General features: G+C 39.9%; 1 protein-coding gene across 1 annotated transcript; it reads left to right on the plus strand.

The window, feature by feature from the left end:
• The first annotated feature begins 18,072 nt into the window (after positions 1–18,072).
• On the plus strand, positions 18,073–148,633 carry NYAP2 (neuronal tyrosine-phosphorylated phosphoinositide-3-kinase adaptor 2). The gene is made up of 6 exons (XM_086468414.1): positions 18,073–18,287; positions 72,773–73,071; positions 94,673–95,767; positions 114,440–114,652; positions 123,845–123,948; positions 148,406–148,633. The coding sequence occupies exons 1-6, from the start codon at positions 18,082–18,084 to the stop codon at positions 148,631–148,633; spliced, it is 2,145 nt and encodes a 714-aa protein (XP_086324540.1). The 5' UTR covers positions 18,073–18,081.
• Positions 148,634–288,358: the final 139,725 nt, after the last annotated feature.

A 288,358-nucleotide genomic window follows, 5' to 3' on the forward strand; every position in this document is an offset into this window, starting at 1 on the left:
TTCTTGCAAATAAGGTTGTGTTGCAGTTTCTTCATACCTGGATGCGTAACAGCAGTTGCATCAAATTTTTATTCATCCCACACTCACAATATATAAAATGCCACTGATAACAGGAAAAAGTGTGAATACCATTCAGAGTTTATTGTTGGCTGTATGCATGATGGAGCCAATATAAACACTTTTTCCCCCCTCCCCCTCTCCTTCTTACATAGCCTAAGTCTTAGTTGTGTGGTAGGATTTTGCTTTGAATTATTTCCAGAAAATAAGAGCAACTGGCCTCTAATTGTGTAAGCTTGAGGCAGACAAGGTTGTTCCCATTTATTTCTCTCTCTGAAACAATGCTAGACACACCATTATTGATATTATGTGTAATGTTCAGTATTTATGAAAAAAATAATTTACTTTTCTTATTGGTATGGCTGGGCAAAAAGCTAGTTGGTGTTTTGGGACTATTCTGCAGACAGATGCTTATTTACAAAAAGATGTAATTCTGTGGTTGGCCTTTAGTGGTGTCAGGCCTATTTCACAGGAAATTGAAGACATTCAGTTTTACAGGAGTTTTACATTTGGAGATGTTAACTGTAACTTCCATTTCACTGTTGCTTATTATTTTCTGGATGGGATTAGTCTAGCAAGTACTTGATGCAGTTTAGATGTTAAACACTTTAATGTTGAAGATTTGCCACAAATAATGGAATTCTCAAATAAAACTTGATATTACATGTACAAATGTACAAAAGGCCTGATCTTACAAGCAGTTCTGTCTGTTACTGACTTCATGAACTGGAGCAGGCTCATGAATTCAGGGAACTGTTAATTCCACCAGTCTTTAAAACTAAGAACATCTTTGCAAGGCTGCCAGAAAGCAGTATTTCTAGCACTTACGTGTGTGGCGGCATTGGCTTTTATGCCTATAGACTGAGTATGAAACACATAGTTTTTTCCAACCAGTATTTTATCACCTGTAATGTATAAAATGTGAGTTATTTTCTGTTGGTCTAATTAGAGTTTGCAAACAGTAATTCCAAACAAAAGCCAGTCACATTGTATTAAACACTTAACTCTGGTGAGCAGAGTGCAGTTTTTGTTTCTGAAAGGTGGTCTGTGTACAAGATGTATTTAATTAGTTTCCATCAGTGCTATGGATCCTTTATTTGAGGGTTATAAACAAGCCAGGAAAACCTGGCATAGCTGGATTGCTGTGTGCAAGCTCAGTGCTCAAAATGGTGCCAAGATGCATATAGATACCAAACAATGCCATTGTAAATTTAATGAGAAATCTTGTGATGAAAATAAGGGTTAAACTGTAGCTTAGGATTCATATTGTATACCTCTCCCTTTTTCCATCTGGATATTGGTTACAGAGTTCTTATCCTCCCTAGCATGCCAGTACTTTGAGGATGGTTGTTGATGAGCATACTATAAAATGCTTAAGTGTATTTTGAGAGTTGAAAGGACTAAAAAATGCAATATATATGAATGTGATACATTTGTAATGAATTTGACACACACACAAAAATACATTACAGTAGTGTGGAGAATGTGGTTTGACCATGAGGATGCCAGGGGATCTTAAGGTGTTAAGGCTGAAGCTTTGTCCTTAATTCACCCTGTCATTTCTAGGTATTACAGTACATGGCACCAAATCTAACCCACTGTCTCACATCTAGTGTAAAAAGGATGGTATAATGTGAAGTATATCGGGCTGCTGTGAACTGAGTTTCACTCTACAACTTTTACAGTGTAAATTTAGGATGGGTCTTTGCAATTACTTGAGTTTTTTTGTACATGAAGTATTCGTAATTAAGAGGAAAAAAAAATATCCTGCAAAATTATTCAGTGTATTTGGAGTACAGAGTATTTAGAATGATACATTAGAAAACAGATACTTAGGAGAATGTATGGCTCAAGATAACAGAAATCTATATTTTGCCTCGTTTGAGCTGTGTATATGTATAGTGTAAATCCACAGAGGTATATTCAAGGTGATTAGCTAGGATTTAGTTCTGTGTGGGAGCAGGGGGAAAAGGTGTAATGGAAATGTTGACAGACCATTAACTAGAGTATCACTAATGGGTGCTATAATAGATAGAGATATTTTTAATTGTAAAGGGGTTAATAGGTATTCCTCATTTGCATTCCTTTCTTCCTGAGTGGTGGCAATTTAAGCTCATCCATTGATATGAATGGCTATTATACTGAGAGAATATAAAGGATCACAATATTTTCTCCAAGAAAGCAAGGAGGAGGGAAAACCAGAAATACGTTAACTGACATATGATGATTAGCCAGATATAGCTGTGTAGAAAACTGATTTTCTGCAGGTAACTGTTGTTCCCATAGTAATTAGAAGAATTTCTATTTTTTTTTTACTTTTAGTTGCTGAGCATGGGAAAAATATCTCACATTGGTCAAAGTGTTGCAAATGTCATCCCTTTTCTTTGTGGAGATACAGATTTTCTGAATATGAGGGAAGCTACTGCTTCTTCCCTTTGCTCAATCTGAAGTGGTGAGGGAAGTGCTTACATAGGCCATATCTAGGTACCCAGACACCTAAAATGAGGCTTATCTCCCTAAATTGATGGGAACAAATTCTGCTTCTACTCCCTGTTGCCCTTATACACATGGTGGTGGTCCACTTTGGCAGAGGAACTGGTCAGCTGATGCCAGTCGAGGCTACCACATTATCTCTCACCTTGTCACCAGCCTGTTCTGTCAATAAGGTCTTCCCCTCATGCTTTTTAACCTTGGATCATTGCACAGGGTGTAAGCCAGGAATGGCTAATGAGGGCTGGGGGAGTCTGGCCATGTGCCACCAGGGCAAGCTGCCGTCAGTGACTCCTGACTGTGCAACAGCCAGTCTCCATTGTGTGTCCCCAGCTCTCCATACTTGGATTGGGCTCCAGGGGCTGGCGATTTAGTGCTGGCTGCCCATGGACCGTAAGGAACCCTAGAGCCTACCCAGTACCTTACACAGTTCCTGTCTTTCTGAGTGTGACTTGCTGATTTGGGTAATGTGAACAGCATGAGGTAATTAGCCTCCCTCACCACTTAAAATCCCCCATATGAAGCCTTCCTCTTCCACCAAAAGTCATTGTTTCTTCAACTCTAGTGTTAATGAGACAATCTTTGTCTCCTTAAGAAAAGCGAACAAGGAAACAAGTACGCGTCCACAGTTTCTTCTTCTCTGCTGAGGCTATCTCTTCTTTGGCTTGAGGTTGCCTTCCCTGCATTCTTGAATATCTTTGGTTTTCTTTTTACTTTTTTTTTTTTCCCCTTGCCTATAGCTCTTCCTTTTTTTTTTTTTTTTTTTTTTTCTCTAGCCTTCACTGAGCTGTGCATGCTCTCTCTAGGGGTTTAAGAGCTTTTTCATCTAAGCTTCACTTGCCCTTCTGTCCTGTCCTGAAGTATGTAGCAACAAATACTTCATGTGGATTTTTATTAAGTACTGAAAACAAACACAACTGAAAGATACGATGTAGTTGTGTTGTTTATAAAGCTTAAGTATATTTTACTGTACAAATACCATCTTTTATTTTCTTTGTAAAGTCAACGTCTTAAAGAATTTAGCCAACAGCAACAGTTTACCCTTAAATACCATCTTAAGGTGCATAGCACAACTACATTATTTAATAGAGGAATTTGCCAATTTGTCAGTTCTAAACTGCAATTTCTTCTCTGAGTCTTTGAGGCTTTTGGGATTGGCCATGCCTTTATTTAGTGGTCCAGATGCTTTTTTGGTGAAAGTGAGCAACTCTGACTTTCCCCATATTTGCATATTTCCTAACTAGATGGGAGTGACTTACCTGTAGTGCTGGAAAAAAATTGCAGATTATATTATATATGCAGATAGGAGACTTCAAGTTTCAAGGAAGTTTCTCAACTCCCATTGCTAGACCTCTTGCTCTAGACTTCATTGTGGGTCGCTTTTACAGATTTTATGCTCTGTGGGCTTCCAGGCACTTTTTCGGAAGAGTTCAGAAATGCCATGGGGCTCGATGGAGCTCCTTGTTCACAGCTCAGATGAAAGCAAGAAGTTGGATGCTCCTGAATGAGACCTAACTGGCCTGCCTTCCATCTGCAGGGCTGCGCTGGATATCTGCTGCCCACTGATTACATAGGCAGGGTGGTCCTCTCACAAATAATGACATCTGTGTGGTGCCAAAATCCCAGGCTAGTTCTCAGCTTGATCCATTTCCCAATCTGCTTCACCACACGGCCAAGCTGCATTTGTGCCAGCATAAGGCCAGTGGAATAGCTGGGGGTGGGAGGAAAGCAGAGCTGCATTCTTGATTCTGTGTTTTTTAGCTGTAGAGCTGGCGTACACAAATTGGAAATGTCTGGAAATTGTAGAGTGCTCTGGTAAAGCACTTTGCAACTTACATATGTGGTCACATTTGTATACTGTGTATGTACCCTTTTCTGCCTGCCCTAAAGTTACTGAGTGGTTGCATGTGCTTGTCAGAGTTGTTGTGGAGTTTCTAGGGCAGGGAGGACTGCCTGTCAGCTCCCTGACTGCCTGCAGGGTTTTCTTTGCTTCTGTAGGTTTCAGCAGGCCAAGTCTCAGTGCAACATCTTTGGCATGTGTGCTGCTTGGACACTGGAGTCATTCAGATAAAAACTTAAGCACACTAGTAGTGTCTGTAGCATAAGGACTTTTCACTTTAAAAGTCACCGACCGCTTTGGCAGGGGTACAATTCTCACGCTGTGAAGTGCCCTCTGCATTGTGTAGTGCAAGGAAGTGATTTGGTTGAAAAGAACAGCCTCCTCTTTGTTTTGTTTTTTTTTTTCGATTCCTCCTCATTCCCACCCAAAATTATTTCTGTTCTGGATCATTTCCATGACCCAGTTCCCTGCAAGGCCACACCAACAGGAATGAGCAGCAAAGTAGGGGGGCTACATGCAAGCATAAACCACCTTGCCTTTATACTCCATAGGATAACGACTGCTTCTTTGGGGCTAGAAAATCGAGGCTGCTATAGCAGAAATAGAGCATAGTGTGATTGCAACCATACTGACACAGCTGGGTTTATCCTGGAATAATAAACCTGCCCGCTACCCCCTGTATAAGCGAAACAATAAAAGCATGGTTTTGCTAGTACAATCGCATCTACATTGGTGGATTTTGCCAGCATCCACTATGCTATAAATACAGATGTCTGTATTTGGGACCTGACCATTGAAATGTATCTTTACCAGCTTTAATTGATTTTAGCTAGGAGCTAACTGGCTCCAGAAGAACTACTTATAGCTTAACATTTCTGTTGAAAATGTACCATTTAGTAATTAATGGGTTTGGAAAGCAGCCAGAATCTTTCAAGCTAATCCAGTTTAAGAAAAAGAACCAACTGACTTTTTTTTTTTTTTGAATGGTAAATATCACGAAATATTTTACAACAAATCATGGTTAAAAATAGCCCAGTTGCACCAGCTGTCATGGAGGATAAATCACTTGCATCAGGACATGATCTTTGTGATTTGTGGTCTATGTAAATACGCGCAGGGTTTTGCTCCACATTTTGTATTCAGGCAAAGTTCCCTGTGGACTTCAATGGGAATTCTGCCTAAGCAATAACAGCAAAATTGGTCCCATGTGAAAAAAATTGATCACTGGGGAAAATTAAGAGATTTTTCTTAAAGGCACAGATGGCAGTTAAGCATTTATCTTTAATTGGCTTTTTACATGAGTGGGGACCCCTCTACTGTTGTACCTTTAGAAGAATCCTCCTCAGTACTCTGAAAAGAGAAATGTGTGTGACGGTTGTGGATAGTCAGTTGCTGGGAGGAGTAGAGCCATTGTGCTCCAGGGAAATGAAAGGGTGCTACAGAGGGATGTGAAATAGCTGAAACAAATGCCAAGGTGGAGATGGAGCAACGAGAGCTTCCTTTACTCTTACTGTGTGAGTAGTTTTACTCGTTGTGGCAGTACTGTTTGCGTGAGGAGGGAAAGAAGGGCAAAAGGAGCCAAATGCCACCGGGAGAAGGGGCAACTGGAACTTCCAGGGTTTTAAGAATGCTTGAGGGGAAAAGACACTAATGTTAAAGCTTATCTGGGACATGGAATGAAATATTTTGGGAAAAGTGGCCTCAAAGGCTTAATTTAGTATTTCAGCATATTATGTTGAAAATGAATTGCAAATAGATCCCAGCATTTTCGTTTGCTTAGCATGACCATAGGTGGATACTAAGAGCACAAACAAACAAAATCTGAGAAAGTTGCTTAAAGTTAAGGTTATGGCAAGTACTGTGCTTGATTTGGGATGTAGTTTTTCTATGCATTTTCCTCAAATTAACCCACTGCCATTTTAAAACATTCATTAACTCAAGTTTAAATCTCAATAAAAATTTAAGCTGCTATTTTCATGCATGCACAGTTTGGTGCTAAAGGCACATCACAATGACTGCTAAACCAAGACTTAGGATGCAGCATAGGTAAGATTGTCATTGAAAATTTCACTTGCCTCACTTGTATGAGAATGATGATAGTCTCTGTGAGGAAACTATTGTTTTTTCATTAAATTAAGGCACTTACCTTGGTCTTAACAGTTGGGACTGATTAGAACCAGAAACCAGGTCTTGGAGTCAAGAAAAGCCAAATGCAACTGCTGGAATGCTCAAGGATAGCAGCAAGGCCTAGGTTAAGAGGTGTGGCCAGAGATCAGGCAAGGAACCCATGCTGCAAGGGCCGTGAAGTGGCTAGAGCAATTGCAGACTGGCAACAATAGAGACTAAGAATCAGGATTAAGCACACAGGAGACAGGAAAAAGTAATTGCAGCTAAAGAAGCTGGGTAAAAAAGAAATAAGCAAACCAAGCTTAGTTTAGCCAAAGGACAAGTTAATGAGCCAAAGTCAGCATCCTGATGGCCTTGTATTTGTAAATGTGGGTAAACTGCCAACCCTTAGCTTCCCCTTGATGAGTCTGGCTTTGTTCTTGGCAAAATCTGATTGACAGGAACTGTCTCATTTGGTTGTTGTATGGACAGGTCTTATTCAGTAGCCTCTCTCTTCCCATTCACTGTGCTGCAGAGTTTGGGTACAGGGATATAGGTTCATTCCACACTCCCATTGGTTAGGTGTCAGGAATTTCCATGTTTAAGTCCTCCATTTCTGGTTTTCATTCCACTTTTTTTAGCTCTTATGGAGTCTCCATTCATGGAACTCTTCATCTATGACCTGGAGGTCAGATATAAAAATATTATGTCATGGTACTGCCTTCTCAAGAGAAGCTTCAAATGACCTGGGGGGTGGTGCATTCAAAGTGAAGAAACCTGTCCTTTTTGACCCTCATAAATGTGACTAATTACATAAAGGTCCTTGCATCAAGTCCGGTGTTAGCAAGTTCAGACCGGGAACCAATGGGGCTTCTTTTTCTTGGAGAGCCTTCTTCCTCCATTCATGAATCAAGCAGAGACTGAGTTGACGGCACTGAACTCTAATCCATTTGTCCCCAAGCTTCTCTTACTTCAGGGACAGGCAGAGAGTCTTTCTCAGTCACTAAGTGGCCAGTTAGTATCTTAAATGAATATTGTCTTCCTCTTGAAAGCGCTTTGTCTCTCTGCCGCCTGCACTCTTCAGGCTTTGCAGATTCGCTTGTCTCTGAGCCTGAAAGGGCTTGTCATCCCCTTGGCAGAGAAGCCTCCTGCAGAGGTCTGCCTTCTCCCTGTTATATAGTGTGTGCTTCCAGCCTACTTGCAGCATGGCCAGGCAGGGGTTGTGGTATCCTACAACTGTTGCAAGACTGAGTAGTTGCCAGTGTGCATTTCCACAGCAGATTGTTCATCTTCTCTTTTTCCAGTGTGCAAATACAAACCACAGGTCAAATGACATCTCTTCCTGTCTTTATGTGTATTGATATTATATATATGTGTGTGTGAAAGCATGTGCATACATACAAATAAAACAAAAAAAAAGGGGTAATCTGTGCTGTGTAATGAAGCCTTGCAGAAGTTTTTAAGAAACTCAAAGCAAGTGCAAATAATCTCCATCTGCCAGAATTCTGTGTGGCTGTAACCTCCAGGAGGGATGTGGAACAAAGGGAGATGAGAAAAGGGGATTGGCAACTACAATGAGAAATGAATGGTTCTCCACTGCTAGCTGTCTGGAGACCAGCAACCCAGCAGTAGACTTCTGCAACATGAGAACAGAGGTAGTAAATTGTGAAGGTGCATATATCTGTACTGATTAGGCCTCTTTTATAACTAAGGACTGAAAGCCAGTCATGGCTTCATTAATGTTGTCATTAAACACGTTTAAAGATGATCATAGCACTGTTCTGTAAGACACTTGGGGGGGGGGGGGGGGGGGAACCCCACAAAACAGGTTACCTGAGTTTTGATCTAGCTCTTCTGCCATCTGCACAGAAGGTCCCATGATTGATTCTGTAGGTGTTTTTCCCTTGGTTGATGCTATCTGACCGCGGAGGCGGACTAGAGACTTCTTAGTGCTTTAACCAGGAATGGAACTGCCAGCCTTGCAGAGGTCATGATATTCCCCCAGTGCCTTTTCCACAGTGCTACTGGAAGGAAGAATGGACATTTCCTTCCACAACTGATGGAGATATGGTCCCCAGGAACCTTGATGGAAGAATGATAAGATGTGGAAACTGCCAAAATGTGGAATGACATATGTAGTCTGGAAGGTGATTGTATCTGAGTGAGTTCAGTTACTGGGATGAACCATGTAGTGAAGACATAGCCAAGTGTTTCACGCTTATGGATTAAAATTTGTGGTTCTTGAAATTTCTCATGAAGTTATAATGATGTTACAGTGATACGTTCATTAAAGTAACATGGAAAGAAATCTGACAGACAATTTCTCTGGTTTTGGTACATGACTTAGGGCAGAGATAGGAAAGGTTTTATATTCTGGAGGAGTGTTGGAAATAAGAGGCTATTATGTAACAGGAATCTCCAGTTGATGAAAAGAAAAGAATTCCCCAATTACTGCACAGCCACAGCTCTTCTTAAGGTATCCTTCAAGGAGGGAACAAATCAGAAGCAGAGCTGTGGGCTAGCCTCTGGGCTAGGGAGAGAAGTCTCCTCCTAGGACTGCCTCCAGTTCTTCTACACCATAGGTACTTCCTTTCCAGATCTTTTTCCCTGAAAAAAAAAAAAAAGAAAAACCTTCCATATCTTCAAATCCTGTTCTTCAGTCTTTGTAACCCTTCTTAAAACATCTTTTTGAAATTGTCTCTCAGAGATGTTCTGTGGAAGCTTCACTGCCTGTTTCACAAGGTTGCAAGAGGTGTACTGGCATGTGCACTGTTACAGCAAGCAGTGAGTGAGTTACTAGTGAATACAAGAGGGAGGTTTAGAAGCACGCTTTTTTCAGGCTACGTTTCCAATTTTAGTATTGGCTGCTGCTGCACGAAGGTCACCATGTTTTGCAATGTGTCTAGGGGGCTATCTTGAATGCTCGTGAATATGAGGCAATAATGATATTCCAGTTGAGGGGTAGTAAATCTGCAGGAAGTTCTCCTGTGCTCTGTAGGTGAGGTCTTATTTACATACTAGCGCTGCTTTTCATGTGAATATGTGTTACTTTGAAAGAGCTTTATTCCATTACCATAATTTCTGTTATTACTTTTAAAGATAAATTCAGCTGTTACTGTAACATCAGAATCAAGATTTATGCAAGAGGAAAACACTCCTGTAATTTAAGAAAGGAGGAAGAATGAAATAGCATTCAACAATGGGATAAAGGATTCTGTGCACATCCAGGCATCTCCCCTTTTACTGGCTTTTGCACAGGGAGTGAATGCTTTTGCTTTGTGTCCAGGCTGCAGGTTTGGGGGAGAGAAAGCGAAACTGCACATGTTCTGCAAGGAGGAGCTATAACACAGATAGATCCAGTTCAGAAAAAAAGAAATGTTTTCTTCCAAACAATTACATTCACGAATTCTGGATGAGCATAACACTGTGTAGTTTCACCCCTAATGTTTTTCAAACAGAATGCTTCTTTTCGGCATGTGCATCTCCTATCAATATAAGTAAAACAGCGTAAATGTCACGCTCGTTCTGTCCAAGTAGCATAGTTTTGTTCTCGCGCAATGGGAGCAGGTGGTGGGAGGTTGTTTTGATGAGGTGAAGAAGCTCCTCCTCTCTTTCCCCAAGCAGCAGCCTAATCTGCGTCAGCAGTAATTGTGTGCCTTGCACTGCTTTTCAGTGAGGGTGAGTGCAAAAGATACATCAATATGAGGTATCAAACTGAGGCTTAGATGTTCCTTTTAAGTGGCTGCTCATTTCCTTGGGCCATAACGTGGGCTAAAGGCTAACTTACACATTCTCCGTGGAAGAACAATTTCTTTTTTGGGAAGGGAGAAGGAGGGGGGGAAGGGCGTTGTTCCATCTGCTTTCCTACCTATAGCCTAAATGCGATGTACAGTGCTGTTCATGCAGATTTTTTTTCCCACTGGATTATTTGCTAACCAGACTCCAGTGCAGTGGAGTTAAGAGAGAGGCCGTTGCCTAGATAGGCGGTTCCGCCGCGCCCCGGAGCCGAGTCCGAAGCCGCCGCCGCGCCCCAGCTCCCGGCGCGGCCCCGGCGCCGCCGCCGCAGCCTCGGCCTGGGCCCGGCGGAGCTGTCCGAGGTGCTGGGATGCGGGCGGCGCGGGGCGCGTGGCGGCCGGGCTGCGGCGGGAGCGGAGCCCCACGGTCCTGCTGGCACCCGAAGGTAGGCTCGCTCTTTGTTTGAGAATCCCTGATTAATCTGCAGCAGCAGCAGCATCCACAGACTCAGGCAGCTGGAGAGAGCAAGCCTGCCTGTAGTCACGGGGGAGAGAGAGAGAGAGACTATGCCACGAGCTAGACTGCCTCAGACCTTCTCTAAGTGGCAATGAGAGAGCGAGCGTCTTTCCTGCCGCAAGAAGCCATTCGGAGAGGATGTTTTCTCTTCCTTATATTCCGTTCTTTTTGTCTCCACAGAACATATTCAAATGAGGCACCTTAGAAATCTCTGTGTTAGTGCATATGATGGTGCTGTAATCTTCTGTGTTGTAAAGTGGGTAAAAATCATCCAGTTTCTTCTCTGCTGGACCTCAAAGCAGGGTGTTGTTTATACCCTCCCATTATCTGTACCCTCTCTTCTCTGAATGTGGATTTAAAGAAGCAAGCACCTGTCTTCTCTTGCCACTGCATTTTTTAAAAGCCAAACTTTCCATGCCATTTTCATCATATGTTAAGAAGATCTGTAACGTAACACACTGACTTACAGTGATGTTGAATTCTACAATCTGGGCAGTTTTGCCAACAAGATTTAATGCACTTTAACTGAAGAAAAAACTGAGCCTAACTGCAAATCTGTTTCTTATGGTGCTGAAATATCCCTTCCGACTGCACTGAGATAACCACAGGAAAGGGCTTTTACAGGCAAAAGTCACCTTTGATTGTTGCACTTAGCAGTCCCCGTGGACTTAAATTTTGGTACGTACATATTTTAATATATTATGTAAGCATGCTAATAAAATATGGTGCCAGTTAGAATGAAAAAATAATATTACAAAATGAAATAATGAGTAGTCAGAATGCACAATGATGAATTTGCATGTATTTTTAGGAGGTATTAATCAAGCCATTGCTAAACTAAAAGCTGAAGTCTATTTGACTGGTTTTGTGTACTTCACATGTTGATTGTGCTTGTAATAGAGGCATTTTGCAGCTGGATATTTTTTGTTTGTATAAAGCACTGTTAAATAATTAAATACATTCTTTGCTATTTTCTGATAAATTAATTGAAATAAGTAACTAACATGGATGTTAGAAATTATCAGACCCACTGCACCATTAATATTTTACAGTATCTTAATGTGATGCTGGTGGTAGCAAAATCTCCATTTCATTTTCTTAAGGAGGAGGGGAAAAATACATCCATCAGCAAGAAGCTCACTCTTTCTTCTGAGTTCAAATGCACTCCTGTTTGCATACAGAATGTGTGTGTATATGTCTGTGTGTGTTGTGTGGTTTTATTTCTTCTTGTCGTTCATAAGTCTTCTGCATGATATTTGGGTGATAAAATACCATAATTGCACTTAAGTGCTGGCCATTCTTAATCTAGATTTGTAATTGGCCAATATCCGTGTGGTTAGGAGGAAGCATTATTTTCCTCAGGGGATAAAAGTGATAAAAGTGTTGCTGTATTGCAAAGTAAACAACAGCTCTTTACATTCTGGAATCATTGTTAGCAAAGACCTTTTTCCATTTTCAAAAGCACTAGCAAGGGAGCAAAATTCAAGGCTCATGGTATTTTTTTCAGGTCTTAAAACTACGGGGAGTTTAACTTTCCCCTATGAAGGGTGGGACATCTACAAAAATGGACTATTTCTTTATACCCACGCAGTAACATTCTTATTCTACTGAAGAAGCCACTTTTAACCTCTTTAGGTGAAGGGTTTAGCACTACTTAGCTTCAGTGATTTCACCCAGGTGCCAGAGCTCATGCTGAGCAGTATAATGAGGACAAGGTATATAATCTGTAATCCCAGTCAAAATGCAAAGTATATTTTGTACTTCCAAATGAGTGTAGTGGTTGTTTTTCTTTAAATGTCTGCATAAAGAGTTGTCAAATGATATACAGTAGGAAACTTGCAGTCTATTTCAGAAGGTCTTTCCTCTTTGACATGAGAAGACATCAGAATTTAATACACCACTGTGTGTGAAAAGAGTAATGCCATCTCACTGTTAAGAATGAACAGGGAATGCAACTCTAAAAAGCAAGTCTTAGCAATTTGTCTCATCACATTCAACTATTTGGGTATTTCAAAACTCACTTGGTATAAGGGACAGTTATGACGAGAGGCAGAGTTCTGCAAAGTAGTCTCTGGTATATTTTTCCATCACTGAATTTTTCTTGGTTGCTGTGAAAATATTCTTTGTACACCCAATACCATTAGGTCCTTATTAGTGCTGCTGTGGTCAGCAGTTTGTGAAAATTGGATATGGCTGGTCTGTCTACTTTGCTCTTGCTGCCTTGCAAGCAACTAGAATGCAACAAACTCGAGGGCTGAATGGCTGACTAGCATCCTTGATTTGTGCAGAATCCTTCTGATATACTGAATTTAGTGGAGGGAATTGGCAGGTAATGTGAAAGCAGTTCTCTAAGGGAGCAGGCAGTATTTGGAAGGGAGACGGTCAGGATTGGAGACATGTGTAGACCTTTATAAATTAGGGGTTGGACTCAGGATTTTGGGCGACTCCACTCTTGTGTTTCCAGGCTCTGTTCTCCTATGTTAAAAAAAATAATAATAAAAAATCTCTGGTTTGGAAGAAGGCAATCAGTGCCTTTGTCATTACTTCAAAAAGCTCCTTCAGTTTAATATCAGCATTGCCAATTCTCAATGCAGCACAGCTGCAGATTATAGCTGTCAAGGATGCTGAAAAGCAACTGATGTTTTGGGGACTCTCATGTGAATAAGAGGGAGAACTGCATGTCTGAATATTAACGTATAGCACTGCCTTGATACTGTGATACTGAGTTGATTACTCCTCATATTCTGAATTCAATATTTTTGCACACTGATATGAAAAGGAGGTGGTTTTGGGTTTGACCAAGTATGCTGCATGTTTGGCATCAGGGCAAATAGTTAAATTAGGAATAAGGTATGCAACAGTTTTGTGAAGCATGATGTGTTGTTCTACCATAGAAATTGTGTCTGAATCAATACAAAGATCCTGAATTTAGTTATGTAAATATTTCTAGGGAAATGAGTAAGGGGACTGCTTGCCCTTGCCAGTAAACCAGATGCACTGGCAGAGAAGAAAAAAAAAATAATCTTACTTGCTTTACTCCTCCCATGCTGAGAGATGATTGCATGGGCCACAGCAGTGTGAGCTGCTCTATGCTCCTTTGCCCATGTCCCTCTGATTTTGGGGTTACCTGGAGGGGCAGCTGCCAGTGAGCATGACTGTTTTGCCTTTTTTTTTTTTTTTCCTCAGTGAGGTTTCACGTAGTGTTAGTTTGACCTTTAAGAGGCAAAGTGAACATATTGGAGAACTCCATCTTTGTGTCCTTGCACTCAGGCGAATTTCCAAAAATGTTCACGTTCAGTGAATACTCACAACAAAGTTTCTCCAAACGATTTCTGTTGACTTCTAAGTATGTTGGCTTCAACAGCTGAAACCCAGGGCTTTTCTTCCTCCCTGCTGTCTCCTTCTGTTCCTTCACAACGAGGAGGGGAAGAGAAAGGACTGTCAAAAGAATTTCCCCAACAGAGCAACTCCCAGTTACAATTTTCTGGGGCTGCTTGGTTTTGGAAAACAAAATGCACAGTGAACAACTTGGTTGCAAATACACCAGTGACTCTCTGTGGTCCTTGTTACCAGCTAGCAGAACACCTGACTACAGTGTGCATGTTAGGGGTACCAAAATGGTGGTTCCTTACCTACAGCTTACATTACTTATTTAACAATTTGTGTTTGCATATTTTTAATCAAATATAAATGTATTCAAACAAAGTACTTGTTTGTACTTGTATCTGCCCTGGCAGATGGTTAGGAATTGCTCACTGCCTGAGTTTACCAGTCAGCAGAACCTTTGATCAGAAGTTGATCAGTGCTTGTCCACGCATTTTCCAAGGAGGATGACAAACCAGCAATGCATAGGACTTGATGGGCCACGTGTTTTGGTTGCAACCTATTGCAGTTATAACGCACTTATATATGTTATAAGGTAACATAGTGTCTCTGAAGTGGCATGAATACCTGTAAATAAAATTAGTCCCAGTGTGCTGTACAAGGAATACTAATACTGTACAGTAATGAGTTAAGCTTTTTGCCCCAGTTGTTTGCAATTTTATTCCCTGTTTAAGCATAGCATGCACAACTGTCCAATATTAGTAAATGCAATGAGGCTGCAAAATACCATGCATGCAGGAGATACACAGGTTTTGATCCAGATAATGCTTGCTGTTGTATAGATGCTTTTCAGAGTCAGTGCTGTTAGAGCTGATTCAAGGTTTTGAAATATCTGGGAGTCCCCCAATGCCTTCCAGGAGTACTCCAAACTGAATTTGGTGTCACAAGCATGCAAGCATCAACAGCCACAGGAGTTCAGTAGCTATGGTTGCTCGGTACTGTTGCAAGATTTAACCCCTATTAGGACAAAGAGTATATCTTGATCTATCAATTAAATATTGTGTAAATTTTTATCATTCTGCATGAGTTTAGGAATAGAAAACGTCAGTGATAAACCAGCATATAAAGTATCTGGTCAGTGCATGCAGCAGAATAAAAAGGCTTTTTTATTTCAATCTTTTCATGATTGGAATGACTTTATCCTCTTGTATGAAAAATAAATATTGTAATAAAAGCAGATTCAGCATAGCCTTAAGTGTCAGCTCATTTTTGACCTCCAGAAAAAAAGGGGAGGTTTAATGAAGACGAAAAAATGCAGTATTGTTGTCGTAACAAAAGTGTGAAGTGGATCAAGTTCTGTATGTCTTGGGGAAAAATGGATCAGAACTGCATTTATTGAAAGCCTGCTGAAGTTATCTTCAGTATAAAAATTTCATACTGTATTTCAGGAGTAAATTCTGGTCACTGAGAAATCAATGGCAAAACTGCCATTAAAGTTGCTAGGGTGGGGTTTCTCTGTTGTACAGGTTTATCTGAATTTAATTCAACATATGCAGAAATTAGGCTTTACTGGAATATATAGTCAAATAGTCATCTACTGGGGAAATGGCCCAGACTTTAACCATCAAAAAGCAGATATCATTTAAGAAGTTTGGAGAAGTGGAGTTACAACTGTCTATGTTGTTAGCATTTTGTTTTGGTCAGGTAGGCTTCCTGTTGTAGACAGACTCCCAGGAAGGAGCTATGGTATCTGGACTGACTTTTCTTAATCAGAAATGTTAGTAATTGGTCTAAAATTATGTCTACTGAAGCATTAGTAACATTGACAGAGTCTGTTCAGCTCATTGTCAGGTTCCCAATTCACTCCTTTGCAGATACTGCACCACTTATGGTGACTATATAGAATGGCTCAATGCACATTCCAACCCAGTGGAGTTCTAGCCATTTCCAACGTGAAAACTATGTGAAATTGCATGCATGCATGTTAGGCTGCACTAAGATCTCCTTCACTGGTTTTACCCTGCAGGGATTAGTAGGAAAAACCTATACCCATGCCTGAAAATACTTTAAGCTTGATTTAGTGACCCTGAACATCAGTCTTATGCTCACGTTCAGGCTTAGTTCATAGAAGAGGTTGTCTTGGGAGGTGGCAGAGGTGATAGGAGCAGACCCTTTGCATCCTCTGAATCTTCATGATTTTAAGAGTCAAGTTATCATTGTACAAGAATAATTTTGATATAAAGACAGGGAGAACAAGGGATAAAAATTAGTGCGCTTTTTAAGTATTAACTGCCTGAAACCAGCTGCTTGTTGACACTGTCACTTCAAGTGATCAAAAATGGGGAAAAAAAAATTAAAGGGTGGAAAAATACTTCTCTCTCTTCTTTTCATCTCTTGCAGCAGGTAAAATGGATGTAAAAACATTTTACCACTGCTGAAGGCCCAGAGTGGATTGCTAGAATCTATAACAGCTTTTGCTTTATTGTTTGTTTGTTTATTTATTTTTAGAATCGGTGCCTACCCTGATCAGAATTTTGCTTGTCCAGCAGCATAATAGAAATCAGTTTAGAAATATGGCAGTATATTAGGAAACGGAGGAAAGATTTTTGTCGCTGATTACACAGGACTTCTCCCCCTGAAATCTGGCAGACAGAATATTCGTTGCCTGTTCAATAAGATCACTTGTAGTTGCAGCACTGGCATTGTTCTCAGGCTGATTCCAAGAAGTCACATCATCCTTCTTCGGGGAAGGGAGGAGTACTGTAGTAGTGAAGAAGCAAACATACCTTAGAGAGCTGAGTTCAGCTGCTGGGTCTGCCAGTGTGTCACTCAGTCACTCTCTGCATCTACTCCTTCTTTGTAGATGAGGGCCTCCCTCACACGTCTGTGTGAGGATAATGCCACTCAAGATTGTAATGTCTCAGGACTTACAGTAATCAGTATTTAAAATAAGATGTCACAACTCTGTTTTATTAAAGTTCTATTTTACTTATTAAATATGTAGTTAATCCAGTTATATAGGATTTATCTAGCCAGCACGTTTCTTGAAATTATACCTTGCCTTTGGGTCACCTGTAGTGTTTACTGCTATGTCTATAAACCAGAGTTCTTGTGACTTCCAGGGTGTCTGCTGCTGAGTGGAAAACCTTTGAGGCCTTTCTGAGAGCTTTTAGGCTGCCTGCCATGGAGCCAGGAGTGACTTGGGGATCTAAGTGTGTCTGTGCTCCATGCTGCTTAGCTGGAGGTGCTGTAAACCCAAATGTCTGGAATACCTGTGAAAGAAATATGGACGCCTGGAGAATTCAAGGGCTTTAGAGTTCTGAAGTTCCCAGCCCAGCTGGGATTTCTTGTCAGTTCTTGGAGCTTCAAGCTAACAAGCTGTTGAACAACAGATCACCAGGGCTTATGGGCTCATATCTACGTTACTAGAGAAGTATAGGAAATTATTTCATAATATTTCTTTCCAGGTTTTGAACCTGAATAAAACTTTGTTCTCTTTTTGTTCCCAAAAAATGGAACAGTATTTTTTTACCTGAACTTTGGAATATTCTGCAGAATAGGAATTTTGTCTGATCTGCTCTGGTGCAGCTTTATATAAACTGCAAAAAGGACTTCTTGTCCTGGAATGAAAGCCTTTTCAGTACAACTCAAACTGAGATTCAGGGAGGTCAGTGTTGTTGCAATGGCAGGGCATTAGGAAAAGGGAAGGGGTGGGAGAAAACCTTTTTCAGATTTGAACAATGTGCAGTTGGATGGATCTGCATCGCTTGGAAGAGACTTTTGGGTTTTATCTCCTGTTGTCTCAAGTAATGTTTTTCTGTGTTCTGAACTGCTTTATTTATTATCCTTTAGACAGGAGAAAGTCTAAAATATTGTCTCTTACAGAGATGTTAATTACAATTGACACAATCTCACTGTCATAAACCATAAGCTATTTTCCTACTGATTAAGGTATTATGTGTTTTTCAACCTGCAGGAAACGTTGCTTTCCTTTGTTCATTATCTCCTGCAAGATGATGAGTTCTAATCAGGAGGAGGTCACTTTGGGCGCTTTTCTCCAGTATATTGAAGATATGGGGATGAAGGCCTATGATGGCTTGGTTATACAGAATGCATCAGATATTGCTCGAGAGAATGATCGCATGAGGAATGAAACAAACCTGGCTTACTTGAAAGAAAAGAGTGAAAAACGTCGAAAACAAGAAGAAGCAATAAAACGGTAAATATTTTGATAAAAAGATGAGTGGTCTGGCAGAGTGAATGAACAGTGAGGGGCTCAGTCTCTGGTATGCTAAATATGTGTAGACCAGTTGATTTTTAAGCAGCTTGCTGGTAAAAGCAGTACAGACCATGACCCATGTCAGGCTGCTAGTTGCATGTGTTTTAAATTGTGTAGACATGATACTGGGTGGTTCTGCCTCCCTCAATGGAAGAGAGTACTCCCATCCAAATGTATTCCATTTGAGCATGTGTGTCATCTTCAGTAGATGTGATTTGTAACAAAAAGTTTAGGAGTTTGGAATAGGAGATGTAGATCTAGTGGAGAATCGATCCTCATTCACTCAGTGCTTTTAAATGCTTTTAGGTCGACAGTGTGTATTTTGTGCAAAGATGTATTTGTGTGTGAGCTTTTGCAAAACAGGGACAGCCTCGTAGGTCGAAGTAGAGTCTCCTTGAGTTGATGTTTTAAATCTGGTAAATCTTCAAAGTGCCCTAATTGCTGTCTGAAGTTTTACAAAATAATATGTCTGTTATTTATGATTTCCTCACCATTCTGCATGCTCTGAAGTCAGTAAAAATGTTGCAATCATTGAAAGGAAAACGGATCAAGGCCCTGATGGGCAGAACCCTATAATGGCTCTTCTTGAACAATTCCATTGATTTTAATTGACAGTTAATGAAACGAGCACTCACATGACCTGGCCTCTTGTGCCGATGGATAGCAGTGAAATCTCTGCAGCCCCTTGGAGAGGTAAAGAAGGTTGAATGCGATAGATATAAATATTTATTATATCCACATTTGCATATGAAAAATTGCATTTTCTTGAGGCAAGGGACGAATTGTGTAATACAGGTAAACCATCCATCCAAATGCTAAACTTTTATATGCAAACGGATGGCTTGAGCACAAACTGATAGGAAGTCCTTTGATTTTTTTTTTCCCTAATGTGAATATTCTGTATTTCAGTTTAAGTGATTAAATTTTTTGCTATGTCTTGGGTACTCTACATCCAGGTATAACAGACATGCTGTGCTGTGTAAGTTCCAGCAATGCCTCGGTAGTCTGGTAATTTTGTTGGAATGTTAAAAGGAAAAGAGCAGCACATACAGTGTGACAGAGGATGGAGAAGAAGCAATGTAAAGCAAAATTGTGTCTGCTTTATGTTCCACGAAGTAGAACTCTTTGGATTGCCACTAATTTGTTGGGGAGATAAGAATAATGTGAAATTAAGGTGAATAATGAGAGCCCATGCAATATGTATTTTGGTACTTTCTGGACTATTATATTGTCAGTTCAGCTTTTGGGTGATCTTTAGGGAGATTCAAACTATTGGGGAGTTAAAGGCATAGGCCGCTTGTAGCAGGAGCACAACTTCATGATAGAAAACGTTTTTCCTTGCAGCAGATTAATGCGGGAGGGCTTTTGTTTGTTTGTTTTGATTTATGCTGGATACATATTTGGTTTCATTCTTGACATGTTTGTGTAGTGTTCATATCTCTCTTTTGATTACTGAATAGCTACATAAACTGCAAAATTTCTGAAAGGAGAGGGTAGTGAATTAGTTCTAGTTACATTAAGCAGAGGAAGGGTTTGAATCTGTCTCACCTGCGAAGTGAGATAAATGCACAAAAGTTCTAGTCAATAAATTGCTGTTTTAAAGTAGTGAGATGAAGAGCACTTTCACATCTTACATTGCTGGCTCCTCCCCAGTGAGGAAAATAATAATGAAAAAAAAATTTGTAAATATTTTGAATTTATTGAAGCTTCACTATTGCATTAATTTAGAATTGGCTGGAAAAATAAATTCCCTGGTTCTTGTGGCAACTTCTTTATTTGATGATAAACTATGCTAAACTGTCGATGTATACAGATGTATTTAGAATATAGTCTTCAGACTTGACAGCTAATTAGGCTATGCTCTGGCTAGCCTGTTTACATGCACTTTTGTATGCGTGACCATAAAGGTCACTAAGTGCCATAACAGCCTTTGTTATGAATAAGTTTCTTCTTGAGGCAAGTTGTGGACCTACCTGGTTCTTTACAGTCCTTTAGCCAAGTTTCTTTACCTAATTTGGATGGCGGTAACAGTATTTCCTACCTTGTGGTTGGCTTGTGTGGTTTTATTTATTGATCTTGGCAAAGTGATTTGATGAAGAGCTCTGGATAAGTGCAGGTGATTTAGGGCTGAGTCAAACCACGAAATTCTTGCTCATGCTAAACTGAGTTCACTGAGAACAGAGCTCTGCTCTCCAGATAGAGAGTCAGGAGACACACGGCAGATTACCAGCAATATAGGGGGTTTATCAGAGGAACAGCATGTGTATGTATGTGGACTGGAGGCATCAATATTTCTTGAATATAGCACTCTTCTGTGAGAAACCATGTGTGCGGTGGTCCCCTCTACTGCTTCCCCACTTGGTTTATCTCAGTAACACTGAGGGGGTAAATGATATCCATCTTAGGAAACAAAGCAGGAGAAACACCTTAGGAAATCTTGGAAAATGCTGTCTTTCAGTCTTTTTCTGTGTCCTTTTCCTGTGTAAATTTGGAGTGGGAAAATGAGGTACTTGTGATCAACCCTTGCTTAGGAAAACTGAAAGCAGTGGCAGACCAAGGGAGAACATCCGATTTGGCTAAAGGAGCCTGAAGTCACTGAGACTGATTGCAATTGAGTCTGCTCCCTGTAGTAACCTCCAGAGATTCATCCAAGACTGTGTTTTCTATTGAAACACAGCAGTCAGGAGAGGTAAAGTAGGATTACTGATTTCTTCTTTGTTCTGTACTATATTCTTTATGTGTCTTTACCTTATCTTGGTGGGTATTTATGTTATCCCTAATTCCTGGTAGTGTGGCCTAGATAGCAGGTGGTGCACATGTGCAGTGATAACACTGCTACCAGTCTGGAGACTGCCAACAGCTGAAAACAATCTCCTTAGCAACAAGGGAGTCATCCCCTGTGATTAACTTCAGGTAGATTTTGAGCAGGAGAGGGGGTTCCAGCAAAGACTCTCCTTTTGTTTGTGGGAATCAAAATCAAGCACCTCTAAGTCTTTGGCATCTACTGAAAATTGCCTAATAGTCCAAGCATTAAATTTTTTGAGAAGCTATTCAATTTTAGTGTTCAGATGGTCTCTTTTAGAAGAAGGCTGATCATGTATATTAACATGATGATGAGTAATTTATTATCTAATAAAATAGTGTTATTCACACACAACACTATTTGGAAGCAGCTGTTATTTACCTAAATCATCTCATAATCATGCTGAATGACTTTTAAGTTCATTGAAATGCATTAGTCTGAGCAGTTTGGAAACAAGATCTGAAAAATGACCTGAAAGAAAAAGTCGTTTGATTGTACATTTTGCCTTCCTAAGGATAAATTGTGTTGTGTTTCTTCAGTAGCACTGATGTACCTTCGGTGTGATTGCTATCTCATCGTGTGTGGTTCTGATAGGTTAATTGTGGGGAAAAATGTATGGATCTATTGTACATTGCATGGGATAAAGCACATCGTATTGGATTGGGAATAAAAAAAAGCGACTAGTCTTTGTCTGATTTTGCTGGGCTGAGTCAGCTGATCTGATCTGAATTTCTGACCTAATTTTAGTATGGTACTTAGCGATCATGCAGAGAAAACAAGGTTAATGCGCTGATCAGTAGCTGAGAGTAAGCCACAATAAATATGTTAATATATATATTTTGGGCCTTTTTTTGGACCTAATTTTTAGGCCTTTTTTCTTCCATCTTTTATTCATCTGGTCTCACTACTTGATCACTGTCTGTCCAGGCGTCTGTGTCCAGACCCAGAGAATATTCTGGCATATTGCCCACAGAGCTTATAAATTGCAAATAAAGTTATGAAGTAGTATAATTTTCCCTGGCAATAAAGTTGTAGTACTGTGGAATATACATTTGCCATGACATAGTATCCTCTGTAGGGAGTGTTTCTGGGAACAGAAAGTAGATTGGCCTCAGCTGTTACGGGTGCAAGGGAAAAGGTGAGTATTTTCAGTTTACAGAGGGCATCTGATAAAAGGAGCGGTTGCTTTCTGACTCATCCATAATTGAAATACATATATTTAGATACTTTATATGTGTTATACATAGTCTTGCGAGGATACTTTGCCACTGTGTTTTTTAGTTGTATAAATACAAAATCTTGGTAAGAAACAAATAATGAATCCTTCTCCCTCTCTGAAAGTTGAAATACGTTGCATTAACATAGGAGCTGCCTGCTTTCAAAGTTCTGGCTTTAATTTTTAGGTGTTATTCAAGGTACTGTTTCTGTTGGGCAGTTGTCTGGTGTAAAGCTAATGGTGTTAGTGGGCATGAATTTCTACCTGCAAAATCCTGGACTTAGCCATCAAAATATTTATTTCTACTTCTAATGGTTTCCCTTACTTTTAGCTCAATCCCAGCACCTAAACGGCTCTGTGGAAATCCTTGTTTCTGCTTGTTGAGGGAAGTATCCAGACAGATGCTGTCAAGAGGAGGAGCTTTTAGGAGCACTGGTCTGTGCTAAAGCTAGCAGAAATGGGCCAGCCAGCCAGTGGCAGAGTTAAGCTCTTGTAATAAAGAAGGAATTGTAATGAACAGCTGTCATCCTAACCTCTCCTTCCTTTGGCAAATCAAATATTGAGGACAAACCCATCGGCAAAAGTAAGATCATATTTTTTTTCTTGCTCTATTTTTTTTAAGGTTGTGGAAGTAATTGAATTCAAGTATTATCTCAGTAGTTTTCTTGTCCTTAGGTTCCTTTGTGAACAAGACATAAGCTAGGTGTCCTTCAGCTAAAAGTTAAGTGTTATTGAGTGTGGGGAGCAGCAAGCAAATATAAAAATATTTCTGTGCATGGGATTATTCACTGCCAAAAGCTCTGTTCAGCTGAGAAAATGTGTGTAATCTTAGAGAATATGGACATGCTGAGGTGTTTCTACCAAAAGATTTCTACCAGAAATCAAAAATAACCTGAGTAAAACAAATTCATTATGAACGTACTGTTTATAATAATGTCTTGAAATCAGAAAAATAGTTTAGGTAAAAGAATGCTTAAAGCACCATTTCTTCTTTTTCTGAACATTTGTCTGTAATTGAAATTTTGTGTAGTGAAGTAGACATTTCTAAATTTGCAGGAATACTTAGGCTACAATGTACTTACAGCCAGACCTCAAGAAAAAGGTGAAGGAAATGCAATAAATATATTGGATTGTGGTGAGGGGCTCAGCTGAAATACCTGCAAACACTTTATTGAAATTTTATAAATTACAAGCTTGTGAACCTATTGTTATTGGTTTGGTGTGTGTCTGTGGGGTTTTTTTGTTTGTTTTTTGTGGGTTTTTTTTTCATTCAAATCTGAGTTCACTCAGCAAATGTGATTTTTGGATATGAGGTCGGCAGCATGTGCTCCTTTAATCAAAGGGTATGTGTTATGAGGAAGCTTAACTGTGGCACTGGTTGTTTTTTTTTATCTTCCTCCTGGACATGTTGCATACTCATTTCATCCTAGATTAAATTATTGCTGTGATACCACCTTTACGGTGGAAGTGGCTGATGAGGTGTGATAGAGACTAATTTTAGTATGATTTCAAAACCTTTTTCTCATGAAAATATCATAGGGTCTTTTTTGAAGTTGGGTTGATGTAGAAAGAATAGCATTGATAGCTTTTTTTTCCATCAAGAATAAATAAAATGGTTGTGCAGTCAGTGACCTCCAAATGTATTTTTGTTGCATTTATAAGTAAACAGATGTGATGATCTAGCCAACAAATCCTCCCTTCCAAATGCTCATATCCATATGGCCGCCTGTATTATTGCCACACAAAATAAACAACAGACACAATGTACACTATGTTATATTGCTGTTATTCTGAGAGGTTTTATTTTGGGACAGTCATGCAACAAATATAATTTAAAATTTACCATAGAGGCTGATAGCCTGGTTGGTAATCCCAGGTACCAAGGAAATAAAACATAAATCATATCTGTTTGGTATCTAAATCTTGATGTTATTTTCAATCAATCTTCAATCAATTTTAGGGCTCCTGCCTACAACTTTTACTCTTTTTCAGGCAAGTTGTATGATCTCTTCCCCTTCATCATTCCACAGATTGCTCGACATGTACTGCCTGCTATGTCAGTGGATGAATTTTTGTTCAGGATTCATTTGCCTTATTTAAAAGCATAATTAGAAGTGTGGAGTCACAGAGCACTCGGAGGACTTCTAAAGGGGTTACAGACCCCTTTTCTTCCTCTTGTTAAAATCCAGTCTAAGTGGCTCCATGCTATTTGTATTCAAAGGCTGTCTGACCACCTGTGTAAAAGAGTGAACTGGCCTTGCTCCAATTCCATTTGCGTGTGTGTTCACATACAACCTGCAGGCTGGTGCCTCCTTGGCAGACTGAGTCATTCTGGAGGAGGTCTGGTGTACCACTGGTAGGCAGCCCTTGGTGTATCATTGCTGAAGGATGCTGGAGGGGGTGTATGGATCTTCATGTCCAGTTTTTAGTCAAGCAAAATTAAGAATTCATGTTACAACCGGGACAGATACTTATATAGAAGACAGGCAGAAAGTAGTTTCATAGCCCAGAAGTAGCAAAATTGCAGGTAGCCATACTCCTAGACCAGCACACATGCATGTTCAGCCACATGCATTTTGGAAATTCTGCAAAAACTGTCAGTAACAAACACTGGGAACACACAGCACCAGTCTGAGAACGCAGAAGAACTGAAGGTCTGTGCTAGCATTAGAGTAATATGAGTGAATCTTTGCATGCCTTCAGGAAAATTCATCGTTTATCAATACCTGTTCATGAAGTTGAAGAAAAACGAACATGTTCTTTGAGTGAAACAGCTCAGTGTCTTGGTCCTTCCAGGGCTGTAAATCACAGCTGTGTTTGGCTGTTGTTAATAATAATAAAGGTTACTTTATGCCTCACCCAGCTGGCAGGCGTTTGTTCCCTTTGCATATTCTTCTCCTCACACATGTTATGTGTGCTTTTATTTATGAAAGCACAAACATAGTATGGTGCTTGATAATTTAATTGGGGTGTTTATTCTCTTAGCCTATAGAAGAGAGTCTGTTCTTGGGTATACCCCTGAAAGCAGAGAAAGTCAGTGCAGACCGCCTCTGCAACAGAAACATCTGGTGGTGGGCATATTGTTGCCAAGTTATGCTAGATCAGTGGGTAAAATTTTTATGAAAACAGGAATGTGCATGTGCACTGATTAGATTTTTATGCGATTGGATTAAAATGGGACTAAGGATAGATTAGAGAAGAAATGGATTGCAGAGGCATTACTAGCTGTAGGTTTTATAGTTAATTTGAGACTCCATTTATTTTTCCTTCTGGCTTTCCACACTAATGTGACTTATAATCCTAAGTGAAGTCAGTTTGAAAATATTAAAAAACCAAAACAAAACAATAAAACCCCACTGTGTGGAGTGTGTCCTCAGCACAAGGGCCTTCATCAACAGTACAGAGCCACCAGCTATCTCCTGTACCGAGAAGCCGTGGGAGCTGGCGTGGGGTGGACACCACCATCCCTTGGGAGAGCCCTGCTCAGCTGGGGCTGGCAGTGCCGGTGTGCTGCTGGGGCCAATGCTGCTGCTCCCTGTGCAAGCTGCTAGGAGCTTGTAAATGAGCAAAGTCAGCTGGTTTGGTCCACAGAAGGCAGTCATAAGTGGAATTGGGCTTTATTTTATTTTTTATTGCATGGTACCCAAGGAACCCACATGGAAATTGGATTCCTTTGAAACACTAACCCAGCACGTACACAGCATGAGCTGAAATTGCACCCAACAAGTGACTAAAGGGACAGCTGAAGAGTTAGGGGACTGCTCATTTCCTTCCCTGTATTAGTACAGCAAAGAATAAACTGAAGTGTATTCCCAGTGGTTGTGATGAATTACATCCAGCGGCACTCTCTGAAAGCTAGAGAGAAAAAAAGTGCTTCCAATAGACTCCAGCAGCTGCTTCTGGAACATGTCAGGATTGAGAAGGCCACAATCAGCTAAAACCCAAAGAAATATTCCTGCCAACAAGCGTGTTGTTTGAGAAAATTGTAACATTTTAAAAGATCAAAAATGAGAGCAACTGTAGGGTTTACCATAAATTAATAAGATTTACCTGAGTTTAATCCATTTCTCCTTTTGGTGGATTATATAGGGTGTATCTTACCAGTAGATCCTCTGCTAGCTGAGGGCACTTTAGTTATTGAGATAACATGTTAAGAGCCATTAAGTGAATTGCTTTGTACTGCCTTTCCCTGAATGCTAGGGCAAATGCAGTATTTCATACCCTTAGCTAATTTCATGCTGTAATTTAATTTCTGAAACACACTTTTAATTGAATCTTTAAAGACAAAGGAAACTGCTGAGTCCTTTAGTATTGCAAAAGAGATTGTTTAAAAATGTAGCCCATCTAGAGAATAATCTTCTGTAATTAAAAGTAAAGTTTGTTTTGTTTCTCTGCACGCAGCTATGGAGAAGCAAATTCCTGCTGTCTGCAGAAAGCTCAGGGCTGAAAGAGAGGTATTGGGGAATGGGAGAAGTTATTTATCTTATGCTCAGCTTTGTAACTCTGACATGAGACAGTCCTGCAGCCCTTCATAATGTGCAAGTCTGAATAAGTAAACAAAGAGAAGCTAATTAAAAATTAGTCTGCTAACACGAAAATCACATTAGTAGGAGCTCTGACTAGTGATCTCATTTTTCTAATTTTTGGTAATGAGATTAACTTGAGAGAGATGTCAACAATTTTGTCATAAACGAAACGAAGTCACACAACGAAATCCATTATTTGCATCTTGAAACTGCATCCAATCTTTTAGTGGTTAGATTTTGATATTCATTTTCTGTAAGCAGAGAGATTCAAGGTAGTTTCAGTAAAACCCATACAATCTGTTATGCAATTTTGTTGTGGGAAAGGCATCTTGGTTTGATCAGTGTGATGCAAGTTTTCAATTTTATGGACAGCTGATTAAAAATAATCAACGCTAAATGCAGCCCACTCTAATGGAGAAGAAATCCTAGAGCATCGCTTTGTGTTTTAGTATTCTGATTCCTTTAAATCAGCAAGTCATTTGCAATGGAGATTTTCCCTTTTATTGCTATTGGAGAAAAACTGATGATACACAGTAGAAGTTAGATGTGTATGGGGACACGAAAAATGTAAGTGGAGTAAGAAGCACAGGGGTAAAAAAGAGAAGGATCTGAAATTAACCCATGAAGCCCCAGCATCTTCTAAAAGACTGAAAGAAAAAAAGCAACATCTTGTTCTTTACGTGCTAGGAGACCTCTGCACTTCCAGATGGCCCAAGTTTGTAATAATTACAGGTGTGAATGGTCCTGTAGGTTTTGAGACCAGCCCCATGTAAGTGATGGGAAGAGTTTGGAAGCCAGCATAGGGGTTGGGGGAATCCATTTGGCTTTAGCTCAGACTTAAATTTTATTTGGTTTTCTTCCTGGAGGGAAACACTGAGAGAATCAATTATCTTTTCAATACAGGTTATCCCTTTTCAAGCACTTTTACAAAAAGCACAGAGATAAAGGGCTAACTTTTATTAAAAATTCCAGTTGCATTGAGGTCTGCCTGATTTTACATAATTGCTCAGAGGCCCAGGCACTCAGTTTTTATGGTTAGGATCCTTGTAATTTTTTGCTTGAAGGTTGTTTGCCCTACAGTGTCAGAAATTATTTCAGAACTTCGATATCTTTTTCTCTCAAAGCAGTAGCACACATGAAAATCACCTGAACACATATTAAATGCTGAAGGTCAAGGTATACCAAAGGTCTTTGGGCATTTCATGTTAGATCATGGCACCATAGTGAGGTCCTAAAAGTGCAGGAGCAGTGTGCCTCGCTGGAACTGACCTCAGTCAAGTAAAACAGTACTATGACTGCTCTTACAGGAACAGAGTCACCTTGATAAACCTGGCTTTGGGATGCAAGTAGCTCTGGCTGTATTCCGTCATAGAGTTAGGACCGGTAGCCCATATGATGCAGGCCTTCATCAGCTTGTTGTATTAGCAAGCTGCTCAATTTTGCTATCAGATGTTAAAACTCTGATGATGTGTTTTCTACCTCAGTGTCAGGAACATCTTTCACAGGAATCTCTTGCGTTGGCTGTCAGCCTGTGGATTACCACGTTAAAAAAGACAATGACTGAATTTTAGAGTTGGTTTGACATGGTTTTTGTTATTTCACTGGTACAGTTGTCCCTCATTCCTCTCTCTGCCAGTTATATCTGTGTTTTGTGTGTTGAAGCAGAAATACAGTTTTCTGTGCATTTAAATGGAAAAGTATACTGAAATTCATGGATTGCAATATATGCCAAATATACAGCTGCTTTCAAAGACTGAACTGGTAGCGTATGTGTTAGATGGCTATTGTTTTGAGGTTAAAAGTTTTTAATCAGCATATCACAAATACCATTTAAGAGGTAATTGAAATTGTTTCAGCTTTACATCTGAACTGTTAGGCTAAGCAAAGTGCGGCTTTTTTCCCTAGGAAGTCGTATTCCTGCGTTGTTAATCTGAATTCTGCTACATCTATGATGGAGCAGATTGAGAACTGCATATGTGCTTGCCATGGCAACCCCTGTATCACATGACACACAGGCTAGTTCAGCCAAAGAGCTTCACGGCTTATTAAACAGGCACACACAGACCCAGACGCACACCATTTTGCCATGTGACTGCTCTAGCCCTGGCAGCTCTTTAAAGAGAAACTGTACTTGAGCATCACTGTGTTTTCGTCTTGCCTGTGTTCCTTCCTCTCCTCTTAGATGATGTGTTGTGTTTTTAAAAAATGGATGAAGGTTGACAAGACTCTGCTTATAGGTGTTCTCTTCTGTCTGTTTTTCATTTGGAAAAAATCTATAAGCAAAGACAAAATAGTGGGGTTTGGGGCGTTTTTTTTGTTGTTTTGGGGTTTTTTTTTGGTTTTGTTTTTTTAAGTTAGAAATTAAGGGTCCCTTTGGTGCAGTTGTGAATAATATACTGCTTTTCTGGACACATTTTCTGCTCTCATCTCCTGTGAGTTTTTACTAGGTTTCAGGAGAGTAAATGAGGACAGAGAAAAAAACCCAAACAAACCCTGGTCCATTCCAGTATTGACAAAGCATTCCGAAAACATTTGTCTGAAAACATCTTTGCTCCTTGCTGCTTAACACACTTCCATTTAGATCTGATGAAGATAATGACAATGTTCTCCAACTCCTCATCCAGCAAAATGTAACCAGATAAAAGTTTCCCTAACTTTGCCTCTCTCTTTGTTTAAGAAAAGTTATGCATGGCACTTCATGAGTAAATCTGAAAGACTGCAAACTTAACAGAATGACTGGTGGTGAGCAAAAAGCAGTTAAGAGGTGGGGCTGGAGTTGAAAAGTATGTCTGTCTCCACCTTAATGTCCCCGAAGGAAAGGAGAACAGCAGAAATGCAGTCTTGCCCCAATTCCATTGCTAAAGGGCAGGCACAGTGTGTGCTGCTGGTGGTGTCATCTCTGCTGCCCATTGGCACTGTTCTTGAGGAGGAGCACACTAGTATACTCCAAGAGGAGCTGCTGGAAAACTGGTTCCTTACCAAAACAGCACACAATGGAAAGGAATCCCTTTCCTGTTCTGTTTGCCTTTCCTCTGTTGGATGCCTGACTGAAGTGGCATGGTTTTTCTTCCTCATCTAGTTGGAATCTCTGGGTTTTGTGCCAAGCACTTCATTTGAGCCCAGATATATTGCCAGATGCCTGACTAAAATGGAGAAAAACACTGCACAATGACAAAACATTGTGAAAATACTGTATTAGCCTTAACTGGTAATTGCCCCAAAAAAACCCTTAGGTTGCTTAGTCTCCTATGTCTGCTGTGCAGATGCAATTTATCAGGAGTTATAGAGAGACCAACTCTCAGGTACATGTGCTGGAATTAGTAAATTTTTGCGATTTATGGTGTTGCTTTTGAACTTAAGGTAAATCTATTTTCAATGTCCGGTTCCAGTCTGTCAGATTTGCATCTTCATTTCCCAGGTAATCAGTGAAGGTGCAAATAGTTATAATTAACACTATTCAGTGAGAGACTGCTGGTTTGTTGTGTTCCGTTTCAAATGACTTTATTGTTTGGTTAACGTTTTGGAGATGACCCATGATAAGGGAACAATAACCTGCTTTGGGAATTAATTTAGAGAGGTACTTGTACATAAATTTTCATTAAACAGAGAAGCAGTTTTATGTGTGTTATTAGGGACACAGATAAGAAAGGTGCTCTGTTCTGAAGTGTGTACCCATGCATCTCTGCCAGCAATTGTACAAGGATTCTAATGCAAGATCAGTGTTTGAGTAAGGAGACATTTTAAGATGGTGTGTAATAAAAACTCTTTTGGCAGGATAAGGTATTTTAAGTCACTGTTTTAGTTGTATTTTATGACAGTACTGATTTTTCAGCATCTTTAACTACTTTGTTATTAATACCTGCTCTGATATTATTAAGAGGGAAAGAGAACTTAGAGATCATTTCTTTCCTAGGAAGGCACTGAACAAAGGCCCTGCCAACTTCACTGAAATGTAGTGAAGATTTTGACAACTGCTTCTAGTAGTTCGCTACGGCTGCGTTGTGCTAGGTCTGCAGGAGTGGAGCAGCGGCAGCAATATTTCCCCTTTTGTGTGCAGTCAAAGAACTGGCTTTTCAGAATTCCTTCATGCCTATAACAGGAATTGCATTTTCAGAAGAGATTGCCAAAGTCAAATCTTTTCTGAAAAACTGGTCCAAAGTTCTCTTCTATTCCAGAATTTCAAAATTCATTTCTTCAGTTAAATAATTGGGAGTTTTACTATTTAAAGATTTGTATTTAAACCACAGGTTCTTGTATTGTCTTTGTTTGCAGTTGCAGCAGTGGAAAAGGCTATTTAGGCTCATGACAAAATATTTTGACTAGCTTCTTCCTACTTAGTCATTTGTTTGTCCTCAGTACATGTTTATTGTGAGTTCTCTTCCCAAGATATTATAAACAAGGTGGTAGCTTTCAATAGCTGATCTTTGCTGTCATTTAATGATGGGCTGAACCAGGAGGTTCTGCACAAAAAGGGTTTGTTAGACTGGGTCTAAAATTTGTGGAAATAATGTCATTACCAGAATACATCAGAAAAAAAAGCCCAATAACTTAATTGCAAGATAGTTAAGGTTGCTAAGAGACAGGATGTAATTATCTGCCACTTTGTTTACCATTCCCAAACACTTAGAAGGGTGAGAGCTGTGGACTGCCCTGAATTCTAAGCTATGCACAAAATAAGCTGAATGTGTTCTGTTGTCAAATGCAGTTTTAAGAAGGGTATTTGAAAATGACACAAGATCTTTAAGCTTGACCTGTGTTTTTTCCTAAATGTATAATATTGGTTATTTTCATTTCCCTGTCACTACTGAATTCCACATACATTGCATGTGTTTTAACTGGTAGTACAGAAAATATGAAAAAAATGAAAAGTATAGAAACATACAGTTTTTCTAGTAAAAGACTTACAGCTACACTTGCTTGAAAATGATACATAGTCACTTTAATAGTAGCAGTGGTCAGTGTTCCTGTGTTATGATTCCATTATTGATGTATGCTGATGTTAATTTAAGGTTGACCAGCATGAGTAATTGACTCATTTTATGTTTCTTTTTCTAAAATGTTTTGTGTTGTGCTTGTACTTTGAGATAAGTACCGCAATTTGTTTTGGGAGCAAACTAAGTTTGTGCCACGAAGTTTACACTTCTGTGTCACTGCAGCTATTATGTAGACAGCATAAGATTTATGCTATCCTAAGCTATTAATTTTCTTGCTTTTAAGGGCGTGCATCTGGTAAATTTTATACAGGCAGTAAAAAGAGGGAAGCAGAGGTTTCTCCCTCTGTTTTCAAAGGGATAATATCTTCCATTGCTTTTTCTTTAATGGAAATAAAGATACCTTTTAGCTAATGTGAAACACTAGCTACAAAAATTAAGAACTTGCCACAATAGTGAAGGAATAAACACTTCTGACCAGCCTAATAGTAAGCTCAAATCTGAATTGGTATTCATTCAGTAGTACTGATGTTGTAGTGCTAAAGTACGTCTGTACAGGTGCACTACTGTTTTGTGGGATGTTGCTCTGGGAAGGTTGGGGCAGAGGATTGTCCTGGAGTGTGGTCTTTGGCCTCTGCACCTTGCCCCAGCGAGGACTGTGAATCCTTCCATTCACTGAAGTTTATCAGGACAGATGAAAGCAAATGTTTTCACCAAGCTTTAGCACAGCCAAACTGGAGGTCACTTCCCCAGAAAAATTATCCCAGAACAACTTTACCTGCTAAGCCTTTTTTCTGCAGATGCAGGTAACCTCTCACCTCCTAGCCACCACTTCAGAGAAGCACAGCAGAGTTTTAGGAAAACGGTATCAGCCTCTCAGTGTCACTATAGCACATTGTCTGATCCTTGTAGCTGCAAAAGAAGTCTTGGCTGAGTTCTGATGAAACACATTTTTTTAAGACTGCATCAGAAACAACAGAGCTGCAGGCACATTGGCCTGTTTCACAGATGATCATTCTTTTAACTTCCACTGGTAGCAATCCAACAGTGGAAGTCGGCATTGGGTAGCCCAAGGATTAAGTCCCAGTTGTCCTCCTGACACCTGCTGACTGCTCTGGAAGGCTGTCTCCGAGGCCACAGGAGCTCAGCAAGAGCTTTCTGGTGGTTGCTGCTTTTCTCTTTGGGGTCCCAGTGATCTGCTGTTGACTCCCATGTGTAACATAGACAAAATGGCATGTTGCCTTAAGAAAGGAGCTGAGTCTCTGCCAGTGAAGTCTAGGAGGAAAAAGCTTTGTTGCTGGGTAATCTATTTTGAATGCAACACCACCACACATGTGCTGTGTCTGGATGCAGAAAGCCCTAAGAGTAAGGAGATGCCATTCCATGAAGGGGTTTGCTGCAACCTTCTTTTTCTTTTTTTGTTGTGAGATGAATTTTTTTTTCTACTCCACACTAAACATATAGTCAAGAAAAGAAATGGTGTCATTTAAATAATATTCTTTCACCCTTTTAAACTTTTAGACGCACAATTCTCAAGATGAAAAAATCAAATCTGAAAGTTTTTCCTTCTTTATACAGCAGTCTGAATCTCCTAACTTTTTTCTCTTTTTCATTTTTCAAAATCACTTTAGGGTGTTGTTTGATAGCAAATGAAATTCAGTGACAGCAAGCAGAAAGGGAGGTTGGTTATTTTCAACCTTTTTTGCCCCTTTCATGCAAATAAGGGAGAAGAAATAGCTTTTTTCAGTCTTTTCTTTAATTGCAGGGTCATCATAACTGCATATTTATTGTAGAACTCGTATTATAAAGTGCTTTGTAGAAGACTGGGGTAAACTCTCTAGTGATGTTGTCGGCAGTCTGAATAAGGGGATGTTACGTGTACCTTGCTGTTTCTTTGACATGCAGCTTTTCCTACATAGTTTCCAATTTTGCTGTCTGGAATCACCAACTCTCTACCCACATGTTGCAATATGGAGAATAGTATAAGTAAAATCTAAAAAAGGAACTCAATGTCTTTGATACTGAAATTCTTGGAATGACTGCTGCAGAAGCATCTTTCCTTTGTTCTGTTTTGAGATACTGGTAATAATTCTGACTTTCATAATTGTGTTATGAGGATCAGCCATTTTAGTTGATACTTATTTGCAAAAGACACCTGTAAATTTTTCAGTGGAATATATGACTGTTTATATTTTAATTAAAGAAATGTAAATAATTGTTCCATGCACATTAATAGTTATTTTACAGATATACATGTTAACGACAGTAGTCTAGTTCATGAGATAATGCATAGTGTTTTCTTCTAGCGTATCCCCTAGTGCTGTACACAGTCATGCTAAACCTCCTACTGCAAGGTCAATTCTGTGTTTAAAAGGCATGTAATACATCATCTGTGTTAGCTAAAATAAACAATATTTTGCCATTACTTTTTTTGTATCATTTAAAAAAAAAATCTTTTGTCCTTCTGTATGTTTCTTTTTACCATGATTTTTTGCATTAAGACAGACTGAAATGGTTTTGCTTTTCGTGGAAAAATCTGCCAGTATACCTTGTGGCCTTTAATATGCTTGACACATTTGTTGTATTTTTTTGGTACTTAATTGTATCTGTTTGGTTTCACAAAGTTGCACTAACCTGAGTTGAGTGTTTCTATGGCTTGTGGTCAAATTCTGCATGATCTGAAGAGGTGCTTCCTGGAGCTCAAACCTGCATGCTCACTGTATCTGACAGTCATTCTTCTGAGTATGTTAAGTTTTACTGGGCAGAGCAACCACCAGCTGCTCTGTACTTGGATTTACTGCTTATGCAGTAGCTGGTTTGTATATAGAGTTGCACTGCCTCTGCTCCCTGAGCCAAGAAAAGAGGGAGGCCAGGGGACTGCAGGAGGCTGGGAAACAGTGTTAGGGGGTGGGGTGACTTGGACAGCAAGCTCTATGGCTCAGCTCCTCTGTGGCAGATGCAAGTCCTGTCTGACCACGAACCCAGGGCACATGATAGAGCTGTTTTTCTCAGTGCTATAGCCAAGGTTTTGCACCTGTGTGCAACTGCTTGTAGGTCCAGACTGCTGTCACCTGGCATGGGCCAGCAGCCCCCAAGGAAAGGGATTTGTACAAATAGGAACATAACTTCAGGAGCTTTCTTTGGTTGCTTATTAACTGTGTTTAGAACAGGTGTTGTGATAAGTCCAGGTGTCTCTTGGAGGCTACTAGGTTCTACTTTATTTAACGAAGTAAAAACACCTGCTATAGGACTCAGGTTGGGTGGTGGTTTTTTGGTTTTTTTGGGTTTTTTTTTGTGGTTGGAACATAGCTCTGACTAACTACAGTAATGTTTGTACAAGATTGTGCAGAGTCATCTTTAACATGATGGCTTCCAGTGTATTAGCCTTCGAATACATTGGAGAATTGAGCAAACATGTAAAAGGGAAAGAAATCAGAGCTGCTTGTTGTATAAAGGACTGGTATTCACAGAAGGTTACAACACGTTCAAATTCTGCTCTTTTCTGCTTTGCTGCCTGATGGAAAGAGGATGAGAACATGAGGGAATCCAACTAATGGCAGGTAAATACCTCTTGTGTTCATCTAGTGGAGTGCTAGGTGATAACCAAAAATGGAAGTGCCATTTTCTTTCCATCAGATCCGCTTGATCTTTCTGGCTGATGTAGATTTTGAAGTAATAGCTTTGATTTTTAGAGTAACAATAGTATTTCCCAATGTAATCAGAGATCTTAAGGAAGATGGTTATGCTTGTGACACAACAAGGGCAGAGTATTTTATTTCTCCAAAACAAATAGTGGTTTTTGAAATACTTATTATAGTGTCTGAATTAGTCCAATGCCTTTACAAGTCGTAACTGGAGCAGGAAATTGCAGGTGAAGGCAATTCCATTTTGAAGCCAATACCTCAAGAATATATGTACTATAAAGTAGCAGATTCTTGGACTGAGCTCTGCTTCTTTATCACTGCCACTTCTGAAGACCATGATGGGAAGCATTCCTATTAACATAGCCACCCTGCTTCACTCACAGGCCTTAAGTCTTGCCCAAACTCACCAGCAGCATGGCTGCATCATGACAGATGGTTAGACTAGCCCTCTGCCTGAATAGGATCTGGAGACCATTTGGAGGAAATATCAGGTTAGTGGTAACTGATGTATGCCTATATGTTGCTGTGCAGGCACAAGGTTGTAAAGGCTGGATAAGTTTTCTTTTCCTCTCTTAGTTTCTTTGTCTGAAAAATTATCTCCACTAGAAACTTATGTCAGCCTATCTGCTGCTTGTTTGTCAGGCTTGAAAAGTGGATTAGGCCTATGCATATCCTTGTCAACTATGACAAATACTGCATAATGTTGCTTTTTCCATTTCTAATCTGAACAGCACAGCAAGAGCATGCTGATAGTTAAGAGCTGCATGCTTTGAAAGCTGCAGGTAGAGATCCTCACAACTTTCCCTTCTTACTGAACAGAGCTCAAGGATGGCAAGAAATGGGTGGTTTGAAGAAGATGAGATCAAAGCAAGGCAAAGAAACACATAGGATAAATCATGCAAAGATAAAAATATTTCAAGTGTTTAGAATTCTCGTCTAATATCATCAAATGTAGCAAATAATAACCCAGCATCTATTGTCTTTCTGTGCTTTCTCACTCTACAGATTATTAGTTGTTAATTAAGTTTGCCTTGAGACATTTTTTCTCAACTCCACAGTCATGTTTTGCTTCTCTGAAAGAATTATGACCAATTGAAAAAGCGTTATGTAGACTTTTGAAATTATGTTCTGTAGGAAATTCTATGCTGTTCAAATTTTTTTTCCAACTAAAACGAAAACCAGAGTTGTTTGGTTTTGTTTTGTTTTTTTTTTTTCCTGAGAAATGAATTTAAAAGGCAAGGTCCACATTTTTATTTTTCTATATGTAATTTTAAAATACTGAAATTAAAGGTCACTTCATGTTGAAACTTGTACATGTTAAAAACTTCAAATGTCACTGCTGAATACTGACTCAGTGAATATACTCACTTTCAAGTTGTTGTTTTTCAACACAAAACACTATCAAAACTGGTATAGGCTGCAGAAAGTCTTGCTTGCAGCAAAATCCTTTGTAATTTTCTCACATAAGTATCCCGGCAGAAGATTCTGCATAAGCTGTGGTATAAATGTGTGACTGACATTCAGGAGATGCAAAAAAACCCCAAACAAACAAAAAACAAAAAAAAAACCCAAGCAAACAAACAAACAAAAAAACCCCAAAACAAAGCAAAAAAAAACCCCACAACCCACTTTCATTCTGCTTGCTTAAAATCATCACCTGTATCTGTTCTATCTGTTCTCCCTGCAAGGTGGCACAGCTGTTAATCTGCTGTCCCTTTGATGCTTGTTCTGTCCTGTGGGTTTGCTGTAGTTCCTACATCGGTGACAGCAAGAAAATGTGACTGCATAGGCTTTCAGTGAGGTGCATGAGGAGCAATTGAGCAGTATTTCTTAGATTAATCCAATACAAAATTCTAGAGGCAAAAGGGGGGCCTAAATTAGTATACACCTAATAGACTAAGATTGTGTGAAGGCAAACAGTGGTTGATCCATGTTTATTTTATTTCAGTGAGCTTTATGAATGGTCAGTGATTCAAGGTGCCACTAGTTTCGTAGTACTTGTCAGCCTTGTGGAAGAAATTCTCCACCATCAGAGTCAGTGAAGCAGAAATAGGAGACCAAAGAGGCAGCAAAGGAACTGAAATTCTCAGCTGTTTTTCGCAAAAACAAAAGGAACAGAGTGGTCCGATATAAGTATGTGCTGTTGGCAATTCGCTGTCCCACAACCCACTCTTTCCATTTCTTGATTGGGGAACTGGAAGTCTTTTCTGCCATGTCCTCTGTAGTATATGGAAACCTTCTGTCAGCTTTCAGCGAAGAAGAGAAGATAAGGTCTCTACAAAATGACCATGGAAAACTAACACATAGATTAATTTAGCTGTATTCTGCAACATAATCTTTCTCTAGCAAATTACAGTGCAAAGCTGAGCATTTAAGAAGGCCTTTTAACTTCATTGGAAGAGCAAATTGAGCTTTGTTTCACTTAAAACATGCAATTTTCTGTGCTTTGCCTTCTTTCCTCACTTAAGTCCAAGACTGCTAATATTGCTGTTATTCTCTGCATACTTGACTGTTTATTTTTCCCAATTTTGGTCATGTAGATCAAAGCAGGACAGCATATATACATGAAGAAAACTGAGGTGCTTGTTTGCTACACAGGCTGGTTTGGGGCAGTCCCAGTACTTCGAGACCTGCAGCCTGGACTGTAAAGTTTAGGCTCCACCGTAAAAGTCAAAATATGGCAAATATTCCATGTTTAGTGTCCCTGTGAACTGATTGTTGCATTGATGGTTTTATGCGTGTGCTGAGTTGCAGTTCTGGTGAGTGCAAGTTTTACAGTACGCAACAGTCACCTTTTGGTTTGTGAAGTTGGCCATCTCTTGGCTTTGCAAACCACAGCTGCGTTCATGAGCAGATGGTGCTCAGATTCAACCATTTTCAGGTTTCATTTTGCACTATATCCCAATGTAGATGCCTCCACCTATATGACCCAGGTGTTGAAGTTGTAAAGAAGGTGCCTGGATGAGCAGAATTGCCTGAGTGTTTACTGTACGGCTGTAAGTAACATAGTGTTAGAATTTGCAAGGGGATGCAAGTCTCAGCATGGTGCAGACTCGCCAGAACTTTTGATTTAAAAGGCTGCGGTAGCCTTAGGATAACTAAGGTGAGTGGAACTTGTTCAGAAGGGTGAGCATGAAATGGCAGCTTGAGAAAGCAATACGATGCCTGCTATTTTTCTCTCCTCCTCCATGAAGTCAAAACATTAATCTTTTTTTAGTTGGAACTAAAACAAATTTCAGATTGTTTGATCAAAAGTGATTCTTCACCTCCTCAGTGGTGTCCTCATTTCGCAAGGATTTTCAATTTCTTCGTTGTGGTTATGAGACCACAGGATACAAAGATACCTAATCTTGCTGATTTACCACTGTGGGTTTTTTTTAAAGCTTGAGATATTTATTAGAACCAGTCAAATACCAGCAGAAGTAATTTGATGAATAATTTGTTTGACAAGCAGTGGCAAAGTTCTTTAGATGATTCATACTCTCCGATTGCCTCACCTAAAACTTTGTAGTTGCTTTGCTTTCACTGCTATGTCCTCATTTGTCTCTTTGCAATACTTCCTGCTGAAAGTGATGCAAATCACTTTTCTCAGTCCTTTTCATCTTTCTGAGTGTGCATGGGAAACAGTGAAACATACCCTAATCTGAGCATTTTTGAGCCTGTGGTGGCTAGGGCTTTTATGGCATGCACTCAGACCCCACTCTGAGCCTGCTCATTTGAACATAGAAGGGGAACATGAGATCCAGTTGTGCATTCTTTCAAAAAAATGTCTCTTATAAGCTGATGAAGCATTCAGGGGCAAATTGAGCTTAATCTTAAGAAGCCAGTTTTCTCCCACTGGAGTTTTAGAACCTCATTGCATAGATGATTACAAATAAAGTTTTCAGCCTAAAGCAAGTAGGTTTTTGGGGTAGAGTTCTCAGTCTCTGGCACTTCCCTAAGATGGAGTTTCCACTTCTTGTAACAGCTGTGTTGCTATTCATTTAGGTCCTTTATGCCTGCTCATGAAGGAAACAGTTAAGACAGTTTAGTCTTCCTTGCAGACTGATGCTTTTGATATGCTGTTTGTTGCTTTTTAATGTGAACATGTGATGGGTCTGTGGTCAGGTCATAATACACCCATACTGGAAAAAAAACCCTGGGTGGTTAAAAACCCTCACAATTTTGTAATTATAATGAAGGCTTGTATGTCTGTGCTCCTAATTGCCTCAGTGAACCATTTCCTGACCATGCTGATAATACATCCTATCACAATAACCATGTCTCAACTATGTTAGAATACCTGTTGATTTGGGATGGTAGTTGTGAACACAAAGAGAATGAAGTACCTCTGCAGAATATGTTAAATGTAGTTCCACTTTGATCTCATTGTATTTGTCCAGATGAGAAGCCAGAACTCTTTCAAAAAGTCTTCAATTAATACCTCCTCCCACTTCTCCCAAATCCACAATTTGTCCTGAAAGAGTGAGGGCTAACGTCATATTTAATGAAGCTTCCTTTATTTACTGGGCTAACATTTGGGATGAACTCATTGATGAATTTTATTTGCAATAAATCATTGGGGAAATGTCACTTTTTTCACCTCTGTATGGTTTATTTATGAATAGCCTGTTGCATTTTGGTGCTATTAGAGTCAGGATGCTGATACAGGGGTCCTGATTCAGCTCCTATTCATTATGCAGTTGGACTCCAAATAAATAGTTTATTTGCTGCTTGCTATGAACCATCATGCTACTGAAACTGTCAGAGAATGCAGTAAGCAAAACAAAAGGTCATGAGTGCTCCAGGTCTTTTAGCAATACTGCAGCAATCCTTCCTTACAATTGCATAAGCAACCAACAAATACAGTACAATCAAGATGCCTTTCTCATCTCAGCACTGCGTGATCGTTAGTGGCTTTCCACCATGTGAAGTTATTCCACCCCAAGGGAGATGAAATCCCACCTAGGAAGTTGTTCCTTCTTAAGCTGATGCATACGCCAGCTGTTTCATGTCTCCTTTCTTTGAAGGTGTGACAGGCTGTGAAGGAACAACCGAAGTGGCTGCTGACATCGCGTGCGATGGCTAGCAGGCTCTCTGCATCCTGGTGTTCACTCAGCAGATCAAGAGCATTAAATTAAGGCAGTAGGGCCTGCATGCCATTTGACAGTAATGGTGTGTTAAACCCGCTGCTGTCTGTACATTAGAGGGATTACTCATGAAATCACAATGCATTTTGAAAGGATGTTCCGTGATTCACCCTCAGCCAAGTTTTTCCTGGCTCTGTGGGGATGCTTGGGAAAACAGGGCACTAAGAAGAGTCTCATTCTGCCTCATGACTGCTGTGAAAGGGCCAGAGATAAGCAGTGCCTGAGATCTGGAGGGATGCAGTGATAGCACCTTCAATGTGCCTCTGGCACCAGGGAGGAATTGGGACAAGAGGAGCAGCTTGCCCTTCTGATGTTTAAGAGCATGTCAGAGATCTTGCTTCTTACTGCAGTTTTTTTTACAGCTTTCTGTAAACCTTGGGTGGCATCAAAGAGCATGGGCTAGCTAGACTTTGGGTCATATCCAGTAGGACAGTTTCTGTGTACTAGTGCTACCTACCATGTGTAAATCTTTTGTATATGCTGATAAATCACTTTCAGATTCCTTGGTTAAACTGGCTATAGAGCAAAATCTTCAAGAAATGAGGCTATGTTATAAATTGTGAAGTTTGAGTTAATTTCCTGAGCATTTAGAAATACTTCAGAATTAAATATTTAAAATTTATGGTCATGTTCATTCACTTGCTGCAGTTGTTTTAGTTATTCTTTCTCTCCCAGACAACTCACTCAAAAATAATGACTTCTTTTAAGGGCACTGTGATTGGCAGGACTATTCCTAGTCTAGAAAGTATTATGTGATAGGTAATTTCCACCCATATTCTCTTTGAAGACTTGGGATTGACAGGGTAGGTGCCAAACTGTCATGTTATAGCCTTTGGTAATTAAAATACAGGATAGCATTAGTATTGGTTCTGGATAATTACTTGGTTTTCGAGCAGAGCTTTGACAGACAATATTATGGAAGATCTCTAGAAATTTGGTTTAAAAAGCTCTTCTCATGCTACAGAAAGCAGAGATTGTGTTTTGCAGGTAGGACTATTTGGAAACCAGTTGGTACCATTTAATGTGAGAGATGGTTGAGTGATTTGTGGAAAATAAGGTTATCTGACAAATTCAGCCCATATTTCAGTTCATAAATCATTCGTAAGCTGATTGTAACTTCCACAATGCATTCATTATTCATTATAAGTGCTCACTGAATAATTTGTGCAAACAAATTTCAGCCTATAGAGTACCCGTGAGTTGTTTTGTGTGTGTTATTCTTAGTGTGTGATCATGATGTTTGGTTTTGTTTTGTTACTGTACATAACTTTTAAGTTGGATGGTAGTAGGTAATATTGAATAGTTCCCAAAGTAAATGGAATACCTTTCCTGTATGAGACAAAGAATATTTATGTCATGCTTTGCCATTGCTGCTTTTAACACAAAAGCATTGGTGGGTCTGTGGCTGCTTACATCTTCAAGAAGCCCACAAAGATGTGGTTCAGTTTGGTCTATTACGACTATTCTGCTTAAGAATTGTAAATCCAAACTCCTAGTATCGCCCAGTTCTGCATGGATTTTTCCCAGGAAATGTTTTTATGCCTAACTGGCACCCTCATCTCCCTTTTTTTTTTTTTTTTTTTTTTTTTTTTTTTTTTTTTTCCTTATTTTCTTTACTAGAATTTTTGCTTGTGCTTCTTTGCTTTCCTCTTCATGAAAACTGTGATTCAGCTGGTTTCTGGGGGAGTGGGTATTGGGGAAAGGAGAAGCAGTGAGGAGTGAGAGATGGTAACAGGGAGATAAATAATAATAGAAAACATCTCTTTGAGATTATATATACGTTTCAAAAGCCTCCAATAAGAGGATTTGAGCTGATGTAAAGAAATCCTCAACCACTTTTAAGTAAGACAAGAGGTTAAAGTGTGGGGAGCATCCTGTTGGCTAGAGGAAGAAGGTTGGGGAGACCCTTGTTTGACCTTCCCTGCCGTGAGCAACACTTTAGTGGGCAGAAAGTTACCCAAATAGGGCTTTGGAGAGCAGGATTTCCTTCTGTCCCTGTCACTATTATGAAATATGACCTTAAGAAAGTCACTAAACCTGTTTTCCTTTATTTTTCCCCTCTTTGCCTCCTTCCCCTACTCGACTATGAACTACTTACAGAAGGGACTGTGTCTAGTTGTGGCTGTGCTGTATGTACAATGGGGCCATGGTGGCATGTGAGGGATGCTGGAGACAGCAGCATTGGAGAGTCCTGCCTATGGGTCCTTTCACTCAGCCTCTGTGGCAGTGATGTGACATGGCGTATCCTGCGTACCTCCTGAGTAATACTCCTTTAATCTTTTTTCTTCATCATCTTAAGCTGAAAGCTGCTGCTTCAGAGGGCATTGGTCATTTTAGGAGTCTCAAACTGTCTTCCTTCCTTTATATCTTGCCATGCTTGTTTTTAATAATGGAAAACCTCTAAATAAAATGGAGGTACCATTCCTTAATTGAGGATTCTGAGGCAGACTAAAGTTCAGAAGCCATTTAATTCCATTAGCCTATAGGAAAACAACTGCAAACAAGTTTTCAATTTTCTCTTCATTAGAGTAGGTGAGTTATGAAAAGGAGTTGATAATGTACTCCTTAAGCAGCTCTTGAAATGTAAATTTCGAGGCAACAGACCTTTTTATCAGTGGTTTGGGTTAACAGACTGTTAACCCTGGTCTGTTTCAAAGTGATACTGAGATGTTTTATTGTAAGAGGGAGTAGAATATGGTATAAAACTGCTAGTTACATCTGTATGTTTAAGGTGTAAGTTTTTTTGTTATTGTGGGCATGAGATGTTTGTGCACCAGACATCTGGAGTGATAAGCAAACCCAGTCTTTTGTGTATAGACACATAAGTGCACGTGGTAAGAGTCCTGGAGTTATTAATATGCATCTTCTTGATGAGGAAAAGTGTCACACTAGTTATTCCTGTTTGGAAAGCTAAATATTAAGGTTGTCTAGTATTTGTACAACTGCACCATCCAGAAGCAATAAGGAAGATTAAAAACAGCCTCATGCTTCATGCTGGAATGCTGTTTCTGAAGGGCTGGGCAGTGAGTACAGCTCATGAGAAAATCTGAGGCTCTGGATATTTGAGATTTGTATTTGGATGCTAGAATTAAATCAGAGAGAAATGTTACAGCCCAGAATTCTCATGAGATGTGCGACATTATTGAAGTTGTGTTCCTCAGCCAGTGTCCCTATTTCTATGGAGTATTTGTAATATTGAGAGGAGAGTCTAGGTAACTGGTTCAGGATATCTGTATGCCTCTAACCTACTAGGATGCAAGTTGGAGACTTTCAGCTACTAGATAAAGGTGTAATTTTGTGATGAAAATACCTGCTTGGTGTTAGACACATGGTGACCTGTTATCACCATTGCATCAGACACCAAGTTTTGTAGGTCTGTTTAGAAATAGTCATTTACACCCACTGGTTCTTCACTGGGAAAGAGCGTGGAAATGAGCATCCCCATTTCCATCATTGGATATTATCCCAGTTTCTGAATTAAAAACACATCTCGTATATGAGTTTAGGTACTGAACCTTGATGTTTGGCCTTCAGTCATAATTCTCCGAATCCAGAGACCTCTCAAAAATTTGGGAAAATATGACTGAAGATCTAACTCTGGATTCAAATTTCACTGCCTGTTAGATGCTCTCATAAGCTTTGCCAGTCTCTGAGCCACAGAAGCGAAGCTGTGTTTTCCAAATAAGATGCAACCAGTTGTTCTGCTGAGTGGGATTGGATAGTTATGAAAAATAGTTTCTCATGTCTAAAAGTAAGCCTTCCAAGGTAGGAACAGAGCACGCTTGGAGCAGTATGTTTACTGAGAAGAAATTTCTGTTGTGCTTCCAAATGAAAGGGTTGTTTTTAACCCAAACTGTAATACTAGCCCAGCTGAAGGACTTTTGAACTGTGAAAGGAGAAACGGGAAGGTGTAGAAATTCTTAAGCCAGTTTTGCTGCCAAAACTAGTGCTTCCTAATTCTGCACTCTCATTGTAAAATGATGAATAAGGTACCATCTTTTGTAGTACTGATTTTGTTTGAAACAAAAAAGCAACCATCTATATTAAAGGGCTTATCTTTTACAAGCCCTCAGTTCACCTTTAATATGTACCACTAATAATGATTACAGTTGAAGACATGTCATTATGCCATATGCCCTTTTATTGGTCTCTAGGGAGTATTTGCAAATACACAGAGATAAAAGTTATTGCTATGATAATCAAACCATGTGTGTCATATGGCACGTAGAAATTATAATCTATTTAGTAAGAAAGCTTAGTGAGTAAGCAACATTTAATTTAAAAACATGTATAGGCATTTATCTTGTATATAAGGTTAAATAAATATATGTCATGGAAAGGGAAAAAATTCTGTAAGCAATAGATGAAGATTACTTGATCAGATCTGACCTCAACAAAAGGTATCACTTTTTATGTCCTCTCACATATTGTGCTTAAATGACCATCTTTCCCTTCTCCCTCTGCTTTACTGGGTATTAACCAGCTGTGTAATTTAATTGGCAAGCCTTTTATTGCTTAGGTTATCAGTCTGTATTTTTTACTAAATTCAGCCATCCTTATGTCTAAAAAATATATGTGTTTTTGAACAGAGAAATTCACAGCTGGAGAATGTTGATCACTTAGTAAACAACAGAGGCAGTGGAATTAATTTCATTTCTTCTTTGTGTTCTTGCTCTAGATTTTCTTCCTAAAGATTTGTTTTAAAGTTTGTAGTTTGCCTATTGAGACTACACATTTTTAAAGGATTTCAGTGGAAGAAAATAATGCTGTCAGTGTACTTTGTCTTCCCTGTTCAAGAGGTTATCCATCTAAAATGTATCGATTTGCTATATTTGATCAGTTCAAGACAGTTGTGGAATTTTCCAGCTACTTCTAAATATTTCCTTAGCTGAAAAGATAATCTTTCTGTAGCTAGCAGGAGGGTATACCTACCTACCCCAGGCCAGAATATCCTCCTTGAAACAAGAAATCCCTCATGAAAGAACTCCAGGTCCTAATCCAGGAGAGGGAAGAAGGAATCACTGTGTGGTGAAAAATCAGATCCTAATTATGCATTAGCTGAATAAAGCAGGAATTGGTTAATTGACACTGACATAAAGAATTGAAGAAAAGAACCCATGGTTAGCTCTAATTCCTGCTGCATCCAGTTGATGGAAAGATTCTCACCCACTCAAACAGAAACAGCATCAAGCTCCAAATAACTCCAGCATTTTAGCTGCTGTTTGTTTGGGTTTTTGTGATCTCTCTTTCTTTCTTTTCTCCACTCCTGACAACCTAGCTGTCAAGAAACTAACCTGCCATTTAATCTAATGATGTGTTTACATTTATTGATCAATTTGAATATATATCTTCCTCAATGTGACATTCTTCGCCCTTGTCTCCTCCCCCAGATCTAAGCTGGCAGCATTCAAAGTGATGAGTATCTTTCTTCCTTTTTCACTTCAGAAAGTGGCACAAAAGTTAAAGCACTTCAAAGAGATTGCTATCTCTCTATAGCTTTTGTATAATTAAACAACAACCTCCCCATACTGATGTACTTTCTCCTTGATCTTTAAATACAAAAACAAAAAGAAGAGGCATCTCCTATATTTGTCTCATCTAACAGATGAGCATTAGCTTTTTGCCTTTCTGCTGTAAACTGGCTTGGCTTCATTGGAAAGGAACTGAACTAGGGCAAAAAAAATTTACATGCTGCTGTAGGAAGCTACTAATGTAATCTCTCTACGAATTGATTAAATTGTGTGGTTGTATGATTAATGATAGCTTGGTCAAATGTGACCTTTTGAATATAGGACAGGGTATGTGCAATGACTGGCAAGATTTAATGTAGAGTTTTAAGCTATGGACAAGGGGATGCTTTGCTTGTCCCTTTTGCTCAGCACATCTCAAATAGGTTTTAGCTGTAGCAAATTAGGTAGAGCTAGATGAAATGAGAGCCACCTCTGGCTGAATTATCCAACTTAAAACAGCTTTAGCATGCTATTTTTAGATTTAAATATTCTTGCTTCGTGGTGGGAGATGCCAAAGTTAATCTACTTATGAAGATTCAGACTTCTAAAGTTTCCACATGCGGTCTGTTCAAGAAGAAAATAGATTTTCTCTTCTAGTGTTTTAAACATTGAACTTTGGATTTTTAATTTAGCTGGAGGAAGCAAACTGCTATCCAGGACCACATTTTGGTATGGTAGATAAATCCTTACTGAGCCAAATTTTCAAACATGCAAACCCACATAGTGCCACTGATTTTGGTGAAGCTGCAGGATTTCTGCCATCAGCCAAGGAATTCACTTCTCTGGAATCAGTGTGAGTGGTAGGAGACAGGACAGGATGACATGACACCAGACAATCCTTGTTTTCAGCTGTTTCCACAAAGAAAGCCTGATCAAAGGTGTTTAAAAATACCTCTCCTATTACTGTTAATGACAGTAGACTGGCTGTATAGAATTGTAAAAGTCAACTCAAATGAGACAGGTGACAACATTTTAATTGCTTTCAGACTCACTGCAATATGGTTTAGTGAAAGCATTTTCTAAAAGCTAGTTTATGTTTGAGCTCTAATTCATTGTTATAAGTAACAACAATAACTATTAGTGTTGCTGATCTATGGTAGAGGTATGAATGTGCAAATAGCTTTTCTTCTAGTCTGGAACTAAATGTTACTGGCCTGGCTGCAACCTCAGCTGGCTGGTTAAAGAAATGTGTCAAGGGATCACAGGATTTTAGACATCAGTGGTGCATTTGGAATTAAATCTTGCTCTGAGCTCTTGATTCCTTTGCTCTCCTTAAAGATTTCCAGCACAGTGCAATGTGAAATAACTCTTTTTAGCACAAAGAACCTGTCCAAGCAAGTGTCCGAAGTGTGGTTTCAGATGAGTTTTCTCTAAGGAAAAATTTGTCTTTAAATCTTTTCAGCCCTAATTAAGCCTACATACCTACATTTTATGTCTACGTAAGCTGTAATTGCTAACGTTTGCACAGAGGAGCTGCCACAGTTGCTTTGTAAAATGCAAGCAAGCAGAATCTGGCGGTCAGGCCCAGTCAGTTTTAATGACTGACTGGTTCTTCTGAAATAGGATGAAGCTCTGATGCCTTCTTTTTGTAACTGGGGATGGCAAACTCTTCTTCCCTTCAGGGATTAGACTGCTTTGCATCAGCACTGCCAGGGGAAAAGGCTGCAGCAGGCCAGGAGAAGCTTGGGGAAAAGCCGTGCTTGAGGGAGGAACTGCAGCCACAGGACAGGTGCCTTTGCTTCCCTCCCAATCCAGGATGTAGTTATCAAAAGCACAAGGCTAGGCTAGCAGCTTAGGATAACAGCTACAGAAATAAGGAAGAGAGGGAGGAGAAGTAGTTGTAGCTGGCTGGGTAGAGGAGAATCAATTCATTTCTTGGCTCCAGTCCTGCTGTGTCCCAGTGCTGCCTGTCCTGCTGGTGCAGCAGTTAGGTGTGGGCGTGATGGAGTTGTCTTATCCCACCTTTTCTTCCTCCCTTGAGGCAGTAGGAGCTGCTCGCTAATATGCCCGTGGGCAGAGACCATGGATCTTAGCTCATTATGCTGTGGATCCAAGCACAAAGGAGAAAGCTTTGTTTCATCTATTTGTGGGTTTGCTTGTTCTGGACGAGTGGGCTGAAATGATTCTGTCTGTGGAGAATGGGTATGTGGGAGGTACATGCATTTCTGTCTTCAGGGAATAGCTACCTTGCTTCTGCAATTGTTCTTTTGGCCCGATTTTTCACCTTGTCCAGCTACCAGTGTCAGTCAAGGCATAGTTTCAGAGATTGACTTACACTACTGAAATGTTACTTATATGTTACACTGGTGTGAAATCAGAGTCTGGCTACTCATGTCAGCTCCCTGGGAGTAAGGAAGGAGCTGAATTCTTCCATCCAACAGAATCAGTCACTGCATGCAAATACCTTGCCCGAGACTTCAGTCCTCGGGTGAGGTACTAGGTGAGGCACATGAATCTCTGACAGTGAATGAAAACCACAAGTCTATTGCATCAGCTTTTATTTACCACAGTTAAAATGGAGTTTATTCTCTGGAGTTATTACTGTCACCCATTATTAAATTCTAATTAATGCTGTTGATTCTTTATTATTGGTTTAGAATTAATTTCTTATTTCCCACTTCATGAATGTTAGCTATGTAAAAATAAAGACCTTAATTAATTGACTGAGTTAACTTTTCCAATATGCATCAGTCCCGCTCCTTCCCACACATGTACCCAGAAGGGCAGAATGAAAGTGACATATGGTAAAAGGAAGCAGAATGTCTAAGCTCAGGTCATTAAAGTGGTAATAATAAAGGCTTCACCAAATGGAAAATACCACCAGACTACTCCAAACTGTCTTGATCGACACTCAATTCATTTTATTGTTTCTAGTGTTAATTATTTTTAAAAAAAAAAATCTGTATAAATTTAATCCATAGCAGGGTTGTTAAATTGTAAATAACAGAAACCGCTGAAGCTTTTCATCTAATAAAATTGTAATTGGCCTTTTAAAGTAACTATGTTAATAAATTTCCCTTCTCCCTCCTCGTACTTAACGAAGCAGAGATCCTTAGTTGCCATAAGTCAGCATCATTCCTTTATTCCTGTGAAGTTTTGCTAGCCTACACCAGCAGAGAATCTGGCCCAAAGCAGGGCTGAGACAAGGGAAGACAAACATCACCTACAAGGCATTCATGTATTAGATTGTTACTCTGGCTGAAGTCAATGTTTTGCCACTTACAGAGGAGCAAAATAGGGCACTAAAATTAGTTATACTCATTGAGATGTTTTATTCACAGTGATAGAAATTTAGAGTAAAAAAATGTGGTTCCATTTTGCAGTTGCTGGTAGTTACATATTAAACTGAGTTTATTAACATACTAAACAAATGATAGCTGTAGTGCACCGCTGGTCCTCAGCTGATGTAGCACCTCTGCACCTTGTGATCCACGGTACCTGATCTCAACAGAGTGATTGTAAAATGGGGCAAAAACCTTGAATCACCAGAACTACATGTTTGAACTGCTGCACACCTGCTGTGGAAGGACAAGAGCCTCCAAAGGGTGAATACTTTTTTCAATAGTGGTATGAATGATTGAGCCAGGCTGCTCAGCAGAGAGATGAATGGAGGTCTTCCAAATTTTGAATGGTCTGTGACTTCAAGAGCATCCACTCCTTCACAGCAATGTTAGAGAGACTGGTCTGATGTTTTGTTCTTATTCTCTGTGCCATTTCTGATGGTAAATGTGCCTAGAGATCGTTTCTTTCTTAAAATCACCTTGGATAATTGTTTTGTGCACAAGAGTTGCAGGAGTGCTTCAAGTTTCTCTGCTTACTACTGTCAATATATTTCTGGAGTTTGGATGTGAAGCCTCTGTCTTGGTGGTTAGTGTATTTCCAGGTCACTTCATCCAGATTCTGCATTAAATATTGAGGCTTGTACGTGCAACCTTTAGTTTTGCATGTGTACAGAAGATTTTATACATGACAATACACATTTCCAAGTGCAGTGATCCCATTTTCTTGGGCTTGTACCTACAGATTCGGTGTACCTTTGCATTCATACAGCAGATATGTGATATATTCTGGCAGCAGTTTGCCCTGAACAGGAGTGTGGTGGAAGCCCCAGGGTGGAGCACGGTGCTGGAACTTGACTCTGGTTTTGGGTGCTAGGTTGTGCATATAACCATACTCCTCCACAGGATGAAGGGCAGGGCTCTCCAGTTTACTGCCAGCAGCCCCCCAGCCTCCGTAGTCACTTTAAGGTCTAGAGAAAGGAAACCACCCAAGATGACACTTAGTGATACTGTTGTAGCTGCAGTCTCCCAGTTCCTGTTGTTACAGACATGGGAGAGTGTAGACACACCAGAAATTGGCACTTACATGTCAAATGGCAAGAAACCTGCTCTGGTGACTAATTATCCTGAGTCTGCAGGGTGGCTTGCTGATTTCCTGTTAATAGCGCTTAGTCTAGTCTCAACCTGTTAAAAGTGATGGTGATTAACAGGTTTTTTCCAAGTATTTAATTTTGAAAGCACTATAAACTATAAAAGCACTTCTATGCATCTTTCTTTGCTGAATTATTTATTTAAATGTAAATATGAATAATTCTTTATTGTGGAATATAGCACAGTCAGGTCCTAGTAATAAAACATCAGTGCTAATTAGCTGGAAGTAAAATTGTCAAAAATACTTGATCCTAATTAGGGTCTTTTTAGTGTTTATACACTGTGGACCTGATTTTCCTCTCAATGACTGTGTATATCTGGAATGCTTTCATTGACTTTAGTATGGTATTCATGCAAATAAGATGAGAACTTTGTCTTGTTCTTATGGTTATTATATGCTGTTAGCTAAATAAGAAAGCAGTTCAAACCTTTAAATTGTTTGATTAAGTAAAATCAGTCCATGTTTCCTACTGCATACCTTAAGCATAGAAATTTTAGCAGCTATGCAATTCAAGAAGTATAAATCTGACCATACTCTGAAAAATAACTACATACTCTCACCTGTTTTACATATGTATATGCACAGATAATTAACTGACTCCTTTTTATATTAGCTGGAATTGTTCTGTTCATGTGGCTGAAGTGTTAGGGTTGATCTGCATGACAAGTGATACTGGTTCATATGTGTTAGAAGTTACTCAGGTCCTCTGAGGTTTCCCCACATAGTTCATTTTACTATCCTCTTTCCCTTTGAAATCAATTATATGTGTCTTTTTCTTAAGTGAAGCTCAGCTACTTCGTGTTGCAATTCCTCAGCTACTCCCCACCCATTTTCCCAATCTCCATGTTCATCAAAACACTCAATCCTATAATATTACCTCAGCTTTGTACTTTTGTCCCAAGACGTTTTCTAGAACAACTTTTTGATAGTTGCACCCCAAACCTACATTTAACCAGATGTGAAATGGGTTGGATTTAATATTTTATTCCATGTCTTCACAATTGAGACAAAATCAGATTTGTGACTGAATCTCATTGAACTTTGAAATAGGTCAAATTTAGTGAACTTGCAGGATCTCATCCTTAATAAGTGGGAATTTTTGAATCCCGTGTTGTCTGTCTCTGACTCCTGGGGATCTGCAAGGGACCTCCAGAGATGCTTCTCCTATTCCTCCAGTCCAGACTTTATATGCTGCAGGCTCTTCTCTCTAAGGTCCATGCCCTGTACTTTATGAGCATAAAGACAAATAAAACAACAATATATTCTTTGTTTTTCTGAAATGAAAGTGAACTTCAAAAATCATAACTGCTTTTTGTTAAGAGTTAAACTCAAGTGCAGTTATGCCAAACCAACATGGTTGCAAATTGTTTATTTTTGCAGCTATGTAAGTAGAAACTAAAGTAGATGACATTTTTTTGCAGCAAATAATTGACATGTTATTTTTCTCTTTTATAAATTGCTTAAGGGGGCTCATGATTTTATTCATATATTTATAAATTTATTATAACTGTTTGAATAATTCTGTAGCTAATTCTTGAGCTGTTAAATAGTTTATAAACAATTTATTTTGAGGATTTTTAGTTCAGAATTCAGGGGTGATCAGTAGCTGGTTTCCTGGGTTCATTACTAGCTTTGGGTTCTCTCTTTTTCATGGTCCGTAGGATGTGTCGGGTCCCCATGTGGGACCTTTAAGGAGAAAAGAAATAATAGTGACTTTAACTGGGCTAATTTAGCAGTGCAGCATATTATGTTTCTGGTATGACCACCCCACTTTGAATCTTACTGTTTGGGAGTATTCTTTAATGTTTAGCCCTAAATTGAGCCAGGTCCGAACCGGTCCTAGATCAGGTTGAATTACCTCAGACACTTACTTGGGGATTTGCTCACCATTTCAGGATCTCTTAGGCCAGGTAAGAATAGAAACTGCTTTGCTGTTTAGCTGAGAATTAAATTAGAGATGTCTTTTGAAGAAATGGATCATTTCTTTTCCATATAGGTCCTGAATGAATACCCAGATGTAATCGTTTCCCTGTGCCAGCCTCCCTTGCTGTACTGAGTTCTGCTTTATGGGGATTTAAGCCTGGTTTTGTCCTGCTGCAGCCCCATTAGCACAATCTGGAGAGGCCACCTAGGAAGTGCACAGATGTATAGTGACACATACATTTGTGCTTGATGAAATATGATCCAATAAATGGAGAGACTGCATTTATCACCTGTCTGAGGAGGCTGAGTAGGAAGCAGGAGAGATGCCTAGGAAAGGGCTGTTCAGCGTGCTTTAGGATGTAGCTCATTTCATTCCAGGAACACCAACTCAGTCAATTCTGCTACATTTAGGATAACTGTAATGAGGGTCGTAATGTCTCTGTGAATTACCTGAAATTTTTTTAAAAGCTCTGTCACTATTCTTTCCCTTGAGATTAAAGACTAATCTTGAGTATTCGCCATCTAGGAATCTACCTAATTACCTGAGGTTATATGCTGGTCAGTAAGAGATACTTTATGAAGAACAGGGGAATTGCACTAGTGTTTGAAATGTCAGTAATTGGGCACATCAGTCCCCTGGAGATTGGTTTGAGGAGAAGGAGGAAAGTCCTGATGTCCTAACAGGAAACTTATTTCATGAGATGAACCATCTCCTAAACTGGGTAATCTCCCCACCCCTGTGACTTTCCTACAAAGTGGCTGGGTTGCATGAGGACTTCAGACTGGGCAGAAGACAAAGGTCAAAGTATGTATTGCATCCAAGAAAGCTGATGGCTGTTCATAGATCTAAAGGTGTTTCCTCTAATTACAAAGCAAAATTCCCTTTCTAGTCTAGTGAGTAAAAAGTATAAGGATGCTATCAGCCCTTTCCTTCACAGAGACACATGCACTACAGCAGTTCTGCAGTCCCTTTTGCTTCATCACTTTCCCTGCCTTTCCCAAGCTTCACTGAACTCTACTTCCTGACCAACTCTCAGCTCTTTCAAAGCATTTTAACTTGCAAAACATAGTTGCTCATATGGAGGAAGTACTTTTATCATTCTTTGGAGATCCGTTCCCTCTTTTTGGCTTGTCTCATTGATGTCGCTCACTGGCTAGTTCTCCTGGGTCTTGTATTTTGCAGATGGGAAGGAAGGGGTCTCATTTGTTCAAAAGCAAGATGAGGCCTGTGGCTTGTGTTTGCAGGCTTGGGTGAGTTATTGTTCCCAACTGTCATCCTTAACTTCCTGTTGGAGATGGCTAAATGAGATGTATCCCCTCCCTAATCACTGCAGTATGCAATCAGACCTCATTGATATGCTGGGCTTTACAAGATGGTGGACTACTGCTCAATCTGTCTCTTGTGGGATCAGACATGAGGAGGATGGTCACGTCATAATGCCAGCTGAATTTGGTTTTCATGCCAAGTCAGAAGCCACTTGCCTTGAGGAAATGGGATGAGGAAGAGCGTTCCAGCTAGACATAGAGCAGTAAGAGCCCAGCCTTGCACTGATTTGGCATCAGTCCTTCAATGGGAAGGCCTCATAATGGTTAATACCCATCGTGAGAATTGTGAGGTGATTATTAGTTATTAAAGAGGGTTTGTTTCTCCCACTGAGCTGTTTTTAAATTTGTGCTGTGAAGTCTGCTCAGCAATGTAGTATAGAAGTAGAATAAATAGTGGATTGTACTCTACTAAGGTAGTCTTTTTCCTCACCCTCTCAGACCACCAGTAATATGGATCTTTCAAGCCAGGATCACCCAGCTTCTGCCCATCCCTAGGCCAACAGCTCTTCAGATAGTTAAAGTGCTGTGTGTGCAGTAGCACTAGGAAGCCTTTAAAAGCCAGTGGCCTGATCTGGTTTACAGCTTATTGATAATATTCACTTGCAGGCAGGGCTGATCTGAAGGCTCGACCTGCTTATAGTTGTTTAGTCAACATTCCCAGGATCATTATTCCCCAGATTCTTTCCACTGATGAGAAAATATTTCATTGGTAACTATACTAAGCAAGAGCAGCAAAGCAAGCCCACAGTGGAAGCCAAAATTCGGTCTCAATTCAGAGAGTAAAATCCTAGTGCTGTTGAACTTGGAGATGAAATACATCTTTGGTCAAGGTGTTCATGTTTGTGGTACTCAGATCCAGGACAAACATAGTACAGGCTTGGGAATGGATGGCAAGCTTAATTCCTTCTCACATGATGCAAGTTTAAATTCAGTCCCTAGGTATCGTTCAATAATAAATATGTAATAAACTACTGAACTTCTGAAAGTTTTCTCTGTGAAGTTATAAAATATGCAAAGTGTTGCTTGAGAGACTGAAATGGTTTCTTCACAGTCATATTTTCTCAGTAGATCATACATGTTAAGTATTTTAAATCCTTTGTTAGGGTTACCCAAAAGACTTATTTTGTTCTAGGAATCAGAACAATATTTAGGCAGGTTTAAGCTACTTATAATTTTTCCAAGGCACTGGAATGGCTTATTGTGCTGTAATCTATCCTAAAAGAACACATCTAGAAAGTATTTTTAATACTCTGAAGAAATATTATGACACATTATTGACAATGTAACTCCTTCTGGACAGCAACACGAGGAAAAACTGAAAAGGCAGGGATTACTTGACTGAAAAAAAGAGTAAAGAACTTTCTTCTAACATATTTCCATGACTCTTCGCTGAGCTGAAACTGATAAATAGAAAGTTGCAACAGTTGTGGATTTGGATGCTTTTTACACCGTATCTTAGGACCATGAGTTCTACCAATGCATGATATCAATATTAAGTACTTCTTTTTTATCTATTGTGCCCAAAAGTGCTTTATAAAGCATTGGGAAAATACACAGTTGCTTGATGGTTTCTGCTGAGTAATATTTTATATCATGCTTCTAGGAAGTAGTTTGCTCCTCAGAAGTTGCTAAAACACAGCTTATCAAGCCTTGATTTTATTTTTAAGCTGTAGGAAACTATGTTTAAAACATGGTTGTTATCCAAAAACTTTCCTTCTCAACATGGCAAGTATGTATAGAAAAATGAGTTGGTTTTCAGACTGAAATGCCTGAACCATATTTCACACATTGTAAGATACATAAACAGATACCGGTAGAAAGATGGGCCTTGAAAATACTTTCCTTATACATACAGGAATCTACAAGATGAGGTTCTTCCTTTATTACATAAGATGGCGAAGACAGAATTTGAGGAGTTTCTTTATAATAATTAAGTGACCTGGGAGAGAATGTAGATGTTAATCTTAACATTTCATTTAATACCTCCTTGGGCCTTCTGTATTTCAGTAAATTGGAACTGGAAGTTTTGTTTGCATCATTGAAATACTCTCACTTCTTGTTTATTCTTGGTGGTAGGCTACATATTTTTTAAGTAGCTATTGGTAGTTTCAAAACCTTTAACTATCTCCACTTCACCAAACTTTGATTCCAAGGCTGGTGTGTTATAAGAGATGGAAGCCATATCCAGTAGCACTTCTATGGACAATGTCTTCTGCAGGGAACATGTTGGTTTTTTAAAAGACCACATGGTTAACCTCTTAAGACTGTTATTTGTAAAAGAGGGAAGAGAACTGAATGTGACTGTCACATCTTGAGGTCTGACTTTTGACAGCTCTGCTCTTCATTTCCAACCAAGGAATTACTGTTTGTTCCTTTCTCAAACAGATTCAAGTGGACTGGAAATAGGCTGAGGATGGGCTCTGCAGAGTCTCTCCTTGTATGGCTTCTCTTCCCCTGCCGTCCTGAGGCTAACAGTGCTGTTGCTACCAGCTCATGTCTATGAATTATGTCCTCCATGAATGATACCTATAACATGTTAGGCTGCCAGGAAAATATTACAACCAAAGTACAGTCCCAAGAGCTCCCTCTGAGTTTGCCACATATACTATGCTAAATTTAATGGGCAACTGAAATCGTATTCATGGCTGTCACTGTAGCATATTTTCAGTTAAAGGATCTCATTGCAGGGTAGGTGTCACAGCAAAACATAGATTTTGCATTGCTTTATTAGAAAGCATTGGACTGTTCCCATTTGAATGTACTGTACTAGGGATTCTATGGTTAACTGCATTGACACAGTATATTGTGCAAGTGATGCAAGTTTTAATGGCTTTATATTCTCCGTCAACATGATGTATCATAATTGCTTTTTTGGACCAGTTACAAGCTGAGCATAAATATTTAGTATTAATGAATTCAGGTTTATTATGTGTAAGTGTATCTGCAGTGCAGCAATTATGCATCCATCCATGAAGCATCTTAGCATGCTCAGGGCAGGACTTCCCCATTTCTTTCTCATCTTCCCCTTATTTCTGCTTAGCTGCCTTCTGAAAAGCAAAATAACTTCCTCTGTTTTTCTCCAGTTGTTACTGGTCCCCTCAGCCATGGCACTTCACTATGTTTACTGGACACACTCTTACATTTCTATCTGTCATGTCTTTTGTTATGAGCAGATTGCCCAGATAGTCAAATCCATTCACAGGTCACTGGCCAAGGACTGTATCATGTTGACAAGATGAGGTATTTTATTTTATCCTTTTTGTATAGATCTTGTATTTAACATATCATCAGACTTTTGCTTCTTCTGCCAATGTGCTGTGGAACTTTCAAAAGCAACATGGGAAAGAATGAGATGACAGCTGTAGATAAGCCAAAAGCACATTCTGCCTTTGCTTTCCAGGTCTGAGGCCTCAGTGCAAACCCCTTCTGTGCTCTCAGGCCAAAGGTTTGGCCTTCTCCTGACAGACTGCCATTGTCAATTGTGTCAAGGGAGAGTGAGTTGCAGGCTCTTTGTAGTGTCCACAGCTGTCAAAGGCTGAAAGAAATGAGAAAGAGAACAGTGGATGTTTCTCTTCAGGAAGTCCTTGTGAATCTTTAGGCTTCCTGCTGCCTTCCCGCATTTTATAAATGGACGGAACAGATTACAGTTTGTGTTCCTAAACCTAGCAAGATGCTGCTAGTCTTCTGTGAAATTGGTTGGGTACCTAGTGATAAGCTAATATATAGTAGCAGTTTTCCCTTTCATGACAATATGAGTCCTAAACACGCAGTTTTATTTGATGTCTTTTGTAATAAGGCAGGTGATCTTCTCATTAAGTCATGACTGGGGTAGAGCCAGGCTCCCTCTGCACAGGCTTGCTAGTCTGGCAAGATGCTTCTGAGCTGTTACAGCTTTTGGGGAGATAAGAGCTCCCAGGAGCCAAGGCTGGCTGTGGTGGTACTGCCTGATGGACGCATGCCCGCTGCTCCTGCCTCAGGAGATAATGTAGACATTAGAAGTGTAGGGGAAGGGGAAAGAAGGTGTTGAGGCCACCTCGTTCCAGTAGCTGTCCAGTGGCTTAGACTGCTTCTCTCAATCGCAAGCCTCTGTTGGCCTGTGGCTTTAAAATTTGATACTCAAAGAAAATGCGTGGTTCTGCAACAGTTGTGTAATTCCTGTGTGCCTGAGATGACCTGTCCTGTGGTTAATAGTGTACACATATTTCACAGAACTGCCCAGAAAGTGGTAGGTGTTTTTGGAGATCAGGATGACTACGTCTCTAATGCCAGCAATAAAATTACCATTTATATTAAAAGGCCCAGAGTGCTTAAAATCTAGTTGGAAGTTGTAGATGAGACATTGCTTAATTTTCTCCTGCCTTTGCAAAATCAGAGTCAATCTTTACGGCTTTTTTAATAATAAGTTGGGGAAAATGTGCATGCTGTAAACCTTTTAGCTATGATTATTTAAACTCTCAGAGTTTTGTTTCTTCTTTCTACTTTTTTTTTTTTAGTTTAGATGTTAGTAAATAACTTTAATATGTTTTCTTAAAAATTGGAGACAAGTAATAAGGCCTGATTTGGACATCTTGGAGGCCCAGCTGTTAACTGATGGAAGGCCGTTCTCATGTAATCTCTTGTAATTTACTTAACACTGCTAATATTTTATAGCCATAACAGCAGTGGAATAAGAACTCTACAGCCATTCTGTAGGGAGCTCAGCCCTCAGATTGCCTGTAAAAACTCTGTGCTGCTGGAGTTTGCTGTAGGTTCAACTTACTGAGCTCCTCCAGTGGTTTTGTTAGCAATATTAAGTAACAGCATGTGTACGCCTGTTCTTTGAAATTTTAGAGTTGCTTTGGAGAATTCTAAAGTGCATTTCATTGTGGAAGAGTCATCAGAACAAGCTTGTATTGATAGTTGCCATGTATCCCCCTCAGGTCTAAAAAAAACTAAGTTGTTTTGCCCGTTGACCTCCTAGTCACTTCAAAACCCAGTAGAAGCAAGCTTCTTTGAGGGTCTAGAATGACTTATTTTTGTTCAGCTTTCCAAGTATAAAGTTAAAACTATACAGATGAATTTCCCTTTGCCTTTATACAACAAGATTTAGAGTCTATCAAACACATCACTGCAAGCTCACCATAATAATAATCTGAGTTTACAGACTCACTCAGCCTGAAAATAAATTGAAAAGTACTCGAATTAGTTTCTTGCAGGAACATTTTCTGCCACAGAAGTTCTAACGAGGAGGTAACAGACAGACTTGACAAGGACTGTTATAATAATAAAACACATTAGGAATGGAAGCTAGCAAAAATATAGAAAATGCAGCAGAACAGGAAGGATCAATAATGGTCATTATTCCCAAGGCATACCAATGCAATTATTAAAATGCATATTCAAGCATTGCCATTGGAAAACAGCACTTGCTGAGACTGAAGCTTTCTGCATGTGATGTGTAAATTGTATGTGTGGGAGGTGTACATGTCTGTATAACTCTGTCTCTAAAGGAAATTTTGGGGAGCTTGAATCTCAAGAACTTTTTTTTTGGTAGGTGATTTAGTCCCTGTTTCATCTCTCAGTGACCATGCACTTTGCAGTTAAAAGGCAGGACTGAGGAACAGCCTTGAGACGACCAAGTGACTTGGGAGACCTGTCTGACTCACACTCCTCCTTGCTGAGCCACAAGATGCAGTAGAGCACAAGAGTACTCCTCTCCAGGGACAGTCTTCGTCATTTGTTCAGCCATTCATATGCACTGTAGTCACACCGAGTGACTAGACTTCTAAGAAAAAAAAGTTGACATTTGTTTATTTCCATAGAAAACAGAACTGTTGATACTCAGCTCTAACCCTGTAGTCTTGACAAAGCATATAGAGTATTAATAGGAAGGGTCCAAGCCTGGCTTTGACAAAGGATGTGATCTGACTGTTATAATGGGACAGAGGGGACTGGAGAGTATAGTCCTGCTCAGGTTTCTCAGTTTTGTAGCCTTTTTTTCAAGCTTGAGACATTATGTTGAATTTGACCCTTTGGTCTCAAAAGCAAGATGTCAATGATTTGATCAGCTTAGATGTTTGCTTCCTACAAGCGTGCTTCTTTGATATCTTCATGACTTTGCAATCAGCTACTTCTCAGCTAAAATAGGTAGTTGGGTCATATTCTGACAACTGATGTAAACCTTTCGTGGAAGTATCGGTGTCTTGTGAATGGGATCTGTAACTGCCCTCACTGTACATCAGTATTAATACAGAAATTCAGTCTTTCTTTTCCTGGTTGTATTCCTGTTTTGTTTAATCATTAAAAAACCAAACCAAAACAACATAGATTTTCTTTTTTCTTTTCAGTTCATCAGCCAAATTTAGTGTTTATGTCATGAGAGTGAAAAATGTAGGAAAATAGTTGATTTCTAGCTGTCATTCCTATACTACTTGAGGTGTGTGCAAGTGGAAAGGTCTAATAATAGACTCTAGAGATATGTCTGGCTTTCCTTTTTCTGGTATGCACTACTGGATTCTGTTGAAAGTGAGGAATAATATTAGTGCTGTTCATTTTCCTATAATTTGAAGCAATCCATTTTCTCCTAGCCTGAAATTCAGGCTATTTCCCAGTCCCACCGTGTTCAGAACGTGAAAGAAAAACTCATCTAGTCAGTCCTAAAACAGAAAATTCAAATGCAGCTTTAACATGTGTCTCTGCTGATGTGGGCTTTCTCTGACACACATTGATTGCCTGTCATACTCTGTAAATCAAAGTTATATGTCTACATGCCCCATACTACTACTGCTAAAAAGGGATCTAATTGTTTCTCTATTCAGCTTGAAGGGCAATAAACACAGATTAATAAGCATATACATAAATGACTCATAGGTATTATGAAAGATTATAATTTACATTTATTTTTATCTGCATTCCAAGAATTATAGACGCCAGCATCTATTAGACAACCCAGTTTTGTCACTCTCACAGTAGAGAATCTCTCCCTGGGAGATACTTTCCTTTCTTGACATTATTCTTTCATGAGCCCTCTTGAAGTTGATCTGGGTCTTGAATCAAAGCTGTCCCAAAGATTTTACTGGATACACCTGTGAATTATGAACTCCCTTTTAATATCGGGGGGTAGATTAAAAACTCACCTTAGATCACTCACAAACATCTGCAAAACTCCAATTCTGATTTCCCAAGCTTTTTCTCTAGTGATTTGCAATCCTTAGATTGCATTTAGTTTTCCTTTCCAGAATCCAGCAGCAGGATTACAAAAGAGCCTTGGCTCTCATTTTAAGAGTGTGTTGTTACTTGTGGATATAAAGCAAAACTTGAAAACATGACCACAGGTAACAATGTAATTTGGAACCCCTGATGTTGGTTTTACACTTTACCTCCCCACAGATTCTAGAAGGTATTTTTTAGAGCTGCAATAATGTAATTGTGCTGCTTCTATCCTTTCTTACCTCCAATCATCTGCTTTTGTTGTAAAGCAATGCATCCACTGGCTAAATAACTAGGTGCTGATAGGTTTCATTTAACAATTGTTATCTTTCACTTCTGAGTTAAAAATAAAATAAAAAGAGACTCTAGGGACCAGAATAATGAGCTGGTCATCAACAGAAATGTTAACATTTCTGCATGCCACTCTAGGTAGCCTAGAAAACCATTTCACAGGCAAATTCACAGAAGTGTTTGTGAAGTCCAGTGCGGTTCATCTTTCCTAGAACTCAGTAGCCCCTTACTGCATTTAGTAGGTGGGTGACAGTGCCTATTAAAAGATATGTTGTCGTGAACTCTCTGTAGAACTGACAGCCTGTCTGATTCAGTACTATGCATAATGGCCCAAAATGTTTGAGTTGAGGCTGCTCTGGTTTAAGGTTTTTATAGTGAGGCCGTCCTGAAGGATTTTTTTTTTTTTTTTGACTTAGCATTACAAAATGTGAAATCCTGGGGTAGCTGGTGCAGTAAGCGTGCAGCAGCAGGCTTCTGTGTCTTGTGTGGGTACTGGGCAGCAGGGCAGGGAAAGGGGCATCATATATTCTAGAGCAGAGAACAACAGTATTTGTTTGGGTTTAAAAAAAAAAAAAAAAAAGGAGCAGAGTTGAATTTCTCTTATTAGAGAGACACAAATATCCCTTTGTGCTGCCTAGTCCACAGACTAGCTGATTTGGGCTGTAGTGCCTGGTGCATACATACAAGGTGTCTCTAAACCCCTTGCTGGCTTAAGTTTTTTTAAAGTAGACTGATGCCTACAATGTAGCATTGGGAGACGGAAAAACGGTTTGTCAGGGGTATGGTTTCTAGATAGAAGACTTTCCAAAGGGGCTTAAGTGACATAGAAATGTGCATACACTAAAATTTACTACCAGCAGCTTTGCAGGTCTTAATAGTAATTCTTAGTGCAAGGAAAAGCAGCAGCACGTTATTTTTGGTTTGTCATCTTTTTGTAAAATGAGGTCCAGACTTTGTGTAACCCTGGCTGCCACAGCTCACCACCTCAATGCACAGACAGCACTATTTCTTGCAAGCTCAGATACTTCAAACATGCCACTCAATGAATGACAGCTCCGAAGAGTTATCTGAGGAATAAAGGGAGTTGACATGCTTTTAGTACGAACAGCACTGAGCTGGTCGTCTCTTGTGAAAGGAATTAAACCAGTACGTTCCCCACTTAATTTACCATTACACCACTGAATACAGGTTACAAGGATGTTTGCTCTTTGTTTTAATGTTTTAACTCGCTAACAAATCATCACACAGATTTTTAAAGCTTGCAAAGCATACTTACTGTTGCTTTAGCAAAATTTCGTTCCACGGCATCTTCATAGGCTGTAGTGATGATCCTTTGGGCAATGTAAGTGTGTGTCACTAAAGGAGTATTTAAGTACTACCTTTCTTTAGTATCAGAGCTTGTTGAACATAGTTTTTGTTCAACTATTTGGCAAAAAAGCTACCCCTGCAAGAAAAAAAAAAAGACCACAACACAACAGTGACCAAAAAATAGTAATTAGCTGAACATCCCCATTTGCTAAGGTAATTCTAAGAGTGATGAAAATCAGCATGTGCTGATTTTTGGTGGTGTTGGCAGCTTTTATTGTAGCCAGTTGTTTCTGGTGTTAAATTCCTATGTATGTAGAGAATTTTTAGTAGTCTGCTAGAGTACTGGATGTACTCTGTGCATGAATACAGAAAAGAAAAGAATTTCTGTACTTTGCATTTGGACAATTCATCTTGATTTCTAAAGGGAATGCATGGATATGCAATGAATGTAGAGGAAGACTTAAGTGTGGAGTTGTTTCGGGGCACTCTGGGTACATATATGCATGGGACAAGCTATACTTTTGCTGGCTAGCCTCTCACTGAAATCACCAAGTCTTAATCAGCTATATGACCATTATACTTGCTTTTCACACGCTCTGACACGCAATATTAAATCAACTATGTTTCTGAAAATATAATGTCCCTTTTAATTTATTTCTCCGAACAAATAACCAGCTTCTGACAACCCTGGCAAAGAAACTGACATCCATCAAGACAGGGAGAGTTGTTATATATTATTATTATTTCTAAATTTATATTTGAAGCACATTAATATTCTCTTGTGGCAATAATGGCCACTTTGCTATGGATAAAAAAGTGATAGAAACAGAGATATTTTCAAAGCTACTTTGTATCTTAGTGCATAAGCCTCTCCAGGCTTTGACACTGAAAGCTGATGTGCAGGATTTTATATAGTTTTATATACCAGATTGAGGAGGAGAGACAGATACCAGTGTACACATCTGTGTGGAGTGATTTGCTTCGCTGTTTTCTAGGTTTATCACACCTGTGAAAAACGTTTCACTTAGGTTTTGGAGTCTTCATTTCATTTTGCAAGGCATAGAGGGATATTCGTACGGACCAGTTAAATCACGAAGTGGTGATCAACAAATGAGCTGAAACCTTCCCTCCAGAAATCAGAAGGAGCAAAGAGATGGTAATATGTACACTTAATAGCACAAGGTTAGTAACCCTAGCTGTAAAGTCAAGACAATGGACTCTGGCAGAGCTGTTCCAGTGCAAAAAAGGATTTTCTGATGAAGATTTCTATGGGTGCCAGCACCTTTGACAATAAGGTGATGTATCCAGCAGAGCGTTTATGTAGTTAGGGTGGGGTAAGCTGCAGTAGATTAATTTTCTTTGTTTCCTGTACAAAGACCAGTTCAACACACAGAAACACTGTAAGTGGAGAAAACACCAAAGTAAACCTTGCACTGTATTGTAGGAACTTGCACTGTGCATTCCTCTTAAATAAAAATTTAAAAATACAATTTGTAGATTAAAATGGATTTTGTCCCATTGAAATTGCTAATATGCAAATGTTTTTTTAGTAACTACAAACTGACCCCCTGAATATCTATGAAAGCAGTACCTAAAATTGTACCTGGAATATTTGGATATATGCCTGTTCAAGAGGATGCAAATCTTTGAGTTGTGCCATGTGCTGAGATGTCTGGAAGCAAAATTGCCCTATATGAATATAACAGATCCAGAGTGGTGAGCTGCCAAAAGACAAGCATTTGCATAAAACTGTCCCTTCAGTGGAGCCTGCATCCCTGTCACATCCCTGCTGTGACTGTGCTACTGAGTCCTCACCCCAGGCTCTGTATGCCAGGCAGTGCCTCTCCCTTTCTTACCTACTCACATGGCATTTATAAAATAAAACAGCAAGCCAAGCCATCCCAGGCAATAGATTTTGAACTGTTATGAATGACAATACTATCAGAAGAATTATGCGAATAACTGGAGTTTCAAGTCACTGGCTGAACAAAGAAAATCTCTATGATTTGCTATGGATCACGCTGAAATTAAATTTGTGAGGGGTTTTCCTGCAAAATGAGATGTTGTGCTTCTTGTTCACTGCAAGGTCAGGACTGAACTATTTTCTCTTTGGGGCTGGAGGCCATAGGAAGCATTTATTTAAACCCTTGATTTCCTTGGTTTTGAGCTTGGATTTTAAAAGGAAAGTAGAGTCATGTTTGCTCAAGGGATTCAGAAGAGCATCTGTACAATCACTGTTTGAGATAAGCCTGAATCTGGAAAGGTTAGACCCAGTGTAATATCTCGGCAGGCATGGTGCACTTGGTTTACAAATTGCGTTTCTTAGAGTGGCACGTTCCATTCATTGGTCCAGGTTTAAACTTCTCCCAGCAGCTGATCCACAAAAAGGCTTTTTTTACTTTTCACTGGTTTTTCCTTCCATTGCAACTCTTTAACTCAAAACCAAAGAAACACTTTATTACAGAAGTCCACAAAAATTCTTTTATATGTTAATTTATTCTCATATCTCATTGAAATCTTTATTTAGCCACAGTTGCTCAGGCAGAGTGGAGTCTGCACCATGTGGTTTTCCACTGAATGTGACAAAAACACAGCCTTGTTCTAGCTCCACCCATTTTTGACAGGATGCAAAACCCCACTCCATTAACACGAACATGCATTTGCACTCAGTTTAAACATTGCATATGGTTGATGTCTAATTCTAGGTGACTCTGAACATATGAGCTTTCATTTACTGGCTTTTAGCTGTGCATCTCCCATGCAAAATTAAAAATATCTGTAATCATATAAAAGCAGAGTGCTTTTCACTCTTGCCTGTTAAGTGTCCTCTGTATTCACAACTTACAAACCTTCCATATGCATCAGTTAGTCACCATTCGTATGTGGGGTTGGAGCACTGGAGACCCTGTGCCCCAGATACAGTAGGAAGTATTGGTCCTCTGAGGAAAGCAACATCAGTCCATTGTGGATGTTCAGTCCAGCATACCTGACGTTAGCCCCTGGTTTAAGAGGCAGCCTACTAAAAACAGAAGGAATGCCAGTGGAAATAAGAAGTAGTACCTGCACTTCTATTCAAACTTATGAAATACAGTTTTGTCAAGCTGTCTACGGATCAAAAAGCTCCTCAGTTACTCCTTTCCAAGCTGTCTGGCTTATGTTAGATTTGTTGTAAAAATAGTGTACATCGGTTTTATTTATCAATGTTTTTTACAAAGTGTTTGGGGTTTGTTTTGATTTTCTTTTTTTTTTTTTTTTACAAAACTCCAACTATTGCTAGCATTTTCAGCCTTTTGCATTATAAAAATAATTGACTGTGGAGCATAAAAGATCATTATTTGAAATTAGGTTATCTGGCATCTCATGGAAAACCTGCTGTGGATAGCCTTGGTTAGTTCTGCTTTTATCACCCATTGTGCACTGCATAGGAATTACAGCTGTCTTCTGGTTGCTCACCAGGGACTCAGTTAATCTCACAGTGCAGCCACAACATGTGGCGGTTCAGTTTGATCTGGAGAATCTTCTGCACTCAAGATTCAGTCCTGTCATGGGTGGCAGGAGCCAGACTCTCAACAGGAGCACAGAGTGCTGTTAGGGGTCTGTTACACATATAGGCTGGCTTGAAGAAATTATTTCCTAGAAATAATCTAGTGTCAGACTACATGGGCACACCTCTGCAAGTGGTGTTGCTTAGAAGAGATTCACAAGTGACAAGCAATTTCTGCAAGACTTCCTGGTTATTCCAGTGCGATAATGCAGGTACACAAAGAGGCAGTGTCACCTCATTGCATGTTTGCAGGATCAAACCCTGGGCCTGTGGGTTTGACAGGTGTGATAAAAAAATGAATTTTATTTCAAAGCACTGAGGTATTCTGTGTCCTGAGAGGCCTGACTTCTTAAGCAATACCTGATCTCCTACCTCAAAAGCAGAGGCATATGGCAGAGGTAAGATGTTTGATGTGCACAGACATGTCAGTTGCTCACTTTAGACAGTCCTCCAGGTGCACAGAATGACTCTAAATTTGACCTTTGTCATGATTCATTTACACTTTAGCCTGTATCTAAAAGGATGGTAGTAATATCTTCTGGATCTTGATGTAAGATCATTGTGAGTCATTTGGAGTATTTCAGAAAAGTAATGCAGAAAAAAATCATGCATGTATATTCCTTGGGAATAAGGAGGGGGACCTCTGAAGTGTGATTTCAGAAAAATAGAAATGTGTGTAATTTGTTTGTATGTTTAATTTCTATAATAAAAATGGTGTAGATTTGTGCAAAGCTGTACTCACAGTGCAGTTCCCGAATCCATGGTTGTGATCCTGCCCTTCTTTCTTCAGTATTACATTTCATGGTCTGCTGAAATCATGTTTAGGGGATAAAAATAGTATATCTTCTGTTTTTTGGCATCCAACCTCTAATTTACAAATATAATTTATGCTAATCTTGAAAGTGCTTCTCAAATACAAAGTAAAATGTGTCATCCTTAGTATATGTGTGTATAATTTATTCTGATGGGGAATAGACATTTCAAAGCCATTTCAGCCCTTTATACTCAGAACATTTGATATGAGCAGAGGAGCTGGGTGTTCATTGCTGTAAGAGTAAGTGGTTAAAATAACAGTAGCTATTCTCTTAACCCAGAAAAGGTAGATGCTCCAAGCAATGAACTGCTGTTTGCTCAGTCAAGCCAGCTCATATATAATCCTTAAGTATTTTAATTTCTTTTATACTTTTGCTGATGATTAGTCATTTTTATGATGGACTTACAAAGATCTTCCTATATCATCACAGTTATTTTTTTGTGACTTCTCTTTTCTTCAGTTTCTAACTCAGATGGCTACCCTGATGGACTAGATGCATGTCATGGGGGGGTTGCACTGCGTGGACTTGCAGATCCCCAGAGGGAAGCGGCCTGGCCATCCATGTGCATTGCTTCCTCTGTAATTCATAGCTCTCCCCACTTCTGCACAGGAGCCTGCAGAGACTCTCAGCTCAGTTTCTGCCAGCTAACAAACCAGTATCTGTGACTGAGTCTTCCTCAAACACAAGAGGAGAGAGCAGCTGCTATTGAAATGGCTTCTCTTGCTTATCTGGAATTTCAACTCTCGGAGAAGGATGGTGACCTGCTGTGGTCCCAGACTGGGTGTATCACAGCAAAGAAATGGCAAAATACTTTCAAAGATGCCATGTCACCAGCAAAGTACATTCCCCTTCCTCCTGCTTAGGAGGTCAGGTCTCATCATCAGGTATAGTTCCCCTTTTGAACTTGTGGATAAAAAGTCAGCAAATCTCAAGTAAAGGAGCACAGGAAGGAAAAATAGAAAACATACAAAGATGAGGAGAACTACCAAGTGGTTCTTGGTGCCTGAGGCATGAAACTAATCCATTGTACTTCTGAACTGATAAGAGAATTTCTGGATGAATACCAAGAACAAGGGTGGATAGATGGATGGGAAGAAAATGTAGCTCTAGGGTGTTCTGACTTTAAGGGACTTAGAATTTCCAAGAATTCTCTTATTCCTTACAACTGCACTGAGGGATTTAATATTCCACATTGTTTATAGTTAAAGCAGTAACACCAAGTAAAACGAAAGTTTTCACACAACTATTAATTTGTTTTCCAGGAATTAATTCAATTTCTGCCTGGACTAAGTAATGAAACTTCACAGCAAATTAAAACTGTTATTAGCAATGCTAAGTGAGAACAATGCAAATTAAAAAGACCACACTGGCTGAGGCAGGCAGTCTCTGGATACTTTTCCTTTGCCATGTATTTTTCAGCAATGTGATGAGAAGTCCTTTTTCTTAGTTTTCTAACTTAACAACTTGAAAATGTATTCCTAGTCAATACCTCTTCTATGAGAACAGGCTGAGAGAGCCTGGGTTGTTCAGCCTGGAGAAGAGAAGGCTCCAGGGAGACCTTACAGTGGCCTCTCAGTACTTGAAGGGTGCCTATAAGAAAGATGGGGGCAATCTTTTCAGCAGGGCCTGTTGTGATAGGACAAGGCGTAATGGTTTTAAACTAAAGAGGGCAGATTTAGACTGGATATAAGGAAGAAACTTTTTACAGTGAGTGTGGTGAAACACTGGCACAGGCTGCCCGGAGAGGTGGTAGAAGCCCCATTCCTGGAAATATTCAAGGTCGAGTTGAACGGGGCTCTGAGCAATCTGATCCAGCTAAAGATGTCCCTGCTCACTGCAGGGGAGTTGGACTAGATGACCTCTAAAGGCCCCTTCCAACCCCAACTATTCTATGATTCTATGGCAAAACAAGGTGGAAATGACCTGGCCCGTGCTCTGTCCATTTAGACTATATTCTTTGTTCATTTTTAATGTTTAGCCTTCCTCTATAACTTGCCCTCTTGTGATATGTAACAAAATGAATGATATAAAAAACTTTCCCCTCTGTAGTTCTTCAAATAGATAAATATTTCAGTTATTCCATGCTGTAGTTGGTCAACGCTCCAGCATCTACTTGATAGAATAGAGCAGGCAGAGCACAATAAGCTGAGCTGTAATGTGTCCAGGACTGCAATGATCACAGCTTACGTGCAGGCAGGCAGATACTGCAGGTAGCAACAGCAAGTCAGTATGGTTTTATGCTAGCCCAGTTCTGACCTGGTATTTGTTGTAACAATTCAATTCCAGTACTGTGTGGAGGAGGAAGAGGGATGGGAAGCTCGCATACCTCCCAGTTCACCCAAGGAGGGAGCGTGTAATCTGGCAGCGCTCATTGGTCTGCATTGGGCTTGTTAGGTGGGCTTTGGAGAAGCCCTGTAACATGTTTTTGAAAGGAGAGCTGCTTCAGAACACTCTTCTTAAGGGTGTCTGGAGCCAGTCTTACTGCACTGCCCTTTTTTCCATCCACCGCAGCGTTGGTCACTAGACCTAGGCAAAAGTCAAAATGCATTTTTAGCACAAAGTCAGCTTTGCTGTAAGTGTGTAATGTGAGTGATCATATTATTAATTTTGTTATTATATAATTCATGTCTGTCTCTGTAGACAAATGTCTTGTGTTTTTAATGGTTATTTGAATGCTGTACATAATTCTTTGTAAGAGAAGAATTTGAACCTGGCCAAGTTCAAACTGAATGTTCCCAGAGGAATAATCCAAATCTGTATTTCCTTATATATTAATAAACTCTGTAATACTTGCAGCAACTCACATAATACAGTTTTGAAATGAGATAGAACTCATTATCAGTACAATGAGGAGCACAGCCTCTTTCCTGTCAGAAATAATGGAGTGAGATCTACATAATTATTTTGCCTTGCCGTCTCTGTAGGTATTTATGCAGCAAGGTGCATATAAATCTTTCTTGGTCTGTTGTGCTGTAGTGGGACATACACCAGTCCCAGTCAACTCCTGTGGTTGCAAGCAGGAGGAGTATATAAATAAATCCTTTAATTCTGTCTGTTTTCATGATGTAACATCAGCAGCACTGTGCTTTGCAAAGCTACATTGCACAAGTCCAACTCTAGCTTCAGCATGCTGCTGCCTGAGGGTAGAGGACACCACATTTGAAATCTGCTGTCCTGCTTTTGTACTTCTGCTCCGAGTATGAGTCTGGAGTGACTCCTTTCTCTTTGCACCACAGTGGATTTCAGTCTGTTTTACTGGCATGTGAACCTGGCACTCCGCCCAGTGTTCGCTTGCACTTACTAGTTGAGCTATGCTGGGAAACACCTGCTGCCTCACGCTTAGGAATCGCTACCAGCATAGGTAACAAACCTGAGACTTTCCCGATCCTGTGATGACCAGGGATCAGGACCAAGAATTAGAGGCTAGTCTTCTTCAGCTTGCAGCTCAGAGTGCCTAACTATCAGCTGAAGATTGGCTCCTGTGCTCAAAGAGACATGGACTGTCTTTTAAACGTGGCTGAAAAGAGGGAAATGGTGTTCTGCTGTCTTTGTGTAGTCGTTGATTAGAGAATGTAGAAAAGCAATCCCAGGTCTACTTCAGTCGTGAAGCAGAACAGCAATGTCTGTTCCAATCTGTACCTGCAACCTCTCTCTGACCTGGCTATAGGCTGTTTGTTCTGAAGAAAGCGTAGGAAACAGGTGAGACAGGTTTTCATCCTTTATGTTGAAAGGAATTTAATAAAGAATGAAAAGATTATGGAAAGGGAAGGACAAAGAAAGGACATGATTTAATTGTTTAATGAGCTAGTGCATTTAGACACTGGACTTATATTTTGAAAGTTTTTATTTCTGGAATACAGGATGCAGCAGTTCGGCAAAAAAGCATGCATCGTATCAACAGAGTTCCGTGTATTTTTAAGAAAAGGGTGAAACCTGTCACCTCAGTGGAATTTGTGCAAGCCCATCCAGAACAGAGTCTGCCCTATAGTGTGTGGTTTAAACACCTCCATGCAGCAGTGAAGTAAATGCATTAATTAAACAGTGTAACCTGATAAGAAATTTAATGTCAGGGATGTGGCAAACTGAAATTTTGTTTGCTGAATGTGATTTATCCAATGAACTTAAGGAAGGAAGCAGACTCCCCACCTGCGTTCTTCAGCATGTTTGGATAGTAATCTTCTCTAAATAATGTGACAGGCCCTTTTTGCAGTCCAGTGTCAGAGGATTATATTATTTTCAGAACAATTTATAAAAGCTTAGTAGAGGCACAGTTAATCATTTAAATTAGCTACAGGTTTTTTATTAATCTTCAAATTAATGAGTTCTACCTTTTGATCTTTCTGGCTGCAAATCCCTCTGGAATTGATGCCAATTAGGATTTGGTAATAACTTGGTTATGAACATGGACCAGTGTATGCATATGCGTGGCATGCGTGTGTGCACGCCTGTATGCATGCGTGTGTACGTTTACATGTGCAGGTAGGTATCCATGCCCCTGCAGAGTGGCACATGTTCAGTTAGACCTGTTCAGTTGTTACCAGTTTGGAAAGTGAACCTCCCCACTAGTGGAAATTTAAATAAAAATGCAAGGATAGTGGTAAGCAAATGAAGGTTCTGCTTTATCATGCACGAGGTTGTGTGTTGCACAGTGCCAATCTGATGCCTTTAGGACAATTAGATACAGCTTGTGTATTACCTACAGGGAAGATGGGAACCAGGGAATGAAGGGACCTTACTCACTCTTCAGATGAACCATTGAGAAACATTCTTGTCTTTTAAAGAAGGAAATGTGTTCCAGCACCAGCCCAAGGCAACATTGCATAGGAGACTTACACAGGGAGCAGACTAATCTTGCTTAGAGCTTCAGTCTGTGTGGAGGGGAAACAGGAGGTAATTAGGGTTTTCCGGGACTTTACTGTTCTCATACTGACATTTCTACAAGCCCACAGTGGTACCATTTCAAACCTCCTTGCAAACAGACCTATGTTAACCAGTGTGTGCTATTGAGTTTCTTTGTACGGTTACTGAATTGCCTTAATTGAAATCTGCTGTAGGTTTACAGTATAAGAATTAGGAAGATCTGTTTTCCAGAACTGATAAGCATGCATGAGTATAGCAGGAGTAGTACCAAGTCCTGCCATCCACCGTACAACATAGTACTTGATATGACAGCACTTGTTTCAACTGAGCTTTCCTTCTTCTATACCTGTGTTTCTGAATGGTTGGAGGTTATTTTCTTCCTGGTGGCCCGCAGCCTATTGCTGTTTCATCTCCTACACTTGTATCTTACTAGTCTGGTGCTGCTCATGTTGCAGCTTCATGTGGATTTGATGTTAATGTTAAATTTCCTACAGCCAAGTAATTTTTACAGCATTTCTTTATCTTTCCAAGGTACATGAGTGCCTGTAGTCAAAGATGAGTGCAGGGGAGTCTGGATCAATACATGATGTTGCATTTCTCATGCAGCATTCTTTGCCCTACTTGCCATCTCTTATTGTCCTGAAAACTCAGTTCTGACTTCTGATGTTTGAAATTTGTTCTATAGATAATTTCTAGTCACAGTGCTATGAAACCTGAACAAAAGCTTTTCTCAATTTTTCCTTGTAAAATTTTGAGTGAGTCCATAGTGATATATCTGCATTGCAGTTGTTGTCAACTTATGTTGAAAAACAGACTACTCTATTCTAGTACACATCTTGTTTTAAGGAAAGAAGAAAGCATTGTTTGTTTCCAAATTCAAAAGATCAGTCTGCTCATCACAGGCAGAACTGAGACCCTGGTTCCGGGTACAGTTCAGGCAAAGGTGGATCATTTACTTACATGTGTATTTTCTCTTACAGCATAGGTGGAGAAGTAGTGAGAGGAAATGAAGGAAGCTATGTGGGGAAACATTTCCGCATGGGATTTATGACAATGCCTGCTCCTCAGGACAGACTGCCACATCCTTGCTCCAGTGGCTTTACCGTGAGATCCCAGTCTCTTCATTCTGTTGGAGGAACTGATGACGAAAGTAGCAGCTCTCGTAAGCAGCCGCCTCCAAAACCTAAGCGAGACCCCAACACCAAACTGAGCACCTCATCTGAAACAGTCAACACTGGAACAACAAGTAAAAGTGGGAAACTACCGGACAGGACTGAAGGTAAACACTACAACTTGTTGGAAAAAAGGTTTTTGGTGACTAAGTGTTAAGATTATTCAGCTGATAACCTTGCATTTAAGAATTATCCTGTGTTTCCCCATCGATGCAATAGTGCCAGCACACATCTCCTAGTTCGCTGTTCTCTAAATTTTGGACCAGTGGGTAATTGCCAACCTTTGACATTTCTCACAGAACTGCACCACTTATATGGCCTGGTTATATATTGAGGAATAAGCTGAATTTATTAAAAATGAAGGGAAAAAGGGATTGCTATTAGATGGCATGTAGGACAGTGTTATCCACACGCCAGCCAAGGACCACTCACCATATCACTAGTACGGTGTAAACCATAGCTTTGGAAAGGGTTCTCCTCAACAAAGAAGTGAAGGACAGAAATTATTAAAAAGAATACTGTGTGGCCCTGAAACTCTACAGCAAGGAATTAATGTATTCCCCAAAGCTTCTGTTTCCATATGGGGCTACGTTTTCTCTTCCCATTCCTCCCAGTTACATTTCAGCTAATGCAGGTTTCAGAAGAAAATAAACAAATGTGTTGAATAAGCATATCACTTTCTTACTACGAACTACTGAAGATGAGCTAATGCTATAGGTATCTCCTCCTTCCTTTCTTCCATGCTGGGAATGCATTTTGTGCAGCAGTAGGACCAGCTGTGTTCCCTGCTAGGAGAGATCAGGGTGACTCTGCTTCACAGTGTGAACTGTAAGAAGGAACCCTTAGGGACAAATGGTTTTGATCAGTGCTGGTCTTTCCCACTGCAATGTTACATATCAGTTTTGACATCCCACGCTGTATGTTGTGCTCTTAGTGTGTATCCCTTTTGCTTGTTGTTGTGGCCAGACTTATGTGTTAGTTACATTCATGCTATAATCCCTTTTAAGCAAACCTAATTTTAAAAAGTCATCAGTGATAACAAAGATGCAGATGAATGTGTAATTCAACAGTGGCACATAAGCCTACCATTGCGAGGTTGAACACAAACACTGAATAAAACTGTAGATTCATTTATGCTGTTGCCGGTAGTTATTTTGCACATGGCATTTACCACTACTTCCATAGTTTGTCCTCTACAGCGACCATTACATCAACTCCACTGAACTGACTAACATGACAATTCCAAGGATTAAGTAGCTGCCCTTAATAAAAGCAGTTTACCACAATTTTACTGGACAAAAGCCTGTATAGAAACCATTCAGATTTGTGCTAAAGACAGATTTAAAATCTCATGTCAGAAAGTCTTTCAAGTCTTTCATTTAATACAAAAAGAGAATACATGGCACAAACTTTTTGGTCTGATATGCTCTGAGATGAAAGGCAGGAGCTCTTAAATTACTCAAAAGTTCTTTTAAAAATATTATATTCAAAAATATTTTTTAATATTCTCTGATATATATTAGCACACTTTCTTCCTGAGTCTGTACCACCAGAATTACCAAGGCTAAACGAAGTTAGTTTTGCAGCCAGAGCAGTAAGATAGGCTCTATCGTTTTCTAACTTGTTTAATGAATATTCCTGCGAGTGTGCATTGAGTCACACAGGATATGTGCCCTTCAGTATAGCTGACCTTGGCTTTATCTCTAGGATGATTAGGAATGAGGTCTGTTTTACATCTATTCCCCAGCCCTTTTCCTCATTTACTGAGAAGCAACTGACTTTGACAACCTTAAAGTAGCAATAATAATAATAATGATACTGATAATTGAAATACATCCAAGTATTTTACCAGTCTTACAGAAGTTTTGGAAAACCCTTTAAGCAGTCTGTGTCCTCATGAAACTAGATCTTCAGCACTATTATCATGGAAGGATCTGAAAATTTCGCTTCCTTTCCCTCTTCTTCTCCTGCCATCTGATATTTGACACCAAGGACATAATACGTAGTCACATCCCTTCGGACAGATTTCAAAGTTGGGAATTGATTGACATTTCTGTTTCCAAGGCCAAGTACCACTTTGCCTCCTCCCACTCTGTGCAGATTGAGCTTGATCTGTCCCATCACATGATGGTCATGAGTGGTACACATGATACTGCAGCAGTGTTCACTTTGGATAATGTGTATGACAATGGTACTACTCCACCATAGTACTACATACTGCAGAGTGCCTCAGATTCATTATTATAATCAAGAATTGAGCACCTCAGATTCTTTATTACAATCAAGAGCTGAATATTCAAAGCAAGTTCTCTGGAAAGAACTGGTGAATGAGTAATACTCGATCACTAGCATAAAAGGTAATACCTAAATGTTACCTGTTAGTGTGACTAAACGCCTTTATGGAATATTGAGAATCTCTGTGATACTTAATATATGACCTGTATTATATTCATTCTGCTGCTTCATATATAGTTGGCAATGGGCACTTTTAGACACTACCATGAAGAAGTTCCTGGAGATTTTGAATTGACAGAACCCTTTAACCATACTGTTGTTTTGATGAGTTCAGATCTGCCCTGTTTGTATGTGTCTGGTTTTATATGTGCCAGACTTATAGGGGTCTCACCAAAGAGTCTGATACATAGGAGGTAAGATAAGGATTTGTTTTTTTTAATTAAGCAGTCAAATTTTAAAATATGAGATATACTCCAGAGTGGTACAATATGGTGTTTGGATGAAGAGACCAGATTTCTAAAATGCTTTGCTGTCACCAGGAGAGGCTTTGTTACCACCTGTGCACTCCAAGGTAACATGTTTCTTTTGATGAAAGAATTTTGACAGTCATCATCTGGCTAGCACAGGAATGTTTATATAAAAACTGTGGTCATACATTGATAAGGATGTCTAAAGATGAGCAGAACCAGATAAAAGTCAAAGTTCATTATCTGCAGTATTAATTTGATACAAATATTAAACTAGCTTTGTCCCAGAATATGAAATTATTGCTGTTACTCTATAATCTATTCCCAGCAAATTTAGTATTTGTGCCTAGCTCAAAGAAACTGGTAAAGCTCTGATTCTGCCAGTCTGTTTTTTATGTGCAAGTGGTTAAGTTTTTCCATATTTAGTAGTTCTCATTCTAGTAGCAGTCTTTGAATTCCAGAAATTGCAGATGTGTAGCTTTCCAATTTCAGGTGAGATAGTCCATAGGATACAATATTCACATTCTCCTAGGGAGGTCTTTGGAAGCTCAAGTCCAAGAACACGCAGGTTTAACTTTCAGTCACTGTTGTCCATATTGTACCCAAATATATATATGTGCCTCATATGTCTGCATGTACTTGTGGTGTTGGCAGGCTGAATGACCACAGTTTTTCCCAGGATTTATGGAAAACAATGATGAAAACCGCTATTTTTCTACACTAACTATTGTGTAAACTCTACAAAGGAGTTCTCACAAAATTGTTCCCAGCTCTTTTTTTTTTTTTTTTTTTTTTTTTTTTTATGGCAATGCAGAATAATTTAGACTATAATATCTATTGTCTGACCCTGTGGCTACTTTGAAAAGGAATTTGCTAGGCAACCAGGGACGGCCTCACCACTCATTTTTATTAAACATGTTTTCTTTTTGCTTTTTGATAATGATCCAGTTTATACAAGCAAAAGCAGTCAATGATAGTAGATTTTATTCTTTTTCTGATCATCGTAAAGTCAAAATATTGAATCCATCCCATCATCATAACTACCATATTGTTTTGATTATGTTTTGAATAGGAGTCTCACTTTACTGCAGAAGTAAGTGGCAGGAGAAATTTGGTCATGAGCTTGAAAGACCTTTTCCTCCTGAAGCACAAATAGCATTAGTAACAGCCACACTGGCTTTGTACACTTTTCCTGTAAGTGCTCTTGCTTCCAAGTTTGTCGTAGTGTGAGAATCATCTTTTAAGTTGCGATGACACGTATTAGCCCCATCTCATTGTGCAGCAGTGTGGTAACACTTCACTCTGTGTGTTTCATCCCAGTCTATCTTGGCTCTGCCTGAAAGAGCATTCTCCAGCCTGAAGCCCTCCTTCTCCTTAACTTGACTTTAATTTTGTTACTGTGTTTCCACACTTCTGTGTCCTTTCTGATGTTTCAATATTCCTTTTTTACTCTTCTGGCTGCCTCCCACATGCACCCACTGAACGCCTTCCGTCCAATGCATTTCTCCTCCGTGATAGGTTTCTAGAAAGCTGTTTTTAAAAATGTGGGTTGTCTTTTCTGCAGAGTTTTGAAACTGGTAGGAACAGCAAACAAATGTAGCTGTGCCCCATATGCCACACATTGGAAATGAGAAGTGAACTGAAAAGGGGATTTTACATAACATTTCAGCATAGAAGGCATATCTAATCTTGATCCTGAAAGGCTCTTTATTGAGAAAATGCAGGAGTTTAGTTAATTTATGTGCTTTCAGTGCCCAGTCTTACAGAAAAAGGAATTAATAAACCAGTATAATTTGTGAATGTAACCAGCCTCAAGCAGTATTTTTTGATACAATCACTGGATATCCACAAGAAAAGTTTACAGATCTACTGCAGTCCAAACATAAATTAAGAGGTATAATTGAATCGCATTTTGAAAGTTAACTTTTTGTTAAAAATCTGTTTAGTAATATGGATGATGACTACATTATATAAATACATGTACTTTATATATATATAATATATAATTATAATGTGATTTATGTATACATAATATACACATTTATGTATAATGAAAATGCAAATTGTGTGCTTGCATGTACATACAAACATGTGCACACAAATGCAAATTAAAACTCAGAGTAGCATTTTCAAAATGCTGTTCATGGTTGTAATTCTGCTCCTACCAGAGCCCATGGGAAGTTTAGGTCTGATACAGGAAAATGCTTGCAGAGATCCCCACCTCTCCGACCTGCTCAATTTCTGTAGTGTTTCCTTCTGAGTGTTGTGTATGGAAGAAGATATCCTTCTTGCTGCTTTCTAAGCCCATGCAGTGGAAGCCTCTCTCTGTTGCTCAGCAATCTCTAAAGGTGAGCAACTTGTAAGGAAAATTTTCCTCTGGAGAAAAGCAATTACAGTAACCGTAGCTGGGGTTGCAGTCCAGCTGGTCTCTCTCATAAATCTAGTTTTCTGTCAGCTAGACTGGTGACTCTGCGTTGTAAACTTGAACTTTTGCTGCTCTCATTAAACAGAACTTGGATTAAAGGGATTTAGCACTTTTGCTGGTTTTGCGTGGTGCTGGTTTCCTTTTACTTTTGACCTTAGCGAATGATGTATTTAACCTGAACTTTGAAATAGTGTCCTTTGCAGTAACCATGTCATGTCCTTCCATATAGCCAGATCTTATTCAGGCATCTTTTTATCTGTGCCTACTAAAGGAAGAAGTACCACTAATGAGCCCTGTTCAGACCTAACGAGTCTAAAGGGACTGACAGATGAGTTCTGGTGGGTATAGCTATAGGCAGTTTAAGATGCTACTGCTTTCGGGCTGCCTGCCTGGCCTCCTGCCAGACATGACAACCCAGTGCTGAGGTAGCAGAATGCAATATTTTAGGGACACATCTTTAAGAGACGGGTGCTGCTGCACCACCCTGCTGCTGGGCAGGAGCTGTGACAGAGGAGTGGGGTGGGCAGGTCTTGTGAGAAGCAACCTTCAATGAAGCCTGTCAAAGCCCTGTGTGGCAAGCACAAGACTCATGCAGATGACCCTGCAATGTGCTCCCTCTTAGCGAGGAACAGGCATCACTGTGGGCTGCGATGCTGCTGCCATGCCGGGGTGAGGGTCTGAGAAAAGGGGAAGGGGTGGCTGCAACAGGATGGGCTGTGCTGCCTCCTGAGGTGAGCCTCTGAGGCATCCTTCCAGGGCATGGGCTCCTCAGCTGGGTGCTCAGCTGGACCCCTTGTGTGTCATTGTGTCTGACAGGCCTGAGTACTTACATGTTGTGCACTATATCTTTTTTAGCTCATTCCCTCTTTGCTACAGCCTGCTCTGTATTTTAAGCACAGTGTTTTAACCCATGAAAAGCTGTGGCTAGTGTTCACATTAGCTATACAGGTATAATGCAAGCCTGGTATTCAGCCATGTGTAAAGCAGTGTCTGTTTTCCTCCACATACCTTAATCTGATTCTTTATCTCAGTGCTTCATTACCCATTATTTTGTGTATGCTGTAATGTATCTTTTGTGGACTGCAAGGCTTGAGAGGGCTTAACCTGAAACCCAAGCATATTGGGGGAAGGAAGCTGGCAATGATGGAGGGAAAAGTCAGTCAGGTTCAGAAGATACATGCCTTGTTGTCAGTAGAGTGAGGTGGAGTTGGCTCTTAACTACCATACCTGAATCCAGAGAACTGCCCTGCATGTCCAGGTGGCACAGGGATGGATAGAGTGCCTTCAGCAGCGCTAGAGCAATGCAGTCGCTACTAGAAACCCAGCGCTTCTTGCTCTTTGTTCAGCCCCACATCTCAGTAGCCTCCTTGCTGCTGCAGTGGTTAAGAGGCTGGAGGACAGCACTGGCCTGCCTTTGTGGTGTGTCTCTGCCCAGCAGTACCTCTGCTCATGCAAAGGCAGCTGTGTTTGGCCCCTTTGGTTGCTGAAGCAGCTTGTTCCCACTGACCTGCACTCTAGCAGGAAGGACATGGTAAAGTTTTCAGTCTAATCTCTAGCATTTAATAGCTTAGAAATTTTCATAGGCTTTGCTTTTGGGACAGGGAGTGGTGGTGGTAGTTTTTCAGGGTTTGAGGCTTTGGATTTCTTTGGGTTTGCTGAGATTTCAGTTTGCCCCTCCTTGCAGCCAGTCAGTTTTCAGATTGCAGCTCCCAGTGCTGTGTTACTTTGCTGTGCGTACCAGCTCCTCCATCCCTTCATCTTTTCAGATTTGTTTTCTGGTCCCTCTGATAAGGGAGGGGAAGGGGAAAGGAAGGAATGAAAGCAGCAGTTCTTATAGCTGTTATAATAGCTTTCTGTGCAGAACAATGAAAGTGGTGTGATTTTTGGAGGGATTTATAAGCAAATTTTGAAGCCACAGAGGGAGTATGTTCTTACCCTCAAGGCACATATGCATACTCATTAACGTTAATGGAAGTTGCAAGCATTGAACAGAAAATAGACCATGCAGTGGAAAAAGACACAAAGATCTAGTTACCCACTTGGGAACTGCATTGTGCTCAAGACTTGGTAGTTGGTATTTTAGCTATGTTGTGCTAGTCTGTCCTGTGCACTTAGTGTGGTGGGTTTTTTCCTTCTTAATTTAACCAAGTTGCTTTATGTATTCTTCATCTCTCTTTTCACATTAGGATGTTTCCTAATTGCTGAGAGACACTGCACCTGTGGAAAAAGCACAAAATTAAAAGTGCTGCAGTACAGATATCTCTCAGCTCTCAAGGGTGATGGAAGCTGTGATGTTCTTGATAATGGAAAAGCCTTCATAATGTGAGTTCAGGGAGCATTGTGCTGGTTTACCAAATTGACTGCAAATGCAGGCAGTCCAGGAGGAGGCTGCCTGCCCTAAACCAAGGCTAGTAAGCCCTGCTAAACACTTGTGATTCCTGCTGCGGAGCGTGCGTGCGGGCTTTTCTGCACTGCGTACCCCAGTGCTCCAGGGCTCGGGAGAGTTTATAAGCCTGGTTGCAACCCCAGGTCCAAACTGTGCTTGTGAATTCACACCATTCTGCCCCAGAATAAGCGAACCATCTAGGACCTCGAAGCACTGTTTGGTATAATGCAGGCAAGCTGAGTAGGAGAGTTTCTCCAGGCTGCTGCCACCCTGAGGTCCACTGTAGTCCCTGGAAATGTGAGTCACCTATTCATGCAGTCAGCTGGGATCTAGGAGGAGGTATTAGCACAGGTTTCACATCATATGAAAGTCACTAGGCCAACCCAGCCCTGGAATTACTTCAGCTGTGCTCTTGAGGCGTCTGAATCAATAATCTTTACCAGAAAGACCACAATGAAAAGGGAGTCTCTGAAGAAAGCTCTCATGCAGGTGCTCTTGTCCACTGCATGATTAATTTGCAACCTCGATAGACAGCCCGTATGTAACTGGAAGGTTATAGTGTCAATAAATCCATTCATTTTCATCAGGTCACTGTATGTCAAGCCTGGAATACTGCTAGAAAAAACTGTAAGTCATCATATTTGTGACTGTATTTAATTTTTTATTTTGTTTATACCTCAGGGAACCATAATACTGGGCCTTCTCAGCATTTCCACCTGTGAACTGAAATACTATGAAACACTAGATTCTTGCATTATTTTGCATCACTGAATGGCTCTGAAATCAGGGCCAGGAGAGGAGGGGAGGAGAAATCCAGGTAATTCTCTTGCCTCATTTTGACAGCCCTTCAGAATTTGTTAAGTAAAATGAAATGCCCATGAAACTACAAAAATAATAGGTTTGGAAAACTCATACTATGCTTCCGTTTTCCATACTGTCTTTGGCATTATCTGTTAAAGATGTTGCAGGCAAATGAGTAAGGGCTTGAGGGATCAGACTGAAATCCTAAAGTCCCTGTTTACTCTCAGAGCTGGTCTGTGGTAATAGAAATGTCTGGCAAAACTCATTTGGAATTAAAGGAAAAAGCACAGAACAGCTGCCCTTTTTATTTCACAGCAAGTACATTGGATTTCCACCCCTTTGTCTTACCTTATTTTTAACTGATGCCCTAATTCTGTTCTCACTTAAACCATCAAATGAGACAAATCCTTATTGAGTGAAGCGTGCCTGAGCTCTCAAAGCATTTCCTGCTGAGAAGCTGATACCTGGGGGAGCAAGCACCCTACACTAGTGTTGGCTTTACTGGGAACACACAGTGCTTAGCAGAATCACGTCCCAAGAGATTTAAATCTGGCTCCAGGTGAGATCCTGTCATGGCTATCCTCTTTTTCATTGGTAATTTCTTTCTAATGACTGTTTGAATATAGTATTCTTGGTTTGCTGCTTTCATCTCTTCCACTTGGCTTAATGCTGGACGACATCAAGCAACATATGCCTGACATACCACAACTGTGTTTGGCACCTCATGCTTTTTAATTCGTATGTGTGTAAACAGTGCTGTGTTGGGATAACATGCACAGCGGTGACAGCTCAACAGAGCACAGCTTCCTTTTTGCAACGCCATCAACTTGCCTGGAGGTCACAGTGTACCAGCCTGGGCTTTTCATAGATGCATGAGGGGGAAAAAAAACAAGCACACACAGATTTTTGTGCTAATTTTAGTGGCCATAACTTTGAACTGCTGCCGTACCAAACAAGAAGCACAACCCCCAAAGTCCAGTGTGATTTGCAGCTGACTGCTGGTTCAGGGTGGGGGGGAGGCCTAGATGTGGGAAGTAAAAAGGTGGAGCATGGTGTAGTTGACATCATCAAGAGGCATGGCTTAGTATCCATTTCCAGTGCAGTGGTATAATATTTGCCATGGTTTCCATAATTTCTCTGAGGTAATCCTGAATAATACTCTGCCTTCAAATTCACAACCAGCTTGCATGTAACGATTGAATGATTCTAGCTCCTCTTATACTGTAAATTCAGTAGTAAAACAAAACCAGTACTACCAGTACTGCTAGTATAGGACTCTCGGAGCATAAACATGCTTGGAAAAACTCAGCTCTGTGTTGGGAGCAGTATAACCTTTGGGTTGTTGGCCCTAAAGGTGCTTTGTGGGATGAAGAAGATTCCTGGCATCTTCCCCTCCATGCATGACTGCAAAAGGGAGCTGTCTCCCATTTCCTCTTTATAGAATAACATAGGGTGTCTTGGCTATAAATCTTGCCTTAGGATCAGTGTGATGAGGCCACAAGGCCCCTCAACTGGGAAAGTTTTAATGGGGTTAGGTTTTTGCTTATGACAATGGAAGTCTCTTAATACTTGGATTTTGGTGAATCAGGTGATAAGTAACCCTTTGATTAAAAGAAAAAAAAAACAAAACCAAAACAACAACAAACCACACCCCAAAAAAAGCAAACATGCAAATGTGCACCAAACACAAACCTGAAGCTATACCACTAGTGTGGATTCAAAAACTTGATAATAGCCTATATGTTTTCTTAAATATGAGTTCTTGCAAACAAAAGCATGGAAGCTCAAGCTATTCTATGGTTCTGAACTCTGGTTAATTATGGTTATTTTCTGTTGAGATAACTTTTGCAGCTGTTTGGATAGATATCTGCAGTGACTTATTGCCATAAGATCCCAGTCCTGCAAATACGTGCTTGCATGTGAGTAAGTGTTATGCCAAATGGTACTTCTGTAAATAATACTAACCATCTCCCAGTGGTGTAAGTGGAGGAACAGGGCTCTTCACAGCTCTGCCTCTGGCTCAGATGACCTTGAGCATTTCACTTAGCTCTCAGTGTCCCAGATGGCTCCTTTGTGAAGCAGTGACAAGGGCTTTGCTTTGTGAGGTAGTTTCCAACCAACATATGATCAGAGTATTTTTGCTCACAGTCAAAACTTGGGCTAATTGGACATGTGTGAGTGCTTTTGTAAATGGCACTGTAGAAAGAGGCTTTTGAGTGGAGAAGGGAATACTGTCCTTTCTTAATGTGAAATTCCACACATCTGGAAGGGTTTCATTTGTGAACTCAGGGCAGTCACTGTGGAAAAGAGGACTTCAAGCAGCTTCTTAGCAGAGGAACTGCTCAAGTTCCCTTTCCCAGCCTCCTGTTGGTATCACTGATGCTGCAGTATATGAATAAGGATGGCAAAATCTGGGCTGTAATTACGGTCCAGCTCTGTGAAATGCTGAATTCCATTGGTTTACAGCACAGACAGTCCCAGGAGATGGTAGGTAACAACTCTCAGATCTTAGGCTGCCCTGTGCTGTCCTGTGCTAGAGGCTGTGCCTCAGTGGTATGGACGAATTCCTGCAAAGAGATTTGCTTCTGAGCAACAGCAAAAGGAAGCAGGCTATAAACATTGGGTTGTAGCAATAGCTTCTGGTTTCCTGTGGTGGTGCAACTGCTCAAAGTGTGGTTGCATCCATATGTCCTAGGGACAGTGGGAGTAGATGCTAGTTCAGTCTTCTGAACAGCTGCAAGATCAGATAAAAAGGAACATTTCTTGCCATGAAAAGTTGCTGGTAAAAGAAAGGATAAGATGCGTTATCTGAGAATGCTGGCTGGGATAACAATTTCAGCAGTCACTGGCTTTTCACTGGCAAAAACAGCATTGGCTTGTCCCTACACCTGTGCTGTTGTGTCTGACTTAATCGAACCATTAAGCCTGGCTTAGGGGATGGCTCCAAATTATAAGTAAATAGGAAGGAGAAGGGGAAAATGGAAGGGAAGGAGGAAAAGGGGAAGAGAAGAGGAGGGGAGGGCTGCGTGTGTGCTCACTGAAAACACAGTGTGGGAGTGACAATGGGAGATAAATACACAGCTGATTCATGTAAAGAGCTTTTGGGAGCAAATAATGATCTTTGCTTTCTCTCTCCAGTCATAGGCTGGTAGTTGATGCCACCTTCTTCCCTTCTTGTCTAAGATCATTTAGTCTGTGATACTGCTCTTACTTTAATTGCCTTTCATTTACCTCAACTTTCCAAACATTTTTTCTAGAGAGCTCCAGTTTTCCTCATTGTTCCGTCTTCTGCTTCTTGGTCTTTTTTCCCTTTTTTGCAGGGTGCTAGTTTTTAATCAAGTCTTTTTCTTGCTCCCACTAGTTCTGCCTGTGATTTGAACTGAACAGGTTCTGCAGTCATGGGTGAGGTAGGAAAAGCTTCTGGCAGCAATTCCTCTGTTCCTTTTTTGTGCTCCATCTTTGTGTTTTCATCCTCAATCTCACTTCTCAGGTGGCACAATGAGGTTAAGCCTGCATTTAAAAAAAGCAGAGGGCTTTCCCAAAGCTCATCTGGAACTGCATGTGAAAATAGTACCGTACACTGCAGCTATACCAGGTGAATTTATGGTGGTTAGGCCAGGCTGCATGACCTTATAGATCAACACTATTACAGGCTTCACCAGTTTCACTAGACCACTCTGGAAATAAATGCAAGATGAAATGGTAGATGCCAGGCGCACAGAGAAGCTCTTAGTGGGAGGCAGCTGATAACGTGTGGTTTGTCTCTAATTTTGTCAACACTTTATTTAGAGCTGAGGAGGAGAGAGGAGTCACCCCTATGGAGATGGAAGTAAAATGAATAGCTGTGAGGCTCTTTTCCTAAAGCCGATTACATTGAGTATTTTAGTAACACTCACCCTCTGACCACAGAGCTGTTACATCTCCAGGCACTGTTGCCTCCCTGTGAGCTGCTCTGACGATCATCATATTCACCCAAAAGATGCTCAGTGACAACCTACAGAAGCTGCTTCTACAGGGTCACCTTGTGTCCTTTGGGTAGAGGCAAGAGTGCCCCTTTAGATGAACTCTTGTTCATTGGGGCTTATTTGCTTTCTTGATGCTCCTGCTGTGGTGACTCATTTGATCCCTGCAATCAGTCTTGTGCTTTGTTTTGAAATGTGAGCTTCATGGTGGAAGGGCCTGCCGGATGTGTCGCTCAGCAGCAGCAAGAGGCATTTTATACAATGGCCTCAAGGAAAAGAACTGTACAAAGCCCACAACAGTTCTGGGGAAGAGGAGGCTGGTGAAATCTCTTAGTTTGTTGTCGCTGATGGGAGACACTGGGGAAGCACAGTAGCATTTGTGGGGCTGTGGAATAGTTGGACACAATAAGTTTCTTGTTGGAGTCACCAACAGGTCAGTATTATGCACAATATCACCTCGGTAGGTCTGCCAGCTTGATTTAATGGCCTGAAATTACTTTAGAAGCTCGACAAACAGATTGCTACTTATGCAAGCAAATAATGGATTTGACCTACTTATTGTATCTGTAAGTAGAAGATAGGCATTACTGTAGATCTAAAAAATTAAGTCTCATATCTCCAGCCAAATTATTCAAGTCTTTGCATATAGTCACTGCTAGTGTTCTGGACAGGATGTTTGTGAGCCAAAGCAACAATTAAATCTAGCGAGCAAATACAGAGTATTTTTCTAGATAAATGAAGTAGGTGAGCTAAACTGACTGTTTCATTAAACGTTTGCTCTTTCTCTAGTTTGATTTCCATTTTTCTCATTTTCCCTGTAAATCATTCAGAGTCCACTATTTGGGTGCAGGTACTGGATTTAGACATCACTCAGAGCCAGGAACTCTTGCAGAGATCACTTTCATTCAGTGTCGCTGAGTACTGGGTCAGAAAGCCTCTGTACCATACCTTCCTCCAAGAAGTTCGTGAAAGTCCAGCAAGTGATTTCCCAGGTCATCTCCCTCAGCTATGACAGCTAGTAAGCAGTAGTACTGTTCCTGAGAAGCCAGGAGTTGCATTCAGACCGGAGCATGCCTTTGTTTACATGAGCATTGCCAAATGATACTACAGAGGCCTTCAGTGCCCTTTGGGCAGCAAATAATACATGAATAAGCAGCTCAGCCTTCAAAGGCTTACTGGTATCATAGTAGTGTCCACTACATACCAAGCTCCTATGACGTAGGTGTCTAAGGCATGTGTTGGTGGGACTTAATTCTTCACACATATCCAGAAGCATCACTTTCTGAGCAGAAAAGAGACCTTTCTGCAGGTCAACAGAAATGCTGCTGCACTTGCAGTCATCATGCAGCTCAGCCTGTAGAAACTCGGTCAGTCAAAATACAGAGCCTCACCATCTTCTGCATGGTATTCGGGGAATTCGGTAGCTACAGAGAGGGAGAGGGGGCAGCTAGCACGGGATGACAGCTATATGAGAACTGGGCTCTAATAGCTGCACTGCAACAAAGATGCTGTGCAGGGGGTGGAGGGGGCTGATGTCGCCCAGCATTCTCAGTGTGAAATGCAGTCAGTTTGTGGGTAGCTGAAAGAATAGAGCGATAACAGTTAATTTACAGTAAAACTGCGAAAGCTGTTCAAGTTTCATCTCCAAGAAGACAGTCAAGTTACCATAAATGTTGCTTTAAAACTGAAGGGCTTTACTCACATTGCTGATCTGTGGCTGTTTTTCCATACTCTGTTGTGACCATGTTTAACTCTTCAGTGCTTTGATTCTGTATAGGTTCCTGTATTAGAGCACTGGAGCCACCAACAAATAAGCACATTTGCTTTGTAAATTAATTTCTCTGCAAGCATAATTCAGTAGTTCTGTTTGCACACTCTTCATGTAATTCATCTGATCATGCTTGCAATTGATAACTTCCTGTGCCAATTGCCTTTCTATATCTAGATTTCCTTCAGATTATATATAGTTACAGAATTTTTTATTGCTAGTGTTGCACTGGCTGCAAAATCTGTTTCGCATATGCAGACTCTAGGCTATCTGAGACAGAACAAACCAGCACTTCAGCAATATTGGTTGCATGTGTAGGCTGTGTGAGGATCCTTCACTCAGATTCCCACTTTCCCAGTAATCCTCCCACCTCTCCCTCCTCAAAGCCTGCTTCCACTGCAACTGCTGTAACTTACACCCATGTAATGCCATAGATCCTGTCCCCTTCTGTCTGGGCATGTTAGTTCAAGGATATTTTTCTAAATGGAAACTCTGAAAAAATTGCAACATAAAAGAAGTTGCTGTGAGATTTTTTGTTTGCCTTCATTTGCACTCAGTTCACCAGCTTTCCTGCAAAAGGAGTATATTTCAAATTGACTTTTCTTACTTATCCAAAATCTTGCTTTTTCTGCCTTTCCAGGGCTGTGCCAACCGACAATAACTTTTAGCTTCAGTGAACAGTACAGAAAGGCCTGACTGCAAATAATTTGTAATTATTTCTCAAACTCTCTCTTTTCTCTCTCTCTTTGCCTATTCAATGTCATCTGGAAAAATCAGGGACATCAATTAGTCATTCTTTAAAGAACTAGGATGTGAAGTTCAAAATACATGAAAGCACAAGGCTGGACATTCAGAAGAAGACTCAGTAATTTTCTCAAAGCTTTTGGAGACCTTTTCACTGCAGGAAGGTGTAATAAGCAGAGCTCAGTACGTCAGGCAGGTGCACAGAGAAGTGGAAGGCTGTGGAGGAGAAAACCTGGAAGCTGGTCTGCTCTGGAGCATGGCAGTTTGGGGAGGGATTCTCTCCAGCATGCCGATATTCCAGAGTTTTTGAAACGTCCTGGCATCTCTGTGTTTGTCCTCGTCTTGGTAACACAGAGCAAAGGACCTGCAGCCCCTGCTGTGCGGGGAGGAGGCTCAGGCAGCAGGGCAGTCAGTGCAGCAGGCTGGCTTTTGTGAATCCCAGGCAGGTATGGCTACCTTGGCAGATACATCTTGAAAGGAGCCATGGTGTTGGGGCTGAGAATTTGGTTTTGTGGCCCGGGTACACAGCCCTAAGCTGAACCTGGCAGCAGCGTGTCTTCAACCACGGTGCCTATCAGTTGCAGTAGTTGTACTGTTGGATTAACACAGAACTGAATTTAACTCAGGGCCCAATTCTGCTCTCTGCTATCCTCGTGTTTCATTCTGGGATACTGTTACTGAAGCCACGAGGTTTCCACCACTTTGAATTAGAGCAGAAATCAATCATTTTAAGAGCTGAAAGAAGTTGTAGCCAAAATAAAGGGACCTGACTACTTTTGAAGAAGTTTCCTTAATCATAGCCTTGAGATATCCAGGTAGAACATCAGTATTATTTTATGACACTGTCTTTTTGTCCTTTTAATTTTCAGTATAGTTTTGTCCTCTTTAAATGTCCAAATGATTTCCAGTAAGTGCTAATAGATTCAGGAGGGGGAAGAAATATGCCCTGCATGAAATCACTGTGCTGAAACCACTTATTGCTTGCAAAGCTGTTTGAATGAATCAGATGGTTCTTTTATTCCTTCCATGTTCCTTCCCTCTTTGCTTTTTCCTACTAGCATCTTTTAGAAAAGGAAAAAGTAACCTGCAGGGAAAGGACTTGTGTCCATGAGGACAACGCTATTTTGAGAGCCAGGATTTTTTCGTGACAAAGATGCATGCTCTGATGTTACTTTGACAAAGATACGTGCTCTGATGTTACTTCAGTCTAGTGGTGAAGTTTATATAGTCATTTGCTAAGATGCATCTTTGTGTGTATATTTTATGGCTTTTCACAGTGTAGGAGCATTTGCCTTCAAAAATTCCTTGGGCAATAAAAGATGTATGTTCAACGCTGCACGTCTCCAATAGATATATTTAAATTTGCTTTTGTTTTCTACTGTTGCTTTAAAATGATGGGAATCACTGTGCAAGGATTGATATAAACAAATAAAATATAAACCTTGTGTAAAATGCTTTAGAGTCTGAACTGGCAAAAGATAGATGATGAAAAGTGGCATTAAGGGGTAAAATGACAGATGAGGCCCTGTGGCCTGTGACAAAGAGATGAATTAAACTCAAGTCTCCTGAGCGCCGATCTTTTGCACAGTTCAGGGGACTGTGCCTTTTAAAATTCCGTTTCACTAAGATATTCAAACTTCATTCTACAGAGATAATGAAATCCAACTCAATATAAGCACTGGTGCACAGATGCACTTAAGATCATGTGCAACTTTGAACAAGCAGCTCATTTCATTAAAGCCAGTGGGGTTACCCATAGTCTTGAACTTACACATGGATATATATATAGGTTTGTGCTACCCTGGAGCTAGATTTTCTCTGTTGAATTATGTGATGTAAATCAGAATCTGTGCATCTTTGATTCAGTATCCAGCACGTTCAGGGTTTAATTAAAGAAATTTTATTTCCTTTCACTCCTGGAGGCTCTTTTGAAAGAAGTACTCCTCAAAATACAGGAAGATTAATTCCTTTTGCATTTAAAGTAACATTTTTAAGAATTTTAAAAATTTTTAGGCCCCAAATCATTCTTTCATTTAGAAAGAAATTGAATGCTATAGACTTTCGTAGAAATTGAAAGGGAAGAATTTTTCTGTTGCATAATTTTTTATTCTGTTTGTTACGGTGAACAGCACAATAAATCGGCTTGGTCTCTGAACTGCAAAAGCTGGTAAACACACAGAGGACAATAGAAAATGTCAAAATACATTTTAGTTTTCAGACGTTTTCACTTATTCCTTATACAGTGAGCAAATAATAAAAAATAATCTCATAACACATTTTAATATTTCAGTCTCTCCTTAAAGAGTAAAAAAATACTTCAGAAGGATGAGATGACCAGAAGCATTCTGTATTTCCAAAATTAACTATGAAAGGCAGATTATCTGGGCATGTCTGAAAGCTATGCATAACCTTTGCGCTACAAATATCTCATTTCAAAAATGTCATATTCTGCTTATTCAGTAGGGCTTCCGTAAGGCTATTTTAAGCACTGTGCTGCTTGCTTCTAGATGAGAACTGAAGTTATTACAGCCTGCATGTTTTGTTTCACTTGCAGTTTATTAGAGCTAGATAATTGCTTGGTAGTAGGATGCTATTAAACACAGAGAGTTCCTGCTCAAGCAGCGTAAACTCCATGAAGTTCTGTTTTGTTTGCAAGGATCATTGTGCCTCCAGCTTATCAGCTGTGGTAGTTTGGGTGGTTCTGATGCAAAAAAGGAGGCACTAGCGTAGCACCCCGAGTTCCTGCAGCCTCCACAGCCAGGGCAGCTCCCGTGAGGGCAGAGGACCACATCGCAGTTGCTGAGCTATCTTCCTCTGATTGCCTCTGGTCTGCTCGAACTCCTCGCAGACATGGCGGTCTCTTGCGTTTCTATGTGTCTGTAATAGAAGCACTCACAAGAGCTTTGTGGTGCACTTTGACATGGGTGTTCAAGGGAACTTGCACCTGGCAGGGACAGAAATAGTGCTCACTTTCATTTCTTCCGTTCATCTTTGGATCAGGCCCCGTGTGCTCTGACATACGAATGGCAGAGTCTCAAGGCAAGTTACTGGTGACAATTGCACCAAGGATATGGCAATCCATGTTGAAAAGCACTTAATTACCCCATGTTTACAGCAGACAACACAGCAGTATGTGTATCACCAATATGTCAGCATGGTTTGCTTTTCATAGGAGTTTATGTTCCCAGCAGGCACCGAATGCTTTTTCTGCCTGATAAATGTCAAGTACTTAAAGCAATCTTGCCTGTTCCTCTCTGGAGATCGCCAAATAATCTCCTTTCATTGGCTATGGGATCTTGCCAGGGCTTCTGCATTCATGCATATTTATCCCTGCCAAATGTTGGTAGCACAGGAACTGTACAATCACTCCCTGCTCCTTTCATTAGCTTTGTACAGCTCTGTTTGGTTGCAGAATTCCTGATGGATTTTTTCTCTGTTGTTCTGGGCTGGAGCAGTAGTTCATGATCCATATTCCATTATCAGGTGTGCCATAGAGTTCAGCCCTTGCTATAGATCTGTGTTTCAGAATAGAAACCTTTCTTGAATAAACATGATAAGCATCTTGCATCATAGTCTTCTCAAGGCTAATTCAGTTTGCCTCCTGAATGCCCCACTTCAGCTGAGGGGATTCCTGGTAGGTGTTGAGCGGTTCCTCTGTTCCTAGTCATGATAAAAAGATTCCTTTGATATTTACACTATCCATTTACCTGTGTATTTTCTCTAGAAAGTCTTACAGCACCAAATGTTCCTGCTCTGTGTAGCATATAGGAGGTACGTCTATACCATTATAAGGTTTAAAAAATATTTAAAGCATTTAGTTTTAAATTTTAGTTTGAAAAGTCTGGTTTGTAAAGGAGGGAAGAAGACCTCAGTAACATGCAATCTCCTGGAAATAGATGCTTTAATAAAATAAACTGTGGCAGAGGAAAAAATGCTTTTAATAGAAAATGGAAAGTAAGTCTTTCACCTTGTCATATTTTACCCTGAGTATCATACAGCAAGACTGGGTCATTTGACCTTTTTGTTGATAATGTCACCAAGATATTTTAGGCTAATGCTACATATCATGCAACGGCAGATGAGAATGCTGTGTGTGTCACTGCAGTACTTAATTTCAACCCATGCAAAAATACTTTACAAGTATTTACTAGATGTCAGAATGTCAATCATTTTTCCATGACATTTCTCATTTCCTTTTCTGTAAAGTAATAAGTTGTGAATGGCCCCAATGTCTAAGGACAGGTCCAGACCACGTGGCAGAACCTTTTCAGTTGGATAAAAATTGTGAAAACAGAAGGAGGGAAGAGGCAATATATGCTATTTCTAGAAATTTGTTTGAAAACAGCATACTCTTAATATCTAAAAAAAATATTTACTTTTAGCTATTTTTAGGCAAAAATATCAGTTAACACTAGCCTTGAATGATCTGCAGCAAAAAAGCACCTTTCGATTATTTTGTCCGTCATTAACATCTCTCCAAATAAAGAGATGGAAGAGTGGGGATATGGCTATGAGACAGAGCACAGAGATGTGAAAGACAGCGCAGGGAACAGGGGTCTGAGTAAGGCAGAGCAGCGGGAAACATTTGTATCTCAGGTATCCAGTAAGGATGGCAGCATGATGCATGAGGAACTGAAGACTGCAAGAAGCCTCTGTGTACAAAACACAGTTTTCAAATGCAGCAAAGTCTGTAATCCTTTAGCCAGTCTACTGTAGAGTTCGGGTCCTGGCCGATATGTTTAGAAACGGTCAGGCAGTTTGTGTCAGACTCATTGACTGTCTCGTCGTTTTAATGACACCAGTGTGAAGAAGATTGCTTTTGCCAGGGTTGTAAAGCAAATTAACAGAGGTATAGAGAGAGGATTGAGATCAAGTTTATGTCAATAGAATGTATACGAATGTAATATACAAATAACAGACTAAACAGAATGTAAATTGTCATTTAGCTGGAAGCACAGCAAGAAAAATCTGCTAGTATTGTCAAATACATCAGGAGCAATATTTTCTGCAAAGCCCAGATGATTCTGGTAGCCTACATCTCATTCCCAAAAGTCTATCCTAATACATTCAAGAAAATTAATTTAGGTTAATTAAAAAGACAAATTTAAAGTGCATTAGGATATATCCACATAGTGAAAAACTATCAAGCTACCAAATACTTTTATCTGTGGTAGCTTTTGCATGTCCCTAGCCTGCTGCAAAGTGGAACACATTAATTGGAACCATCATGAAAGCATAATATCATTTTTTGAGGTTGGTGTTTGTTTTGTTTTTTGGTGGGTTTTTTTTTTATTATTTCTGACAAGATTTCTTTTTCTTTTGTTTTTGTTATACCTTAGTAATACATTAAGGTTAAACAAATGCTGTTAACAAAGAGTGGTCTCATTACTTCATATATATGCACACGCATACGTTCACAGCTTCTTATTCCTAAACAAAACTAGAATCTTGTTTAACATCTGCCTTCACTGCTATGCCTTATAAGAACTGAAGAGAGGTTATTTAGCAGAGCAAAGCAGAAGTGTGACAAAGTGATAATATTATGTTTGAATCCTCTTCTGATAGTGACCAAATCACATTAGTAAGATGCTGTCGTGCAGGTGTCTTCCAGCTCTGAGCCAGCGTCCTCATGGAGTGTCAAAATACTGTCTTCCAGCTGGCAAAGCAGTGCCTTGCTGCTGGCTTTAATAATATGTTTGAGGTCTTTTAACTCCATGAACACCACCTACTTGGTTTAACACTAGAAATTTGCTGGCTGTTTTCTGATGGGTGAGCCGAATGTGTCGGCAAATTTCTCTGAGTGCCGAGTTTGCAGTGGCAGACCTGTGGCAGTGAATTGCAAGGAGCAGCAAGGTTTGGAAAGATAGGAAAGCTGCCATTCTAAACTAGCTTGTAGTTTAGGACTTTTTTTTTAGATTGAGAAACTTACCAATGAGGTATCAAGGCTTTCAATGCAAGAACTGTTTACCCTATAAGAATATAAATTCATTTTCATGTACGTGGTAAATTTTGTTTCTGAAGTTTCTTGAGTACACTTAGGATAAAAAAATTACTTCACCTAAACATTTGGTGTGGCATTTTATTAACTTCAGCATTTAATGTGATGTTTTATTAACTGTTTATACAAAGTGAACAAAATGTAATTTCCATTAATTTCTTTATTGTTTAATTCCTAAAAGATAATTTCCAAGAAACCCTTGACCTCTCATTTCAAACAAATTTCATCACAATCTTTTGACCTACAATTTCAAAGACAAAATGGGTCTATTATTTCTAGAAATAACCTGTTTGGGAAGGATCTGAACCTTTGAGATACTTTGTTTCCCCTTGACTTCACTGAAGTCTCCTTGATTCATAGGATAGAGTCCAGATAAATTATTAGCATTATCCCAACAGCAAATTTTACAATATTTGTAGATGCGTGTTTTCTTTCTCAGTCAGTGCTGAGAGAATTGTTGTGCTTTATGCAAGAAGTTACTATAAATAAAAAAGGTCTTGATTCATCGCTGTCTCACTGCAGAGTTACATCACTGTCATTCCAGAATGAATATCCAGGATTTTAACTGTTCTCTTGCAGCCATAAGGAATTCATTTGGATACTCAGTTTTATGCCTTTGGCAACTCTTTGCATCTTTAAAATCCCACAGTGATATCTGAAAAGCATAATATTTAAAAATGGCAAGTCCCCTGTCCAAAGAGTTTGGGAGAGAACAGATGTCTCAGAGGAAGGGAAGTGCTCACTAGCTACTTAACGCTGGGTGTTATTTTTATAGTGTTCCACCGATGTAATACCAGAGAAAACCAGCAATGGGCTGCTCCTAGGATACCCATTCCAGAATTATGACACTGTAGCAGAGATCCTATGGTTGACAAAGTGTGTTACATACTTCTGATGAATTTATATTTTGTTCTGCTTTCAGTGTCAGCCAAACCAAGACCTCACAGTGATGAATACACAAAGAAGATTCCACCTCCTAAGCCGAAACGAAATCCAAACACTCAGCTAAGCACATCTTTTGATGAAACATATATCAAAAAGCATGGCCCTATGAAGACAACTCTCACTAGGGATGCCTCTTTGTCGCAGGTCAGCAGTCCTGCCCCAGACACAGAGGAAGAAGAGCCTGTTTATATTGAAATGGTTGGGAATATTCTCAGAGACTTCAAAAAAGATGAGGATGACCAAAGCGAAGCAGTCTACGAGGAGATGAAATACCCTATATTTGATGATGTAGGCCAAGATTCAAAATGTCAATATGAATATGACCATCACACTTGTTCTTCTCAGTGTGCTACTCCCACAGTGCCTGACCTAGATTTCACCAAGTCTTCAGTGCCATCCACTCCCAAGGGCTTGCTTTGTGATATACCCCCACCATTTCCAAATCTGCTTTCTCACAGACCTCCACTGCTGGTGTTCCCACCAGCACCAGTGCAGTGTTCCCCGAATTCTGACGAGTCTCCTCTAACTCCACTAGAGGTCACAAAGCTTCCCGTTTTAGAAAATGTGTCTTACATCAAACAAGCTGGAGCTTCTCCATCTTCACTGGCACCTCATACACCAGGCCATCAAAAACTGGAGAAAGACCAGACAGTATCTCATGGAACTAGCACCCCTGGGCACACCTCCTCACCACCTCATCCTTCTACCTTATACAGAACACAATCTCCACATGGTTATCCTAAAAGTCACTCTGCCTCACCTTCTCCTGTCAGTATGGGTAGGTCTCTTACCCCCTTAAGCCTCAAAAGACCTCCACCTTATGACTCTGTACATTCAGGAAGTCTTTCAAGAAGCTCTCCATCAGTGCCTCATTCTACAGCCAGAAACACATTGCAAGAAGGAGGAAAGATGGTAAATGCCTCGGTCAGTACCTACGGGTCATCATCTCAGAGCAGTTCCCGTTCTCGGACACCCACCAGTCCTCTGGAGGAACTAACCAGCCTCTTTACCTCAGGACGAAGTCTCTTGAGGAAGTCCTCCAGTGGCAGAAGATCTAAGGAACCTGCAGAAAGTAAGTTCTTGATGTAATTTTTCCTCGTATAATAATCTCTTTCACTATATTTTACTAAATCAAATGCTTGCAAAAATCAAGTACCTCAGAAGTCTGAATCCCTTATATAAATTTCTTGTAAGAGGAAGAAAAGTGATTGTTGTTAAAATTGCTTTAGTCTTCATGTTATTATATTTTTAAGATTTTTATGTATGCATACTGCACTACAGAATTATAATTCATGCCTTGGTCTTGCAAAAGGAGTCAGTTTTCACTAACTTTTCCACATATGTGTCCCATATCACATCCTTCCTTTCCTGATGGGTCCTAAGACGCAGTAATTGTCCAAACAGCTTGTAGAAAAATAACCAAACAGTAGCTGTTTTTGGCAATGATCCATTGATTGCCCTTAACTTGGCCAGCGATCACGGCATGTATGATGGCAACCAGAGGCACCAACTATTCCTCTCCCTGCTTCTGCACTGTGCCAGATACCTCTTTCAGCTATCCCAGTGTGACTGGCTGGAAAGCCATAATGTGAATCGATCTGAAAACCAACTTGACCTGTAATGCATTACCCACATACAGAGAAAAGCACAGGAGGAAGTTGTACAGGAAAACCTTAAGCCAATATAGACTTTTCATATGCTGTATCATAAAATCCTCCCATATGCATTTGGGTTTACACAATGTACATCTGTTTCTGAGCTAGTGAAATATGGAAACTCCTAATGAAATCAGCAGGAGTTGGAGGCATGAATGAAAGCAGAACCTGGCACCAGTATTTCTGTTGAAAAAACGTTCTCATTCAGTGGTGCCAAAGGCAACGTCTTGCAGTGGAAGGTAGCTGTAACACCTTTGGTCAGAGTGCAAAGTGGGCTCAGTACCTTTTCTCCTCCAGCTCCAGTAAAATCAGGTCATGACTTTGAATTCTTGACACCTGCCAAAGTGAAAAAACTCTCTTTGGAGAACAGCTGATCTTATGCTGTGTAAGTGCTGTATTACACCTGTTTGGCAGCTGTGACATATTAAATACAGTGTGATAAACTACGCTGCTTTATACCCAATACAGGAAGGTGTTCTGGTTTCCGGGCTACAATATCGCTACAGAAGAGAAGTGAATTCTACACTGCCCTTCTGGTTGTGTTTGTGCCACTGTGTTAATGTTACTCATTGCAGTGTGGTCACATCACTTTGGGGCACGCTCAGGGCCCACAAGAACACCCCCTCTGGGTTTTCATGGGCAGAGGTTGCCTGCGTCACACCTCTGCAGCTGAGTAAATATACGCAAACGTGTAAGTATGGAGAAGCTTGGTGGTAATGGTTTGAGTTGGCATCCAAAGCATTCCTCCTGATTCATGGACTTCACTGCCCCAGTCACAGCAGTTTTATTCTTATTTATCTCTGTGCAAACCATAGAATGGTTTGGGTTGGAAAGATTATCTATTTCCAACCCCCTGCCATGGGCAGGGACACCTTCCACTAGACCAGGTTGCTCAAAGCCCCATCCAACCTGGCCTTGAACACTGCCAGGGAGGGGGCAGCCACAGCTTCTCAGGAATAATGACTGAAATCAGAAGGTGGAGGTGAGGATGGAGTTAGCAAGATATTGAGAATACGAGGTGGTGCAGCACTTCGCTTAATTTAGCTTTAGTATTTATGGCCTGCAATCATAAACTGTTTTACGAAAGAAGAAAAATACAGTAAACACCGTATTTGTGTGCTGGATGGAGGCAAGTTTGTATCTAAAGGGTAAGACAATTCTTGTAATTTGGAACAATTACAAGGGATGTTATGTGACGTTTATAAAAAATTGCAGTGAAATGGTAGAGAGATTTTGGCAAAGTGCAGACTATATTGAACATTATTAAACATGTTTCTTATTCATCAGGGAGCAGAAATCCCCTGTAAACCCTATGCTATACCAGATCTACCTGTTAAGCTTTGTAAGTTGAATGGTTTTATGCTCACCGATGTATACACAAGTACCAGATTTGGAACATATAGAAATTTCTGCAGCAAATGTGGCAAGTCCTGAGAAATTTCAGCAAATCTTTGCTGCTGTCTCATACCTACCCCTAGAAAAATATTCCCTATATTCCCCTTGACTGAAAATGAATGCAGACTTTTCAATTGACTTTTCACTGATAAATCTAAAATAAATCTTGCCCTGCAGATTTTTACCAAGAACAGCTTTCTTCTTGGCCTCTCCAGGAGCATTCTGCCTGCTCCTTGTTGGTCACAAATGGTAAGGCAAGAGAGATATGAAATAGAAACTCTGTTAATTTACTTTATGGAAAAAACATTCATGTTATAAATAGACACCAGTGGTGAAAAGACTCTGGAGTGCAGCTGTATTGAGTAAATACACAGACTGCCCATCTAATCCCATTGTAATTTGTCTGGTATTTACAGTATGACTTAATCCTGTGAGATTACTGCACTGAGCAAGAACCAGGTTTGTGCTCAGGTATTACAGAGGTAGAATACAGTCTAAGATTTACAGAAAACACATAGATGTCTAGCATTTTATGTCTTGCAATTCTACATTAAAATGATCTACCATAAAGAATCAAAATTATGGGATTTGGATGTAGAATCTGATCAGACTGTCACATTTACATGCCGTGATTATACATAGTGATAGATAGCATAGACTGGACTAATCATACAATCTGTTAAAGAAATCTTGCTCCTGCAAATCACACTGATACAGTTCTGGTTTATTTGTTTTAAGCTACATTACATGGGACTAACTGGGACTGCCATGATTCTATAGTTGTCATTTCAGTGTAATTTGCTTTCAGCATACAGAAAGATTTCCAGAACCTAAAGGTTAATAAACACCAAAAAAAGAAGTTATATGACTCTTACAAAATCATGCTAGGAAAGTAAGAGTATTTGCTTCTAAAATATAAAACTATTCTGAGCATAGCTCAAGCAACTTTCTCATTGAATCCTCCAAAACTCAGCCCTCTGTGACTTGTCTGAAGTTCCCACTGCCATATGCTAGTCAAAAAAAAAAAAAAAAAAAAGAACAATACTAAATTTTGTATTCACCTGAGTGTATTTGGAAAATATTGCCACAGTTACAGAGAAAATTCTCTCTTCTTTATTGTTATTACTGCAACTGACTTTGTGGAAAATTGGCATCTGAGTCCAAACTCAGAATGTATTCACTGGCTTTTAATTTGTGGCATTTTTACATAGGTTTCTTTTTGAGGAGGAAGAGGACTACACAAACCTTATTTCTAGTCAACTGCTTTAATATACAAGCAATGCTGCCCTTGTAGCCTTTCTGTGTCATTTTTCTTTATTCTTCTGCGATTTTTCGGGTTTTATCCCGATTTTATTCCTATAGAGTTCACTGGAATTGCATTAGTGGGAAACTGGGATAAATCAGTGATACTAAGGAGATCGTCACCTCAGGGCCACGTTTTCTGAGGATATGAGCTTCTGTTGAAGCCCCAGATATGTTGCCGAATGCACTCAGCATCCACCACCTGCAGCTGTGATGTGCATATCTGGATTTTATAAGCAGCTCACCTACTGTGCTGTGTTCTTCTAAAAATCCTCTTGTGTGCTGTTAGCATCTTAAATATGCACTACAGCACAACTATGGAGGTGGGGAGAAAAGAACAAAGAAAAATAAATTGTAAGGCCAAATCAGAAATGAAAAAAACTGGTGGAAGAGGATCACAAAGAAAGACAGAAAGATGGAGAGAACTGCTACAGAAAACCGAAGAAAGACGTAGAGCATAAAAAATGTAAAAGAGTGGAAAAGATAGATATTACTAATTGCCATTGAGTGTTCTTTAGCCCTTCCTGCTTTTGTGGGGGATAATATGGTAGCGTGCCCTAACAGTTGGCAGACTCCTATGAAATACAATGTCAGTCCTCAGAGGTTAGAGGGAAATATTTAAAGAATTCCAATACTGCCTGGTGTCCTTGGGCTGCTGCAATGAGTCCTTTTCTAATACAGTTAGAAGGTGTTTAAGTGTGACCACTCAGTCCAGTTGTGTTGAATGACGCACTCCTTTTGCTTCTAGCATATGCACTGAGTGTCTGTGTTACCCATGTCCTTCAGTAAAGAGGGAATTACGGAGGGAGAGAGGGAGGGAATGGTATTCAGATTTTCTGGGGCCCTATTTGCTGCTTCTGTCTTTTCTGCACTATAGAAACATGCCATAGTCTGTGAAAATATAGAACTGAAGTCATGTGCCTGTCTGCATACCCACATCCTAAAAACCAAAACAGAGAAGCTGCTGGTGTGCATCTGAACTGCACTTACTTCAAGGCAGTACCTTTATTCTGGGTGAAATGGTCCTGTAAACCCTTGCCAAGACCAGCCCTTTCTGTTTGTGTATTGCTCGTTTCCATTTGTTAAGGCTTCCGTTTCCTCATGATTTCCCAAGAACTTTGCACCTGTTTTGAGCAAGTATTGTAAATATTCATCTAAGTGAACTGCACAACATAATAGATACCTCTGCGGTGTACCCTGGCTCTGTGCACAAGGTGTGAGATCAGGACACATGAAACACAGCAGCTCATTGCTCTTTGCCTTAGCTGCTTTGCAGGGCTTCATATCTGCTTTGGCTTTTGCCTACAGAGAGTTTCACTCTTCAGCTCCTAGTCACATATGGAGAGGAAATTTGTGAATGTGCTACTTTGAAAATTCAGTTAAAGTGATTGAAAATTGTGATAATTATTAACATTTCCTGATCCTGGATGGTACACACTGCATTAGGAATCTAAAACATTTTATTATAAGCTGTCAAATAATGTGGGGATGGGAAGGGTGCAGAAATGGCTCAACTTGGAGCTCATGCTGATTGCAGGCAGCTGAGACCCTCCCATGAAGAAATTGTGAAGTTAGAGTGGAAAGTTTTGTGGGGTTTTTTGTTGTGTTGTTTTGTTTTGTTTTTTTTAATGCTGGTGCTTTCCAGGGAGCTAGAAAGCAGCTTTGGGTTCATCATTAGACAGAACAGTATGTTGAAAAAGAAAGTCTGGGAAATGAGTCAAGTGAAAATTCACTCCACATGTGTGTGGTTGTTTAACCTCCACTTCTGTGCATGAAATGCAGGATGAGGGACATAGACAGAAAGGGCAGGATTTCAGCTTATATATTTCTAATGGAGTTAGGATGAAAAACACTGGCCTAAGGAGGGTGGACTTGGTATGCCATTGAACTGTGCATATCTTCCCATTTGGATACCTGCTCAGCCACTGGTATTCTGAAGAAGAAGAGCTTGCCTGCAAGACTAGGCCGGCCATAACAAGTATTATAGCTACTCCACTACATACCATTGCTCAACTACTGCATAGCTGAGAGTCAGTATCAGAGACTGAAATATCGAAGCCTACGTCATTTCTAACCTCTAGGTTAATACATTTTCTGTAGTTCTGTATAAAGGGATGTCAGCCTAATTCTCCAGCCCTTTTCTGCATTGTAGCAATTGATTGAACGTGATGTTCAGTCTAATGAGATAGCTACAGCTTTACAGAAATAATACTGCATAACTGAAGTTACTCCTGAACTTTTGAGCCAGAGGTGTATTGGCTTCTCCATCACAGTTGAAGCAGCTGTTTCACTAGAAGTTTTTCTAGTCTGATGACCCATGATATATGCATGAGATTAGATAAGGCGATCACAGCAGTCATGTTTCATTTGACAGTCCTGAAAGTAGACCTGAAAGAAAAGAATTAGAGGAGGGAGTAGTGAGAAGTGCCAGAGGAAAAGGAATAAATGGTAAGAGAACACTATCTTTGAAGAGAATGATACATGTTCACCACTGGAAGGGTATGGTCTTACCACAGTTAATTGCACTAGTTAAAGCCTGAAGAAGACTCTGTCCTTGCATGTCAGTTACTATTTATTGAGATATGAGCAAGCTAAGGATCTGCAGCATCAGAAGTGCTTTCTTCAGGTGTTCACTTGTGAGTGTATGTTCAGGGCAAGAGCTGTGTACACCTGCACACACAAAGGACATGAGCTGTCTGATCTGCTGGTGTCAGTTAGGTCTCTCAAACGCTGCCTTTCGCTAGGGGACATGCCTATTGGAGTGAGTGTGCAATGTTGTGAGACAGAACTGAAAATGACTGAAGTGTAAACATGGGGATGACCACACGTGGTCAGCATCCTCCAGGAGCCAAGCTTTTCAGAAAGAAACAAGATTCATTTTGTTGTTGAGTGGTCTTGAGTGCTGCTTTAGTCATACCTGTTGTTGTCCTTCACCAGTAATCCTTAGATCCCCTAGTGAAAAGAGGTGGGCACTGGACTAAGTATTTTGATCCAGATCAGCTAGCTCAGCCAGCTGGAGCCTTTTATTTGTTGAAGCCAATGTGTTCCCCAATTAACAATCATATGAAATAATTGGAAAGAAAAATCATAACGTAACGGTAATGTCATTCAGCTAAGCATGCAAAAGGCAGGAAACCAACTTTTCACCCAGGTTTACTCTAAGTAAGAAAGAGTGAGCTGAGAAGCAAAGGTACAAAGAAGAAATGTGTGGAAGATTGCATGGCAGCTCAGTGGCAGCCTGCACGTCCCTGGGTGTGAATCCCCTGCTGTGGCTACGCCTTTGCTGCCTGTTTTGCACTGTATGCCAGTAATTCAGTTCTTTCTCAGCACCAAGGATAATGCCAGGTTTGAGAACTTGTTTTGAATGGGTAAATCAGTAGGTATCCGTTCCTTGATTGAAATGCACCTTATGTCTTTTGTTGTTTTGCTGCTTTCACACAAAAGCGAGTATGTGTATTTTAAGGGCATTTAGTTGTTAAAGTTACTAACAGGTGCCTCTCATTCCTTCATCTTAAAAACTCAGTTTTTAAGATGAAGGAATGTCTTTGTTACATGCAGTTATTAAAACAGAAAACATAGGGTTTAAGATGATATGCAATGGTTTTGCTAATTGGTACTATGACATCGTCTCTTCTTCTAATTCAGCAATTTAGGCTCATCAGAAAATCAGGTCCTTCTGGGATTGTGACGGTATACAGAAGCATTGAAGAAGACATAATTTCATAAATAATTGCTCAGGTTTTTCTGGAAACAGCTGCTGTTTCTGATTATGTATATGGATTTATTTATTCATTCTGTTTATATTACTTGAGTGCTTGATAGAATTTCTGGTTAGTTATTTAATCATGATTTCTTTTTATGTAGAAGAAATAAACTTGTAAGGGGTGAAAAAGAAAAATTAAGAGAGACAAAACTATTCTTTTTTTGTTACATTTCAAATAAAAGACCATTTTAGGTAAAGGACTGGAAAAGACATTTTCTCTTTAGGTTCAGTGTACAGGAAGATGCGAGTTGTCTGAAAGTTGTTACAAATAAAGGAAAAAAACCACCTTAAATTCACTTACCAGCACCTACTTTACTGTGTTGTGAGTAAGCAAAGTAACATGTGCTGCACTTAAGGACATGGATAACGATAATAGGTTCTGAGTTTTAAATGCCATTGATTTTTTTTTTTTTTTCCTTTTCCCCTCCCCTGAACAGAGCTTTCTAAGCCAGAGAAGTATCTTGACCTTTAGGCCAAATCCTCAGCACTTATAGATCACGACTTCTTATTTGAAATCAGGAGAGCTGCTCCAGTTCACACCATCTGTGTCTCCAGCTTCAAGAAAACAAATATGTCCTTTGTGACTAGAACAGCTTGTATTCAACGTGGTGTAGTCATACAGCAGGACACTGAATTGGAGACTTTATTGTCTTTTTTATTTCAAACAGGACCACACAATTTATGACCAATTTATGGGTTCTTGGTAATAATGGTAAGAAATGTTTAATCTCGTGATATTTTCCATAAGCGTATATTATCTTCAATGAAACTACTAAATACGATTTCTTCTAATTTCTTGCTGTGTTTTTTAGGGAAGGTGGTATCAGTGTAGGGTATAAGGATCCTCCTTTGTGAAAGAACTAAGGAAAAAAAAAAAAAAGAGGGTAGGAAGCTGGCACAGCCATGTTGAATGAAGCCGGCCAGGCTGGTGGTGCCAGAAGTTTGAGAGGAAATGCCCATAGGGCGGCAGCTGTGGCACCCAGCGCGGATGGCTGGCTGGTTGTGCCAACCCCGCGCTCTAATCAGTGCCCTCCTCCCTGGGGCTTCTGGATTTCATAGGGAGCCATGCTTCATTTCTGTCTTCTAAAACAGGGGATGGTTGTATTGAACACTAGACCAGGTTGCCCAGAGCAGCTGTGGCTGCCCCCTCCCTGGCAGTGTTCAAGGCCAGGTTGGATGGGGCTTTCAGCAACCTGGTCTGGTGGGAGGTGTCCCTGCTCATGGCAGGGAGTTGGAACTAGATGATCTTTGAGGTTCCTTCCAACCCAAACCATTCTGTGATTCTGATATAGATGTGTTTAAACTTTGTACTCTATAGAGCTGTTGGAGGGTTGTCTGATTATCTCTAACTTGGTGTTAGTTTGGAGATAATTTATTTGAAAATAATATGGAGCCTCTTGCTGGAGGAAATGTCTGGCGTCAGCTTTGGTTTACAGGACTTTTGCAGAGTACCTTACTAAAATCATATAATGTGTTGCAACAATTGGAGAGTTAGCAGTTTTAAGCAGGAATTGCAGTTCAGATGTGAAAAAGCTACCTGTGAATGTTAGCTTTACAAAAGGCAAAAGCAAGTTCACAAGAACATAGATCAGACTACTGGCTGGGGACTGTAGTACATCTTCCGGTGGGTTGGCTTTTTCTTTGCATTAGGGTTCAAGTACATTTTTGTTTGTTAAATCCTAAAAGTAAAATTAGAGACCGTTAATAGGAAGGCCTACATTTATTGAGTTTGTTTTTGAGAAGCACAATGTTCATAAAGCTCTTTGAACCAGAGTAGACGTGTTCCACGGGTAGGTATATAGAGACAGCACTGAAGTCTGTTTGATTAAAGTAAATCACAGGGAAGGAGATCATGGTTTTGTTTAGGAAAGATAACCAAAGTCCCCCAGACCACACCACCACCACCAAGCGAAGAACTGTGAGCTTTAGAAAGGAGAAATACAGTGCAAGTTTCAAAGATAAAATAACATAACAGGTTCCCCAGAATTTATTATGAGCAAAAAAAAAGCTTAGCAAACAAAAATCTGCTTTTTTTCCATAAACTGGAATATCTACATCATAGCCAGAGGAGCTGCAAGATCTTTGTTAAATGATAGTCTTTTGCATGCCAGCTTATGATCTGAAACCTGGTTTCATGATCTCTTGAGCTGCTGTCATTGCATCTTTACAAGAGATGGAGTTTAATTAATGCCTTCTCTGTAGTTACAGTGACACAGCTCTAGCTGTAGAAGCTATGCAATTTTAAGAGAAGGTGTGGGAACTTTTGGGGAAATAAAGGAAGGAAGGTTTCCTCCCTCAGTTCTAAAATCCTGCAATACTTCTGGCTGCTATTCTCCTCTTGATATTTCTTAAAACGCCTTTACGTTATACCGATCTGCATAACAAAGACTGACAATTTCTTGGGCTAAGTGGTTTATATATCCATTTTTTAAAAAACATACTTCTTCTGGCATGTCTGATTTGATTCCTGGCAGAGTGAGCTCAATTCTTAAACCCTGTAATTCAAGGCCAAATCCAAAGGTCCTCAAAGTATCAGATAAGATGTACTTCAGGGGATCCTACTATAAGTTATGGCAGGACCGTCGTCTCCTTGTCTTAGGCCTCTGTTCCTTGAACAACCACTCTGCAAACCAAGGCATTGAAGTATCCTGAATGCAGCAGTGAATAATACAAAGACTAAGAAAAAAGAGTGGATGACCACATGATATGCTACAAATTTTTCTCAGTGTATTATCTAATCTTCCCATAATATTATGATAAAAAGTTTTTGACTCTTAACTGAGAAAAAGTGGATCTGCTTCTTAAGTTTTCTCTGGACCTTCCAGGAGTCCTTCAGTAACAAGAGAAATCAAAGAGTTAGAAATAGCTTTATTTGGGTTACATATGTAACATTGATTCAAATATTGAATGATGAAACTGCATGGCTGTATAAACACGCTGGGTATATAAACATGCTGGGTATAGATAATGTGCAAAGTACAGGAACAAAATTGTCAGGATAATAATGCATATTAAAAAAATTGGCTCCATTTACATTCAATTTGATGTGAAAGTTCAGGTTACTTTTACTCCTCTGAACAGAATTATCCATCCTTAATAATTATTTTTTTGTTAAAACAGTAACATGCAATTAGCACTCTATCTGGCATTTAAGAATGAATAAGGAGAACTATTGTTCTTGTAACTACTCACCTGTAAAAGAGAAGCTGTGTGTTTAATTTTACTGGAGATGGAAATTATTTTTGTGTGTGACTTACATTCATAACTTAAAAAAATTCTTCTTCCAGGAAATCTATAGCTATTTTACTGCATGGGCAATGTTTGTGCAATTTATATTTAATTTGTATGTGCTGTAACACATACAGAGACACTGGTGCCAGCCATACTAGCTGTTCTGCGCACTTGTGAAAGCAATAATAGTAACATCTTACAAGCACAGGCATTGGCTGAAGCTGTAGAAGACCATCTGCAATTCTACTCACTTCCTCAGGATCTGAAGTCTGTGCTATCATGTCTTAACAGTTGCTTAGCTAGCAGAAGTAAAACCAGTTCACAAAATGAAACCTCTAATTAGAAAGTGGGGAGAGCCTAAAATTATTAACTCTTAAAAGGCATAGAAAGACAGAGTGACATATGGGTTTCATTCTGTACTTGGGAGAAACCTTGAGGGTCAATTTGCAAATAGTGCCTGGGACCCTGACCCAGCTAGGCTTGGCACAGAGACTGCATAGAAAAGCCCATATGCTTGTGCCTTGCTTTATTAAACTCAGAGCAAAGTTCAGGTAGGGCCAGGACATCAGGATTCCCTTTTACTGGTAACTTACAGTGATAGGAGAGTTGTACACATGGGACGTTTGTTCTAATAATGAAAGTCAAATTTTCTCATTCGTTAATGGAGTCAATAAAGAGAAAAGCATTAATAAAAATGTTTTTCATAAAGACAAAATAGCCAGGAAAGAATTTATTTTCACTCCAACTTTCTAATTGTTTTTTTCAATGCGAAAATGTGAGAGTGATCGTTTCTGTCCCCAGTTTTCACAACCAATGTCCATTACTATGTCTGCATTTTTCTAGAAACAGATTCTTATTTACTACTGAATCTGGATGAAGGCAAACACTTTAGAATAAATGAAAGTGGTCAAAAAATGGAAAAACCCTGCATTCAAACTGCTGATATATTTCAAAGGCTGTTTATCAGCAGAAAATTTGATGAAAAAAATGTTGACAAGTTTAATATGGTCAGCATTTCTATGAAAGATTGATATTTTTGAAGTGAGGCTTTGAAACAAGGTCATGAACCTTCTACAAAAACATTTTTCTTAAAGTGTTTGTATTTTTTAGCTTTTTTGGCTCACCCTTGCCTTCTGATTTCTTGCCATACTGTGTTAGGACATGTGCAGTGCCCATTAAACCATCATTTCCTCATCCAAACAAGAAAGCTCTATATTTAAGAACCTGAATAACAGATGAGCGTGCAGTGAAATGAACAGGGTTAGGAAGGAAAGTAATTAAGTAAGAGTAGGCACCATCTTCTCTTCAGATCGAATGATAGTAACAGTTGGGCAACTTTTTACAGTCACTGATTTCCACAGTTTAATTGCATGTTTCATCTAACTATTTTCTTTGATCAATGTTGAGTTTAGGGTGGGGATGGCAGTATATGCTTGTGTTGCATATGCTTGTCACTGAGTAGTCCAAGGCTACTGTCAGTGCTACCAGCAGAGGAAGATGGGGAAGAGAAGAAAGTTTCACAAGACAGACACATTCAGGCTTTTCAAACTAGTCACCTTCCTTCTTCTACTTAAATCCTATTTGCTGCAAACGGGCATAGACCATGTACATACCCATCTACAGGCATGAAATTTAACTGCACACATTTAGGTGTTTCACTGAAAAGTCAGCCCGGATTATCAGCAGGAGATCCGAGTGCACAGACTATGTAAGAGAAATGCTTGCAGCTCATCAGTATCAACTATGCTATATATTCATACAAATCAGAGTTGCTGGCTAGCCCCAAAGAATAACTACTGGAACGAAAACCTTTGCTGTGTTGAAGTCAATGGCAGAATTCCCTTTGACTTGCTGTGCTTAGGTTTTTGCCCAAGAAGGCATTGGGGAACACAGAGGCTTCTGCTGAGGTTCTCCTAAGTGCAAGTCACCAATTCCCAACATTGCCTGTTCTGAAAGGAAAATAAAAGAAAAAACGCAGCGAATATCAGAGAATAAAGTGTTCTGCTTAATTATGTAATGTCTGAGGTGAATAGCAAACCTATTAATAGAGTGCCAAAGGAACATCCTTTCCAAGAATGCTGTTTGATTTAATGGTGTGAGTCCCAGGACATATTATATTGTCATCACTTCTATAATATATGCCAAAATATAATCATCTTGGATCAAATGGTTCCCCTTATGTAAGACTAAAAGCAGGTTTTCCTATATTTCGATCAGTCATCAATATACAAGAGGTTTTTTCCTATTACTCTGGGACATCAAACAATGTTAAATGTATGTCTTACCATGCAGAATTTTTAAAACTTCATCTTTGAAGTGACTGATAACACTAGCTGAAGTTTATTGAAAAGTAAAGAATTATATTCTGTTCTATTTTTTCAACCAGATTATAACACACATAATTTTCATTGAATATTTTTATTCTAAAGTTTTGGATGATCTTTTGGTGTAAATATATCCCTTCTTTTGCTAGTTTTCAATTAATTGTAGTGAGGGCTTTTTCTTTTCCTATCTTGTTTTCCTAGCCAGGATTGCCCACTTAGCAGTTTTGGGACAGCCACAGAGAATCAACCAAACATGTTTCTTCAGCAATCCCCCTCTCCCTTCCCTTTGCTGTTGCAGACAGAGCTGATCTTTGCAGATCTGTAGCAGGCAGATGTGATCTCCACTGGATTTCACCATATAAACCAAACCAAATCAAAACAAACCCTACATTGCTTACAGAAACATGTGCTCAGTGAATGCTGAGTAGCATTTCAGCTATGTCTCCTTAAATGTTAGATGGTTTGTGAGACTCTTTCAGGCTTTCTATTGATTTTGCATGGAACTAGGTCAGAGCTGCTTTTAATTGAACAAGCTGGCTGCTGCAACTCTCACTTAACTGTAAAAAGGGGGTATTAAAAATTGATATGCAAAGCAAACTTCTGCTTAATTAGCAAGCAGATGAAGTCAGAATAGACAAACCACCATAGTTAATAAAGATGAGGAAATGCCTTTCACTGACAGTATAATATACTCCTCTTCAGGGGAAAAATGGCTTAAGCACTGAGCATCATCCATGTTTCTAATAGCTTATTAGTTTTCTTTGGGAGAGATTCGGATAAATTTACAGCTGTCCAGATCAGACAATCACACACCAAGAAATCCATTGAAAGGCAGCTCTAATTTTTAAATGTGTAATAAACGTAAATAAAAATCCCTGGTGTGCAGAAAGAAGAAACTGTGGAATCCCGTTAAGAGCTTAGTATTTCTCTACATCCGATGTCCATGGAAGTGGTCAGTCTGTGGCAGATGGGCACATGCTGCTATCATGCTGGCAGTGTTACATGGGACACTGGTGGAGCGCCTTTTTCCTGGTCAGGACCCTGGGTTAGACATGGCTTACTGAGCAGGGCTGCTGCCAGCTTGGCAGCTCTGCCCCAGGTCCAAGGGTAGGAGCTGAAGCCTGGGAGATGTCTCTGGTAGCTCCGATCATCACACACATGTGCTGGCTGCAGTCGAATCCTGCGTCTCCACCTCTCCTGATGGCCAGGTATGCCCGTGGGGATGCTCAGCACTCCTGCTTCCTCAGACAGCTCTGCACCCACCTTGCAGCCATATGAGGTGAGGTCCGACATGTTGGGGCTGGAGGAGACTGGGAATTCTGGTTCACCTCTAAATCCCACCCCAGGTGACTGACTTTGCTTTATGCCTGTGTTGCATATGCTGAATTTTAGACCCTGTGACTAGTACCATTGACTTCCCACAGTATGCGAGTTCTGCCTAGAGTGATGTATTATTTATTTAGGTTTATAGCAAACACATAGAAAAAAGAGTAAATGAATAATGCATGGTTGATTAGCTTATATGTTTCAGCTCACAGCTGAGAGAGATGACAGAGATCAACCCTCATTTTAAGTTCCTTAAGACAATTGCTTTCCTTTCTTACCCCAAAAACCCCAAGCTGTAATAAAAGTTCCACTGTTTATCACTTACCATTACACTAAGAAGCCACCAGGACCTGAAATTAATTTGTGCTTAAAAGAAGAGTGGCAGACCAGCCACAGAGTATATATTCATTTGAATGATAGCTTTTCAGGTAAGATGTCTTCCGTAGCCGTATTTTTCAGCTTGCTTTAGTCCAAGTTGCAGCTGACTAATGCAGTTTGTTTTTCACTTTCTTCAGCATTTACAAGTTTTCCAGTACCACAGCTCATGTGCCAGTCTTGCCTAGCATGCAGCTATTAGGGGATCTTTCACAGAGGGGAAATTGTATGTGTCAATTATTTGTAAAATATGTTCTAAGAGATTTTAGCCACCATCTTATTCTTGAAATGGAAATGCTTGAGATTCAGGTGAAATAAATAAGAAAAATGCATATCTTTGAATATTGAAATACAATGACACCTGGAAGTGCTTGAAACATTTGAACGCCTTCATGGCAATTCAACCAACTGTATCCATAAATATTTAAAGGAATGAATTATTTCTTGAAATTTACCTTTTTATGTACTATTTTGGCTTACGAGTTATTATCTTTATTGATGCTTTCCATAATAATTTCAGCTTTCAAAATGCAGCACTTGACTGTGGAAAGACTTGCCTGTGGCGATCATATGATTGAGTAAGCTCCCAGCATAACACTGAGTTTCAGTATCTCCTAACTCCAAATTAAGGTTTTAACAGCATGAGGTAACTTAGATCCCATCAGTGTTTCTGCACTTCTCAAATAAAAATAATTAAAAAAAAAGCTGTGCAGCAGCTACTGTTACCTTTCAGCAATATATATATACGACTGGTTAGAGTTCATGCTTTCAGTATGGGATCAATGTGGATAAAGTGGCCATTTAAATCCTGCTTAGTTTTTATAAAGGGTTGCCCTGTTTAAATTATACTGGTTTGATTTTCAGTCGATGATAAGGTCACCACCCCATAGGTAACCGTAGCTAACAGCTACATGCATGTTCTGCTTTCTGCCAATGCCTCGTGCCTGACTGCAGGAGTGAAAATGTGGAGCGATGAACATGCTTTTATGAGAGACAATATGCTTGCTCCGTGGAGCTGCATTTGCAGCAGGGAGTAGTTGACAGTATAAACACATCCAAATGACTGGGACAGTCAACAGAAGGTCCCAGTAATGTGCTGTGACCTGGGAGGAGAATGTTCTGCATTTCTGGAGCTGTCACAGGCACGTTAGAACTGAGGTACTCTTTCAGTGGAGCAGGAACTAGCACAGTGATTTTTTTCTTTAATTGAATTTGAGTATGATTCCCATTGACATTTATTAAGGAAGCTGAAATTACTCTAAAATCCTCCCCAAAATATTTGAGCAAAAGTGAGGCATTAAACATTTTTCTTCATTTTTTATGTATTCACAAGTGAGCAGGAAAGTAATATTACAGAAAACTATATAAAACACTGACATGTTGTTTTTCTGACTGTGTATCAATGTTACTGATAGTGATCACCAAATAATAATGACTCAGGCTCTGTGATGAGTTGCATGACATTATAATCTGATTCAATCTGCTTTTCATTTTTAGGATATATTACTTTTCAGATAAACTGAGAACTGAAAATCCCCAAGAAAGGATAGTGGAATGTAAATTTACAAAGTCTAGACAGCCAGCTGAAAACTGATTTTCTACACCTTATAAAGAAGTAGACTATAAGCCAAATCTTTATTTAGTCTGGATTTTTCCATAGTTTCCAGCTGGTTGCAGAGAACTACAGTGCTTTGATTCAGCTGATAATAAAACTAAGAATGCACAAATCATTTTTATCAGGCAACAAGTACAAATGCTTCTCTGTTAAATAAACTGAAGTGGATAAATCCTTAGCTCCACACTCAACCAGAGTGTTTCCACTGCAACTAAGGGCTGACTGCACGAGCATGTGAAATTTCAAGGGGTGGTGTTCAAGTAGTGTCAGTGAGGCACACGCAGAGAAGGTTGTCACTAAGGTAATCACAGGATTTCCAGTAGCAGCTGAATGACATTGTAAATTAAATCTACTGAATGATGCATTGAGTTGGTGGGCACTTGCAGGGCCAGATTCTGACTTTTTTAAAGCATATTTTATTCTTTTGGCTTTCTCTTCATTTTGCTGGAATGGAAGAGCTGCAATCTAGACATCATCCTATATTGGTGGGAAAGAGGACTGTGTGCATTCCAAAGAATTTTGAAACCTTGTTCTTATCTTTCCTTTTCCCAGATAAACAGTATCTTAAAAAGTGGATGTTATTGGTGTAAAAAAAGTACTCAGACATGATTGCATGTATCTGTTATGTGAAAAAGTACATCATTGGTTTTGATAGATCAATGCTCAGAAAAAAAATAAAAGCATTTTTTTGATAACTGAAACAGTTCAAATATAGTTATAATTTGGGCTCTTTGCACTCCTCTTTGTATTAGCAAGTCTCTCTATGCAGTCACAGGCAGAGCTGTGTTACAGACATTTTGTAGCAAAGGTCCTTGAAAGGCAGATGTCATGTTATATTGATACAGACTGTTATTCAACCTCGTACCCTGCTGGGGTTACCAACTAGGCAAAACCAAACAGTTTGGGTTTTCATTACAGTGTCTTTTTGCCTACATTAAGGTAGGTAAGTGACCTAAAAGTTTAAGGAAGAGGCTTGATTTTTGAAGGTTTTCGGCACATAAAATGTCACTGAATCCTATTTATGAGACTTGCTAAATTGGAGTTGTTTTATAATTTTCTCATGAAGTGTTACTACTGTGAGTAATTAAAAAAAAAAATCTTGAAGGTTGTGGTATGATATCCTTAACATTAATTTTTACTATTAACTGATAGTGATTCATGAAATTATTACATATTGCACTGCATATCCAGTGAGATATTTTTATGTGTTTCCTCTGTGGCACTTCATTGAGGAAACTTCAGGCTGTGTTGTTGCTCATCAAGTTCATCTTCAGACTGGAATATGAAAGAACTCAAAAGAACATGAGATTTTGTAACTTTTGTGAGTAGGTGAGGTCTCTGCAACACCATATAGATATCTAATATTGCATCTTTCACTGTTTGCTGTAGCAAGGGTAAACACTGTGTGGGGTTTTGAGCTGCAGACAAATTAAAGTGGTTTGAACGTGGTTCTTTTTCTGGGACTGTATCATCTGAGTGGCAATCCCAGTTCCTGGCCATGGGGATAATTGGGAGAAGAAGTGGCTTCTGAGACAAATTTTGCCATTGTGTCTCTGGCAGTCCTGCACAGTCAGGCCACTGCCGTTCTGCATGGTCCCATGGGGAGCTGTTGTCATCTCCTGCCTGTGAATCACTCCTGGCATTTTCCCTTTGCTTGGCTCTCCCAAATTTTGTAATGTCCCTTGTAGCCACAAAAAGATTTTGAGACAGGGCTTAAGGGAAGATTGTCCATCCCTATCAAATGTGAATTCCAAGACTGTAGATACAGAAATCAAGGTACATCAGGGGTTATAAACCTGAATGGCTAGAACTGAGGGGATCACATAAAGATATCTTTGGGCTTAAATATGAGATACAACATTCCAAACTCAGAGGGATTTTTTATTTTTTGTTTTGCTAAAAGGAGGCAAACAGTTCAGCAAGCTTTGAATAAGTGACTAGCATAGTAATTAGCTGTTACAATTAAAAGCAATATAATGTTTCTTCTGTATCTAGTTTTTCACGCAAATTTTTCACAGCTGCAGATGGAAAAGATCAGGAATGAATTGTTTCTCCATGCATTGCTCAACCTGCAAGAAAAGAAATGAGGGTCTCAAGAAAAGAACAGAAAATCACCAACCATTAATAAAGCAGACATCACTGCTTCACTTAAAAAAAACATTCAACTGTTTTTTGAATTTTTCCTCCTTGTATCGACTCGTGGTGTTGCTAGCAGAAAGTCTTTTTCTAACCCCAAGGATTTTCCAACCAAGTGAAACTTTGTTCCCTAGGTTGTGGTGCTGGGCACACCCAAAATATTAACGCTAGACTGTTTTGTGGATTGTGAGCTTTTTATTAGAGTTTATGAGGAGTACGGATATGTTGCTTGCACATTGCCTTAGGAGAGAGCTTCCTTAGAATGAGCCTGAAGAAGAACATGTTCCCAATGAAATGACAGCTGAAAAGAACTCAAGTATTTCCATAAATTGTTATAAAAGCATAATTTGGTACGATACCATTTACAAAAATATTTTCCTGTCATAGAAAAATTGTAACAGAATAATTACATTATATCTATCTGCTGCATTTTGTGTGGTTAAAAAGTGTATTGAAACTTGCATAAACTATAGGTTTTAGGCCTAGACAGTAAAATCATGACATAAATTGCCCTTAAAAGATTTATGATTGGTATATATGGAATATTGAGCAAAAGATTGTTATATGATGTGGGTAATTAGCAGACACTCTATAATGAAATATGCACTTGTGTATTTTATAGAACCGCTAGATGAGCTGAAGATCAGAAGTCACAGCACCGAACCACTACCAAAGCTGGAAAACAAAGAGAGGGGAGGCCATCACGGGACAGCTTCCTCCAGGGAGCCAGGGAAAGCTCAGGAATGGGATGGAACCCCAGGCCCGTCTGTGGTGTCCAGCAGGCTGGGGAGATCCTCTGTCAGTCCAACCATGTTGGCTGGAAGCAACAGCTCAGGTACGTCAAGTAGCAGAGCAGGGAAGATCTCATGAATCTTCTTGTGAGCTGAAGGATCTCTAAAGATACACAGATGGAGGTAAGCATCCAGACTCTTTAGACTTCCAGATATCTTCTAGAATCTGCCCTGTCCATTGACTGCTGCACTAATAAGTGCTGTCTTCATGTGCTCTGTACTGGAACAGGATTGGGATGGTAGCAGGCAATGTAAGCACATAAACATCCTGTTTGGAGCTGTTGGAGCGAGTCCAGAGGAGGGCTACCAAGATGGTCAGAGGGTTAGAACACCTTTCCTATGAGGACAGGCTGAGAGAGCTGGGCTTGTTCAGCCTGGAAAAGAGAAGGCTCCTGGCAGACCTTATAGCAGCCTTCCAGTACCTGAAGGGGGCCTGCAAGAAGGCTGGGGAGGGACTTTTTACAAGGACCTGCAGTGATAGGACGAGGGGTAATGGTTGGAAACTGGGAGAGGGCAGGTTTAGACTAGATACAAGGCAGAAGTTCTTCACCCTGAGCATGGTGAGACACTGAAACAGGTTGCCTAAGGAAGTTGTGGATGCTCCATCTCTGGCAGTGTTCAAGGCCAGGCTGGATGGAGTCTTGAGGAACCTGGTCTAGTGGGAGGTGTCCCTGCCATGGCAGGGGGGTTGGAACTAGATGATCTTTGAGGTCCCTTCCAACCCAAACCATTCTAAGATTCTATGATAAAACATGACATTCATCTATTTATAAAGAAGTAAGGGATTCCACTTGACATTGAAAAGGGACACTTATGACAAAGACACCCCCAGGATGGAACCTCAGAGAGAAGTTCATAAATTCAGATATGGCATACAGTAACAAAAACACACTGTGCAGAAACAAGGTTGTCTTATTGATATGCACAGTGAGTGGACACAGGCAGCCTTTGCTTTATGCTTGTACGTAAATTTCTAGAAAAGTGGCTATGAATTTCAGAAGACTCAAAATTCATACCTATCCATTTTATTCATCGAATTTTATGTATATATATAAAATAGTGAATTGCCATAAACGATGAAAAATAATGCAGCCTCATTTATAAATTGACTAAGACAAACAGAACTGATACATGAATGGACATATATAAACAGATATGTATAGCTCTGGTATAAGCACTGCATTGTTACTTTTTGAGATTTGACAGTTCTCTTAAAAGAGTAACTTCATCGCTTATTGGTTGGATTGTGAAAAATATCCCCTTTAAAAACAGCTGGCATATATAGTGCTGGAGCCTCATGGTCAATGTTCAGTAAGCATAAGACCATGAATGAGCTACTCAAACAAGAAATTATTCCTGCACGAGAGATCTGCTGGGCAGTCAGTGGCAGAGACGAGTCTTTACAGTGCCCAGCTAGCAGAGATGCTTACCCCTCACCCAGGGCATGGCTTCCTCGTGTGATAATGGGACTTGCATTTTCCCTGCATTGCTGGAAATGAAACCTGAAATTCAGTATATAACTTGAATAGGTTTTGCTGATGTGACATATCATTTGCAGCATTCGTGTACTCCAGCTTTTCTTGCTACAGATCCCCCAAATAGTCCTTTCTGGGGCAGCAAAAGTGACTTTTCTGCAAATCTCGTGACTCTAGCACAGGTTATTTGTGTGTTAATACCTTTTGCCTACCTGTCCATTCTCACAAAGCATCTTGATGGGTAGGAATTTTCCAGATTAGCTCATAGCTTTATTAAAAAATCTGTTCCCAGTGTATTAGAGTGTCATCTGTGCTGATGCAGGGTACCACATCAAAGTATTGGGAGATCTGATAATTAGACCAAAGGTGTGTACCAACTTTTTCAGTTTTATGAGAACACAGTATGGAGCAGAATGGAAGAGAAATGAAAATTAAAGAGCAAGATCTTAGCAGAATATAGCGCTTCTGTCCAACCTTCTTGCATCAGTTTTATTTTAAAGAGTTGGTTGATCTCCAAAAGCAGACAAAACATGTTGGCCTCAATCTTCATTTGGCATCAGCAAACTGTAATAGTTGTTGAATCATGCCTTGATTTATTTAACTGTGATTTTGTCTTACATAGCTGGGACTGTCAAAAAAAAAAATTACTGAAATATGTTATTGGCTGAATTTTGACTCCTTTTTATGATTAAAATCTGAGAGCTGATTATGATTTTTCTTTCCCCACAGTTTTTATGACATTTCCTTTGATGAATATTGGCTCTCATCTGCCACGAATATTTTTTCCCCTGTGTCTCTAGCTGTTGCCTGAGCAACATGTTTTACCTTCAATTGGTGGGACACTGCATTTAAAATGGTGTACACTGTTCTGCTCAACGAACTTGTACATGAACTGTAACAGTTCATTCTTTGCAATTAAATTAGAACTGTAACAGAATGCAGGAAGAGAGATTTAACACATCTGTATGGATACAAATTCTTTCTGGAGTCAAGGAGATAAAGTAATACTGTGCTAGGAATTTAGAACTTAGATTTACTGTAGGACTAAATAAAATGAAAGCAGTCCCCAGTACAGTCTCTGTTGCTCTTTCCAACATCATAGATAAGAGAAAAAAGGCTACTTCTTTTGTGCAGATATGTCCTTGAAACATCACAGTTTGCCTAGCTCCTAGTTCACATTGGTACAGGTGTTTATTAGGGCAGTGTTGGAATAATCTAAAGAAAATGGGGTTGAATTGCTGTACTGTAAAACGGAAAGGACGTGAAAGGACTTCTCACGTGTGCTCAACAGGCAGCTCTGCTGACGCACAGATTAACTAGGAACTGGAGTGGTTTGAGCGAGTACCTGAGTGAGAGTACTGATTTTTTGTGGGTTCTCCCCATCTCTGCAACTGCTAGTAAGATGAGAGGGGGAACAAGCCATCTCCAAACAGAATCTTGAGCTTTCTGGTCATTTTGTTCAAATGAGCCTGGCCTGTCAGGTGCACATGGGTATCTCTGTCTTTAATGCCTGATCGTTCTCTTATCTGTCACATCATTTGTCAAGGCCACTTTCTGTTCCTTCACTTCGTATTCTTTCTTATGGCAAGCCGCGTAAGTGGTTTGGGGCATGCTGGCATTTGGGAAAGTCAGTGCAATGTAGTGAACAGTCAGATGAGATCTGTGAAACAGAAGGCTGTGATAACTTCGCTCCAGGAGCTTTGAAGAGTATTTTCTGGAATGTTGCTGCTTTTTTCCTAACTGCAACCATGAAGCATTTTGCATTGCCACCTGCTGCTAGCGACAGGCACTGCATTGCCTTTCAAATCTCAGATACTCGGTTGTTGTGTCCTGGTTTTGAATCGCCACCAGCTTGTCTCTCAGCCAACCCATTAGTATTCTAGCTGAAAACATTGCAGATAATCAGGAAGGCAGTAAATGCCCGCCCTTCACTGGAATTACTGGCCAGCATTGTGGACTTGCAGAAGTAATGACTAGTTAAGTTCAAGCTCTTTGGAAATGGAGCAATGCCTGGGAAGCCCAAGGTGCAAGACTCATTCATCGGTACAAGAAGGGAGTAGCAGCAAAGTACCAGCTCATGCTAGCTAAGGCTGCGTCACTCCAACAAGACTAAGTACTTCCACTAACCCCTAAATTTTCTTCTCACAGGCAATACCAGACAATCACTGTGCTACTAAATCCTCAAGGATTCTCCAAGTGAAGGCAACTTAATGCTGGAGGTATATGTTACCGGGCAGCCTGCCCAATGGGGTCCAGCCCAGGCTGCAATGCTTCCAGACCTTGCCTGCACTGGTCATCCATGTTCTCTGCACACACTCTCCCCTAGCAGTGCCTGTCAGCTAAAGTAAGATGAGTGGTACTGGGAGCTGTACGCTAAGGGCATCAAGCCAGTGCACCCTGGGCCAGGTGCGTGATCTCCAGGGTGTAGGATCACAAAATCACAGAGCCTGATGGCAGAAGTGCAGGCTGCTCTCTGCAGCAGTGGCGTTACAGCTATTTGGAACAACGCACAATTGTCCTTTTGATCCAGAGGCCCAAGATTCACAGTACTCCGTGCCAGAAGCTTCAGAGAAAAATAATAAGAAATTTTAAGGAAAAACACTGCCAGTAGGACATGATTATTCCTTACCTCGTTGCCTCAGTCATTGACATAGACCTGAGACATGACAGTTCAAAACAAATCTTAATTTAAAACGTACTCCATCTCACAGACATGGTTTTTCTCATCACCTGACTTGGGTTTGAGACCTCCTAAGCTTTTGACCTATGGATATCTAGTAACACTGAGTTCCACAGGTTCAGTGCTCCCTTTGTGAAAACAGTTCAGTTTGACATGCTGCTGTGCTATTTCACCACTAAGTGACTTCTGCAGGTGAAGTCATACATACTTCTTTTTAAGTGACAGAATGCAATATAGTTTATTCTACCTTAAGGTTTCATAATTTCAAGTTATATTTCAGCTTACTCATCTCTTTTTAGTAGGCCAACATGGCCAGGCCAGTGTGATGATAATAATAGGTGTGATTCATTTTTCCAGTATGTATGTTTCCTTTTTCTTCTTTTTTTTTTTTTTCCCTCTTTTTTGCATGTGATTACTTTCAGCCTGTCACATCGTCTTGTTTAATTCAAAATGTGCTTCTTGGCAGCTGTAGCAAATAAGCAATATTTCTCTTTTCATGTGCAAAGAAGAGACTGTGACAGGATAAGAAGCTTCTCCAATGTAAGTGACAGCCAGAGTATTTTTTTGAATTAAGATTAGGATAGACAGAATGAAGGCTTCCTTGGATGTATAAAAGAACTCTTCCCATTAAGACCAAAAAATAAAAAATCGTGCAGAGCTGTTGTATTTCTGGAGAATATAGAAAACCATAGCGCATTGGTATAAAACTGATGGAAAATATTTCTGTAAAATCTTGTTGCATTTCAGCATCCTGCTTTATTGAGGAAAATCCAACAACACCTCCTGCCCCAAATGCAGCCAGCCAAGCCTCTACATCCTTAGTTATGATGAGAGCACTTGCACTTTTGGAAAACAGGTCATTTATGTGAGTGCTTAAATACATAATTAGATAAACAATTTTAAGGCAATCGTATTTGTGATTGGAAAGGCTGTATTTCTGTGTTGGATAGTCTTTCCTAAAATTCTCATTCTTAATGCTGTCCTTTGGGGCTGTCTTCTTGCTTACGTCCGTGTGTAATCCTCCTGGCATTGTCAGGACTCAGTTTAAACGCGAGAGTCCAGTAATGCTGGTCCCATTGCAGCTGCCTGTGTGTGTGGGTTTACTTCATGCTGAGATGGCTGTGGTCCCAACCGCTAGCATTGTTGGGAGTGTTGTGGCTGCCGTGGGTGACATAACAGGGGACAGAGACACAGCTGACCTGCCATGCCCTACTAGCATTACACTGCATCTGCAGCTGGCTCAGGAGGTGGTTCAGGCACTTAGCGAGCAGTGCATTTTTTGTAATGCGGCACAGCGTGAGGGCTGCGTCATTTGAAGCCATGCAAAACAATACCACCAAAGTTTCATCAGTTAAATATAGCAACTTAATCTTATGAACATTTTTGTGCATAACATAACTAAATATGTTATGCAGCTCTCTAGCTGCCCCAAACAATCTGCTGAGTTCAAACCTAACGCTGTCCATGGATTGCAATGGGCATCTCTAATGGCTACTCAAGTGCACTGCACCCCTTGGCCCCAGTCCAGTAAAGCACTTAGACATATGCCTATGAGTTCCCTAGCTTGGCAGTAGGCAGTTAGCCCTTGTCAGCCTTCGAGTGGCTTACAGCAGTGTCAAAAGGCCCGTAGCTGTGGACACAGAGAGGGCCCTGTCTTTGGAGTGGAGGCTCTGGAACCCTCTTTCAGGCAGGTTTGATTTGGAACCAGAGGATTCACCTGCACAGTGAAGTGAAGCACAGTGCAGAGATGGGGTGCCTTGCTAACTTTATCAGTATGGAGCTAGATGTATTTTAGCTTGTGTGATCATGGACCCTGAGCAAACGGGTGCTCCTCAGAGGACAGATACCTTCAGAGCCTTCCCTATGTGCTTATCAGGCTGGCTGATAAAACCCTGCTCCACACCATGCATTACTGTCACAAAGGGGACTTCTCAAGGAATCTCAAGACTACTCATTTCAGATGTTGATACTGAGCTGTCTCAATATGGTCCACATGAGATAAACATGAATTAAACACTAGAAACAGTCCTTGAGATTTGCTGGCAGAAGTTGTTCTTCCTTCAAGACTCTCAGCAGTAAATAGGAAAACCCATTTTCATTCCAGAACCAGCATCGGTATCAATATGCAGGCCTTGCAGACAAGCTGAAATGACCATTTAAAACATGAAAAACAAGAGGTAAAGATACTGAAAGTGACTGGACAGGGGACATAATTATGCAACAAGACCTCTTACTACTTTTTAGGTAGCCCAAAGCAGAGGTTATTACTTGAAGTGCTCATTATTATTTTGAAATAATCAAAATCCAGCTAACCTCAGTACAGTGAATAAACTGTCCACAGCTGAAAAGTAACTTGCTGCGGAATACAGAGCAGAGAGTTGGGCATCACTTATGCAACAGACCATTTATGGATATTTTTTCCCCACAGTACTGTGCAGTGTGAAGATGTTACTTAGAGCACTAATTACAGTAGAATAGAGTATTTATTTGGTCTAAAAATAATCCCACTGAGGCCAATTGAATTAAAAAAAAAAAAAAAAATCCCTTTCACTGCATAACCCAACTTCCTGAAAAAATGCTAGATGGAGCTGTCTCTGAAACCTCTTTTGGTAAGGATCACCATGAAAATAGCAATAGTTCCTTAATACTGTAACATCTATTACAAGGAGATAAAGGAACTAATACTTCATCTGTCTGTGATAGGTTTTATTTCTTTGATGCCAGATGAAAGAAGTCTCTTTGGCAAAGAAATGGTAATCTCTTGTTGCTGCACATAATATCCAAATTGGAAATTATGACACTTCCCTCTGCTTTCCCAAAACAAAGAAAACAATTCAGAAGCAACAGCAGACAGTGCCTTGGAGTTTTTTACATGCTGGGTGTCTGATTCTGCTTGTCACAGCAAAAACAGAGTCTCTATTTAGCAGTAGGGAAAAACTACCACAAAACCCCCAATTCTTGTCCTCTCTGAAACCCCAGCAAAATTCTAGGAGGGAACAGACATGAGATCCATTATTATATCTATATTACTGAAAGAAACAGTCAGAAATCTGGCACACAGACAGTGTGAAATCAGAACAAAAACAAATCTAATCAAACCTTCAGAATAACTGCCCAAGTCCAAAACAAAGCAAAACAACAGATTATGTACAAAATGCGAGGTTATGGGGGAGATCAGTCTGTTCCTTTCTGCATGCTTATTGCCGTGTTGACTCGTGGTATGTTTACAGACTGACTAGGAATGAGTGAATTAAATAATGCATTCGTCAAAGAGCATAAATATTTTTGCTGCTGAGCCAGCTGGATGTTAACCAACCTATTAATATTTAGTTGATGAATATTCACCCGTACAGATGCTGTCATTGGTCTAAGTGCTCCAGCTTAAGTGGATAGCTCCTCTCCATACCCTATTGAATTCTGAAACATCTGAGGAAAATAAGCATTTAAGGTGACAATGAAAAGGCAGCAGTGAGACTGGAAGCACACATTTCAGCATGTTGCTGGTAGGTGGCATAATGTGTAATGTGCCAGCTGTCCTCAAGTTTCCAAGATGTGCCAGGTGACCTTAAGGATGTGCCAGTGATGGACATCTTATTCCTTTCAAACAATGGCCCAACCAGTGGCTGGTGATGTACAGAGATCGTGTGGCAGAGATCAATGTAGGAAACAGTGATACTAGTATAAAGCAAACACAAACGAAGTAGCAGTGAAAATGAGGCATGAGAAAACACATTTCAGAAAGACACAAGCAAAAGGTATGTGAGAAAACATGTACTTCAAAGGCAAACTTGCTAAACCAGGATTGCACGAGGCATATGTCCTTCCTCTCTTCTTGAAAACATGAGATTGAATAGGAGGAATTCTTTAAACCCATTGTAAGGAGACATGGTATTATTATAATTACTCGTTATTCATGGTAAAGCAGTGCTATCAATGCTAAAATTGAGAGTCTATTATTGTACAAAGTGTGTCTGCTGAGTGCAAATGTCCTTGGTCTTTGTGTTTGCCCACTAAATAGACAAGACAGGTGCAGGGTTGGGAGAAAGGCTTATAAAACATGAGGAGAATGAACACATTCACGTGAGCCAGAAGCCATGGGTTGAGAGATGTTTCTTAGTCACAAACAGGAAATGTAGGGACAAATATTATTCTTGGGCAGAAAAGACAGTTTCTTCTAGACCAGATGTGAGGTGCTGAATGCTGGGGTAGCACACTGGTGTCAGCATGGCTCAGACACAAAAACTTTCATCCAGGACTCACAAGCTGCATGGTCACCTCCATGTCGGTATGTTAACAGTAGTAACCTGCACTGGAAATCAATGGGCAGTCTTCTGAGAAAGGCCTCCATGTACAACAGCAGAAGGAAAATGAAATAACTCTTCTCTGCAGTTCTCTGGAATAGAGCTTTCTCTCAAGGCAATCTCTACTTCTGTAATCGCCTTCATTCTGGGGAACTGACTTCAGAATTTGCCACTGTTGATGTTCTAATTTCTCTCCTTTCTTCCTACTTTCAATTCACTCTCTCAATTCACTGCCATTAACATCAGATTTCCAAGTATTTTTGGTGTCATTCTAAATCCCCAAGTGTGAGAGTATCCTCACCACTTTTATACACTTCCTCCTTCATTTTCCGGCATTTCATGCTTTCCCTCAGCACAGTCTTTGGGCTACCATCTCCCTCAGCTCTGGGATGGAGAGATGAAACCAGAAGCCACTGTAACTCCCTTAATCACTGCTGTATTTTATGAGCAGAAAAAGGTGCTGGGAGGGGGTGGGGGAGGCGGGGCAACAAGAAGTTTTCCTTTATATGCCTCCTGTCTGTCTGCTGTTTTTTGCTCTGTACTTCAGCTTCAGAGATACCAGAGGAGAGGAAAGAGGCCAGGACATGGGATGGATTCTGTCTTAATCCTCCTTCTTCTGACCTCAACTTCTGTTCATGATTCAGCCAAATGCCGAAGACTTTAACTAGAAACCAAGCTTGGAGTCTCCATTTCAAGTGAATCCGGGGTCCACCATGTTGCAGTTTACTGCAGCTGAACCCTATTGTTCACCGGTGTATTTTCTTCTCTCTTTCTGCACAGAGCCTAAAGCAAGTTGCAGATTAGGTCGGTCTGCGTCCACATCAGGTGTGCCTCCTCCATCTGTTACTCCGCTCAGGCAAGCCAGTGATCTACAGCCGAGCCAGGTACCATCGTTAGCCAATCGTGAATGACTTCATGTGCTGCAACATGCCAAATGTTTCTCACCTCTGTGTCTGTCATTTGTTGCAGTAAATGATTTTTTTGGTTGTTGTCTTTATTTTCTGTGCGTGTGCGTGCGTCTGTGTGTGCGCATCTCTCATTGGCAATGAAATTCCACTGGCCACAGCCAGTAGAATTTTCTTTGCTATTAATTCCTTGTATCCTTTTCTGCCTTCATTCTGTAATATAAATGTAGTAAAACTGTACTGTATGAATTGGCTGGGGTTTTTATTTTTTCATGTTTTCTGTACTTTTTTACTGTCTTTAAAATTTATCAAACTTTGATAAATTTAATCTATGTTTTTATGTAAATTTCTTTCAAATGTCTTGTCTAAAGCACTTGCACCAATGTTTGTCAATGACTTGTATATACCTGACTTCTGCCCAGTTGTACTTTAATATTTATGCCAGTCTCACATTTGTTTTGAGCTTAATGCATGATTGTATTACACTGTGATTTATCACTATCCTGAAACTGCTCTTACAGCAAGTTATTTTGTTTAGTTAAGGCAGCTAGACTCTCATCAGCTATAGGCCATGTAATGCTTACAGGACTATTAAATAGTCCACTGTAGTTATATGTATTGTATATTGTTAAGAATCAAAAAAACAAATCAAAAGGGTAACATTTTCTTGTATCTTAAACAGAGATACTTTTTTTTTTTCCTCATCAAAACCAAAAATGCCAAATAGACCCTTGAGAAGGAAACGAAAGTGTTTGGGTTTGGCAAATTTCTCCAATAGTGAGAAAATGGAAAAGAAATAAAGACATGGGAAACCTATACTTACCTTTATTTTATATGCTAATACTGATATTGTATCATTTTGCTGTGCAGACCTGTATTATTAGTTTGACAGAACTAACTGCTGAGAGTAGCAATTGAGAGAAGAGTTTTCACTTAAACGTAGCGTGAATGCCTTCTGTCAAGCTCAAAGCACTCCAGGATTGCATCACTTGTGTGTATGTTTATGGGCCTACACATCACTGTGTATGTGTGTGGGTATATATATATGCACAAAGAGACATAAACATATATGTATATATGTGCACATACATATATGTACGCACACACACAAACACCCTTATTTAGGTGGTAGCTTTTCGATTGGCTTTCAGGAATTAGGCCCCATACTCCTATTGAATGTCTATGAGATTTGAGTGGAAAACTCCCTGAGGACTGCTTTGCAATAATTACATATTTAAGTTGTTTGTAGCATTGTGAGTTGCTTCTAGAAGTTCTTGACAAAAGTAGAGACCAGAAGAGTAAGGTTGCTTTAGTCAATCCAGACAGGCAATTACTTGTTAGGAAGGTTATATTTGGGTAGCCTCATCCATACAGGATAAAATTTTTTAACCTACAAAACTGATGCTAGTGTACGGCTTCTGAGCCCAGCTGGACACAGTGCCTAACGAAACTTTGCGCATTTCTAAAGCATATTTTACGTAAGAAAATCAAATCCATAATGGAGATTCAAAATGACAGCCAGTTTAAATACCATGTCAAGTGTTCCTTCATCTAAGGAAGAAATTAGGGTAATTGTACTTCCAAAGGTTTTGAGTGTCCGAGCGTTCATGTAGTATATGATTTTTGATTAAATGGGTCTTAGAGTAGACACGATGCTTTTCTGGTTGGTTACTCAGTGGCAAAGGCACCTTGTGTGTTTTGAAGGGATTTGAGTCTCTCAGTTTATATTAAGAACTAAACAATAAGCCTTGAAAGCAGAAGCTGATGTGATAGAAGAGATAATGAGCCTCTTAGAAGCTGCAGCCAGGGTTCACTAAAACTGTGGAGAAAAAATCCACCTCACTTCATACAGAAGAAAGGAACAAAGATAAGAGGAATTTTCAAGTGACTGCAGAAGGTGATCTTGTTAATTGAACAATGTACGATATGGACATGGCTTCATGAAAAACAAGAAAAACTAGCAAAAGCTTTCTCTCTCTGTAAGTCTTCCCCTGAAGCTGTCGATCTCTTACTGTTCATCTATTAAGTTGTCATTTACTATGAAGGCATAATTTTTTAAAGGTGTGGATTTGACCCTGATTCCAGCAGAATGACAAAAGTCTTATAATCTCCATGGTAGATACAAACATTACTTCAATTGTGTTCTTTGTACACCTATTCTATCTTAATGCACAAATAATCTGTCAGAGGTGAAGTGTGTTTGGAAATGGCTGGGTTGCTAGCCCATTGTGAATCTGACAGATTGTGGCATATAGGGTATTTATTTTCGTGTGCTGTGGCTATTGATTGTATTGATAGCAGTTTCCTTCACCACATCATAATCAGCAGTTCGACTTTCCAAAATATTAAGAGGACACATCCTGTTATCCACCTCTTTGTTGATGAGATGGGCACAACTAACATTCATACAGGGATACAAGAGCTGGGAAAGGGTGGATTACTGTTAACTGGTTTTCTCAAATCTTCATGGATCCCAAACTGATGGTTTTCAAAATGTTGAACTTGGTAAAAAAAATCAAATTTGCAACTGAGCTCTCAAGGCCCATTATTTTTAATACAGAATTATTCAAGGAAGAGGTGAGGATGCTTAGTAATTAAAAATAGGTCTGACCTAAGGAAACCTAAATTATAATTCCAGTCAAATACTAGCTGATTGACATTTAACTCCCCTATGCCTTATTTTCTTGTTTGCTTATTGATGTGGGAATTGTGAGGATTAACCAGTTACTATTCACAGAACATATTTATGGTGTATTGATGGTAAGCATTATAGTGATTACTCACAAATAAAAAGAAAGAGCTTACAAGCAGAGATAAATTATGTGACTGGTCTCTGATAGAGAACACTTTAAAATTCTGCAGTGTAGCAGCAGCCAGCAGTTACCAACACGCTGAGCCAGATAGAGAGCATACCGTTCTGTACTTAGTTCTGGTAGATGGTGAGGGCATTTTGAAAGAGCTGGTTGCAGGAAGTAACCTTGGATGAAGTCATGAATTGCCTCAATTTGAACTGAAAGATAAACACAAGTTCATCTTGGAACTGAAGCTTATTTGCAGGATATTTGCACTACAGAAGTGGCATGAGCTAAATTTCCTAAATACATATATAAATATAAATATCCTAAAAAGAGGAGTGTAAGTAGCAGAGAAGTGCTCTAGATATCACAGAATGTAATGCCTTGTAAAGGTTCTCCGGTGTTAGCAGCGTGCTTACAGGGAATGGAAAAATGTTCTAGAAAGTACAGTAAGTTATATCTTAGAGATAAGAAGTGTGTGAATAAAATTCAAAATAGTGAAGGTCGATTTGAGTTTGGCCTTTACGTGGAAATGAAAACAAGTGCCAGTCATTTGTAGCCATTTAAGTGGATGGACAGCAGTAGAAATTAACCACCATGTGAGGTTATAAAGTAGAACAAACATGGTCCAAGGATGCCCCAATAACTAACTCATCGTTCATATTGCTGGAGCCTCTATGCTGGTGCCTGAGGCTTCTGTAGTAGGCATGGTCAGGTGTTTCACTCTGCACTGGTAAATGCTGAGTCACATCAGGGGAGCCACACAGTGAACAAAATTGTTCACTTGTGTAAAGCAAGCAGGATTTGGAGTCACAGGCATCACTGCGATCCAGTGATGTTTCCCTGCATCCTATCATCCTCTGCATTGTCACCTCATGGTAACAAAGGATTACACTCTCTTGATGGACTCAAAAATTCCTGTCACATAGAGGGTACGTGTGCACTGAGGACGTCTGTCGCAAAAGAAGAAAACATTTCAAGAAACCTGCACTGTGGAACTGCCTCTGCTGGAAAGCAGAGCATCTCGCATCCGTATTTTTAATGTACATAAAGTCATCTCTAGGTCACTGCCAGGCTTCTCTGAAACAGTCTTTGGCACACCAAAAACCCCACTGGTTTCCATTTTAAGAAAAAGGAGCCAACATAACTATCTCTAGATTTGTTGCTGCAAATGAATTTTGCAAAGTGAAGTTTGTTTTCATTAAGATCTACACAGCTATTGGAAAATCACATGTATTAAGCTGCGTAGCAGCATAGCAGTGCATGTTTATAATGAAGATCAATGATCTGAAGGAAAATAAACCCTCTGAAACAAAACTCCTGATAGTTATAATGTGGTATTTCAGCTTTTCTGCAAAGCAGAGCCTCTTTTCAGACAGATTTCCACAAAACTGTGGACCTTATCTGCACATGTGCAGCCTGTCTTCATGCTGCCTGTTAGTTACTTGCTTGCTTTTCAGCGGGAAGACAGCACTGTCCTTTACTGCTGTCTCCTCAAGGTATGCTATCTTAATTCTGAAAGTTTGCATGCCTCTTAAGGTCTGATGTCTTCTTGTGGGGAGGACCAGGCAGTGATATCTAGCTCCAATTTAAGCAAAGAAAGAAGATTTAAACTTTACAGTGATGATCAAAGTAAAATCCAGAAGCTATGCTGACATTAGAAGGAATAACTCAGAGGAGGGAAGGAAGATACACGGACAGCTATGAATTAAGGAGTTTCAACTTGCATTGAAGGAATGAAGAAAAAGCTAGAAAATATATCAGAATCAACACTGAAAATTTTTGTGGCTTATTTTTTCAAAAAAATGCAGCTCAGTTCATTACTTGCCTGGTATCTGCCTGAGTGCCCAGCAAGCTGAGACAGCATTATTCTTCCCCCGTATGATGACCCCATCAGTGAACATGACACAGGAGGCCCCCATGATGGACAAACTAACCATTACCTTCCAAAATTGAGGAGAGTTTTCACTTACTTTATGATTTAAGTGAATATAATATAGCAAAGGGAAAAGGCTTCCCATTCATAGAATGGGCATGACCATGTAATTATTGTCTTCACCAAATGGAGTGAATCCATCAATAGGTTATTTGAGTATGTATCTTTGATAGGCAAGAATTTTAGCTACAAGTTGGCTTCTTAAATTCATCTTTAGGTAGCTAAACAAGAAAACTGACTTGTAGAAGGACCAAGTGTACTCTTTTGCTGAGATCTATCCTTGTTGCCTCTGAGATGTCTAATACAGGTTCCCTGTAGGTTATACGGAGACAGGTGCCTGCAGAAAGGATTCACCTAGCTAAACCCTCAGTGATGACATAGAGCTGCTGTTACCTTGGATAACCTCGTAATTTATCCTCCTAATTTAACCACCTCTGTTGGTTGTGGAAAGCTAGATGGGAGCATTCCTGCTCTGTGTGTGTTAGAGGCTCCTGGACATTTACCACTGGACAGGTAACAGTCATTAAAATTTCCATTTCTAGGTAGTAGACATTTATACCTTTTCAGACTTAATCCATTAACCTCCATGGAGGTTATTCCCATCCCAATGGATGGGAATTGCTGCTCTGGTGTCTGGAGCACTTCTTCCCTCTCCTTCTTCACTGGCCTTGGGGTCTGCAGAGTTGTTTCTCTCATATATTCTCGCTCCTCTCTTTGGCTGCAATCGCTCCTTTTCCCCCGCCTTAAATCTGTTATCCCAGAGGGGCTACCACGATTACTGCTGGGCTCAGCGTAGGCCAGTGGCAGGTCCATCTTGGAGCCAGCTGGTGTTGGTTCCATCAGACATGGGGGAAGCTTCTGGCAGCTTCTCACATTCTCACAGAAGCTACCCTTGTACCCCCCCCCCCCCCCCCCCCGAAAAAACCAAAACACCTTCCCACAGAAACCTAATACACCTATTAATGTAGGTAGGGAAGTAGAAAGCAGATTTTCTACTTTAAATATGCAGCTGGAAAGAGGTTTGTCGTGTTTATTTCCAGTTGGTCTGAGATGGCTACAATGCACACTGTTTCGTGTTCAGCAAGAACAGGAGAAAACACCCTCTTTATTGTTTGAAGGGTGTCCTGAACGAAAATGCACTTTAACGCTGTTCAAGAGGAACAGTTTGGAAAATCCAAAAGGATTAGGAAAAGCGTTCTTTTCCCTCCAGCCGGGAACGAGAAACAGGATGCCTGCATGGGGCAGCGCTGCCGTTTCGGCGGGCTGGCAGCCGACCCGCAGGCCGGCGGGACGGGGCTGAGGTGGGGAGGGGGTGGGGCGCCTCGGGCAGCTCCGTGCTGCGTGAACCCCCGGGGCGGTGCGCGGCTCGTACCGCCCCATTGTTCTGCGCAGGCGCCTACACCCCGCTTCTGGGGGAGGCCGGGCCTACGCCCCAGCGCTCGCCCCGCCCGCCCCACCCCGCAGCGAGCTCATGGCGCAGCCTGGCGGCCGCACAGCACCCCGGCGGCTGCCCGTCCCTCTGCTCACCGGGGGGCCGCGGCGGGGCTGTGGGGAAGCGGCCGACGCCGAGCAGAGCGGGAGGGCCTCGCCGGCGGCGGCGGGGCTGAGGGGGGAACCGGCCCCCGCCGAGCAGAGGGGAACGGGAGGGCTTCCCCGGCGGCGAGGGCGCTGCCCTTCAGCCCGGCTTGCTGGGCTCCTGCCCGACGCTGCCCGTGAGAAGGCCCTGCGCGGCTCGGGGAAAGGCAAAGCTGTTCAGATCGTAGAGGAGCTTCACCCGAGTTTTGTAGGAGGTGAATTATTTATCTGGAGAAGGGCAGTTTGGGTGCGTTGGGGTTCTCCTCCACTGCCGCCTGGGCTCAGAGCGCTGCACCCACCCCCGGGAGCCACGCTCCCCGGCGGGCCCTGCCTGCGGAGGGGCCGCCCGACCGCTGCCTCACCTGGTGAATCCCAAATTCTTCCACACGACGCCTTAGATGGCGTTTTGTTGGAGCCTCAGTATTTAGGTGCTAACCAAACTGCAATTAAAGGACGCACGTTTTATCGTGAAAAAAATTCTAGCGTTACAACTGATGTGAGACCTTCTCTTCAGGGCAACTGTTATTTAATTTTGTACTCTAGCTGAAAAATCCCAACACATACTCTAATAAACAAAAGAATGCTGGAAGGGAAATAGGACAAATAAAAAGCAGAGATATATCTTTAGTGGCTTTCCACATGCATTCTTAGAGCAGCACCCTGTAGTTTAAGTGCAGCATAAGCTCATTGTAAGAAATCGACAAAACTTTAGAGAAATAATTTATAGTTGAATTTTGACAAGTACTGAGTACCCTGCAGCAGTGCAGCTGAGTATTTGTCTCGTGCTGAAGTTCATGAATAACTCAGTACTGGGTCACCTAAATTTCACAGCCCAGCTTTTAGCGTCTGTAGCCTTAGTTGTGTATACAAAGCCCATTATAGTCCCTGTGTGCCTTGTAAGCATTGTGTTGGCCCTGTAATGAATGCAAGAAGAGTAAATTGTTACTATTATGGCCACAATTATTTTTGTAGGCACCTAGACAAAGTGCTTCCGCAATGAATTGACATTATCATGCTTTAGTTGGCAAATGTGCATCTGAAAGCGTGTGGGCTCTATGCTACTCCGTGAGCATAAACAAAGCATCTGTGCTCTTCTCAGCTTAAAGTTGTCATTTTCCCCAGCAGTAGCATACGAGAGTTCAAAGCGGTCAGTAAACACCCTGCAATTGTTGGGCATTGTGGCAGGGCTGGGCTCCTGACTGCTGCCTTTAATGAATTCTGCTACTGAAAAATGAGCACCTACCAATCAAGATCTGCTGTTCTGTATCTGATCACAGCAGTCTTTTTTTATCTTCCATTATATGAAAGAAACACAGTTATTGCAGGTAGAAGGAGAACTCTGTAGACTGAAGTACTCTTTCATCCAGTGTGAATACTAGGGAAATGGTAACAAAAAAAACCCCCATATGCTAGTAGGAGAATTCGTATCTGCTGTGTAGCGTAAACCCATGACATTGCTCAGTACTGTAATTTTTTTCTAGATGGACTCCTTGATGAATCACGGTCTGAAACTAGCATCAAACTCTAGTGATTCTGCTTTTGTGGTTCTAGCAGTGCAGAAGGATTTGCAATGAAAGAACCAACTTCTGTCGTACTTGCTCTCTGGGCGAAAGGGAAAAAAAGATCCCCCTGGGCTGCTGGTCAAAGATCTCAGGGGAGATGCAGCCCCGAAGTCCTGTTCAAGAGGAATATCTAACTAATGTGCTAATTGCCACTCTGGTATGATTTTCTCTGTCCCTCTTTTTTCCTCTAATTTTCAAAAGTTTTGGAAGTCTATAGTGTATTTTGGATGTAGGATAGCAAAGCATATGAAGCAATTCATGGGGTGGTGGCAATCATTTTCTTCTTCCTGTGTGTAGATGCCAAGTGTTCCCTTCAGCCAGTGCAATGCCTCTGAGAGCTCTGTCTCCGTGCTCGTTGAGCCAAGATTATGGTTGTTCCTTTTTGATACTTGATCTTTTTCTTCGTTCAAAATGTATGTCCACAGTGTGGGAACAGTCCTGTGCCTCTCGCTCTGTAATCAGAGTCTCGTGGGGTTTTGGTCTGGACTTTCTATACACTCTTTGTTGCTTTGGATGGTGGCTTCTATTTTTGCTTGTGAATCTATTCCCTTAAAGGGACTTGATTACTCCTTATGTTTAACCATCACCTTTAATAAGGCTTGGGATAGTCGCTGGATCCAAAACTTGCTTAATTTTGACCACTAGGATCTACCACAGTAATGTTTGTGGTGGTGTCTAAGAGCCATAGTCATAAATAAGGTCCCCACGTTGGTAGACAATGTGCGTAGAACAAAGACTGTACTTACCCCAAGGATTTGTTAGCTCAGTGTAACAGATGAGAAAGTAAGCAGCTGGGAGTAGATTGGTAAGTGTGTGACTGTCAGGAATTGCTTAAGCTTCTGTTCATGTGAAATTAGAAAGTGCAGAAACTATTTGGGGTGCAATCTACTGGATCTTTGACAGTGATTTTAATGACTTTTATACGCCGCTAATAAAATGAAATGAGTTTGAATGTCTAAAGCCAGAAAAACAGGTAAATTTTACTAGGAACATTTTATGAACAATCTCTCTCGCTCAAAGGGCCCTCTCATGGAGAGGTCCTGCTCCTCCTGTGAAGAAGTCTTTAGTGTCTAATCAGGCAAAACCAAAGTAATATAGACGTAGACAGAATTTTGTGGATGCTGGTTTTGCAAATAGCTGGGAGGAGGAAAGTCCTCTGAGTCCTACCTGGGAGGATGGACAGGCATGGAAGAACCCACGGTGGGGTACAGCGAGAAACACCTGGCACAAGCACTTCACTGATGGGGCATGGGCCAACTTTTATCTTGAGATGATGTCTGGATTTGACCAGCATGTGGCCTGAGTGTATTTGGAAACCTGAATCACCCGGAGCCATAGGATTTTGCCTTCTTGTTCAGGCTGAATGTTGATGAATGACAACTGTCAGGGATGAGTTATCACACTGACTGCCACCACCTAGAAAGTGCTGGGCATGACTCTGTACGGTAGCGTCACACACTGCCCGGAGCCTTCTGGACTGCTAAAAATCTGTGAGTTTGGATTTTCGAGTATGCTTGTGCCTTTATGAAGTGCAGCGGAGCTCTATGCCCGCGAGAGGGAGCCGTTGGATTACGTTACACAGTTCTTTTTCCCTGCAAGGACAAGTGTCTTGCACACACGAAAGCAAAATTCTGCCGTCGTCAGCCCAGCTAGATATGCTGTCAACATTTTGGATGAGAGCAACAACAAGAATGTTAATGCTTTAGGGAAGGCTCCACATTGCATTGTGTTGAGTTTCAGCTTGAATCTGGTCTTACATAATCAGTGCATAGGTCCAGAGCACTGCAAAATGTTTCTAAATATACACATTGCAAATATAAAAAGAAAGAAAAGATAACACAACCTTGAAGTGGATGGAATTGCCACATCCATCATCCCTCACCTCCAAGGCACACCTGACGGGTTGGCATGAGAAGCAAATGTGTCAAAGCCATCTTCTGTTGGCAGACAGCCCTGCTGTTGCTGTCCCAACATCTTTTCTTCAGCATTCAGCTGAGCTGGTCATGCAGCAGAAGCAGATCACTGCATTGCTGGGTCCTGCCTTGTCAGAACTCTGATTTGAGTTCGTGAGAGTCTGCGTGCTCGCTGGCCCTCACACCACCAAAGTAGACTCTGATTCATGGTGCAGGGGAAGTGAGAAGCAAAGCAGAGGTGAATCTGAGCACGCGCTGATGTTGTGGTAGGCCCCAAGGCCCAAGCATGGCTTTGATGGCTCTCCTTCTCTGTACTGCTCAACAGCATGGGGTTTAGGCATGAAAAAGACGTGTTGGGGAGAAGCAGTGACGGGTGAAAGCAGGTCAGCTGTAGGAAAAGTAATGCCACAGAAAGAGGGTGTCTGCCATGGGAGCAAAGTGACCAATCTCTGACCACCAGACCTGTCTTCATACCTTTCCTCACCCTCAAGTGCCGGCTTGGCTGCTGCTGTTGCAGCTGTGATGGAAGAGTGGGAGGAAGAGTATTCCATTCCCTTATTCTGATCTCTTCTTGTTCTTGCATGAGCTTTATAAGCTAGCAATACAGAAAGAGCCTAGCTCCTCACAGAAGCTGTTGAAACTTTTCAAATACAACAATATTCTGACAAAGAATGAAACACAGCATTTATGAGGGGTTTGCCTTCCCGCTCAACATTTTTTTACTGATTTACCTAGCTGTTTCTCAGAGTGGGAGTTACAATTTCTTTGAAAGGCATAGGACAGGCATGAGAAGATCTCATCTGTGTGGTCTGTGGTTTCAGGGGGTTGTTATGTTGTGCCTGTTTTTGTAGAGCTGGGACAGTGTGTTTCAGTACTTTGAAAAAGAGTCTCAGCTCAACAGAGAAATTTATGGGGACAGAGGCTGCAGCCAATGCAGCACAACGTAGGTGGTTGTTCCCTGGAAGGTGAGGTACCCTCCAGAGCCCCCGGAAGTTGGTGAGAAGTTGGTGAGAACTGTGCACCTCTGGAGCCTGAGTGCTTGGACATGGGGGCAACAGCCAAACATGGCCTTTGCAGCTAGGCCTTTCTTTTGAAAGTCAGACTTGTACACAGGTATGTAGAATTTAATATGACATACATAGAAACTAATTAATATTTCCAGTGGAAGACTTACACAGGCCAGTGAGATGGGGAGATACATGCCTTGAAAGTCCTACAGTGTCATTGATCAAGTGTTCCTAAGCTGTAACTCCTGCAGCTTGTAAAACACTAAGTCAGTGAGATTGCTGTACTGTCATGCCTATAAGAAACTAAAAATTATTTGAAAGTTCTTAATTTTATTTTTAGCTGCTCTTAAGCTTTGTACATGGTTCTACTAAAACTAGGTAACAGCTTCCTGTAATACTGAACAAATATATAGTGTAATTTATGTGAAATAACTTCGGTCCAAACATCAGTAAGTTGCCTATAAAGGAAATTAATCTGGTAGCATTCCTTCCTCTTCAGGGAATCTCTCTTTAAGGCGTTTCTCATAAATTTATTTATTCTCTTCTAAAACTTGTAAATTCACTTCAAAACTTGTGCTGAGACTTTTGTGTGCAAACAATTAGTTTAGTCCCATTAAGGGGGATGGAGTACCAGAACAGTAGCAATTGCTAAGTTTATTTCAAATGGTCGTGCAACCACTATTGAAGACATTGTGCCTTGGTTAAAAAAATATTTAAAAAAAAAACCCAGAAGCATGCAATTTCCTTCCCCCCCCCCCCCCCCCCCCCCCCCTTTCTGTGTGTCTTTATTTTTAACTCAGGGCAAGAATTTTGTAATATTCTTAAAGTAAAAAATAGAAACAATTATGGCATGAATTCATGAAAGCATGAGTTTATATATAGGCATTCTCTGTAAATGAACGAAACATTCTGTATTCTAGGTAGAGTGACCTTATTTGTCTGCTCATACGCATTTCAGTTACCTCCATGCACTCCCACTTGTCTTACTTTTTCTGTATATGAACTGAATGTATTGTACCATGTTTCTGTTTGAACTGTGTGTGCCTGATGCATAAAACGCGACACGAAATGGCAAGGTTCTCCCCACCGTCTGTGTTAAGTCACAAACCATCCAAGATTTGTTCTCATGGTTGTCACCATTTCACCAGAATCTTCCAGTGTTTGTATAGCCTTATACAGTATATTGCACTTACTGTACCTGTATAGTATCTTGTCTGTATACTGTATGCACATAAATATGTATATTCATTCATGTATGTATGTATAGTATGTTTATATATCTCTGTATATGTATGTGTGTTTGTTCATAGTCTTTCACTAGAAAAGTGTGGCTATTCATATACATTATGTGTATGCCAATTATAAAAAGTATGAATGCCAGCATCCCCTTTTGATAACCTACTTTTATTCTCATTTTGTCTTGTTAAATAATGAAAATAAAAATTACATGTATTTTAAATGAGAACTTTAAAAGATTATTATTTTTACTAATTTTAAGGTTTCCTCTTCTTCAGAAAAGCTATTTGAACAGATCCAAAATTGCAAAGATATTTGTGTTTCTCATGACATGGCTGAAAAATGTTTGGTAACAGCCCACACTGTGTAGTTTTGGTTCTCTGTATCTTAGGCTAGTCAAGTGCTCCTAGGGTTAGAAATGCCCTTAACCAGCCAGACTCTCATGCTGCAAATTCCAGCTCTATTCACATGAGGGACTTGCGATAAACCTAGGGGGTGACCCATGTCAGTAACATCTTGCATGTATACATGTATACATACTGGATGTGGAAGGCCTAGAAAGAAAAGTTTCTCCAGTGCGAGTGAGCCTTAGGAATGGGTAAAAATATCATACTTTATGAGTCCATTTTATGGGAACATTACAGACACTATCTGTCAGACCTCTTACACTTTGCAGTCCACAGTAACATGCAATTGCCAACTGATTTGGCATTTATTAAAACGGCTAGCAATCATTTGTAAGCCTTTTGTAAAATTATTCTTAATCACTGCAACTGTATATAGGCTCAGTTATCTGACCTTGAGGCAGCAAAGCACACTGGCTTATCTTAAATAGCAAAATATCCCTGTAAATCAAGGGAATGACTGATACATATTTTCCAGTTGAGCATATGTTTAAGTTATTTACTGAATTGGAGCTTCAATGATAATCATATGTGATAAATTTGATTCCTGTACAGTTAATTTTATCATTGTATTAGCTTGTCCAGCCAGACCAGTCTCAGTACGTAGTAAGTTACTACAGCAGAGTGGCAGCAGCTACTCAGAAAATTTTCGGAAGAGAGGTCTTTATGCAGGAAATACTAAGGAACTTGTAGGATGACAGAGCCACTGCTAGGAAGAGCCTTCACCCCAACTAAAATCGCATAATAGAAAATCCTTTTCATTTTGTAATTTAAAGTCACAGGGTTAAATTCTGACCTCACTCACATCAACAGCAAATTCCCATTTCCTCAACAAAAAATAGAATGGGGAAAGGACAGATTCAAGCTCGGTTTTTATGGGCCAGTGGCCTGATCTTAAGCCTTTGCAAGTCAGTGGCAGTTAGTGGACTCTTAGGTTCAGTTGGCACATCTCTGTTGTTTTACAGTCTGGAAAAGCACATTTACTGTCTGGGGTTTATAATCACAGTTACAGAATTCACCATAGAAAATAATAAAAATGAGAAAAGACAATAGCAATATGAATTTTTTAAATTAATATTGGTCACATTATGGCTCTTGCTTGATTTCTGCACTGAACCTGAAAACATAATCAGAGGGAAACAGCACTTTTTTGCTAGTTGACAGTTTGTTTGCTTATGTTACAGGTGATATGTGTGCATAGATTAACAGGAAACTGAGTGTTTTCTTTGCCATGCATTGTCATTAGCCATTCCTTTTAAGATGGATATTTAAATTTCCTACCTGCTCTGGAGATCTGAACTCAAATTCAACCCATGCTGCTGTCATAGGCTAAGTCGAGTTTGCCTGGTCGCTCCATGCTGGGAGCCGGTGGGCAAAGCCCTGGTTCAACAGGCCGGTGCTCGTGGTTTGGTGTGTTGCAGTCTTCTCAACGAGTTAATGCTGATTCAGTGTCACACGCTGCATCAGCCAGAGCCATCCATTTGGAGATTGCCCTTTAAACAGAAAAACAGAACAAGGTACAGGGAGCCACTGCACCCAATGAATCCCGTTTTCTAAAGCATGCGGATGCCAGTCTTAGTTTCTTGCCTGTATCTCAGCTATTCTGCGTGTTAGGAAATCATGTCTGTATCACATTTGGGTACTATATTGTTTAGCAATTCCTGATATAAATGAAATTGCATGACGTTGCTGTGAGGGCAGAGCAGATGCGATATCTCTCATTAAGGCAGGCTCTTACATGTTTGGATTCTTTAGAAACTCTCAATATGCTTTATAATTCTAGTAACTGCTCATTAACTGCGTTTCAAATTGGAGTTAGAAATTAATCATAAATGGAGATCTCTGTCCTTTAATCATGTTTTTATGCATCTTTTAAAAGGAAGATGTGACCACATGCAAGAATATGATCATCTCTGTACATTCAGTGTTGTTTTCAGTCATGCTTTCCTAAATGTTTTAGCCCCCATGCAATACTTGAGATATAGCATTTAATCTAAGAAAATGATCATTGATGTAATTTCACCAGCAAAATGTAAGAGCATAATTCAAAGTTTTTAATCCGTAAAACAACTTCATTCACGGTTGTAACTGAGGTATTTGTGTATTTGCATCACCTAATACAAAACAAGAGGAACTGAAGGCACCAGTCCTTTCACTACTGAGGCATTCTTCCTCCATATAGTATTTTAATAATTTAAAAAAAAAAAAATAAAATTATTCTTGTGACAATTTTCTTGAAAATGCTAGGGAAATATAGAGACTTAGTGGCTTTGCTGGCAAACTGGTGTGGTGAGGTTCTTCAGCTGTCACAGCAATAAGGATTAGTTAAATGTTCAGTTCTACTACTGACTTCAATAGGAAGAGTGCTGGAGCACATGTACATGTTTTTCGCTTGGAAAAAATGAGGTCAATAAAATGGAGAAACTAATGGAGTTTATGGTGTCGCCACATGTCACATTTTTGTAACTTTAGGATTGGCCTCGATGTCCACTTTCTCGTAGTTCTTAGTTCTTCCAAAATCTTGGTCTTGTTTCCCCTCATTTTCATTCTTCCATATCCAGTTTCTGGGTCCTTCTTGGCCTCTGATGGGTGACCAGAAGTAATATCTAGAGCATGGATCCTGCTGCCTTCAGCTCCCTCGTACATGAGAGTTTTGCAGCCTGCAGGGTTTGGATCTGGAGGAGGAAAGGATCTTGCCCACCAGCGGCTCTCACTGCTCCGTGCCACCTCTTAATGCAAAGGGAGACAGGTTGTTAATCTCAGCATGAGATTTAGAATCTGGCAGTTTTTCATAACTACCATGATTTAGAGTAAGAATCACTAATTACAGATGTGTTGTACTGTGGACATGATTACTCAGTCATAGCCAGGGCTAGCTGTGGTGGTCATTGAAGTCACTGCCTCAAACTACCCTGCTGATTTAAGGCTGGTTCATGAGCAGTTAAGGCATACATGCAACAGAGCAGCAACCTCCAGCAAGAGGAAGAAGTGGGGAGACAGGATTAGTAACCTCTCAAGGAAATCTGGGATATTGGAGTGTTACCCTGCAGTGCTGTACTGCAAAGCACAGTTAGCAGGAGATCTCTGTATCACTGAACTCTAGCAAAGTATTCTGTCCTTGGTCCCTTCTGTGATTGACCTAATACAACACTGAATTTTGCTTTCTATTTTACAGTGAACGATACATCATGGTGGGTTGCTTGAGTTCTGCGTTTATTGCTTAGCAAAGGCATTGATTAAGCTTTGATTTTTCATGAGTGATCTCAATAGGAAATTGCTTTGAGGTGATCCACTGCATAAATGAGATGCATGAGACAAATTTACACAGTATCCCTAATGTGAGTTACTTTACAGGCTCTCATTTTAAACATACTAGCAGTTACAGGGTGTGTTAACTAACAGCAGGTCAAGCAGTACATTTCACACAGTTGTTTGGTGTTAAAAAACAAGCTTAGATGAGAAAAATATGCGTTTCCAAATAAGATAATAATGCAAGGTCAGGAAGATCTATAGCTAGACTGATTGCCAGTACAAAAATGGAAAGCAGGATGGTGAATTTATCGTTTAAAGTTTGCTTTATTGATAGCCTCAGCAATAATCCAAGGGTTACCAGAAAACTCCAGGCATAGCAGTGTGTGCAGGGCTGGTTCTGTATAAAGTAACTGTGACATTTAGTAATTGGAAGCAATGAGTCGTGAAACTGGAGGTCTGGAATCAGAGGTGCTGAAGGTTTACTAACCATTTGCTAATTTAATTTTAGGATAAGCATTAATTGCTCATAATCTTGAGTCTTTGGGAATTCCTGGAGTTCCAAAGATTCTTTTCAGTTGTTTTAAGTGGTGGATTAGTCAGGCCATAGAGCGCAAGACAATGTAATAAGTCTTTTAGCGAGTCCTATGTTTGAAAAAGGTGTCCAGATTTTTCTTACGATACTGCATCATATAATTACACTAAGTGGTAGAATGGTTTTTACAGGGACTCTAGGTTTCATTTTTTTCTGTAGTAGTATCATTTGTAAGAAAACATATTTCCAGAAGTTTAGAAATTTAGAATAATGTAAGTCAAAACATTACAGCAATTCAAATGTTACAATAGCCCTAAAATGTGATACATATACAGTTCCATAAGTTGAAACAACAGGTGTCAGTGAATCCTTTTTATGTTAAACATACAGGGTAAGATTACAAAGTGCTCCTTCCCACCCACTGTTTTGTCAAAATTAGACTAGTGTGCTGGGGGAATTCTCTCCCAAGTGCTTAGAGGGAAAATAGAGATGTTACTTGTGGCCCTTAAAAAGAACAATTTGTGAAAGGCTGGAAAGGGTAGTTTGTGTGGCACTTAGCACCTTGCGTTTGCCTGTGCTTGTGATGCGAGTACATGGATGCACAGAATCATTCTGATGTGGTTGCTGGCATCATAGGACACCTTCTAGAAAACGCTTCAGACACCTCTCTAGAGAAGAATTTGCAGTTACATTATCCAGTGTCCCTGGGGAGCGCTACCATGCACTACAAATTGCATGGAGAGTGTCTGCTTTCACAGCTCACCTTGCACATCCTGCGTGTTCCTGAACATACTGTTACTTTTAATCACCTTTGTATTAATAATCAATTGTTGTTTTGAATTTAACAGTAACAGGAGAACAGGTTAGCAGTGCAGAGCTATATGAACGACTATCTATCCTGGGCCAAATTATGCTGTGTTTCATGTCAATATTATTCCAGAGTACCTTTGTCAGAGAGAAAGAAATGACTGCAGGTTTAGCCTGTAGTTCTACCCTCCCTTACTAACTTTTGCAGCCATTGAAAGTAACAACATTGAACTGCAGTGCAATGGTTATAGCTAATGGTTAGCAAAAGAAATCTTATCCAATATAATTTTCCAAGTGCTCTTCTGAAGGCTTTTTAAATCACTTGAGGGTTTTTTTACTACTTATTTGAACAAACTGTAGTCAAATTCTTGGGCCCATGAAGTCAGCTGGTACATTCCTGTTGGCTTCAAATGGGGGAGGATCTCGCTGCTCAGCTTTTCTGAAACCTGATTCTGCCTGAACTCCTGCCTTGGACAACTCCCCTTTTGTGAACATGTGCTAAGAGGACTTCACATCAGGCTAAGCATATCAGATAGCAGATCATGAAGTAACTGTTGCTACTTAACATAGCCCTCCACCACTTGCACCCGTGGCATACGACTGCCTTCTAGGAGTGGGATTTCACACCCTCCCGAGTGGAAATACCTTGCCCGGCCAGATGGCTGGGACCCATCTGTACCAGAGAAAGTGCCGTCAAGAGTTTCAGTGGGAAAGAGAGTTTGGAAACTCCTGTCTGAGAACAGGCAAGAGGGAGGGAGTACCCTTTCCTCCCAGAGGATGGTAAGTGGCTTTCAGAAAGCCTTTCTTCTTCACTTACTGTAGCCTGCCAAAACAAGCCAGCATGCTTGGCACTGCTGAATGATGTGTAGCACTGCACACAGATTGCACCATTAGAGATCACTTTGTTTCCAGATCCAGGAGACATTTCTAATAATCTCCTCCAAATGTTGCTGATATTTTTTATTTCATTATATTTCGCGTTGGTTTAAGATTGCTTTGTTATAGCCTCACATCAGCTGTTGGGCTTTCATTTTATCTGTGATATGCAGTTGTCAGAAAAGGGTATTTGTACATGACATCCGTGATCACATATGTGTGATGTGGTTTTCCCCATCCTTCCTGTAAATGAAGAGTCAGACCCTCTGCCCATCCAGCAGGAGAGGGAGACACTCACAAGGGCCAGAAGAGAACTGCGTCTTCCTCAGCCCCATAACCTCTGCAGTTTCAGCACAGTAAGTGAGAACCTGTAGTACTAGGAAGAAAATATGGAAGCACCAGTGAATCCTGGGGCTTTCTTACTGCCCAGAGCTTCCGCTTTCACCTCAAGCAAACCAGCAGCACTAAAATGAAGAACTTACCAGCCAAAATGTCATGAGGAGAAACAGCTAAATGGGATATGGTGTTGTCTAAAGCCCTCAAATAAACTATAGTGGAAAATATGTTTTTAGGTCATTAAAAGTTCATACAGCACACACAAAAAACCTACTCATAGAAGTGTCCACAGCATGAAATATCAGGTGGTCAATTCAGATGTTAGAAAAGCTTCCCCAAAAATTAATGAAAATTGGCAGCATTTTCTAACTTTGTGACTAATAATAGAGCTGTGTACAATATTTCAAATATTTCTTCTCCCCCGTGGCATTTTTAGCAGCACATATTTTCACAGGCATTTGTGAAAAATTATAGTGCACCTTTCAATGATAGCTTCCCTGAAATGCCTCTCATCACCCAGAATTAGCATGACTTTATCCAACCTACGCTTCACCCCTGTGGCCTGACTTTGGAGGAGAAGAATTGCTCCCAGCACTTGCTCTTCTCTCGTCCTGGTGCAGGCAGGAGCACGGGGTGCCTGCTTGCCTGGTGCACAGGGCTTGAGATTAAAGTTACGTGGGGCTCAGTTTGAGACAAGAGGAAATGAGTGGGACTTATATAGCACACACGTCTTTTTACCAAGAGAGAGCATTATCTATCTGTGTATTTATGTAGCTATTTATGTCACACATGAGCAAGTAAAATTTATCACACCTAAGAAAGAGAGCCCCAGGCCTGGAGCTGAGGATTTTTCACTCTAAGTTTTCAGTCCTGCTTCCAGATTTTGCTTTTCACACCCATCATGTTTTTCATTTGGAAAGGCTACGCTACATGGGATTATTATCATTTGGTTTGTGTATAACTTACAGGTCCTGCCATATTTTTTTTGGTAGCATGCATGTATTCTGTAACATACAGACCTGCTCACACACTGTACTGGTGCACTTCGCCTGGTGCTCCTTATGGGGAAAGTCCTGAAGGGCCAGAAAGTCTTGTCTCATGTTGTGAATACTCACCAACAAAAAGATTTTTTTGCCACACTGGTGACCACAGCTAACAGGTGTGCAAAGTTGTGTCCATCAATAGCTGCTTAATTGTATTATTAGAGAATATTTTCTTCTATCTTTTGCCATCCGTAGCTGTTACTCTCTTTGCCAAACCAAACTATCCTGCTTAGTTAAGAACAGGGAAAGAACTATGTTCATTTACATATCTTTTTCTTGCTTTAAACACCCATATTTTGAGCACTCTTGCGAATCTGCTGGTGCAGGCTGCCACAGCACAGAGCGGGCTGGAGCTGCACTGGCATCATTCTGCGAGCAGAAGTGGGGGTGGCCAGGGTGGGGACACAGCCTGTGCCAGGGCAGTAGGAAACAGAAATAGTCTGCTGTGACACCAGGGAGCTCCTGGCAGCATGTCATGGTCTGTTCCCCAAAGCCTGTTTTGAGCTTTCTCTGGGATTATGAGCTTTTCTCAGTAAATTCTGATGTGCCAGAGAACTATGGCATGTGCTGACCTCTGGATCATCAGCACCCTCTAAAAGCGATTGAACTGTAGATGTTCTGCCTGTCAAACGTCTGCTCCAAGATGGTTCTGTGATTGCTCAGAGCAATTTAATTTAAGCAATATGTATATTTGTAAACCACCAGAACTGCTACTTATCTTTCTGGAATCATAAAAAATTTCAGTCCTGTGAGGTAAGAAGAAATTAAGACGAGCCCACTACTAATGAAGGCATCTACACACGAAAATGTACCAGTTGCACTTTGCAGAGAAAGTAACCAGTTTATCTAGTTTCTCACATCTTCATAAAGCATTAAAACACTCACCAGAAGTGATCTTTTTTTTTTGCTTAGAAAGGTTTTCTTAGACAAAACATTTTGCATTGTTTTGAGGATGTTGGTTTTTCTTAGTTAAAATATGGTTTTATAATATTACTTCTTGTTCCATGGCACTACCAACATAGAGCCTGAAAGTATGTGACAGATCTTAATTAAATTCACTTCCAATGTTTTGGGAATAAAGATATCAGGAAAATAAGGGCAGATAGTAAAAGTAAGGTGACAACATAGACTGCTTTCTCCTATGGCCTTCAAGAAAGCTAGTGATTAAAACTGTATAGAATTCAGTTTTGTATAGTGGAAAAAGTTTCTTACTTTTTGTTGTTGATGTTCAAGTTTGGAACAAACATTTGCTTTAAAGAAGATTTCTGGAAAAAAACCTAGAGAATAATGAATAATCAAAGGGTTAGTGGTTCCTACACACCAGGTTATCACGCAGCTTTTACTGCCTGCTTGAGAGCAAGGATTTGAGCCTACCTCCAACACCTCCTAGGTGAATGTCCAAACTTCTGGGCCTTTCGCTGGTGTTTTCCTTCACTCTCTTGCTCTGTCTGATTTTGAAAACCAATTGTGTCTTAGACCATGGATAATTTAATGAGTAAAAATGCCATCAAAACAAAAAGTCATGTGCAATGAGCAAGTTTCATAATTCAAAGGAGATTATCTGACATAGTACCTAATGCACATCCTGGAGTCTCCAGGAGATCCCTCCTCAGCAAGAACAAGCTTTGGGCCTAGACTCTTTGGTCAAAACCAACTTTGCTATGCTGTGTCTCGTTGGCTGTTACCTCCAGTGCTGATGCTTTTTGTGCCTGTCTGCCTACATCTACATCTGCAGCCAAGCTCCGACATGCTGCAGTGTGCGTACCAGTCCTCACACGCTGTGGGATCTTTCAGGAAGGGGAGAGCTGTATAGCTGTTTAATGTTATGAATGCTCTACTTTTTTTTCCATAAATTAAGTTGTAACATCATTATTTTTTGTGTCTCTCACACTGAACAAATCACTTCTTATGATATAGCAGGGATATTAACAACCTGGTGCATGACCAGAGGAGCAGACCAAAGCCAGAAAGGAGAGAGGGTATGAAAAAAGTTGGTACTGGAACTAAGCCTGGGCACCATCAGTTCAGCCACAGGAAGGATATTGCCTAAGTCCACAGTGTTAAACATATTGGGTTTAAACACCTCAGCAGCTCTACTGAAGTCATCAAGAGTTACCGCTGTGATTAAATGACTGGGTTGAGTGCTGGCTTGTAAGACTCAGCACCTGTAATTTGTCTAGGACACACTGAAAATTTAGTTAACACTCTTTGGGATTTTGTGTTAGCAACGTGGTTATTGTCATATCTGTAGTTCATTGATCTACAAACTAGTCATTTCCTCTTAGGTCTGTCTTGCAACTTCAAGAGGCACGCACCCTTGTTCAGTACATTTTTATTTTATTGCACATTAACACTAGAACTGGGCAAAACTATCAAATAAAACCTTTTAACATTTGTTTTCACTTTTAAGCTTTTTTCCCCAAGTCTTTCAACATCATATATGTTCACTTAGCCTGTTTTAGCAAATGACTTTGCAGACACCAGTTCTGCATGTGCATGCTGCACATACCATTACCTGAATGCAGTTACAGGAGGGGAATGTACCATGTGGACAGTACATCTAAGAAGATGTTGGTGTGAAGGACTTAGCCATCAAACAGAAATAACATTAAAAAAATCACAAGTACTCTCGAAAATATGTGTCTGGGGAAGTGGAAAACCTCAAATTCTTCATAATAAATGATTCACTAACTGCAACACAATATGGTGGCCAGTATAAAAAAAAGGATTTTGGGTTTGCCTGCACTCGGGTTTATTTTAGGGGCTGTTTTGCAGGGGCTGGCAGAGTGTCTGTGTAACTGATACATTCTACAACACCATTTCTATCTTTGGGAAGTTGCAACTGGTATTTTAGAGCTTAGCATGCTACTTCAGTCCCCTCGAATCCCATGAAGGAGATTAGCTACCAGAAGACACTGTTGGCAATGGCACTGCGTGTGGTACAGTGGCAAGAGTGGGGGTGATGTGGATGTAACACCCTCACAGTGACTGTTGTATGTGCTGCGGAAGGTGCTTGTGGTGCATGGTGGCTGGAGCACACAGCATACTGTAAGGATTTGGTATTGGCACGTGCTCTGTTTACTTACATGATGGGTTATAAGAGAAGGTGTTTCCTGATGCCTAGAAGAGGAAACGTGCACTCAAGAGCTGTTACCATCAAATCCAGCCCAGAAGCTGGTGTGCAGCTGTGTGCTGTGGATATTTGGTGTAATGAATTGTGTGCAGACTGTGTCCCTCTCCTGCCCCACATAAGAGGACCCAGCCGAAATGAAGACACTGCTGTGTAAGTACTAACGCATCACTGACGAGTAGAGTGGCAGGAAATCTGCCTCAGTAGAGGCTCGTCTGAAGACCTGTGAAGTCGGGCTGGGGGGTGGGGAGGAGTATCTCTGGTTCAGTCAGTGAGTTTTGGACCAGGCCTGGGCACCCATAGAGAGAAAGTCTCACGGCCGTGGCAGGTGACATGCCTCGTACGTGCCTGCACCACCGTAAACTAGATCATTCCTGAAATGACAAATAAGTATTCGATTAGGAAGAGCAGGCACAGCAGGCTTCCAGCAGACTTTTAGCTCAGCCATGCAGGCGGACACATTGTGGATACAGTACCTGTAATATTCATAAGAACATTCAAGAACAAAATTCATATTGTGGTTTAAAGTTATTCTACTGAAAGTACTGTCTAATGTATAAGGTAAGCACGGTTTTCTTTCAGTATAGAGAAAGGTAATTCTATCTAAAATTCTTTTATCCTGTGTCGCCCCTTAAGACCTTTTTTTCACAAAGATATTTGAAAAAATACATTTCTGTATTGTGTTTATTTTTCTGCTTGAATGCATCATTTATTATTACTTTTTTGTGGTAGGCTTGCTCACATTTATACTTTTTGCTTTGTTTCCTTCTATGAATCTGAACATGCTCTCTATCTATTTATCAATAAATGCTTCAAGCTGACCACAAAAACTATTGAGATCAATGGAAGTTTCTACACTGGCTTCTACGAAGACTAATCCCCAGTTCTAGGAACCTGGTGTATGCCCAGGCTTGGCATTCTAAGATTTGTGAATGAAAGGCATATCTGCATTATTAAATGTACTCAAATACTCTTTATAACAAACATACATTTCCCTCATGAATCAAAAATGCTGCCAAAGTATTAGTGTACATGTGCATTTTCATGACAAGATCAGAGATATACTTGGATAGCCCCTGCAAATGTATGGCGTGTGTTTACTTACACACAAATCCTAAATTTATGACTAATGTGGGAAATAAATGTTGGGAGACTCAAGACATCACTTCAAATTTGCAAAGTAAGTGTTGAGAGGAAGTTTTCTGATTTGCAGGTATACAATGTGTCATACAGAGACAATGAGCCCTTTCAGGATAATTTAGTATTAGTGATTTCAGTTCCAATCAAAAGCCTTTGAAGACACACACACTTTCAATCATGTGAGCACCCTACTGAACTCAACTGAAGCCACATTCTTGGGCTTCAGAGGGGCTGTGACGTGTACTTACCACTAAATATAAGGTAACCTCCTTTTTTGGATCAGGATTGTGTTTTCAAATATTCTATGTGCATGAAAACATGGAGTTTCTAAACTCTTGGTGCCTTCCAGTTAATGAAATATCATCACAGAATAGGGTAGGTTAATCCATATAATTCACATGGAGTTCATGAAATCATTTTTAAAAAATTAAACACAGACTTATATTTAGCTTGATACTCAGAAGTGTTAACACCATGCTTTTAATGTGACAGATTGGATTTGGAAAGAAATATAAAACATGGGTTTCACAGTATAGAATTTTTTATTTCCACAACTCAAGGATATTAAGATCCATGTGCCTTTTTAAAATTCAACCAGTGCTAGTTTGCCGAAAACATTTATCTTGATTGGCTCTCAGTGCTCTGGAGAAGTTAAAAAGGCGGCCTTTTATTACCCTTTTTTTTTCTTAAAGTAGTAGTTAGAAGTAAAGACTGACTTTGTTTCTGTTGTGGGCATAGAGATTATCTGTTCATCAAACAAATTAAAGTGTTTCAAATAAGAGTAATGTTAACCTTGCAAAGAAACAACATATCCAATCCATGAACAAATAGTTATTTGTATGCTTTTTTCTTTTCTTTTTCCTTCTTTTCTTTCCCTGCTCCCCTGCAATAGGTGACGTGTATGCAGTGGTTGCAAGGGGACCATACAATGCTGGATATGATCGAGAAAAAACGTTGTCTCTGCAAAGAAATAAAAGCTCGACAGAAATCAGAAAAGGGACTCTGCAAACAGGACAGCATGCCTATTTTGCCAAGTTGGAAAAAGAACACCGGGACCAAGAAATACAGCCCTCCTCCTTATTCCAAACAACAAACTGTTTTCTGGGACACTGCAATTTGACAGGCATGTGGAGGATGCCCTCTCCACTGTGTTGCACCATGCACAGGTAGCCTGCTTTCTTAATAAGGCAAAGGCTCTAACCTAAGACTTACCTGCAGGTGATGAACTTCCTAGGAAAAAACACACCAATACAGTGCTCACCTGCTAATCAAGAGAGAGATTTAAGTTTTCGACTGGATTAAGGCATACATATTTATCCAGGATTTTTTTTGGATCCAGAAGATATCAAAATGTAAATATTCGCCATTATATTGAAAACACCCTAACTAATACACTGTTTAAATATATATATATATATATAAAAATTCAAAAATTTATGAAGAATTTTACAATATAATGTTACTGTTATACTGTTTTATTACCTATTTTCTATGTGGTATTCTAATGTTTCCCCCGCTCCCCGTCACCACCAGTTTATTTCTCTTACCTGCCTAGATTTGGCCTCTGTACAAAAGCATGTGGTTGTACATTTTGTTGAACAGGACAATGTACAAAACAACTCGGTGCTAGGGCTGTAGAAGATACCTGGAGTCGTACTTGTTAGATGTCCTTAGCTTTGCCAGGGGAGGGCTGGGCAAAGGAGAGAGTTTTGGTGGGAAAAAGCAAAACTGCAAGCAATGCAAATAAAAGTGCTTAATGTGGATGCCCAAGTTCATTTAAAATATGAATTGTGCTGCATCGGTTTTCCCATAAAGTTAATCAGATAAATTGCCCTTGGTGTTGTATGAATCAGTTACTAATATTATTTGGCCAAGAAACTAAATTTTCTGCAGAAAAGCCTGCAACAGAAATTCTTCCTTCATTATATTCAGCTGACTAGCAGAGACCATGGTTCACTGTGACTAGGCATTGTACAGCCCATGACGAAGAGACCCGGTCGCTTAGCAGGTTAAAACAGTGGCACTGCAGCCACAGTTCCTGTCCACATTTGTCTTTGGTCCAGAAAATAAAGGCAACAAAATCTGTTTACATGTTTGTTACTTTTAAATCCAGCAACACATCCTTACTTTCCGCTGTGTCAGATTTCCTTGTGTTATTTATAAAGGCTGGAATTCAGACCCCTTGAAAGCCAGTAGGGAGATCCCTCTTGATTTCGTGCAGTTTTGAAGCAGAGGCCCATGTAACACGTCCTCCTGGGTATGCCGTTTCTTCTTCCTGGCTGCTTCTGTAATTGGCTCACAATCCTTTCTTGTGTTGTATTACACACATTCTAACAGAATATTATGTCATGACCAAAGAATTATGATCTCCTGGTTTTAACAGGAGAAAGAGATGGCTTATACTGATTATGAGGGTGAAATCCATGCGGTGAAATATCTTCCAAAAGGATCTGTTGAGAACGAGGGAACTTTCCTGTACTGCTGTGGAGTACAGGAAAAAAGACCTATGGCATATATTTTGTATATTTAAATTTCTGTCTATGCGTCTGAAGTTTAGTAGCACAAAAGTCCCTCTTTAAAACAACCATTTTAGTATTATATTCACCGAGAAAAAAAGGTGTGTTCTTTGAAACTTCTTGTTGTATTGGCTTTTCTTTGAAATTATGTTGACAGCATTGCCACAGCTGCAACTGCTGATCAAAAAAACCAAAAATAACAAATTTTAGAAGGTTTTTGTAATCTATATTGCTAAAGTTTGAGTTTGAGTAATGCTTTATCAGTAGTAGTTTCTTTTCAGCCTCTGAAATAAAGTTTTTAAATATTTTATAACTATTAACTAATGTATATTTTGATGTCCAAACTGAGATTTCTGTAAAAGATAAAGTGTGTGTTTATATGTGTGTATGTATATTAGCATTATTGTATATGTATATATGCATATGTGTACACACATATATATATGCATGTATCTCTCTATATGTACTCATAGATGTGTGCATACATATATACTCACATACATTAAATACTGGTGTGTGTTATGAACACATAGTGGCTGGAATGGGTACACAACTGAAATGCAGATTTAAAGAGCCCCTCACAGCCGAAATGACAGAAGACATGAAAAACTGCAGAGGCTGTGAAAGAATCTTTGAATACATGTTACATCCAAAAGACACCAACTGTATATTCTGCTTATTCTCTTTTTTTTTAAAGAAAGAAAATGGCAGAAGAAAAACTCCAGAGATCTTGCAAAGTTCCAGAATCTGCTGGAAAGAAGACGACTTGTTGGTCATGAGAAATCTGTTGAGATAACAAGTTCATTATTCAGAAAGTGTTTATGCTTTGTCTTCCTTGTAATGTGGCAAGAGAAGAATTTTCCATAACCATGTGTGAAATACTCAACCCTTTCCCCCAACTGCACCAAGTCTCTGGTGATGAAACAGAAGTTGGTGTTGGGTCAGTCTTGATACTCCTTCTCTGCACTGGTCTCTTCCTTGAGCAAATAACTTTGAAATCCCTGCTGCCGCAGCATTGATTTTGCAGTCCAGACCCATGGGTACGCATGGGCGCTGCAGTGCCAGGCCCTTCAGGGGAAGGCAAACGTTAATGTAAACAGTTACATGTTTAATAGTGTTTGTTCATCCTGTGTCCTTTTCATATTGATACATAATAGGAATAATGATCAGGGAATTGAAGCATTCTTGTCCTAAGCAGATCTGCTTGTACACTTGGCCCACCATAAAACCGCTTCTTGTTTTGCTTTTATTTCTCAACACTGTTTGTTTATGTTGTCCTTCCTAAACAACTGCCTGTGTGCTTCCAGACTTCCATTGTATCCCATGGAAACAATGGCTTTTTGTTTTAAAGTGCGACAGTACATGAAAAAGTAAAATATAACTTAGCACTTACCTTCAAAGCACTTTAGAAATGTGAACTAAACCTCACGCCTGTGAGAACCATTTTACAGAGGAGGGAAGTGAGGCTCAGGTGGAGTAGTTTCCAAAGGTTGCAGGCAGAGCCAGAGCAAGACATATGCCACCGTCCTGTCCCGTGACTGCCGGCCCACCCCATCGCTCGAGTAAAAGGTGCATGGTATGGCCAAGAGCGTGCCATCGAAATGCTGTTAAACATTTCCTACATCACCTATTGTCTCAGCAGTTTCTGTGTCACAGGGTGAATGACAGTGCTTAGTTACACACGGTCATTAAAGCTGTAGTCTGTATAAATATGCAATCTGTATATACATACAGATCACATATATACACACACTTACGAAGACTGTATATATGAAATTGTTTGGTATGCACTTATTTTGCTTTAAACTCCTGAAGTTAAACATTATAGTGTAGCAATTTGTGTAAAGTGCACTGTGATTTCAAGAAAGCACAGTAAAGTCACAGGTCTTGTTATTCTTGCACTAAAAATGTGTTTACGTATATTAGCCGATGTATGTCTACTTTATTGCTTCTTTTGACAAATTAAAGCAAATGGTATAAAATGGTATGGGGTTTTTTGGTTTGGGTTGTTTATTTTTAAGTGAACAATGGCACTATGTTTTTAAATGACAGGGTTTTTAAATAAAATTAAATCATTCTGTGTTCATTTCAATGTAATACATTTACCAATATCTTGAAATTGAATGTCACCTTGCTTTTTTTTCATATTTCATTAGAAATTGTCAGGTATGTGCCTGAGATTGTGTAGGAGTAAGGAGTAGCTAGAGGCTAATTGTAATCATATATTATTAGCCGTTTCTATATACACAGTATAAATACATATTAATTTTCTTTTCATTTTTGTACTTGATTTTTTTAGGTAAGATGTAATTAAATGTACTTTGATACTTCTGAAGTAATAAGATGTTGTTTGAAGATCAATTCTGCTTTCTTTAGTGCATTGACAATATTTTACAACAATTTAGTGCTTATTTATTTGTGCTCCAGTGTAATTATAATAAAAAGCAATAGTTTAAAATATTTGGCTGTTCATTTTCATTTGATAGTTTTGTCTTAGAGCTGGGTTATTCGCTAGGGATTACCCAGAGATTTCTGGGAAGAAAAGTCAAATCGTAGATGTATATTTATAACATTCCCTAGGCACATTTTTAATCACATCATTTGTTGGAGGAAATTAATGAATTGCTTTAATAGGTTAATATTTGCAAGTCATGCCTGGTTGCATCTAATGCCATGAGTGCCACCCTCAACAAAATCCTTAGGATAAGATTTCTCTGAGGAGCAGACAGAAATTTTTCTGTAAGTACCTTTCACAGTTTGGGATGGAAGGTGCTCACTTCAAAGACCCTGCTTCAAAGGCCTGCGTTTGCAGAATATCCATGAATGGAATAGGGACCCATCACGCTCCCCATAAAGCTCTAAAAAAAAATCTGCTTAAAAGTCAGTATAATCTTCCTGTTTGCAGACAAGAGCTTTCTTTCCATTGGGATGTAAACCCCAGTCCTTACAGAGGAATTCCACAGTGGGAGGAGGGGACAGGGACAGGAAAGGGGCTGTGGGGGAAGAACACAACCTGTACTACCTTCCAAATGATACTGATCTTTCAGTTCTCAATTTTTCATTACTTCGTGTTTTTGTTGAAGTTCTGTAGCCTGGATTCTGTGACTGAGAGAACCTCCTCCCTAATTTTTTTAAGAAGAAATTTTGTAATTTAAAAAGGTTTCCAAGAGCAAGCAGTTAATAAAGAACCCAGTAAGATGCGGTGATGTTCTTGCTATGGCACCAAGACCAAATTTCTCTCACTTCATGGAAAAAGCTGCTATTAATATGCAAAAAAGTTACTATCCATGTTTGTACAGATCTGTATGCTGAAATGAACTAGTGGGAATCTTTAGGTTGTCTTCTGCAGGAGCTGGTTCTGAGTCAGGTTGCAGGTGATCCAAAAAGTTCTTTCCAAGTGCTTCCCTATCCCAGAAGCCACATGTTTTCCCTAAGGCACAGTCTTTCTCTTCTCAGCAGAAACTCCATTGCCTCGGACCATACAACGGCTGAAGAGCTTCACTACCTCTTCAGGCTCCTCTTCCTCTCCCCATCCCCTGGCATGGATGTTCAGAGTGACTCCTCCTACAAAGCAAACTCCAGCCTTTTGTCCCAGGCTCCACGTTTCATGGGGAAATCCTATAGGGATGACTAGAAACAGACAGAACAAGGTTTTACAGGGATTTTTCCAGATCTAAAAGAGGAAAAGAGATTCTGTCAGTTTAAGATTCAAATTGTTGTCTTGTGTGTTGTCCCACTCTTTGGTGGGAGTGAAGAGTCATGAAGTTCTGTGTCCTAGCTCATTCTAAAAGACTTTCCAGGATGACTTCCAACATCTGCCTTACGCTCCACCTGGTGCCTGACCACTGCTGGAAACAGCAGCACCTGACCCAGAGAAGGAACGAAAGGGGAGGATTGCCAAATGCAGCAGGGAGCATAAATTTGCGGCAAATCCTGTTTTTTTTCTATTTGAAATATGTGTATTCTCTTTCTTTGCCACTGAAGAAACACTTTCTATATGACATTGTTTCTTAAACAGAAGAGGTTTAAATTAAAAGGAGACAAGACCATAAAAAGCAATGGTTGAGTTTTACACTTGCATTTGCTCTAAGTTTATTTAAAAGTGGAAAGGTGCCTGCAGTGCTCTATCTTGGGTCTCTGCTCCTTTTGCATTTTAAAAACCGTCACAGTAGCTCTGGCTGGAGTTACTGCTGTTTCTGTGCCACAGTCACTCAGAGTGACCTTAGCTGGTGCCAGAGTGGCTGCGAAGCAATTAAAGCACACAGAGGCCTGTCTTGCTTGGGAACAAGTAACCTGCCCTGAGCAAAACAGAGAAGTCAAGCAGCCATTAGAGGAGAGATGGGCCAACATCTCTCAGATCTATGGCCAACGCTGACAGAGCTGGCAAGGGAACTGCAGGAAACTAAAATTTACAAAAACGAAAGACAACTGAAAATAAACACCGCTCAAAGGCAAGACTGAACACATTTGGCATTTGTTTTCTAAGCCTGCCAACGTCTCTTTCATGGTGCAGTTTTGCGGTGTAACAAAATTACACACCTGTCACCTTTTAATTGAGATTTTTGGCACTGGGGTGGGTGGTGGTTTTACTGTTCTCCCCACCTATGGCATATTTCCATCTTCCTTTGTCTCCTTCTCACTTTCTGTCTCAATCCTTTCTTTCATGATGTGCTTTGGGAAATATATTTGTAGGTACAACAAGAGCTCCCCTGTTGTCTTTTGTTCCTGTTAATGTTGCGCTCTCCCTCCACTGCTGTCAGCTGGCTCTATGTTCTCTAACCCTCATGAAAACATACAAAGAGAGCAGGAGCAGAAACCACCATCGATTTTAGTTTAGAGGACAGCATTTATCAATGCTATTCTCAGTGTATACACAGTGAGTTTCATGGAGGGATTCAGAAGTGGCTAAAAAGAGTTGATAAAACACAGAGGTAGTGAGAGGCTGCAGACTGGGCAACAGCTGAAGTTGGTGGGCAGCAAAGCCAGGGTGCATGCCCATGTTTCTCCTGGGCCCAAACATCCTTACCCCCAAAACAATTTTGGGTGGAGGAACAGAAAGATTGGCGCTATGGGAGAGGTTCTCTGACTACAGCTGGCAGGACATCAGCATGAGCCAGGAGGAAATTAAAATGTGTGTGTTAAAACATCAGTGGCTGCTCAGGAGGAGATTTGCCTACCTCCCCAACCTCCAAAGAAGTCAGTTGAGGAGACCAGGAGCTTTCCCCTACTCTGTCAAGGTATTGGTACAGACCTGCCTCCTTCCTGCAACCTGCCTTGGTCCCTTGGCTGGGGTCAGTGGAACAGAGAGAGGGAATGAGGGTGGCAAAACTGCTGCAAGCTCACAGCAGCTGCTGAGGAGTTGGGGCACATGGGCACTGGGGCAATGGGAGGAGGGTGTGGAGGGCAAATCGTCCAGAAAAATGTCTGCCGTTGCCACTGAGAGAGAAAGCAGCACGTGAGGAGGGAATGGGCTGATGTGAGGAGCAGAAAACTCTTGTCACACCCAAGGGCCATGCCAGCCCTCCTGAGCATGCATGGAAAGCAGCTGATGATCCTGTCCCAGCTAGGAGCAGAGGGACATGGGGAGAGGGACTCCAGAGACAGGCCAAAACCACAGTATCATTGGTCAAGTTTTGGGGAGAGGACAGGCTGCCAGGGTCTAATGGCTGAGGGAGTTGGATTTGTTTTGATCTCTGGAGGCCAGCAGCTCCACATCTGCTTGGGCTGTAGTTCAGCAGCCTCACTAGATCAAAATCCACCAGTAACACCTGACTAGCCCTTTATACCAGGAGAATATGAATTTAAAAAAAGAAAAGAAAAAAAAAAAAAGATATAAACGCTTGGTCTCCAGCATCCTCCTAGTAGCTATGGCTGAACCCAGAAGGCTTCAAGCCTGCAAAGCCCTGGTGTGAGGCCGAGGCTGGTGGACAACTGGCTGCCTCACCTCCATGCCTGTTCTGAGGGGCCAGGCAGGCGGTGGGAGACAGCTGCAACCCAAATACCACCTGCCTGTCTGTCCCCATGCTGCCATAGGGGATCTTGTTTGGAGGAGAATGGGGGGAGCAGGAGGGCCAGGTCCCCATGACACCTTGCATGCCGAGGCTGGGCCACATGCCCCAGGGGTGAGAGAGAATGGCGGTTGTGCTGGGGAAAGAGAAATGACTGGGAGTTTGGTAGTAAATGCTAGACTTCAGTCTCCAGTACAAGGGAGCCCCTGAGGCATCAGGGCCAGGCCGCAGTGCCCCTGCCGTGAGCTGGGTCATTTCTGTGTTTTCCAGGTGGGGTCCATTTCTCAAATGAGGGGCAGCAGCAGCTGGGCCACCCTGGCCCTTGCTTGCTCTTGGGCTTTCCCGCCACTTTTGCAGCCGAGGCCCTCTGCCCCTCGATAACCAGCTCTCCCCTGAGGAGCTGTATCCAGCACGGCTGCATTGCCCAGCCACCACGGTGGAGCTTCCCTCAGGGTTCGGCATCCAAGACACCACCCCATTCCTTCAGAGAGCTCATTTCAGAGGAGCACAGCAGCACGGCAGTCCCCTGTGGGGATGGAGCCCATGGCTGGCCAGGGTGGCAGCGGGCAGAACACTGCGGGTTATCTCAGAGGCACAACTCGGGATGAGGGGAGGTCATGGGGATGTAGCTCGCCAGCACACGTGACACCCACCAAAAGGTAATGTCCTCAAACAGGTTTTTGGTAACCATTGCACTGTGCCCCCACATAAAGGCTCCTGTCTGGGGATGCAGTGGGACTCCCTGGGCTGTTGGTGTGCCCTGGAAGAGAAGAGCCTGCACTTCCTCAGCGATCACTCTTGATTGAATGTCTCTGGGCCTACTCTCTGCGACCTTATACTTTGTTTAGACATTAACACCTCTGCGAAGTGGGTGTTAAATGGTGCTGTTAGCGTCTGTAACATTTTTACATCCACTTGAGGAGTGTAAATGGTTCTACAAGGTGCAGGGCAATGGAAAATCAGCCTTCCCCTGGCTCTAGCTGGCTGGGGAAATTCAAAATAACTCGTGAAATCCAGCTCCCACCAAAGAGCTCTTTTCTTTCCCAGGTTCTTCAGGGCTTCTTTACTGTTCTTGTAAACGGAACAACTGAATCTCTAGTGTGTTTATTTTTCCAGTATAAAGAGGCTGAGGCGTCCTTGGCCAAGCAAGTGGAGGCATTCACTTTCTGCTTGGTTTTTAAGCCATTGGTATTTGAGAATTTTGTCATGATTTCTGCTGAAGTATGTGACCTATCCAAGAAGTCTGAAACCAGCACTTTCTTTTCCTGGCTCATACCCTGTATATGAGATGCGATGACACAAGTTGTATACGGAATAAGATGATGGGATGAGTTATTCCCTCCAGTACATGTTGGACTAGCCGGGCACTGCCTGGCTTGTTAAGTAGTACAGCAGTGTGCTCCAGGAGGGATGGTGGCACCCTAGTGTCCACTGCAGGTGGCTGTTGCAATCTGGAGCATGCTGGTACACGCTGTGGCATTGGGAACAGTGGGGTTGGGGAGTAAAGCCATGATAACTTCTCCATGCAAAACTTAGTTGCGGTTGATTCATGGGAGGCTGCAAGGTTGTCTGTGCCATCACCCCCTGGATGCTGGTTTCTCGAGTAGGCAGGAGCAGGTGCTTTTCTAGACTGACATGAAGATCAAGCGGTTTCAGAACAGTATAGTTGAGCCCTCTCTTGTGTGTTTTCCAAGCAGTTTAAGCAAGTCAAACAGGAATAAAAACTCTAGTCTGACTCAGAAGAATGAGTGCACTAGAAGAAAACATTTGGTTGTCCCAGTATACATTGTAACTGTGCTGTCTTAACCACATAAAATATGGGCGTGTTGCTTCATCTTCTGTTTCATCCAGCTGTTTCAGTTACAACTTTCACACTCACCATCAGTGAGACTTCCTTGCTGTGCTTTGGCCATGTCTCTCCCTGACCATGGTGACAGAACATCTGGCCTAACTTCTTAGAAGTTATCCAATCTGGTAGTACCACAGAATAAGAAAGGAAATTTCCAAACTAACTGAGATCCAATCTGTTTATGTCACTCAAGGTTGCAAGCAATACCATCAGTCTCAACAAGAACTAGACTTCTACTCCTTGGACAGCAGCAGTCACCAGGGGAAAACCTGCGGTACTGTATACAGGGTCAAAGGATTGAAAATCAACACCTAGAAGGGTAATTCAGGCTTACCTAAGCCCCTGAATACCACATGTAGAGCATCTTGCAGCACTCTTGGGTTTGCAGCATTACTGTGAGGAGTGGAAAGGTGGTGTCCTTTGAGGGAAAGCCCAGCCAGACACCTCAACCGAACACCAGGTCAGGGGCTGCCTTGCCACTGTACGCACTCCTGTGAGCATGTGTGTGTCTTCATGTGTGACCAGGGTATTGCTGTAAGCCCTTCAGAAACAGGTGCTGCATGCAGTTACCATGGTAAATGCTGGAATGATCTTGCCAACCATTGTGCCAGGGATTTAGTGCTATAGACTGACAGGTACTGTGAATTTGACTGGTTATCATGTTTTCCCTTGTACTTTTGCTGGCCTTTCATTTATACTAGGAAGCTCCCCTCTGTTTCATCACATATGTCTATTTTTGTAGACATAGACAGAAGCACAAATCTCCAGTAAGGTGTCTGAATTAATACTCTGAATGTATGTCTGAGAAATGCTGAAAATCCTTCGTAATAACATGTTTTCAAATGAACTATGTAACGCATCAGAATTATTTTTTCGCAAAAATTTTCAGATTCCTTTACTTTCCATCTGGTTTGGGAATTCAAACACAAGTGATATTTTGAGACATGGTACCAAAAAGAAATTTAAAATTTTGACAAAATTTAGCCCAAGAGAGCATAAGCTAAGCGTAATCTCCCCTTCAAGAATATAGAAAAGCAAATTTGAGCTCAGGCTTTCTGTACTTGCATAAGAATGCTTTCTTACTGCTTATTTCATTTCCACAGAGATGTTATTGCTTATGTTAACAGACTTCTACCACATATAAATCACCTTTCTGTCCTCTCTCTGAGAAAGAATGAATATTTAGTGCTTTTTGCTCAGGTTTTTCCTTCTCTATATGTCCACAAGATAAATTTATGAACTGTCAAGTGAGGTTAGTGAGTTTAGGGGTGGGAAGGATTGTCTAGTGTCTTGGTATGGTGAAATATAGCACTTAACATACATATTGTGCTAGTTCAAGGGGTGTCTTAGGAAAGTTTTATACTGTTTCCACCACATGCTAATAGGGAATCGGACAAAATGCTGACTTAGGATTTTTGCTTGTGACAAAGTGTCCTCTGTCCTTCAAGCTGTATTTCCACTGAAGATCACTAGATAATACAACTGAGTAGAATAATTAATGGTATATTTAGTGCTGCGCTAGCACAGAGAAATATCCTTTTAGATTTACCCTGGACTGAGAATATTTTATACACCTTTGATTTATCTTTGGATGTACTGTTATTGGCTGTCTGATACCGTTGAAGTTAAATCAAAGCCTTAATGAGGGCCCAGTGTCAACCTGTCCCACTGTATTTCAGAGAACATATTAAGACTTTGGAGATCTTAGCCTCAAGTACTCCCTTACCTCTCCTCTCTCTTTTTAAACCGACTTTCATTTTCTACAATGTGCACCTTATAGATGCTCTCCAGATTCCTGCTATTTGCTAGTTTGCTCTGTTTTTTTTTTCATTTGGGTTTTGTGAGGATTTTGTGGACTTCAGTCTTGTGATACATTTCCATTCTTCTGACACTCTCCTGTAAACCTTTGAAATAAGGAATGAATTAGTTTGCCATGACAATGAATGGACATATCACATATATATTCATGTATGTATGTACATATTAAAACCAAAATGGATTCCTGATTCCAAGTGCTTCTGAACAAGAATAAGAAAATGGGGTCATTTGCCTTTTTGGTGTTCAGGTCTTCCACATTAAGAAAACTTCATATTATGTTGTGACAGCTCCAGCTTGGAATCCTAATTTGAAGGTGTCATTTACTTTTTATCATAGATTTAGGCAGTTATTTACTTAGGCATGTGAGTAACTTTCCTCTGGAGAGTACAACATTACCTTCAGAGGGGGAAAGAAATGTCATTACATGCTCTTTCAGAATCCAGCCAGCAGTATATACTTTAGTTTAACAATTTATAATTGTTTTAAAAGAAAACAGCTTTCAGTGCCACATTTGTCATGTGCTATTTGCTTGATGTAATTCTGCAATGGAATGTGAGAGTTTAAGATACAGCCTTCTTTGAAAAACTCTTCTGAGGGGCATAAAGCTCTAGTGTGTCTAATTAAGGCTTTAAATATTCTTTCCTATCAGTTTAATCTTTACCTGTCTCTGTGCTGCCTTGTTACCTAATATTAACTGTTCATTGAAATTGATTGTTTCTGGTCTTTCCAACCGTTGACTGTTCTTTCATTGCTGAACATTTTAAAATAACACTATTGATTTTTCTTACATTATAGCCCTTCTCGTAACTCCTAACTAGAGAGTATCATTGTGGCCTAAGAACATGTGGGGACACTTACCAGTGCTGAATTTGGAATGAAAAATGTATGCTTAGTACAATATTCATCCAAGCATCAGTATCTTAAAACAGTCAGTTCTATGATTGTATGTTAAAAGACTGCTTTGGTCTATTTTCTTTAAAAAATAGTGAAAATATTTACTCACAAAAATATTTAATCCCAAGTCAGCATTTTGTCTGATTTGTTGTAGTGTGAAACACATCCTAGAATGTGCTGACTGGAATATCTTGGGTCTCCACAAGCCCCTCATTCATTGAGTTGCCACAGTTTCATGGGGTCAGAGTAGGACTGGGCAATAATTTCTATTCTCCCTTATCCTGCAAAAAGACCCTGTTACTCACAGATCTTATCTCTGTTGGGACCTCCTTCATGCTCTCCAGCATCTCTTCTGGCTTTTCCATGGTAATCTATGTCTAAAACAAGAGGCCTCACAATCACTACAGCCTGCTATTGTAAAAAATGCCTTCTGACCATCAAAAAAAGATTATATTTCATTTTAGCACTTCATAAAGAATGAAGTACTCTATGTCTTCCTAACCTTGTAGCTCACATAGTGAAAAAAAGATAGAGAACACTTGCATAGCTAATTAATGTCAGGTGATTATTCCTGCCATACCTACTGAAGCAAATGATCTTATGAAAATACAGTCAGTTTACAAGCAGAGAGGTGCCCACAGCAGTTTTGAAGAAACAGACAGCTAAATGTGTATCGTGGATAGGGGATCAGTACCGTCTCTTGCGCCTCTGATGGCCCAGAGCACTTGCCATGTGCTTGGAGGTGACTGTCAGGCTTGTGGAGTAATCACAGGTGGGTGTGGAGCAAAGGGGGTTCACATCTGCACCAGGCTGGCGGGATTGGCAATAGAATGACAAATTGTCAGGCTCATCACTCACAACTTTTGTGGTCTGATATTACTGTATCTCTCGAACCTGGCTTTAAGGAAAATATTCGTTGGATTGCTTTCCATTGTCATTGGGGGAAGAAGGACAATTTAAACTACAGAATGAAATACCATTTGGCCAAGGAAAACTTCTTTGCATCTGATGTTAGGACATACCAGGAAGATAAATGCAAGGAATAGGAAGCACAGTTGATCAGAAAATTCTCGCCAGAAGTCTTTTGTCTAGATATCTTTTTTTTGTTGATATCAAAACATGATAAATTTCTGGTTTTGTTTAAAAATATGAAGCAATTCTCAAATTTTGGTGTGTCCTGTGATTTACCTTGCAAGTGAAATGTTTTTTCCATTTTGAAATGCATTTTTGACATTAAGTAAGTTTTATATATTAATAAAAAACTTAAGTAAAAATCAACATTTTGGTGCTGTTCCTGAAGTTTAGGACCTGGGAGCAGGAAAGACTAAAAACCTTGGTCCTTTTGGAAACAAGTTTCAAAATTATTGTATGCTCTGCAAAGGAAAAAATCTGATAGGAATTCAGGGTGGCAGAGCATGACATACTGACACACAAATGATAGATCAGTGGCCATGGTGTGGTCTTTCAGAAGAGCTGGCTTTGGGCATAGCATCCATGGACAGCATAAAATTTAAGAAAACCCTAAAACAACCCCTCAGAATCAGGAAACGTTGTTGTCTATGCAAGCACACAAAATGATGTGACTCAAAACCAATGCAGAAACAAATACTATGTGTCATGGCCTGTTCTGTACGATAGAAAGTCTTTTTATGTAAGAGAGAGAGGCCATCTTTGTCAGAGAGCTCCTTTCACTGTAATACTTCCACCTTTCAGCTCAGGATGTACTTCTGACTGATCTGATGGTCTCTACAAGGCAGATGATTAATACAGATACATAACTAATCCAGATATCATGCTGTGATGGTTATGGGAAGAGTTTGATTGAAGTCTTTGACCATACAGTAACTGAGATCTCTGCAGATCAGGTAGTGCACCCAAAAGAAATCTATACACAATTATTTCCATGTGTTAGGGAGGTTGAAAATATTTGCATGGAAAAAAAAGGACTGTCTTTCCTTACGTGTCATAGATATTGAGAGTATTTTTTTTGTTTCATTCTGGAGAGGATTCTCACAAGTGCATAGCGAGGAATCACCCAAGCGAGCATATTAGTTTAAAAGCCAGGCACCTGTAGCCCACATTGCTGCCCTTTCCTAAATAGCTGTCATTGCCTCCCAGCTGGCAATGGCACTTTGCTAGTATTCCTGGCCTATCGCAAGATCCATGGCTATGTTTGTATACATGTGTGTGGTGTCAGAGCCGTGTGGCCACTATGGGCACATTTTCCTTAATGGCCCTGATCAGCCTCACCTGGAGCCTCCACCACCCTCAACCCACCACCCACCTGCCCATGAGGCCAGGAGCCCCATGTAAGCTCAGCCGGGGGGCATTGGTCACTTCTTGGGCGATATGGTAGCAGTGGTCTTCAGCTCTGCCACAGTCTGTCCTACTGATCTGGGCCCCAGCCCTGAGGCTGATGTCCTGCCTGGCCCGGCCTTGCACCTGCCTTGCTGCTATGCACTTGCCTGATGGTCTGAGTTGTTGACTGCACCCCAGCCTGCCCTGCTTTCACTCATCTCATCATTTGGAACTTAATATTCCAAGAGATGAACAGGAATATATAGAAAAAGACAAAATCAAGTAGAAGAAAAGTTAATGCAGTAACTTCAATAACCATAGAAAAGATAAGATAAGGCACTGAAAAATTTGTACCCTGAACCAAAAAATGTGAAATATTGAAGAATAGACTGAATGTGCTTTAGTGAAGGAAGTAAAAATAAAAGGGAGAAACCAAATATTTACCAGTGTCATAATTAATGCAGTTAAATAACACCAGGAAAACAGCCAAAGATACTGTTATAATTTAAAATTGACACAAAGAAACTTGGCATAATTACTAAAAAAACAAACCCTGCAGGCATTAGCTGTGGGGAAGGATTTGTAGATGTTTTGAACACCTGCATCACCTATATTTATGCCTGGTCCTTGTGAAACAGCTCTCAAGATTACCATATCCTGGACTAATCAAGGTATGTTGTGGATACAAATATTTTTACTCTGAAAACAGTATACAGTTTTGGGATAATTCTTTTCTGTTTTTGAAAACTTGGTCCATTATTGCCAATGTTTGGTTTGGTGCAGGGGATGACTGCGCCAGGGCAATGCTGTTAGCAACCAGCATGAGACATGATCCCTGGATCTTGGGTGCCATCTATAGATCTTTTGTACTTAAGGTGTTCCTCAGTAGCTTCAGAAAGTTGGAAATGGTCATGGGATTTGTTGGGGTTTGTATCAGCTATTAAAATCAAAATGTTGTAAGGTTGTCCTGTGTTAAGTGAGCTGTTCTCGTTTATTGACTGTTTGCAAGGCACTGTCTGACACTTCACTCATGTGCACACACTGCAGAGCAACTGCACGAGAAGCAGTGGTGATTGCATCAGGTGACATATGGCTCACCAGTCCATGGACTAAGGCTGAGCAGCAAACACCACTAAGAAATTATTGTCATGAAATCTTATCTCTGTGACAGGGTTTCTTTGTACTTCAGTGAAGACAAATTAGCATCATCTGCACGAGTCTTTAAACCTTTTCCCATATAGCTGTTTTCCAGGCTAACAAAATATCAGAGAAGACAAACATCAATTATACAAAAAGCCTCCTGAGCTTGGCCTGTATTATCTCCTTGTCTTTTCCTGCTGACTGTGTAAATCTCTGGCCCTTCTTTTGTTTGTTTGTTTCAACAGCATGCAGTGAAGCAAGACCTTTGGTCATGGGCACGGCTCCTGGTCAGATTTGCTTTGGGCAGGTTACTGAAGCAGGCCTGGAAACAACTGTTGCCCCTGTGCTACTGACATCAAACCAAATTCCCTGCATGCTTGTGACAGCCTTAGCAGAAGAGGAGCCTCACTTGCTAGGAAGCTGCAGGCAGTGAGTCTGCTTAAGGCATCGAGCCAGAGGATCTATGTGTGCAGTTAGGCTAGATCAGGGTGGCAACACAACTGTGAGGTGCTTTGCTGGTGGTGGGTGGATGCTCGTGAAGCCTTCCTTAGTAGTCTTTGAAACACCCTGGGTTTAATTTTGGTGTCAGGCTGCTTGTTTCTGCTGAGAACAGAATACGGTGGAGTTGTGTGTTTACAGAGAACTGTTAGGCTGCCCTTTAAAGTGTTTAAATAATATTGTATCAACATGGTGCAGACAGATATGTATCTTAGCAACTGTGTCGAGTTCACAATGGGCTAAAAATCCAAATGGGAATCAAAAAATCTGGAGCCTTAGAGCTCAGAAAGCTGAGAATAAGGAGAAAATTACAAGGTTATTCTGGGCCCAACCGATGCTCTCCTTCAGCTTCACACTGTGAGAATTGTAGGTTAACAAGTACCTTGAAACTATAATTAAAATGAAAGATACACACAGTATCTCCAAAAATTAATACCATAAAAAACGGCGTTTCAAGGCAAGAAAAAAAAATTGAAATAGCAGAGGTGCAATGGAAGTTTGAAAGGTGCTGAAGCCTATAATGAAGCAAAGTACACTTGCCTGTTTTTATTTAGACTTTACTCATCATACAGTTCTTAAACTGTGTTTGAATACATGGTTGAGTGCTGTATGTTTACCCCAAGTGCTGTATGAGCAGGAACAGAGGTGCAGCTCCCTCTGCAAGCATAAGCAAATGCATGTCATCTACTATGGTATCACAAAAAGACATGCAGCTCTGAGCTATGTAGATACCAGCACCATAGTGGATTTGCAGGCCTTTTGTTCTGAGACAGGTTGAGTCACAAATTGTCCCAAAGCTAGCAACAGTCACTTGGCATCACATTTCCAAGACCTACATTCATGGTCATCCTGTTTATTGTGTGACTATTTTCATTCCTGAACAAATTGTGTGAGCAATTCTTTTTGACTTCAGGAGACTGAATAGGTAGTGCTTGCAGTACCTGGTATGGGTCTGCAACATCTCTTACACTAGGGAATGAAGTTTCCTCCATAAAGCACATGTCAGCTTTCAAGATGTGTTATGCAAGAGCTGTTCAAATTTCCCAGGTACTCATTTACACAAAGATCTATGACTCAACTAATGGTTTGCATGAAGCCAACATTTACAAGCATTAACAATAGTTAAGCCTATTAAGTACCCTGAGGATGATTATAGGTCTGAACGTTTCTATCTGTCAGTACTTCATCAGGACTTTAACCCATCAGATGTCTCTACCAGAATTCATACAAGGCAGGACTGTGCTTCCTTTGTTCGTATTTTTCCTTTCCAATAACAGATTTTAGTAGTTTTCATTGATTCCTACAGGAATGACAAAAATTTTCTACAAGAATTAATGTGTACAATGCTCTCAAAAGATCACAGATCCATACAGTGTCTTATTAACCAGGTGATACCATGTCTTAGCTTCAGATTAATTCATAAGCTCATTTGCACTCTTGCAAAGCTTCCTAGTTTAGGGTAGTCTTTCCAGAGGTGTTTATGATATGAGATAACCATAGTTTCCAAGCAAAGCACATAGCAAACTGGGTGCAGGATGGACTTCTGATGGGGTTTGATCTGTTTTGGTTTTTTTCATTACTTAGTGTGGTCGCGCAAGGACGGACTCTGCATACCAACCAATATGGTTTCAAGCAAAAGCCGTTTATTGAACGTTTGGCTGCGTCTTATATACTGTTTTATTTCCGTACATGTGATCATGCATTTTCAGATTGGCTATCTCGCTTTGTCCACCCGCCCAGCATGCAGTTACCTTATTTATGTGATTGGTTACAAGTTCTATGCGACAATGTCTGTTAGTACCTACTATTCACCCCTTATTTCCTCTATGTCCATATTAAGTATGCTCTCTCTCTGCTAGATAGTCTCCTACAACTTAGTCAAATGAAATTCACATAGAATTGCTGGCATTTATTCTGCATTGACTACTTGGTAAAGCCAGGGCAGGTGATTTTTCAAATGATGCAGCGGACAAAGGGATGTCTATTACATCGTAGCTATACTGTGGAATAAGGGAAATAAAGACATTTTGCATATTTGTGTTCTTCACATAGAAAGAGATGACCCAGAATGCACTACTTGCAACTGATCACAAATATTTTTCTGACTGAATCTTTCAAAGCACATTTGTCTAGAGAAGTGAAGCTGATTTGTTTGAATGTCATGGTTTTGTGGAACATTTTCAATACAGTTCTTAAAAAATATACTGAAATAAAAGACAGATCTGAGAGAGAATGAAAGAATAATTATGACCCAGACTGAAACTGATACAAAGTCTGTTTTAGGTGTTAATGTTAGGTGTTAATGATCTTATAGTTCTTGAATGTGCTGGGCAAATCACCGCAGTAAGTACCAGGGAGTCTCAAAAAAAGAGTATGGGCCCCTGAGGTTCCAGCCAGGCTTTTGGAAGAGATGCACTGTGTGAGAACAAAATGTTTGGTTTGGCTCATGGAGATTAAAGGATCGATTTGGTAAGGTGGAGCAAGAATAGAGAGTTATGAAAGTTAAAAGGATCTTGTACTTGATTTACCATGTGATGCGGCAGGGAAACAAGGGGATTATGGGGTTATGCTGCTCATTGTACCGTGTGAACATCTGAAGAGTGGAGGTCCCACCTAACCGCAGTTACCTTGTCCTTCCCAGCACTTGTGTCGTGTCTGAGATATGAGATTTTACTGACTCTGTATGCTCAGAACTGAATCTCCCAGTTGATGACTTGAGCCTTTCCCAGGAAACGCAACAGCAATCTAAGCATCTCCGCTTTTTAAGACACTGAAAGCATTTCACCATATGGGGCTGAGAACTTCTTGAAGATGCCAACAGCTCCAGATGAGCAACTGGAATACTGGAGTATTGGAAAGAGCAGCGGAGATGGGAAAGAACAGTAACTCCAACAATCAGAAAGGAAGCTTCTTTTTAAGAGTTATTTCTTTGTAAGCTGTTCATTTATATTAAATATGTGAAGTACAAAGATCTAAATAGAAAGGCAGTGGAGTGATTTCTCAAGAGCTAATAATCTATTCCTAAATAATTTTTTTTAAAAAATTTACTGTGAAATCAATTTTATCGGATGATAAAATCACATGGGTCTCTTCCATCACACAAATTCTCTGAAATGACATGCCTTTTTTGGTGAAATAACTTTATTCTTTTTTCCATGGTAAAATGATGATTTTAAGGAAAGAAAGTATTTTCCCCTCAGGAAAACTTTGCCTGAAGAGAGGAAATGAAACTGAGAAACTTTTTTTCCTCGGAATATCTTACTGGAAGTTGAAGATGCTGAGTACCCTGCAGCCTCACTGACCTTTCAGCAGCCAGCCAAGGGAGGCAGCATGTATCCAGGAGCTTGTCTTCTCTGTCAGCCTAGGCTGTTCATGTGAATTTTATTCCCGTTAAATCACTGAGATCCTTTTCAGCAGACAGCGGGAAGAGAAAATTCGTTATGGTTCTTCCAAAATACTTCTTTTTTTTTCCCTAGAATTCTCTTTCCATAGAGCAAAAAATCATGTTTCTAAGCTTTTGCCCCGTCCTAGAAGGGAAGAATTTTTCAAAACTTTATCACCTTTTTTAGGAATGGATGTGACTTTCTCAACTATTCTACATGAGACATTCACTGGATGTTTGTCACAGAATCACAGAGTGTTAGGGGTTGGAAGGGACCTCGAAAGAGCGCTATGTGGTGAGAAGGAACATTGTGCCTAGTGCAGATGGAGCACTGACATTTCCGTGTCCCTGGCCACAGGATTGAAGATGTTTCAGGATGAAGGAGGCCGCTTACAAGGGCTGCAATCTCAGCAGAGCTTCAAAACCAGTATTGTGTTAAATTTTGAGAGCTCACTAGTAAAATTCCTATTGATAGCCAGTCCCTGGGGTTTTCCCAACTGTTCTCCCTTGCTTATCTTTTCCTCCTGTTTATCTTCCCTTTCTGTCACCTTGCTCATCACAAATAACCCCTTAATTTTCTTTTCCATTTCCTTCTTTGGGGTGGGGGACAAGGAGTCTGTTGTATTCAATCCCATTTCCTCCTACTAACAGTATTTTTAAACTTCATGATATCTAAAGATACTTTCAAGATACAACAGAAGAGAAGAACTAGACAGTGACACCCGTGTTCCTTCTGGCACCGTAAAAAAAAAAAAAAATAAAAATTAAATGGCACAGCCTGAATGTTTATGCCAAGGATAATTATAACAACAGCGTGTACTCTCTTAATAGTAATATTCTCCTCTCCCTGAATGGCAAGGGAGTAGTATGAATACAATTCTATGAAATGTGTATTTTTTCTTTATTTTCTATATTGTGGTTTAAGAGCCTTGGTGCTTTTTGCTCTGGCTGACTTGCTCCCTATTCTGGAATTAATTGTGTTGATTCCTTTGAATTTATATTTACCCAATACTTTCCAAATGACTAACAAGTTCTTGGGCCTCAAATGAGAGTAGATCGACTTTGCTTGAGAAATTCAGAATTATGTCACGTACACGTCTAAGCCTGCCTGCACTCCTCCTCTGCAGGTACACATTTGCTTTAAGTCTGCCTGCAATTTTAAATGAAAATTTTTGGTGATTGCCTTTGAAATAGTGATTTCCTGAGCAGTATTTCTGTTTCAGCAGAATTTTTTAGTATTTTGTAATAGTAATTTTCTGTCCAAAAAAAGTAACCACATCTATTTCCAACCAGGCTGTGTGAGAGAAAAAAAAAAAAATTGCCAACTACACTAATCTTTCAGTGAGAATTGTAGCTCTCTGTCTGTAGCCCATGATGCACTAAAATGACCTCAAGAGCTTTAAAGAAATATTAATTCTCATTTTAACACTTGAGTTTGAGCATAGATCACAGTTCTGAAAAAGCTTTTGTATCTCGCCCCTCAGTTACACTATTTGACACTGCAGGTGCTGTGTAGAACTTGGTTATTCTACTACAGGAGAATGTTTTTTATCTTTTCTAACTAGTGTCCTTAAGCAAAATTGCTTTTTGTGCCCACCCAAAGTTTTTTTTGGATAATGGCACTTTATATGACTGTTCTTCTCCCAGATGGTGTTTAGCATTCAGCTTCCATCTTTTGGTTTGAATCACGTTGCAATGTTCTCATTTGTTTTGAGATTAGCTATGGTTACAATATTTGTCTTCAGCTTTTTGAACACTTTTGAGTTAAATAGTATTTAAATCCAAGATTGATCACTTTGGTTTTTGCCATTAGAGAAAGAGATCCATCTGCTATATTTAAAATTACTTTGGGTAATATTAATAGCAAGGCATTTAATCTTGGGCTTGCTTAAATTCTTTCTGTTGTTTGAAATCAAAACTCTTGTGCTTCCTTTATACTTGCCATCAAATCAGAATACAGTATTTAGAAGAACATTTTGTCCAGTTCCGTTAGTCACAAAGATATAACAAGATGACATTCTACTTTTTCCTTCAGCACCTGGAAAACTTTCATTTAAACCTGCCAAAATATATAATTTGTCTGTCGTCCTGAAATGTTTCACATGCAGACAAACATGCAACAGCAACACAGTTCTGCTATCCTGTTGACCATGCCTGGCTACTGGATAGCCTGTGCTTGAGTATGTGCTGATAAAACAAACACTTCTGAACTTCTCTCACTAGCAACACTTGGGCTGATGCTTCAAAACAGAAATTACAACAGGAACACAGACCTCTCTGATTTCATGGAGACTAAGATGCAGCTACATATTGTTCTCGTCTCTATCTCTTATTTCTAGGTGGCGGACAAAACCACTGAGCTCTTTACCCTGGGGAGCACTGCAAGCATATGAGAAGACATGCTGAAACTGGTGAGCCTCTTTGTAGAGGCAAGGAGTAGCTGTCATGATTAATGATCTCAAAAGCTAGCTCTTTTTTATTTACTTTATAGGGGCTTATGAGAAAATAACCGCCCTGATTTTGTTTTAATTTTTTTGTTGAGTGAAAGTTGGGTCAGGGTTTCCTGCCAAGCAGTTATTTTGCTGTGCATTTTGTATCAATTTTCTCTGAAAACAGTAAAATCTGCCTGAAGCAAATTTCTATAAATCATGGTTGTGTATTTATTGGGAAAGATTTCCAAGTGTTCTTGCAGAAACTGGAAAACTTCACCTTGAATTAAGTCAATGACCAATCAATGTCTTCTCTGAAAATATCTGTTGAAAGCAGTATTTCAGGAAGGAGAAAATATGTGGTGCAATACCACTACCTTTTCCTCCTCAGCATCAACCTCCCTTCATGATCTTCTCTCATTCAGTTAGGGGATTTTAAGTCCCTGCACTGAGAAATATCCATGAATAGAAGTGTGTGTCCCCTTTTTTTGTACACTTCCCTCACCATATGGGTATTTTTTCCTTTTTGTCCTAATTCAGAATTATTTCACCTCCCCTCTCTTTCTGTCCCACATGCTAAGGGATTAAAAAAGGAGGGGTAGTAGCTGAATTCCTGAGAGTAGAGTTTTCAAGGGTGTATTTGATTCTTATAATGTGGAGTACTTTCATCTCCAATTAAAAGGAATAATGAATGAATCCGTTTTAAACACAAGTTCAGTCACCATATAATTTAATTTCACCTACACTTCTGTGGTTTAAAATTTTCATACAGCACTGCATCTAATGGAAATTCTCCTCTGAATGACTAGGAGCTGAGTCTTAAGATGCTGAAGTTTAAAATAATAAAAAATATAATTAAAAAAAAATCCCAAACTAAGGAATAGCTCATAAAAATTTCTGCTTCTTTTTAAAAGCTGCTAGTTGTTTAGGAAAAAAGGTGAGGAAACTTCATTCCCTATTGCATAATAACTCTTTCTGTATCTTATAATGGAATTTTAGCATCTAATATACAAACAGGCAATAAAGTATTACATTATTCTGACCAAGTTCAAGAATCAGTCAGAATGGATGAACACACGCAACAACACAAATATGTATCTCTATATATTCTTTTTCTATGCAACAGAGCAAATACCAGGACAGCTGTGGACATAAATTAAGGCAAGCTGAATGAACTATGACTGCCAGTAAAAAAAAAAAAAAAAAAAAAAAAAAAAGTTTAATGACTGAATTAAAAAAAAAATTTAATGCAAAAATCCTATTAATCCCTTTCCTTAAGGTCACTGTTTTATAGAAACCACATAAGGCTGTATTTACAACAATATTTTTATACCAAACATGTTATGTATAAACACCAAAAAAAATGGAAGGTTACAAGATAGATAATATTACTCAATGAAGAAGCATTTTAAGAAAAATGCATAAGCCACATAATGATTTTAAAACTAGTAATCAGTTTTATCTGCCTTCTCAAAGTGGATAGGTAGTCTTTAATGAGTTTCGTTACTTGTCTTTTAGAGGAACATAGTGCTTTAAAAAGAGAAAAATTCTATACAGTGAAATTTACAGTGAGTGTGGGTGTTGCAAAACTTCTTTCAGAGGAAAGTAGAGCAAGCATGAATCCAAACTGACCCAGTGCACTGCAGTGTGACTTATTGCACCTACTGGTACTGGTTGAACAATATCAGGTAAAAAAATTAAATAAATTTTTCACTACGAGGGCCAGTAAGTCAACTTGGCAAGTTGAAGTCCAGACCAGAGAGGCACATGGCCAGGCACAGATGCAAAGCAGCTCAGGCAGGGACAAGACAGAGGGCTTGAGATTAAAAGCAGCTGCCTGAGCAAAGGGGGAAAGGCCTCCAGTGAAGCATCTCTCATCTGTCTCACACAGATATTTTCCCACCTGTCTGAGATAGGTTACAGCTACCTTGTATCAGAGCTGGCCTTCAGCATAGGCAGCCAAACACCTTAGAGGGGCGCAGGATATCTTGACAATTAGCAAGAAATAATCTCCTGCATTGATCAGGCTGTGACAATACCAGAAGGCAGCCTATATCACCTTTGTTTCCAAAAAGCAAATTCTTGCTCATGCATGCAGTCCATCAAGGTCCACTACCTCTGTGGCTCCTAATCCATGACTGGAAACGCTTGATTGCACTTTTTTTTTTCCCTCAAACCTTAATGGAAAAACACATATCCTCTCACTAGAACATGCTCGTTGCTTGTTTTTGTGGTTTTGTCATTCCAGACTGTTCCAGGTTTCATGCACAAAGGCTGTTGGTGTGTTAAGAACATTTGTAAATAAGCATGGATTACAAGTTATGGCAGATTTGCTGTCATTTGTGCACATACCTTGTTTGGGGGATTGCTGCTTTTTTTTGATTTTATTTTTTAAAGAGGATGTAGGAAGTAACCTGGCTGTGTGCACACCTGCTACGCACTACAGGCGTGTGTGGGACTAGCTAGCGTGTGGAAATGCCTTCCTGCTTTCGGGAGTAACAAGCAGAATTTCCAGTCGTAAGTTGACTATAGAAAAACCTGAGTTAGGTCTGACTAAGGAGCCTCTCATCTCATGGAGTAGAAGCTAGAGGAAGGGAATGGCCAGAGGGAATAAGCCTCACTCCAAAGATTTAAACATCGTGTTTCAGGAGATCTCAGCTTGCTTGTCAGTGGCAAACATGGGCGTTTGGGTGATTTAGAGCAAAGAAGCCATTATTAGCAATTAATTGCATTTATTGTTTTCTGTCCAGTTGATACTTATTCCAGTCTTCTACAGCTATTGAACTTATAATCAATGAGTCACTTTTGGGATATATTTACTTCTTGATTAAAAAAAAAAAAGAAAAAAGGAGAAAAAGTGACCAAATAACGGTTTCGAGAAAAATGTTTTTTTTCTAAATTGTTTCCAGAAACTCCAATATTAAAATCAAACCACAGCTATACATAAAAAGTATTTCTCCTTTGCTGGTTCAAATGTGCTCAAAACTTCTTTTTGCAAGCATCTAACTGTGGCTAGTTCACAAGACCATGCTTTGTCAAAGCAATTTTCAGCAGTTAGCTTAATGTCGGCCCCAGTTTCTGGAATGGAAACACAAGAGAATATTCATAAATAAAGTACTCTTAACTTCCATTAAGCACTTGGTAAATTAAGTCCCAGGTTCACAAGGGTGTTTAAAGACACAACTCATATTTGCCCAATTCTCTGGGGGAAACTGAAACAAAGGGGAGTTAAATGCCTATCAAGAAGTTCTGGACCTGGGCCTAAGTGAAAAAGGCTTAGCTTAATTTGTCTTAGAGCTCTGCATTTCTCTATCCCATACCAATAACAAGATTATATTTTTAGCGTTCATACGTGGAAATCTGGCACCATGCCATTGTTTACTACTGAAGTTTAGTACTGACCAGTGAAGGGAAATGCAAGTCATGTTGCCATTGGGATTATGTTTATAGAGTGTAAAACTAAATTTTAAATTTTATTTTGGTCTTGGTCATGCCTGATCATGCAAGGTGCTTGATGGGTCATAGCAGAATTTGCTTCCTCAAAGTCTTCCAGACCACTGTAAGTCTAACGCCTATTAAAATGGGAATATCAAAAATACAAATGGAAGTGATAAAGGTGAGATAGCTGTCAAGTTAATTTCTTTTTGATAGTTATGTTAATGAAATTTTGTTGTGGTTAACAAAAACTAGAGGATATTTTCTTATTTTATTTTCACAGTCTTCAGCAACCAGTAGCCTGAGCAACACAATTTGACTTAGTTGGTGAAACAGAACCAATGTCTTGACCCCAGCAATCCAAGAATGTCCGAAAAACTGCCTTAGAAGAGCAGGGAAAGTTTTCGTGATTTGGAAGCTTTTCCAGACAGGCTAAAACCAGTGTGGTCATTTCCATGCTACACTTTGCATTGTTATTTATGGACTGCTAGGGTACAACTATCACCACCACCAGCAAAATGACTCTATCTGCAGAGACTGGAGTACTCTTAACTAATCCCAGACTCAGATGTAAAGTTGTATATATATATGATTGTGATGGGTATGTGTTTGTGTAAAGGTGGTGAAGAACTGCCTTTGTTTACCCTTCCTCTTACCAGTTTTGCTAAACATGCTCTACAAAAGTAGAGCTACAAATTTAGTATCTCAGTTTCTGGGAAACGAGGGCATTATACCTGTTTGCTTCAGGTTTTGGATTAACTCATTTCACATAGATCAAGTATTAGGATAGATTTGATCTCACAGTTAAATTTTCATAAAAGCTGGGTAAAGACAATGGATACACTACTGAAATATAGTCAAAGCAAAGCACTTGAGGTCTGCCTTGCTTTCCACAGTTCGCTTTTCATTGTATTAGAACTGATTGATCCCAGAGTACAGATGGATTCCTGAGCTCTAGAGGTTAGTTGCATACTAATATTATGCTGACATCATATCAGGAAAATCATCAACACTTTATGTTTTTATATTTTTTTCTTAGTAGTCTTTTTTTCTGGGTTTGAGATAGTCCATCTGCAATATACTTAATTTCTCTTGCTTTGTGTCTTATCTGAAAAATCTGATTTTTGCATCTTTATGCACCACCTGGCTCACAGGAATGAAAATCAATATGAACCACAACAAAGAAAACATAGCTGGATTTTTCCCTGACAAATCCTTATTATAGATAAAACTATTCAGTTCCTCAGGGACTAAGTGAATGTTTTTTCTTGTGCTGTGTTTGTCTTTTATCAGGCTTGGTTTTTTTCTGCTATAAACTACTGTTCTTATATGTGCTGTTAATAAATTGTTTGGAGAAGTACTAAAGGGAAGAGAAAAAGTTGGGGACCTAATATTAATTTTTTTTTTTTGCCTATGTAAGACTAAATATTTCTAAATTTATAAAATCTAAAGTATTGGCAATTTTAGGTTTTGAATGATTTTACATTTGCAGAATACTCAGGACTGCTAGACAGATACTAACTAAAAATGCTGCACTAAGAGAACCTCACTGCATAGTTACACACTCAAAATCAGGAAATGATAGTATTAAGGTTTTGTGTCTAACTTTAAATGTGCTGCCTTTGTATTGTCATGACAACACAATCCTTAGATTGTAATAGCAGACTGCATTTAGTACTGCTATTATTTCTTATGGACTCACATCTGACAACATAAAACACACATCTAAGCTAGAAAACAACACTTCTATTCTGTTTTTTAAAACATAATCTGGCATTTTCATGTTTGATCTTGAGGGGCCTGAAAATTTTCAAAATCTTAGGGAAAAACACGAGCACGACAGAGGAGGTCTTTTTTGGCAAGGTTAGTTATCTGGCAGTGAGGGCATCCGCTGGCACCTTACATTTAAGCTGTTGACCAACACTTACATCATGGACATAAAAAATTTAACATATTGTTGCAATCACCTGTGCACTTCAGGATAAAAAAAGGTGCTGTTAGAAAAATATTCAGGAATGGTCTTGCAGAATGATCAGTGTTGTGTATGGTATCTGCCATTATTATTGCAGCATTTGCCAAGGTTGACCACAAAATGCCTGACATAACCATGGCTTCTGCCTGCACTTGAAAATGAATATACCTGTGGTAAATGCTTGATAACACTTTATATATGACAAATTTTACTTCATCTTCTGATTCTTGATATGCTATTAAAGGATCCGTAGAGTTATGTTGTGGTAAAGCTTGGGCTTTTTGTATTCAGAGGTGAGAGATGTTTAAGTCTTTATCAGTATTCTGGGCCAGATCTTTCATATTTTATATTCTGTCTCTTGTAGAGTTCAAGGTGCTGTCATGGAGTGAAAAATTTCTTTAAGTCACTTCTGCACCATTTTGGTCCAGGGAAAGATGCTGTGTTTAAACTGTGTTTAAAACCTGGCCATTAATGCTGCTACATTGCTGTTCCAGCGCAGGGTCATGGGCTTCTTTCCTTTCCTGTGGCTACGTGCATGTTAGTTGCCAGGAGTCCCTTGGAAAGCACCTGCTTAGAGCAGTTTTACTTAACCACAAAAGGTCTATCCATATTCACTGTAAGATCTTGCTATGCAGTGAGAACAAGCTACTAAATAGATAAACCTGACTTTTTCTTTTACACAGACTGTATCTAACTCACTCTTTTACTGAGCACAGATCAGAAGCAAGCCACTTAAAACCAGTGAAAACAAGACTCCCAAGTGAAAGTAAATAGGCTTGCACAGTACAAAATACACCTTTTTACTGAGAACCCTTGGGGGCTGCAGTAAATATGTTAAATTTGATGTGGGGGTTTTATAAGATGAGAGCAGTCTGCTGGATTTTTTGTCTCTGATCATTTACGACTGTGTCATACCTGAACTTCCACTTTCAATAAGATCTGCTATTATTACTCCAGGGATGTGAGAGCCAAAGAACAGGTTTTATCCTAGAGCTGTTTTAAATAAATATTTGTTTTGATGTGGCTGTTTTCTTTTGCCTGACTAATCTCACCAACTGTTTAGCATCTTCTCCCATGAAAAAACAACCAGTGCGAAATAGGAAATGAGGAGGATGCTGAGTTTTGGGACAGAATGCATTCAGTGACTCCTAAAGCTTTTATGGCCGGGGAAGGGGAAATTGCTATTCATGAAAGAAATTCAGAATCTTAATTCATGGGTGGCACATGCAATGAAAACCTGGAAAGTCTACAGGGGCATACTTGCCACAACTCTGATGTTCAGAGCTGACATATCTATGCCAGCAGAAGCAGTGGGAGTAACAGGGTCTACTGGATTTGCAGGCCAGCATGGGATGTCCGTGCAGTATTGGTGCGCAAAAGTGGAAGACAAAGAAAAATGATCTTGTTATAGTGAGTTTATATGTCAGACTTTCTTCCTCTCCACCTTTCTCCAACTAATTTCACACTGTCCCTCAACCTTAATGAGATTAAGACCTTGTCTTAATCTCATTTCTTCCAGTCTTGGGTCTCTTACATCCACTCTTTCTTCCCATATGAATAATCAGTCAGTCAAATGGATAATCTGCTGAAGGGAGATCATAATCTCTCAATGAGAACCTAGAAGTGGGAAGATGAGAGGGTAGGAAGCAACATATTGTCCTCTGGTCAAGGTGTGAGAGAGGCTAACCACTGCTGAAATATACTTTGCAGCATTTGCTGTTACTGTGTTTAGGCACTCCTTCTTCTCGCATGCATTTTCTTGGCTAGTCCCTAGTTTCCAAAGAACTTCCTGTATGGTTTCAAGCTGTGAGGATATATATGGTCTTCTTCCATGGGATGGCTCTGCAGAAGGCAAAGCATGTCCAATCACTCTCTAAACAGTGCGGTGGGAGCAGGCTTTCTGAAGGATAAGTCAACTATGACAAAGTAGAATGACTTAGCCATAGCTTTAACCACTAAGGATCATGTAGCAACATTTTTTTCAGACAAGAAAAATGCTAGAGAGTAAATCAGATGAGTTTTTAAACCACATAGCAGAATGAAAGTGGTGGTTATGATACAAGCTGTTTTATCAGCCCAGCAATTTTCCAGTGGTCTCAACTGTAATTTTAGTAAATCTAGCTGTGGTATTTAGCAAAAAAAAAAAAAAAAAAAAAAAAAAAAAAAAAAAAAAAAAAAAAAGAGGTTTGGTGTTGGTTTGGGGTTTTTGGTTTGGCTTTTTTAGTTTTTGTTTTCTTTAATTGACTGAGTTTTCGCATACTGTAAAAGGTCAGGGATGAATGGGAAAGGTTGATTCATTTCTCTTAGAGCTCTACCTGCCTCTTTAAAAGCTATATTTTGTTGCTACTTTGGCCTGAAGTTAGCAATTTATCTGTAACAATCTGTAACTTGCGGTTCAAATCAGCCTTATTCCAACATACAGAGGCAGAATTGGCATCTTTGAACAGAGACATAAAAAGTAGCAAGGTTGTTCTTTTATAATCCCAGAGCATACTTTTTACAAGTCTTCTCTCTAGTTGTGGTGAACATAATGGCTACCCTCCCTTCAAAGTACTCTTACAGGAAGCACGTCTTTTTATTTCTGGCTGGGAAATGAGAGGGATGGCCTGGCAGGGAGCAGCATTGCTGGAACTCACCCGTCGCTGCCAGCGGTGGCTCCCAGATGCTTGTAAGATCATTTCTGAAGCCATGACAGTCTAAGAGTATGAGGGAGGCAAGATCTGCAGTCAGAGTTAACAGATTTTATTAGATTGATATTCTTGGAGAAAGACAGGCTTTCAGGCACTCAGTCTGTCTTCATGTCTGAAATTGTGTTCTGCACAGCCTGCCATGGGCTGATGGGCTGAGTGTCTGCAAGCTACTCTGTTTTTTTCTAGCTTTTTTTCTGTTCTTCTAATCAAGGCTATTACCTCTTCCTACACATCCTGACTTGAGCAGATAATGTTGAGCCTTCAGCAGGTGGCAGAATGTAAACTAGTCTGGATTACTTCATCACAAACCTGAGGTGGAACAAGTCAGATGTGGACCATACTGAAATGGGTGTGAGTGTGTGTTTCTATCCACCTGAGTAAATCCAGGATTTATTTCTCACTGTACGCTCTGCCTATGACAATGACTCGGCAGGGTGACAGAAATTGATATTCAAAGAACAAGGTCATTAGGCAATATGAACCTAGGGAGGTTTGCTAACGCACATCCTTAGCTGCCTGCATACATTTTACGCATTTTTTCTTCCTTCCTTGACACTGGAGATTGCTTTACAGCATGTCCCTTAGTCAGTTCCTCGGTCAATTATACTATAGCTGAGCAATGATGAAGGGTGTTACAACAGTAGTGACTTGAGCATCCTTCTCTTGAAGCTCTTAATAGTTTAATTAACACCCACCCACCAGAAACAACAATATGCATATTGCCATTACTTCTTAACTTCTGCATATGAATATAAGAAAATCAAAACCAAAGTATACTTAACAAGTGCAGATGGTACTGTTTTTATTATCTGTTCTTACTCTAAGTTTTTTTTCCCTTTTTTTTTTTTTTTTTTTTTTTTTTTGTTAATGAGCAACAAAAATAATGAAATTAACTTATATTGCTAATGTCTCTAATTTGGCTCTGCAGCAACCTCATAGTGGCAGTTGCCAGGTGTTTCTGCTCATAGTCAGCCTGGTCAGCAACTCCTCACTCTGGTATATAACTCTTAGGAGGTGAGAAGTTTCCTGGAAGGTATTAGTTTCCTGGATTCTTGTTTGTGCCTGTTAAAAGGCCTCTCACTAATTATCAAATGAGTCATGCAATCCTGTTGAATTGCAGTATATGCCAGTGTATGCACCTGTAAAACATTCTGCCAGATAAAACAGTTTCTTTCAAGTATAACTAAAAGCACGAGGCTGCTTTTGGCTTGGTGTGAGGATGCAGCCAATGTGGGTGCCTTAGAGGTGAGGAGCTCTGTGAAAAGATTGCAGTATGACTTAGAAGAGTGATATTCTAGAGGTGCTTCTATCTAATGTGCTAAGTTAAAAATCTCCTGCTGCATTGCTAAGACAGCCTTCCTTCCCCTTTTAGAGAGGGCAGCTGATGTGGACTGAGAACAAAGTCATTTTTTCCCAGGGCAAGGGAAACTTGCCACAGAGTACCTGCGAAACTGAGAGTGAAGGTAAGTCAGAGATCATTTAAAGTGTCTTACTTCAGGTACTCAGAATTCCTATCTAAAAAGCCAGTATTGTATATAAACGTACTTTGGATTTAGTGTTCATTGGGGTCCACATGCAATCATTCTCTTGACATCTTTTTCTCAGAATGTCAGTGATATATGAAGTTTCCTAGGGAAACAGTTTTTATTACTATTGCCTGCACTTGTAAGAAGGATCCAGCCTATTTTTATTTTTCTTGCGTGTTTCTGGTTGTTTCTGGTTTAGTCCTGTTTAGGCCCTTTCATGCTCAGTTCAGAATGCAAAGGACTCTGAATCCATATGTTTTTAGTTAAAGTGTGTCTATTTAACAATATATATCAAAAATGTAGCATAAAACTCAGGGGAAAAAAAAAAAAAGTAGTAGTGAAAACCAAACATTCTATGGAGTCTTCTGATAATCTTTTAAAGTAAGAGCATCTCTAAAGCCTTAATCTTATGTGTAACAGAAATAAGCTCTCAAAAGTAAGGTCTCTAATTGAACCTTCATGATATAACCATGTGACATATAACATGGTAATTCAGAAAACTGGTGTTCCTATTCATTTGATATAGTTGAAGTGGATTACTAAGGTTACAGCTGTTTATACCATCAGTGATCTCTCAATTGTGTGGGTTCTTTCATGGCTCCTTTCATCAAGACTTAATCTGTGATTTATAACTCATAGTAATGAGTCAGACTTTTGGTGGTTTCCATGTCGCATGTGGAGAAAGTGTTGTTACTTTGTGAGTGAAAATCTTAGTTATTTACAACATCATTGAAGCCTAAAATAGACTTCATAATTTTATCCAGTTTAGATTAGGACTGTGCTGTCTAATTGTTTCCGTGTAGCTTCTCACAGTACATATTAATAAGAGGCAAACTCTCTTGTTAAGAAGAAATTTGAAAGAATTTTTTTGTCATGTCAAGCTTTATATTACTTTTTTTTCCCTGTTGATTCTAGCTTTATAGAAGCACTTAATCTTTTGTACGTTACTACAGATACTCATAATTTGTCTGAAACTATTAAATGTTATGAAACTATAGTATTTTTTTCAATATCACCACTTGGTGTAATTTTTGAGGGTCTTGTTTTTAAACTTTGGGTTAAAGTAATTGAATTTACAAAAGTCCTTATTGCAAAAGCAGAGCATCTAACAGTTTTCATGCTGTAAGTATCAGTGGAACTTGCGCTGAGAGTCCCCTAGATAAAGATATTCTTCAGTTTGTTAGCTTATGTTCCTGGGCCGCACATCAGTCTAACATGCAGGAGAAGCAAACCCATCTCCTCTCTCCACCAGTGACTCACTCTGCTGCCTCTGCTCCTCAATTGCCCATGTGTAATAAAATAGTAAGAATGGCACTTTGCTGTGCTTTGTAAAATATTGTCAGATATCTGACTGCAAGACTTCTGTAAGAGCTGAAACTACTTTCTAATGCTTCATATGTACATGCATAAGAACAAGCCACTAGTAGTAAAAATAGCTGAATTCTGCAGGATGTAACACATGGAACCTGAAGAGTCACACTCTTATGTTTTACTGTCACCTGGTAAAACTTCCAAAAAAGCCTGAAGAAGTGATGACTGAATTATCTTCTATTTCAAAACTCCTCAGTAATTCTGTAAAAGACACAAGTTCACTGAGATCCCCAAGGTAAATGAAAGAAGCCTGGAACCGCAGAAGTGACAAATGTTATCGGCACAAAATAACTGACTTGGAAGAGATTAACAGAACAAATAGGTAGGATTGAGAACTCAATATTAGGTCATTTTGAAGGAAATACTCAAATAACAAATTTGCTTTTGCTAATGAGTGCAAGCCACTTTCAGTCACAAGAAGAAAACTGTACTGATATCTTTGGCCCTCTTATTTTAAAACATGTATAGAGATTGCCAAAAGTTGGGCTTGACATGACCACATTCCTTTTTTTTTTTTTTTTTATTTGGTGCATGAATGATTAATAGAATAGGAAACATGAATGTTAAGCCAAGCTCAAAACTATACCAGAGAAATGAACCATATAGCAGAAAGATAATACAAATGCAGTCTCTAACAGCTAAAGCACTGGCTGGTAAATAGAGTTCCAAGTGCTGTGCTGACCTCCACAGTGACTTTATGTTTCTTCACCTGGAGCAGAGAGGGCCAGAACAGGGGAGGAAGACTAGGTCTTTCTTCTACTAATCTCTTACAGTTTCACCTAGATGTCTAATGGGCTGCCAGCGGCACTGCTGAAACTGCGTTTCAGAAATGCAGAGGCACCTGCTAGAGCAAGTCTTTGCTCTATGTATTTCCCAGTCCCCTGAACATGGGGATCCCATTTAGCAGAAAGCCAAAATCTATGATAGTTGTGCAATGCATGAAGAAATGTCTTGCCAAATCTGGGGACTGAGGCGTGGGTTTCATTAGACATACCATCTTCACAGTGTGCCTAGCTTCTAATTGTTAATGCTAGTAATTAAGTCACCGAGATTTTTAATTAGAGCCTCAAACTTTGTCGCTCTGGATCTTGATCTAGTCTTGTTTAAGTCTGAACAGAAATCCCTTAACCCCATTTGCTCTAGTATTCAGCTTGCCAATAAAAGAAGAAACCATCTTGAGTGGCTATGAATGTGGAATGTGGTATTACGTTAAGGCTGTAAAGTGGTCAATAAGACAGCATGCCTCAATGCATATTAAGAGTTTGGATAGCCAAAGCGTGCAGAAAAAGTATGGCATGTCTCTGTCAAATAACTTTATTTTGTCCTCAGTGATTCTCTAGTGCTGTTTTTTTTTTTTTCTCCAAATGCAATACTGTTGCCTTGTATCCTGAAGTCTAATTTACAAAATTTAAAGATGACCTCAGTATCAAACAGTTGTTAATCAGGCAGCATGATTTTTTTAATAAATTTTGAGTTTAATTTTTTTCTGTTTATATGAGACTAATGGCTCCTGTGTTCGTGAGGCACACAGGCAACTGATTTTTCGGAAGCAGTCGTTGAGCCTCACAAATTGTAGCCTGGTATAGTAAAAAGTGGAAAGTAGGGTACACAAATCTGTGGGGAGTTGAGAAGTGACTGCTTGCTTCAGTTTTCTGGGAGACATTTTGACATAGAAACAGAAGAGATCCTGGCTCAAGCTGAGGGATGGTTTAGTGGGTGCTGTTTGGAGTACTTGTTCCCACCCATAAACTTGCAGAAGTTTTGGGGCTCATTTAACTGTCTGCCACTTCTAAACAGCATCAAGTAGAACTAATTACTTGCTTTTATTTATTTATTTTCCAACAATACAGACCTCACTGGCAAACAACTTCTTTCCTTTCCAAACTGACTTTGTAAGTGTGAGTATAAAATGTAAAAAGTTTGTGGTTTTGTTGTTAGGGTTTGTTTTTTTTTTTTTTCAGGGTTCTGGGAACTGAAATGCAGCCTAAAGCTAAAAATGACACACCCAAATATGAAGTTCAGATAAAATTGGACATTCTAAAAATACTTGAAGTTGGTATCCCTTCTGCTAAGTAAAGGGTAGTTACAAGAATTTCTTATGTTTGATAACAAACTGAATCCTGACTTCAGTCATGTCCAGTATTTGACTTGGGGGCAATATCACTTCATCCTGACAAAGTAAAAATGCAACAAACATTTCTGTACTGAGTTGTGAAAGAAACAAAGAAAATTATATTGATACTGAAAGAAATCAGGCTTCACCATAGACGAAGGCAGTAAGTTTAGCAGTAGCTATTAATCCTGAATGTTTTTAAATCCAGGATCAGGTATTTTTATCCTGTCAGTTAGAATTACGTACCAAGATATCTATATGCATGTTGAATTGCTTACATGTTTTTAATTACTTTAATGTTATAAAACTACTCAAATAATTTGTCGTAGTTTCACGAGGACACAGGGTTGTGAGGGTTTGTTCACTAAGCACAAGCATCCGTGTAGCAAGTAAGAAACAGTCATCTTGGAGGTGTAGAATTGATGTGGCCCCTTTTGGCATGAAATTTCAGAAAGGATGCATTAAAAATAAGAACAAGTGCAGAGAACTACAAAATTAAATAGAGAGCAAGGAAAAGCTGTATGTTAAAAGATGTCCACTTGGTCTATGAAATTCTCCAAGTGAAGGTTAAGATGTGACTTACAGTAGACAAGTTTCTTTGTAGGGAAAAATAATACATGGCTTCATGTTTTGTCATTGGATTTCTCTATGCCTTTTTCAACTCAAATGGGTACCTGTAAGAGCTATGTAAATTCAAACAGTCTCTTCTCAGTAAGGCTTATTCATCACTGGAACAAGTTACCTAGACATGTAATGGTTTCATCTCTACTTCAAGTATTTAAGGTATGACTGAAGATCTTTAAGAGATGCTGTAACTCAAACAAGGTTGTGAAGCATAAATTATTGGGTAAGGTTGATTGGCCTGTGTTATGCAGGAGGTCAGACTATACTATTATAAAGGTCCCTTTTGGCCTTACTATCTATGACTAAGTAGCTGCCAGCAGGATTATGTGGAGGTATAAATCTGTTTTAGATTAATAACCCTATTGAGTTTGAACTTTGTATATATTCTTTGCGTATCAGGCAAACAAAATAGTGTCCATAAGTACTTGACTGGCACTGCATGTAGGAAAAACTTTAGTCTTGTGGACTTTCTAAGCTCCTCCTGAAGTCAATCCCAGTTTCTTCAACCACTAATGGTAGGAAAATATCTCTGTTCTTATCTGCCTTGTTTGCTTAATTCCACTGAACTATCTAGTGAAATGCTAGTGATGCTGCTGGCATATTTACAGCTGTCTGCTGAACTGTTGCAAGATGATGGAATCTGAAGACAGCTCTCAGTATCAGTAAAAACACCAGATGTTATATGCTGGCAAATGTAATGAAATAACTGACATCAGTTACAATTGATTGTTAGCGTAATAGCCCCAATTTGCAGATACTTTAATAATGGGTAATGCATAAATATCACTACTGAAATCAGTTGGGCTATTCACGTTGTTTAGTAACTTCCAGGAGCCTTGTTTCTTATCCTATCTAAATGACGAAAAGATCAGGCCTTATACAGGCTTGTACAGATTTACATCCCCTTGCCATATGTTTAACAGCCTGTCTCATCAGACCCCCAACACTGGTACACAAAACTCCAGTACTAGTGGTGATGCTTCTGAAATCAGAGTTCAATTGTATCTGTATTCTATTGTAAACAAGGAGTACAAGGAATACTGCCTTTTACTGCATGATAGAGCAACAGATTTCACCAGCTGAAGATACAGGGGTCTCTTCAGTGAAAGAATTGTTGGCCTTGAGTGTGACTTTTTTTAAAAAGGATCTCAAAGGACATCATGTTCTCTTCAAGGTCAAACTGACATTAGTGAAGAAAGTTTAGATGAGTTATAGAAAAAAAAACTTTTGTGCTCTCTGTACAGACTCCTTAAAGGAGCATGCCAGGTTTGACATCATGGAATTAAAAACAAAATCTGACCCTTATTAACTGTAATTAAAATGTTATTTGTGTCAACTAAGTACATAATGCCCTTAAAAGATTGTTATCTCGGGATCTGTCAAGGCTGAACTGTCTCTACAGCAAAATCTGAGAGGACATTTCAAAACTTATTAGATCCCACTGAAAACCCATTAAATCATAGTAATCAAACACATTCCACTTAATAGGTGTGTATTTCTCTAAAATTATTATCGTCTATGCAGCAGGAGTAGTATGCTCTGGTTTAATTCGTGACTAACTTAACTCTGTATTTGATAGCTACATGTAGGATGGTCACACAGGCTACAGAACAGTCTAAGTTTAATAAGTTCCTCTAAGGGTGGATTTAAACAAACTTCCCAAGAAAGCTGGTGTGACTCCAGCTGACCCTCCTCAGCAGGGTGATGTTAGTGAGTGCTCTAGCCCCTGGCAGGGTTTGCTCCCTTTTCTCTGTGGTGCCTGTAAGGTGGAACCCAGAGTTGGGCAGTGGAGGAGGCAGGAATGGTGTTACCATGCTCACCTGCAAAAGCAGAGATAGCAGCAGTTGCTGTTCCCAAGGCTGTGCTTTGAGCCCTTCTGCTGCATCAGGTGTATAGCAGGTACAGTACTTGGTACCTCAGGGCATGGCTGGGAACAAACAAGGTTCAGAGGTGGGCAGGGCTTGCTTTGCAGCTCGGGGACTGCTTTGGCTGCTGGACAGGTGCACAGCTTGGATGTGTCCCTGCCAATGCTTGCATTGTGCTCATGGAGCATTTCTTGACAGGAGAGAAAAACTTGGAGAAACCCAGATGGGCAATGCCAGTAACACCGCAGGTGGGATGAGCTATAATAGTGCCTGACTGTTACATCATGCCTCTGGGTACTCAAGGGTGCGTTTGAGCTGTTCTTGTCTTGACTGTTGCAGGTGAGGGTAGCCTCTAACACGGTTCCTGTTGTTACCTGGCTTGCTTTTATAAACAAGGGTAAAATTATGTAGTCCTAAATAGATCCTGGTTCTTCAGGCTGACCATCTCAATCAAAGCTGAGACCAATTTATATCTATTTAAAGGCCAATTCTGAGTGCATTCCTAGCACACTTTTGTTTCATTTGCTTCAAGAACTGCTGTGAAATTTTCTGTAACTAATTTAAAAGCAGTGACTGCATTACTAGATGGTGTTCAAGTGTTCTTGAAAAGCTTAGGAACAGAGACCAGTTCCTGCAGCAATGTTAGAACATCGGAAAGGGCTTTTAATTCAAATTAACACCACAGTGTATTCTTTGACTGGACTGTGGCATGCTTGTTTATTTCATGATGGAATGTGATATTTGAGAATGGAGACCAGTGCTGCAAAAGACAGGTTTCCTAACTGACTCTCCTCTTTAAACCCTACAGTAGGATCTTACTCTAATATGTAGTTTTGGCATGCTAAAGTTGTCTATGGAAACAGTTGGAAAAGTAGTTTTACTGTGGATAATCCCTTTTGCTGTAGGAAGGAAATGATCAGTAAGTCTCAAGTCAATAAGAAGACTGTCCAGGTGGCTGTACATTCTTAAACTACTCTCATGGAACTCTCAAAGTTTTCAATGAAAACATTTTTAATAATGCACAGTCTCTTTCATAGTTTTTTTAATCCTGGTTAAGCATTGCAAGAATTGCAAAAACCTAAAGGACTGAAATTGTATTTGAAAAGCTGACTAGTGTGGATTTGATGTCTTTTCATGCAACTAAAATAGTTACCTGCAGATAGTGACAAGAGTTCAGAAATGTAAACCAGAATGAGGCAAACAAGCCATCATTGTGGAATTTGAGGTAAATAGAATGACATGTGGCATAAATGAGCTATTTCTAGAAAAAGCAATTATTCAGCCTAATAACTTTCTATTAAACTCATAGATGGAAAAAAATTTTGCATAGTATATAATCATTCTCAGAAGAGATTATATCACAAGTGTATTTAATAATGCTTATTGTTGCGCTATACATTTGGAGGACAAATGGTCCTTTGTAATGAGTTTCCGCATCTAGAGCAGCAAGACAGGGCAGGTTTGCAGTGTTTTACAAGTGAATGAAGGTGAAAGACATTATTAAAGAAATATTTACTTGATCAGTGGGTATACGAACCTTGGTACCACATTTAATTATGTTCATGATCCCTTCCTTGCCTGTTTTATGGAGAGATGGGGGAAGGAACAGTTACATCTTCTCTTCCAAAACGGTTGTTGAACAGGTAATCATATTACCTCTTGTCACTGTCAAACTTCTTCTGTAATGGGTCTCAGTGCCCACTTGAAAGAAACAAATCAAATGCATGGGTTAGTTGTGCATCTTGAAAGATAAAGTCCCTGACAAATAAGGAGTGAAATTGAATGTGATGTAATCTAGTTTAAGAAAGAGTCTAGAAACACAGATTTACAGCCACTGAAGCCAAGGGCAGCATATCAGTTTTATCTCTGCAGGAGGAAGATCAGGAAGCTAGTCTTTAGATGCAGAAGGTTAATTTTGCATTACTGTCGTTATGTAGAAATTTGGTGAGAATAAGATAAAAGTTCGAGCTGCCAATTTAAACAGAACAGATATCCAAAAGATGTCATTGTTACTTTATTTACTACTTTTTTTAGAATAGTTCAACACTGCTTGATGACTGAGAAAGAATGTTCCCACTTAGCATCCATACCCATGTGTACAGTTTGTCTCAAGATTACTGTTTCAGGGAATAAATCTCATTTGAAAACTTCAGTGTAAATTAAGCTAGAAGTCATGATTAAAAAAACCTTTCCTATTTAGCAAATGTTTTGATGTTGAATCATAGTGTTGCATAACTGGGCAGCAGGAAGAAAAAAAGTATTACCCACATCTACTTTTATTTCACCTCAAAATTTTTTGCCATCAAGAGTGAAACTTGCAGCATTCCTATACAGCCTGAGTTGTATTCTGCAACTATTGGCTGTAACTGGGGCAGAAGGTGATTGCTTGTACAGCTTTTAGAGAAGTGATAAGGACAAAGTCTGTCTTTAAAGGACTTCACCAATGCAGGTTAGCACTTTCAGAAAGGGATGACAAGAGCAAGGAATATGGTTTGGTTTTGTTTTGATGTGGTTTTTTTTACTTTAAATATAAATGAAAAATACACATTTAAAGAAATATACCAGTGAGAATTTTGTTTCTTTTCTAAACTCAATTAGCTATGTAATCTGATTAGGCACTTCCAAAGATGCTTCATTTAGGCACGTGCCTCTTTACGTTTCAAAAGACTAGTCTTGCTTGGATGATTTGGGTTCCTTGTTCTTTTGTCTCCTAAAGTCCTGTTTGAAAATAGGATATAGGTATGATGTGGGAATTATCTGCAAATTCTACTTGTAACACTTAGAAGACAATAGGTTTTTCATTATTCTTTGCATGATCGTTGTTTTTAAAACTAAGTTTTGTAATAGCTGGGGAGCGTTGGTTTCTTTCTTTGTCCAGGAAGGACATTGTGTGTACATATGTGTGTATATGTCCCATAAATCATGTCTTCCAGCTCTGATGTCCCTCTAATTAATAGTTAGTAGTTTTCATATAAAGATAATTTTTGCCAGAACATCTTCTGGCAGTTTCTTAGTCTCCTAATTATTCTTTAGAGGAACTGGAGGTTTGCATGAATATACAGCATGAATAGAAAAACAATTGCCATGGAAACTTTTGCGGAAAACAGGTGAAGGGAGTAGTGGAGGTAATTTCCAAGGAAAACTTTTTACTATTTGGGGTGGGGTGTAAATCTTGCCTGAAAACCAGGAATTGATCGTCTGGGAGGCATCACATGAGATTCTCAGTTTCCCGTTTCTGGGCTTACCGTGATGTGCAATGCAATTTCCCTGCAAAATGGAAGCAAATGGTGTCCATCCCACAAATCAGATGAAACTGCAGCCTTTTTAAAATAATTTTGAAGTCTTTGTATTATATCTGGGTACTATCGACATATACAAAATACTTTGTGAAGTGCATGTTTGTTTCACACAAAAAAAGGCAAGCAAAACCCAGTTTTCCAACAAAAATAATTTTAAAAAATTTATTTTGCTGAACATAAGCAAATTACAGTACAAATTACTATGAAAGCTCTACACGCTTTATCAGGTATAAATAACAGCACTTATCTTCCATTGCATGCTTATGTATTGAAGACTTATTTTGTAGCTTTTGTGTCTAATTCATTGGAATGGACAGTAATATTTAATACAAAGCTACCTGTTTTGATAGAACCATTAAAACAATGTGTGCCAGAGTTTCTCATCACTGTATAACCACTTACCAGGTCTGAAGGGCAGAGTTTGTTCTTTTCCCTCTGGAGTGGCTCACAAGGTAACAGCTGAAATGTTTTGTATAATTAGACCAAACAGAACTCAACATGGAGAAGGAGGAATTTCTGTCATGGCCTGTCACTGTTTGTAATCCTGCAACTCAATACCTTGTAACTAGACACACTGTTGTTTTCAGGCCAGTAATGAGCAATTACACAGTATATTCTGTAAGGTGAAGAAGCAAACATAAGGAATTGGGGTTCAAGCAGTAGAGGAATGAAAGTCTTCAAAAGAGTTGGAAAGGCAATATCAATAAATATCTACCTGACGTCTAATTTTCAGAACAGCAGCAGAAACACAAGACTGATATTGGAATCTCACCTTCTCTGTAGAACACATGTTTACTGATCTGTAAGATCCACCCTCCTTTCCCAAGGTGGGATCAGCTGTACCTCTGCTGTTTCTGCCCATGTTTCTTCGCTGTAAAACCTTACAGTGAAGGACACTTCAGTCCCTGCTGGCTGCTCACTCCTGCCCTTCTGAACCCTGCCTTTGGACAGCTTTTCCTCATGTTCTTTGGTGTCATTTGCATCAGCTGAAGCCTTTTAGCCCCTATGCCTGTCTACTATGGGAATGGAAAGTTTTTCTTTCTTGTCACAGTTCACCATGTCTATCCTTCAGCATATTTTTTTTAAGATCAAACAATTCCAGATTGCTTTCCTCATATAATGTATTTTCTAGGCCTTGATTATTTCTCATTGCTTTTCCCTGCTCTAATGGACCCATATAATTCTTATACTCTGGTGGCCACAGTGGAACTAGTCCTTCTGCTTTGGCACCCACATAATCAATAGAGCAAAGTGGCTATTTTATGTAATTCATGCTTGTGATCTGCTACAACTCCCTGGTTCTTTTCTATAGATCAGCTACTTGTACATTCCTATATTGTTAATTCTTTTTGCTTCAGCAGAATACTCAGTTTGTTCATCTATTGACTTGTATCTGTGGTTTTGCTTATTTGTTTATTTAGAATTCAAATTAACTTTAACCATCCAATGTATAATGCAGTGAGTAGTAACAGAGCTAGTGTGGACACTTGCAGAACTCTGCTTTGATATACTCTTCTTTCCTGACAGTGAGCATTTTCTAATCACCTTCAAAATCCTTACGAACTTTGGGGTATGACATATGCTGCTTCTCCTCTGTCTGTAGCACCTGCTATAGAAAACAAACCATGTCAAATCAATAGAGTTCCCTTCTGTTACAGGGTAATGTACAACGCGGATATGTCAATTGCCATGTTATCTTCTAAGTATTTCTAATGGGTCTGATTATTTTGCTGGCTATTGAAGTTAAGCAAGCTGGTATGCGTTCTTTCAGTACCCTGTCTCTGTTATAACATCTGTTGATACAATGGAGTACAGTTGCAATAACATTCACGTTAGAAAGTGTCTAGAAGTTTTACAGCTAATTATATAATCTTTAGACATAGTGATGTGTCCATCCAATAGTGATGAATGTTTTTGATAGCAGCATTCACTTACTGTAAGGACAAAGCTGTCCTTACAGCCACTTCCCATGCATAACTTTATGCAAGGACCTCAACCTACTGGCACCAAGAGGAGAGTTCAACCTTCCTCTGAAGTAACAGGTTCTAGCTACAACTAGGAAGTGTGAAGCAAAGCCTAAGTAATAGTTTGAAGTGAGTCAGTAAAAGCCATTTACAGCATGTTAGGTTTTGTTAACGCCTACTGCAAATTTTTAATTGCACAAATAAATCATCTGATCTAAGACTGTTTCTTTGGGGCTTTCTTCTCCTATAACTTTTAGTTTAGTAAAAAACAGTCCAGTATGCTAAAATACAAATTAAAATGTTATCAGTTTTCTGAATGAGTTGCTGTCAGCTTCTAAAATAAAGGCCAAAACAATGGTAAGAACTGAAGGCAGAGTATAAATATTACCTCCCATGTTAAAGTAAAAAAACCTTGTTATTAGATTCAAAATATTAAATTCCACAAACTAACAGCCGTAGCTTATGTCTTGTACAGGTATGCTTGTCTAAAAGATTTCTGTGTGTTTATATATTGTGAGGTGATAGAAGTGCCAGGAAATATATTAGAGCTATAAGAGGAGGGGAATCTAGTAACACCATCTAAATGCTCCGGAATTTGGCAAATGAGCATTGTATTGTAGATTAAATTTGTTAGAAAGCTTATATAGCACATGTACCTTGGCTTCCTAATTGAAGTGATTTTAAAAATTGCACTGATGTGTGAGAAGAACCAGATTCTGTTCAGCTACCAAGAATATTGTATCAAATAACCTGCTTCGCAGGTTTAAAAAGTTTAAAAATGTCAGATCTGAGTAATGTTAAATTCAGCAAAGGTGCTGCTAGTTATATACATGTGTCTGTTAAAAGCTGCCTCAGTAAAAAACAAAGAAACAAACAAAAAAAACCAACAAAAAACCCCCAAAGATATGGCTGTGGATGAATAGCTAGAGCCAGTTCCAGTTCTTGGATATGCTTGTGACTTCCGATCATGCACATTAGGGAGAAGAATTTGGGCCAAATAGTAAGTATTTAGCTAGAAAATTGGATATAGAGGTATGAAAATAACAAAACAAAAGCCAGCAAACACATTCTGTAAAACAAATTGAGAATGAAGTTGAAGACATTGCACTTGAACAAAAAAATGGAATTCTTTCTTTCATTTCTTGAGTCTGTTTTTAAAGGAAATTTTAGAACAGGGGAAAAATAATATACCCTTAAATACTTTCAGGAGGAGGGTGATATCATTGCGATTCATCTATATCAGTATAGCTGACTCAAATATCAAGCTTCCAGGATGTAGAGAGTGCTGTGAGAATAGACCTACAGGAGTGGAACAAGTTGAGAACAAATTGGAAATGGAAAACAAAAATCTGACATGTGAATGACTTGCACAGATTACTGTAATAGCAGGCATTTGTTCCTTAACAACAATAAAATACAGTAGTATTGTTACAAATTTTTATAGATCTTGAGGGTAGAATGAAAAGGAAGATAAATCAGCTGACAGTGGTGTACAAAATGGTTTCAACAATAATTGTAGGAAAGGTCAATTATCCTAATAATACCAAAAAAGGAAGAGCCCAGGAGTGAAAAGGATTGGTATGAGGATGCCCTATTTTTGTCAACTGATGAGGCTACTGAAATAATTTCTTTTTTGTCACTTTCATAGAGAATTTAGCAGTCAGTGCTTTAGGACAAAATACTCTTGATTGGCCTCCTTGTGTTCAAAAACCTTCTGAAAATCAGAGTAGATCCATGTTTCGATTGTTCTTTCTGTGCTTTTAACCAAGAAGGCAAAATAGCCCCAGGGAAATATGATTAACTACTATTGATTCAATACAAAGCCAGGTTGGTGCAGAGCAGTGCCATCTTTTAGTAGACCAACAAATTCAGCAATTTGCAAAGTGAGGTTATCCTGTTGGTCTTGCATTTGCATCCGGTGGACTTGGATATATCATAACAAATCTGTCCTAAAGCCTAACAGCTTTGTAAATGAAAGGAAATTCCACATGCCTGACTTGTTACATTTTTGTACTTTATTTTCCTGCTCTGGCACACTGAATGCTGGAGAAACATGATGCTGCCTAGGCTTTCTTGAGACACGCTTCATCCCTTGCGTAAGCCACACGGACACGAGCACAAGTTATCTGTGAGGATGTATCAGACTCCTGCCTTCTGCTGTCGTTGACTACTCAGGAATAAAACACGCAATTGTGGTCGTGTATAGAACAGGTCCTGTATTTGTAATTTGTCTGCTAGGAAACTAATACCTGTTAAAGCCATTCCTTGTCCTAGTAACACTTATATCTTCACTATCTTCAAAGTCAATTCCTTGGAGAACCAGTATTTCTTTCTGAGACATTCTACCAATTTTACTGCTTAACCAGGAGATGGGTTTGTGCATCATGAAGGACATGTGTGGCATTCATTCTACTCGTGTTGGTAAGCAAAAGGATGGATGTTGCATGTAGACTCTGGTTGGTCTAGCGGAAAAAACACGATCATGCTTAGGAACACTTGAATTCAAAAGCCTGAACTTGGATTCCTCTTGCCACATAGATGCACATAACAAAACTTCTGAGCTTTCTGGGCTTTCTCCCAGGAATCTGGCTCCCACAGCCTCTTGGGAGAAACATGATAGTATTCATAAAGCCTCTGTTTTGCAAACTTTTTTCTTACAATATTCTCAAAGCTATTATGTTATGTATTTTCTAAAATTATTATTTGAAGCTAAGATGGTGCTAGTTTTTATTTTCAATATGCAACAGTTTAGTTGGATAATTTCATGGAGGAAAGGTACATAACCATTAAAATGACTGAATCAAAGAGAAAAGGAGAAATTAATATGCAGTAGGGATGTGTTTGTGGTGGTGTGTTGATGTGGGGTTTTTTTAAATACTGTATGATAATCTTTTCATTATGGGACACAGACTCTTGAAGGTTTTCCATAATGTGAAGGTGTAGTCGAAGAGGTTAAGGGATTTGTGTGAATGGCAAGGAAATTTAAATTACTAAAGATTAAAAACAAGAGAAATATTCTATGAATCTGCTTTATTGCCATTTGAATAATTTTAAATAATGTGTGGATGTTCAAAACTTACAGCACCTACTTCGTATGTCCTTTTGACCTGGCTGAATCCAGCACAGCCCTACTGGATTAGGTTAATGGTCCCTCTGAACTAATATCTTGCTTTTGACAGCAGGTACTGAGGCAAGGAATATAAAAAAAGGACAAACATATAATGATCCTTGGTGTAGACCGCTAGTTTTCGGCCATCTGTGGCCTTCTTAAAACTAAGACTTCAGTTGCACCAATGTTTTTAATAGCCCTTTGAGGCTTTTTTCTATGAACTTGTATAAATGATGTAGAAGGTAATGCTCATTTATTTCTCTATTGGCATCCAAAGCTTCTGATAGTGGTTAGAAGATGCCAAAGACTAGATACCCTGTTCTGGATATTTCTGGGTCCTGCCTGGAGGCTTCCTGAAAACTGGTGTCCCACTACTCTTTCTGGTTGTAGTGTGGGTTTAGGTGACAGGTGAGGAACAACAGTGTTGACGCTGTACCATCAACATTAGTTAAGCATTAAATCTTGCACCATTAATTCAGCATAGAGGAATCAGCACTCAAGCTTCTTTTGCAAGACACAATGCGATGGGGAAAATCTTTGGGATTTCCAGCCTTCTTACCTTACTTCTGTTGACTCTATTCACTTGTGGGCTTGCTACAGCTGTTACATACAAGTATTAGTTGAAGGTGAAGTGCAGCACTTTAAATATCCCCCCAAAGTCATACAGGAGGTCATTGGCTGTCTGAGAACTGGTATACTGTGCAGACAGCAGAGATGAGCAGTGCATCAGCAGGCCTTGATGTTCACAGAGAGAACAAACTGGAAGGGTGGAGACATGTAATCTAGTGAAGACTTTTTTTGTATGGGAATGGTTATTTCTATAATTCACCTGAAAATGAATTTTCATGTTTTCAGGCAGCAGATGTACGTTATAGTTTCTTGCTTACAGAACATAAAGCATAAGTCGTATACATTTTTTTTAAACCTCAGGAACATGATTTATCTTCTCCTTGGATTTTTTTAGCATTTTCACATTCAAAATTGCTTGTGCTCACCCTTTAAGTAGCCTTTCCTCTGGTTTACTAAGAAATATCTCTGCTTTATTTCTTTCTTGACACAAGTTTTTAAATGTTGAAGTCTTATAGACAAACTCAGATGTCACTTCAAAGCACTGTAAAAACGATCACCAAAATGATCACTGTATGTTACCTTCTGTTAAATGTCCAGTAGCAGAATAATACTTCCCCTGTGAGCACCTGGAATTTGAGTTGTTGCTCTTAGGGAGTAAGTGAATTTTCAGCAGATGGAGCTCCTTTTATATTTGTTACCTCCATGAAAATGGAAATTAGAAAGTTATCACTTTTATAAAGGTATAATTTCTTTAATTTGTCTGTCAGCATATATACCTGCATTGTATTAACCAATGTCAATTTTCCATGGCTTCTACACACAACCAGTTATAGTACTTGGCAAGTAATAAAAGTCTTATCCATGTTAGTGTTTTCTTTTGACTATCTTATCTCATTTGACAGTGGGGAAAAAAAAAAAGAGTTAATGAGTAATTATCTTAATATGACTTGTGAAGGTGGAAACTTAGCAGCATCTGGGTTTAATCCTAGATTTTTGCAGTGGGAAAAACTTGCTTCAAGCTATGGCTTTTGACAGGGGAGGATGCCTCCCTAATACAGATGTAATTCAATCTAATTAAACTCAGGAGAAAAATAGTTGCATTTGCAAATTCAGACCAGGTGATGATTCTTTGCTGTCAGGCTGTCTCAGGCTGTCACAGGAGTGCTGCAGGACTGGTTGCAGACAGCAGTTCCTGACATGCATGGTCCAAAGATGCTCTCCTTTCTTTGCTGCTCTCTGTTTTCTCAGCCACTAGCACTGGGCAGGAGGTAGAAGGCTGGTAGCACAAAATGCCGTCAGCCTCAGCAAGGAGCAATGCAGCAGCCAGCCTCTCCAAGAACTGAACCACAACAGTGCCCTAGGGATGTGCTGGCCTCATTGTGAGGAAGCTTTTTTTGCAGAGCATAAAATGTGGCTTGTGGAAGAACCCAGCTCTGGGTGCCTTTAGGATGTCCTTAGCCCCCAGCTGAATTCTCATCTCAGGTTAAGATCTGTGCACTGTAAAAATAAAAAGGCCATGGCACTGAATGCCTTTTCAGATATTCCATGGTATAGAGTGGAAATTTGGTTATTGAGTTTCTGTGCAAAACCCAATTAGAGATGTGAAAAAAGGGAGAGAAATCACACTTCTAGGAGAAAATAAAGAGGAAAGTAAGGAAGTCTTTTTGATAGACTTTAATTCTTTCTTCTATTATTAAATCTGGTTCTGTAATTAAAAACATATATAGTTGGGACACAAAGAGGGAGATACCCTTCCCAGCTTTGTATTTTCCTACTAGTGTAGCCATGTTGGAAGGAAAGTCTATGTGCCAGGAGACTTTTTGCATTTTACTTTAAGGGAGTAAGTTGATCTACTTGAATTTGGCCATTAAAATGCCTGCAAGTGACTTTAGATTTAGGGGAGGGAGGGAAAGCTTAACAAAGAGCAGAGCTGTGGCATGCATGCAGCTCTTCTGGACAAGTGATTCTGACTTGCTTAAGAAACACTTAGATGGTGGATCCAACCTTTCAGAAAAACTGCAAAACACCACTTCCCTTATATTAACCTTAACTTCCCAGTTGCCCAGCTCTAAAGGTGCTGAGACTGGCACTGCCTGTAGCTCAGTTACCTGTAAAGTCAGTTTTGCTGCAACCTCTGTGGCTATTCATGATATTGCACCAGGTCCTTCAGCAAGATACTTAACCTAGTAACTGTAACTAGATTTACTATTTTATCTGTACAGCTGTGTGAATACTAGAAAACAGTGTTTGCAGCAGCTCTTGTTGACTGGTACTAGTGATGTTGCTCACTTCAGAAGTCTTGAGTAATCCAAAGCAAGAGCAGAAACAATGTCAAGGTGTATCTACAGCATACTTAGCCAAATAAACACAGGTATAGCAAACAGATGGGTTTCACTTACAAACTACTTGAGGACCTGTAAATATGAAGCATACAAAAAATGAGTCTTTCTCTCTAGAAAAGGTTAAAATAATGGAAGAAGACATTGAAAGACAATGTGATCAGCTTTGACAGCTAATAATAAAACATAGCATGACAGCTTCAATATATAAGACGCCAGGTGAGACCTGCCTTGTAAAGTTGATATGTTGATACTTGGGAACTAAATTATTTTCAATAAAAAAAATTTGAGCCAGCTTAATCTCAGTTGAGGTCTATAGTTGAGCATTCATCTGGAGAGAAGACACACAGAGCCCTTCTCTTCCCCTTCCATCCTCAAATGTGAAAGGATTAAAGTAATCCCTCCTATGGTAGTAAGCATAGAGAACATGAAGCTGTTGGTATTTTTCTTACTCCCCCTTCTAGAGGTCCCAGGGGGAAGAATGCTCTTTACAGAAACAAGGCACTTCAGTTCTGGCAGTTCACCTCCTGCCTCTCTTCTCAACACTTAAGCTCCTATGAGCCGTACTTGGTCCCATAATGAATTCAAAGGTAAAATCGAAGCTTATCAGGCATAAAAGTTTCCTTTAATGTACTTGGAAACACCCACCTTTATGTAAGGTAGCCAGCATCCCTACTCCTGCTTCCTACTTCTGCAAGTGAGAGAATTGTGTGGTTTACTTCTTTCTTTTTTTTTTTTTTTAAATTTTGTTTTATGTAGCTGTAAAAGTTCAAGCAGATGTTAAGTGAAAATTCCTGCTTGGGATGCTGGGAAAAACAAAGTGCTCTTTGGTATGCAGATTGTTTAAAAAAAAAAAAGTTCCTTTTTTATAATGCAGTTTTTTAATCAGATATGTTTTACAAATAACTGTTCAGAACAGTATTTCAGAAGAAAACCTGTAACTAATCAGCAGCCATATTTTCAGTTGCATAGTCCATTTTGGTTTTGGCCATATTACTGCCATTTGGCTAGCAAACAACCTACATTTAAAAAATTGTTCTAGTTCAGTTCATGTTTGCATATGTACAATTCTCAGTCAGCAACCAGTTGTAACTTACAAAAGTTCGAAGTACATTTAGATGCTAAGTTGAAAAAGCTGCCTGTAAATAGAAGAATGTTACTGTCACTCAGGTCATTATTTTCTAAATCTGTTCTATTTTGGAGCATTGTTGTCTTCAGTCTTACAAATTGGTGTTTAGCTGTGCTGCTTAATATATACTTTATTTAGCCCAAATAATTATCACATACTGTTTGTCTTATTCGTGTCAACATAAGATGCTGCCTGGACCACCTAGAATCTATAAACACACTCCCTTTTGAATTAATTGGGTGCAGCTGGAGGTACGACTTAATCCAGTGGGATTTTTGTTGAGTTCCAATTATTTTAACTTGCAACTTGTGAACTAAATCATCAGGACATGAGTGAACTACCTACAACATAAATTTTTAAAGATCTATTTTATTCTTTCTTAAGCTAAAGCTCTAATTTATAATATTTAGTAGAACCAATTAATTAGGAAATTTATTGAGAGATAAATGGCCTTGCTGAAGATGTGCAATGCCATTTAAATGGAAATTTATTATGTACACACAGATGTAAGATACTTTCATGCCGTTCATATATACAGAATGTTATCCCCTGGCTCTTCTGAAGAAGTCCCCAGTTCTTTATAGACATCAACTACAAATTCAAAGCAGCAACTCTTGCTTTGAAAGTAGCACTTGGCATGTGAATACTGTATACTAATTCTGCTTTTGAATGTTACAAGCCCTCAGGGCAGCAACCACAGAAAATACTAAGTGGCTGAAAGAGTGGACAAGCTACCCAAGAAACTGGGCAGAAACTACTGTAGTAAAATATTAACCTTCTTTATGGTGGCTGTATTAGTACTGTTTAGGTTTCTCCCTTTCTGATGACAAGTGAAAGATTTGACTTCGGTATGAATCACACTCCTACATACAATATCTTATGCTACCTGGCTGATACTTGGGTCTCCTTCACTTATAAATAGTTGCATGATTGAAGGCTAATTTTATACTAAAAAATTCCAACTTTTCTTGGAGCCCACCCAGACATTATGGCTGGAAGTATAATTTCATAAGTAAATTAACTGATATTCTGTCTAGAATTCACAGACTCATTTTACCTATAGCGTGGTGTGCCAAGAAAATTTTGAATTAAAAAAAGTATAGTCTGGGGTGATGCAAAAGATCTTGTCCTTGCTCGCACAAATCAATTGGCAATCCCCTAGTTAAACAGTGGTTTAGCTATGCAAGTACAAATCCCATGTGTTTCAACAGGAAAAGCAGAACTTTGTGTTCTTCAGTGAAGACAGAGAGTCCAAACCTACCATGAGTGAAGCCCAAAGCAAGAGTGGTGTTTTGTTGTTTTGGTTTGGTTTTTTGTTTGTTGTTTTTTTTTTTTTTTAATTTGAGTAATGCAAATTCAAAGCCCTAGAAGTATGGCTACGTGTTTCTATGTAAAATGCTTTCACAGTGCAATAATGGCAAAGGTTTGAAAACTAATAAAAATTCACTTAAGAAGAAAAAGTGAAAAGGCATCTCAGAACTACAGTTTGTACTTTGCCAAATTGTTCCTGGGCACATGATGCAAAAATTATATTTGAATCTGTTGCGGGGACCTTAGAGTTCTACGCTGATACATAGTTAACTGTGTGCAATACAGTTCCATGGCAAACTATACCTTTGAATTTTTAACATATTAGCATTCATCATAGAATTTATATGTGTGAGACCTTAGCTCTCGATCCTACCAAGCACAGAGCTCCAGTTGTTCTAAGCGAGGAGCCGTGTTTACAGCAGACAAAACCTATGGCCAGCGCAAAAAGCAGGGCAGAGCTGAAGACCCATTAGATACCTGTCATCTGAGGGTGGGAAATGGGGAGGCAGCTGAGCAGTTTCAGAAATGTACTGTCATCTCCTTCCTGCAAAATATCCTGCTTTACGGCTGGGTGCTAAAGGGGTGAAAAAAACTGTTGTTGGCCAGTGAACATGAACAATTGAAAACTTATCTTGAGTCAGTTTCTATTCTGTCTCTTCTTTTCCTACATGAGCATCTTCAACACCACAGCTCCACAGAGCTATGCTGTGTGCTGTGCTGTGTCCCAGGGCTGTGCTGCCACAGGGGCCCTTTGCCTTGGGTGAGGGAGCAGAATCCAACTCCCTTTTGTGACATAGCTCCTGTCACCTTGTCACACTCCCTCGGGACAGGGCCTGGCCTGTGGTGAGATAAAATTGGGTAAAAGAATAATAATTAAAAAAATAATAATGAGAGTGCGCTATTGATAGGAAAGACCCTCTTCCTAATCTGCAGCCCTGCGATGCCCCACTATCCCCTTGTGCAAAGACTTTAATAATACTTCAATGCTTCTTATAATTGGCACAGTAAACTCTTGTGCCTGATTGCTAACTGTCATATACTTCTGCGATAAAGCAAACAAGTACTAAGCACCTGGGCCAACAAAAATTTGGTTTTAAAATAATAATGCAAAAAAGTTGAATTTGGCAGAGCATTTAGGCATGTGCATAAATACAAAACATTATCATTCTGCAAAAGTTTTGTTTTCTTCAAATGATAATATTTTTGGCATGTGAAGTTTGATTGTTTCATAAGGCCACAAAGGTCCACTCTGACTGTCTAGGCCAGCCTCTTACGTAAGGCACGACACAACTTCACAGAAATTGCTGCAACTCCTCTTGCTTGTGGTTGAGACTGCATGTTTATTTTAAAGTAATAGCCAGTGTGGAGCCCTAACCCTGCTGAAGTCTTCAGAAATAACAGAGTAGCCTCAGTGTTCATAAAGGCAGAACTTTTTCAGAAGGGCTTAGGGAAATCAATAAAAGTTAGACATTGAATGTTCTTGGCTCTTTGAAACTTTAATCTTCCAGGCTCACATGGGGTATATACATGATTACATAAATGATGTAATGGTTCCTTATAATAATTTCCCTGTAGAAAAATCACCTTATTTTACAATAGAAAAACATCAGCCTGCATTTGGTGTTATTATAAGCTCGTGTTGTAGCCCTCAACTGTCAGATGTTTTTGCTGAGTGTAAGGGCTTGGAAGCACTGACCTAGCTGGCTTAATACGCTTGGGTCATCCTCTTGGAAATCACGGTGCCAAGGCATCATGCAGAACAGCTGCAACTTTTCTCATGCTTTCCTAAGAAATCTCTCTCATTTCTGTTCTATGTGATATAAAGCCCCAGATACAGCCCAAACCGAGTAGTAATTACATAGTTCATAATATGGGTGGGAATGAAGAACCATCAGGGTATAAAGCAAAAAAAAGAATTTAAGTGATGCAAGAAACTTGTTGTCTCTAATAATTTAAGGTTCTGGAATTCACTTAAACTAACATAAATTTTCTATAGTGTACTCATGGGTCCCCATTAGTGTGTTATGACAGATATAAGGACCCTGAATATCCTGTCTCTGTACCCATGAGTACTGCTTGTCTCCTTGATCAACTATTATAGTTCCATTAAAATATTTTAACTTCACTGTTGGGGAATCTTGGTCACATTGAGTCTTGCTACAGCTGTCAAATCACCCAGATCTTTTCTGTTTCAAGGTTATCATTCCTCACAGTGAATATGGAAGGTGTTACGGACTGGTAGTTGCAACTGATATAAATTGTCTCTGGAAGACTGAGAAGCAGTGATGCTCTGTTGATAAAATTCTGACTTGTTATATAGAATTTTTCCGAATGAGCTTGGTTGATTGTGTCATGGTGTCAGCAACACCTCCCTTGAAAGCAGGCAATAACATTTTAAAATAACACAGTTCGCAATTACTGTATATTTGCTGTGATCACAATTGTTTTTCCCAGAGTAAGATGATCTCTAATTTTAAATCTTTATCATAAACTCTGTTTAGAAATCTTTTTTTAACTATACATTTTCTCTTGCCTTTCCTGGCATCCATCAGCAAATAACTGTTTCACTTTATAAAGCAATATTACTTCAAAGTACCAGATAACTGTATTATAATCTGCTAAGAAAAGAGATTATTTCACAATAACAGCTATCCCTTTATATTATAGGGAAGACACCTTTATAGTTAAGTATATCACTCTTGTTGGGACTGGCAGCTGATTTATGCTTGTCAAAAGTGGAGCACTGGATCCTGGAAGAAATAAATATGGAGAAAATGCTTTTAGGTTTAAAAGTGAATCCTTTAAAAAAGAATGTCACAACGTCTTGATGCAACTCAAGATAATGCAAAAATGTTCACAAACTGCAATGTAGTAAAGACTTCAAGGTAGTGTGGGTGTACGTGTGCATATGCAAACATGCATGTGCATATATGTTAATCTATGCATAAATTCATCTAAAGTCAGTGGAAGTTGTTAACTCTAGGTAGTTCCATAAGAAACTGCGTGTCACAGCAAATACCAAAAAAGTGTTTAGTATTAGTAAAGATTTTCATTCTTTAATTGTCACTGAGCTGTCTCAGGAATATTTCTCATATTTATTGGATTGTCCACAGTAAGAAGGGATGGTTGTGAGAATGCAGGTGTCCTAGAACTATAGTATATTCTGAAAAAATAGCCAACCATTTTGACACAGAAAGAAATTACTGTGAAAGCACTACTGTCAGGGGTATAATCCAGAATAAATTATTCATTTGTCTGTAGAATATCATCTGCTTTATTCAGAAAAATGTGCACAGTGTAATTTTCCAGTGTAAAATGGGCTTTTTAGTGACCTGCTAGTATCTATGAATTTAAATGGACACTTTTATAAGTGTGTTTTTCTAATAAAATTATAACTATAGCCCAAAAGAGGCCATTTGCCTGAACACAGGTTATTGGCTCTTCAAGTGTGAGGGATGAATAGCAGAAAATAAAATAAAAATGACAGACTTTTCTGCTGTAGGGTGGTTGTATAAGCCCCGCATGAATTACAGTTCTACTCTATCTAAAAACTAATAGGCTGAAATTTTCCTTGGCACCGAATTCATAAATTGTGTGGGATTTCTAGCCACAGTGAGTTTGGTCCAAAGAGAAAAAAAGCCCCATACTTATCTCAGTGTTAGTCCAATACAAAAGCTACAGAAAATGTACAATCACGGCTATCAATTGCAAATGTTCCCCTAGGAATAGGTCCTTCTCTATCACTGGATCACAGCTGAAACTGGCTACTGTGTTTATATTAAAAACAAACAAACAAACAAAAAACACAAACCAAACAAACAAACAAAACCCAAAACAAATACAAAAAACCCCAAACACCCAACAACTCAAAAATAATATTTAGGAACTAAATTCTTCTCGATTTACCAGGGAAAGACACTGAAATGCAAATAAGAGAATAATTTAGTGATTGCCCAAGAATCAGAGACAAGAAAAAGGGGAGATCGCTCAGCTTTTACAACGTCTCAGAGGAGCACAGCTGTGCAGAAGCAAGAGGAATGGGCAGGACTCTGCCCTTGCATTGCAGCACCGCTTGGTTGAAGTGGCAAAGCCCTTGCTCTGCCTAGCAGCTGGGCGATGAGGACCGTACCAAGAGATGCTGCCGGATCAGGAGCAGTGAAGTATCCTGCCACAGAGGATGCTGGTTTGGGACAGGAGAGGGAAGAAAGGAGAGCAAAGCCAGAATCCTCCCTGCACTCCTCCATGCAGCCAGGTGAGGGTACAGAGGAGACATGCACCACACCGAATCCTCTCCTAAGCCCAACCACCTCACCATGTCCTGTGGCCACCAGATGAGGCATACAGTACCCAAGAGATGCTGTCATTACTGCCCTAGAGCTCTTCAGAACTGGAAGAGTTTTTCAAGCTCTGAGGGTTTGCTTCCTCTTTGCCACAGTACAGGTGCACTGTGTCTTAATGCTTCAGATATGTGTCATTCATTCTCTCTTACTCTCCATTTGGGACACACAGGCCAAGCATAACAAGAGAGGTTCTGCACTCATAACTGGAGTAAAGCATTGTCAAATTTTCTACTGATGCTGTCTGCTGACAGTTGACAGCTACATCCAGGAGGAACCGGTTTTACTTTCATTAAACTCAGCTATAGGTCTTCTGCAAGTCCCTGTGTAAAGTCAGTGAGTGCGAGTGGTGTTCATCACTGCCATGCAGTGACCCTGCAAGCTTGCCACAGTAATGTCTTTGGGGAAGACATTTTTACTGAAGTGAATAAAGGACCAGGACCCCCTCATCTGTGTTTCTAAGGCAGAGAAACAGCTTGACATTAGAGTTTCAGATGTGGAAATGGCCTGCAAAGCCAGGTAAGCTACCAATAGCCATGACCAGTGAGGTACCAATAGCCCTTGACTAAAACTCTTGAATCAGACTGCCTCAACATGCAAATTTCAGATAGAAGAGAACACTTGATTCTCACTCTAATTCTGTTCTAAGACAGAAGACTCTTTTCCTTTCCAAATACAACAAAAGATAGTAAATTTTATTTGTTCCAACCATTCATATGAAGAAAGGAGGCCTATAATTCCTGGGCAAGTGAAAGTTATATCTCACAATGTTGCCTTCGTATTTTTCTTTTATGCTGAGATTTCTTTCCTTTACCCTTGAATTGGCTATGAGCACAGGGATTGAAGAGAGCTGCAAATATAGTCTTCAGACCTCTATATGGAAAAACATGAATCAATAGTTGTTACTGGTTTATTTGCCTGACATCTAGTGCCAGCTAGGTACCCAGAGTATCCTGCCCGGCCTCTGCACTGCTGTTGCAGAAAGCTGCAGGTCTGCCTGAGGTCGTCCTTTGAATCTCCCCTCCAGCCCCCATTCTTGATACCCAAATGTCTCAAACTGTCTTGGGTGTCTTCCTTTGTTCAAGGTACCTAAATCAGTCCTGCTGCTGTTGCTTCCACTGTCTTTAATTTCTAAGCTACAATACATGTCAGTATGCAACACAGTTTCATATTTAGCATTTCACAGCTGAAAAAAAACCTTGTCCTTACTCCTAGAGGCTCCCTCTTCTGCTATACATTGTGGTCCATGTTGTGAGGCAGCAGAGAACAATTCAGGGTCTGAGTACTCATCTCTGATACTATCTTTGTGGACCTAAGAAAAGGCCAAGCACTGATTTCATATAAGAAATCAATTAAGCTTTGGGCTAGCTGATGTCATCGTATTACACATCTATCAATACCGAAGCACAGAGTCACTCCAATGAAGTATAGAGTTCTGCAACCAAATATGGATCCGACTGAAATCAAATAGTAAGAGTTCCACCAGATTTCAGTGGCCCTGGGGCTTGCTCTATATGGTTTGTCAGGAATGCAGTATTTTCATTTGGTTTCCTAGGGGAATGGGATTTATGCAAACATGCTGTGTCTATAAGCGTGTCAGTCTGCTCCAGTAACTTTGTACCCACTGGTACAAGTTCAAAAGAGAACTTGTTACATACCAGATAATCCATGCAGGAGACAGATGTAGGTTATCAGATTTCTTCAGTCCTGCAACCCATGGAACAGCTCAGTTTTGTTGCTTTTTTGCCATTCTATGCATTAAAATCATTTGTGGTTTTTTGTGGTTGGGTTTGTGGTTTGGTTCTTTTTTTAAAATTGAAGACAGAGCATGCCAATGGCTGCACAAGTGAGCAGAGGAGTTGCCTCAACAAGGTCAAGCAGTGGTCAAACAACAGTCCTCCTGTGACACCATCAGAGTCTCAAATATCCTACTTGCAGAAATAACTGGAAAGTGATTTGAGAGGACACCTTGACTAGTAAGGTATTGTAAAAGCTGCGTGACTCCACCACATCTGCTGAGCCTCAGCCACTCTGTAGTTCTCCTCTAGGTCAGACCTCATATATGCATAGGGTGCTGGGTGCTCTCATTTTTTTCCCAGATCCTGCCAGTTCCATTGTGGGTACTTATCACAGTGCTGCTGTAGTCAATATGCACCATATGAGTTTTGGCTTCATCTCTGTCTTGGGTACAAAAATAGAGTCTTCATCCAATGTCTAGGAGCTTTGCTTGTGTTTCTATCGTGGCCTTTTGTATTACAGCACTTTTGCCAGAGTCCTTTGCTTTGAATCAACCTTGAGTCAAGCTTTGGTCAGCCTTTTCCCTTTCTGCTCTAGCAATTCCATGAAAACATCTACATTATGGGATATCTTACTGTGGTGAGGCTGAATATGTGTCTTTGGCAAGTGCAGTCAGGTCTAAGAACTGTGTATGGATTCACAAAGAAACACAGAGAGATACATGTGTCCTAGAGCAGATGTATAAACTTCATACATTGATGTCTGTAGGGCTACTGATAATTAAATAGAAAGTGTATCTAGCCAAGGCATCCTCAACATACTAGACACATAGAAATACCAAGGCAGCTTGGAACAAAGCAAGTTACTAAGTAAAGGGCTTGTGGCAGTGGAGAAGCTGGGGCCACATGAACTTTGTAGGGAACAGGCTCCCTGCAAAATGGATTAATCTCTGCTCTAAGGAGGGATGCTTAGTATAGCCTAAGTTACTAAATCACTTTGAAAAACAGCCTGATGTGTGTACCAGCTACTTTAATGCAAGCTAGCAGTTAAAGTGGCTCAACAACCCAATGTAGACATGGCCTAAAGCAGTGCAATAAAATTCCCTTCTTTTCCAGGCCATTTGTGGTTGTGTTGGCAGGTAATGTCATCCTGGAAGCAGAAAAATTACTGTATTACCAATAGAAATTGGGAGGGGAAGTCAGTTAACAATACTGCTAGCATTTTTATTGCAGAATCAGCAATTACAATACAATTCTCTTGTTCTGGAGAAATCAAAGTGTGGACACACGGCCTCAATCCCAGGAATGGGCCATCCTTGAGAGCAAAGAATTTCTTATTATTAGCATGTGAGATTTTTTTGCATCATCCATTTTACAAAGGGTTAGTCAGACCTATGGAGTGAAGCCTGTGTTCCTTGTTTCTCACTATATACCTTATTTTTCAGCATATTTCAACACTAGCTATGTATATTTGGGAGAAATAACTTCATATAGTTCAGCACTATATATTTATAGGTTCATAAGACTTCTAAGTGGAGCTTTAATAACTTATTTCATTTTATGTTATCAGTTTCATGATGCCTTCTGCAGGATTGTATTTTTAATTGCTTGTGCAGTTCCCTGACAGGTTCAATGTCAGAGTTGCTTGTTGTTACAATAAATCAATTAAATGATTGCTATTAATGATCATATAATGCAAGGGAAAAGGGCATTTCTTAGCATGAGGCACAGAGAAGTAGTGATGCAGATAGTTCTGGTGTGGTAGCTGAAGACTCCCTGTTTTGCCAAGATGGAGGCAACACATTCTCCTCTACTCCATCTTCAAACAGTAAGTGGGATCATTAGGTTTTGGTACCCTTACAGGGTGTATAGGACATTTGCTCTTCTCACCGAGAACCTCCAGATACTTGTGAATATCACAAAAAATTACAGAATTTGGCCTAGGAAAAATAATACATGTCCTACAAACTTGTGATTTATCATTGTGAGGAAAAGAGAGTGCCTTTTGTCTCTTATTTTCACACTTTAAAGTTGAAATAAGGGTACTGCAGTTTATACCTTCACATGAGAGTAACAGCCATTTCCTGCCTGTATAGTCTTCCATGTTAGTAGTAAACTGTATTTCTAGCAGACTCCAACATTTATTTATAATTTTTCATCTAATCTAGTTTAGTTATCTTTGAAAGCCTACACAGCCTTGACAGAAAATCAAGCAGAGTACCTGCTCTGAAGTGGTCCCTGAAGTATTGATCTAGCTCAGTGCGTTGAGCTATCCATGCCAAAAAGGCTTGATGTCTAATGCACCCTCTGTGGAAATGGAACCAGGGAACAGCCTCTCATAATCAGATATGCGAAATATTGACATTGGACTTGTAGTGTCTAAATCCCACTAGTTTTCTTTAGAGATTTGAAAGCCAAGTCCAGCAGAATGGTTTGCTGACCTTTCTACAAAGTAAGGGCAATTTGGGTAACACCACTGGTCATTTAAACTAAATTTAACTTTGTTTTATTAGAAATGTGTTGTGGTTTGGCTGGGATGGAATCACAGCCCAGCCATGCTAGGCAGGCTGTCAAGTCAGCCAGGGCAACTGACCCGAGTTAGATGCAGGTGTGGCCCATACCATGGGCTCTTTATAAAGGGGGAAGGTTTGCTGAGGAAGGGGAGTTCCTGTAGGATTTGTGCTGGGGTTCTGTCTGGGATTCTGCTGATTCTCTGGCTTTTCCCTGATCCTGAGGACTGCTCTCCTGTCAGTTGTGACTGCTGCATGCTCACTGGGCTGAGTATAACTCTGTATACCTTTGTTGGTATTGGTGCTGTTTCACTAAATCTGTTTTCACTTCAACCCACAGGTCTGCTCTCCTTTTCCTGATTTCCCTTCCTGGTTGGTGAGGGACTGTTGGGTGATAAAGCAACAGTTATAGTTCAGCTGTGGATACAGTCTAAATGTAGACAAAGTGAGATTTGAAGTGGATGAAGGAAAAGGAGGAAGGGAGCAGGGGACAACTGCAGTTGCCTAAACTAAGTGATGTGTACAAACTGCCTGTCAGTCCTACAAAGTTAAAGTGTATGCTGGAGTGAGAAATGAGGGCACATTTTTTAAGCTGTGTAGTAGGAAATTGAGCCTTTCTATTTTTGTGACCAAGACCAACTGTTGCTTCTGTCAGGAAATACTGCACTGAGTAAACCTAAGGAAAAATATACCATTGTTTTTCTATTTAATTTAAAACTTTGTCAGATTCTGCAAGGAATAGCTTTAAAATAAAAAATAACAACCCTGAGCTGATGGCTGCCTGCCTACTATACCACTTCCATTGATTCATCACTAGAAGACCTCCTGTGATCACATAAGCTCATCTGCTATTAACATTTCTAACCTGAGGTGTTTCATATTAAGTGGTTTCCCTAATAACAAAACAGGCATTTAAGTAATTTCTTAAGAGTCTGGGGGGGGAAAAAAAATTGATAATTACAGTATTTGAGGTTAATTACTTGGGGCTTCCTTCCTTTCAAATGGTATACGTTTTGTACTCTCTAAGTAGGTAGAACAAATGGTGTAGCTTGTGAATTTAACAAAGCTAAACTCCTTCATTCTGACTTATATTTTCAACTTGGATTCATACTAAAAAAAATCTGCTAGGCTAGAAGAGAGCCAGCAGAGAATGACTGAAACAAATTAGCAAGCAACCAAAAGCAAGAGGACAAAAATCCTGCCAGGTTCAGCAGAGCTAATGGAGAGAAAGAATGGATAAGCTTTAGTTCCTTATATGCTGTCCTTTAGATTCTGCACTGAGCCTGATGTGGTAACACACCCTGACATACTAAACAGAGTAGTATCTATAACATGGGAAAAATCTTCTTCTGGCAGTGGTCTGTATTAGTTAAAGGTAGAGGTTGGTTCAGGCTGCCTTATGATCTTTCCATTGGCTCATTGGGACAGTAGTGGACTTCTGTGGTTTTGGATATTATTTCAAACAAAGGGAACTCCCAGTATGAATCCTGAGGTAGGAGCAGTCTGGTAGAAGTCAGAGGCAGTTGTTTGTGCTCCGGTGTAAAGTTAATTACAGGTGTGGATATGTTTCTTTTTATACTCTATAAGTTGTATGCAGCTTGTATTACAGAATTAAGTGGGTGTTCGTAGGTTTATTCGTGATCGTGATCTTATATCTACTCTAAAGCCTAGCTGTGGTACAGTTTTCTTGTATGTTTACCTGTATGTTAGAATAAACAAAATAAGCAAGCTCATCAGGCAATATTAATAGATTCTTCTCCTGGAGTCCATCGTCAGTATGGCATTGGGTCTGACACCTCAGGGCTCTCATCTATTTTTAAATTCCCTTCTGTATTTTCAGTCAGACCATCTAGTCTTAGTGATTCATTGGTTTAGTAATTCTGCAGGTTGTTTTTGAATCGTGTTTGTAAGGAATAAGATTATCCAGCAGAAAGAAGCATACAGCAAAACTGCAGTCAGAGACAACTTCCCATGTGAGACAGTCAACCTGCAGATCAGCTGCACTCCCCTGGCAGACTGCAGCTTTCTGCTCACATTAGGTGTTCTCTGTGATAAAGGACATTGTCTTTGGTAGCCTTTTACCAAGTCAGAGTAATTTAGGCACCTTGCATCTGAAAGCCAGAGCCACAGATGCCAGCCAGCTATATCCTGGTTCTTGCTAGCTATGTTGCAAGAAAGCAATGTACTTCTGTGACTTGGGTGCCCAGACTGGCACTCAAGCTCTTCCCTGTTACCCCAGGGGAAAGTTGAACTGGCTGGGCTGAAAAATCCTGGACCTGCCATGCTTACTAAAGAGCTTTGGCCAGGAGACTCTCCGTTGTTCCTAGCTAGGTGATATACTAGTAACATCAGGATTTTACTGCCTGCTGTATTCACAGGACTTTAAGGTAGTGCACGCTGTTAAAGAAAGGTTATGACTTGCAGCCAATGAAAAGATGTGATTCTATTCTTACTTTTATGTAGGCGATCAAATTTTAAGATAGGTACATTCAAGCAAGCGACTACATCAACTAAATGCTTTCTTGCTTGACAAATATGTGAGGCTTTGAAATGGGATCTCTGAATTTCAATGACAAAGGGTGCTTGGCGTTTTAATTGTTGCTTCTGACCAGCCAACTAATGGGAGAACATAGCTTTTTTCCAGTCATTTAAGGATGTTCTGGTTGAAGTTCAGGTGAAGACTTGTTTTCCTTGATTTACTGGGAGCTGTACATGAACAGTTACTATTGTGTGTACCATTTGCTGATGAACTGCAAGAGGCCAGAATAAGCAATTTTCAAAGAGTTGTTGAGATGAAACAGGAAGCAGACAAGATGGGAGCTTGTTTCTCTGCAGATTCAGCATTCGCATATGGAAGTGAAATGGACAGGAAACATTGAACATATATTATCAGAATTTGAATCTGTTTCACAGCTACAGGGCTGGGTATAGCTGTGGGTGATCTGACTAGCTACATTTAAACAGGCGTACATTCATGGTTCATCCACTGAAATCAATAGGCTTCAATAGAACTTAAATTCAAATTGCTGCCAAAGTGATCGGAGTCTGGCCCTGTGGCTTCTACGTGCCTCTACAGAGTTTGGCTGAGCTCATTTTTGTATGGACTTTCACCTCATATAATCCCACTACCTTCACTAGTACCACACAAATGTAATTCAGTGAAAAGCTGGCACATGTTTCCTTAAATTCAGTCTGCAAACTTGAGTTTCTGGGTGGATGGGCACTTATTCTAATTCCTTTTCTAAAAATTGCATGTAATTCATCATGAAAACTGAAGGCATCACTTTTTTTTTTTTTTGGCCCCCACCATTATTTGTGATACTCTGAACCTTTTACACAGGAATATGAGTTTGCCTTCCTGTCGCTACTTAAAAACTTTCCTTCCCCACACTGGTATGCACATTTTGCATCTTTTGAAAAATAGCTAGATGTATCAGCACAAGAAGGCTTTTTTTTTTTTTACTAAAATTACTAAGTTTGTTGATTCTTCAGCGTCCGATACTCACTTAAGAGATGAAACCTAGATCACTTCAGTTCTAATGATGATCAAATACATTGGCCCTTCCATGGCCCTACATCTAACAAAAAAGTTTAGTTAAATATTTATTTGTCAGGCTTTTGTCGTTAGAGTAACACATTTACAGAGATTCTAATCCACAAAAAAGTACTACTTTGTAAGGCAGAAATAAGTTCTGTAGCTCTGCACAACAAAACAAAAACATTTATTTCAACCAGCACAACATATATTTGAAAGCAATTATTATAATGTCACAAACAAACATCACTTAGCTGCTGATTATTTGCATATTACTCTTTCCATAGATTAAATGAGGGTATACCCAGCATAATCTAGTTTATTTTCTCTAGTTTTTCTAGCTGAATACAAGGTCCTAACAGAAAGTACTTCAGACTTTTGCACTGTGGAAAGCAAACTAATTTTGCCTTTGTCTAGCTATGTAGATTTCTCACAACTGCTCTCTCTTTGTTGTTGCAGGTGCAAAGTTGCACCTGCCTATTTGCCTACCAAAGAGGGGGGGGCGGGGGGGTTTCCCTCTAACTCTCCAGGGTGACAGCAGAACCCTTTGCTCTGTTGCCCCTTCTTGGTGGGCACAGGAAGGCAGTGCTCAGCTGAAAGATCTCCTTCCACCCCCAGGAAGGCAGGCACTGCTGTTGGCTGCCTAGTCTGGCAGTCAGCACGTAGACCCAGGAACTATCCCAGTGTGGTAAGATGCCCAGGCTGCTCTGGGTGGCAAAAAGAAGCAACCCACAAGAAAATCAGCCGTCAGCAAGTGTAGTTAATCCAATGGAGATGCAAATGTGTAAAAAGGTGTTATGTCCCACCAAAACAGACTGAAGTTTTTCAAAGCATGGATAGTCACATTCTCTGGTAAGAAGTATATAATCTAAAAGAATAGACAAGCAAATATGGCAGTCTATCATGGAGAAAATAAGGCATTTTCCTGCAGTACTTCTGCATCGGGGGAGCAGACAGTTTCACTAAGGAAAAATTTTGTTCATATGTTGCTGATGCAAGGTGGTACCATTCACTGGGACCTTCTGGCTTATTAATGATAGGGAGCCCTTGCATTGCTTGAAGAGATCAGAAATTTCACCAGTCCCTTTACAGGCCTGGCTTCCTCTCAGCTTACACATTAAGCCTATTTGCCTGAGGTGGCTAGACTTCACATTTGAGAAACACAACCACACAGTTTTTGGTGACTGCTCTCTGTGGCTTTCCAGGGCTTTCCAGGGTGCTGGTAGAAATCCAAGTACAGGCAAGGTTGTTCTGAGTGGCTTATAGAAGTGATATATCACAGGACTCTTGGGATCACATGTTTTGGTTACATGAGAATAGGTCCATATTTTCCAGTTGCACATTTCATTCTTAAAACATTTCTATCTTATTTGTAGCCTCACAAAACCAAAAGTTTGGAGACAGGAAGAAATGCTGCAGTTTTGTTTTGAGCTTTTAAGCTGTGCACAGTCTGTTTCTGTGGTCCTGGTTCAGTTACCTAGGAAACAGCTGTAGGATGGAATTTATTTATTCTGTCTGAATAAGTGTCTGTGATACATGCATGATGCTTATCCTGCTTGTGTCTGTGGAAAATCACCAAATGCTTTTATTACTGTTAGGCTGATACCAGGTATCTCCAACCACGTAAGAACAATTACTGTCACTATTTAAATGGTTAACAAAAATCCTCTGTAATTTTCAAAAGAGAAGGGTGAAGGAAGAACTGTTAAAATATGTTATCAAGCATTTATGATGTTGGGTCAGAGAGGGAAGCCACAGCACACCGCAGCTGTCTGAAGCAAATGGGAACTGGGGTCCAACTGGCCCCTTCCACAGAAGATAGCAGCATGCATCTGGAGTATGCTGTGAGCCAGGCGGAGGGCTGCCCATGGCTCACCAAAGCTGGAGGTATGGAGAGGAACAGACCTGGGGGTCAGATCTCCTCATCCAAATCACATCCCAGTAGTCAAGGTAGTGGGTTTGGGAACTCGGTCAGCCCTGCCCCTAGGAGCCCTGGTAAAATGCCAGCTCTTTCAGGAGAGGATCAGGCAGAAGTCCATGTGCTCTTCTATCCTGACTTTGTTAGCTGTTACTGTACAGAACAGGATAGTGACCCACTCATGGGCTGATGTACAGGCAGCCCCCCATCTTTCACCTTCGTGCATTCTCACAACCCCCTTCCATGCACAGCATCATGCCATGTGAAAAGCCTGTGTTTCTAGGCTAGAAGATATTTTCTGACTCATTCTGGCTCTTTGGGAACCATCATTCTGTTGGCTCCTTGCCCTCATCTTTTTTTTTTTTCTTTTTTCTTTTTTTTTTTTTTTGACAAGAACACAATGTTTTCCAAGAGTGGCTATCCCAACATGCTCTGTGAACTTGGGGAAGGGAGAGAAGAGCACCAGCCTGTTCCTTAGCCCCATTCTTCCTTGCTTTCCCAAAGCTCCCAACCACAATGACCTCCATATAGACAACCTCCACTCTTGGTGGACCAGCATCACACAGCAGTACTCACAGGCAATGTGTGTCAAGCCTGACACGTGCTGATGTAGGTTTCTTGTTTTACACTACAGGGAAATGTTAAATGGCAGACAGATTACAGCCCAGGCTTCATACAGATTTTTTTAAGCAGTCATTCAGGACATGTTGGTAGTCCAAGAAGGGCTCTTCCTGCCCGCAAAGGTGACTCTGTGTGTAGCAGAGATACCCACATGTGGTCTTGGAGCAATGTCCCTAAGTGAGGTTTTTCACTTCTGTTTCCCATTGCAACTGCTGTAATTGGTACGAAGGCAGAGCATCTGTGTCTATTTTTAGTAATTGGTGTAGCTATGGCTGCACTGGACAACAGCAATTTCTAAATCAGGGTAGTCTCAGCTGGATTTGGGACTCTGAGTGCCTGGGGCTGAACCTACACCTCCCACTTCACAGCCTAGGCAGCCCTGCTGACATTGCACCCTGTAATCTTGCCTGCAGTAGAGGTCAGCTTTTGGTTTCATTACTTTAGCCAGCACGTTCAGAAGAAAATCATGTGTTTCAGTAGGGTTCAGTTGGATGGCACAGGGAAATTTTGTGTGAATAAAAATGTTTTCAAAGGAATTTAGCAGTTTTAATAGTGAATAAGCCTTTGATGACTATCCACTCTAAACTCTCCCACAGGGTGCACCAGGTGCACCCCTATTCTAAGATCACTCCATCTGTGTTTTAGATTGGTGACTTTTATCCTCCTTTCATAAGATGTGTTGTTCTGCTGCTACTGCTAATTGCAAAAAAAGACTGCTTGCTCTGCTCTGATTTATGCACTGTGTAGCTCTGATTTTAATAGGATTAAGCAAGAGGGAAGTAAAGGCAAAACACGCCCATTCATTGTATTTACTGTGTGTGTATCAGTGTTTTGGTATTTCATCCAAAGATCATAAAGCGCTTTACAAAGATGGTAAAATTATGAGCCGAGCTTTATGGGTGGTAAAACTGACTCTGGTTAAGAGAATTTCCCAGTGTCACACAGAGAATCAAGAGCAGGAAGAGATTCCAAGTTTTTTTAACTCTACACTCCCTCCTTTAATTGGTATATTTATTGTTATTAATATAGACTTTTCTTGATGCTACATTAGCATAAAGCAGTCCAAACCACTCTCAGAAATAATTTTTAAAAGCAGAGGAAACTGTTAAACTCATAGCATGAGCATACAGGAAATTAAAGCATTTAAGAGGTTTATGAATTTAACAGACAGCAATTTCTTAATTCTTGGTACGTATGATGCTATGAGTTTTTTAGCATATTTATTTGTGAGGACTTCACACTATTAGTGTGGAGTATTCTTAAGAAAATCTTGGTTTTGCCTCTAGATGGCTCACCTGGAACTCCCATTGCAAAAATGTTATTCAAAAAGGAATTCCTACAGTATATTCTCATGCTATAATGGCTTGCTTTTCCAGCAGCAATGGAGAGTCAATCATGTAAATGTATTATATCTGTGTAAAAACATTCTGCCGAATTGTTTTGCATTTTGTAAGAAAAAGAATAACAGATGGATTAGGGACAGAGCAGATTTATGAGTAAAGTAACTTTCTATTATTCATTATAATGAGTCACATCCTTCAATATCTTAGGGAGGGCTGTTTTCCTGGCTATAATAAACACTTTCCAGGTGCAATCCTTGCTGTGGGCTAGGTGATCTGTTAGGCAGTGATCACATTGTCATCTGTCTATTTTATTTCTGCCCTGTAAATAAGAAATTGAATTTTTCTCAGGGGAGTAGGATGTAGACTTCTGTATGTAGCCCTAAGACTTCAAATTATATAAAAATAAGCATGAATAATCTGTGTTTAATGAGTAGCAATTAAAAAATACAAAAGCACTTGGGAAAGAGCTACCAAGTTTTATTTCTCTTACTGAGCAATATGTTTCATACAGATTTTCATAACAGTCCAGGATAAAATATATATTTCTTATTATGTTCATAATAATTCACAAAGAAATGAAAAAAGAGAGCTGGTGGCTGAGAACTCTGTAAAACCCACCCAGCTTCCAAGAGCAGAATTTAGAAAGGGCTGTCCGCGCACTGAAGCTCACAGGTTTTGTGTTGCGAGAACTGCAGTGTTTAGGGGAGTCCCGTGGCAGCCTGCAGATATTGTGAATTCGATTTAGAGTGCTCAGGGGACACAAAGCCATACAAGCCACACAGAAATTACTGTCTTGTTCTTGGGGCTCCTGTGTACCTCACTGGAGTGTGAAACAACTTCCCCAATAATTTTATTTTATATGCTATGCATTTTTGTGGGTTTTTTTAATGGTTCCTCTAGGGTGAAATAAAAATCAACAGGAAAACATTTGTCACACCGTTCTTCTGACTGCAACAGAGACTGTATTTATTCTTCATCTGCCAAACAGGAGCAGCCTCCTTTTTTTCGGTGATGCCCTGCAATCTTCCTGCTTGCGCATTCCACCTTTGTTCTGCTAGAGGAACTCCCCTTGACGTCGATATGTATTCCACACACCAGGCGAGTGCAGAGCCAGCAATCGACAGCCTCTGCGCTGCAGCCTGGGGAGAAGAATATTTCTCCACATCATTCCTTGCATTTTAATAGTACCAAGAAAGTAGAAATCTCCATTTTCTGAAATGGACTGAGTAAATAAAGGAACAAAAGAAGGGTCAGGTAACATAGTAAGGATTAAACTAATTTGATTTTTTTTCTTTTCTTTTTTTTAGTAATTTTACTATTTAGTCACACCTGCATCTGAGTGATATATCAATGTTAAGAATGTAGCCTCAGATTGCATAGATGAGACAGAGATTCACCAGACACTTTAAGTGAAGAACTGAGATATGCAAAGATCATGACACATGCCCAGACTTATAGTGAACTGGAACCAGAACTGAAATGTCTTGCAAAGTCTCTCCCGCCTTTCTGGTGCATGATTTTTGGGTAAAAATTTGTTAATATATAATCAAAAATGGAAAAAAAATAATCAGAACAATATTCCTCACTGAAACTGGGCTCCAACTCAGCTAAATTTCTTATTTGTTGTAAGCTTGTAATAAAAAAGATCATCTCCAAAACTGAGTCTTAAAAATACATTTAAAAATGTTGTGCCTGAATAGCTATTATGAACTTTGATAAAGATGTGTCCTTTAGAAGCAACATGAATTTCTTAGGGTAGTCCTATGATGTATACCTGTGTGCCAGTTGTACTTCTTGGTACAAGAAGTCTTTTTCCGCATATGCAGAAATCTCACCTTCTTTCCTCAGATTCTGGACTGCCAAGCTCCTCTATCCATTGACATTCACCTCATAAAGCTTAACTGTCGCCTCTACCTCAACAAAGGGACATTACACACATTTCCTCCCACGCACACATTTCAATCCACGGTCCGTGATGTGAAAGATGCTAGACTTTTGTGCCTCCCAAATGAGATGCTGAGAAACACCACCCAGAAGTGACTGTGCTGTTTCTTTTTCTGGTGGAAACTCCATTGAGATGTGAACTGCAGAGCCCACTTAATCTTTGTGGGCTCTTTTCTACTTACTCAGGCCTGTAAGTTACAGTAAGACTGAGGTGGGCTCCAGCTGGAAGAGCAATGTGTTTAGGAGAGACCATTTATTAGAAGAAATTCTACCTCTTCCCCCATTGCCCTAGCACACACAAAACCTGAAATCAATTCAACCCTACTGCTCTTTGAAGAATTCATCACAGTTCAGCACAACTAGCAAACCCAGCTCAAGAACAGCCCAGAGCTACATTAACACAGAAGCCAAGTGTATGCTGCCAGGTTGTCATGTGGAAGGGAGGGTCCCTTTAGGTCAAGGGCAAAGGCAACAGCTGAGCAGAGATGTGGCTGCCTGCATTGTTGCTACTGTGCCTTTTGTATGTACATAAAAATTTGGTTTCCAGGGGTTTGCAGGCACAAACATCCCCCTGACACCCAAACAAATAATCAGAAATAAATATCTCATGAAGCTGTTGGAAATAAAGCCAGAGAATGGCCGTTCATAGAAATATGCACTACATCACTCTTCCTGACTGCATGATGATTCATCACCATTTCCCTTCTCTTGCCTTTTATTCTTTCAATTATCTTTGCTCAGGGATCCTTTAAACACTTTCCATCTAATTTTAGATATGTTTTTGTTTGAAATGCTAGATCTTGGAAAAAGCCCTTTTCAATAGGAGTATTTCCTATAAGTAGGTCACTGCAGTAAAGGGGTTAGACATGCAGCCTTTGCTGACAAGATACTTTGCTTTCTAATGCACTTAATGGTGCTTTACCAAAAAAAAAAAAAAAAAGAAATAAAAGATACCCATTTGTTGACCTTTGTCTGGTGTTGGGTAAAGCATCTTTCTGACCAGCTGAAGAGAGAGACAGTAAATCAGTGAGTATAGAACTATATTTATACTCTGCATAAATAGACTAAAAATATCCCTTCAAACAGAGTAAGCTGTAATTTTAAATTGTAGCACTTCTAAAGAGCTTTCACTGATATCGGACACTCCCAGGCTCCAAGCAGCACAGTACTGCATTTTAATCAAATAACTGTGAAACCATTGCCACAAAATTGCAACCAAAATGTTTGTGTAATGTTATGTAGCTACGGGAACAAACTTGGGTTTCTAGAATTACCTTATTAACTGGTTGATAGCAATGGGCTCATCACAGACTTTTGGCAGCGTTGCATATTAGGCTGTGCAATTTCTCCCCTTGCCCCAAAGATGCGTAAACCCCACATAGATTCAAGAATGGGCAGGCATAAAGTGATAGTGGGACCTTATTAACTTTAGATTGATTAAGGATAGAGCAAATTCCTACTTTACCGTTAACAGCTGGGACTGGTAAATCAAAGGTTCTTGAATGCATGCATATGCCACATGGTGTTTATAATGGTATCAGTTTTTTATATAATCTTTCTTTCCAGATCCACTTCATTTCAGTTTTAGCTACTTAGGGTGCAAGTAAAGATACAGCCTTTTGGTTACTATGTATTGTGGGCCTCAGAAAGCAGAACGCTATGAAATTGCTAGGGTTTTTTTTTAAAAAAATATGAATTACATTTCAAATAATCTGATTACAGAGGCTTACTTGAATTCTTCCCTAGTAAGCTCTATTTAGGCTTTGTCAGGAACTACTGATACCTAGGAGTGCTCAGGGATCAGGAGGTCCCTCCACCCTTTTTTTTTTTTCCTCCACCCCCTCAAATTTTTGGTGACAAAACACAAAAAATATTTGTGTAGACTGCATTCTCTTCCCTTACAGTCTCCCTAAAACAGGACAGTTTAGTACAGAATATTCATTTGCTCTGTGGGAAAAAAAAAAAAAAAAGGCAAATATTAAATGAGATACTAATTTTCTGTTGTGGATAACACAGGGTTATATCTTTTTTTCTGTGAAAGCCACGCTTTATGTACCAATAAGCAGTTATCAAAAGCTAAATATTCTATAACTCAGTCATGCTAGAGATGTGTTTCAATATTCTGTCATTTTTTTCTCTTTTTAATCTGACATAAAATGTCATCAGTATCTATTGAAATCTATGGAGGCGGAAGGCAGAAGAAAATCACATGTTGGTGAAAGAATAATTTTGCATAGTGTTTATTTAATGAATCTTTATTTAGGATGAAGAATATCTAGGCTCTAGAGTGGTGGCCATGGTGGTGCTCCCACAGGCACGTGGGGAAGGGCACCAAGGTCCCAGCTCTGCCTGGCCAGCTCCAAGGGGGGCTTGCCTTGGCTCAGAGCTGGAGGAGGCTGGCAGCTTTTGAACATCAGGGACTGCCTATTCTTATTAAGCTTCCAAGAGAAGCACCAAGCATGGGTAACTCTTTCTGGTCATAGAACAAGCTATAAAACGCAAAGCAATCCTCACGCTTATTTTCAGTCCTTTGTTTTCACCATCCTTTGAAGACTGTCTTTCTGTTATTTGCAAAGGCTATGGATGTAGCTGGTTGAACTCTCTTTGCGACCAACTCACCTTGTGATACAACCTTGCTAAGTCGTCTGCTGTCAACAGACAAAGGTAATAACATGCAGAGTATTTACCAGAGACAATTCTTCAGGTAAATGAGGTATCTGAGGGTCAGCAGGCTCCACTCTCCACTCCTGTCCTCAGCGGACTGTGTTCGTGTCATCTGATCTGTAGCCTTAAACGAACGTCAGAGAAAAAGTGCTTGGTTATACTTATTTCCTACCTCAAGAGAACAGGGAGTAGTACAGAAACCTGTCTCCCTCTCCTAGCAAACGAACATCAAACATCACAGAAAGCCTCTGGAAAGCAGGGCATACCTGGGAAGCTCCTGGCAAAGCAAGCTTCTGCAGAAGCTCTGCAAATGATGAGGCAGGAGAAACCTTTTGCAGAGCATCTCAAAGGGATCCAACAAACTATCTTAACTGCAGCCCTAACAATTGCACTCTGAACTCACATTGTGGGTGTCTGACAGATACCGTAGTACTTGTTTGTCCCTTTACACTTGCCAATCCTGCCAAGGAAGGCAGACTTAGGGAGGAATAGGAGTGAATCCAACACAGGGGATCAGGCAAGACTGGTCTGGGACTGGGGCTAGTGACATGTCTTCAGTGCCCAGCTCTGCCTGCCCTCCCAGCCAGGCCAGAGACCTGTCAGGAAGGTGGATGCACTCTGAGGACATTGCCATTTGTCCACAGGCAGCTGAGAAGGGAGCCATGTAGTGAGAGCTGAAAGCAAAATTCAGGGCAGCTGCAATAAGACCCAAGACGGCAATTACCCAGCAAGGTTTAAATCTCTGTACTCTACTTTCTAAATCTGTTTTTCTCATTTCTGCCAGCAGCAAGAATCAAACACTATTTACGTTTAAATCTGGAAGAAACTAAACGTTTGCTCTTGAGTGGGAGTCAGAGGCTGAAGACGCATGTTGCTCTGAACACAATGTAAGAGCTCTCAGCACACTGCTGATACCAAAGTCCAGCAGTGCTGTCAAAAGCCCATCAACTTCAGCATGCTTTGAATAGGAATGTGTTATAAATATTTGCCTCCTTCACTTTAGATGTGAAAATACAAGTGGGTTATGATCCAGAAATAGTGTGAGAAAAAGGAATTGTTCATGACAGCTAGAAAGGACTTGTGTTTATGGTCTTCACAAACTCATATTGACCAGTCTTAAAACTACAGCCCTAAACTATGTGTAAGCCTGCCAATTTCATATGGAAAATATGAAGACTTAGATATTAACATGAAGACTGTTTTGCAAAGCTGAAGTTAAGCATTAATGCCAGATCAAAGCATTCAAATTCTGAGTCAGATTCCCAAAAAGGACAAGATTGTCTTAGAAACTTTTTTCTTCTTTCTTTTTTTTTTTTTAACATAAAAAAGTAGAGGTTGTTGTCTTCTGATTATGGAGTCTAAAATTCAGATTTTCAAGCTTTCTCTGCAGCCATGAGAATCAGAACCTTACATTTTCAAACGTGTAATCTGAGATTCTCATCATAAATCTAAGATTTTAGACCTTAAAGAAAACATGCAATATTGTCAGGTTTGTGATAAAATCACAGGAGCTGGCAGTGCTGCTTAAGCCTGCGTTTTCTCAGTTTTCCTATGAACACAAATTACAGGACGTTCCTAAGGTTTTCCTGGAAAGGAGAACTGTGCTAGGAGAATGCTCTGCTATTTACAATTATAATATTCAGACTGGATATTAACTTCAAAATCGGTTGTTAGTCTCAATAAATAAGATACTTAAAGTCTGAATTTTTGAAAGATTTGAACATCCTCCATTGCCATTGACTTTAGACAGCGTTTTGAGTGTTGGTGCCTCTAAAAATCATGCTCAGACCAACTTTTTTTTTTTTATAAGGACATCAGAATGAGTCTACTGCGCTAGACCAAAAGTCTCTCTAGCCCGTTTTCTATTTGTGACAGCGGTCAATAACCTAATGAGAGAGAGCCTGGCAGGCACACTTCAGGGATGCACGCTTCCTGCCTCCAGAAACAACTTTCTGAGCCACAGGCATCACCAGCACATATTACAGTCCCTGATGGATTGTTCTTATACCAGAATCCTTGTAAACTTTAAGTATTTTGTGTTGTGCATTATGTGAAGAACCTGCTTTGGTGTTCTGAGTAGGCAAAAAGATGACCTGTCTCTGTTACAGAAGTCATGTCAAGATTCACAGGTTCCTGTGCTCTCCTGGAGTTATGTGGTGAAGATCATTTAAGTAGTTACTAATTTTTCATGCATGGGTTGGATTCCCTTTGGATCAGAGGACGATTAGAATTGTGACATTTTCCACATGGTTTTTAAAAATCACATCTGTATCTTCAGCAGCCACACTCATCTTCCTTCCCACACATCTGCTCTGTATTATATTGGCATCAAGAAATGCTTACCGGATGCAAGCATAGTATGTACCAAGAAAGAAAAGTATTACCTAGCAAATTCTGTAAGAGACAACCAAATACAATTCTTATCCACCCCAGAAATTCTGCAAACAGATGCCTTAAATTAAAACTAGAGAACTTCTTTCTTATGAAAGGGTAAATTGTTGGTGCCTTTATCTGTTTCACAAATTAGAAATTAGAAAAACTCAAAGAAATTGGAGATAAGCAGCAGCTACCTCTCCCTAGAGGTTTGAATATTGTTTGCCAGCCTTACAGCCTCTGATGAGTCTCTTCAGCAAGATTCCTTGTGAATACCCACCATAAACCCAGCCTTTTGGCTGCATTCACCCAACTCCACCAAGATGTGAAAATATATACAAGACATCTGAGTACAAAATTAAGTGCCAAGACACATTTTATTCTTAAGATCTCCCATTTCTGAGCAGTTTTAGTCTCTAAGGGAGGCATCCTCAAATGGCATTCTCCTCTATGCCTGGCCTAGGAGGAAATCTTGCTTGGAGCCTACAAAGGTCTTGGGCAGGAAGAGCTTCATGTGCTCCTGCAGGAGAGATGCTCTTTTTCCCATTCCCTCAGGGATCAGTGACAACAAGCTGTCATGGTTCACAGTATGGAAACAGCATCCTGAAATGGCCTGGGATGGCTACACTGGGGCAGGCACACTGCCCACCTGAGCACGTCTCTCTGAAAATTAGTGGATCTCAATAAAACTACTGAATGGCCCTTGGCAAAAGTTTAGTGTTGCTTCCAGTTGGTGGAAGGATGGCATCTTCCAGTCCTGTGCCATCATCTGTCTTCTGCTTTAGGCCTTCTTTTCTTGACAGTTTCCCTTCAGTGAAAGGCAAGCTGGAATCACCCAGCATGACTGGTGTGGGTAGATTTGCAACACCTCGAATGAAGCACTGATTGTCCTTCTAGGCCCTCTGTGTACCCAGTAAAGGAAACTCCTCCAAAGGATGCCTCAGAGCAGCAGCCTAAGGCCAGGGATGCCATACCCAATAGCCATAACTCCTCGGTGTCAGAAGACCACATTTGATTTACTCTTGGCAGGAAAAAAAGCACAGCTAATTCCACTGATTAAAAATAAGAAGCCATCTTATAGCAGAAACATCATTAGCAGGCTGTGAGCATGGTGCTGCCGTAACCTATCACAAATCCACCCCTGCACAAGTTACAGCCAGTTCAGGAGAACTTGCTTTAAAAATGAGCACAGTCTGCAGGATATAGGCGGAGAAGCCAGGGCCGTGTCATTCCCAGATGGCAATACAGCAATTGTTGTAAGCTTTCAAAATCTTTTTGCAAGGGCTGGAGAGACTAATTTCTGTGAGTAGCTTGACTTCCAGTTTTCATCAGTGCCTGTGAACATAAGGGAGGGGTCTGAGTATTTAACAGATCCCAGTAATATTTTATCCATGACAGAAAGTAAAGGTTTGTATTGTAGACAGACCATATCTTCTAATGTAGTCACTCTGGGACATTTGATCACGTTATTCTTGGTGTTCCTTTATCATTTTGTTCTAGAGGCTGGACTTATGTGGAGTTGATAGAAATAGTTGTTTGCAATGAAAGCTTGATTGCTTACGACTAGAACCCAGGAAGGACATGGCTTTGCATGATAAAGATGCAAATTTGCAGCTTCTCTTTGTACTTCTCTACAATAGGATTGTTGCTTCTTTTCCTAGGGTTGTTGGAACTACAAAGTTGCCTAAGTTATCACTCACCCTTTACACCTGCCACACTGTGACTATCTCTTCCGAAAGATTTGAGTGAGGAAAATCTTTCAAACAACATTACATGTAGATACTTTTTGTTCTGGGCTTTACGAAATATCCTGCAACTCCTTTCTGAGACTGATGTATTGTTAGTATGACATGCTGTTTTCAGCAGCCACCACCAGCATACTGTGAACCTAGCAAAATGTGATTATCTAGTCTGTGAATCCTGTATGAGATAGGAGTCAGACGCTGTGAAGACACTGGCATTTCTTGTGCTGCACAGTATCTCAATTCTAAGTATGAACAGAAAATGCCACCAGAAAAGCTCTGTGTCTAGTGTCTCAGCCATCCATACAAGTTACACAAGATTATTTTGGATTCTTTCTTGAATATATATATACTTCTACTGCCTCCTTTGGAGTCAAGTGTTAATCTTGGTTATAATTCTTATCCTCAAATTATAGAGCTTATATTCTTAAAATCTGGAAAGCACATTGAATGTATGGTCACAGGCAAGCTGCTGGTTGTTGATTCCATGCTAAACCTACACCAGATAGCACCCCTGTGGGTCAGTATCAATGATTCATACCCACAAGCTCTGGATTGCACTGCTGAACAGCTATAAGTTGAAAGTTGTTTACTTAAACTGTTCCTCTCTCATCTGTGGTAAAATGTTCAGCCCAAGAGACGTGGAATGGGGAAACCTTCTTATTCTCTCGTGGATGAACTACAACACTATATAGTATTGTACATCAGCCTTGAGGACTTGCAGTGATCCTGCAGCTCATGGTTTATTAAAGATTACCAAAGAAAATGCCTGAAGTGCTGTTCATCTGCTGTAAATTATTTCAAGCACATTCTGCAGTATTAATTTTCTATGTGATATTTTTATATAAATATTATATTTATTGCTAGTAGCTTGAATAGAAGCAATGCATTAAAAAAAATCTGGAACTCTTACAAAGGTAGCTTTTATTTCAGGAATCTATTTAACTGATTCATTTAAAGTGTTTGCCATAGATATATTTAAGTATGACTTAGCTATCTGTCAACGGATAACGAAGAGGCAAAGTCTGCTACTGAATTAAATTTTTAAATGCGGTGGCCAGTAAGAATTTTTTTTACAGCATTTATTCCTCCTTATCAGGCCTCTGAAAAAAAGACACAAAATGCATGGGGAGAAATTCCCAGTTCTAGTGGTTTCACAGAAAAAGTATAAAACATTGGAAGAGCAATGAATTATTTATTAAAAACAAAATTGAATTTTCAGTTCCTGCTTCAGTAAAAGATAAGACAGAAAATGGTTTCATTCTTAAAAAAAAAAAAAAAAGTTGATGTGTATTAACCAGCTTTTTTCTTTCAATATTGGCGCCTGCCTTAGGCATAGATCCTCTAAACACTTACTGTGATTTTAACTTCAAGCATAAAACCAGTCACAAAATCTCTCTAATGGGATTATTCACATGCTTACAGTTAGGAACACAAATATGTTTCCAGGCTCATGCATCTTCTGAAAAAGAGAATTCCAGGCCTTAAATCAAGACTGTATTTCCTTTTGTATGGCTGAGGCAATTAGTGCTAGATTGCTGTGCTGGGGAAACCATCTATAGAGTTATTTCTAACATCTTTCAAATTGTAGGTCTTATTTTGCTTGTTCTGTGGTCTTTCATGAATATTACCATATGATAAGAGTGTTGCACAAGAATGTCAGTAAGCAAATGGCGTAGCCATAAAAATTAGCTTTGCTTGTCTGTAGCTCTATGCTGCACAAAAAGCACATCTATCTCATTAGAGCATAAGAAGTCAGTAACTTAGACATTGTCCACAAAAGCAATTTTAAACCATTTTTCTGTTTGTGCCAACCGGGTGGTTAATAGTGTGAGAGCTGTAAATCAGCACAAAATGTTATTTCCAGTGAGAAATACTTAAAGTCCCTTGTTTATGATTGCTTTGAGGCTACTAACAAGTGAGTGTGAACATCGGCGAATTAAAAAGACACTGAATTAAAAGAGGAGGCTTTCCCTCTCTCGAGAGCCAGCACTCAGTTTGCGAGTGGCTGTATATTGGGGTTCCAACCAAGAGACCCCAAAGCTTAGGCTTATGGTGTCATCATGGACGATGAAGTTCTTAGCAGAACATTTCCATAGCTCCTGAATTTCCACATAGTATGTAGTGTTTTCCAGCACAATTTCTGCTTTTAAAGGGCAAAAAATAACGATATCTACAAGTTAACGTCGTCAAGTAAAAGTCATTTACACACTTCCCTTATGGGTAAGAGGAACTCACAATAGGGTCTATTGGCTTACGTTTTATACTAAGTTGCAAAAGTTGGAAAGTTACAGAGTAAGTGATACTAGAAGAGGAAACCAATGTAATCTCAGGAATACTTTCATTTGTCAGTCACAGCTTGCTTCAAGAAATCACCATCAAAGAAGGGAAAGCTGAAGTTGCCACTGCATTTTAGTGGCTAGCACCGGCCTGTAAACTTGTACATGAAAGGCAGTTAACATAAGGCTTTTCCTCAGGCTTTTTGTCTATATTGCTTCCTTCTGGTTGTGCAAGGCGGCTCCCTGCCTGGTGTCCTGCATCCCATCAGAGATGTCTGCGCTCCCACGCTTGCTGTGGGGAGCCCAGCGGTCAGGTGTGGGGTCTGGTCCCTGTGGGGAGGAGGGAACCTGAACGACTCTTTGGTGATGGTGTCCACAAATTTTGCTGAGATGCCTTACATATTTTTTTCATTACCTTTTTCTGACATGACTGCCCTAAGCACATTAGAAAATTTGTTCTCTGGGAAAATATTCTACAGGATTGAAAGAGTTTTCTTTATATTGGAGCTGGAATGGAAGAAATGTCTTAACCCTTACCCATTTAAAGCATTTGAGGGTCTCCTTGAATATTTTACTTTGATTCATAGCAATAAAAATGACAGGTCCTATTTTTCATATCATTAAGTATACAAGCATAATAGTTTGATTGGCTCACTTTTTGCCATTTATCACATAACATTTGATTACTAGTTACCTATACTTTACTTTATCTTCAAATAAACTGAATTGAGTTAATTTGTTAATAACTACAACTGGGTCAAAACCATTATTTCAGAATTTAGATAAGTGTTACACATATCATACACACTCACTGGAACTCAACATGGTGCATGTAGAGCAATTTCCCATACTATATGACAGGACTGGTCAGTTTGTTTAGGAAAGGACAGAGAACAACAAACTGAGTGGGTATTTCGTTATCCTCTCCACAAATGTTTCTACTTAAGCACTGAATTAATTTCTTTTTGTATTTCTTCTAAGTGATTCTCCAAATCCAAAGTTTCAATACTCTGGCGAATGTGCTTTTCCACCTGAGGAAAGTTTTTCCTCTTCCAGTTTGTGTTTTATGTGGTTGATTGTTACCACAACCTATGCAATGACTTAATCAATACAGAGTACACTCTAGGCAATGAGAGACCACAAGGAAGTGCAGCATCATTAAACTGAATTACAGACAAACACTTAAGGAGACCAATAAGTATTTTGTTACTATAAAGCTTTGCTTTTTTATAGCTATGATGACTGAAAATGTTTACAAAGCATGCATGGTACTGTGGTACCAGAGGAAGAAGGCTGAGGAAAGTGCTGTAGTTGAATGGCAGCAAACTTCTGCTGCATATTGGAAAATGGGTTGGGAGCTGAAAACCAGAATTCTCCTCCTGGTGTGTCTGGAGAGCCACTGAGACACAGGCAGGTCACAGAGTTCTCCTGAAAAACAGCCCCAGCTTGGGGCCAAGGAGGAAGCAGCCGCTCAAATACTAAGCAAGAAATGTGGTTCCCCTCTGGTGTGAAAATGTTAGGGTAAGCTCACAGACCAGAAATTTAATGTTGGCCACCAAGGATAACTGCACAGGTCCCCAGGGGCACCTTACAGATAAGAATTTCTGCTTTAAATACACAACTGCCGCCTCCTGTTTTCTGTATTTATTTCTAAAGAGCTCTTACTTAGCTATTGAATATTAATAGCTGTGATGATTTCTATTGAAGTAATAACCTTTCTGTTAAGAGTTGCTTGTCTGATTTCTAACATCCTCCTAATCAAGTTTTCCTTTCCTGTTTCTTAAAAAAAAATAGATAAATAATTCAGTACAACAAAATTCCCATGACAGAGAATGCATGTATCATCCTTCCTCATCTGTCTGTCTTTCTGCCAGGATTGTATATGAACACCTTCTTTATAAAACTGAGGAGCAATACTGAAATCCTTACTTCAGTTGATGTAGTCTTTGGCTCATCTCCCTTTGTGGGAGATTAGCCTTCTGCTTAGGCTAGGATCATATATTTAATCTTTATGGTTTGCAGCTGGCATAATTATTTAGAGCAACAAAATACTGAGTAACTTTCAAGATAATCTTAAATAAGGCACAAAGCTTTTCTGTGAACTAGAGCCTAGTTTCATCTTTAAGTTTACATAGCTGAAGAAGTAAGACGTATTTATAAACAAGAAAAGTCACCTAACAACAAAAAGTATTTTGTTCTAATCCTCTTCCCTCCTGCAAAAATATGTGGGCAATGGCTTATATATGTGCTGAGCACACACTTGAATTCCTCATGCAAAGAAATCAGATGCCTATTTGTAAAAGGATCAAGGATGTGTCCATTTTGCTAACTGCATGTACACCTGTTTGTGCAGAGAGAGCAATTGCATGTTGAAACTGCATATCTGCATTGCTTGTGAATTTATACAGGCAGATACTTAATGGGAATGAAAGGCTGGATAAGATTTTTGAGTGAGTTTTTCAAAACTTCTTAGCATTGGCTTAACTATGCTTCAGTTGACAGAAATCCAAGAATTCATTATTGACTTACAGGAGACCAAATTAGGCTTGTGATGAATGCTTTGGAAAATACTTTTTTTTCTTGGTCATCACACACACTCAAATTGTGATTCAAAACCAACTAGTAGCCTAAAGTGTGTTGAAAGATGTGGCTAAGAACATGGGTCTGGACCCTCCTCTTTACTTCTGCCAATTAAACTGCATTATGATTAGCTACAACATTTTTCTTTGCATCAGTTAATGACCCTACACCACACTCACAGTTCCTTTTAAGTTGCCTTCCCGGTGAAGAAGCAATCACTGGCCTGAATTCTGGGCAAACCTACAAAAGCACGGATTCATTTGGGAAGGAGTGGAGCTAAATAGGTTTTATCCCTTCATTAGCACTGATCTAATACCTACTCCTGGGAAAACCCCTCTACACATTTATTTACTCACAGCCTAGAACTAGAGCTAGTCAGGGAGTGTGCAAGAGATTTCCCAATTGCAGAAATCTTGCACATATCAAATCCTTCTGCTGCCTGCATAGCTGCCTGTGCCCTGGATCTTGCGGACCCCCATCTAAATGGTTATAAAGCTCTGGCGATAACTGAACGCTTGTGTACACATACAGCCATATACTTTAGCAGACATACACTAAATACTTTTTTGATTATAAGGAACTTGATGTAAATAACTGTAGATGCTGTACTACTGGCAGTTAAACAACAAGAGATGGCCCATAAAACAAACTGTTAAGGTACAATGCTTGCCGTGAAAATGTTTGGGTGCCCTCTGACTAGAGAATGCAGCACAAGAAGGAAAGAAATACACTTTGTTTAAATGCAAGCACGATTGTCTTTACCGATCAGTCTAACAAGTTATGGCATCTGTCTGTTTTCAGCTTAATTTGTAAAAGTGAGTTGGCTTAACAATATGATCTGAAGGATCTACAATGTATTTGAGCTGTCAATATTGCTAAATATCAGAATTAGAATGAAATAACTTAGTTTCCTTAAATTATGAAGGCAAGGAGGCCCCAAGAAGGTATTGTTATTAAAAAAAGCCTCCTTTTTATCTGAATTTTTGTTTTCTATTCTGTTTCTGCCACTTTGAAATGGGTGAGGCACAGTGAGAAAGATGACAGGACAGGTCCCATTCAAACAGTCACTCTACCGGTCAATGCAAGCTGGAATTTGTGTCAAGGTCATGGGAAAGGTCAATGACCTAGTTTGTTTTCCTGCTCTCAGTGGAGCACTTCATGTGCTCTAGAAAGAGGGAAGAAAAATGCTCAGCTCTTATGAGCAATGTCCTAACACTATGAATAAAGTGCTCGGTGTCATTCACCAAACCATTGTGCAGAAAGTCTCTCATTTTCTACAGCTATGAATATGACGAGGCCTCGGATCTCACTGCAGCCGTTACCATTAATCCCTCACAAGCAATATGATACGTGGAAAGATTATGGTTCCATAAGTAAGCTTGGTACAACAAAATTCCTGTTTAGCAACTTACTTTGTCAGTATGTTATTCACATGTGGATATGGCCTGATCCAGGTAAAGTGTCACACTATGAAAACAACTCTCAATTCTAGTGTAATTTGCTGGTATTTAGTCCAAGGATGAGAGGGAACACTTTGAGGATTTCCTAAAATTTCTCTAGAATTTGCACATGTGCCTTCTGTGAATCTAACCTGATGTAAACAAAAGTGGCTCAGTCCATAACTCAGTAGTTCTTCAGATTTAAGGTCAGTTGCACACAGCAGCTAAAAAGAAGGCTTAGCGCTGTCAGCCTGCCAGCTACTCAGACACCAGGACCTACCCTCACTGCAATGATTTATTACACTCCCATGGTGGAATAGGATCAGAGTGAGGTACAAAGTAAGAAAATGCCCAAATCCTCCAGTATTCAGGTTGTAGGCAACATTTCTGCCTGCCTCTGACATGGGATTATTGCTTTTCTAGGAAGGAGTCCAGATTTAGCACCATCCTGCGTCCTTATATCCCCTGAAATGCACAAGGATGAGAGAACGGTAGATCACATAAAGCCTAAAACCTGCTTTCTTTGCTTTAGAGCAGATTCTGGCAACTTTTCTGTAATTTTCCTTCCCAGTTCAGGGACTGAACCTACCACTAGAAAGACAGTGGGAGCTAGGAGATGCTATTCCTCAGTGGGTTTGTGGGCACTCACTACTGCGCAAGGAGAGAGCTGCCCACCCACACCAGCTCAGGGTGCCCATCGGGTGATGCCCAGCTCCCAGCCTTACCACATAGCACCTGCGACAGGCGTTGCTGAATCCCAGGCCAGAGCCCTGCCTGGCTCCTGGGCACTCACCTTTCCTCCTTGTCCTTGTGCAACAGTAATAGCTGATCTCACTCCCAGGGAGACAGCTTTGGAAGCAGGCGTTGCCCCAGGAAGCACAAAAGGTTTGTTTTAAGTATATAATGAAAGAAAAAAATAGCAACATTTTATCTAGTGTGAGAAGAAATGTCTTAAGAAAAGAGGTTTTGTTGTCTGCTAAAGCATTGGACTGTCTCTCTCTAAGGCTTGGCTGGCATCAGACAGAGGTGCCATGGGTAAGGAATTAATTGAGGTGGTTCATCTCAATCCCGATAGAAAGTAGCTCCAATTCATTTTAATTTTTTTTAATCTACATGAAATTTGTTTAGGTTATCCTGTTTGGTAAACAAAACTTAGCATAGAAACTTAGCAAGGACTTGGCTAAAAAGTGACGCTTCAGTTCAATGAAGTCTTGAGTACACTGGTGCAGCAAGCCTGGTTGTACTTTTCTTTGTGCTCAAACATTTCAAGATCTTCCTTTTTGCCTTTTGGCTGGTGGGTTTCCTCCAGTTAGATATATCTTCGCAGATTTATTTTCCCAGCACCATCACTCACCGCATTGTATGGAAGTTTGGTTTTAAACTTCTTCAAATAAACTTGCATAGAGGCATATTTTTCAATCAGTCATTTCCATAGCTATCAGAAAGCTGACTGAGAAACTATTAGCATCAGGCACTTAAACCAACCTTTCTTTATTGCGCTCATTAAGCCTTCAGTTCCTTTAATTGAATATATTATATTAGCACGTGAATGTGTGCCTGTGCCCTTCATTTCTTCATGAACTTTTCACAAACTCTGTAAATGTTTTTTTATTTCCTTGTTCCTCTTGGAAGGAAAGAATAGTAAGCTGCAAAGGAGTGGTATGAAATAGAATAAAATGTCTCCTCACATCAAGGGATTGCATCAAATCCTGCATGCAGTTTGCTTTTAGTTTTCCAAAGGCATAGTTACTAGTGTTTTCCCTAAGTAGTAGGTAGCGTTGAACTGGACTGAGCTAAAACAGCTCAAGGTGGCAAGTATCTGCTCTTGAAACAGGTGGCTGAAGGCAATGAAGCTCCTGAGGGCCAGTTCTACTATCAGACCTGGAAGACCTTGGAGTCAGAAAGGCTCAGGAGTCCCAGCCCTGAAAGGAGGAGAGCTGGGTGTCTTGAGGAACTGACAATGTGGGGGAAGGTTTCTGTGCTCACTAGGCTGGAGATCCTTGGCAGGGACTGCTCAGTAGCCCATACAGAAAAGGCCCTGGGGTGCACAAGGGGAGGGAACAGCAGCTTCCATCACAGAGTGAGTCACAGACCTGGGAAAATTAGTCAGCACTTCAAGGCAGGTCTTTCGCAGCTCGGGCTAATTAGAAACGTGGTGTATTGCCTGTTACACACTCCAGCTTTTGCCATTTTAGGGACACGCTTTTCTCTAGTATCAGTATTGCTCACACTCTGTTTCTCAAATCTGGGGCCGTTTGCCATCTGTAAGATTACGTATTTATGTAGATAGATTGAATAGCTCACTCTGACACAGTACTTCCATTTCTATTGTGCTAGTTTATAAATTTACATGGTTAGAACATTCTCTAGTTCAGTGTTAAGAACAGTATCTTTAGACACAGACATTAGTAATATTAACTCCTGCCTCCCCAAGTATGGCAAGCAACTGTTAGTAGCATTAGTATTCTATTAGCAGACCTTTCACAGAGAATGAAATTCACTTAAATTAGAGCCAACAGAAAAAGGTAATACATGCATTAAATATTAATATAGTTTTCTCATTAAAATATTCAGAGGACACATTGGAATTGTCATTTAACTTTCCAGTCTGTTTGTGGACTAGCTGTGATCATAATTTTCTTCCATTCATTCCTTATTTAATGAATTGATTATGAATATTTGAAAGTCAAGCTGTGCTGCTCAGTTGTTATTCATCAGAGAAGTCACACAGTACTTTTTACATATTCAAGCGTTTATGAAGCAGATCCTCACATGTGCTGGTTTAAAATTTTGTCTCCACAAATGCTCTGTGATGCAGCTTTGAAACTTCTGTTTTAAAAATAGTCGAACACAAATGACTTCTAGAAGTGATAGGAATTGTGCATTTGGGGCTGAATTCAGCAACAGCAATTCTACCAGATGCAAATGTCCATGTGCAGGACCAACCTAATAAAACAGTAAGACAGTAATAGAAATGCACATCTTCCAAAGCAGCTGCTTATGTTTAAAAGTTGGATTATACTCTATTTTTTAGCAAATCTAGGGAGATATTTGTCTCAAATAAATGTAGCACCTCCAGAGGGCTATTCATTGCACCCTCTCTTAGACACCTCTGGATGCATTGGTCTCTTTGCAGTGAGGAGTCAGGCAGCACAGACAACCACCTCAGATGTGCCATTTTGAGATAGCTAATGCTGGGTGAAATGGATGTAGCTGAACAGCGCAAGTCTCAGATGTTGCTCTGGTTGGTTGTTGCATCCTTTGCAACATAAAAGTGAAGCCAGTTATGAAAAGTACTGCTTGACATAGTATTATCAGCACCTGCTTCTCTGGGGTTCTTTTTGTGTTAAATTTGAGCTCTTATGGAGCTTATTTATTTATTTATTAACTGAGGTTTTCAAGTTCAAATGAAGCCATTTCTGCGCACTCTCTAATTTAATTCTGAGGTTCTAAACACTGCTTCTTGCACTTGCTCAGACTGTTCCAGCCTCATTACCTAAAAGTATTGGAATGATTTGCAAAATTTGATCCCATGGAAAAAATAGCATGGTGCTTTTTTTGCCTTTGAAATTGTCTGAACTTGCTATATATTCAAACTGAGAAACAGGCTTCTGACTTGACTAAGCCACTCTAAATTCAAGATATATTAATGTCTCATAGAGACTCTCATGAACTCTGGAAGGAGTAGCAAATAATATTTAATCAATGCTGAAAGCGATACAATGGGAAGTAAGCTCTACAACATCTCAGAATATTATTGCATGAGGTTTTCAAGCACTATTATCTTCAGGAGCTCTTGAAATATTCATGTATTTAGGCAATTGATAATTCTGGAGTGCCTTTCAAAATAATATTGGATTTTTCATTTAAGGCTTTTCAAAGCAGCACAGAGTACTTGCTCCTAGAAATCCAACATCTGTAAGGCAATTTAGGCTAACAACCCAAAAATGGAGGCACTGCTAGCCAATATTAAAAATGTAGATCTTTTAGCTACATTGCAAGGAATCTGATGAATTGTAGCACAGCACACAACAAGATGCCAAGCACTGAACTTTTTTTTTTTAGAACAGATGTAGCCTCATGCTGTTGAATCTTCATATTCAAATAGACACATGAGAAATGCATAGCATTTAGCACATTCCTTCAGAGCAGTAACTCCAAGGGCAAGCTTAAATAACTAGCATTATTTCTCTGACTATTCACAGAAATAAATTCATACTGTGTATCTTTTTCTATCTCTCAGTACAGTATAACACATTTATAGGGTCTCCCTGCTCATTTCCTTTGAAGAATGTGCAGTAAAATGCTTTAATTTGGAGTGTGGGCAATTGCAAGGACTGTTCACCTGCAGATCAGGGATTCTCTGTGCTGTACAAACAAGGCACAAGGACATGCTGAATGGGATGAAGCAGATAGGCACTGTGTTTGAGCTTTGCAATAGTCTTCCTTTTAATAAGCATTTCATTTTCTGTACAGCATTGGAATCTGCAGCTTGGCTTTAATAGTAACACAGAGCTGAAAATGTGACAAGGACTTTACAGATATTAGCAAGATACATCCTGTGTCCCAAATGGCTTTCATCTTCACTAGCTGATATAGCAGCTTCAGGATAAGCATCAAAAGGCAGCCAGCCTGTCATCTATCCTGATCACCACTCTGTTTTGTGGAACTCTGTATTCTGATTCATTCTTTGTATTTAAATTGGGAAATTCTACTAACAATCATTGCCATTTTCTTCACTGATTTTCATGCCGTCTTTTAAAGGCAAGCCAAGGACTGGCCAGTTGGTGAAGGAGTTGATGATAACTCCTCCAGAAATAATGATTTCATGAGCTGCAGAAACAGCATGAAATTGTTTTCAGAAATATTAAAATGTTTTAAAGGGACTATCTTACAATTTTTCCATTTACAAAAAGTCTCTGACTTTCAGCATTAAACACCAAAACCATAACTATTCATCTGATAAATTCTAGTCTCTATTTATTGCAGAGCTAGGAAAGACATTGACTTTCATAGAATTTATCAACTATTCACAAGTCTTAACGTTTGCAAAGTTGCTACATTGGGCTATGCATCTGCACGGCTCTTTGGAGAGGGAAAAAGGCAACCTTAAAAAAAATGCCCTATCTCTCTGCTATATTATTAGATGCTCTATGGGTGGGTTCTCGGTTGTCCAAGTTTATTCCATTCCAAAGATCTTATGTGTTGTCCTTAAGATACTACTGTCCTTGGAATCAGAGAGATGACAGCAGACCACTGTTTTCCTGAATTAAACATACAGTAATGTTTCTCAGCTCTCTGTGTCCCTCTTTTCCTTTACATCTCTCATTTCTGAAGGCTTTTCTTGTAACTTCAAGCCTGCTTAATATAATTGGCCAGAAAACAACAGTTCCAGTCTGTGATGACTTTAAAGGTCTCAAATTCTTTTTGTTCCACCTTGGAACACCCAAAATATGGTCTTTGGAAAATATCACAAAACAGAGCTGTTGTATTTGTCTATTTTAAACTGGAAAAAAAAACCTCACATTTTTGAGTCACTGATTTTTCCTTTTCTCTCTCTGGTTGGAAGTGATCTGCACCACAGGAATTATTCACATTTAAAACTTCTTGAATCTGTACTACTTCAGAAGTTTTTATGCTTTGATAGAGCAGACTAATCCATGGGAATATATTTAGTCAGAAATTTCTGCCCATTTCTTTTGTTTCAACATTGGGGAAAGTCAAGTTATGGGGAAGGATTTCTGATATTTGCTGGTGCTTCTGCCAGGTGTGATTTCTATCTCCGATTTATTAATCAATTTTTACTGCAAAGTCATTGTGCCGTGGATGATTGTATCATCCTGCCACTTAAGGCAGTCCAGGACTTTTCAGGAAGAGACTTTCCCTAGAAGTTAACCGGGAAAGTGTTAGCTTATTCATTTATCGTGGTGTATGCTAGTGTGTGCCACTCCTCCCCAGATTAGAAATGAGAAATGAGATTAGAACTTTCTTAGAACTCAAGATATTCTGCGTTCTCTTTCCTGTTTGCTGCCTGAATGCAGGCTTTCCAGGCCACATACTTGTTTGTCTCACTTGTGCAGACTCCTGGCTCTGTGTGGGCTCTGTGCATTCCCTGAGGGTATCTGAGTGCTGCTGTCTTTGTGATACCACCAGAGCTGTTAGAGCAGGTGTCCTCTTCCAGCTCTTTCTGCCCCTATGTTTTCTTCTCCAAAAGCTGAGCACACCTTGCTCCTTCCACTTCATCACATGCCCCACAATCACTCCCCAACAGCACAAATGGTTCATCAGGTCCTCATACACAAGTCAGCTTGTAAAAGGGGCCTGTACTGCTGCTGTCTGCCTTTCCCAACCCAAGCAGCAGTCCCAGGACTCAGACTGACAGGGGAGCCAAAGGGCTGACATATTAGCACAGATGTACTCTGTGCTGAGATATGACCCTGCCTTTCCATTTGCCAGCATCTTCATTCTGACCTTTCCATTGCTGGCACATCTCTTGGGCTTGAAGTAGCTCGCTGGACAGGTGGTCTAAATGCTACTCACAACTTGTTTCTCCACGTGTGTTTGTGAGGCTTTTGTTTGCATGTTTGCTCAGAGCTAACATTAGAAGTTGGAAAGGCAGCTTCTAAAATAAATCTTTCTGAATGTATTTACTATGCATGGCAAATTTACATACATTTATGTAACAAGATGTGAGAGCTTTGCAGCACTTCCCGAGGACTTGTAAGCTCTGCCTCAAAACGGTGACATGTATAAATATATACTCATAAAACTGCACTGAGGCTCATTGATCCTGTTACACTAAAGATTTACATGGAAGCCTACTGCATTTCTGTCCTCGTGGTTGTAATTCTTGCACAATTTCCACCAATCACCTGACCTCAGTATTCTAGTCTTGCTTGAAAAAGGGGTGGGAACTTGGCCTCATTGACGTCAATGGTAAAACCCCATTAAGTTAACCAAAAGAAGATTTTCTCGGCCCTTTATATAGCTCTAAATGGGGGGGTTGTATATGTGTCTTCAGCAAAGCAGGCTTTTGCATCTCTAAAGCAAGCCGTGTTGCAAAGACAGCACAATGAGAGATGCTACTCACTGTAAATTATATAAGGGAACTGAAAGGCAATGGCACGGATGCTTCTAAAGAGAGGCGAAGCACAACGGCTGTTGTGCTGAAGTTTGCAGCACATATGGGATTCAGCCCAGGGCCTGACCACACAACTTTCTTCCTGCTTGTGTGAATGATGTTCACCAACAGCAGGAGTGTCTCATCTAGTCTTTGCTAACGTCACTGATTTCAGAGAATGCAGTTAATGCAATTCTGACTATTTCCTAAGAGATCCTAGATGTCAGATTTATTGATTGATATTGATATTAATTGTGCAAATTCACAAACGCTATGAACAAATGCAAACCTCTCCTCTGCTGCACAGAGATTAATGCAACCAGAAGCCACTTCTCTAGTGCAGGGTCTTCAGATGCAACAAATGTGTCTTTTGGTTTCAGCTGTGAATGCTGGTCTTCCCACCAGGCCATGCTGTTGCCTAACACACTGCCCTGAAAGAAAAATAAGGGATTAGGCAAACATACCTGTGGTAAACAAGTCTGTAACTGCAGACCCTACCTTGCAGTCTTGAGAAGAATCTAACAAATGAAAGCTGCAGGAAGACTTTCATATGGCTGCTAGTGCATCAACATAAATATCTGATATCTTTCTTATTTATCATGGACTATTCCTACATAGTGTCAATAAGAAGTTGATCTAAATTAACCAAAAATTTTCACAGACGAAGAATTTATGCATTCACTGGGAAAAAAGAAAAGCACTGAACTACCTGATGAGAAACAGAAAAAAGAAGACAACATCTGTGATTCCTTGTTACAAGAAATGGCTTTGTACTGTGGTATATTTCAGGTGGGTATTTACCTTTGTTCTATGTTCCACTTTGGATTACAAAGAGAGAAAATTAAGCAAATATTTTAAGCATAGATGATGTCTTTGTGACAGAACCCAGTCCTATAGAAATACTGTGACATTTTTAACATGTGACCAAGGTACAAATGTTTATTCCTATTCTTCATGTCACTGGAGTTTCTCTAATATCACTAGGAGAATCCAAAAGTATGTGGCAAATACGGTTTAATATGTAAAATATGTTATTGCTGCAGAGATGTATTTTGCTTAAATACATTATTTAACTAAATGGGTAAGAAATTGCGTTATGAAACTACTGTGACTGAATGGCTATGGATACTTGCTATGTTCACTGCTTTGTCTTCAGATATCTATGTGCAATTTAACTGCAAGACCTTTCAAGCTTGACAGAACAAAAGCCATTACTTGGAGGCACTGCCAAAGGGAACTGTGGAGTCCTAAAATTTTGTAACCATACTTTGAGGTCCTCAATCTGTAGCTACAGAAAATGGAATTCAGCTCAGAGGCAGATGTGTGTGGAAGCACACAGGCTCTGTCGTCTGCATCAGGCCCTGTCTGAAGAGGTTTATTGCAAGAGATAACAAAACTAGTGGCCGCAAGATGTCAAGGTTCTCCCTCACATGTGCAGGCAAATGACCATTAATTTTCCTTTTGTACCTTTAATATTAGGTAATAACAAGCAGTCATGAAATCATCTTAAACAGATCCTACTGAGGAATTTTCCTGAAGCAGAGTCCATGCCCCATGAACACACTTTGTCAGTGCAGCCAGTATTTGCAAAAGTCCTGGTCTGACTCCAGAAGAGTGACCTTTGGGGGGGAAGAACTGGAGAGGCAGCAGGGGCCCAGGGCCTGTCTACATGGCCACAGCTAGAAGTAGCTCAGGATTCACTGCCTAGTCTGAGCACTTGGAGAACATCAGGTCTAAAGTCATCCTTCAGTTAATCTTACACTGAACCACATAACTTGCAGGATCTGTAGTGGTTTCCTTAAGAGAACTGAGGCTGAAGAGCCAAACTTCTATTTTTACCTAAGGACTTTTATCCCAACCTTGACAGATAAAATCTCATAGTTAAGGGCTTACTAGCTGCCTGTTTTAAAAGAGCCTCTGGAACTTTTAATAGATGTGATTTTTCCCCAGAACTGTTAAAAACAACTCTGTAGACTACAAAACACAGTTCTGCATTGCCTAAGACTGGAGGTAGCCACCACAGGTGCTTCAGCTAGCTGGGAGATGAAAGACATGGCACACAGCAGCAGTCAGTGCTATAAAGGGTTGCCCCAAACTTAACAGAATAGAAGCTATAAGAAAAATATAAATAGAACTAAAATTTAGCTGTCAGTAGTATGTGAGGATGATTGCTCAACTGATTATGAAATGCTACAACTTCTTAACCTCATGAGTTGCTTCATAAAGACTTAATGGGAGGGAAATTCTGTTTTCAGAAATTAGTTTTGCTGAGTATTTTTGTACAATGTGTGTTAAAAGCCAAAAATATGGACAGGCAGAGTACCAAAAAACACTGCAGGAAATAAATACTTGGAAGATGACAGGAAATATATTTGTGCCAATTTGCTTTTTATTTATACCATTAAACTTAGAGGTTAACTCAAATCAATACTGGCATTAGAATTATACAGACAGAAAACTAATGGGAGAGAAATTAATTGATTGAAGCCTTTATGCCTGCTTTTCCTGATGTAGGAAAATAAAAAGAAAACAAGTTTTCAGAAACACAAATAGAAATACGAAATTACGATATAAATTAAAATCCAGACAAGATTGGCCAGAAAAATGCTAGACTTAAATGAGCATTAAAACAGCACCAGCTTGCTCCTGGGGATCTCATGCTATTTATTGCATGGTTTGCTAATGAAAGGTGCCAGACTTGCTCTTCTTACTAAAGGGTTCTGGATGGAATACAGGATGATACTAGGGTGTCTCAGAAGCATAGGCAAAGCCAAATAACGCCATCTGGCAGCCAGGTTTTAATGAGTAAACGTAAAAGCTGGTGGAAGGTTATGACAAGCACACCAAAGCTTAATAATGCAGAGACATTAATCCTTTCTCCCCTGTCTGATTACCCCAGCAGAAAGTCTGTACCAGCCTGTTCTCTGTAAATGATTCAATTTATGTGAAGTTTTTTTGTTTGTTCGGTTTTTTCCCCTGGGCATGCTTTTGCAGCATTTAGCGTGTTTTCAGCATTGCTTAAATAATAAATTAATAACCAAATAGAAAAAAATGTGATTACCTTGAACTCTATCTTCTCAAGGTACAATCTGTGGCTAGAATTCATTTCATGCAGGCAAACTGTACTCTTAAGCAAAAAAAAAAAAAAAAAAGGGAAAAAAATGTCTCTGAGAAGTTTCGCCAGGTATAAATATGGCATAAACAGGTGTGGTTTACCTCATGGTCATTTGGTGCAGTTCACTCCTCATGTCTACAGGATTATCGAAAACTTTTACCTCCACTCCACTGTGCCTGAAGGCCAGTGGCAAGGCAGTAGTACCTGCAGATCCCCAATCCCAGAACATGCTAACCAAGTACTTTGAATTCTAGGATCAGTTATCATGCCCTTTGCTGAGTCACTCCCATCAACAAAGGTTCTTCATAGCATCAAGAACAGGGTGAAAATAGTTTGTGCAGATGCTCATCCTACTTTAAGGACATCATCTTGTGTCTGACCTAAGAGGGGCAGGACAGGATTTCTTTCCAAAGGAGGTGTGGAAAAACAAGATGTGATTGACACTGGAGCAAATAGTACAGAATATTTGCCGTGATAAAAGATCTATTAACTGTCTTGCTCCAAACCATCCATGCCATCCAGGGCTGACCCTGAGCATACAGTACCTGTACTGCTCCAGAGATACCACAATCCCTTCCCCCTCTACATTCAAGCCCATCTCGCTTCCCATGCGGTGGCCACATGCCACTCGCCAAGCTGCCCCTCTGTTCTCTGCTGCCTTTTGGCTGATAACTGCTGTCTCCAAGCTGCCTAACATGTACAGCTGGGGGAGGGACTAACCTGAGCTGAAAGGCAGGTGATCTTCCCAGAGACAGCTCATCCTCCAGGGATGGAGAGTTGTAGTGAGCTAGTTTGTGTTAGGGGAAGTATAAAAAGCATGTTTTATCTTGTACTGGGCATGAAGGGAAAAAAATGATGTTGTGGGTTGAAGATCTGTTCTGTCCTCTGTTAAAGAGCGGATAAGTTGAAGTGGTTTTAGATGGAAACCTAAATCCATAGCAGTTGGCTCTGAAACTGGCTGTGGCCCGTGCCAGGGAGACCTCGTCCAGGGGAGATGCCTGCATGTCATTCTCCATTAAAGTCTGCTGGAGAAGGAGACTGAGCCCTCAAGGGAACACCCTCAAGGGAACAACTACATTCTCAAGATTCACCCCTCTGGAGTGTGAACCCAGCACATGCAAGAAATGCAGATCCCTCATAGAGACACCATCCACTGCACTTCTTTTAAGGATCAAACTGTCCTTGTCCTAATGAACTCCGGTAGATGCGGAGGCATCAAAGCTGGGATGTGAGATCACATAATGGAAAACTGGGAGACACGTCATGAATTGTTCAGCATACAGATGTGATGCCTACTTATGGCAAGCTTATTACCCTTGCCTCTGTAGCCTGTAGAAGCCTGAACAAATAAATATATATTGTCCACAGTATCCAGAGAGCAATGAAAATAGGCAATGGAATAGTGATATCTGTACTAGCATAACCATATGTCCTTTAAATGTCCCTCCGGCTTGCTGGATAATGCCCTTATGAATTCTTGTAATTAATGGTAAGAACTGAGCTGAATACTTCCTGGTGACAGAAAAATCATTCTGAGCTAGGCCCTGGTTTTTAAAAAAGGAAAGGCTGATGTACCTGCCTGGAGTATGTGTGCTCTACTTGGTAACATGCAGCAGGAAGACCAAACCAGGTGGGTGCTCATCCCCAGGGCTTGGGGTCTAATTTTCTCATGTGCCCAGTGGCTGTGATCTGGCCTTTGCTTAGGCCACTCACCCAGAGGGCTCAGAGCACTTGGCAGGGTTCAGGATCTCTGCTAACAGGGCTCATACTTGCCATACTGGAAAGTTTATCAGCCAGGCCTGAAATTCTGTGTATGGAGGTAAGATACTGGGAAAAGGGAACTCTAGAATATGAATTTTTTTGCAAAATATGCCCTTTCAGCCAGCAGCAAATTGGGCCAGTGTCCACGACTCAGTCCTTATTAATGCAGACCTCTAGGTTAGGTGAGCACAAAATGACTTTTCTGCATCAGTCGGCCAAGCTCATTTAAAGCAATCATTACCCTCGCAACTTCTTGCAGGTCATGGTTGTTGTTGGTTGAGAAGTCACTTGAAAGGAGAACATCCTCAGTGTTTTCCATTGTGGGAAAAATTTCATAGAGAAGCGCTCAAGCAAGGCCGGTTTTGGACCTTGCAACTAACTTGGCTACAACATAGATCATCTTCAGGGTAGCTACCCCAGCTGCCATTAAAAGGTCAAAGGAAGTAAATTTGAAAACTATTCCAGTTCATCATGTGGATCAGTGAGCTGGAGGCTGAATAAAAGCTCAGATGTTTTAGGCTGAGAAGCATGAAGCAGGCTTTAGTCTGTAAAAGCCTAGGTCAGATTTCCACAGGTGGTACCATAGTGTTCAACTTGGAAATCATGCAACACTGAACAGAAACAGAACAGAAACCTTTCTCAGAAAACATAACATCGTTCAAATATTTCTGGCATTTTTATTGATAACCTGTAAATACAAATAAGATTGTTCTGGTGTGTCTTAAGGTACTCAACAGGTGCTGACTCAATTGTGATCCACAGGAACTGCTCTGAGGCACAGAGAAGAACGTTGAATGTAACTATGAAAAAAATGTTGTGATATTTCCAATCAACCTACATATTTCCATATCAGGGAAGAGTTGCTGGACATGCCATGTCCACCTATGCAAACCCTCTCATTTTCTGCTGGAATAGCAGAGGGACTCCTCCATGGGTAATTTTCCTTGGCACGTATTTTTTAATCAATCTTGCACAATATATGCAAATCTGTCCAGCTAGGATATTATTCCTTCACTCTATACTTACATACTCTCCACACTAGCTAATGTTCAAATCAGGAATGCTCCTGCAACAGCCTGTCTGTCAGTAAGCTAAGCTCTGCAGGGAAAACCCCTGTAGATTCATGAAGAGAAGTATGGCTTTCACCCCTCTGGTCTCCTTTTGGGCCTCCATCCAGCTTGCCTTGTCCCTTAGTGCCTATTTCATCTGACTGTCTTAAACCAGTGTGACAGAGACTCCTGACATTATTTCCCAGTGCCCTGGTCATGCGTTGCCCTGAAAACACTGAAGTAGAAATCAGATGGTTGAGGTGCCTTCAGCTCAGCAGAAACTCTGGAGCCCTCCAGGAAATATTTCAGTGAAGCTGAGGTGCCAGGTGGAAAAAGGCAGCAAGGCTGGAGAGGGAAGAAAGACATATTTTTTGTTATTTTAAACACATGTACTTGTCTTGATTCATAATGGGAATTTGGGTGGGAAGCACAACTAGGAGGACAGAGGGAGAGGCTTATTTTTATTAGGAAAATATGTGTTAATTGTGGCTCAAGGAGGGAGGGAGGGTGGGATGGCATATGATGGAGCAGCCACCTGCAGTGGAGGTGAAGAAGGAAAAGAAAAAAGGGCAAAAGGGTACTACATTTTTCATACCTGTCAATTGAAAATAGACCTATTTCTTCTCTAGTGACTGAACACCAGCTAGCCAGGCAGTGTCAGAGCACTGAGTAACTCAGATTCAGCCCTGCTTCTGGCAAGAGCTGTTATGGCTTGGTTCTAGCACCTTTTATTTAGACTTGTGTGAACAATTGTATTCGGGTGGAATGAAACGTTTCAGTTGACCCAAAACTGACATTTGTTTTCACTCAGTCTTCTAAAAAGCATATTCTTTCCCTTTCAGGCATCAATTTGTATTATGTTTGTGTTTGTTTAAAGCCAAGTAGTGGAAATGCAGAGAGGCATGATTTATACACGCAAGAAATTGGAAAAAGTTCCCTTCTTTCTCAGGAATGAAAAATCCAGGAATGCACACATCACTCTCCCACGTTGTAAAAGAATTCTCTTTGAGCCTTTTACTTTCTGAGAAACCTTTAACCTCCAGGCTATGGGTGATTCTGAGTGGCAGGTTATCCGGTCAGAATTCTGTCTTAAGTGCCTGACTATGTTATTGCCATTGACGCTGATAAGGAGTCAGGAACCCAGTTGCTCCACACATTGGGTAAATGTCCAAATGATCTTTTTCTCAATGGCTATGGTAGAGCTCTACCCAAAACAGAATAGCTTCATGAGGAGAGACCTATAGCATGATGTTAATTAATCTCAAATTATTTGGCAGAGATAGTTCAGGCAGCAACTCAAAGAGCATTATTTGAATTAATAGACTAATTGCTGCTGGCCTGAGTTTTTTGGAGCCTTACTTTATTTTTATTAATACCCAGAAAGTAAATGTGGATTACTAGCACCATGTTATCTGGAGGCCTCAGATGCAATCTTGTGGAGATGTGCTGGAGGGGTTCTACCAAAAGGGCCAGCAGACACTTCTTGTTCTGCAGTAAACCATATAGACTCCAAAGTGCCTGGTACCTCTTCTGAAATAGTAAAAGAAACTCCACTGCTTCCAATTAATCTTCTAGTTTCCTCCTAACCTAAATGGTTCAGCCCTGCTCCTCTGGAAACGGCTCTTGGGCCAGTGACCCTCAAGAGGAAATTTTTGTTTTCTTTCTTTTAAGTCTTGTGGGCAGCCAAAAAAGCAGAAGAGCTCATAATTCCTATTGAGTATCATCACCTTTGAAAAATCCTGCTGAGATCCTAACTGCATTGTTGAGGTGTCTAATACCTTTGGAATCTACTTCTGAAACACCATCCCTTATGCAGCTAAGTGCAATATTTTATGCCTGGCTGAACAAGAAAAAAGGCACATTAAGGAGCAAATGAAAAGTAAAATTTTGGTTGCTGCTCTCTGAGTTCCAAGAACCAAGAGGGAGTTTTGGTGAGGGAGGAAAGGAAAAAAATTAGGGATATACTGATATTCCCTGAGTCCATGGCCAAGTTTTTCCTACTCAAACAAGTTCTTATTGTCTGGTGCTTTACGTGGATTATCATTAACCACATCTTGACTGCTCTCTTTTGCTTACCCAGTAAGCACACTTAACAGCGTCTGACAACACTCATAACTTGCCTATGTCTACTGGGATAATTTCAGTACGAAAAACACTACATAAAGTCAAACTTTTCTCCAGTTCTTCTGACACTGTTTTTTATGAAATCACAGTAAGCAGATAGATATAGCTAGGATTAATACACAAAGTCTCACAGACAAAATATTTTTCTTAGGCAAGAAAATGTTGTGATACATTTTTGTTCTTTGTTGGCAAGGAGGTGCTCTTGAGAAGAGCTTTACAGTGAGCTTCATTGAGCTCTGCAGTGAAAAAAAGTTCCTAAGGGACCATGCATGAAGCAATATAGAGGGTGAGTCAATTAGAAAATCCTCTGTGTCATGTGATGCAAGAAGTTCTTGGCTGGTATATATATATACTACAGTTTTCCCATAAATAGAAGTGAGGAAATTGTAGTGCTAAAACCTGAATGTGTAGCTAATCTGAGTGTGATCTCACGAATGGTTGTTGCAGAGTTCCTATTTGTTACTATTTTGTGATTAAGCATAGCTTGTACATCTGAAACTCTTTGTCTATTCATTCCGCTTTTAGACTTGTAGCAGCAGATGCTATACCAATTCGCAATAGAAGATGATTCAAGCAGAGATTTCTCTCTATTTTGGGGATTTGCAAAGGCTTCCTCAGCCCTCATAATTCTGCTCATTAATTCTTTGACTGCTGTCATAAATCTTGTATTTTGATAACTCACTCATTAGCCCAGACAAGCAACATGCTTGGCAGAGCTCAGGACTCGCCTTCCATGCAGCAGACAGAAAGCAACAAAATATCTGGCTTCTTCACTGGAAATTTAAGCCTAATACATCTACACTTTGCTTTTCACTAACCAGAAAAAAAAAAAGTTGATACTTGGATTTCCTAGGCTCAGTCCTTTTTTTAAGTTAGGCTGCATTTAAGCCTGGCATACTTTCATTTCACTTAATGAGAGTTACTGTTTTCCAGTGAATAGAGAATCATTAATCATACATTGTATCTTCAAACAAAATCCACAGGCTTTTCTTATTCTAAAGGAAACCCTTCCCTCCTCCTCTGAAGTCCTATATTTCACAGAAGGTTTCCCACTACTTGGAGACTAACCACTGACTGGAAATCTGTGTCTCCAAAGGCCACGGACTCAAGAAAATAAATAATTAGACTGCAATGAGCTGTTTAAGTTAAAAATGATGTAACTGTTGAGATTTGTGCTTACATACACAAGATAAGCAATCGTCAGGAAGGAATTTTTCATAAGTACCAAATTATTTTACGTACTTAAATAAGAATTTTTAGTCAAGAAAACACAAAAACACACATACAACAATATTTTCCAGTGTGAATAAATGTTAAAAGTTTGATGTTTGGTGTATAATCTGTAGCAGACACACAGACACTGATAGGAATTTATGAGTCTATTTCATTATAAATTATGATGAATGTATGATGAGAACATGGCTAACTGGGAATACTAACAGCATCAGTAAAGGCCAGCTCTTTTAGAGTACTGAAAAGCAAGCACTAACATATTTGCCTACTACTTTGCAACCAAAATTTCAACAGCAAAACCACACAATCTTTTTCTGGAATCTTGACATTACAATGAACTTATTTTTCTCATATCTATTCAGAGAGAAAACAAAAATAGGATTCTGTAAGTCCTTATGTCCATGAAAGTCTTCCTAAACCTCAAAGACACTGTCTAAAAGGACCAATTTAAATGGGGCACACAGCAAGCAAGGCCTTCGTTGTAATCTGAAAGTGAACAAGTTAATTGCGTGCTACCAGTTACATGCTATTGTCAATTTCTCCATTCACTGCGACAAGGAACATAGTTTGGTTTGAACACTCTTGGTCTGGGCCACAGCCTTATTATCTATGCCACTGGTGTTAATGTATGTAGCTAAAGGATTGCTATAGCATCAAAATTTTAATGATGATGAGGCTCAGAATGAAATTGTGTATTCCCTAAAAAGTGCTGAGTGTGGCTTTTGAGGGTTTGCAAACATCAAGTGATGTTTAGGTACATGCATCACAGTGATCCACTTGGAAATCCATGCCTTGGTAACAGAAGTCCATCTTTTACCCTTTTCTTTTAGGTCAAGTGAAAGTACTGCCGAAAGCATTGGGGAACAACCTGTTTTCTAAATATGACTCCCCCTGCCTTCCTAAGACTTTTTCCATGTCTTAGATTTCATGATTGACAAAATAATGACAGCTGCATTCTTTCTAATTTCTTAAAGGAATACAGCTAACACTACCCAGAAGGACAAACTGCCAGGGTTGAGGGGAGCTGAGAAGGAAGACAGCTTACATGGTTTCAGAAAACAACCCGTGTAAAAGCTTCCTGAAAACGTTCAACTAAAATATAATTACTAAAACAGTTTTGAAAGGGGGGAGTTAAATTACTGAGTGTGGCTGTGATCATTCTCCTAGTTCAAATTATTCTGGTATAAATAAAATGAAATGAAATAGGACCTGGACTCTGCTAATTAACTACCCTACCCACAGGTGATCACAATATGTGCCATGTAAGATCTCTGCAAAAGCAAAATTTATATACCTAGAAATGACAAGTGTGCATATTAAAACCATTTTTGCAGTTTACAAGTATAGCAAAGTCCTTTGATAGCTAACCAGGAAAATTATAGTGGGGGGTGGGAGTGTGTGTGGAGGAAATTCTGCATACATTTAGGAGTAATGATTTAGACAACATTTCCCTTGAATTAGTTCATTTTAAAAGAGAACAAAGGGTTTGTCCTGCTGGGTAGCTTTTCAGCAGGGATGCCCTGCCTGCCTTATTTCAGATCTGCAATATTATGTGGTTTCAATTAGTGGTAGCACTTGCAAAACTAGTAACACAGACATTTTGGCATGAAATCTGACTCGGAGGCAGTGAAGGGTACTTAAGATCTACTCAGGGATGGGTGGAGAAACACAGTATATTTGAAACCGTGTTGATCATTTGTCGTAATGGTGTCACTTCTAAAAACCTTACTGTATTTTTATAGGCTTGGCTCTTCATTTCTTCTTTACCTCCCTGTTATGCTTTCCACTTATCTAGCATCCCTATTTCCTGTCTCTTTTATCACCTGGCTACTTACTAGGTCCTCAGTTAACTTTCTTCAGGCTTTTAGGGAGCCAAGTGTCCTAGCTAAACAGTCCTCTCCATCTTCAAAGTCCTTTGCAAACACTGGTTACAATAAAAACAATCCTGCATTGTCAGGGACTGACCGGTTTAATAGTCCGGCCATCCCCTTAACGTTGTGAAACAATTACTAAGATATCCTTTAAGGCAAACGTTAATTCCTTTAACTTTGCTGTCAGGAAAGCTGACTTCTGTTGCTATTCCACATCAATGTAAGAGCCTCTTATAACAACTGCTGGCAGGAAAAAGCCTGTGCACGATTCAATGAAATTTCCCATTCCTACTTATCCTAGATATCTTGATAGGCAGGTGACATTTTGATGAGCAAAATAACAAATGTCACTGCTGTGGTGATAGACATATACAATATTCCAAATATCCACTGAAAAAGAAGTGTTTAATACAGGAATGAAAGAGGCAACTACTTGACAGGATTTGAACATGTATAACTATAATATTTTTAGCAATAAAATCAATACTTTGTCTCACTATCACATCTTTCATGGTGCTAAAGTAGTTTTTACCAAGACTTTCCTATATGCTGCTCTAGTATGGTGACTGTCAACAAACACAGCATAGCTGAAAAAAGGCTACAGCACAGATATGAGCACTTTTTTTTCAAGAGTTGCATTCCTAATCTCCCCTAAAGGACTTAGGTCTGTTTTGGTGGTGCTGAAGGTTGGAGATCCAAAAGAACCCTAAAGATTGTCACCATGTATTTGTTTTGCTAGCCTAATGCTGGTAACAGCCCTTATAAAAAATCTTGCTTTAAAATCATCGTGTATTTGGCAATGTTTCGTTTCGACGCTTGTGGTGGCTTTCAAGCTGAAACTAAATTTAGGGGCTGCAAATGGAAATGGAATGAAAGTGTGGAAAATGTTGCTTATGTCAAACCCCACAGTATTCATCTGCTGAGCTATTGACATCTCTGGTCAACAGTGTTTATTTTTGTCAGTATCTACCTCAACCTTACTTGCACAGCCTTTCAGCCTTGCCACACTCACGCTAGGAAGCAGCAACCTGAACTAAGGAGCAGAGGAGGGACCAAAGCATGGGATGGGGTTAAGACTTTCTTCTTCTGATCCACTTAAGAGAAATGAGAATATTAATGAGCAGTTAGGCCACTGTAATCAAACTCATATGCAGCGTAGTTCTACTGATTTAGAGCTAGAATACCAAATTTACCTCATAATTCTTCAAAGTCTCTGCAATAGGAGCATCTTATTTTGCTAACAGTTTGTCTTTTTACATGACAGGTAATCCACAATGATCCACAATCATACAAGCACGCTTTTCCCAGTTTCACTCAGACTGCTTAACGGCTTTATTGCAATTCTAGGAATAAAGACTATCACATTCCACTGACTTAAGAGAGTAGGTTTAATGCACTGTGCCATTTGCCACCATCCTGATGGGCCTTTTTTGTGTACGTGATTAATACAAGTATTAATGCCAATAAAACACGGAGTTTCCCAGATGTAGACATGGCCCCTTAATCCTTCCCTGTTCTGCTGGGGATAATCATTTTTACAACATGAGATCACTTGCACCAGTGAAGTGCATTTTAACACCTTTCACCATTATTTATATGAACTGATGATCCTAACAGAATCCCAGCAGTGCATTTAAACTTTATTTCCTAGGTTAATCAGGGTAAAAGACAGTTAACTTTCCCAAAGGGGGCCTTCTTTACACTAAAAAAAAAAAAAAAAAAAAAAATGCTACTGGAATTGTTCATCACCAGAAATTTTGCTCATTTAGAAAAGAAAGGCAGCGACGCTACAAAAAGAAAGGGTGTTTTTGTCTTATAGTGGCCAGCATGGCACATCCAAAAAAAAAAAAAAAAAAAAAGAAATACTTTCTGAACAAAGAAGTCAGGCCAGTCCCCCTCTTTTTTTGATCTTTAATCCCTTCTCTCCCAAGTAGAATGGCAAAGGAGCCCTTCTCTCTTTCCAATAAATAGCTAGCAAAGGCAGGCATTCAATGCTACGTCCCTTTGATCAGCACAAAGCTGTCAGCTCCTGCCGCTTTTTTTTTCTAACAGCTCTTGTTCCTGGTTAAAAGTGGAAGTAATACCCTGTGAAAGAAATACCCTAGGTGTCCTGCAAATCATCAATCCTATTTTTTTCCTTGTTGTTTTTCAGTGGCCCACCCTCCTGGCCTGAGCAACCTCCTTACTAACACCCCTCTTCCTCTTGCCATCCTTTTTCCAGAATACCAGTTTCATTTGATACGCAATTCAATGTGCCAGTCTGACCTACTGGGACCTTGCTGTCTGAGATGCTACCACTGCGCAGACAGGGGAAACCTGCCTTCTAGCAATAAACAATGTTTACTTCCATACATTTGTCTTCCTGTGAAGGAATTAAAAGACACTTCATAGACACAGAAAGGGGTTTTTTTGGAAATTAGCTTTCAATATTTTATAATACAGCTCTAACTTTTAAAGAAAGCACAATCCAAACAACAGATAAAAAAATTTGCAGGTTGTGCTTGACCGAGTGTCTGTGATCCCATTTTGCTCCAATCTTCAGGCTCCTGCATTTCAGACGACATCATTGCATCTCAGCAGTAAACAGTTTGCAAATATTGGTGCTTTCAGACAGGTCACTCCAAGCATTTTAAAGCAGGCTTTTTGTTTACTGCTCAGATTATCTGCAATCTGCATTTCTGCTCCTCAGTGTCAGGACCTGACACGCAGTTTGCAAATATTATGCAAAGGAAATAATTCACAAAGGCAAACAATTACAATCAAGTGTAGAACATGAGGCTGGCTGGTAATGGGAGAGCAGGGCAGAGGCTTTGGTGTCTGCGTGTGTGTGTATAAAGGGTTGGAAGGGGGAGGAACGGGGGAGTAAGGAAAAGTGACTGTATAAAAGATCATTATTACTAGACAATGTCATATCCTTAGTGACATGTAATGATGTTTAAATACCTTTGCCATTTCCCCCTGGTGATTGCTGCATTGGGTGCGTTCTGTGTGCCTATAGAGATACGTTTTTCAAAAATCAGGATGGAGTGAATGCCACTCGTTGTTCTCGCTGCAAAATGTCAAACTGCAGTGGAAAGAAATACAGCATTGCAGTGGTGGTGCACTGAGGCCCCCGGTAGGAAAGCAGGAGCTATTAAGTGGAAAATTCCTGCAGAGGACGTGTTTCCATTTCTAATGCGAAGAAAGAGGGTGTTGTTTGAGGCTGGCAGGTCTGTGGAAAATACAGAAAACACAGGGAAGATGAGAAAATGACCTCACTGAACTCTGAGAACTTAAGAAAACAAACAGCTTCAGCCAAGATGCCACATTCTTGCAACACTTCTGCCCAAACAACGAATTGACCTATAAGTTATATAATCACCCACAAGCCCCCATGTCCCATGTAAATGTGGGGAGGGAGAAGGGATTTTTCACTACAGGAAGAGTGGTGTGGGGTGGGGGGAATAAGCAGTAAAACGTCCTGAATTAGGGAAGACTATGTGGGGGTGAGCTGCCTGTCCCCCCCAGACCACCACCTTCCCACCCCAAATGGAGCACTCACATGAGGTTCAGGTTTAATTGCGCTCTGAATACCAGCAGAATGATGGCACTAGTTGTTTAGTTTCACTATAGCATGAACTATTTCAGTATGGCATAAATTTTCCATTTCAAAGGATCCTGAATGCCTGCAGGGAAGGGACTAGGTTTTGTGAGCAGAGGGTGGCCTCTGTAAAAGTTAGTGGGGGTTTCATCGCAGGGATGGTTAAAACTGCATTCTTTCAACCTGACTGGGGAGCTCTGGGGAGCATGTTAAGGGTCTGTGTTTCCCCCTGTAGAGGCCCCCTGTAGTGTTGACTTAGACTGCCTGAGTTACCATTTTATATCAACTGAACAAATCCTAGTGTAAAAATGCAGGGGCTAACCAAAGGCCATGGGTTCTTCTGTGGTAGCTGCTGGTTTTTTACATAGCTACAGCCTGGCAGAAAAATATGTATGCCAGCATCCCCAGCATCTGACTGTGCTGAAAGGTTTGATTCGTTGTACAAATGCTTGCCTCTCTTTATTTCCAATAACTAATTAATTGAACTTAACAGAAAGTTCTTAATTGGCAGAACACCCGATAAACCTCAATTCATAATTTACAATAATATTACTTACAAATAAGAAAAGGGCTTTTCTGTTAACTAATAGTACATTTGCTGTGGGAGCATGTTCTCTGCTGGCATGTAACTCCAATGTGCACTTTTAATGTATAGAGATGTATAGGGATGTATAGGGCTTTTTTTTTTTTCTTGTTTACACTGTTAAAATCCTGTTGTCTCCCGGTTGCAGATAATTTTATGCATAACTAAAACCTGCTCTACCAGCCAGCACTTTGCATGGACTTTGCCTGTGATAGGCATGTTAGTTTTGAAAGATCCTTGCAGCTTTAAAGACTCTGTGATGTTTTAAGGAGAATCATAACTATAAGCAGATAAAGTGTTTCATCTTGAAGGTGAATCTTTCAAGGATATACATAGGAATGAGCAAGGTTCAAATATTAGCAGCAAAGAAAAAGCAGCTGACACAAGTCTCAAACTACAGATGCACATTCAAATTTCATGTAAGCTGATATTTCAATCCAGTGGTTTGATCCATTCTGTCACTAGGTTAGAGACCACTAGCCATGAATGCACTGAGGTATAATTCAGAAAACCCCAGTAGCTGTAAGAAGCTGCCTATATTCAGTGCTCAGCTTCCCTCAACAAAATATTTTAGAGCAAGATAAAGTGAATTAAAGATGGGTGGTGAAAAGAAAATGAGACCATCTCAAACTTGATCCAAAAATACAAACCTTGCCTCTTGTGGGGCTTGAAAAATGTGATTAATTGACCATTTTTTTCTTTCTAGTTTGACAACTCCCTGAATATCTGGAACACAAGGCAAAAAATGACAGAATTTGATACTACATTTGTACATACAAGACCCTCAGCATTATTTTGTAGTCATAGTTCGAGATGTTTGGACAAAGATCAAAAAAGATGGGTGAAGATTGGAGCGTGTGGCTAAATCAAACTGAAATTCTCCCACAGTTGTTAAATATTGCTTTTCAAGGCTCCAAATGCCACTTATTCCAGGTTTGGAGGAGATAGTGTGTAGTGATACAAACAGGAAATAATTCTAATCTATGTAGTGCAGATCTGAAAACCAATTTGCCCAGAATGCAGTGCAGTTTCAGTTTAACCCTAAATGCCTACATCCTCTGCAGCACAATGGCCAAAAGACATTCAAGGGCTCCACAGCATTGTGTTATTCCCTTTCTGGGAATGTTTAACCAGGGCAAACTATATAGTGCAGCATTTCTGCATGATGCCATGGATTCTGTTTCTCTTTTCCTTATGCTGTGTAACTAAGGGGCACTGTAAGGGGTGCATAACTTACAGACGAGAACAGCTTTCTCCTCCACGCTCTGACAGGAAATAAAAAGGTCCCAAAAAACTCGAGAGAAAAACAAATTTTGTGAATGACCAAAAGAAGCACTGCCAAAACAAAAGAGTTTCCTGCACCTAATAAAAGGAAAAAGGCAGATTTTTTGCTCATCCTTACCTTGTGGCTGCAAATGGCAAGAAAAAGAAAGATCTAGGGAGCGCCCCGTGTATCATTAGGGCCCTGGAGTTTAGCACCCATTGCAAGATTAACTCTTCTGAGGAGTGCAGGGCTTTGATTACACTTTCCCCCTGCTTTTTATAGATTGTCTTTTACATACCAGATTCAGCTCATATCAGAGCTTCTGTTTTGTATTCAGTTTAGAAGACTTTAGATACCTAAAGAGACTTCTAAGAGACTGTTTTAAATAAAAACTTAGATAAATCTGAGTGATGAAGTATAAACCTGAGACAAGGAGATTGCAGGCAAGACATGTTCAGCTCCTGCCAATGCACCTCAGTCCAGCCCTATGTTACGCTTTCAGAAGTGTGCAGAAATACCTGGTCAAACCAACCTGTGCGGGAGTTTCATGAAGCACAATAGGTAATAGAATAAACCAAAAAATTAATGCTTTGTGTGTTGCTCCTCTTTACATCACAGTATCAAAAGACATGGAGGAAAAGAGCCACAGAAATCTTTGATCGAGATCTGGCCTTTATTTCTTCTTTTATTTTCATATCAGCGTCATTATAGTTGGGAAATGTGAGCTGTCAGCAGGCCCAAGCTAGCTTCAGCACTGTCTGCTTTTTCTGACCATAGTGGAAATAAGACACGGCCTCTGACCACTGATGGAAACATTGAATCCCCAGGATTTTACTATCACTGATCATATGAGTCTGGTTTCCTACCTTTTATGAATCTAAGATCTTGAAAGACATTTTGAGATTATTGCCTGTAGGAGACCCGAGTGTAAATTAATCTCCCTCCTTGTTTTGCAGTTCAGATGACTCCCAGTTTGGCCAGCTGGCAGATGAGGACCCTAGGGCATGCTGAAGAGTAAGCTTACTGTTTTATCTGGATACAGAAAGCAAACCTGTTGGTCAATGGTTTCATACTGAGGCAGGAACAATAAAGCGAACTTCACAGTAGGATGTATACAGAGGACTTTCATGGATAAGATGTGTGTAATCTTCCCCAGCGCTGACAAGATGGAGACCTTTATCTGTCTCAGGAGCCATAGCTCAAGATGTAGGTCCTGCTTAGGAGCCATAGAAGGCAACAAGAATCATCAGGTGTTTAGAAACCATGTCTTGGGAAAGCATTGGGCTTTCAAGCACTTGAAGGGCAGCTGCAAAGAAGGAGGTAATCTGTGTTTTCCATGTCCATTGGAAAAAGAATTGGCTGAAATAGTATTAAGACAGAATTGTCTTGAGAACTGTATTAAAAACATTATGTTGAGAGACAGGAGGAGGTACAAGTACAAAACTGAAAGCATTCCCCTGAATGCAGATCTTCCCATATACCAGAAGAAATACAGAAATCAGTCAAAGTGTGAGTCAGTTTATGCTTGGAAAAAGGTTTGGCTGAACCAGGGTTCAGTGCTGCTCACCTAGTTTTGACTCAGCTGGGTACTGCCAGCCGCTCATGAAAAAAACATAGTGGTAGAATAGGCCCAAAGTTTGAGAGTGATGGCATGATGGAAGGCTTGGGGAGGGTTTGGACCTTGTTGTTGTTCACAGCTTCTTGAAAGATCTAAGTCACAGTTGACCTCTACAGATGTAGAGAGAGAGGTAGAGACTTGTTTTTCTTACAGCAATTGATCTGGCAATGAGGAGCACTTGATTAGACTTTCTGCAGACTGATCTGTTTGCAGTGCAAAAGCCTAACCATTAAAATGCAAACAAGGCTAAAATTTGCCTCCTCTGTTGAAACAGACAGTTTCAATAGAACTTCCTCCAGTCTTACACCTGCGAAGCTAAGTTAAGTTGTATGTGAGGCAAGACAAAGATCTGACTCAAGATCAATCAACCTCATACCTAAGTCTTCTTACCTAAGTCTTAAGGAGAGCTCCTTGGAGATCATTGATTTCTATAATATTTATTACTAAAAAAAGTCCATGGGGTTCATGGAGAAGCAATAAAGGAGGCTATTAATATACTCTCTTTTCTGCTTTTGTTTGTGATTCACCTAAGTAATGAATATGATGCTAAAATCACTCCATCCAGCATGGTGGGAATGTTACCTAGTGTCACTAAGCATTTACTCTGATTCAGCCCCTTAAGCCCCACCACCACATAGAAGCCAACTGTGAGGATTAGCACACACCAAGACACTCAAGCTCCACTCCTGTGGGTTTGGGGAGAAACAACACATTTAAACATTCCAGCTACAGTTCCCTTGGAAACATACATAACAACAACTCAGTAAAACTATGGGTTTCTGTTTTCTTAACCCTTCAGGACATTGATTGAATGAATACTTCCTTAAGGAAACAGTTCAGTCAACCAGATATATTCAAACACTCTTAAATCCAGCAGGCCTTTTCTTCTTACAAAAACAACAGCAGTTGGATTCCATGTCAAACTGATCTCCTCCCCTAGCACTAAAGGGTTTAATTCAAGCTCACACATATAGTATTAGCAAACCCTCCACAGAAGTCTGCATGAAAAAAAAAAAAAAAAAGACAGCAAAAGCCAATCCCAAGACATCAATGTTTCATATCATTATAAAGCTACAGTAGATCAGAGGACAGAGTGAAAAATACACAAGAAATTCTATAAAGCACATAAGTACTCTTAGGAAACAAAACAATATTAGCATTCATATAGATTATAGAACACAATATTGTTCCTGTCAGCTATAGCAATAATAATGTCTATCGCAACTTTATAATGATTCCTCTGGGAATTTAAAATACTTCATAAATATTAACTGATACTATGAAATACTAAGATTTACACCATCTTTGCGAAATACGTGAGATCTGCTCCTGAGTTCATTCCACTGCCCAATGAACTGAGTTTCTTGTGACATTAAGCACATCTGCTCTTTAGCAGTGGCTGTTCCTATCGCACAAAAATTTGGAAGAGGAGCCTCCAAATGAATGCATGTGCAGGGTGGTGGGAGTCACCAGACCTCACCTGCACCTCACGAAGATTTGGTGTAGATTTTGATGTCTCATTAGCAGGCAGAATTAATGAACAAGCTCGCAAGGCCTCTGTTAATAGCTGCAACACCAATGGTATTCTGCAGGTTTATTTAAGAAAACAGTCTGTCCCCTATTGTCTTTCTCAGAAGTTTAGGTTTATGAAAGCATTAAAACCTTTGCCCTAGGGACCTGTACCCTAGGCTAGGGTCATCAAATGATGTGTAGTGACTGTCTGCAGAGAACTTACCTTGCTTCCTCAGCGTACAAGAACTGACCTGATCTAGCTTTTTAGGAGAGCAAGAGAAACCATCAGTACGTATGATAAACCTATAACTATTCTCTAGCAGTGCACTGATGCACACTTACTTACACAAAGGAAGATACTGAAGCTACAAAACTAAGTCAGGGGTCAGATGTCAGTGCAGTCTAAAGCAATTACAGTTCATAACACAGCTTTTTCTCCCTTTCTCTCTGTAAGCTTTAATTTTTGTTATTTTCAAAAGGAGCCTGCACGGCCTTCCCTTAGATCTTCTGGCAAGGCACCTTGTTGCATTTTGTAGCTTCAAACAGATACAAGAAAGAGTAAATACACCTGCAAAATTGTTGAATGCTCTTTAGCCTTAAACATCTAAGGCTCCATCACTCTGGCATTGCCCTCCATCGATAGAGAGTGCTCACCTCCTCCTCTGCAGCAGCTCCTATGTAAACTCTGGGAAACAGACACACACACACACCCCACCCCCCCACCCCCACCTCCACCCTCAGCCTTAGCTCACAACAGTTTATTAAAGATTATGCAGCATCCTTGCTAACGTGTGGTTGCCAGGGCATTCTTGTTCCCTAGTCAACTACTATACTAACGCTTTACTGGCAGCCATCCAGCTGTGCTTCATTTAAGAACCTCTGCAGCAGTAAAGGATGTGTTTTCCCAAACTGCAGGAGACATAAGTCATTTTGTTTCTTGTCTCCTAAAGACCCCAAGCATTTGGGGAAGCAGTAACTTTTCACAGAGGACTGTAAGAGGGGGAGCCTCTCTTCTCCCTGTTCCCTACAAACCAGAATTTAAATCTTACTGCAGAGAGCTTAGATTTTGCGCTAACCCAGCCAGTGTGGATCCTAGACATGTCAGTGTGGCGCTGTGCCCAGACCAGCACAGGCACAGAGCCACACATGGTGATACCTTCCACAATTGGGCTGGTAACTCTCAGGTTTTTTCTGTGCAGCGTGGCGGTATTGTCTTGCTTGGGAGGAAAGAGGGTGTCTTAGCATGTTCTGCTCTTTCTACATATCCAATTTTGCCAGAGATTTTACAGCATCACAGCAACACAAATCCGAGCTAACATTGCCTTTATTGTGAAGTTTTCTTGGGCCAACTGCATTTAAGATGGAAGTAATATGATGGCACTAGATAGCTATGAAAGTGCCTTGCTTGCCATTTCAGTTAGCGTTGGTGACACCAAAAGATGTAGAAGTGCTATGACCGACTCCAGGCTGGACTTCTGCCCAACAGCTTGAATGACCTTTGGTTACAGAAGCTGACTGCAGGATACACGGTGCCAGCAGCAGGCACAAACTGTTGCCATTGCAGTAGTACACGTCCAGAGAGAGCCCAAGGCCAGCGCCCAGGCTGAATCAAAAGCCAGAGGGAGGGTCACACCAAGGGGACAGCTTGACAGGTTTTTATTGCTTGCATGATTCTTCTGTCCATTAAAGCCTCCAGGGTGAATTTCTCATTGCTAGAACAATTAATGGGTACATTTGTGCCGTTAGTGCCGTCTCGTGGTAACTTTATAGTAGCATTCATGCAAGAAGTGCCAGGCAAAGAAAGGAGGGGTTTTCCAACTGGAGATAGGATATACTGGGTATATACTTGATCATACACCTAACAACTGCTGCCTATATATGTTAGCCCTTTATCTGAGAATTTATCCAGCCTAAACTACACATACCATGGAATAAGCAAGTGGAACAGGCAAGGAAAAGTTTCCTTTTTCAAACTCTTTACTTTGAAAAGGCAAGAAATAGAGCCCTGTGTTTAAGACTGGGAGTGCACAAATTCAAGTTTTGGAGGTCTCCTTACAACCTTAAGCAATTTATTATAATAGCATCTATATGGTTTTGCTAATTTGGGCAGCAGTTTACAGTCAAATCCTGGCACCCTTTTTTATCCATACTACTTATGTGTTAGCTTACACTCTGGCTTTAGCCTGGGAGAAGCCAACCAGGTTCTCTAGACAGGGGAAGTCAAGACAAATTAAACAGCAGATCACATTTAAGGTTTCTCCCTGCAGGATGGGTAAGCCTCACTTAAATTACTATTCTGAGACTGCTAGCACAGCTATTGAGGACAGGCCAGATGCAAGCCAGGTCTAGTTCCCAAAGCATAGAGCGGATTAAAAGGTATGGTTACAGATCTAGTCAGGGAAACTCTACCATAGCTTGTAACAGATGAGCTAAGAATGATATGCATTACTAGCACAAAAATAGAGGCCTCTGCACTCTAAGGCTGCCTTAGCTGTCACTTAAATGTCCTATATAACAGAAGTGGCTGATCCCAGAGACATATATCAGACTAGTTAACAGACTAAGACACATTGTCAGTGGACCACATTTTAGATATATATAAATATATATATATATACACACACATAAAAATACATCAGAATTATATATATATTTACATATATATATTTATATATACACGTAGTGCTTCTGATTGATAGTACCTGAACCATTTATGCTGTAGTCTTGCTAGGGGGAAGAGATTGTATTTGCAATTCATTAGATCTCCAAAGAAACAGTAAACACTGTATCTGTGCTATTAAGTAAATATATAAGAGGCCAGAAAGCCAATGTAATAGCAAAAGAAAAGATGGCAGATGGATTATAGAGCAAAAGAAAAGATGGCAGATGAATTATAAAGCTACATCAAGCCTTACTCTGATACCACCCAAGAAGCCCTGATCATCAGTATTCAGCCCTCAGTATTGCACCTATAGCTTTAGCATTTCAGACCTAAAAAAAAAAAAGGCAAAAAGAAAAGCACAGGAATTTGGCTTTTGTTCACTGTGTGAAAGGGGAGTGTGTAGCTCCTCACATAGTCCCACAGGACATGCAGAATTCAGTGACTCGCTCTATACAACCTTTCACTGGAGGAATGTGCAGGCAGTAAAAGTATTTGTGATACAAATTAAAGATCAGAAAATCCTCGTTTAGGAAAATGCCCCTTGGCAGGGTATTTCAAAATAAACTAAACATATTTCTTTCCAAAGTGAAGGAAAGAGCTGTATTTCTCAACTCAGAGAAAAGGGGATTAAAAATGCACCCTGATTGGAGTGAAACGGGTTATAAAAATGAGACATAGAGCATTTTACTTCAGTGCTGATGAGGGTCCAAGCTAAAGAATGGTCCTTTAGTCTAAGGACGGAAAAATTGCAGACACCTAGCTAGAACAAAGTCTCATTTAACACAACAAGCTATTAGAAAAATTGGTAGCAGTCTTCCTAAAATAAAACAATGAAAAAATGTCACCCTTTTGTCACAATTAAAAAAAAAAAAAAAAAAAAAACAGTGAAAACATAATTGATATGATAATGGCTCAGTGGAACACAACCTATAGGCACACCGACAAATTTTACCAAAAGACAGACTTTTAAAACCAAGACAATATTTTGAGACCATACTGTACCCAAACCTAAAACTTGGAACAGTTTGACCAACTTCATTTTGTATGGACCTTGTCAGAGTAGCAAAAAACTCTCAAAGGTAAATTAATAGGGTATCTGGAAAAACCTGCATAACATACAGAAAAGTAATGCACACAGCATGAACTGATATTAATGAGTATACAAAATACTATGTTATCCCTCATGGTATATATAAATGATGGCTATACTTATGTGTTTTTTGGAAATACTGTTGTCATGGTTACTATTCAGCTGTCTTTATGTTTTAATATGCCCTCTTTTGTAAGGTTGAGGTTCAATTCAAGTTCATGTGAAGCAAATCAACTAAGTTTTCAGATGTGGTCTCTAATTTAACATGCATCATTTTCTGAGAGGCCAACTTGAAATACTTTTGGCATGATTTTAAGAGATGTAAAGCACCTTCAGATGCAGCAGAAGTCAATGCCCTGTATGCAGTGACTGAGTCATGAATAATCTGCCAAACAGTACAATCCATAACAGTCTTATTTGAAAAAGCTATAAACCTGTTTCAGTTGGTATAGGAAATGTTTCTGTGCTCCTGCAGGCGGAACCTACCATGATTAGACACTAGATGAAGAACGTGTCATTCTCTCAGCAGCATTTATTTATTTGGCTAAAGCTATAGGAACGCTTGACTGTAAAGTTGTTAAACATAACCTTAATTCCTATGTGTAACGTCAATAATCAAATACTTTTGGTCCATTGAAATGGAAAAATCCGTTTCCCCTTTCCTTTCACAAATTTCCTCATGTCCAAATGTGTGTTGGGGGTGAAAAGTATTTTGCCTTTTGTGGTTCATTAAAAACCTTGAGGGTCAATCGTAAATACTAAGACTCGGCAATAAACTCAAAAACTTCTAGCCAGGGTAATTGAGAATCCACTCGGGTAATGCTGTGTGGGGTTTGCATTGTCCTCTGCAGGTGTATACCCAAAAAGTCAAACTGACACATAAATGTCCTTTTTTGCTTTTCTATGGAAACAGATGGACCTGCTTTTCAAAGTAGCCTCTTTACCTTATAAGCCTTAAGAAAATCCTTTTTGCCACCTCCAACAAGCCACCTGGAATGGCAGAAGATGCCAGGAATGGCTCTTTCCTTGCCATCCCTTTTCTCAATTTAGCTTTAGCTGAGCAATGTGGCAAGGAGGTGTTGATCTTTTTTGTAAGGCAGTGCATAGAAGTTGAGCTTGCTCATAGGGAAAGCAAGCTTTGTGGTAAAGTTTCAGTATAGCCAACTTCCCTATGAGCTTATTACATCCAATTTAGAATTAATTTTAATATCTCCTACTTTTCTCTTTGGTACAAAAATGGAAAACGAAAGTGTAGGGGAGAAGGAAAGTTCTAGATCAGTGTCTCTCTGTATTCTAGGTTCCTCTCTTGAGTAGTCAGTCTTTCAGCTTTTAGTATGTTCTTAACTCCTGTTCTCTCAAGGGTGGACACAGGCAAGCAGGCTGCACCCACTGCGTTCCCCATGGCAGGTCTTCCTCTGGCTTCAGCACTTACTTATATTCTCCTAGAAGTATTCAAAGACTTTGATTTCTTTTCCTCTTGATTGTCGGGCTGTTAGTTTCTTTGGTTTGCTTTCCTTAATGAAATGGTCCTCGGGGACATCCCTCTGCAGTGGCATAACCAAGAAGACTCTCTTTTCAAATTGCCTCTACTCATCCATACGTCTCACAAGCGTAAAGGATGCTATTGTTAAAAATTCTTTCCCTTTCCAAAAGCTCCAGAAGATTTCTGAGGCACTAATTTTCAAAGCGTAAGACACAAAATGCAGCATAAACCACAAAGAGAACTGGGTCACATTTGTGTTGTATGAATATACACATGATCACCTGTGTGCCGATATGCACATATAGAGTGGGGTGGGTGGGGGGGTGGGTGGGTGTGTGTATGTGTCATGTGTGCTGGTAATGTCACAGAGGCACATAATAAATGTTATCATGGGCTTTAGAAAACACATTCCACACACACACACACACACACACACACACCCCTACACATTATTTATTCGATTCATTCATTCATTCATCTATCTTTTGGGGAACCATCCAGACATATAAGTAAGGTTGTTATGTCTCTCTGTGGGCATGTATTTGTAATCAGAGATACTCAATCATACTCTTTTTTTTTATCAGACATCCCAACATTACTTTATGATTTGATTTCACAGTGTTCATTCTTTATGGCTTTTCACCTATTTTGACACTAAATGGGCCAGTAAATTATAAACTTTATCTCCTAAACCCTAAACCCTAGAGTTCAGCATCATCAGAGAGCTGAAGATGAGTTGTAAGCAAATTGCATTGAAGGAGGCCTCTTTGGCCCCTGTTTCCAATTCCAATGTATGTTCAGATGAGTGGAAAATGTTTGCTGCTAACCTCAATGCAGAGCTTCCAGTTCATTACACAAGTGATACACTTCCATACACTTGATGATGTGGTCTGTGATCTATGGAAAGAGGAAGAGATCTCTGAGATGAACTCCAGATGCACCTATTTGTTATGCTGTGGGCTCTGGAGGCCTGGAACCATGCAAAATAGCATTTCAAAAGTCACTTTCTAGGTCATAGCATGAGACGGTAGTGATAACATCTCTAAACAGGCTGCCTTTGCAGAGAAAGGGTCACCTGCTTTTGCACCATGTTAAACACTGAACTGATCAAGAGACTGTTTGGCATCGCAGGGTAAGCCTTGTCCTCTAGTAAGTAAGTTTACAGTAGAGAGGTGTGAGAATATTTTTATCACGAGCCCATGCTTTTAAACAGGTTATTAGCAAAGCGCCAGCAGGGGGCCAGACTACTTTTTGGTTTGTTCATTAAAATCAAATAATTATTTAGACCCTAAGTGATCAAACGCTGTACTTTTTTAAAAAAATTAATCCTCATTCTGCCTGCTTGGTGTTAAATGGTAAAACAGCACAGGAATGAAAATATCCTGGAGCCCTATATCATCTTCATTATCTTCACTGGTGAAGTGAGTAAGTGAGTGGAGAGGTGTGAAATTCCAGCAGAGAGGAACATGCTGTTTTAAGAGGAAGTGCTGACATGCAGGCTACAATTAGACAAAAAAAAATGACTGCTGACATTTAAAAATCATTACAGGGAGGAAATTGTGAGTGTAATTATGTCATCATTGACACTGTTCAAGTGTGCTGATGCATTTTTGCTGATCAAAATCAAGTGTTTATATTTGTAAATAGAATGCACTTAGCAACTCTATCAATGGAAAAGTTCTAGCCAAGAGCTAAAGAAAATGGAGCCAAGTTACGCTGACAAAAACTTCATTTTTCCTTTTTGTTGATTTTTCAGTATTTTGATTTCAGGATTGTTTCTTGCTAATGGAATTGTTTCTTGTTATTTAGTATTTTGGATGACTTCTTTTGCTTAGAACCATAGGAATGGCCATTCTGGAGCAAGCCAAAGGTCCATTTTGCCAATGTGTATCCTACATCTAACAGTGGCCAACAGTAGATGCCTACAGAAGGATATAAGAGAACAGTAAGTATTATAACGATATTAGCTACACCAGTCTCCTAGCTTCCAAAATCTGCTGCTCAGGGACTTCACAGACTGCTCAAAGACATCAGAATAATGAAGTCTTTCTGACTGGCTTTAGAAATTGTCAGCAAGTGGCAAAATATGTAAATGTTATCGTTTACTTGGAAGAGTTTATTGACTGTGCCAATACTGAATTCTTGGTACTGCGTTATTTAACACAGTTCTGCCTTAAGCCCTGTAATAAGTCCTTTACCTATACAACATATTATCACTCGATGACAGGGAAAAGTGACCAATCTATGATACATACAAATGCTCAGTTTGGAACGGATAAAATATGTGAAAGTATATGTTTCTGGCTGATTCCAAAACCAGATTTTTTTTTTATCTTGGAGATTTGGGAGATTATATATAAATACATTTTATAACCGTGAAAGCAGAACTGTTTACAAAGGCTCTTGAGGGAGGTAAGAAAAGGTCTTGGCTTCTGCAATGAAATGTCCACAACAAAAAATGTCTACAAATGCTAGTCCTCCTGAGGACGGCATTTTGTTCACTGTGTTCTGGAACACATTTATGGTGGAAATTAAGAAAAAGCCTAAAAGTGTGAACAAAATAAAGGATGCTTAATAATAAGGTACTGCACATTATCAACACAGTCATTCTTGAAGGCTGTAGCAGAAACAGAGATACGAATATTGAATGTCAGCTATTCAGGTTGAATCTAACTACTCCTCAGCCCGCATCTACTGAGCTCTAAAAATCCCCTCAGTATCTCTTTGTTATTTTTATAAGAAAGAAATATAAAAATTGGCTTGTCTTTGCCTTTTCTTTCTGTTTTTTCAGTCCTCTGTTCATTGACTTTGCCCTTTGGTAAAGGGTTGGTTTTTTTTTTTGCAATCCACCTCTTAATTTTCTGGGTGTCCTCCTGCAGCCAGTTTTTCTTCTTTTGACATTGGGTCCATCAGTTTCCATCAGTGTCCCTGTTTCCTGGATGTCAAAACGTGTATCCAGTCAAATTGTGTTACCAGAATAATGTCAAGCAACTCTACAGTCACCACATCAGCAAAAGAGCTGCTTTCATAATGTCATTTCATGACTGGATGAATACTATAATTCACTTTTTAGAGTGATAACGATTTCTGTGTCAAAACACAGAATTCTTTCTGGGATTAAAACAGTTGAAATCAGTAGTTAGGGAACAACCAACAGTGAGTGTCTTGGGAGAGGCCAGTCCCACAGGTATTTCAGATGACTGCTTATTGCATCAGGGAATCCTGGAGAACTCATGAAAGAGTGGGCAGCAGAAATAGGTAATAAGGCTTTAGTAGTGTAACAAAAATATGACAGAAAGAATAGTATTATGTTACTGTGTTTTATATTATAGCATTTACTTATAAGGCTTCTTTCATGTTTATCTCCCTTTTTACTAATACATACCTTTCTGGACTTTTTTTCTCTTTGGAATCTGTTTTCCATATGCTGTCTTATTGGAAAGCTTATTTAATTACTGCTTGTAACAAGATAAAGAAAAAACATTTTTCCTGTTCTCTACTTGTTTTTGAAAGACAGAATTTGAAAAAAATCAGCTTTCTCTGCACAGTAAACTGGTGCTACACACTTACTCTTTTTAAACACATCATTTCAGAAGAGCTGAACTTTGAAACTTGGCAGCATCTAATAATTTTTTTTAGTAATCTATCTCTAAGTGTATTTGAAAGACATTACTTTGTCTAAAATTGTAATAAACACAAGATTAACAGGGTATTGACGAGTATCAGGACTGTCAAGTAGTTAAAGACCCATTCCTACCGAAGAGAGGTAAACACAAAGCAATACTAATGGACACCCCTGTACAGTTCACTCAAATGCAAGCAATTCAGCACCAGTTCAAGATCTGACCCCAAACGCAGAATTGGATGGGGCTATGAGAGGTCCTCTGGTGCCTCTTCAGCTAACAGTCAAATCCACATGTCGCCTTTGCTTTTTGTTTAATGATGGTTGTGTTTTGTGGGAGACACTTTATTTTTCTTTTGTTTTGTTAAGACAATTTATCCATCTTCACTTCTGGAGACCTTTACCTGAAGTCTAACCTAAATCTTCCTTGACATTACCTCTTTGAATACCTACCATGCAGTTCTTTTTGCAGAATTAATCTTTCAGTCTTTAAGGTTAGCCCCTAAGAAAGATTCTAGCCTCTGTAACACAGCAGTCTGCATTTTCTTTACTTCACTTGACAAGCACGAGTGGTGTCAACCTCAGAGTATGGCTGGGTCCTTTGTTTGAGGAAGAAGGAAAAACATACTTCCTCAAATGAAACACTGCATCAGCATTGAAATTAGAAAAAATATCATAAGCAATAACAAAATTCAGGTCCTTGGAGACTGGAGGGTGTCTCCTTATATTATCTGCATTCCACAATGTTCTGTATAGTTTATGCTTTCATTGCAAAACAATTTGTCAGTCTCTCATTTGCCAAGACACCCTCAGTATAACATAATGCAAGCCATGAACTGCTGCTCTGGTAGCCCAAATTGTCTCCATTTAAGCATAAAGGCCCCATACAACAACAAAAATTTAAAAAAACCCATTTTGCCAGTCTTTCCTCAGACCACTCACCACAGTGAGGTGTGAGCTTCAGAAGTTACGCAAAGATGAGTAAATGCTAACGTTAACAGACCTCTGCAGTATTGTTTTCTTGCTCTGTGTATTATTAACAAAGCCAATGCAAATAGCCTTGCAAATGCAAGTGTAGTAACAGCGTTCAGAAGACTGATTCTACTGAAGGACCTTGGGAATAGCAGTAGGAGAGACTATGTAGTTATACATAGTATAACTATGTAGTGATAGTAATCAATGCAGTTTCATATCAGTTTGTTTTGATGACATGAAATGATCTACCCTGTCAGCTTTCAGACAGAGACCAAGTTTTAAGCCCTTTAATGTCCACTGTGACTAATTATCCAGGTTGTCTTTTCTCATCACCATACCAAGGCAGGGGATTTACCACTACACCTAAACAGGACAGTATAATCATTAAAACAATCAAGCTCTACTTCTTGATACTGCTGCTATATTAATGTTAAATAACAGTAACAGGGTGTTGTCCAATTTTAGTAAAACATACTGTAATAAGAATAATTATTCTTTGATCCATTCCAGTTTGAAAGGCTTCAGCTGAGCTGGCAACTAAGTTATGCTGTCATAAATGAGACTGTAGCAATCAATCTCAAAACCCATTAAATCTTTTGATTCCATGAATATAATATGCTATTTCTGCTGTACAATGAATTAAATGAATATATGACCGAGGTGCAGATAAAAACATGCAGCAGCAAGTCTGAGGGCCACACTGGATAAAATAAGAACAATTTTAAATGGAATAATATGATTTATCAACTAAAGATTTTCAGCTATTAAAAAACTCATTCTCTTCCCCCACAGTCAAGTACAACCAAAAAGAACAGGAAATCTGAAAATGTGGGAGCAGAATAACAATCCAGCAAAGAATGGTAAGAAAGGTAAAAGGTAAGATACTATCTAAATTTGATTGTTGAAACATTTTTGCTTCTGAAAATACTGCTAATTAGCACTATTTACTCAGGTTTCATTAGTTAAATTTCAGTTGTTATACATGTGAAATAAATTATGCAACCAGTAAATCTTAATTACATTGTTACTTGGGATAACTTTATGATAATTTTGTGATGCCTTAAATCAGTGAAACATGTTTTTCTATTTTAGAGTTGATCAGAACTGGTGACACTTTGAGTATAACACACTGCTGGTACACTTGAATTGAAATTGTTGATATTTAATTGAAATCATTAATTATAATCTTTTGGTTATTGAGTTTTAAACACTAGTATCCCTAAACCAAAAAATACAGCAGTATTTGGATGTAATATGACTTTAATACTTCATGCAGCAATTGCTTCTGGTTAAACAATTGGTATTAATTATGCAAGCATGAATCATTCATATGCCAGGGTTTTATGTCCATCTCAACAGTGAAGCACGTTTAGATTTAGACACAGATGCAGTTGGCAGAAGCAGCACTTGTAGTGAAACAGATCAGGAGGCTTGGATGTTTTGATGCCAGGGCATTTGTAAGTGTGGTAGGTTCACCATGCTCAGATAATGTAAGTCAGTATTGTTTGTAGGCATTAAGATGCTGTATTGATTCACGCCAGCTGAATATCTGGCTCCTCTCAGTTCACCCTCTTTGCTTTTAATTAAATGTTGAAAGCAGATACTGCCGTCCCTGGTGAAAGCAGTCCTGCCAGAGGGACTGAAAGAACGATAAATCAGCCATATGATGAGGTACTGGGCAGTGGCAAGGTTTCAGCTTAAGTATCAGGTCCAGTGATGAGCCCATAACTTCCAGAAAATTGTTAAGTGACGGGAGAGAGTGCTATTAGATAAGAGCTCTGAGAAGAACCACAAATCTAGAAAATACAACTTAAAAGGTAAGATTGAATAATTGGAAATAATTAGTGTGCAGAAGAGATGACCAGGATAATAGTCTGCACAGACAGAAACGGCTGGTATAAAAATGAAGAAATGCGCTTCAAGAATAGAAAGAAAAGTGAGAACAACATTATTGGCAGCAAGAGAGACTTATACTGGGCATTAGGAAAAGCTTTCTAATGCTAAGAATCATCTCAGACATAGCTTGCACACATAGAGGTGCTCTGACACAGAGGTTTTAAGAACAGGCTGGACTAATGTCAATCAGAAATGAAGCAGATGCAGCTGGGCCTATGCTGGGGCAGTCCTTAAATGACCTCTTATGTCCTCAGTATCTTACGTTTTCCAGGATACAAAAAGTACTCTGAACTCCTGCTAATCTAGAAGTTCTTCCAGGAACTGGCATTCCGTAATTCCTTGCTGCTCTACACTAGGAAGAGGTGGTATTTCTGTTGGGACAATATACAGCTCCCTAACATGCATGCTGAAGAGGCACTTCCCTGGTGAGAGTGCTGCTGCCTGTGATCTGATACCTATGCCCAGCATACAGCTCTGGATTATACTATTAAGCAAGGCTGTAGTACTGACCTTTTAAATACCTAAATCCGAATTATACTTAGACCTTACCTGTGATGTGGAAGCCAGAACTTACAAATACTAAAAGTTACTTTTCTATTGGCATCACAACAAAAATTGTAGTATTTCCCAACTGGCTGAGGCGTGAAAAAGCAGGATTGCCTTCTCCTCACAGAAAGATAACTCACAAGTCATTCCACACAAAGATGTGCAGTCTTAGGCTGAGGCAAAGATGGTGTAGGTGCATGGCCTTCACTAGAACCCATCTGCCACTGTAAAAGGGTGGGACACTGCAGATCTTTTGCAGCCCTGATTATGGTTGTCTTGAATGTTTTCATTGTGCTCTTCAAGTATGCCACTTCACAAAGCAAAGTTCATGTTGTGCTTCAGTGTGATCCTGGAAGCTGATTCATGTAGTGTGACTTGTGCCTATTTTAAGACCAGGCTCTTCCCTAGACTGCTTTACAACACTAAGCCAAATTCCCTTCAAAGCTGCATTAAAATGGTGCTGCCTCTTGGGGTACTGGGTCTAGTAAGTGAATTAAAAATTGCCAAAAAAAAAAAAAAAAGGCAAAGAAATAAAAAATGTTGTTGTTTTTTTTTCCCATTTGCATTTAATTCAATATTTCAAGAGACAAAATAAAGATTTGGGGAACAAAATTCATAGGCAGTGTAAACAATTCCCTGGCATCTCTCTTTTTTCTTCTTTAAGAGAATGCTTAACTTCCTGCTGAGTAGAACAACTCCAGAGCTGATCACAGGAGAGATCCACCAACCTGTTCCTGCTAGTAGTTGGACGATACAGTGCTTTATTTCACTGCAGCTGAACATCTCCATCTTTGACAGCCTGTTTTCAGCAGTCATCTTGTACATGAGATTTTAAAAAATATTTTCAAATTGTTGTAGAATAAGTAGGAATATGCCATGAGTGTACTTGTAGGTAAAACTAAGAAATATTCTGGTTTGATTCTGGAAGGTTGGCTACAAGCCCTGCAGCTGAAGGTTTCAAAATATGCTTTCAAAATAGAAAATCCTTACTAAATGCCACTTGAAAGAGTAAACAGACAAAGCAGCTTTGAGCTTTGCTTTGTGCTTCACTTGCAACAGTTATCTGACCCAGCCTCACACCTCCGCAGCCTCTAACTCTGTAATGGGTCACCACAGCATAGTGTTACATGCTATAACCTTGCCCTGCCATTCACGCTTGATGTGGTCACGGCTTGACTTCTTATGGCATGCTGGGACTCCTGGCCAAATTTTATTGCTAATGGGAAAAAGCCAGCCTGACAAACTGAACATTTCAGTGCAAGCAAAGGAAGAAAGAGTTGCTTTTTACTCCAAAAATATATATACACACACAAAAATACTTGTGTGTGTATATATATATAGACACACTTGTATACATATATGTGTGTATAATATCTTGCTAGGTGAATGCTTCTTTATGTTGCATTTAAGACTTACAGTGTTCTTCTGAGAGAAAAGTAACCATTTCCCTTGTCAGAGAGCTGCAACTCAGCCAGTCAGTTCAGTATGAGAATGCCAAGTGAGCCATTTGAGACGTGATCTTTCAGCTGCACAGCATCCCATTTGTCATATGCCTCAGAAACGTAATATGTAAAGCTGGAAAAAACAGAAGCTGCAGAGGCAAGAAAAATCAATTAGCAGGAAAGTCCATAAATGAGAAAAGGCCTGCACTGAACCACCACATTGCCATTTTGAATTTCCTAAAGGTATATCCTCCCTCTTTTTGGGTAATCTTGGAACATACTTTCTGTATTAGGCTGAGAGGATGGGAGTCTTCTGGTCCCCTAATTAGGCACTGATAATTTAACAGAACACTGCAGGACTCAAAGTATACAAGGTAGCACTAAGCACAAAGTTGGCCTTATATCCTTTTCTCCACACCCCTGCCCCACCAAAAATTTCAGATATGGCAAGCCTCAATGTTAGGAAAAAGACTGATATAGTTTGCAAATAGTTTCCATCCTGGAAGAAGGCACACCCAACAGAATTTAAACAATGCTCACTACAATCTCAGTTACAGTAGCATAAATTAGGATCAATTCCACTGAGGTCAGAACAGTTATATCAGTGTGAGACATATGAGGATTGAGCCCAATTAACTGCAACAGAATTAATTCTCATCTACTCTCCGGGAAGTCAGAGCAGAATCTGGCCCGTAGCTTTCAGTTGGACTCTGTCCACGTAGTGGGCCAAATCTGGCTTTGAATTTCAAGAGAATAAATGTAGAGACACTGATTTTATTTGAGCTATTCCCAATTACAATAGTGCAAATTTTGGTCCAGAGACTATTTAGAGTCCAGGCACTGAGCAGTGGCCAGCAGTTGAGGTCCCATCACAATTTGCAGTGGACTGGAACATTCAGAGTGCAGACTGCAAAAGTATTTCTGTGTGATTTAGGGTACTGCGTTTCAGACCTATGTTTGATCACAGTTATTTCTGACATGGACGAAGGCAGCAATTCCAGAAATAAAGAGGACGTGTGAAACACGCTTATTTACCTAGTTCCTTTCCCACCCCCAGGGAATATTTTTTTTGACTTGTTGACTACAGGAACCCAATCCTCATGTAATACAGGAAATGTGTAACAGTGATACCAACGACCTTAGTAAAGTGCAAGCTGTGAATAGCCCTGGTGAAGCTGAGCAGCCAGAAAAGACAAAAATGTTGGTATGCCAGCTGTTTACTCCTAGTGCAGGTGAACGGCTTTTAGAACTATTTAAACCAGCTGGAGTATACTCAACCCAATCTTCATTAATGGGAAAAAGGAAAGAAAGAAGAAAGGCAATAAAACCTAAGAAGGGCAGCAACCGCATATACTAATATGAACAGCAAAGAATCTTCCTTCAGCGGCAGGAGCAGCGATATAGGCAGTGGCAGAAAGGCAGAGCTTTGCAAAAGGCTACAGAAACACTGGTGCACACTGTAAGATTTAAATGGACATTCAAGGAGGAGGAAGTCTGTCCTGGTTGATGGAGAGGAGAACGCAGCACCAGCCCAGGGTGCTGGGGCCTGTCTGCCACCTCTTCTCCCAGATGGGTGAAGGCTGCCTCCTTCCTGCAGTGCCTCCGCATAGCTGGGTGTTCTCCATTAGGGCAGTAATTATAAGGTGAGTAAGAAATGTAGCTGTATACGATCAATCCCCTATTAAGCATTCTCTCCTGTTAAGGTTGAACTGATGCAGAGCTTAATGAGTCACTGCTTTCTAACAAATAATAAATATGCCATACAAATAAATTTCAGAGGGAGTGAGACTCTTCCTGAATTTAAATAGAATTTAGCAAATAGTCCCAGATGAAACAATGCAGGGAAAAAAATTAAAATGTCAAAACACTTCATTTTAGTATTTTCAAAATGGAGTGTTTCATTCTAGAACTGCCAAAACACTCCCAAAAACTTTCAAAACAAGTCGTTTTAGCTGTCCATTTTAAAACTGGCCTAAATTTAAAAAGAAAAAAGGCTTTAAAACGTGTAAAACAGCCCAAGACCAAAAATGAAGACATTTCTTTGAAGCTGAACTAAATATTTTGAGTTGAACAAAACCGATACTTTTCCTGATTATTTTTATTTTGCCAACATTTTTTAAAGCTTAATTTGACCAAAACTAAAATACAATTCTGAAAAATAAAACCAGTTGTTAGACAGAATCATTGAATAAAAATTCACGTGTTACCAAGCTTCAATTCTAGGTAATCATCTGCCCAATTAATGCCTCTCGGTTTAATGGAGCAGAGTCAGGCCCACTACTTTCCAAAAACTATTTGAGCTTATTGAGTTGTTTTTAATTGGAAAAGCTAAAGAGACTTCTTTTTACAATGGTGAAGTAACAAGGTTCCATCTGTAAACTCCCAGTCAGAAACATTTCCCTAGCTGTGCAAAGAGTAGATGTAGGTGCTTGCAGACATCACTGGTCTCCACGGTGCTGTATCAGGACCAGCGTCCCGCTTAGCCCAACCCTGGAGCTCGTTTTCAGCCTAAGCTCCCAGAGCATCCCTGCTGCCCCAGCCTGCTTGCACTCAGGCCCTAGCCTTGCAGGAGGAGCGGAGGGCAAAATCAGCTTGTGTCCAAACTCTGCCTCACAGGCAGCGTTGCTGTTACGTGCTGCAGCCATTTGGCCGCATGAGCTCCTGTCCCTACTCGAGCCCAGCCACGTAAGGCATTAAAGACATGGTGGTCACGAGCCACAAAGAGCCATACAAGGAGCATAGAAATGAAGCACCAAACTGACATCCTCCCGAGAGGTGCGGCAGCAGCACTCCAATTCAATACTTTCAGCCAGTAATATTTGGCTTGCAGGTGTTTGGCTTTCTGATGAATAGATCTAATTTTCTACAGAAAGCAGATACTTTTTTGTGGGAAAAATATTCTCACAAAATCCAATTTTCCCTTTAAGGAACAGATGGTGATAGAAAATTTTTAACCTACAAGATGTAGCAACATGTGTAATTCCCCCCGCTCCCCCCCCCCCCCCCAAACAGTCTTTTTGCATATCCATTGACTTGCCTTGCTACAGAAAATTGCACTAAACGTCACTGGCTCAGAGCCCAAAACATCGTCCACTTTCCCAAGCTCTATCAATGGATTTATCAAAGATGCTTCCGTGTGCAGACCTTGATTTTTCTCATACACTGATCTCACTAGAGGTAGACCAACATACTACTGCATTGCATGTCACTGGATATTATGATCATGTTCCTGTGTTGGCCAATGGAGAAAAAAAGGAGCTTGCAAGGATCTGCAGACACAAAGAACATGGAACAGGTCACCAGGAAAGGGGAATCAGGTCTTGTAGCTTTGATGTGTAAAATACTTTATTACTGATACACTTGTGCAGGCATTCTAGAATTTTTTTGCTTCCAAAATAAAAAGCAAAGACACGCTATTGGAATAGCAAAAGAAATTCATCCAACTATGTTTGGGATTTGTTAGGATTCAATCAGCAAAAGAAAGGAAATCCAGGGTCAGAGATCACCCCTTCCCCACTGTATCACAACGGGTTACCATCCTTAATTTTACCCAACTGTGTCATATTGTGAGCAAATATTGGAGGCTTGATCCTTAACTTTGAAGTTTTTCTCTTTTGTGGAATTAAGCCAGAACCACAAAATTTTTGAAAACGCAGTGCTTGACTGAATTGAATGTAGTTTTCTCTGTGAAAGTAAAACCAAACAGAAAGCTTTTGCCCTTCCAAAGGGTGGTTTTAAATTGCCTTTGACCCTTTTTTCTTTGTTTTTATACTGGCTCTGCTCATTTGATTAAAACTGTAGGAAATCTAACTCAAAAGATTATTTTTAAAAGACAAATAAGCCAACCTTGATTTTATTTTTTTTTAAATATCTGCTGCTTTTTTCTATAAATGCTTTCCAGATTTGGCTTGACATTTCACATTTCAGGATAATTAGAAAGTTAATTCAAGAAATACTTTCATCACTTTGACCCTGTTTTTTAGTATTTTGATATTTCAGTATTAATTGATTTTAAGTGTTCTCTTTAGGAATATTTGATATAAAATGATGATTTTGGAGCTCAAAATCAAATATACATATATGTATGTACCCATATGTATACCTATAGGTACATATGGATACATATATACATGTAGCCCGCAGAAATTAATCCTTAAAATGTAGTATGTGTTCAACTAGCCAAATACAATAAACACATCATTCGTTACTTTAAAATTCTATTGGCCTTAGTAATAACTTTTCCTGAATAAAGAATGTCGACTCTAGCCACAGTAAAACTTACTGAGTTTAACAAAATATTTTAATAGAGCAATGACTAAATCCAAGAGAACTTCACAAAGGGAGGTTTCGGTCGCTGATATGAAGGGAGGAAGTTTGCATATCAATAAATATGGTGGCATCTACCAGGTAAAATGTTGTAATAATCCTCTGGGTGCTACTTCCCTCCCACTAATGTGTTGGACATTTTAGATTAACACCATATGCCTCTTTGTAGAATGAGCTAGAAACCAATGTACATACAGAGAGAGAAAGTTCATTTTGCAGCCTTGTTTTCCCTGCATTCCTGCTGTCCCCAGGCTCAGGGTTGGTGGTTCGTACAGCACAACGGTAGAGGAGGAAAAAAAGCAACAGGAACAGGTGGAAGTATGGAGGCAACAGAACTGAGGGGAGGAAAAGAGAAGGAAGGCAGGGAAAGAGTTATGGAGAAATTATGGAAACTGAGGGGCAGGTTAATTTTTGGTAGAATAAATAGACAAGGAGAATTGTCCAGTGATGTCAAGGAGACTGCAGTGTTCAAAAGTGACAGCAGTAAGTCAGAAAGGGGAATGGTTCTTGAGGAGATGGGGTAAAGAAAATGGGAATGATGAATTATCTCTGCAGCTAGATATACACAGGTAATGACAACAGCACAGGAGGGAGACCTGGAGTGAAACGAAAAGCATCAGGCAAGCACAAGCATCAGAGAAGTTACCACTCAACTGTTAGAGAGCCAGAACTGGGACCTATATGCAACACTGCTCCTATTGCTGTGCCACTATGTAAGGCACAGTAAGGGAAAAGAAGGGAAGTACATATCTTGACTTATAAGTCTACATGTCAGACTTCAATCCAAGCTTCCATCCAGTTCTCCTTTAGCTGCTTCTTTGCTGCAGACAAGTAAGTCTGATTTAGCTGGCCATGGTGAAGACAAGCTTGCAACCTCATCAGAGAACAGCAGGTGTGTTTAGGGAAGGTCTTGCAGCTGCTTTCTGACAGATTGAGGCTTCCATTCTCTCCCATATCCTCTTCATGTATTCTTCCCAGCTTCTGAACTTGCCTTGCCTTGTCCTCACGCAGGGATTGTGTTTCTAATGCTGAGCGAGACTGCCTACACCTCACCCTGTTCATGGCGTTTCTCTAATGTGGGCTAACAGCAGTCCATGCAATGATTTATTAAGAACTACGTGCAACTGAAGTTCTCTTTGCCTTTGGGAAATATTTGGAGATAGAGATTGTTGTGTAGCATCTGTAGTTTCCAAGTATCCATATGCAGGATGAATTAGTCAAAAATTATTCCCCAACTCTGTGTTTACACTGTAGTCTTCTTGGCAGAAAAGATTGTTTACTTATTTGTAGCAGTATAGCAAGACCTTTACCCTATTGTTTGCAAGCTTTAGCCAGCAGATGAGAAATAAAAACAACTTCGAATTAATACTTGTACCAAAGTCATTTATGACTGAATTAAATCACAGCTTTAGAAATGAACATCAGAATTAGCTTACACTGTGCTTCATTGTCACTGTTGTATTAAAATTTATGGTGTTAGGCCTGTCCATTTAGACATACCTCTCCGTCAGCAGACGAGTTACTGAGTTACATGGGCACGTACTGAGATTTCAGATGGAATTCCAGGGGATTGGCTGCAAACAATTTCTATGGATTGGCTTCTTTAGATAAAGGGCAGTGATGAATGCTCCATTATACCAGAGGCAAAGATGTTTTTGTGAAAAAGATATAGAAACAAATGGATAGTCTGTTTTCTATATAGACAGATGTATAAAGTCTCCTTACATTGTTTTGCAAGAAGAGCTCTGGGCTGGTCTGTTATTTGTGAAAATGGTTCCATCTTTTTTCCTCATGGCTTTTGTATTTGAGAACCTAGGCCTAATACCAATATTAATTTCAGCCTTTAATGAAGAAATATGTTCCTACTGGAGGAGAACGCTGGAGTAAATACCACCAAAGTAAGAAAATATTTGCAGGTCATCATGTTGGTTCTGTTTTTAAAGAAAATATGGTCCAGAAACATTGCAGGCAGATTCATTGCAATCCATCTCTGGGTAAAATAATGACAAAATACTCATAGTTAGTCGATTAAAAATGCCAGAATTCAAACTAAATGTTATTCACAACAAATGGTTCAGCTAGCTGAATCCATGGAGTGACAGTGACAGCTATAACAAAAATCTGCAGTACTGTGATTATTTTTCTTCCTTTCAAAGAATTCCTAATGTGTTTTTAACTAGAGGGAATCCAGTTTTCAAAAATCATGGGACCTTTCTGTGTAACTAGTCTGCCGCTGCCTTGTCCTCTAGTGCCAGCAGGAGTTAAGCATTAAAGGTGGGCAAGTGACCAAGGGCCTCAAACCCCAAAGTAGGGGATAGCTTCAACTACAACATTGCAGGTTTTCCTGGGGAAAAGGCATCCTCAAAATAAAGATTGTCTAGTAGACTGTAAATAAGAAGGTCTAAGTAACGGTCCAAAATACTACAAACACTGAAATTTGAGGAAAGTTCAGCCTCAGAGCTGAACTGCATGGCTTATAGGCAAAGAATTGTAAGAATTGTAATTTTTTCCTTCAAAACTGAAGGAGGGCGGGGATTCAACATTTTATCTTAATCCTTGCTTCAATGAAATGGACTTCTAAGAGTTTGGCTTCATTTCTAAACTAGCAGTGAAAAGACAAGAAAATACCAAAGTCAAAGCAGAGTCTATATCTCTTTGTTTAAAAAGCGCAGGGATAAAGTTTCCAAGTGACAATTTATATCCCCTGGTCCTAAACAACGACTTTGATCCCAGTGTCTGTTAGGCTATTACAGTTTGTCTCCCAAATAATGTTATTTTGTTAAAGATGTACAAATATATACACATGCACAAAACAGCAAAACTGTACTTAATGGATCATTTCAATAATAAAAGAGTCGGAGAATACAGCGGAGATTTTTTCCATAGGAATGGCCCCATTTACATCAACAGAATACTTCGCTATGAGAATGGTTTAGAGAATCAAGTCGTTATAACAACCATCTGTGCTCCTTAGGTTTTATCCTCAGATAACACTATGCTCTTGCAACAGAAGGAAAATGCCACGTTGACAGGTAACCCAACCTATTTCCAAACAGCATGCCAAGTCACTGACTGCTTGGGCGTGACATTTGACTGCAGTTGCTTTCACACACTGATTTATTTGCTACTCTCACCAGTGGCCTGTTTCCCCTGTGCAAATTCCTGCAGACACATTAGCATGGAGACTGTCACACTGCTTGCCCACCTGTCGCAGCTGAGCCCTACACTATTCAGCCAACACCCTGAGACTGACCCCAGCCAAGGTGGTGGCTCTACATGCTACCTTCTGCATTGAAAAACATGGCAAGAAGACCCTTACCACTGTAGCGGTTACTACAGCAGACACCACAAAACTGCTAATTGTTACTGTGAAAATATATCCTTATTAAGACACCAAATGCTGAGCCTTCTGTAAATATTTTAAAGTTATGCAAAATAACCTTCACTACAGTATAATACTACTGCTATTATTATACTTAATAAATTAGTGAATTTTACAGATTTTTCCCTTATAAATGTTCAAAGGCAGACTAAGACCAGACTGCAGGATTTGGCATTTCCCAGTAGCCACAAGTAACAGTGCCTTTTTTTAGGCAATATTCTGTCCATATAATAGCAGTTTCACTGTAAGAATTTATAACCTGTTTCTGAGAAAGTATTGCAAAATCATTACATAGTTAAGGATTTTTTTCAGACACAATGTGTCCAGCTTTATTTTAGTGTTATTTTTTTAATAGTTTAACTTGTGAATCAGAGAGGTATTTTCTCAAAACCAAAGAGAAAACCCCTCCCGTTTGCAATGAGCAGCACAGACGGAAGATAAGAAATCTTATCAGCAACAGTTGCAAAAACATATTTGGGGTCAGCATCATAGAATCTGGCTTGTTAGATGTCTTTGTTAAAGCCAGGTTTCCCTAAGAACCTGTGCAGAGAATTAGATTTCTAGAAAAGAGTACCAAAAGGAATAGGTAAGAAATGAGATGCCAATGGACGGAGCAGGGTTTAGGCACCTCTATATTTCTTTCCCCAGGAGCTTCTCAGATGTGAACTTTCTCATCACGTTTAATGGGGTGGAAGAGGGTTTTAGAATTATCAGCAGATTCTTTTCAGTCAGAGCAAGAACTTCCTTACCACCCGAGTGCCCCAAGCACCTGGGAACCAGCTCACATGGACCGAGAGACAGGCTCTCTTCCTGCTAGGGCATTTCAGCTTTGTCTGAATAGCAAAAGAATCACTGAACCAGATAAAGAAACATTGCCAACCTATTTGGTAGTGGCCAGGGCACGCCCTGGCATCTGGAAAACTGTGAGTGGGGAGAGCAGAGCAGAGTGGAGAATGTCTAGGGCACGGAAGATGACAGAGAGGTGAAGTAGGGAGGTCCCAACTCCAACCACTCAGGAGCTTCAACTTGAGTCAGGGCACCTAGAATTTAGTTAGCTGACGGTCAGCTTTGAAGTATGATCCAAAGGGACCACAAGGAAACAACAGCAGGACAGAGTAACCTGTGTAGACGTATTGCGAATCCTCAGTAGTATCATGCTGACAGGAATCATCTCTTGCAGGAGGATTCCTGCTGCTTCCCCGCAGTGCTGCTTTCCAAGGTGACTTAAAGGAAAAGGTTCATTAAATGAGGGAAGCAACCAAGGTGAATCTAGAGAAGAAGAGTTTATCACCCAGTGCAAATCTGTTCGGTCAACTCCACCCAACATGTCTACCAAGTTGTAAGACCAATGTTGGGGAGAAACATGGTGAATAGTTTCTGGATTATGTGTAGTGGTACTATAATATCAGCATGATAGTTTAAGTAGCTTCTGAGTAGCATAAATATAAAGTTATCACACAAAACTCCTGCTGTAAATCTTCACAATTTAGCATTGTAATGGTCTTCCTATTGCCTCTTATGAACAACACAATGCAGAACAGGGCCTGCTGTTTGGAATGAGATAACTGAAATGCTGTGCGCACACACTGAAACTGAGCTTTCACTGTCACGTCTCTGTGGTACACAGGAAGGAAAAAAAACATCAGGAAATAGTAACATTGACTTTCAGAGGAAGAAATGCAGCATGAAGCCATGAAGTCTTGCTAGAACTGGATAAGCTGGGCCTAGAGCTGTGTGAAGCTCACAACTTTATCTATGCTTCAGCAAATTTTGTGACCAGGCTGGTTTGCTTCGCTTGATTTCTCACCAATGAATTTCAGATTTGTGTGTTGGAAAAATCAGAGCTAGTGCTGAACCTAGGCAAATTTTGCCATGTCCTCTTTTCCCTTGCACATTATCAGCACACAGTTAATCTCCTGCTGTCTCTGACAGTGTAGGAGAACAGCAGCATTGTACATGCTCAGAACCATCACACAAAATGTTTCAAGACCAAACAAGGAAAAATGCCTAGTGCTGACTTAATGTGACCTAATGCCACAGCACTACCAAGGTCATTTACCTGTGCCTAGAAAGAGAATACAAGATATTTTTTTTCTGGATGAAGGATTTCGATGGCTGGTGGGATCTTGAAAGCTGTAGATACATGCCCACCAGCCATGAACTTTGCTTTGTAAATACATACCTCCCATCTACGAAACAGCAGGCCATGGTTATTGTTTCAGGTTGGGTGGGATAGAATCACCTGTACACCGAGCTGTGCCAGGTTAACAGAAGGTGCAATATTGTGTGTTTAGTTAAACGTTTTTTTGCTTGGAAACCCATGTAATCATTTAACCAGAGTTGTGTTAGATCACACTGGGGCTGGATCAGGTGAAATTACAATCAATGTCCACTTACTCCATTGCATTGTTTTATCAGAGCTCTTTCACATTAACTCCTTGCAGCTTCTGTGTGTGGAGAACCTTTTCTTAGAAACTCCTACTCTGGCCCTGCAGGCCAGAAATGGGACTGGAGAGTGTTCACAAGTGAGACACAGTGGCTGGTGTAACACAGTGTTCTGACATGAGTGTTAGGCAGGGTCAGCACGTCTCCTTGAATAATTTAGCACTCCAATGTGCAGTGACAACCACAGCTATAGCCTGAAGTGGAGGCTTCCACTTTCCCAACGTAGACTTTTGTTCCACTCGTTCTTCCCATCCCACATCCACAGCCCTGTGTGACCAAGAACGTGTTTTTGGAAGAGCGTTCTGTCTTCCAGCAGTTACCTGTAAACAAGCATTGTGGTTACCAGCCTCTACAGGAGCTTCAGTACTAATGGCACTTCAAGTTATCACACTACTTTTTGTTAAATGACTGTATCATGCATTTTGCTTGTGCAAAAAGTACTGCTCAGTGAGAGATGTAACCACTGGAAAGAACGTTTTTAAAAACATGTTTGTATTTCCTGTGAATTAAAGAAGGTATATGACATTTTTCTGTATCTATAAACAACACGAATTGAAGAAGGTGTTGTGCCAATAATGACGTGAAAATCTTGTCGAAAAATAAACATGAAAGCTCAACTTTATCAAATCATTCACATTCCAGATTTTCTGTGGGAGCCAGCCTCAGCTTTAAGATGTATCATCTGTGCAAGAGAGAATAATTATTATTCGCCTCTTTTTCTGAAAATTAAAATCCAAAACATGTACACAGGTAAGCAAGTTTTCCTATATCTTTGCTACAAGAACTGAATTCATTGATCATATTAAACATGAATTGTTTTCCTGGCCACTCTCCTATAGCATGGAGAGCAATTCAAATCACGTTTCCTTGAACATTTAGCAGCTGGCAATTGCTGGCTGCAGACTACCTGCCAAGAAGACACTGTGCGTACAAACAAAACATACAGTATTATACCCCTACTTACATATATGGATCAGAACAGGTCATGTTTATCCCTATATTAATAAGTATACCAGCTTTCACAGTGCTGGAACAAAGCATCTTCACCAGGCAATTGCTTCAGCAGTAAATTTGCCACTATTACTGACTTTGCAGGGTATGTTTCTTGGAGAAGAAACATTAGCTTCCAGTATCTTTGTCTGCTGTGAGTGCAGCAACAAAAAGAATTGATCAGATGAGCACTGAAAATGCAGTTCAAATGTAGTACAAGTTTCTACCTTGACCATTCCAGCAGTACAGACAGGATAGATGTATTCTCTCTGTCTGATCACCCTAAGGATATGATCTCCTACTGGTATTAGTGTGGTGAGTGCAAGAAGTAATTACAATTGCATTTGTTCTGCAATGGTATTTTCTTTGCTTATTGCTTCTTTTTACCCCACACTGAGAATGGAACTTGCAAGATCACAGCAAAGCAACGCTGTAGCACCACAGTAGGCCTTAAAAGGCTGTATAGGCATACAGGCAATTACTGTGTAATGCAGTGAATAGGAAACTGAAATATCTATGAGTTGGAAGATGGCTAAGGCAGGAAAAAGACTTGAACATGAAGAAATCTCAAACTTACCTCTTGAGTTTAGCTACCTTTCTGAGACAACGCCAAGTCCCTCTGATGGAGGGCCACAGTGATGGAGAGAACTTCCTGACAATGCTAACGCGAGGGCTTTGGTGAAGGCAACCCAGCCCAGAGTCACATGTTATCAAATTATTTCTTAGTGTTCAGCAACATTCTCACTTTACAGTACTCAGGACCGTGGCTGAAGGCTAAACTGTGGTGGGAGAAGTGGCCTGCTCCAGACGTGGTGGTGGAAGTCATTGCACCTGAGTAATCAACTTTCCTGGGTACTGCTTGCAGAGGTTCCAGGGTAAGCGTGTTTAACTGTTAACTGTTACTTTGCCTTTAGAAAACGTACCTTGCATATACACACAGTCCTGCAGTTCCCTGGTCTGGCGCGGGTGTGAGGGACTTTCCCCTGCCTGGTTCATCAGCTAGCCCAGCAGGTATTGACAGGATCCAGCCAGCGTGGGACTATCGTTCTTTGAATCAGAAATATCGACAAAGTACTCGGTCTCCTTAGCACCTTCTCCCCCTCCTTGACATACGCTAGCTAGGGAAGACACAATTTGGATACGGGTTGGTACTTAAAACTGCAACAAATTGCTGTCAGTAATAATTTTTAAATGGGTTAATTAAATACATGGTACGAATGAGAAATAAGATTAGAGGTGACACTTAATACAGGAGGCCTTTTTCAGGCTGTGGAAAAAAATAGAACATGGTTATTTTTCCCACAGCCTGGAGAAGGACTCATGTCCTAAATGTCATCTCTAATCTTGTTTTCTATTTCTAGTGTGTATTACACTGCACTGCTAGTGCCACTACAGTTAAAGCAGTGTCAGTATTTCCATTATAAACCCCTATTTTCAGAGGTTTGTAACTCAACCATAAAAATTTTGCTCTGGGCTGAAACTTGGCAAACACATTATAAAACCGAAACATATTTAATTTTTATCTTCATATAATTCATGTATTTTAAAAACAAAATTTTGCAAGCCATTAGGCTATAAAAGAAACGCACAATGTATAGAGTTTGAAATTATTCCAAGAGTTAACAGCTTATTGGGATAGTTCTAAGCTGTTTTTAAAATTCCAAATACAGATATATTACAGTAGCATTTTCTTTTTTAAGAATGAATGGTTATACAATCAGGCCGAACCATTTAAGTTTTAAAACTGTGAATAAATACTTATAGGATTGGTCAATAATCTGCATTTTATAAAGGCTCCCAAGAACATATTTACAGGATAAAAAATAACAACACTGCATCACAGACAAACAAATCAATAATGTGCTTTTAGAAAACTTCATAAATGTAAGTTACATAGGCCAATAATCTGCAAGTTTCTTCACATGAAAAGGGCCTCTGTTTAGCTAAGAAAACTTTATTCATGCAGAAATAATCAGATCTGGTTCATTCGTCTTTCCTTTTTCCATGTGTCGTGGTAATGAGAGAGTTGGATACATAGTTTGGCTAAGACAGGAAAGATACGATAGATGGCTGCTGAAGCTTGAAGAGCACACTATAAGACTGAGGAAGATCTTTTTTTCAAGTGAGACAAAGGGGTTCTGGCAAGGATTGTAGTAATATCATAAAATTATGACTACTGGAAAATAACAACCAGGAAATACTGCCAGATGACTGAGGAGCTGACAAACATCGGAAAAGCCCATGATTTGAAACTTGAAAAGTTATATTGAAGCAAATAATAGAAAAATATATTTGACAGGGAAGTACTGCTTGCAGTATGAATTTAATACTTACATGCACTTTGCACTTATTTTCTGTGCTGAAAGATCACCATTTCAGCAGACTAAGACTTTGATTTTGCAATTGGACCTTCACCAATGAATTCTTTTGGAAAGTTTTCTAGAGAGGAATATCTGACTTAGAACATACATATGAAGGGCAGGAGATTGCAGTAATTTTCTTCACCAAAGTCTAAATAAAAACCGTGAATGGTAATCACACTGGGAGTATTGCAAAATTAGCTCAAGGGGCAATCCAGAAGGGCTAATAAAATCAGATAATAAATTTCTCTTCATACCAAACTAGACAAAGACATCTTTGGTTTAAGGCGTATTTGTAACTATCTGATATTCTGTTGACCTCTAACACATCGATAATTAATTGTACCACAATTTAATAACAAGGAAGACAACTATCATTACTCTTTTTCAGCCTTGCTTGAATTTTGGTTTAAATACTAGTACTAGCCCTGCTTCAAGTATTCCCCCTAATTTATTTATTATAGATAACAATTTTCTAATAACACTATGGTAGCTTCAGTTCACTTCATACCTTTAGTTTTATAACCCAAATTTAAACATGACAGGGCATGCTTTCATAATACTTAGAACAAAGTCCATTAAAGTCACTAAGAATCACTTGAAACTTGGTCCACATCCTGGTGAGGTGAATGACTTTCATGCAGTTAATTAATTGAGAATGATTTTGTACTCCCCCTAAAAGTCCAATCAAATCTTCGTTAACGTTTATGTGAATTGTAAGCGTGCATTCCATTTATTTAAATGGCTAAAGCATCTTTCATATCTTATAATTTAAGGTAAAGATTTCTGTTACATATATGTGTAGTTTGCAGTAAGTTTCATTCAGCATAAAGATTCCAGTTTCTTTAAACTGACAGGAGCAATTTGAACATTACTCCTATTGTCCACCTCCTTACTCCCCAAGGTGTCCCACTAATTTCAGTGAAACTCCTGGAGTAAGGTACAGCATGGACAACACCACCAGAATCTGATCCTTGAGTGCAATTTTAAAAAAAGGGCGGGGGGGGAGGCTGTTATTCTTCTAACCATCTATCAAAGGAATACTTATTTAACGTCAGCTGCATTGCTGACTCTTACAGGAAATGTTACACCTTTTTCATAACTGACCTAGTTTGTAATGTTATAAGTGGGTAGCTACTGAAAGACCACAGCAGCTACTTTGGAAAGTGTGACTGAAAGCTTATTTCTTTGAGAAAAGAGAAATGGAAGGCTTTAACCCTAATATAGTACAGAGCAAAAGGAGTATCTGGGAGATTTTTCTGTTTTAATATGCCAAAACACAGCAAAGTATGCACACTGTGGCTTAAATTCCAATTACCTTTCTCATGCAAGAAACATCATTCGGTTTAAAGGGACCAAATTTTTTGATCCTTTCATCTTTTTTTAATATCTTATTCATAGTTGCATGCAGCCTCAGCACTATGCAGCTCCCAGTTTAATCACTGCAGCTTCCAGGAGGAACCTCTGTCTTCCAACATTTAAGCATTTACTCATCTAAATTTATGATTGTTGCTTTGCCTAGAGATAGAAGACAAATCTGGGCCCAGAAAGAAGATAGATCCCCCCAAACACACAGTAAACACTCTGCGAATGAAGAGGCACATGACAAGACATTTTGTTAAAGAATTTACAGCAAGTAACCTGCCCATTTTCACAGTGGCAGCAACTGTATTATTCACTCCACCTAATGAATTGGTAGGTTATGCTAATCTGAAGAGGGAAGCTATCAATTGTATACGTCCAGACCGTCTCTCCCATTGATTTTGTAATTAATGATGAATGTACATTTTGGGAGGGAGAGAATGCTGAGCAGGGAACTTCATGTGCAGAATAAAAATGTTACTGTAGTCTAATCAGTTAGGTAGAGTTGACAAACAGGTGCAGGATAACACGACAAAGTACTGTGCTTTAGTAGCGGTCAAAAGATCAGAGAGAAGATGTCACATGGTATCTATATCAATCTTCCTGCAGGTTAAATGTGATCCATTGCATCAGCAGGACCATAAGAAAACAGTTTGGTATTTCAAAATCACACATCTTTGACGCTAACGTGAGACTTATTTGCTTTGTTCACCCATACAAACACTGTAGTAATGCACTAGATGCATAGATCATTTGTCATTTTTAAGCCTGGTAACAGGATTGAAAGCCATGTAGACTATCATTTTAGGTAACAAATAGCACACTTTGAACATAGACTTAAGCAATCTCAAGCAACTGCAGAGGGTATGCCTTTGGAAGCAGGTAGTACGTCCTCTCTTTGGATGCTGCCAGTGCAGAGATTCATCTTTCCATCCCCGTGACAGGCCTTTCAGCCTCTCATCAGTATAGCAACAGTTGCCACAGGGTGAAGTGACAATACACATAACCAACTTAAATATCCAGCTTCAGCTACACAGTGATGCTTGGATAGACAACGTATGCAGCAAGTTTTAACATTTCTTCCCAACCAAATCTAGAAGCCTGCTGCAAAAAAAAATTAATTCCTCAAGTCTGACTCATGAAAATGACCACTCCCTACACATAGCTCTCCACTGACTTGACTGTAATTATTCATAAGAATGACAGCAGTTGGCGGAACAGGGTCATGCCTAGGACAACATTTCCACAGCACGCCATATCAGACAGCAAACAACGCTGCTTCAGTTCTTCAGGAAGGTTCTCCTTACTTTCAGGCGGGCTGGAGAGCTTACATAGCTGCGTGTGTGGATGTTTATTGATGTATAACATGTTTAACTTTCTTTTTATTTCTCTCTTTTGACTTCTTTGGAAATACAAAGAAAAACAAGACTTTTGGAGTGACTAAGAAACATGTAGGTGCGAGATATCAGTTCTTAATTGAAGGACAGCAAGTGCTAAATTCTTACAAAAAGGATCTCTTTTCCTGTAATGATTCAGCAAAACGAGTTATGTGACAAAAGCTCAAAAGCAAAGACAAGTATTCTCATCTAAGTAAGACTGACTTACCAAAGGGACTTTTGCCTCAGTACAAGTTAAAATCAGACTTGGCACACTGTGAAGACAAGAAATCACTTATTTCAGTATAGATCAGGGTTAACTTGCCTGACATCTATAATATCCTAAAAAGATTAGTTCTCATGTAATTCACAGAGCCCTTCAGAGAGCTTGAATTGCTAAGTTAAAACTGAAGAGGCTGCATAATAATCTTCTACCACTGCCTTGCTCACCTTCATATATCACAAGCACGCAAGAGAAGGACGTGTCTTTTGGAGTGGGGTTTTTGGGTGGAGGGGCTCGTGTGTGTTTGCGAGAGTCACAGTCTAGCCACCTGTACCATGTCTCGGCCACACATAGAAAACAAAGCAATTACATGTGTACGTGTGCCACCAGCACTCATCAGTGAGTTCCTGCAGGGAAACAACAAACACTGGAAGCACTTTAAGGTAGGAGATCAGATCTGTGGAAACTCCATCAAATAGTGATCTTTCTCCAGTTGTGGTGCTTTGCTTTATGTACTTTTCAGGGGTGCACTGGGATGATGACTACTTTTGAGATACTGTTTACTCTCACTTTGGACCAAGGAGCTCTGTACAATTTATAAAGAAAGAATACGACCAGCTGCAGGCACAATATAAAAATATGGATTTCATTAACTGGAAACATTA

Source organism: Leptosomus discolor, chromosome 7 (assembly GCF_034619465.1).
Source record: "Leptosomus discolor isolate bLepDis1 chromosome 7, bLepDis1.hap2, whole genome shotgun sequence".
NCBI lineage: Eukaryota > Metazoa > Chordata > Aves > Leptosomiformes > Leptosomidae > Leptosomus > Leptosomus discolor.

Coding starts and splice junctions, on each gene's coding strand:
- NYAP2 (XM_086468414.1), top strand. CDS start 18,082: ATGATGAGTTCTAATCAGGAGGAGGTCACTTTGGGCGCTTTTCTCCAG. Junction 18,288..72,772: donor CAAGAAGAAGCAATAAAACG/GTAAATATTTTG, acceptor TTTCTCTTACAG/CATAGGTGGAGAAGTAGTGA. Junction 114,653..123,844: donor GGCTGGAAGCAACAGCTCAG/GTACGTCAAGTA, acceptor CTTTCTGCACAG/AGCCTAAAGCAAGTTGCAGA.